The sequence below is a fragment of the Anabrus simplex genome, chromosome 1, assembly GCF_040414725.1.
Source record: "Anabrus simplex isolate iqAnaSimp1 chromosome 1, ASM4041472v1, whole genome shotgun sequence".
NCBI lineage: Eukaryota > Metazoa > Arthropoda > Insecta > Orthoptera > Tettigoniidae > Anabrus > Anabrus simplex.
In genome coordinates, this window is record NC_090265.1 from 712,425,595 (window position 1) to 712,669,387 (window position 243,793).

The following is a 243,793-nucleotide window of genomic DNA, read 5'->3' on the forward strand; positions in this document are numbered from 1 at the left end:
GTAACTACCTTCCGGTAATGTGAGTACAGTTGTTTTGTCTCCCTTCATTTTAATACCAATCTGGTTATTTGTGCTATTAACGATTACGTTACCTATTTCATTCAGCTGTGATTCATGGTTAGCATATTTCTCATATACATTTAACAGGTAACCTAAGCTAGTGCCAACACTGTTCGGTACATTGAAATCAATGTCAAACGGAGAATGCATAGTAGGTTTGTTGTTAATAGTCGAGATAAAAAAACTAAGTTTTGGAGTGTACTCCCGCAGAAATAGTTTCACATTTTTAATAGTTAGCAAACTTTCTATTTTTGCAACAAGATCTTCGAATTCATAAATGCCTTCTGCTACACTCAAAAGAATTTTTTTACCATTCAAATATATAGCAAACTTATTATTTTTACTAGTGACATTTCGAATACTATTAGATGTAAATAGTGCGGCAAGACCTATTTCATAGAAAGAAGCTCTATTCAAATAAATCGGAGTTTCTAATACTACATCAATCTTCGAGCCTCTACCCTCGAGTGTAATCCGTCTTTCATACGGCATCGTGCACACTGAACACAAATATTAAGGTCTTGCTTTATTTATACAGTATAAAAATAGTAAACACAGATGACCACAAATTGATGAATTAAAAGTTTGATAAGAATGAAAATTATATCGAATGTAACAGTTTCTTAAATAATCTAATACCTCTTTAGGGGGACGTAAATTACCAAAACTATCGAAGTAGTAGACATACGCACCTCGTTTACTGAACGCAACCCAGTGCGAACCAGATTTACTTATCGGATCTAAATTCAAAATACAACTCTCATTTTTACGAGAAATTTTCGGTAACGTATCTCGCATAAACACACCTCTGAAGTAGGGAATTTTTAAACGATATGCATAACGATACAGATCTATGTTAGTTAATGCTCTATTCGGCAGACCTTCCATTATCTTTTGTATGCTGGAGGATTTAAGTAAATGCCCTTTCCGTTGTTTCGAGTAGAAAGCCCTTTCCCACGCATCGCTTCTAGCATTCGATTGTGGCGCTTCATTTCTTTTAATTCTTCCTGTGCGGCTTTCGCCTTGTTTACAGCCGATGCTATGCCCGCAGCTCCACTTGCTAGACCGCCCAAGCCCGACAAGGCTGCAAATATCGGAAGGAGTGGAAGAAAACCACCTTTCTTTTTTTTTACAGCATGTTGTCTTTTTTTTGTTTTACTCGTTCTCTTCGATGTTTTGATTTTCTTCTTCGTCTACCACCACCTACTTTAGTTTTCGCTTTCATAATACCCGTAACTGCTAGTGCAGCTGCTCTTTCTCCTAATGATGCGTCCTGAGAGTTTACACGAGACCAAGCCTTAGAGGCTAAGATTTCATCTGCTTCTTTCCTTCTATTCTGGTCTTTGTATGTAGCGTAAGCGATATCGTGTTCTTTACATGCCTTATCTAATGGATTTATTCCTTGATCACCACGCTTAAGTCGTTTTTCTAACTTTGTCCCAGGTCCACAGAATTCATAACCTGGTATGTGCAATTCTACTGGTAAATTATCTATAGCTTTATTAAGAACTTTGCCTATTATTCCTCCTTTCCCTACTCGTTTACATGGAGCTGCTACAACGTTGCGTCTTCGACGCAGCATACTCAAATAAGAGCTCCTGCTATCAAGTGTGTTGTTATATACGAATTACATTTTTACACGATGTGCAACTGTTGAGTACTAAAAATGTATGTAAGTTTATTTTTTTTTCTTTTTCTTTTTTTTCTGAAAGGTAGAAAGATATATATAAATAAGAGAGATATTTTTCTGCTCTCCTCATTTTACAGCGACATGGCGTACATTCCTCGTCCGTTAAATTTAAAATCTGAGGTAGATCGGGTAAGGACTTTCGCTAGATGGCGTGTAGCGTGGATAGACCCCTTAAGTTTAGCTAAAGCTGGATTTTACTTCACGGGATACCTAGACGCAGTTAAATGTATTTTTTGCGGAATCGAATTATTTTCGTGGGATAAAGATGATGATCCGTTAACAGAACATAGAAAATGGTCGCTTTCTTGTCGGTATATGAGAGGTTGTGAAGTTGGCAACATAGTATTAGATCACTATAACAGGACAGCTCTTCCAGCACTTCTTAATACTACGTGTAGTGTGATGCACGAACCATTTTGGAACTAGATAAGTAAAACAGAAGGTAAAAAAAAGTTCGTGTTTATTTAGTAATCAACAATAACTTTGAGAAAAAAGAAATCCACTGTGCACTCGATCGTTGAAAATTATCATCATCAAAAGAAAGTGATGGTGAAGACAATAAAACAATCGATATCTTTACCTGTTGCAAATCTGAACGACACAAAACGTTCAGTTGGAAAGAAAAATAAACATAGTAAACTGTTGCCGGACACAATACGCTGTCTCATATGCGGACCATCGAATGCAGGGAAGACTAATGTAATGATTAATTTGTTATTGCAACCGAACGGGTTACGTTTTGAGAATGTGTATGTTTACTCAAAATCATTGTTGCAGAAGAAATATATTGAGCTAGAGAAGCTTTTAAAATCTATTAAAGAAATAAAATGCGAGTTTTACTCTGATCGTGAGCAAGTAATACCGCCAGAAAAAGCTCAAAGAAATTCCGTGTTTATTTTTGACGATGTAGCAAGCGACAAACAGCAGCACATGAAAGACTACTTTAGTAGAGGTCGACACCATATCGTGGATGTTTTTTACTTATGTCAGACCTATTCCTGCATTCCCAAACAACTTATTAGAGACAACGCTAATTTCATTATTCTGTTTAAACAAGATGCAAGAAATCTTCGGCATGTCTACGACGATCACGTGAACACCGATATGAGTTACAACCAGTTCACTGATTTATGTTATCGTTGTTGGTCGCAGTCGAAATTCAGCTTTCTCGTTATCGATAAGGATAGCGAAATAAGCAAAGGTCGATATCGAAATGGATTCGATATATTTTATGTGATATAAATACGAGAGTGTATACATTAACGAACTCATTTTCGAATTGTTGAGTAGAGAAAGAACATCACGATGGCATCAAACAACAGAACCAGTAACGTGTATGTAACGCGACCATCATCACGTCATGATATTGCTACTAAATCATATGTAGATGAAAAAATGATGGTTAATACAAATTACGTAACATCAACATCTGACGGAAACTTAAGTATTCATGGTAAACGTTTAAAGAACGTCGGCAATCCTATAAACACGGAGGATGCTTGTAATAAAAATTATGTGTTAAAAACCGTTAAGGACAGTATTAATAAAGAAGAAATACAACGTGACATTTTAGATCTTAAAAATGAAATACATGACATATGTGAACTAGAAGAGGATGCAGTTGATTTTAAGAACAAAAGGCTGAAAGGAATAGCTCCAGCGATGAATGGAAACGAAGCAGTTTCGCTTGACACAATGCGTACGCACACTAACCATGTGCAGAGAAATTTAGAGAAACGAGTTAACGACGTTTCTGCACGCATAGAATATGTTGATTCTCTTTTACGTGATATTGTGGATGATCACCTTCCTGTAACTGACAATAACCTCAACATGAACAACAAGAGAATATCGGGTGTGGCAGATCCTGAAGAGGAACAAGATGCAATTTCGCTTTTATTTTTAGAAAAGCATACAAAAGGTAGACTACTACAAGTGAATGACGATGGATCGATAGATACGCAAAATAAACGAGTAACAAACATCGGTAAACCTATTCATTCGACGGATGCGATTAATAAAGCATACCTAGAAAAACATTCAGCAGCGCGTGAAGAACTCGAAAAACTGAAGAATGAAATAAGCAATCAACAGAAACTAAACGTTGATGTGGGTGGTACTTTGAGTATGGAAAATAAGCGAATTACTAACGTACATAATCCGTTAAATGAGAAAGATGTTGCAAATAAAGTCTTTGTAGAACAGTATGCAGCTGCGCGGAGAGAAGTTGACGAGTTAAAACTTGTCGTATCTAAACTTCAGAAAAATTCTCTACCAGTAGAATCTAACGGAGAATTAAATATGAAGAACAAACGAATTACAAATGTTGATTCACCTATCCACGAGCAAGATGTTGTTACCAAACAGTATTTAGAAACGTTTGCTACTGCAAAAGAAGAGTTTGAAGTGATGAAAAAGGAACTGCACAAAAAACCAAGAAAAACTCTTTTTCAAATTAACAGTCTACCGTCAAATCAGTCACCCATATATATGCTACAAAACTGTCGTCTTATGTATAAGCTTCCCTACACGGGTACACTTACACCGTTAACAAATACACGTGGTTCTCTGGTATATGCGATGATTAATCACGTGAACAATCCAATCGAATTAGAAGTAGGTACACCAATTGCTGTAAAGGAAGGTGATGAAATTCAATTCCGCCTAAAAGACCCAGAACAATGGAATACTAACGATCTTCCGCTCCATATACTCTTTGAATATACTATATATGAGTAAAACAATAGACGTTACGCTTCAGTTTAAAAAATGCAGGCGAACATAGTGGAAAAAAGTCGTGTAAAGGATAGACTAGCAAAATTAAGAAAAGATGTAAAAAAAAATATAACTCTCTTAAAGCAGATATGGCTTTAAACCAACTAAAGTTAGAAGAAACATTTAAACCAATAACTGCACCATTAAATAAACTACAGCAGCTTACAGTTAACTCGAATGGATTAATTGCAAAGAAAAATCGAAAATTAAATAGTTATATAAGTGATGAGGCAGAAGAAGAATCGGGAGAAGAAGAAGAAGAAGAAGAAACTCTGGACAGAAAGGTTACAACTCTCCTGCAAAATTATCTTAACCCACAATTGAGACACAAAGTTGATAGAATATTCGGGGTTCGAGTAGTTCATGGAGAACACTATTTAGGGAGTAAAAAAGTACTGTTTCGCGATAACAATCTTATAATTGACAATTTTAACTATCCTTTAACTGAAGGTCTCCTTGAATTAATATTTCAGAAAGATCCGGACGCACAGTTGTATGATGATAAGGATCTGTCAGCTTACAGTCATATATTAAATTACACTAACGTGCACAGGAAACAGTATGACGCAGGCAAGCCAATGAGAGGCACGAAATCGCTCAAATTTCAAAAAATTATCAAGCCATTAGTAGAAGATGCAAAAGTGAAAAAAGGAAGGAGCACACCAAAATTTGTAAGTGTACACAAATACAAACGTACAGGAAGAGGATCAAAAGTAGCCAAGTGGAAAAATGAACAAAGAAAGAAGATCGAATTAGTTCACTGGAATGATCCAAACAGTCTAGTGGAGAGACTGAAAAAGTTAATAGCATCTAGAAGTGCTGGTCATTCGTCACACGAAAACGAAATCTTGTCAATCGAAGAAGAACTTCGAAAGTCGAGGTACATCGAATAAATGAACACTGCGCGGTGGGACGAACTTCCGTTCGCAAATATATTTAAAGCGGTTAGATTCTCAAAGGATATTTCAGTAATCTATGAAATTGGATGTGAAGACAGAAGAAGCAACTGGCAACAACTGGCTATAGATCGACTGCGATTCAAGAAACGAATAGACGACACAGAACGAATTCTTTTACCTATACTTTATGAACAATATCAGAGAAGAAATAGCGAAAGAACTCCACGCTCCAGTGCGAAAGAATTTTGAAAGACGGAGCGTTATTAACCGGGGGAGAGATGATTTACATCAAGCGGATCTTGTTGATATGTCTCTGTTTTCGAAAGTTAATAGTGGATATAAATACATGTTAACTGTTATTGATGTTTATTCAAAGTATGCCTGGGCAGTTCCACTTAAAACAAAAACAGGAAACGAAGTAGTGGAGAATATGGAACGCATCTATTCAAAATGTAAACGCTATCCAAAACATCTGCAAACTGACAGGGGAAAAGAATTTTATAATAAGATTTTTCAACAGTGGATTACAATAAGAAAAATTAAGCACTATTCGACAGGGAGCAGCTTGAAGGCAAGCGTAGTTGAACGCTTCAATCGAACACTGAAGCAGTGGATGTGGAGGAAATTCTCGGCGTGCGGATCATACCACTGGATTCGCATGCTACCAAAACTATTAGATGAATATAATAATCGAAAACATCGTACGATTGGTATGAAACCTATAGACGTCACAAACAATCTACAACAACTTGCTACTGTGTACAAATTACGGGAAATGAAGAAAAAGAAGTCACCTTATCCACCAAAATTTAAAGTAGGTGACACAGTACGAATAAGTAAAATTAAGCGATATTTTACAAAGGGCTATACTCCTAATTGGAGTAATGAATTATTTACTGTAAGAAAAGTAAAAGAAACATCACCGAGAACTTACTTGCTTCACGACTATCAAAATAAACCAATATTTGGTGCGTTCTATGAACAAGAACTGCAGAAGACAAAACATCCTAAAATATACCTCATTGATAAAATTTTAAAAAGAAAGAACGACAAAGTTTTCGTATCGTGGCTAGGATTCGACGCCACGCATAATTCATGGATTCCGAAGGAATATGTATTCTAAAAAAAATCAATAGTAAGTACGCTAGTATAATATATTTTTAATTTTTTACTCTAATGTCTGATAGATTTACCATCTTATAGTGTCCTCTCTCTATTGTTGCAGACTTCCCTTGCTCAAGAAACTGTGCTGTTTGTTTTGTTGATGACAACGTTGGACATTACCTCAAGCAAGAAGATATTTCCACCTCAACTCTGCATAATTAATTCGAAACATTTGTGTAACATGTATCTTAATAAATTATAATAAACAAAATTTAACTAAAGATAACCTCTTGTAATTTTTTAATATTAAATTCCATCCTTTTTCCTACTCCTTTACGTATCTGTGTTAGTGCGACGTAAAAAAATTATATTTAATTAGTTTATCTTCCTAAGAGCAGAAAAAAAATGAAAGCAAAAAAAAATATTTTTTTACACTCACCTATATCGGTTCAAAGAAATTTAATTCTTCTGGTCTTACAGGCTCTTCTACTTGTTGTTCATATACTATATTAAAGAAAAAGATAATGTAAAATTAAAATCTTTCGCAATCCTACAGTAAACGAATTTCTTAAAATTAAAAAAAGTTGAAACTCACCAATAACATCTTCGTTACTTTCTTCTATCATCGCTCGTAGCTCAGCTAATAACGCGCAGCAGAGAAAGTAATTAAATTTATGAATTAAAAATAGGTGGAAATAAGGGCTATTGCGCCGTGATATAATGTCGGAGTACACACTAATAAAGAGCTGAAACTCTTCGTCAGTGAACTCCCTCATTCTATTCACAATGGCGCGTTCAAAGGCACCCTCTACTTCCACAATATTGTTTAATTCACATTCTTCTTGTAGTCTGATTACATCCCTCAGTGTCACTAGCTTTTCTACAAGGCTACGTTGTACAGCAGTCATTTTTCTAAACTTTAACGTACCTACAGCAACCGATTCGCAGTATATATACCTGTTCTAACGGCGATATGTAATTTGAAAAAAACAACTAGTTTCAAAAAATCCTGCCTGGATACAACATCTGCTAGTAAGCCGCGACCCGGATTTAAGTTCACGCATCCTTTTTTTTGTAGCCTTGATGAAACCGTGGTCAAAGCACGACCATGACCAGCAATGACCGCGAAAGAAGTAAGGCGTTAACCGGTTTATGCGAAAGCTGCTTGCAGAAAACATCCGGGATAGATATACACTACAAAGGAATGTTCTGCTTCAAACATATGTCTACAAAATAATAATTTTACACACAATAAAGTCGCGTCTGGTAAATATAATGTGAGATTATCTTACACCTAGCATTAAAATTTATATATAAAGCAAGTGAATTCGCTCACATCTAGAAGAGTACAAGTTCGATCCTCCTCGTTGGCAATCATAAAATTATTCTCTCTAGTTCGCAATTTTCACACTAGGCAACTGCTAAGAGAAGTGTACTTTAAAGCTAACTGGAGTATACGCCATGTCAGTGTGACGTAACGTAAACTGTAGCACACTATTTAAAAAAGTGTGTGAATAAATATTAAGGTAATGTCTTTGTTGACAACAGTGTGTGCGTGTCATCAGTCATGGAGCGACAAGTAAAGAATGAGTTTGGTGAGAAGAGAAACCGTAACATCCAGTGTAAATGTGAACTATGTACACCAAGTATTAAACCTGATCCTTTACGTACAATATATTTCTCACTAGTAAGTGAGGCTATTACATCATACTATACACATGGCAGTTTACTTCGAATGCCACAACATCTAATTCGCTATTTACCATCTGGGTTTCTCTCAACATATGCCGCTAAAGATTTAGATGAAGCATGGGAGAAACTACCCTACTATGTAAAAGCAAAACTGGAAATAGCAGTCTGCAGCCCATGTGTCAGACATTATTGCTACAGAGGACAAGACGAGGTTGATGGTTTTGACGGAGCGAATCCAATGATTAAAGACTGTGAAGCATGTAAGAAAGAATTTAATCATGTATTTTGAACTAACAGGTAAATAAAACAGTGTGATGTTCCACTTATTATTCGAGTTGCTTGAATAATTCATCCTAACCTATATATGCATACACGTATTTTTTTACACCAACCAAATGCTATAACCTTGAATCCTTTACCAGATTTTATTTTTTCTATCCTCAAATCAACAACCTGTGTAGGTGTGACAAATTATAGCTTTCACTCACACACTGTCTCAATTCAGAGGTTGATTAAGAAATATTCCGTAATATTTTATTTTAAAAGAAACCATGCTTTACAATTTTTCAACCAATATTTCGGCTACGTGGCAGCACGTTCTTTTGTTAAAACACTGTCGTGTTTGATGTCTTTGGTCACTGAAGTTCTTTGCTGTTGTTCTTTGCGGTGAATTCACGAGCGCCTAACTGATTCATTAGACGATTTATTATTTCATCTTCCCTGCTAAACATATATATTCGATATAATTTTTGATGAGATGACACATCATGTGTTAGCCTAACTAATTTATTCGTTCGGAGATCATAATGCATTTTTTTTGTGTTAGCCATCTTGGACAAAGATAATAAGAAATCACAGACATGACACTCTCATGTATGGGCTGTTTGACCTCGATGAGTACAAACAGTTGCCGACGTATCCAACAAAAATGGCGAGATGTGTTTTATTCCGTATGTAAAAATTCATACTATCGCGTTCGTAACAACGGAATGTCTTAATCAACCTCTGATTTCAGACTTTATCCGAGTTTTTTTTTTAATTTGTTTTTTACCTAGTACAATGATATTTCATTGATGACATTTATTGATGTAAGGTTAGTAAACAATGCGTGTATCTATCGTCAAGAAATACAGCTAGATGTGCATCCTGTCGAAAAAATAATTCAAGGTAAGTAGTCGAGAAAAATATTTTTATTATTTAATTAAACTAAGCACTTTTGTGTTGCCCTTTCACTCATCACCAGTTGGTTAGAGTCGTTAGTACCTAACCTTCACTCCGCTGAGCAGGAGGAGAGGAGCGATTCTTTTTTACAAAAAAAAAATCTCATATCCTGTTCACCTTTCGCCCGCAAGTAACCTTGTGAAGCAAATCCAGTTGCTGCAATTATTTAACATGTAGCTGTCTCACCTTGAGCAGTGAGAGGAACTCCAGCACGTAACTTTTAGGAGCAAATCTACTCACAGCACCTTGCCTTTCAAGAAATATTTACCTCTTACATAAAGACCTCTGGGGAAGTGTAGTTAACATTTCCTACATGCACCCTAACAAGTAAAAAGACCTCTGCAAAAAAAAAAAAATATTACCATATCTAACATGATGATTTTTGTCAAAATGTCTTTCCTGTCACCAACATAAACAATTCAAGAGGATATCACATAGGCAAGTAGGGTAGAATATATATATATATTTTTTGATAATTACAATAATTAATTACACTCAATAGAGTTTTTTTTTAATCTCTACTAGAAGAGTAAGGTTAATAGTGAACTTGTTTTGCTCTTACAATACCTTTCAGTAAAAAGATACTCAATTACGCACCAAAACAAGTGATGTTACCTATCACACCCACGCATAGCAGTAGTAAGCTACCGCAAGGAGCGACATTCCACACTTGTGTGTAGCCTTGACAGCGAGAGGCGCCTAAGTGAGAGGCCCCTTCAGGGAGTGAAGCGCACGGGGCATGCGCAGTGGCTGCCGCTGGTCCAGAATTCTTCTCTCCAAAAGCTGGTCCAGCTTTCTTGCCTCGAAAAGCTGGTCCAGCTTTCTTGTTTCTACTCTACTAATTATACTACAAGCTTCAGAAAAGTCTGCTGATTTCAGTGGTACAACTATTTTCCACATAGACCACTTTAAATAATTATTAAAACTAAAATCTTGAACGAGTACATTTAAATCCGTAGAACCATGTTTTGAAAATTTCAGTAAGCGGCCAATATTTTATTTCGTATTTCTTATTTATTTCTTCAGCCAATCAAATTTTGTCTGCGGGAAAAATTTAAAAATCGCCTGACTTTCATTTCTTATCTGAAACATATTTTCGTGAGTGTTGTAGTTTTCCTGGAAAATTTCTCGGAAAGCGATCATGTAAATTACGCTAGCTGAGGCAGTTCGGGGCGCGCGTCAGCACAGGCTGCAGGACGCCGTAAATACTATTATTACTTGATAACTTTAAATATTTGAATAAGTATATTGAACCGAATAATACAGAAAAAGAACCACTTTCAAGAATATGTTTACATTAATTTACAATGAATTAAGAATCACTCATCTCACTATCTGTCGAGTCGTAATTTACACCGATGATGAATGGCTCCATTCTATCGTCCCTTATTATTTCCTTAGCCCAATCGTCTGCTTGAAGATTTTCCGCGCGATTGAAGCACTTTTCCCAATCTGCAGCAATCACACGGTCGATGGCTTCTGACGTAAGTTTTTCTATGTCCATGATTTTGAATGTCTTGTTCCCCTCTGCCACTTCTCTCTTGACTTGAGCCCAAATTATTTCAATTGGGTTGTATTAGCAGTGATAGGGTGGCAACCTTACTACCTCATGGCCTCAAGAGGGAGCTAATTTATCAAGTTTTCCTTGGAGATGGAAGTATTTTATGGTTGGGTGAATATTTCGATACATTAACACATCACTGGATCGAACGAAGGCCAATATTACACATTTTGCAGTCAATTCTAGGCTTTTCTTGAAGTTTACAGTCTGCAAAATGTTTGAGCCGGCCAACTTCTGTACGTATTGCAATACATTCACAATTACGGATTTTGTCTGGCTGGCTAAATCCTTCTTAAGCCCTTCCAACCGAGGACACTTCAGAGGAGTTTCTTGTTCGTTTCTCGCACTTACTTCGTCCTCTTCAGATAATAGACCCGAATGAAAACCACGTTGAACATATTCACTATCCATCTTTAACTGCACTTACGGTGCGAGCTCAACAGCTGCATGACAGGGAATGACTCGGGTAAGGTGACCTGGAGTGGATAGGCTTCAAATCGTTGCCTACATTTTAATACTCTTCAACTAGACAGCACTGCACGATCAGCGTTGCCAGTTCGTGCTCGGAAGTAAGCGACTCTCGACCATCTATCGCTTCGCCGTTCCCACATCTGACGACAGCCTACTTTTCCTCACCCGCCTAATTTGGTGGCCGCGACAATAGTTCAATGCTCAGAACTAGAACTAGTTGCTAAAGCTTGATTCAAGGTCGTACCTATAAACACTTTATTTTCTGACACCCATTTGTATTTATATCGTACCTCACCAGACACTTTTTTTGTGCGTGCGACGATCGAATAAGGAAAGATTAGAATTTGGAAGGAAGCCACCGTGACCTTAATTAAATTGCAGGCCTAATTAGCATTACCGGTGTGGAAACGGGGAAGCACTGTAAAAAAATTTCACAGGAATGCCGATGGTGAGGTTCGAACCCCCCACCACCTAAATGCAAGTGGGAAGTAGGTGTTATGTTTAATTATTTACTAATTTGTCTAAAATTACAGGTTACCACAAGGATCAAGAATACTGCAACAAGTTTATACATAAATAGACAACAGCGGTTATGGATGAAAGTGGAGCATAAAAAACACATTTTGGCTGTCTCAGTAGTTGATGCACTCAAATAAATGAGCCAGAGGCAATCTCAGTGATGGTAGTATGCAAGCTTGTACTTTTATGTGACTGTTAATACCGCGATCGTAGCTTCTGGACCTACAGTTTTACCACAATGACGTGACACTTTATTTCAAAAATCCCATAAACATTGGCCGAAATTTGTCCCGCGGCGTCCTTGCTGAGAAACAGTGATAGTGACGGTATGTGGGAAACTGGGAGTGAAATTTCTAGATCCAAATGGGTGGGTAGGAGATAGGGATCTGCGCTCAGATGGCCTTCATTTAAACCGCAGTGGTACGTATAAGTTAGGAAATTTGTTTTAAGGGGTAATAGGGAGGTACATTCAGGGAAACGGGATGGCCTAGGGAGTGGTGATAAGGGAACAGGGAACTGGAAATCAAGTAGGGATGACATAAAATTGTTAGTGTTGAACTGTAGAAGTATTGTAAGGAAAGGAATAGAATTAAGCAATTTAATAGATATATATTCACCAGATATTGTAATAGGGGTTGAATCATGGCTGAGAAATGATATAATGGATGCAGAAATTTTCTCACGGCACTGGAGTGTGTATCGTAGAGATAGGATAGGAGGGGTGGGAGGCGGAGTGTTCATTCTGGTGAAAGAAGAATTTGTAAGCTACGAAAAAGTTAAAGATGAGACACATGAAATTCTAGGTGTAAGGCTCATTTCTAAAGATAATAGGCAACTTGATATATTTGGAGTGTACAGATCGGGAAAGGGTAGCACTGACGCGGATTCAGAATTATTTGATAGGATAGTCAGCTATGTGGGAAACGACATGGAAAGAAATGTGATTGTAGCGGGAGATCTGAATTTGCCAGATGTCAATTGGGAAGGAAATGCGAACGACAGAAAGCATGACCAACAAATGGCAAATAAGTTAATATGGGAAGGACAGCTGATTCAGAAAGTGATGGAACCAACCAGAGAGAAAAATGTCCTGGATGTCGTGCTGATAAAACCAGATGAGCTCTATAGGGAAACTGAAGTAATAGATGGTATTAGTGATCATGAAGCTGTTTTTGTGGTAGTTAAAAATAAATGTGATAGAAAGGAAGGTCTTAAAAGTAGGACTGTTAGGCAGTACCACATGGCTGATAAAGCAGGCATGAGGCAGTTTCAAAAAAGTAGCTATGATCGGTGGAAAACGGTAAATATAAATGTAAACAGACTCTGGGATGGGTTTAAAGAAATTGTTGAGGAATGCGAAAACAAGTTTGTACCATTAAGGGTGGTAAGGAATCGTAAAGACCCACCTTATTATAATAGAGAAATAAAGAGACTAAGAAGTAGGTGCAGACTGAAAAGAAATAGAGTTAGAAATGGCTGTGGAAGTAAGGAGAAATTGAAGGAACTTACTAGAAAATTGAATCTAGCAAAGAAGGCAGCTAAGGATAATATGATGGCAAGCATAATTGGCAGTAATACGAATTTTAGTGAAAAATGGAAGGGTATGTATAGGTATTTTAAGGCAGAAACAGGTTCCAAGAAGGACATTCCAGGAATAATTAATGAACAAGGGGAGTGTGTATGTGAGAATTTTCAAAAGGCAGAAGTATTCAGTCAGCAGTATGTAAAGATTGTTGGTTACAAGGATAATGTCGAGATAGAGGAGGAGACTAAGGTCAAAGAAGTAATAAAATTTCCATATGATAACAATGACATTTACAATAAGATACAAAGTTAAAAACTAGAAAAGCGACTGGAATTGATCAGATTTCTAGGGATATACTAATGACAATGGGTTGGGATATAGTACCATATCTGAAGTACTTATTTGATTATTGTTTGGTCGGAGGAGCTATAACAGATGAATGGAGAGTTGCTATAGTTGCCCCTGTGTATAAAGGAAAGGGTGATAGACATAAAGCTGAAAATTACAGGCCAGTAAGTTTGACATGCATTGTTTGTAAGCTTTGGGAAGGCATTCTTTCTGATTATATTAGACATGTTTGTGAAATTAATAACTGGTTCGATAGAAGGCAATTCGGTTTTAGGAAATGTTACTCCACTGAAGCTCAACTTGTAGGATTCCAGCAAGATATAGCAGATATCTTGGATTCAGGAGGTCAAATGGACTGTATCGCGATTGACCTGTCTAAAGCATTTGATAGGATGGATCATGGGAGACTACTGGCAAAAATGAGTGCAATTGGACTAGACAAAAGAGTGACTGAATGGGTTGCTATATTTCTAGAAAATAGATCTCAGAGAATTAGAGTAGGTGAAGCTTTATCTGACCCTGTAATAATTAAGAGGGGAATTCCTCAAGGCAGTATTATCGGACCTTTATATTTTCTTATATATATAAATGACATGAGTAAAGGAGTGGAATCAGAGGTAAGGCTTTTTGCGGATGACGTTATTCTCTATAGAGTGATAAATAAGTTACAAGATTGTGAGCAACTGCAACGTGACCTCGAAAATGTTGTGAGATGGACAGCAGGCATTGGTATGTTGATAAACGGGGTTAAAAGTCAGGTTGTGAGTTTTACAAGTAGGAAAAGTCCTCTCAGTTTTAATTACTGCGTTGATGGGGTGAAAGTTCCTTTTGGGGATCATTGTAAGTATCTAGGTGTTAATATAAGGAAAGATCTTCATTGGGGTAATCACATAAATGGGATTGTAAATAAAGGGTACCGATCTCTGCACATGGTTATGAGGGTGTTTAGGGGTTGTAGTAAGGATGTAAAGGAGAGGGCATATAAGTCTCTGGTAAGACCCCAACTAGAGTATGGTTCCAGTGTATGGGACCCTCACCAGGATTACCTGATTCAGGAACTGGAAAAAATCCAAAGAAAAGCAGCTCGATTTGTTCTGGGCGATTTCCGACAAAAGAGTAGCGTTACAAAAATGTTGCAATGTTTGGGTTGGGAAGAATTGAGAGAAAGAAGAAGAGCTGCTCGACTAAGTGGTATGTTCCGGGCTGTCAGCGGAGAGATGGCGTGGAATGACATTAGTAGACGAATACGTTTGAACGGCGTTTATAAAAGTAGGAAAGATCACAATATGAAGATAAAGTTGGAATTCAAGAGGACAAACTGGGGCTAATATTCATTTAGAGGAAGGGGAGTTAGGGATTGGGATAACTTACCAAGAGAGATGTTCAATAAATTTCCAATTTCTTTGAAATCATTTAGGAAAAGGCTAGGAAAACAACAAATAGGGAATCTGCCACCTGGGCGACTGCCCTAAATGCAGATCAGTATTGATTGATTGATTGATTGATTGATTGATTGATTGATTGATTGATTGATTGATTGATTGATTGATTGATTGATTGATTGATTGATTGATTGATTGATTGATTGATTGATTGATTGATTGATTGAAAGATCCGGGAGTCCATCTGCAGCCGTAACGGATGCCAATATTGAAAAAGTGCATGATATGATCCTGAATAACAGACGAGTGACTGTTGATGACATGGCAAACCATATGCACATTAGTCATGGTTCTGAATATGAAATCATGCATAACAAATTCTGTTTGAGATGGGTTACAAAATTACTCAATGAAATGCAGAAGCACAATCATATGAGAATCTGTCAGCGCCTGTTGGACCATCATGTTAACGAAGGAGAAACAGATCATCACTGGAGATGAAACATGGGTTCACCACTTTGAACCAGAAAGCAAACGTCAGAGCATCCCGGATTCCAAGTCAGAAAGAAATTCAAGAGTCAACCTTCTGCAGGAAAAGTCATGCTCACAGTGTTTTGGGACTCACAAGGGCCAGTCCTGGAACTTTACCAGGAAGAGGGGGGGGGGAAACAGCAAACAGTGAACGTTACAGTGATATGCTGGTAAACAAGCTGTTCAGTAAGAGTGGCCCAGATGATGTATTCAATGGTACCAGATATGGGTTACAAGAACAATATCTTTCAGCAAAATGACTCTTTTTTCCTTCCATTCTGATGTTTATCTTTATCAATAAGTACAAAGTAGATCAGCGCGCCTGCTGGTGGCCGTGGTCATTAACGCATCAAACCATCCACTCACGGTCCGTATTGATAAATTTATCAATAAATCAAACAGGAATTGTTCCAGCTGATCAATACTTTTTAATTTGCCTTTGGATAATTTAATTTACAAGTAGTACATGTTCCGTTTAGAATGACTAAACATCATTATTGTATTCCCCGCTTTACTTATTTTCGTTTCACTTCAGCAATTAATTCAACAATGATACAACAGATTATTGAGATCCTCCTATTCAGTTCACATTGGGTTCTTAAATATTAAGATTTACATCTTGCCATTCTAATTTAACGGGACATGTTTCGACCATTGTATGGGCATCATCAGCCGTAATCTCATAACTAAAAGATAAAGATCAGGATCCTGATTACTCTAGTGAAAGTTTTACATAAAGAAATATATGTGTTATAAAAATGAGGAAAACTTGTTATAAGTTCCCAAAATACAATTTACAAATTAAAATATGTTTAAAAATATGTACGAGAAAAATGAGTAATGTTGGTGCAATCTTACATTGAAATCCTTAAAACATTTTTAAAATAGCCAAACTGTCCTTATTTACGTAAACGATAAGAAATTCTATGGCTAAAATTATGGCCTTGAGGTACAAAATCAAAATGAATGGAATCAGGTTAAAGGCAACTCAAATTTGAAGTCGTAGCATGCTAACAATGATCCTTAAGTGGCTTAATAATTTTAAGAAGACATTAAATATTTTTGTAGGAAGTTTATAGTAGGCCTATTATCATAGAGTATACAGCTGTGTGATTGATGGAGTTATAGTTATTAGACCCGTATTTGTGAAGTGAGTCCACAGTCTTCTTTTTTGTTGAAAAAATGATAAAAGTTTCACGGCTGAGTGTTGCCTAGCGTGTCTTTACTAGTTGATACGATTGTTTCTTTGTTGTGCTAATAGTCAAATGGTGGCCGTGGTCATATGAAGATAAAGTTGGAATTCAAGAGGACAAATTGGGGCAAATATTCATTTATAGGAAGGGGAGTTAGTCATTGGAATAACTTACCAAAGGAGATGTTCGATAAATTTCCAAATTCTTTGCAATCATTTAAGAAAAGGCTAGGAAAACAACAGATAGAGAATCTGCCATCTGGGCGACTGCCCTAAATGCAGATCAATGGTTATTGAGTGATTGACACCGGTTTTACTGCATCAGGAGTATTGCAGTTTTATAAGTGGCATTTTTCGACCAAGAGAGTTCTATGTGATTGTGGCGAATTTCAAACACAACATCGCTTATAAGCTATAATATCATTTTTGTTCCGTATTGAAGTGCAATTATAAGAAATTTGTCGTCCAGGTGGCTGATTCCCTGTCATTTGTTTACATAGTCATTATTTTAAACACTTACAAATTTATAGATCTTTTCCGAGAACTAAACTGAGAACTACTGGCAAGCAATGCCTCGGAGGGTGTATACAAGGATCGCTTGTATAGGTCTGTATAATATATATACCGAACGAGTTGGCGTGCGGTTCGTGTCACGCAGCTGTCAGCTTGCATTCGGGTCTCGGGTAATAGTGGGTTACGAATGTCATCGCCGACAGCACTGAAGATGGTTTTCTGTGGTTTCCTATTTGCACACATGGGGCCGATGACCTTCGATGTTAGGCCCCTTAAAACAACAAGCATCATCATCATCATCTATTTGCACACAGGCAAATGACCTCGATAATATTGTGAGATGGACAGTAGGCAATGGTATGACGATAAACGGGAATAAAAGTCAGGTTGTGAGTTTCACAAATAGGAAAAATCCTCTCAGTTTTAATTACTGATTTGATAGGGTGAAAGTTCCCTTTCGGGATCATTGTAAATACCTAGGTATAAATAAAAGGGAAGATCTTCATTGGGGTAATGACGTAAATATGATTGTAAATAAAGGGTACAGATCTCTGCACATGGTTATGAGAGTATTTAAAGGTTGTAGTAAGGATGTAAAGGAGAGAGCATATCTGTCTCTGGTGAGACCTCAACTTGAGTATGGTTCCAGTGTATGGGACCCTTACCAGGATTACTTGATTCAGGAACTGGAAAACATCCAAAGAAAAGCAGCTCGATTTGATCTGGGCGATTTCCGACAAAAGGGTAGCGTTACAAAAATGTTGCAAAGTTTGGGCTGGGAAGACTTGGGAGAAAGGAGACGAGCTGCTCGACTGAGTGGTATGTTCCGAGCTGTCAGTGGAGAGATGGCGTGGGAGGACATTAGTAGACGAATAAGTATGGATGGTGTCTTTAAAAGTAGGAAAGATCACAATATGAAGATAAAGTTGGAATTCAAGAGGAAAAATTGGGGCAAATATTCGTTTATAGGAAGGGGAGTTAGGGATTGGAATAACTTACCAAGAGAGATGTTCAAATTTCCAATTTCTTTGCAATCGTTTAAGAAAAGTTTACGAAAAAAAGAGATAGGGAATCTGCCACCTGGGCGACTGCCCTAAATGCAGATCAGTGGTGATTGAAATTGAAATTCCTCGCATGCGAAATTGTGTGCAAACCTGGAAGCATAGGAACCGATTCTCGCGATTCCAGGCAATGAGGATAGAATTCGCGCACTTCCCTATTTTTATATATTGGTGTTGTATCTTAATTAAGGCCACGGCCGCTGCCTTCTCATTCCAAGCCCTTTCTCATCCTTCCGTTGCCAAAAACCTTCGATGTTTTAAGGCCGGTATCCACTGATTAACACTTAACAACAACGTGATAAATGTTAAAAGTGTTAAATGTTAACTGGTGACACCAAAACATGTTAAATGTTGAATACTGTTTCATTTAACATTGTGTCCACACTAAATAAACATGTTAAACTTGAATTCCTTTGTCTATACACAGGTAATTCATTATATCAATTTGTAGTAATACATTTAGGTAGTATCTACTATTTTCAAACGAGGGCAATGGACTCAGATGAAGAGGACTACTGGGCGAGTTGGCCGTGCGGTTAGGGGTGCGCGGCTGTGAGCTTGCATCTGGGAGATAGTAAGTTCGAGTCCCACTGCCGGTAACCCTGTAGATGGTTTTCAGTGGTTTCCAATTTTCACACCAGGCAATTGCTGGGGCTGTACATTAATTAAGGCCACGGTCGCTACCTTTCAAATTCTACGCCTTTCCTACCTCATCGTCGCCATAAGACCTATCTGTGTCGTTGCGACGTGAAGCTACTAGCAAAAAGAAAAACATGAAGAGGATTTGGCCTTTGTTATTGTCACTGTTGCTTCTTGTTACGATTTAGAAACGCAGTTTTATTAGGCATATTTCCTGCCATCATTCTGTTCGTTGCTTCAAAAGCAAACCACTTTGAAGTATAAACTTCTTCAACTTCCGCCCACGACTTCCAACTTTTCTGAAATTTTTACAATTCCCGAATGTACTAAGGGCTGAGGGACGCTAGATTTTTTCGATGCACTCGCGGGAACAATCATAGATAATTAAAATTTCAGTCCATCTCACAAAACATTAGTACCATGGTAGTACCATGGTTACCGCTTGCATTGGCAATATCTACGCGCGGTATGACTGTCCTATGTTTATTTCTCGCAGACGACTCGCACGACTCGCCGATGCTGCCAACCACTGTACTTAGGAACTAGTCCATCTGTAACAAAGGGGGTCTGGTGGAGTAAGCCCCCAGTCTGAAGTCGCGAACAACATGCAAAGGAGGTCTGGAGGGCATGGATAAGACCATTGGTCTGGATTGGTTATGGTACTGAGCCCTGGACCACAATTACATTTGTTTTCACATGTTAGGGCAGTTAGCCCTGGACCAAAATTACTTTTCTTTTCACATGTTAGGGAAGTTAGCCCTGGACCACAATTACCTTTCTTTTCACATGTTACGGAAATTAGCCCTGGACCACAATTACCTTCATTTTCAGATATTAGGATACTTAGCCCTGGACCACAATTACGTTTTTCTTCACATGTTACGGTACTTAGCCCTGGACCACAATCACGTTTCTCTTCACATTAATACACCACGGCATTCTATGTCGGTTACTGGTCAGGAAGTGATACGATTGATAGCAGCAAAGCCTACTACGTCTTTCTTCGTACATAGCGCCTCCATATCTAGGCAGCAGTGCATCTGTCCATTGTTGATACAAAAAACATATCTAATTCTACTGACATGGCATCGAGCGATGGATAAATGTTATAAATGTTATAAATGTTATAAATGTTATAAATGTTATCAATGTTACAAAACAGCTACTCGGTACCAGGGTTCAGCAGGAGAAGGCATCATTTCGTTGGATACCTCACCGAATTCCTGTTCAAAACAGGTTTTTCCTTGGATATGAGGGTGCATGAATTCTTCAAGGCTGCCAGTTTACTGTACCCTCCGCTACATTAAGGTTTGTTCCATTTACTAACATTCTTCTTCTCTATTACACATTGTTTAATATTCACGTTATATTTCCTTGTGTATTTTTTTTACTTCGGCGGTCGGCAACGCTACGTACTACTAATAATTAGGCCTCTGTTTCTTATTAATATTCAATCACAAGTCGCTCGGATTTAAGCCTCTATTTCATATTCATATTTAAGCATAACTAGCGCAATATATGGTTTCTAGTGTTTAGAATCGTAATTACGGCATCGACACGCCTCAACTATTTCATCACGTTCTTATATAATCGTGGCTGGCGTTGTCACGAATGGACTCTGCCATCGCCTGAAGCAAGACAATCTACAATAATATCAGACCTTAATACAGAAACAACATGGCCGACGCATCGGTTCATGTAAACATGCCTGTGATACGTAATCATAACATTTTGATTATCGTATTGAATTGCTAAGCTGTCAATAATAACCAACATAATACTTTACTTTGGGTAATAGACCAATGCTATCTAGAAGTACTCTATATTTTGATAAGCAATATGGGATAATTGAAAACATAAATAATTTCTATGAACAACTATGGTAAAGGAAATAGGTAATATAGGCTCCGTGCGTATAGCACTGTACTGCCGCGGGTGGATATTATGAGTACTACTCAGAGGTTGATGTTTATAAACAGCTGATCGTAAGAAGTTGGAGTATGTGTGTTTACATGTATTTATTCAATTCTTATATAGTGTAATCTTGGCATTACTACTTTTAAAATGTCAAAACGTTCCGGAAATACTATGTTGTGTGTTGTTGGCTGTAATAATAGATACTGCAATACAGAACAAAGTGTGAAATTTTAGTTTTCCATCACGACCTCAGTAAATCGCAAGAAGTAATTGGGGATTTACATATTTTAATTAATACTAAATTATACTGTACAAAACCTATATTAACAATAGGTAAATTTTACAAAAAAGGTTATGAGCTACAACCAAATAATTTTAGTAATGAATTTTACAATTAGGTTAAGAGCTACAACCAAATAATTATAGTAATGCTATACCTGAAAAGTAAGCTCCATACGCCTTAATTTTAAAGTACACATATCATAATCGTAGAGACATTATATTACACAATAGTCTTGATGAAAGCCAGGATAATAATAATAATAATAATAATAATAATAATAATAATAATAATAATAATAATAATAATAATAATAATAATAATAATAATAATAATAAATATCTTAATACTGAGCAAAGTGTCAAATTTTGTAGTTTTCCTAAGTCAGTGGATAAGTATATTTACAGAAATAGTCCTACATGGCAAGAAATAGGAACACCATCTTAATAGCCTACAGAACTATTTTACAAATGTGTAATTATATATAAACATTAAATAAAGAAGCATTGCAGTATTTTAAGTAGTCCTATCAAAGTCATATTATAAAACCAGATAGTCACAAAATAATTTGAATTCATTACAACAGATATTCAAATACGTGTAATACAGATAAAACTTAAATTTTACAATATGTGTTCAGAATAATAATTCCATTTAGGCCTACAGATTGCTCAAACTTTATCACCACATGTACACAATTCATTTTATAGGGCAGATGGTACTTTGTGGACACTTTCAAAATCATCTAGAATCTGCAGCAAACACTTCATAGGAGGGTGTAAATCTCAACATCCTTCTAGTCCAGCATATGTACCAAGTATCTTTCCAGAATGTTACAGAAGAAAGTCAACAGGAACAGGCTCTCTCAACAGATTTGTAAGACTGAAGGAGAGAAGTGTAAATAGAAATTTAGTCATTTCAACATCTCATATATCAGATCTGCAAGATAGTGAGCCTGTTCTAGTGACCATTAAAGCTGATGCACAAACTCAGACAAATAGAAATAGTGGTGTAGAAAGCAATTTTGAATTCAGTGGTATTTTGGATGGAAATAGTGTCAGCACACAAGCAAGTATATCAGCCATTCACACATTGCATGCTAAACCTAGACATGTTAGTAAACTGTCTGGGCCTGACTCCCCATATGAAGAAAGATGATTTTTTGGTTATAGTTCAGTTTCTGATGAATCACAATTAAATGTCCTCACTGGTGTAAACAAAGAAATTTTTAATATATTTTTAAACATACTGCCAGACACTACTACACACAAAATTAGTAAAGAAAATATACTATTGGTATTCTTAATGAAAATGAAGTTAGCCATGCCATTTGCTGCCCTTGCTGTTATTTTCAATATTCACTGTAGTACTATTTCTAGGATATTTCAATTGGTTTTACCTGTACTGGCACAAGCAACAAAAAAGTGGGTTTTCTGGCCTAGCAAGGATACTGTTAATGCTACATTGCCTTCTGTTTTTAAAGATAACTATCCAAATTGTAGAGCTATTATAGACTGCACTGAAATTAAAACAGAACAGCCTCCTGAAATCAGCCAGCGTGTGTATATGTACTCTAATTATAAATCTACATATACTGCAAAGGTCCTTATTGCAATTGCACCTTGTGGTATGGTGACATTTATTTCCAAATGTTATGGTGGTAGAGCTAGTGACAGTTTTATCACAAATGACTGTGGAATTTTGAAATTGGTAGAACCAGGAGATCAAATCATGGCTGATAAATGTTTCCCTGGCATAAAAACTGCATTGGAGGACAGCAATGCAATTTTAGTCATGCCTCCCTTCATGCATGAAGGTCACTTGACACCTGAAGAAGTAGATGACACTTACAATATTGCTAGTGTGCGAATCCATGTTGAACGCTGCATTCAGAGAGTGAAAGTATATAACATACTTCAAAACATTCCAAGTGAACTGTTATGTTGTGTTGATGACATTGTGCATATGTGTTGTGTTATGACAAATGTACAACCTCCCTTGATTTCTGAAGCTTATTATTAAATTTGCACGATAGTTCCTTTAAATAATGTGTAAAATAAAACTGTTGCAACTTTTCAAAACAACCCTTCAAGAACATATCATTTCTTTGAATTTCTAAAAGAATGGAACTATGGTTCTCTGTATAAATGAAAAAGTCACAAACATCAAGCCCACAACAGTACATCAACAGCTGACATTGAGTGAAATATGTATGATTTTGTTTCAGTTCCAAATTTCTTTGTGAATTTCTTGTAATATACGGTACATTGATCTCATCATTATCACCTACAATTGGTTTATCTTTGCATGAAATAGGGCATTTAATTTCTAGTACCCTTTCTGGCTTCCCATCCATCATTACTATACCATCAGGACTAGCACATAACCAAGGATGGGTGAGATGAATTACAAGACCACATTCTACAACTGTTCTGTCATATAAATTTGTGTATTTGGCAAGAGCAGGTTTTTCTAATTTATTTCCAAATGTGACATTTCTAAGGCCCCTACCATAAAGACATTTAGGATTAAAAAGTGTATTTACCAGTTTCATGTGATCTTTCCTCCTACTTTTAACTGAATGTGCCCTACTTGCAGAGATCCTTTTCTTTCTTTCTGAAAACCAGAGGTCAGACTTCGATTGATGTAAGGTTTTTACACAAATTTCAGTTGCTTGAGTCTTATTAATTACAACATGATTGTTATAAAAATGATTTTCTAGTGCAGAATTGTTGACACTACACACATTAATTACAGATGTAGTCTCCTGTTTCATTAATAATGTTGTTTTTACATGTTTACATGCATTATTCTGAACAGTAACTGTGATATCTGCTATTAAATATCCTAGCAATTAATTGGCAACTTTTACTAATTCTGATTTTTTCTCCTCATTTAAGACTTTGGAAAGTATACATGGGGTTTTTAAATCAGGAATTTCAGCTGCATTAACATCAAGCCTCTGCCTTTTTGTGGGAAAAAGTTCTTCTAACCTCTTTCCCTTGTTATATTTCTCTTTCCCCGCGTTTGAGATACGAGGTCGAGACCATTCACATGGTTGATCGGTTCGCGAAGTTACATTTTCTGAGTTCACTGCATGAATAACAGCCGAAATATGCTTGCACTTCTCTAACGGTCCAGCGGGGCATTCACAGTGTCTCTCTAGTAGCACTAACCTATGAGAACATGATATCCTATTAGAAGTAAGCATAACATAGTTTTCTAATAATAATAATAATAATAATAATAATAATAATAATAATAATAATAATAATAATAATAATAATAATAATAATAATAATAATAATAATATTTGTTTTACGTCCCACTAACTACTCTTTTTACGGTTTTCGGAGACGCCGAGGTGCCGGAATTTTGTCCCGCAGGAGTTCTTTTACGTGCCAGTAAATCTACCGACACGAGACTGACGTATTTGAGCACCTTCAAATACCACCGGACTGAGCCAGGATCGAACCTGCCAAGTTGGGGTCAGAAGGCCAGCGCCTCAACCTTCTGAGCCACTCAGCCCGGCAACATAGTTTTCTAAAGTCAACATTGCTTATGTGTACATGATCATTAATCCCGTTATCACTTAAACTGGTACATAAATGATTAGGTACGTTACCTCTGTCGTGACATGGTAAGGTTTCTGGCGAACCGATGTCTATCTTATCACATCAGCAGTTATTACACTGTTGGTATTTCCTGCAAACTGTTTTTCTAGTAAATTAATTACATGTTCACTGTCTGCAAGTAGACGGCCTTTCTTCGAAGAATTGGGCCGATTACTGTCAGATAAAATACTCTGAAATCCCACTGATATTATCAAGTCTGCCATGGCAACACGTGGTGAGATGACAGCTGATGTTTGTGCGTTCGCGGTATAACGCAATAACTTACAATTTTCGCCACTCGCAGCGCGGCAGTGCATTTCTCCTTCGAACGCACGGAGCCTATAGGATTGCATTCTAAAATAACAATCCTGGGGGAATACTTTATGCGTTTCAATTCAGTCAATTAATTAATCAATCACCGATGATCAGAATTTAGGGCTGTCGTCTAAGTGGCAGATTACGTATCAATCGTCTACCTAGTCTTTCCTTGTGATTTCAAAGAAGTTGGAAATTTATCTAATTGGTGTAGACATAGTAGGGGAACCTTTGGTAAATTATTGCAGACCATAATTCTTCTTCCTATAAATCAATACTTATTTTAGATATACATTTATTTGAATGACCTTTCCATTGCCATACGTTTTTAAATATAATAGCCTACCTCGTTCAAGAAATTTGTTAAAAACATGACCTTGTCGCGAATTTCCAATTCTCTCATAACAATGATTCACCAAACTGCTACATCTGTTTCATTTCAGATAATTAATGGGAGAATTAGTTTGAAGCTCTCTGGCAGCATATGCATTTTCGTATAAAGCACTTTAACACCCAAATCGTTGGCAACGTAAATAAGTACTGTAAGTGATCAGTTGATACCTTGTCCTCTAATTTAAAAAAGAGAATATAATCTTCACTCACAGATAAATAAATAGTTTTATCACTTTTTATAACCTCACTTTTAAAATCTTCAAAAGATATAGTAATTCAGAAACGTACTAGAATTGTGGCACCAACACAGAATTTTGGCCATATCCGAAAAAAACAGCTCATCAATTACACGGAACACATCCTCTCTATTGACAAATTTATCCTCGAGTGTTTTAATGCACCCTAATAAATTACTTGTTACTTAGAAATCGTCACGATGCATTAAGTACACTTGATCTGAATGTAAGTGCATCTGCTGTAATATGAATTGCACCCAAGCATACAACACGATCGACACGTCCTAATATATCAAAATAGTTTTAAAACCAAAATGTAAAAACAAAACATCACTACACTAACGTTTCCTAATCAAACCAAACCAATAGAAAGAACTAAACAGATGCTTCGCACATGCTCATGTTTACATTTGAGCAAACCGATCGGAGCGCCGTTTTAGCTAATATCGATAGCTGCATAAAGGTCTGATATATTGTAGTTGGTCTTACCTGAAGATTTGCCCTATGGTATGTCTCTACCATACTTCAACATAGCCAGATATTGTTACTCTAATTTGTTTCATATGGTTATTCTTTGACATTGCCTCACTCTTATGTCTTTTCATCGCGTAAGTTGGTCATAACTTCTGTCTGTATTAAATTATGGGAACGGCATTTCATTGGACTAGCCTTCAACCAATGGCAGTGTGCATTCGCCCACCGTCAGCCATGATTACTATAATACAAACTTGCGTAAGTAAGACTGAAGTTTTACCTCATAGATAATTTCGAGTTCCTGGAAACTGTCGGCTTTCTTCGCTTTATCTCTGTATTCCTTTGATGAGACATCCTACAAACAAGGCCTTTCTATTATATCATTAATTAAGTCCAGAGTAATCTCCTTGCTCCACTCCATTTCTAACTATAAATTTTAGTACCGGTGTAGTGCAGAGAGAATGGCATTTATGCGCGTACTGTATTTGTAGCTTATAACAAAAAGAACGAGTGTTGTAACTATAATCCTACTTCACGAGAAGCACGTCGTTTGCGTCTTCTTCTTCTTCTTCTTCTTTATGGTGTGGGGTTGGACTCTGTAAATTTCGTCCAGGCACTATATATGTGGTGTAAACTCAAGTGTCTTGGATACAGAATTTTATTATATGCCTTTTATTTTGAATGTGAGATAGATAAAATATGTTATGGGACCAAATATTGTAAAATATATCACACGCTTTGTTATGATTCGCTTGTATTTATCTATAGAGGTTGGAATAAATTTTTCATTGGAAACAAGAAGCATATTTTGACTATATGAAGGAGGGAATAGCTCATCTTTTAAAAATGCAATTTGGACTCATCAATAAATTTATTTAATGTATCAATTAAAGTGGGGGTGAGGGTTGACAATAAACAGGAAATAATTGTAGGAAGGGGAAATGGATACATTTAGAAGGCGTTGCATAAATTGACGACGGGGAGAATGAAATTGTGGACACTGAAATAGAATGTGATTACTGTCACCATGTGGGTGGCCACACACGCAGGTAGAGAGGTTAGAAATGTGGAAATAGCACTTGTATTGCGGTGTAAGGGCGTGGTTGAAACGAAGACGTATGATATTTGTGATATGCCGACGAGTGTATGATCCATAAAAACACCAAGGTTTATGAGGAATATGCGGCTGAATTTTATAAAAAATATTCGTTTTGTATGAGTGGAATATTGCCAATTCTCTTGCCACGAACTCTATGCTTCATCGTAAAGTTCAGGAAGGAAGTCAAGGGGAGGAAGGGCTACAATAATTGGTGCTGTATTTAGAGTACTAGCTGCCTTAACTGCAGAATCAGCTCTCTCATTTCCAAAAATACCGGAATGTCCTGGGATCCACACTACTGTTATGTACACTCCTGATTGTTCCAGTTGGTACAATAAATATTTTACATTGTATAAATACCAATTATAAGAGAGCTTGGGAGACGTTAATGCATAAAGTATACTTTGAGCATCCGTATATATAATTGTTCGTTTATAATATTGTTGCTGAACGTGAACGAGTGCTTGTCTAATTGCAAATAATTCTGCAGAAAATATAGAAAAATTATTTGGCAAATGGAAGGTCTCAATTATATTGAAATTGGGAATAAAGAATACCGCTCCTACGCCTTTTACGGGCTTACAACCGTCAGTGTATATACTGATCTCGTTCTCAGATAAGGAAATTCCATTTTTTTTGGATTCGGAAGGACTACGAAAAACATTGTGTTCTAAAGGAGAAAGATGAGTTGTAGATGATATTATGATATTAGGTTGGAAAAGTAGGTTATTATAAGGGATAGAATACATAGGAAGTTTTGGCAAACGTAGAAATTTATCGCTCTCTGTGCACAACAGTTTGTATGCCTGATAGATAGCAGGGGTTCGTTTGCTTCTTGGCGAGTGTTTCGTATAATAATCATGTAGAAGCTGTAATTTTGGAATTAACGGTGCCCGGGCCTAAGCAAATTTCTTTAGAAGGTTTTTACCTGCTAAAGTCTTTCTACGATTCCGCAAAGTATATTCACCTGTTTCTACAAGTAAGGCATTCGTGGGAGTAGTTTTTAATGCACCTATATATATTCGAAGCGCTTGTATTGTATGGTATTGAGATGTTAAACTATGGAATGTGCGGCCATATCTATAAAAATGCACAATAATCTAATACAGAGCGAACTGTAGCACGATAAATCGATAAAGCTGCTAATGGATCTGCTCCCCAAATTCTACGTGTTATTGTTTTAAGGTTTTGGATATACCCGTCCGTTTTTTGCAAATTGCATTAATATGATGTTTCCACGAGAGCTTATGATCAAATATGATACCGAGGTATGTGTGTTGAAGTGAGAACGGAACTAGAAATTCATCAAGTATTAAGGGGGAGTGCTCATACGCCCTCTTGTGCGTAAAAAGCATTGCTGTGCATTTAGGAATTGATAGAGTTAGACCATGGGTATCCAACCACATAATTACGTCACGCATTACACTAGCTAAGATCCTCCTGCATTCAGGGATGCTCATGGGAGATATATATAGTAAAATCATCAGCGTAAGACAAAACTCTAGCGTATGTAGAAATTATCCGTTCTAATTCACGCATATAAAGAGCAAATAGAACACCGCTTAAAACATCCCCCTGTGGTAAGCCGGTCGAAGTCTGTCGACCCGCAAGTGGAGTATGTGGTGTTCTAACGATAAGAGTGCGGTATGTAAGTAACTGATGTAAAAGTAATATAATACCAATATAATGGTCCGTTATTGGACATTATAAAATTTCCAGCTAACTCATTCTTGGTTGCCTGCGTTTCGCCCTCGTGTGCTAAGTTAGGCTCGTCAGTTGGGACTTAGCACACCACCCAAGACGCAAGGCTAGTGCATACCATGGAGGCCACTGCATAGGCTACCTGAAGCCACCAGCAGTGCCAATGCACTATGAGAGGTATGTCTCACTTCCAAAAATAGATGCCTGCCTGGCCATCAAATGATGTAGATGTTGATTCCCATAGGGAACCTAAAATATTTGTCCTGAATGAGTAAATTTATAATACCAATATAATGGTCCGTTATTGGACATTATAAATTTTCCAACTAATTCTTGGTTGCCTGCGTTTCGCCCTCGTGTGCTAAGTTAGGCTCGTCAGTTGGGACTTAGCACACCACCCAAGATGCAAGGCTAGTGCATACTAGTAATATGAACTTATACGGAAATCCATCTGATCCAAGTTTTTCCCATAGTAAATGTAAGAGGACGGAATCATATGCAGCTTTGATATCTAAAAATAGAGCAATTGTACTATGTTTGCGATATCGTGCTAACAAAATATCAACGATGAAAATATTAAGGGGGTCCTTCCTTCCTTTAAGGAAAGCATATTGTGATGTGGGTATGAGGTGATAATATCCCATAATCCAGACCAAACGGATTAATAGAATTTTTAGCAATGGTTTTCTTACACATGAACCCAATACGATTCATCTATAATGCGCCGGGTCGGTTGGCGTTTTTCCAGGTTTAAGTATTGGTATAAGATGAAAGGTCTTCCAACCTGTAGGAATATTTCCAGTAGCTAAGTTATTGTTAAAATATTCGAGTATTATCTTATGGGTTGAAGATGGCAACAATTGAAGCATAGTATAGGTTATTGAATCTGGACCAGGAGCAGAACTTGTCGAAGATACAACTGTTTGAGTTAATTCATGAAGTTGAATAGGTTGTAATAAAGTTGAATATAAAGTAGATAGGGAAACAGTTTGAGGAAATGGGAAAGGGAACGGTGTAATCTGGAGTAAGAGAAATGAGAAAGGGGGTAAGAATCTCTCGCGGAAAGGGTGAATGTGGGCGTTGTTGGGCAGCACGCGTAAGAGTTCTAATTGCATTCCACAAAAAGGCAGTGGACATTTGTTAAGTCAAAGATGACATGAAGGTTTTCTAGGCAGCCCGTCTCTTTTCATGAAATACTCGTTTCATTCTTGCAATATGACGCTTTAAATATAAATAATGTTGTAATGTCATATCATTTCGGTACGTCTGAAATAAACGTTTTCGTTTTAATACTAATTGGTGGCACTCACTATCCCACAAGTGTATATACTGATAGGATCGTAAATACGTTGACACACAAGGTTTGTAAGGATGAAATATATCAATGTAGGTTTTAATAATAGAATGAGGAGTTTGCTGAAGGTTACTAAGTTGATTGTGTATAAATGTGTAGTAAGTTTGTGATAGTACATATATCACACCCTCGAAATGTATGTAGGAGTTAGAGATATTATTGTCAGTATTCGAATTATTATTATTATTATTATTATTATTATTATTATTATTATTATTATTATTATTAGTACCTCATTCGTACATTGTGTCATTAATCTTAGTAAGCTGGAAGGTAACCACATATGTAGTATGAGTAATTTGTTTTGCATGAGTGGGAAAACATTGCTATCTTGGACTCTGGTAATTCGTATGACTCATGTGGGCATCCCAGTGTCTGATGAGATGTGTTTGTTGTGGTAGTAGGAAAGTTCTATGACTCATGTGGAACACCCGAGCGTTTGTTTATGTCTTGGGACCAAGTATGAGTTCAGGGCATGGTCTTGACATCAGGATCACTCATGATTGGCTGGCAAGGACCTATCCAGACGTATCATCTGAGAGGAAGGGAGAAGCGGATGTTTATATAAACTTCGACATCACTGTATGAGAGAACCACAACTGACACACTGTACGGGAAGGAGGTGGTGCTGATACACGGTACTTTAGTGACACGGCTGCAATGGACTGGACTTCAAACGTTCGTGGAGCGTAGTCTTGTTATGTTCGTGGAAAGTGGCTGATCGACAGATTGTGGAGTGCTTGCTAATTAAGTATTGTAGCACTTGTGGCGGCCCGGCATTATATGTTGGTAAAGGCTATCTCAGACTTTCCATAATTTATGTTCAGCGTCTACAAGCGTGTGTTACTTAAATGTATATATCTTTACAACAAGTGTTAAAGTCTGTGAACACAGTATTACGAGGTACAGTATCTGTGTGATGTTAGAAGAGCTGATTATGAAAACTGGAAAGTAGTATGGATACAGAGACAGTGAAGGGTATTTATGTACATATATGTACATTGTTCATCGGACTATCTACAAATGGTAGTTAGTTCTCGCTTTCGTTTTCCCACTGTTTTCATTGTTGTTGTTGTAAATATGGAGTCTTCCAGCAATATTTTATGTGTGTATTATATGTATAATTTTGTGTGTTGATGAGGTGCTCGTGCACGGATTTTGTTAAGAATATAGTTAGCTATTTTAGAATCAGTGGAGTTATTGATGAACCTAGGTGCAATTCCTACCTATTTAGTCGTTTTCAGGAGGTTAGGTAAGGGCTGCAGCAGATGTACCAGTACGCAGCATTATCTACACGCCCTGGGATATAAAGTTTATCATGCTCTATCAAAATTCGAGGGATCCATTCTGGTGAACTCTGGCGCCAATACTACGGACATTTCGGTTCATTATGTTTATTAATTTTATTACGTTTTTGAGTAATTTTATTTATATATTCTTATTCATGATTTTATTTATCAGTAATCATCAAGTGGTTACAAGTGGCTTCCCAACGTGTGGCTGAATGATCGGTACATCCGTTAGGCTTATAAGCGTAGGTGCACTTGTCAGGTGTGATGGAATTCTGAAAACTATGTCAGTGAAGTGTTTTATATGTACGTGATTTGTATGTTAGAGTATGAAGAAATGTTGTAGTGAGTCGAGTTGTATAAAACTGAGAAATAGAGAGGTTGTTAAAGTTGCTAGTACTATGAATCAGGATAAGAGTAGTCAAAAGAATTCCACCACATTGAGTTTATCTAATTTAAGTGAGGAAAGCGAAATGGCTTATAGTAGGAAAGATCAATCGGTAACGATAGGTGAGGAGTTAAATTCAGTGAGTGTTGAATTAAATGCTGTTAACAGTAAAATCGATAATAATAATGTTGAACTGTCCAGTAAAATCGATAATCAGAGTGTTGTTTTTAATAGCAAGAGTGATGAATTTTCCATTAAAATTGATAGTCAGAGTAAAGAGATGAAGAGTGAACTGAGTTTTTTAAGTAATGAAATATGCAGTATTAATAGTGAATTAAATCCAGTTAGTACGGAATTGTCCTGTAAGATTGAGAATCAGAGTAAGGAGCTATATTCAATGAGTGATGAATTGTCTAGTAAAATTGATAGTTTAAGTAGTGCTGTGAATAGTAGAATAGATGAATTAAATCAGGAGTTTGATCATCAAAGCAGGGAAATTCAGGAAGTCAACAATAAGGTAGAAGCTCAATGCTTGGAACTGACTGAGAAAATTGAATGCCGGTTTAATGTGGTTAGGAAGGAATTTGTTGAAAACACCAAGGAATGTGATACAAGAATAAAAATAGTGGACAATAAACTCGAAGAAATAGACAGGATTAAAACCAGTCAGAATGTTTTAGCGAGGCGAATAAATGAAAAGACTGAGAAATTGAAGAAAGACCTCAAGTCTGTAGAAGGAAATGCCAGAATGGTAGTTGAAGAAGGAATTAAAGCATCCCATGGGAAGTTAAGACAGGAAATAAGGCAAATCCAAGTAGGTAGCAGTATATGTAATAGGTACGTATCTTGTACGAAGGACTCTGAATTTCCCAAATTTTTATGGCCGGCAGTTTAATCCTATGGAATTTTTGAAAACGGTGGAGAAACTGTTTTAGAAGAATCTTGAAGATGGTTTGATTGATTGGAGTATGGTTGATGAGATGTTGGATGTTGCATTTGTTGGAGAAGCGAGATCTTGATTTTAATTTTATAGACAGGGTATTTCGAGTTTGGAGGAATTTAGTTCTAAATTTTGGAGTGAAGCTATTCAGGAAAGGGAAAGAGATCGCGTGCTATTTGGCAAATACAGACCTCAGGAAGGTGTGTCTATGACGGGGTATTTCTTGGCGCATGTCCTGATCAGCAAGAATATTAAGGTGTAGCATAGGAGAGAGATACGGTCTGTCAGATGTTGAGGCATTTTCCTGAGAATGTCGGATTAGCTGCATGTATGCAGAATATTGTTACGATTAAGGAATTAGAGCAGCTTTTAGAGAGGTTTGATGCTTTGGAAGGGCAGGAGAGGACTAGGCAAAGTGAAGGTAGACATTACGGGGATAATGGGAGACAAGGTAATCAGCTAGGGGAAGATAGGAATAATCGGAATTTCGGTCATTCTAGGCAAGGAAATCAGGGTGGTAATTCTGGAAGGGAAAACAGGCAGTCTAATCAGGGAGTTAATCACCAGGAATATTTTGTGAACAAGCCACGTCAAGTAATTTAAACCGTAATCGGACTTCTTAGTTGGGTCAGATAGGCAGTCCGATACCGAAATTCCTATTCACGTGATGAAACAGGTAAGTTACGAGTTAGACGTGAAAGAGGAATTATTGTATGACCATGTGTTTTGTGTTGAGGGTGATTTTGAGAATAGGGGGCGTGATGAAAGTAAGGAAGATGTGTCGGATGTCTTACTTTGTGCTAGTGGTGATGGCAATAGCGGTGTTACGATCGATAATGTTGTGGAAGTTTCTGAAATTGAAAGTGAAATTTTTTGTGAAGTTGATGAAGGTTGTTTTGTGAGTGAGGAGTGTTTACTGAGTATACATCATGAGGATGATTTTGTTGATTTAAGTGTATGTGAGGAGAGTAAAGTTAGGTCCATTATGTGTGAAAATAGTGACTTTGAGACTAATGAAACTTCTGATAAGAGTGTCGAAAGTAGCAGTGTTGTTGGCATGAAAGTGGTGCAAGTAGGAGCTGATATGGAAGGTGGTGAAGATGGTTTAATTGTTGGGGCATTAAGTAGCAATGAAAGCAATTTAGAAGTGTGTTATGGTAAGAATTTCAGTAATAGAGTGAGCGTGAGTGAGAATGGAAGTGTGCATGAGATGAAAGAAAGTATTTTCAAGCGAGTGTGTAATGTTTTATTTAAGGCTGAGAGTTGTGTGAACGATTTGAATGACGTGTTGAATGATATCGATGTGGAATGTGTGAAAAAGTATGTGATCTGTTTGCTTGCATTAATTATGGTTTTGTGGAAGAGGCAACATTGTGAGATTCCCGCATATTTCAGATATAGGGATTTCATTGTTATGAACTTCTGAATGAAAGCTTGTATGATTCTTGTGTGACTCGATGGGATGAAGGTTTGTGTGTGAGATAGAGTGGATTCTAGACGTAGTTAGATTTTATTGCGGTACGCATTCCTCGTCTATCGATGCCAATGTCAAGTTTATGCATAAGTGTTTTCAATTGTATCAGGGTCCATATACTGTGGGCAGTAGAATAGGCATGTGTGCGTATAGGCTCCTAACCGCTGACAACAAGGTCCTTCGGACATTTAATATCTATTGCCTTCGCAGATATAAGAGATAGGATCTGCGCCTTGGATGTAAATATTATCAATTATGAATTTAGTGCACAGTAGTTAGAAGGCCTTGTATTCATGGGTGTATGAAACAATGAGTGTTGTGTGCATATAGCCATATTATTATTAGCATCATTATTGTTTGGACAAATTGTATTTCCCGTGTGCGAATACAATGCAGTAGACGCAATGTATATATCATCATTACAGTAATTTGAGTGTTCAGTTATACCATTTATGAAGTTCTGTTTTATGGTGAATCATAATATGTGATATCATCGATTCACCAAGGGGGCGTTATGTGATAGTACATACATCACACCCTCGAACTGTATGTAGAAGTTAGAGATATTATTGTCAGTATTCGATTTATTATTATTATGATGTTAATTATTATTATTATTATTATTATTATTATTATTATTATTATTATTATTGTTATTATTATTATTATTTTATTATCAGTATTTCATTTGTATATTTTGTCATTAATCTTTGTAAGCTGGAAAGTAACCATATATGTAGTATGAGTAATTTGTTTTGCATGAGTCGTAAACATTGCTATCTTGGACTCTGGTAATTCGTATGACTCATGTGGGCATCCCAGTGTCTTATGAGATGTGTTTGTTGATGTTATTGTAATAGGAATGTTCTATGAGTCATGTATATATCCCACTGTCTGATGAGATGATCTTGTTGTGGTAGTAGGAAAGTTCTATGACTCATGTGGAACACCCGAGCGTTTGTTTATGTCTTGGGACCAAGTATGAGTTCAGGGCATGGTCTTGACATCAGGATCACTCATGATTGGCTGGCAAGGACCTATCCAGACGTATCATCTGAGAGGAAGGGAGAAGCGGATGTTTATATAAACTTCGAAATCACTGTATGAGAGAACCACAACTGGCACACTGTACGGGAAGGAATTGGTGCTGATACACGGTACTGGAGTGACACGGCTGCAATGGACTGGACTTCAAACGTTCGTGGAGCGTAGCCTTGTTATGTCCGTGGAAAGTGGCTGATCGACAGATTGTGGAGTGCTTGCGCATTAAGTATTGTAGCACTTGTGGTGGCCAGGCATTATATGTTGGTGAAAGCTATCTCAGACTTTCCATAATTTTGTTCAGGGTCGACAAGCGTGTGTTACTTAAATGTACATATCTTTACAACAAGTGTTAAAGTCTGTGAACACAGTATTACGAGGTACAGTATCTGTGTGATGTTAGAAGTGCTGATTATGAGATTTGGCAAGTAGTATTGATACAGAGACAGTGAAGGGTATTTATGTACATATATCTACGTTGTTCATCGGACTGTCTACAAATGGTAGTTAGTTCTCGCTTTCGTTTTCCCACTGTTTTCATTGTTGTTGTTGTAAATATGGAGTCTTCCAGCAATATTTTATGTGTGTATTATATGTATAATTTTGTGTGTTGATGAGGTGCTCGTGCACAGATTTTGTTAAGGATATAGTTAGCTATTTTAGAATCAGTGGAGTTATTGATGAACCTAGGAGCAATTCCTACCTATTTAGTCGTTTTCAGGAGGTTAGGTAAGGGCTGCAGCAGATGTACCAGTACGCAGCATTATCTACACATCCTGGGATATAAAGTTTATCATGCTCTATCAAAATTCGAGGGATCCATTCTGGTGAACTCTGGCGCCCATACTACGGACATTTCGGTTCATTATGTTTATTAATTTTATTACGTTTTTGAGTAATTTTATTTATATATTCTTATTCATGATTTTATTTATCAGTAATCATCAAGTAGTTACAAGTTTGCTTATCGAAAGTGTGAAATGAGTGGACATTGCTACGGATTTGAGTTGCTCTCTGCGTTAAGCATCGTTTTCCAATACCATGTGTGATAAATATAGGATAATGATCACTAGAATATGTGTCTGATAGTGTTTGCCATGTGATTATGGGAGCCATGTGGGATCTACACAGAGTTAGATCTACAGCACTAGGAGGTGCGTCAGGGGGGATATTCTCGTGGGAGATCCATCATTTAATAATGTGTGATCATATATTTGAAACTCAGATCGAAGATGAATTCCTTTTGGTGTATCATGCTGACTTCCCCTTAACGTATGGTGGCAGTTGAAGTCCCCGAAGATAAAGACGTGATCTAAAGTATCAAATTGACAAAAAAATTGTGCCCATTGATTTGCAGTAATGTAAACATCAGGAGGGCAGTAGACATTAATGAAATGGATATTATTGTGCTTAAAACCTATTGCGAAAATTATAAGGAATTTGATAAGTGAGAGGTAAAATATGATAAGTAAGATTTTGTTGAATAAAAATCACTACACCAGCATTACCTGGTCCATCTTGTCGTCCAAGATTGAAACCCGGTAAACGAAATGTGGAAGAGCTAGAAAACCATGTTTCTTGAATGATAATGGTATTAGAAGAGGTTTCGCGGATTCATAATTGTAACTCATGTTTTTTAAGAACTATGCTTCTTGCATTCCACTGAAAAATGCGAATCATATAATGCCATCATATTAGTTATTTGATCCCTTAAATGATATATAGCATGTGAGAGTTTTCCCTCTTCTCCGGCACTTTGTAATAGGAATCCTATGATTTTTAGAATTTCTTGATGAAGTTGACATTTTTTGATGTAGAATAGTTGCCTGTTGTGATTGTGAATTGCTGATACTCATAGACGGGGGAGCGGTAGAAGAAGAGGTGGAAGGTTCAGTAGTGGTTACCTGGTGGGATAGATAGACTGGTCCCTGTGAGGGGGTTCGTTCATTAACGTAAAATTGCGATATATTGCTCCTTATCAAACCCAGCGGTTGGATTGGGTCGTGGAGATTGCATTACCACTTGGGGGAAACTTTCTTTTTCAAGGACTTTCTGGAGGAAGGGGTGTAGAGGGGTCATTTCGTGGAAAGGGGTGGAGAAGTGATTTGGATGCTGTTGTGGATAGTAAATGGGTAGCGCAACTTTAGGCTTTAGCCTCTTCAAATGAAAGGTAATCCGTACTCATAACTTTTTTATTTCTTGTTGGTATTTATGCTCTGGACATCCGCTGGATCCGGTTGAATGACTACCCTTAAGTACGCACATTTTTGGAACTGTTCGGTACATTGATTGGTAGGATGTGCAAGAGAACATTTTCTGCACCTGACAAATTGAGCTTTGCACTGTTTTTCTGTATGACCGTACCGTTGGCCTTTTCGACATAATGTGTGTGAGAAAATGAACTGTTCAACTTGTAAATACTCGTATACGGTAAAAAGGGAAACGTACTGAGGCAAAGCCTGGGTTCCGAAAATAATTTTAACAGACCCTGTAGGCAGATATTCAATATTCTCATTATTAACTACCCGTCTGTTGAGTCTTTGTACTGACTTAATGGGAACGGTAGATTGTATGTATTTGAGTATTTCATCTTCCGTGAGATTTTTATCAACGTCTCGGATCAGGCCATCTCTTAGTATATTTGAGGACGGAATGTATGCTTTTAACTTTAATGTGTCGAGAATGGAATGGCACAAAAATCGTTAGCTTGTAAGGCAGTACCTAAATGACACTTGCAAACGATTCCTCCCCTTTCGGGTAATGGATTTCACATTTAAATCATTTTCGTGAAAATATCGTCCAAGTGCCATAGGATGTAATTGTCCAAGATGCTGGTTATTATTGGATTCTACTAATACGTTAAATGGGCCATAATGATTTGGAGGGTAAAATTCCTGTTCTATTTGAACACTAGTACCGTTATCTACTTGATTATTATTTTGAGCAGGTGATTGTTCAGAGCTTTGAAGTGATTCATATTCCATTGAAACTTCTATTTCCTTATTCGTTGGTATTTGTTCATTCAAATAATATCCGCCTCCTCCGCTGGAGGCGGCCATCGTACCCACAAATAACTAAGAATTAGTATTGATTAAGTGATACACACAGTATATCAAATGTATACTAAGCACACGTGATACACTCAATGCGCTAGTGAACTGAAGCGAACAGCTTGAATGCTCCGCACGAACTTGTAAAAAAACGCTAACGCAAACGTAAAACGTTCTGCAGACCTTAGAAATCCTCAATGTACCACGCGGATACTAATAAACTTTCTAACTATTTTCCGAAGTTCAAAACAACACCTCTTTACAGTTGCTAAGCTAAACAAACAAAATCATTCAGTCGATAATCTTCGTCGTTTGGATCGTTTAGGCTATCTGTTGGTATGGAAACGGCATGTAAGTTGTCGAAGCTATGCCAACATCTCACGAACAACGAATTGACTTGACATGTTTTCCACTTGGAGCGGAAAACACGCCAACATGTTAAAAGTGTTAACCTCAACGTTCTGAGTTAACATGCAAAGTCAATTGGAAGACACAATCACAATATACATGTTAATTGTAACATGTTAAATCTAACATGTTGGTGTTAAATGTTAATCAGTGGAGATCGGCCTTTTGTGCATGGGCACCCGCAGGATCTTTTCCTGGAGGGGGGTTCATTAACAATTTTCTTGAATGTAAAAACCACTATGTCAGCAACATTAAATTGTTTGCTAGATGACTGGGTCGGTAGATGCAGAGTGGGTTGTTGTCCCATAAGCTCGGCAGTCTGACCGGCCAACCGAGCAGAGGAAAGTTGGCCAAGGCTCTACCGTGGCTCTACGCCTCTGCATTCGGGAGACGGGCCTGGGGCACAGTGCCGGACTTCACGCCTGGTCCCACCCGTTGGCTGTCCTGAGAATGGTTTTCCGTAGTTTTCCATTCTCCTGCACTAAGGCGAATGCCGGGACGGTTTGTAGTATAGGCCACGGCCGCCCACCCGCTCACCTTCTCCGCACATCTCCTTCACCGTAACAAATCTCCCGGCCTGAGAGACGGCGTCACCGTCTAAGAGGCCCGCCTCCCCCTTCAGGGGAGGAATGGAAACGTTTGGTAGTAGTTGTTGTTAGATGACTGTCAGTAAGTTCAGTTTATGAAATAATCTGGTATGATATTAAACAATCATGTTTTAGTGTGACGTTAAACAAATAGGTAGAAATATAGAAAGCGGCACGCAAGGTTTAAAACATAAAATATTATTTTAAATGCTGCTATTCTCACCTGAAAATGATTGTGGAAGAGGGATGTGTTCAATACGCTAGCCAGGGACCAACCCACCCGCTCCTAGAAGTACATTTGCTTTTATAACCAAAAATACTGTTTTACACGCCATACTCCATTGCTTTCATCGGTGATTGGTTCACGTATGGAAGAGGATGACGTCATTGACACCTAGGATGAGGCCGATATTGTGTTACCAACCACTGCAGGAGAAAAAATTATGAAGCGGCCAGGGAAGTTTGAAATGGCCACGGCGCGAGATAGAAAGATCATTTATTAGCTTTAAGGTATTTTTGCACCTCGAGAAGAAAGGTTCTTAACTATGGCCGCGGCGCATACTGCCTGCACGGCAAAAAAACGTAATTTAGTAGCTGTAACCTATCATTTTAAATCCAGGCCAAACTCTGTCATGAGAACAGTGGCTCCCTTCGGGAGCCACACTCCCTTCGAGAGGCTCTTAACAATGGCCGCGGCGCATACTGCCCGCACGGCAAGAAAAAACGTAATTTAGTAGCTGTAACCTATCATTTTAAATCCAGGCCAAACTCTGTCATGAGAACAGTGGCTCTCTTCGGGAGCCACACTCCCTTCGAGAGGCTCTTAACTATGGCCGCGGCGCATACTGCCCGCACGGCAAGAAAAAACGTAATTTAGTAGCTGTAACCTATCCTTTTAAATCCAGGCCAAACTCTGTCATGAGATCAGTGGCTCCCTTCGGGAGCCAAACTCCCTTCGAGAGGCTCTTAACTATGGCCGCGGCGCATACTGTCCGCACGGCAAGAAAAAAGTCATTTAGGGGTTCTGAAATACAACAAATACTTAACAATAACCTCACTTTTCCTTAAATCCTCCTATCAGGGGGCATAGGCCCCTAGACCCCCTTTGCTGTACTGAAATAATGTTTAAAATGCAAGAAATACAACAAGATAATCTCACCTTTCCTCAAATATTTCAAAATTTATTAATAATTACACTTCACATAATGGAGAGGAGGGTATAACATACACTTACTTAATGAAGAGGAGGGTATAGTTCACCAGCGGCCTTAAAGAACTCGTGCAGACGAGTATCTGAGGGAAAGTTTGACTTGAATAAGAAATCTGCCAGATAACCAAAAAAAGTGCTTTTTTTCTTCCAAATCCTGGAACGGACGAACTCCCATGCTTCATGTGGCACCACCTGTTTTCATTGTTTTGCGTGTGAACAGGTGGCCTATCATGAGGCATGACCCTCCTATTGCGCCTGTTCACACGTCCGCTCCGACCGCTGTCTATAAACTGAACAGAATGGTTTACCTGTAAATGTAGGAAACCTTCGTCCTCCAGGCAATCGTATGCCTCCCAGGAGTCACTAATGATTACACTTCCTGGCAAAATCCAGTCTTGAATGCCTGCAAGCAAGGTCTCTTTGTTGCGTCTTTCAACAGGCACAACAAAAAAGTTTTTGCAGTCGCCCCGTTCTACACCTCCAAACACCCACTGTCCCTCAGTATGTCGTCCTCTGTTGTATTTGGATTTCCCGAACTTACTTTCGTCGATTTCGATGAAAACGTCGTGACCACCAATTTTCCGCTTGTTGTTGTGTACCCAATGAATGCACACTTCCCGACAAAAAATACACCAATCTACAATAGTGTTTGAAGAGAAACGTAATTCTTGCTTGATGAAAGAAGTGATAGGCTTGGGCAGATTGCACCAAAGGACAGAAAATTGTGATATGTCAAATAAAAAGTTTGGAGTTAGCAAAGAATGTATTCTTTCTAGCACTCTCTTTCCACCCGCACTCTTTCCCGCCTTCAACGCGACGACGGCATGCAAAAACTATGTTTTGTTTGCTTCTAAGAGTACACAATTTTACACCGCGACCGCACTTGCCGCAATTCCTGGTAGTACTAATTAAATTATGTCGTTCAAGGAACAGAATTAAATTAGCCTGGTTGTCGATAAAATCCAGTGGCGGCTCGTTTGGGAGGCGCTAAGGCGCGCGCCTCCCACGGGGTTCCATTATAGGGAATTTTAATCTTAAACGTTAACAAGGGAAATATTTTACTATAAGATTATTACCAAGGGCGCGAGTTACACTGTACTGCGGCCCGATGCGCTGCTGGCCCTGCGCAGGAGGGCGCTCTCTCATAGCGGACCAAACACTCCCGAGTCTCGCTTGACTGGCCTTGAGGGAGCCAATCAGATGCACAGTAGAGATGTGCTGTTCTAACGGAGATTCCGGCGCGTTTCGGCCGCGGCCTACCGTTGGAGCCAACCTACCCGAAACATTGCCGATTTGATTTCAATTTAACAGGGGTCAGTTTGTGCAATTTCTCTCCTAAAACTAGGAACTGTTTTACTGAGGCACTTACCTGAGTTAAGTGTGCCGGTATATATTTAAAATAGTCTTGTAATTTTTAGGAGAGCGCGATGTTTAGCTTTGTGTTGATGAATGATCTCGTGAGGTGACTGTGACGAGGTGAAATTAGGAGAAAGTTTGTGATTTATATGTAGGCGTAGTATTATGTTTGCGTTTCGTACAGTATGATTACCGTCGAACATATTAAAGAACTAACGTTTTCTTCTCTTTCTATCGAAAAGAAAGTCGAACTGAAGGAGTGTGGTAGGCCGACACCAGACTTCTCGTTGCAAAAACCGGAGACCAAGGAAAATGAAAATAGGGCTTTTCAAAGACAAATTAATTCTCCTGACGTACAGTATATAACAAGAACCCGCGGATATGTGGAAGTGATATCTCAGAAACCTTTTACTGCATTCCTTGCCTGCTATTCTCCCGTTCTAGTAGGAAAGGAAATAAATGGATCACAACAGGGGTGATATCAATAGTACCATGGACTCTGAAATGCTTGGTAAAGTCAATGTCGTGTCTTGTTTGAGTGATCACCACAGCGAAACTATTCGTAAACATAATTCGATCGTGGACAAGAACAGGCAAATGTTAATAATAATAATAATAATAATAATAATAATAATAATAATAATAATAATAATAATAATAAATTGCATATGCATTGCATCGTATAGTGTTCGAAGTGTGTATCTTGATAACATGGTTTGAAGAACTTGAGATATATTATGGAATTATGAAACTAAGGCGCGCCCCCCACTGCTGATATCCACGAGCCGCCACTGATAAAATCGCTTATAAACTTCTTCACCTGAATGTCACAACCTCCACAAACAGCCATTGCAAACCAACAAGAAGACAGCTGTACAAGCAACAGTTGGCAGCATTGTCGTTCCTCACGACGCTCCCTCTAAGCGCTTCTAGTGCGACAGTAAACTCGCTTGCCGACTATTCCTCATGTCTCTTTCCTACACAACCTCTCCCAATACACTAGTGTGTACTTCCGTTTCCCACTACCCCCAAATCTATCCCTTTTTGTAACAGACACTTTGATTGGTGAAGTTTAAAACAACCCAGTGACTGGACGTAGTGCGCTGCGCAGAGTCCAAGAACAAACAAAGAAGAAGAAGAAGAACTCGCTTGCGCCACCTAGTGGTGGCTCGTGTTATATATATATCTTCGATAGTGTTTATCTTTTCTCTATTCGTGTTCACTGTTCTCTTAGGGCCGTTTCCCCCAAATGAGTTTAAACTAGGTTTATTTTAATCTGGTTTAAGTCTGAGTTTAAACTAACATTCATTTTCTCCATATTGGTTTAAACTTTGTATCAAGTTTAAACTTGGTTCAAAGTTAAACCTTCTATATTGTTGATTTAAACTGCTGTTTATATTCAACCTTCTTGACATTTTATTAACGTATCTGTGATTTTCCTTGTAGAAGGGTTAGTTTTGGCTACCAGTACTGCAGCACTTTACTAGAAAACATACTAAAATTATAACCTAGTATTAGCATTAGAAAAATTGGAGAATTTATTGAAGTCTTTGGTTAAATAGGAAATAATTTTGATGTGCAAGTGAGGTTAAGAAGCCACATTCCAACAAAAGTTTACAACCTTGGAAAATCGGATGTAACGGAGTTTTTTTGATGGGTTTATAATTCATAAGCGAACAGCAAGGATTGTCTAGTATCGAGGAAGTATTCATTTAAAATGTCAACTGCACGAAATAATGCTATTTCGCTAGAAGCAATGATTCTGGTTGCTTTAAGATATGATGCAGCAGGCATTTTTCTTATTAACAACGGGGACCACAGACCTTAAATTGCAGTCTCCTTATAATATTTTATACTGTAAAATATTGTTGGTGGTATGAATACTGTAATGTGAAGCATAAAAATATTCCTACATAAGTCGTGTGATACGTCCACTCTTCATGCGGTGCCTGGTGGGTGTGGTCGCTAAATCGTTAGGTCAGCACCGTCCGATTCCGTGACTAGACGGTTCGAATCCAGTTTGTCAAAAGTATCTTTACCATCAGAATGTTGACCGGCACGGTAGGAGAGGCGGTGGTATACAATTTCTAATCGCTACCGGTAGAATATATACTTATAGGATCAGAAAAAAAATAAAGTTTTTCATGCTTACTAGTAAACTTGTAACAGAATAAATTATAGTTGAGAATGTTTCATCGTAACTATTGCCAGCATAGCAGCAATAGAAATATTAATGCTATAGGGAGAAGAGTATTATGCATACGGTACGACATATCGCAAACTTGGTTATGTTATAAACGAATACGGAATCGAGTAATATATCATCAGTGGTCTGTCTGCTGGATCCAAGGTTTGGAGATTGATTCGGGCCGAGGGGGATGGATTTTAATAGGAGATAGATCCCGAGCATGCTTGGAATTTGTAACTTGAAATTCACATAAATGTTGATTTTCTGAAGAAAGGAATACCGCAGGCCTATTGCTGAAAGACCAGGATTTTAATATTTCAATGTTCCCGTGTGTTCCGTAAGACAATACAGACATCAAAAGACACGTATTAGGCCCACGGTACTTGTTTATGGTAAAGCATGGCAGAGAGAAATAAGATACCGGTATAAAAGTGCGTTCCAAGAAATTGTAGACAGCAATAGGTAAAATTATATGACACAACACTTCGTACAAATGTAAACAATTTATTTATCAGTAAAGCTAATATCCCTCCGAATTTGTTCTTAATTCACTACGTACGATAGCATTAATTCGTCACAAACAGCTGATATTATTACAAAAATGTCGGTCATTGAATTACTTGGCTCTGATTGGCCAATTCCAATCGACCATGCCTTCGACTATTCCTTCAGTGCAGCCAACGTTAGCGCCAACGACAACTCGCCCGTTTAAACTAGACGAGTGTCAGAAATTGGTGGAGAAAATGGACGTAAGTTTAAACTAAGTACTAAAGTTAAACGGGTTTAATTTATGCCAGGTTTAACTCGATTTGGGGAAAATGGCCCTTAGAGCTGGGAACGGTAGGAGTGGAGCGGAGCAGTTGTTTTCGCTCATCCTCCGGAGACCTCTGGTAGTCCTCCGATTGAATTCACTGGCGGAAAATTCAAATGCTTTAGTGTGAGCAATGTTGTAACGGTGATCTTAGGAGGAATTACAATTTAGATTTCATTACTAATTCCACAGATGCATGTGTTCCCCTACGTTTGTCATTCAAATGCTGTAGTCGTTTCTTTCTCTTCTTTTTTTGCTAGTTGCTTTACGTCGCACCGACACAAATATGTCTTATGGCGACGATGGGACAGGAAAGGGCTAGGAGTGGGAAGGAAGCGGCCGTGGCCTTAATTAAGGTACAGCCCCAGCATTTGCCTGGTGTGAAAATGGGAAACCACGGAAAAACATTTTCAGGGCTGCTGACAGTGGGGTTCGAACCTACTATCTCCCGAATACTGGATACTGGCCGCACTTAAACGACTGCAGCTATCGAGCTCGGTTGTAGTCGTTTCAAGATCGCAGCATTATTTGTTACGTTATGAATAACAGAATTTAATCAGCTGACATTCAGTTTGCAATAGGTACAGGTGGATAGAATACTGTAGATTGAATATTGGCATATTTTATACCGTTGCAAATGCATTTACAATATTATTAATAGTAAACAAATTTAATTAATAATTATATTCCATTGCATGTAAACATGTATTATATACGATGCTCTTACATTAATTATACTCGTAGCTCATTTATTACGGAAGAGTACGTCCGGCTACATGGCTACATGGTTAACGTGCTGGCCTTTGGTCACAGGGGTCTCGGGTTCGATTTCCGGCAGGGTCGGGAAATTTAACCTTAATTGGTTAATTTATCTTGCACTGGAGCTGGGTGTATGTGTCGTCTTCATCATCATTTCATCCTCATAACAACGCGCAGGTTGCCTACGGGAATCAAATCAAAAGACCTGTATCTGGTGAGCCGAACTTGTACGCGGACACTCCCGGCACTAAGAGTCATACTCCATTTCAATTTTTACTGAAAAGTACGAACTCTTTGGAACTGATTTTACACTGTACCGGGCTGAGTAGTTCAGACGGTAGAGCCTTCTGAGCTCAAGCTTGCGTTTTCAATTCCGACTTTGCTCGGCGGTACTTGAAGGTGGTCACATACGAGAGTCTCATGTTGGCAGGTGTACCGGCACATGAAAGAACTCCTGTGAGACAAAATGCCGGCATCTTAGCGTTGCACAAAACCACAGAAGTGGTTATGGGAGTGCAATAATAATAATAATAATAATAATAATAATAATAATAATAATAATAATAATAATAATAATAATAATGCGCCGCCTCCGTGGTGTAGTGGTTAGCGTCATTAGCTGCCACCCCCCGGAGGCCCGGGTTCGATTCCCGGCTCTGCCACGAAATTTGAAAAAAGTGGTACGAGGGCTGGAACGGGGTCCACTCAGCCTCGGGAGGTCAACTGAGTAGAGGTGGGTTCGATTCCCACCTCAGCCATCCTCGAAGTGGTTTTCCGTGGTTTCCCACTTCTCCTCCAGGCGAATGCCGGGGTGGTACCTAACTGAAGGCCACGGCCGCTTCCTTCCCTCTTCCTTGCCTATCCCTTCCAATCTTCCCATCCCTCCACAAGGCCCCTGTTCAGCATAGCAGGTGAGGCCGCCTGGGCGAGGTACTGGTCATACTCCCCAGTTGTATCCCCCGACCAAGAGTCTGAAGCTCCAGGACACTGCCCTTGAGGCGGTAGAGGTGGGATCCCTCGCTAAGTCCGAGGGAAAAACCGAACCTGGAGGGTAAACAGATGATGATAATAATAATAATAATAATAATAATAATAATATTAATAATAATAATAATGCATCCGGGAGATAGTAGGTTCGAATCCCACTATCGGCAGCCCTGAAGATGGTTTTCTGTGGTTTCCCATTTTCACACCAAGCAAATGCTGGGGCTGTACCTTAAGTAAGGCTCGGCCGCTTCCTTCCAACTCCTAGGCCTTTCCTATCCCATCGTCGCCATAAGACCTATCTGTGTCGGAGCGACGTAAAGCCCCTAGCAATAATAATAATAATAATAATAATAATAATAATAATAATAATAATAATAATAATAATAATAATAATAATAATATTAACAATCTTTCTATCAATTTACCCTCCAGGGTTGGGTGTTTCCTCAGACGCAGAGAGGGATCCCACCTATACCGCTTAAAGGACAGTGTACTGGAGTGTGAGACTTTGGGTCGGCGATACGTTTCATGTTTTGTTTTACGTCGCATCGCCACAGATAGGTCTTATGGCGACGATGGAATAGGGAAGGCCTGGGAGTGGGAAGGAAGCGGTCGTGGCCTTCACTTAGGTGCCATCCCGGCATTTGCCTGGAGGAGAAGTTGCAAACCACGGAAAACCCTCTTCCCGGATGAAAGTGTGTTCGAACCCCACTGTTGGCAGCCCTGATGATGGTTTTACGTCATTTTCCATTTTTACGCCTAGAAATTGCTCTCCTTAGCCGCTCCTATCACATCGTCGCCATAAGACGACATGGCGTAAAGCAAATTGTTACAAAAGTAATCGACAAATGAAGCACGAACGATAAATGAGAATGTGTATCTTTCATATATTCGCCTTCATCATACTTATAAAGCAGTATTTACTATGTCGCTAGCACATCCGTTGCGCACCACTACTGGAACTGCAAGCTAGCACACATTCAGTACTGTTGCTCGGTCCTCCGCTCGCCCACCGAAAACACAGATTGGTTTCCGAGCAACAGTGTACTACCAGAGAATACCGGAGGGAGCGCTGCACTCGCACCACCGATTGCTATCATAGGAGCAACTGTTACGTTTCCCAGCTCTGCGTCCAATGACGAACCGATGTAATCTCAGATGAAATTGTGGAACATGACACAGCTAAGACGAAGACGGACTGCCTAGAACTGAGAACGGTAGGAGCGGAGCGGAGCAATTGTTTTCGCTCTTCCTCTGGAGACCTCCGGTAATCCTCCGACTGAATTCACTGGCGGAAAATTCAAATGCTTTAATGTGGACAATGTAGTAACGGTGATCTTGGGTGGAATTACAATTTAGGTTTCAGTACTAAGTCCACAGGTGCATGAGTTTTCTACGTTTGTCATTTAAATGCTGCAGTTGTTTCAAGATTGCCTCATCCTATTTGTTACGCTCTGAATAACAGATTTTGATCTGTCGAAATTCAGTTTGCGTCCGCCTCTGTGGTGTAGTGGTTAGTGTGATTAGCTGCCACCCCCGGGGACCCGGGTTCGATTCCTGGCTCTGCCACGTAATTTGAAAAGTGGTACGAGGGCTGGAACTGGGTCCACTCAGTCTCGGGAGATCAAATGAGTAGAGGTGGGTTCGATTCCCTCTTTAGCCATCCTGGACGTGGTTTTGCGTGGTTTCCCAGCTCTCGTCCAGGCAAATGCCCGGATGGTACCTAACTTAAGGCCACGGCCGCTTCCTTCCCTCTTCTTTGTCTATTCCTTCCAATCTTCCCATCCCCCCGCAAGGCTCCTGTTCAGCATAGCAGATGAGGCCGCCTGCTGGGGTACGGAGCATCCTCCCCAGTTGTATCCCCCGACCCAGAGTCTGAAGCTCCAGGCACTGCCCTTGAGGTGGTAGAGGTGGGATCCCTCGCTGAGTTCGAAGGAAAAACCGACTCTGGAGGATTAAGGACGTGAAAACCACCCAGTCCCCAGGCCAGGGATATTAATCATTACAATTTTAAAAAGCTGACCCGGCTGTAAAACGAACCCGGGGCCGCCAGGTGACAGACGGACGCATTGCTCCCTACACCGCGGGGCCGCACAGCACTGTTCATAATTCAAAGGAAATATAATGAAAAAGGTGTATTCTATTTGCATGAACTTCTATAGGATATATATATATATTATTAAACACTAACGATAAATGAGAATGGTCCGCCTGTGTGGTGTAGTGGTTAGCGTGATTAGATGCCACACCCGGAGGCCCGGGTTCGATTCCCGGCTCTGCCACGAAATTTGAAAAGTGGTACGAGGGCTGGAACGGGGTCCACTCAGCCTCGGGAGGTCAACTGAGTAGAGGTGGGTTCGATTCCCACCTCAGCCATCCTGGAAGTGGTTTTCCCACTTCTTCTCCAGGCGAATGCCGGGATGGTACCTAACTTAAGGCCACGGCCGCTTCCTTCCCTCTTCCTTACCTATCCCTTCCAATCTTCCCATCCCTCAACAAGACCCCTGTTCAGCATAGCAGGTGAGGCCGCCTGGGCGAGGTACTGGTCATACTGGTATCCCCCGACCAAGAGTCTGAAGCTCCAGGACACTGGAGGTGGGATCGCTCGCTAAGTCCGAGGGAAAAACCGAACCTGGAGGGTAAACAGATGATGATGATGATAAATGAGAATGTATGTATTTCATATATTCGCCTTCTTCACACTAACAAAGCAGTATTTACTACGTCGCTGCCACATCCGTTGCGCTCCACTACTGGAAATGCAAAGCAGCACACATTCAGTACTGTTCCTCCATCCTCCGATCGCCCTCCGCTAGCCCACCGAAATCACCGATTGGTTTCCAAGCAACAGTTTACTACCGGAGAATACCGGAGGGAGCGCTGCACTCGCACTACCGATTGCTCCGTTCCCAGCTCTATGTTCTCTCCTTATTCCTTGTCATCATGTCCGACGTGTAGTAAAGTTTGTCAGTGTTTGGTTAGGAAAAGGTTATGTGAAGTGAACCTCGTTTAACAAGGCGTTGACATTTTGCCGCACAGTAGTATACGTATATATTTATACAGAATCTGTATTTTCACCGCTGGTTTCTAACACGGTTCACTGATTTAATGCGAGGAAGCTTCAGATTTCAGACGAAGGCGTGTGAGTTGGGTGTTTATGTTTGAGTAGGACCTCGTGCGCCTGTTGTTATCACGATCACTGATTTTTAGAATGGAGGTTCTTACCGCAACGCATCGGCCAGGATTATTAAAGCAGCAAAATAAGCTGCATAAGCATGGTCGACATCGAAGTAAAGGTGCTATTGATAAAGCTATGAGAGGTAAATTGCTTATCTTATTTTCATTATTATTTTAGAGTTTTGGTTCTTCCGAGTGCAACATGCCAACTGCCAGCTTTTAATTAAAATTCTAGGTAAAATGTCCGAGAAAGTTTTAACCAAGAAGGTCCGTCGAGATTTGAGGAAAGAGGAACGTCGTCATCAAGCTGTCCAGTTAAGATTGAAGAAACGTGATGAAGTTTTATTCAAAAAACGATCTTTGGGAGGTACTCGTACTGCTCCCTTTCTTATTGCAGTGATTCCACTGTCTTGTGAAGTGGATCCAGTTGGTTGTATTGAATTACTGAAGCAATGCGACAGTGAGGCAGTTATTTCTGGGAGCTCCGAAGGCAACTTTCATATCAGGTTGGTACCGTATGTTGCTTATTAGTTGCAAAGTGAATTCATCTTAATACATAGATATTCATCAGTGAATCTCCCTCTGCATGAGGAGGTGGGTAAGTTATTGATGCTTTGAGGAATCTCGTGCTCTTGATGACGATAACACACAATACCGGTAATGTTCCCCACCCATCTGTAGATACTTTTGTATCAGGAAGAAATAAAGATAAGATTTATTACTCGCACACTTTTTAGTGATAGATGAACATCCTAGTGCTGAATCAGTCAATCTCGGCAATCTTCAAGATTCGTATTGGCAACCTTTGAAACACAAACTATGAATTGCTTATGCATCGCTGTGTGACATCTGGCGTACACTTTACGTACTAGTACTGTTGTTGTTTACACAGCAAAGCCAAACTATAGAATTCATGCTAGGAACAAGTTTCTCATCGAGGAATGTTATATAATGTGTTTGTAACACAGTTGTTGGCGTAAGATAATAAAGGTTTAGAAAATTCATATTAATCGATCATATTATCGATTGAAGTCAGATTTAATTTCCAATCAGTTGGCAGTATTACCGGAACCGGGTGAGCTCCCTCCTTACTCCTCAAACCCGTACACAAATCTGTCACTAAAAAGTGTGCGAGTAATACTTCATTTATCAAACAGCTGCAGCAATTAGCAGATTCTCTGTTGTTGCTAGCAGCAAAATAATACACGATTATCAGACATAATGCCGACTGGTGACGAGGTGTATCTTAGTGACACTCAATTGTTCCATACAAAACTGGCTTGTATCAACACTTCTGTTGGAGTAATTGGAGCAGTAATTACATTAATATGATGTGCTGCCCCACTCCTCCATGCTGGCATCCTATGGCTTGCGCGAGCCATATGTTGTCCGGGAGGAGGTGTGGCGATAGCGGCAGCTTTAAGCTCACTCTCACTTCACTACTTGTTTTCTGCTGCTGCCTGCACCTTCATAGGCCACAACAATAATATTGTATGCCCTAACGGTGGTCCTCAGAACATATTCCTGCCTAATATCATGGATACACCCATACAGCGTCCTACAGGAAAATTGGCAAGATTTCCCCTGGGCGTATCTAGAGTTGCGCTATCTCTGTATTAAATTATATCATGTTACATGTATGCATGTTCAGTGACAAAACCTTTTTTCTATTCTAATCAATAGAATGGTTCTCAAAATGGTGAATGTATCCCTTCCCTTGGAGATGGCTGTACATCTCCCACCCATCAGTAGATACTTTTGTATCAGGAAGAAATAAAAGACTTTTTTAAATTATCATGGTCAATAGAAATAAATAAAAATAACTTATTTAACTTAAATTATTACAGTAAATAAAAATACAGTAACTTATTTAAATTATTATACATAGTCAATAGAAATAAATTAATTTAGAATTGAATTTGAATACATTTAGATGAAGTAGTGGTAGTACAAAGTAAAACTTCCACGGAAAAAAACCTGGCAAAAAATCATGTTGAAAATTTCCACGTTTCAAATGTTCACAACAGAACTGTTGGGAAAGCTAGTTGTCGAAATTCACCATTAACCCAGTAGTGCTCCTCGGCAACTTAAGTTGCCATACTACAGTTAAGGAGCAGCGTTGGTGGTTGAACAGATGAACATGGAAAGGCACCAATAACATCCAAACTACTGGGCAAGTTGGCCGTGCGGTCAGGGGCACGTGGCTGTGAGCTTGCATCCGGGAAATAGTGGATTCGAATCCCACTGTCGGCAGCCCTGAAGACGGTTTTCCTTGGTTTCCCATTTTCACACCAGGCAAATGCTATGGCTTTACCTTAATTAAGGCGACGGCCGCATCCTTCCAACTCCTAGGCCTTTCCAATCCCATCGTCACCATAAGACCTATCTGTGTCGGTGCAACATAAAGCTACTAGCAAAAAAAAAAAAAAAAAAGGAAACCATCCGAACTTGGCAGAGCTAAAACAGGGAAATTGATGAGGAGACTGAACAATATGCTTGCTGAACTCTAATTGTCTGTTAGAGCTGATGCTTCTCAACCAGCTCTAGTCTGGATGTGATGATGAAAATTAACTTTAAAATATTCTCATTGTACTCATAAGACTTTAATGTGTTGTTGATGATGTACTCTTGCTGACACAGAAAGTGAGTGTGTTGAAAAATTCCAGCTGCACAGTGGCTACCATTGTCACATGCAGCCATGGTGTTGTGGTTCCTAGTTTGATACTCATAGAGTAGTTGTCATCATAACTGGATAATCTAATTAGATAGCACACTTTCCTGTAAACGGCCTTAAATACGAACGAGGTTGAGGACAGCAGGTAGACTAATCAGTGTGTTACATGTGCCTGTTCGTGACCGCCATAGCCCAGTGGGTACAGACTCAGGTTCGCAGTGGAACCTTGGATTTTTTTTTTCCCACTCTGCTGCCAGCAACAGCAGGCAAATCAATGAGATTGCAGGGTGACCCCTCTACACTCATTACACACAGGGAGGTCATTGTACCGGTAATTATGGCACACGAAGGACCTCATATCTTTGAGCAGGTAGTTGCTCTCGTTCAGTGAGGAAATCGAACCGCAACAGAGGCTGGGCGACGCTATGCCTACGCGTTGGATAAGACGTTGTTGAGAACTGGGAGACATAAACTTACTGATTCAGTTTCATGGCAGATGTTGAACCAGGAACAGGACATTCAGTTGATTGCTGAGGCATATTAAATTCCATTCATGAACGCTGTGCAGTTACACCAGGCAGTGTGTTTTCCTGGCAGCTCAAGGACCGCCTTATGAGTGAGGAATGGCCACAATCCCAGCAAGTGGCTATGAAACAAAAGCTAACTGATAAGTAAGCAGAGGGTGTTCCTCCTTGCGTTTGCCAAGGACAATGTGCTACGTGAGTGGTCGAATGACATATTCTTCTGTGAGAGCACAGGTCGGCAAACAATAGGCTGGTACGCTTTTTGTTGTTTCAGCACCAGACGCAATCCAGCATATGTCAAGTATTGGTGCTCTGGCCATGTATCTGTTGCGTGTTGGGCTTGGGTGAGCTCTTATCGGATAGGAATATTGCACAGAATCGAGCAATGTTTTGCCACCAGCGAATATGTGCTCATTTTGTGGAATATTCTTGTCACTTCCGTGCAGGTACTTCATCCCATCAGTGTTAAACAATTTCAGCAGGACCTGTCTCTGATCCACGAATCCCGATTGATGAAGGAATGATTCACAAGACATCGACTGACCCCTCTTGTGGGACAGACACGAATCTCATTGAGTACATGTGTCCGAGAGGAAGAGAGTAATGGTGGAGACCTCGCCCAATCCCACGCCAGGCATGAGCGACGCCTCCGCCCTAATCGGTTCCATGGCCGAATGGCTGGAACAGGTCATGCACAATGGCGGTGCATGGTTCTCTCACTTAGAGGACCCTTTTCAGGTTCACAAATAAGCTCACTCATTGTCAGTAAAGGCATGATAAAACAAAGGAATTTACGTGACTCGCCATATAAGTCTTTGTAGGAGTAAATATAAAAATACTTTTCCCTACCTAGACTCGAACTCTTGACTCCATAGGTGAGCGGCAGATCACAAAAATGACATCCAGTCAGATTATAGGACATACATACATTATGACTAATGGGTTCACTGGGCGAATACCATACATTATGTCCTAGGCCGAAAGACATAACAAGCCGTGTCCTATGACTGTAGAAGGACAACAAAATAGAACATAATTCGGCAAGACTATGTTGAATTCCCTGTCCTTCCACCTGTACGTGTTTTGGGCAACCATACCTTCCAGGAGATGCTCACTTCCTGTGTCGGCAAGTGTACATGATTTGGTTTCTGAATGTATGTATGAAGGAAATTATGCAACTTCTCTGGAGGAGTAAACAAATACATTTTGATATGAGTATTCTGATCTTAAAATCTCTGCTGCTAGACATTTGTGATTTTGCAGCTTACCACGCTTCAAGCAGCGCTTCTCCCTGGTTGTACCAGCTGTAGGAGATCTGTACAGCGTGTTGGATGCCCTGAAGGTGGCAGACACTGTCCTCTTCGTGGTGTCAGCAGTGAGTCAGTCGGAGCTGGACCCAGCAGGGGAAGTTCTTCTCACGGCTGCCATGGCTCAAGGGCTGCCCTCTACTGTTGTTGCCCTCACTCACTTGGACAGTATTCATCCCAAGGTTAGAGCATGTTCTTTGTGTCTAGCTGTTGAACTGTTAATGTGTTTACATGAGAACTGCAGAAGGAACAGGCTAATCTTATTTCTTAAGGTTAAAAACGCCATGCATAAATTACAGAGGAATCAGTTTAGGATGTCACAAACTTAAGTATATGCTGAACATAAACCATTATATTTACAACTTGCTACACTTATGTACAGGGTGGGCAAGAGGTCACCATACTCCTGTGTAATAATTTATGAAGAGGAATCCAAAAACAACTGGGCACCATTTTAAAAAAAATACGGAACTTATCTTTTCAAGTTACATACGTTAATCACCTTCAAAGTACTCTCCATTAACATATGTTAATGTTTTTTCCACTGCATGAATCACCCCTTGTACTGGTCCTTTCGGTCGCTTTGCAGCACTGCCTTCGATTCTCTCTTTACATCTGAAATGTCTGCGAAATGTTTCACTTTCAGCTCCCGTTCCATCTGGTGTAACAAAACAAAATCACAAAGTGTGAGATCTGGTGAGTAGGTTGGGTGACCAATCAGTGTCGTGCATTTTTTGCCAAAATATCACAAGCAGAAATGGCTGTGTGAGCTGGAGCATTGTCATGGTGGAAGATCCAGTCCTCACTCTGCCACAAATTGGGCCGTTTCAACAGAACACTCCTGCAACTGCCTCAAAACACTTAGGTAGAAGACTTGGTTCACTGTTTGATGCTCAGGGACAGTCTGGGTAAACAATGTCACAAAAACAAACAAAAAATAAACAGCTCAACATTGTCTTCACGGTCGATTTGACTTTCTGAGCCTTTTCTGGGTCAGGAGAGTTGGGTGCCGTCCACTACGACGATTCTTGCTTTGTTTCGGGGTCATACCCGTAACACCATGATTCATTCCTGGTGATAATTTTGCCAAAAAAAGTTCTCGCCCACTTCTAAGCTGTCCAACAAGTCACGGCGAGAGTTACCAATGGGTTAGCCAACGTTTCTCTGGAAAATTTTCAAGAAACACAAGAATCTTGACATGTTAAATTCTTAACACTATGTTAATTAATAACTTGTTGGTATGTATATAACCAGACCTGAATCTACATGGCCAAAACTTGTCATTTTAGGGTCTTTTTCCGATTGTGTCAATAAAGGGCGGTGTCAACTTTACTGGCCTTGTTAACGGTGCCGTTTCTAACTCAAGGGGCAGTTTTTTGAATCAAGGAAAATGGAAAAGAAGTGTCAGCTTACAATCATGTAAATACAATAATTCCTGAACACAAAAGCAGCCAGACATTTTCCACTTAGTGCTGAGTTTACAGATTGCTGAAATCTGCAACGTGTGCTGCTCTAATGGTGTTCATGACCTGTATAAGGATGGCTCGACTGTCTCACTACAGTAGCTTATTATAAAAATCAAATGTAATGTGCTTTAGACAAATCATTATGATTGTGACTGTGGGGCCGACAGGCAGACCATCTGCCACATTACACAGGATCGCAAGACCAGGTTCTATAATGGGAACTCACACTTTCTGATGGCAGCTGATATCATAAAATATGTCGCCAATTTAGATATATCTCGCTGTAATATGTATAATATAAAGAAAGTATTGTTAATTTTATGTGCCTAATTGTAATGTGTAGCCATACGATAAATGAATAAATAAGGTTATCATAATCATCATCATTTTAGTCTGATTTTCATTTTCTCTCACTAGGTTGATAGAGTTTAGCCACTCTGTCATTCATTTATATGAATTTTTAGTATTTATGTGACAATTTTATTTTTAGAAACGTCACGACGTTAAGCAGCGGGTGCAGAAGACCATCAGTCGCTGGCTACCCGACGAGAAAGTGCTATCGCTCGAGAGCTACAACGATGGACTGGCCGTGCTGCGTCGTATCGGTTCGCAGAAACAACGTTCGGTGACCCAAAGGGATAGAAGGCCTCACATGTTGGCTGAAGTGGTGGATTATGCCCCGGATATGGATGTAGGTCTGCTTCTGTAATTAATGGCTTATTAACTCACAAACATTTAATTTATATGTATTTCTTCTGTTGTTTTCTTTAAGCACACTACTTCAGAATGTTCACTCATAAATTTTTTAAAAAAATTATTATTATTATTATTATTATTATTATTATTATTATTATTATTTTTTGCTATTTGCTTAACGTCGCACCGACACAGGTAAGTTTTATGGCGACAGTGTGACAGGAAAGGCCTAGGAATGGGAAGGAAGCGGCCGTGGCCTTAATTAAGGTACAGCCCCAGCATTTGCCTGGTGTGAAAATGGGAAACCACGCAAAACCATCTTCAGGGCTGCCGACAGTGGGGTTCGAACCCACTATCTCCCGGATGCGAGCTCAAAGCTGTGCGCCCCTAACTCCACGGCCAACTCGCCCGGTGACTCATAATCTAAGCTGTTGATTGACCCTCAGCTGGTGATTCACTTTAAGGTTCATTAACATTTTGGTAGTCAAGGACTGGTCCTTGCCAATGTTTTCACTTGTAGGTTGAAAGCAATTATTCTTATCGGTTACATGAGCTTCTGAGGAACAGAGCGATTAGTAGAAGATAAGGGTTAGACAAATCTAATATGAAACATTGGGTTGAGTTAGAATAAAAATAAATGAATCTGGTGGATAATGAGAATTGCTGCGTAAGCTGATGCTTTCACAGTCCAGATTAATTGGTATGTTTGTCATGTGAAAGAGGCAGACTGGTTTGCTGCGTACCCCTCAGAAGAGAAACTCCACCGACCACAACTGTTCTAACAGTGTTCCTCTTCAGGGGAGTGGAGCAAAATCTTTGATTTCATATTTCACATGGCAAAAGCCTAAGAGATATATCGTGCCATTTATGTTGTAGAACAGGGGTTTCCAATTTGTAAGGGTGCGAGGGTCACATTGGAAACCTTATGCATGATGGCAGGCCATACTTTCATTATAGGCCAATATTCGTAAAATTCCACAAACAGAACAGAAGTATGAAATAATATGCATAGTTCAGTTGAAATGAAGGTGTAACGATTTTAATTGCTTAAAAAACTATTTTTACAATTGCATAAAATAAAATTAAACACTATTAAATCCACGAAAATTTAATTCGGAGGAAGAACATCCAACAATGTCAGTTCATTTGAATGAATACTTGACAAAAAAAAAAAAAAAGACGGAAAGACTGGATGTGGCAGAAGTAATGGAGCAGGAAAAGTGGAAGGACAGAAAGGATTGGAGGAGGCTTGTTAACCACAAACGGGCAACTGGAGTGGGATGATGATGATGAGTGTGAAGGGAGCAATGATATACAGTTGTAAGAGTCTAAAATCCCAGCAATGTACTTCCCTGAAAATTTCTTTCAGTGTGTAGCACTGTGTAGCAGTCGGTACTACCAATGAGAAGAACGAAGAATTGAAACCACTTCTTACACGAATGACATTTAAAGTATTTCTTGATATTTATTGCATGCTATGTTGCATAAAATGTCCACACTGAGGTTGGTATGGATCTCATAGCCATTTTTATAATTGTTAAAACCTAGCACTGGCATTTGTGAGGGCTCAGTTTCTCCCAAAGTTTGGATTTTAAATTTTTAAATGAAAAATCTATTCAGCCAAAGTGAATACTTGAAAACAGGACATAATATTAAAGAATGTATTAGTTCTTATTTGGGTCTGTATCATCATTATCATCATCAGTGTCCCACTCCAGTCGCCTGGGTGTAGTTAACAAGCCTCCTCCATTCCTTTCTGTCCTTCCACTTTTCCTGCTCCATTACTTCCGCCACATCCAATCCAGCTTCTATAATGTCCTCCTAAATCTGATCCACCCACCTTCTTCTTGGTCTTCCAGCTGGTCTATTTCCCTTAACTTCCCTTACGAATTCCCTTCTTGCTACCCGTTCCTTTACCATTCTTATTACATGTCCGAACCATCTCAGTCTAGCTTTCTGTATCTTCTGTGCTTCATCATCATCATATTCTAAAGGCTAAGCCTTGTCGCTGCAGCCACAGTTGTATATCTTGAGCCAGTCTTTTCAACTCAGCGTAGGTCTTGCACTGTGCTAATGGTTCTATATTTAGTTCTTCTCTGATTTTAATATTTTGAATTCTATCTCTTCTTGTCTTTTTAACCAATGTTCTTAAAAATTTCATTTCTGCTGCTTGGATCTTACTATCTTGCCTCTTATTAGTTACCAGCGTTTCTAGTCCGTATGTAACAATTGGTATGAAATACTGTTTATATAATGTTAATGTCGTTTTCTTGGGTACTTTGTCATCCCATAAATGCTCTCTGACTTGATGATAAAATGTTGTACCTTTACTTACCGTATTTACTCGCATATTAGACCCCTTTTTTTCCCACTTTTACAGCCAAAAATAGTAAAGGTGGGTCCAATATGCGATAACCTCAACTTTTTTTTGCAGCGAACACATGACTTCTAGGTTATAAAGAGCTATAAATTGCACGTGTAACCATTCTGTACGTACTATTATTTAACAAACTTAGAATGTATTTAAGTAATACTGGCTATTTTCGTCGGAAGGCAGTATTTCTAAACGTAAAAAAACAATAAATGGTGAACACGACTTTTAGGCCTACGGTACATATAAAAGTCTGTTTTAGATACTCATATCACGTCATTTGTTACATCTCATTAATTCCTCTGGTGAGGCTGACGTCAGGAAGGGCATATGACCGTAAAAAACTCGCTACGAAGATTCGTCTCACTTCATACTCGATCCCGTAGAAGAAAGGGATAAGGATATTGTGTTATATAATTAAATATTGATACAAAAGAACTTAATGGCCAGTCATTTGTCTCTGTCAGTTCAGCAGTAGGCCTACCATACAGTAAACCTGTGACCTGATCACTGCTTTCATTTGAATTATCGCCTTGCACTGCCAACTTCCCTGCCTTGCTACTGGCGTGTCGGCACACTAAGTGATGTCATCTTCACTGCTATCTCTCGTCATTCATGTTAGCCATGCTTCATTCCCTTTGAGCCATGCACTGCAATCAAGAGCATATGAGGTCCCGTCTTTTTGAACCTTTTAAAAATAATTTCGTTCCTGACTATAGAGTCTAAACAGTGTAAATCTATTCCCAGATGGTCTCTAAAATTCCCAATTGGTGTATATGTAGCAGAAGCCACTTCTTCCAAATAAAGCCGAGCTGAAGAAGGCATGCCAAACCATCAGCTGATAACTAGCGTATGTTACGAGTTGTACTCCCTAATGTAATACATAGTAACTGGAAACATTCTTTTGATAACTGCAGCTGTTGAATAAGTACATTTCATGCTTGTTCTCTACATTTATCATATCAGGATTTGCGTAAACATCTGCCCGTGAGATAAGACAGACCACATTGTTTAGGTTAGGTATATTATCGCCTTGATAGTGCCAAAAGTTTGACGGAAAAATAAAAATAAATAACGGGAAAATATTCCGCATTTATGGATATCTACAGGTGTGGCGGTAATGCGTTTTATTATCATAATGTTTCATTTCGAACGTTCGTTGTCTCTTTTTTTATTAACACATATCCTAGTATGTTTTGTTTGGCGTCTCCGAAAATCGTGTAAAGTACGTGGGGACATAAAATTATTATTACTTTTTAGGTACGTTGGCGAGTAAAACAATCGTTTTAATTGGATAGCTTTTATCACGTTATAAACTTACTTCTCTCCAAATATATACTTATATTGGCCCGAGTTATGAGATATTAAACGACCACTTTGTTAATGATCCCGCCTACTGTATAAATAGCAACAACCGCGAATATTTCTCAACTAAAGTAAACTCGTTTCCTCATCCCGAGGTGGTACAGCTCTTTTTAGACCCCCCCCCCAGTGGAGGGTAGTTGCATGTACCGCTTTTATCGCATATCAACCTTCCTGCCATTCGTAAATCTCTGGCAGTACGGTACCGGGAATCGAAGTCAGACCCCCGAAAACAGCAACTAATTGTGCTAACAATTATGCTGGCAGACATTATTAACTGCAAAACACTGACATATAGCATGACTGATGCATGCTTGCAATGCACTGGTTGGACACAAAGCTAGGCCTATTCATCTACTTGTGTGACGTCATCAGAGCTGCAGTAGACCCACGCTACAGAGACGGACATTTCTTAACTACAAAACACAGATGTACCACATGGATTCAACGCGTTTTTATTGCGTAGGTTGTATGGACGAAACTATTCACAAATTTGTGTGATGTCATCAGAGCTGCAATAAGACTTGTAGTCGCTTCGAAGAAGAATCATCGTCGTTCTCTGACGAATTACGTTGGGGGGTCTTATAGGCGAGATTTATTTTTTTCGTTTTCTTCGTCTCAAAAAACTAGGGGGAATCTAATATGCAAGGGGGTTTTATACATGAGTAAATACGGTAGTCTGTTATTAATTTCAGGGTTGATTACATTACTTCCATTAATAATGCTACCCAGATATGTAAACTGTTCTACATTCTCTAACCGTTCTCCGCCTGTGTTCGCTTGGCTTCTCTTTTTCTCTTTTCCACAGTGCATGACTACAGTTTTCCTTTTACTAATTACCATTCCATACTCCTTCAGATTTTTATTCCAAATGTCCAGTCTCCTTTGTACTTCCTTTTCTCCCTTTTCCTTTGGGTCTATAAAAGATATAAAAATTACTACATTTTTGAACTAGCTATGAAATATTTTTTAAAAATTTTCTTCACATTTCTTAAAATATTTGTTTTTAAAAGCCCTCGCAGGCCTCCATTAGGAAACATGTGTTGTAGAAAGTCCTTATTATTGGACCAGTTTTATGATGATATATCATAACTAGGGCTTAGATTTCGAGGGTATATCATATTTTTATTCCAGTGTCTTTTTACAAACTTCAATTAATGTAACTAGTGTTTTTCAGTTTGTCTAAGAGAACTTGCTTTACGTCGCACCGACACAGGTAGGTCATATGGCAACGGTGGGACAGGAAAGGGCTAGGAGTGGGAAGGAAGCGACCATGGCCTTAATTAAGGTACAGTCCCAGCATTTGCCTGGTGTGAAAATGGACCACCACAGAAAACCATCTTCAGGGCTGCTGACATTGGGATTAGAACCCACCATCTCCCGAATACAAGGTGACATCTGTGTGCCTCAAACCACGTGGCCACTTGCTCGGTTTCAGTCTGTCAAACACTAATCATAACACCAACAGCACTATAACATTCGTGGAAAAAAACACTAATTAAAGAATGACATCTTTTATTCATGAAAGAACATCATCGGATGCTATCCAATCACACATTAAAAAACATATATAAATTGTTTAGAAATGTAGAAACTTTTATGTTTAAATTCTGTTTATACCCTTTAATATTTGAGAGTTATAACTTTTCTTGGTCTGAGGTGGTAAAGGCGTGCTCGGTTCGCCTGGAAGGACATGGGTTTGAATCGCCGTCAGGAGGTCGTAAAAATTTAAGAAAGGAGATTTCCACTTCCGGAGGTGCATATGGTCCTGAGGTTCACTCAGCCTACACCAAAAATGAGTACCAGGTTAATTCCTCGGGGCTAAGGCGACCGGGCGTAGAGCTAACCACTCTACCCCATCATGTGCCGAGGTGAACAATGGTGGAAGCCTTTACCTTCCACTCCTCGAAGGGCCTTCCTCGCCTGTACGGAGGTGCCTTTGCTTTGCAACTTTTCTTGGTGAAGTGCTCGGAGGTACGTCCTCTCTACTTGCCTGTCTAATAAGGAGTGCACTCCTGTAAACAGTTTTCATAAAAAAAAAAAAGTGAAAAGTATGGATTCAATTTTAACAAACTAAAATTAACACATTTCTAGCTTTTGACTAAAACAGAAGGTATAAAAGCATAATGCCTTTGCTGGTGGGATGTTGTGTTTACAGTGCACTATGTCTTCTGGTGTGGGCTAGAATAAATTTGTTACTTTCATTGACCTGTCTCAGTCTCATACTTGGCTTTGACAATATGAAAGTGACCTAGGTATGAGCGATACCATTCCTTATGCAGCCAGTCCCTGATAGGAATGATGTGAAAATATCGCACATAGGGTCGGTGGTTGGTGCATGCATTTCAGTGGGCTTGGCAGACTGATGTGTAATAGCAATTTCTGGCTCAGTGAGGAAAGTAACAGGAAACTACCTCACTCCTCATTTTCCTAGTATGCCTCTTCAGTGACACCCATGCTATCAATGATGGCTGTTGGTGGAGCTGTAGAGGATCAGATCAGCCTTCTGGCTGAATACCCAACATAAAAGCATAGTTTTGGTTATAATGTATTATAATGGTTTTAGCTGTTACTCAAGTATTGTTCACATATTTTATGTTGATAATGCCAAGTGATTTGTCTATGTGTGGTTATTTTGGATATCCTTTCTTTAGAAATATTTTGTGGTTAAATGAAGTTTGGAGGCAACAGTTGTCACAGACAGTTAGTCTTCAAACTAGGAAAGATAAACAATGTTAAAGAATGTGGCCAATTGACTACTGGTCTTCTAAGCAAATTTTTGTCAATATTTCATTTTGTATATGTCGTATTTCCAATTTTTTTGGGACATATTTTGGTGTGAAATGAAAATTAACCCAATGGGGATCACAGTGCAGGAAGTGCTACAGGAGTTTCATTGCAATATATTGCACGTTGAACTTCTGAGTGTCACATCTTTGCTTCTCTATGTCTTTGAGCAATGATTCAAAAACGTACGCTATCTGCCATCTATTTTCTGCGTTACTGAAGCTTGTGCTACTTCATATCCTCATGGGAATTGCTGTAAACTTAATTCTTGTATGTAAATATCTACAGGTTTTGGGAATCAACTGTTGGCTGACGAACATCGCTGCTCACAGTCGTACTGAAATAGTCCAGGATAGTGAGAAAGTGTTCCAAATGTTAATGAATGATGTCTGTGAGGGTTTTTATTTTTCCCATATAGATGAAGAAGGTGATGACAACTTTCGTACTGAAAATATCATAATTGAGGGTGAAAGAATAAGTGATAGTGACGAAGAAGGAGTACAACCACCATCTGCAAAGAGGCAAATAACTTGTATCGTACACAGTTTATCGAAAATAATAGCTGCCTCTGTAGATCAATGGCCTCCGGATCCCAAGATAGTGGGTTCAAATCTGGCAGAGGTAGTCGGAATTTTGAAGGGCAGAAGAAACCCATTCGACACTCAATGTCATACGATATTGACATATAAAAGATCTCTGGTGACACATTTGGTGTTTCTTCTTCTTCTTTTATGACCACATAGGATCACTTTAGTCAGTCCGTCGTTCAGGTCTCTTTGAAGGGATTGTTCAGGCTTTGCGGTCTTCCCAGTACTTCTTCAGACGCTCCGATCTTCGTGCCCTTTCCTCAGTTGAAAATATGCGTGTTGTTGGCTTGTTTTGTGTAAGGGTAAAGCAGAGGTTTGTATTCTTGAGTTTTGTATTCAATATTATCTTATTTGTGGTGTCTTCTGTTGTAAGGCCTATTTCCTTCAGGTCTTCTCTTACTTCTCTGATCCATTTACATCCTGTTGTGGTATTTTTTGAGACGAGATTGTGTTGTACTAGTTGTTTCAGAAGTCTCGAATCCTGCATCCTCATGATATGTCCAAAGAATCCCAGTCTCCTCTTATGCATAGTATCTGTAATGGGTTCTAGCTCTTTGTACACGACTTTGTTAGGTATTAACCGCCACTGTCCGTCCTTCTGGTATTTTTTGTTGATGCAGGTTCTTCCAATCCTCCTTTCAATTTTCTGAAGTCTGTCAGTCTTTGATTGTTTATTCAGGTGAAAAAGTGTTTCTGCTGCATATGTAGCTTCTGGTTTTATAACTGTGTTGTAGTGTTTTATTTTTGTATTTATTGATAGACATTTCTTTTTGTAGATATCCCATGTTAATTTTTGTGCTTTAGCTAATTTATTTGTTCTTGTTTGGATTGAGATTTTTTCATTTAGGTTATGTGTTGTTATTTCTCCAAGATATTTAAATTGAGTTACTATTTTGATTTTTATTACCATTTATGGTAACTTCTTTTGGTTGTGTTGGTTTTTGGGGCATAATTTCTGTTTTTTCAAATTATATTTTGAGGCCAATTTTATTTGCAGTGTTTTGAAGTTCTGATATCTGGGTTTTTGCTTCTTTTATATCCAATGCTAGTAATGCTAAATCGTCAGCGAAACCCAGGCAATTTGTTTTAATTTATCGGCCAATCTTAATTTTGGGGGGACATTTCCTAAACCATTTCTAGAGCACAATTAAATAATAGTGGTGAGAGCTCATCTCCCTGCCGTAGTCCAGTTTTAATTTCAAATGTCTCTGATGTTTCACCCCTAAACTTCACTTTTGATTTGGTGTTAGTGAGAGTCAATTTTATCATGTTTATTCATTTGGGGTGTAGTCCAAGGTGTCTTAAAATTTTGAAAAGATTCTCTATGGATGCAGTCATAAGCTTTCTTGAAATCTACAAATGTTATCAGCATATCTCTATTTCTTCTCCTGTTATAGTCCATTATCAACTTAAGACTCATGATCTGATCAGGACAGCTCCTCCAGGGTCTGAAACCTCCTTGATATTCTCCTAGTTCTTTCTCAAGTTGTAAACTTATCCTATTAAGGATGATTATTGAAAATATTTTGTATGTTATGTCTAGCAGCGAGATTCCCCTGTAGTTATTAGGGTTGGTTTTGTCTCCTTTTTTGTGCAGTGGGTGAATGAGGGCTGTTGTCCAGTGTTCTGGTAGTTCTTCTTTAATCCATATAGAGACAAGATGTTGATGGAGGGCAACTTTTGCTGATGTTCCTGCATATTTCCAGATTTCCGCAAAGGTCTGATCTTCTCCTGGCGCTTTGTAGTTTTTAAATTTATTCAGAGCTTGGTAGACTTCCTTTATTGTAGGGGGATTGATGTTCTCTGGTGGTGTTTTTAACGGGGTGTTGGTGTCCAAATGAAGGAGTTCTGTAGGTTCCTCACAATTTAAAAGCTTGTTGAAATGTTTAGCCAGAATTTCTGCATTGTCTTTATTGTTATGAGTCAACTTACCATTTTCATCCTTCATCAGTAGGGTCGGGGGTTCATATTTTTGGAGCTGCTTTCTGAAGGTTTTGTAGTAGTCCCTTGATTGAGTTTTATTGAATTGTTCTTCAATTAACTGCAGTGTGTCCTCATGATGTCTTTTTATTCTTCTTAAGACTTGGGTAGTTTCTTTTCTCTGTTTTACTAGATTTTAATAGGATATTTCTGTTTTTTGGGACTGATGTAATAGCCATGCCTGATGTCTTTTCTCCACTGTTTCATCACATTCACTGTTCCACCATTGGTGTTTTTTACGTGGTTTAATTGGAGCCAAGTCTTCTGCAATTTGTTTAAGGTTGTGTACTAAGTCCTCAAGTTTATATGTGACTAGCTGATGTACCCGTGCTTCGCTACGAGATTCTCAGAAAGACTGCCTTAGTGGTTTCCCTATCTGAAGTCGTCAAAAGGAATGTAGCGATTAAAAGCAATGTTATATAAAATACTCGATCAAATTAATAAACCGCACATTTTCTCACTTTTAACGAACAGTAATACAGTGCCGATTTAACAGTCCAAAGTTCCAGTGCTGCAATGACCAGGCCGCAGACACCCGTGAACACTTCTCTGCCATTATTCCGTTAAATATGTACACTGCTCATTCCAATCAGTGCCTCAGAGTAGGAACTGAATAGCCCGAATGCTATGATGAACCAGTTTGTTACGTATCAGTAGTATCAGGAATTTATCTTCCCCAGCTCGCCAATTTTCAGGCAGGCTGTTATACTCGGTACGACCGGGTGAGTTGACTGTGCGGTTAGGGCGCATAGCTGTGAGCTTGGATCCGGGAGGTAGTGGGTTCGAACTGCACTGTTGACAGCCCTGAAGATGGTTCTCCGTGGTCTCCAGTTTTCACACCAGGAAAATGCTGGGGCTGTAACGTAATTAACGTAGGGGCTGCTTCCTTCCCACTCCTAGCCCTTTCGTATCCCATCGTCGCCATGAGTCCTATCTGTGTCGGCGCGACGTAGAGCAAATTTCAAGAAACTCAGTATACAGCAGTAATCCCATTTATCGGAGATGCATGGCAACAGAGACACAAAGCAAATCACAACAAACAATGGTCAATGAAATGTTATTGTTGATCATTGTTATGCGTTTTCTGTATTGTAGGCCTTCATATTCAGTTTTCTTTCGACTCTGTAATATTAGGGCTTCTTATAAAATAGCGTAGACTGTAGTTCCTTATTCCCTGACTTTACGTACCGATTTTCATTAAATTCTGTTTACCCATTTTCTCGTGACGGCGTTGATATGATTTAGCAACAAAAATCCATATTCATGAATATCTCCGTTATCATAGCCGGTACGGTAAAAATGTATAATACGTAAATGATCGAACATTTAATACTATGCAACTTTATTTATATAGTATTTGTCAATACAACCACTAATAACACAAATACTCGAGAATTAAATTTTGAGCCTTCCTCTAAACTACCATTTCGCTCAGCGTGAATAAACATATTTATGGCCTAGATTGTAGCGACTTATTCCCCGACTTTGCATACCGATTTTATTTACGATACGACAACTAATAACAAATATTTTAGAATTAAATTTTAGGCCTTCCCGTAAACTACAATTTTTCTCAGCGTGAATAAGACTACTTATGGCGTAGATTGTAGCGACGTATTTCAGAACTTTAAATAACGATTTTCATTAAGATAGGACCACTAATAACATAAATATTTGAGAATTAAATTTTAGGCCTTCCCCTGAACTACCATTTCTCTCAGCGTGAAAAAGATTATTTATGGCCTAGATTGTAGCGACTTATTTCCGGACTTTACATACCGATTTTCATTTAATTCTCTTCAGCTGTTTTCTCGTGATGCGTGTACATACATACAGACAGACAGACAGACAGACAGAAATTACGGAAAGTTAAAAAGTGCATTTCCTTGTTGCTATGGACATGACTGATACAGAAATACAATCCTTTTTAAATTTTGAGCAATGTACAGACAAAACTCTTATTTTATATGTATAGATTTTTACTTTTTCAGTTGCTTTCTGGTAATTTTTGTTGTTGATTAGCTGGGTAGGATCTATTTTTCTTTTAGTTTTAAGGGCTTGCTTTTGCTGTCTCCTCTGGGGAGTGAGTTTAATTTTAATTTTAACTACGTAGTGATCTGAACCTGTGTCTATTCCTCGGAGGACTTTGACGTTATAGATCTCTTTGTGGTGGTATTTGTCCATGCAGATGTGATCCAGTTGCTATTCTCCTTTAGTGTAGTCAGGGTGTTTCCATGTTTTGAGTTTTTCTCTTAAAACATGTAGTTATGGTTTCTACACAGGTCAACTAGTCTCTCTCCATTTTTATTTGTTTTCTTGTGTGCTGGCCATTTTCCAATGATGTCACGGTATTTTCTTTCTCTGCCTAGTTAAGCGTTGAAGTTGCCTATTAATAATTTTACATGGTTTTGGGAATGTTATCTATGGTCTGGTCCAATAGGTCCCAAAATTCTTCTGTTTCCTCATGGTCTTTTAAGGAGTTGTTTTTATCATTAGTGGGAGAATGGGCATTTATTATAGTATAGATTTTATTAGATGCCTTTAAGGTGAGCGTTGAGAGTCTTGGAGACTGTGATTTGAATTCTTGAACTGAGTTTATTATTTTAAGGCTGACCAAAAATCCTGTTCCAAATTGTGGGACATTCTTCATCACTCTGTTTCCAGGTATACCTTTATAAAGTCTGTACCCTTGAGATTCGAAGGCATCCTGGTCAGTGTTTCTAATTTCCTGTAATCCCATGATAAGAATTTTGTGTTGGTCCATTATGTCGGTGATCACTTTTAGTTTACCGGTTTGCATGAGTGAGTTTATATTGTGTGTAGAGAAGTATGTTATCTGCTTTGGTTTGATTCTTGATTTTGTCTCGTTCGTGTGCGAAGTACTGGGGTATTTCCGTGCCTCCGACTTCATGGTATCTTTTAGGTGGCAGCCCACCGTATCCAAATGCTGCCTTCTCTGAACTCTTGGTTCAGCCGGTGGAGTATTCTTAAAAGTCCTTCCATGGTTGATTGTCAAGGTGTCACCTGTGTGGGACTAGGTCCCGAATTACAACTCTGGATGTGATCCAGTGAGGTGATAATGAGGTTGCTCCTCTGGAGTACAGACGCCTTGTGCAGCTGCCCCTAACCTGGAGAACAGACGCTGCATAATGGATTCCAGTGGCATTTCCTCCACTGTGGGGACCATCACCCCACCCAAAGGGGCTCATTTGCCCGAAGCCGTTGGCCCCCTTAGGGAGTCAGGTTATTTCCCGCCGCCTAACACTCGGCATTGGCAGTTTTACAGCTGGGTGCCAGACCAGCATACCCTCCTCCTTTTTCATTCTGGACTTGGGACCGGACAACAGCGGAGTTACATTTGGTGTTTACCTGACAAAATGAATTAAATCTCAGCCTTAGATGCCCAAGAGAGTTTCAGTTTACTCGGTCTGCCATCTAGTAAGCCTAGAATAAAACTGAACGTCAAAGTTGACAAGCTGACAGCCAGATGGCGTCAAATTGAAATGTCTGCTCATGGTAGCTGAGGCCATACGATTATTATTATTATTATTATTATTATTATTATTATTATTATTATTATTATTATTATTATTACTACTACTAAAAAGGCACAGGTGTAAAACAACTGAGGAAAGGATATAAACTTCACTGGATGGGTAAAAAAAACGAAGCTATAGTAATCGCCACGTAACGAAATACCCCAGAAAGTAAATATCGCCGCCCGATGCTCTCCTTTTCTCTTTTTTTGTAATGGCTGATCACTGCTGCCAACCTGCCTGGTTACATATTAAAATCACCAGACATAACCATAACAAACTAACCTCTATGTAAACACCGATAATAAATGTTTCCCTACCCTATTAAATGATAAAAGTTAAGATGAAATAAATCAAGATATTCATAATTAAGTCGGTTTCCACGCTCAATGAGAAATTTAGGAAATAAACACCCTTTCTCACTCAAATTAATGTTACATATATCTGTCTTTATTTTGATATGCAGTAGGCGTACTATAACCATATTCTTGAAAATAGGGGCGTGTTAAACGATGCAATTTGTTTAATAAGTCTTTGCAATGTGATTTTCGAAAGTCCAATGACTTCCCTTTCTTTTGCGCGAACATTTCCTTCTCTCTTCAATACCGGTAACCAGTAGCCTAAGGAGAGAGATTGGGCATATTTTCAGCCTGCAGGCTGGTTATATCTTCACGGTTATCAGGAAACATATAGGAATACTAATGTGCCAAGCTACGTGAACGGAAATTAGGTCAGCTTTCAAGCTCACTGCAGAATTGAATATTAGTTCTACTATCTACTTCTATCGTTTTCACATACACCGAGGTGCCAGTATTTCGTCCCGCAAGAGTTCTTTATGTACCAGTAGATCTAGACATGAGGCTGGAGTATTTGAGCACTTTCAAATACCGCCGAACTCGAATCCGCCAACCTGAGCTAGTCATACATTCTCTCCTTCACTCGCTTAAAATAATGTTAAACATTTCCTGCCTTTATTCTGATTCTGATGTATGCATTACTATAACTGCATTCTTAAAGGAAGAGGGGAGGGAATATAGATTGAATAATTCATTGCGATTTCTGCAAGTTCAAGGACTTACCACATAAGACATATGTCCTTCCTTTTAATAATAATGCTAACAGCTTTACATCCCACTAAGAACTTTTACGGTTTTCGGCATTTGGCATTTTAAACATATTTTCAGCTTACAAGTTGGTGTATCTCAAGCTTTCAACATTACGGAAACCAATGTACAGGAGCACTATGAGTCAAACAACATTACCAGATTTTTTCATATATATTGGCTTAAATCACATGAAGACAGGTTGTGATGCAAGAATTGGATAGGAAAGAGGGCTAGGATTTAAAGTGTAAATAAGCGTACAGACACAGCACTAGCCTGAAATGAAAATGACGGGCAAAAAAAAACTTCAGACCTGCCAACTGTGGGGTTCGAATACATCACCATCTCCTGAAACCAAGCTCACAGCAATGTGATCAAACTGCACAGCCTGTTCACTCAGTTTCCTATGACGCGTAATAGGCCTACCACATGGGCGACCCACTTACCTGTATATGGATCTTCAATTCTTCAATTATACATGTATGCAAAAACATTATGCACCTTAGTAAGAGGTACTTCCCTAGTTGGTTCTCTGATTGGTGCACGTGTAACAAATATGTTTGGGAAGAAATACTTTTATTTTATATTTATTTATATCATAAAGAAGTCATGTTGTCATAGCAAAACGAATATGCAACGAAGAAATGAATCCGAAGAGATAAGCATTATTTACTGCATTAAATATTAGTTTATTTACATGTTAAGCGATATGTAGTAGTAATAATAATAACAACAAACGTGTGCAATAAGGAAAAAGGAAATAAATACAAGTAAATATAAATATAATTTACAACATTTAGAGCCATTCCATGGTCACTGAATTACAAAGCAGGGGTATGAATAAACAAACATAATAAACATGAATACTAATATTTAAAAAGCAAAAAGCAAAGTCATCTCCGTACAAACCATGAAAGCCATTGGAAGGGGGGAAGGTGAAGGCTTCCACTATCCATGACGTTGGCACTTGGTGGGGTGGGGTGGGGTGGAGTGGTTAGCTCAACGCATGACCGCCTTTGCCCCCAATAGTTAACTGGTACTCATTTATCATACGCAAAACATTCCTTCCAAATTACGTTAAACCTCTGTCACTCATTATTATTATTATTATTATTATTATTATTATTATTATTATTATTATTATTATTATTATTATTATTATTATTATTATTATTATTATTAATAAATTGCAAATGGGAAATACCCCGGTGGCAACGGTCACTAACAGTAATGTGATAATAAAGTTAACATAATTACCCAACTACAACAAACAAACAAACAAACAACAAGAGTACAAGAAGCAGATATATGGAAGGAAAATATAACAAGAATTACTGCTAGTTTAATATTCTAAATCGAGCAACATCGTATACAAATTCACACACAACTTAAGTATTTACAGTGCTTAACAATTTGGCTTACAATATTATAGGTTGACCTTACTACTAGCTTAACATTATAAGTGATAATAAAGTGAAGTTAAGCCGTAATTACCCTACAACAACAACAACATTACAACAAGCAAGAAATACTACTAATTTAACTTTCTAAATCCAGTGTCATTATATACATATTCACACACAACTTAAGTATTTCCAGTACTTAACACTACAAATTACAATACTATAGATTGAACTTACTACAAGCTTAACACTACAAGTGATAATAAAGTTAAATCATACTACCCAACAACTACAACAACTCAAGTACAAAAAGGAATTCCATGGAAAAAAATATTACAAGAAATACTACTAGTCATTCTAAATCCAGCATCATGTACAGTTTCATACACAATTTAATTATTTCCAATACTTGCCACTGTGGCTTACAAAATTACAGATTGAGCTTACTACTAGCTTAACGTTACAAGTGATGATAAAATAAAGTTAAAAACATTGTTAATTAACCAAGAACAACAACAATTACAAAAACATGAGTACAGCAAGCACTTCCCTGGAAAGAGAATACCACAAGAAAAAGCCTCCCAGTTTCACAATCGAAACCAAGCAGAAAATCACAAATTCAGTGCCCGTAATTTACAACTTTTACTTTTCATTTTACACAAATGGTCTTCTTAAATGACTTGATACCAGAAGGGAATCTATCAAAGACTGCCACAGGTAATTTATTCCAATCCCTTATGGTCTTGTTGACGAAGGAAAACTTGCCCACATCCGTATGCTGGTTTCTGGCCCTAATTTTATGCTTATGATAATTTCTCGGTAAGTATGAGGGAGGTTATAACCTATTCCTAATACAACTCCAAGCAGCCCTTCCCGTATAGCTCTTATAAAGACCACACAGGCGAGCTCTAGTTCTTCTAGATTCAAGACTTTCCCAATTAATGGTATTCCTTCTATTCCCAGTTACGAAACGCATCGCTCTTCTTTGAACTTTCTCTAGGGAATTTATTAAACCAACATGCAGATCCATATTCGAGAATGGGTCTTACAACGTATTTATAAGGTTTATTTAGACCTACTAGGGTGGTGAGCACATAAATAAGAATTCCAATGAAAGTATTTTCCTTCTGGACCTTCATGCCAGACAGATATTTTTTTTTAAACAAATTTTTTTCACTATAATATGATTTATCTATAGAGCAAAACCGCTATGCAGTGTGCGTATCATAGCAATCGAGATGGAATTGGTAATGTACTATGTATCTGTAGAGCCTATATACGACTTTTTACAATTACTTCTAAAGTGAATTTCAGCTGTGTGACAATGCTAAAAAGACTATGGACTTAGAGATTGGCATTCCTGAAGAGGGTTTTCTACACTTTCCCATTTTCACACATTGATTCAAGAGTCTGTATTGACTTGTGACAAAACCACTGTATTCTTCCGAAAACCACTGATAGGGACAGGTTTGGTTGTGATCCACCGAAAACAAATTATAATGACCGGTTAGGTAGTGATCCATCGAAAACCACTGATTGTCGCAGGGTTAGGTTAGGTTCGACAGGATTTGTAATTGAGCGACTGTTGTCATTGAAAAAACTGTCATGACGACTGAAGGCAATAAACATAAAACTGAATCCATTGGTCTACAAAGTTTTCATTCAGTAGATACGCTAGGAACTGGCGAACCAAAACCGTACATACAAAGTTTACAGGAATCAACAAAACAGGATATTAATTCGTGGTACTCACTGTTCTTTAAAGAGAAGAAATATCCTGTCAACAATAGCTGCAGTGAACATGCTTTTTCACTATTATTGTCTGGCCCCATGCCTAAATGGTTAGCGTGCTGGCCTTTGGTCACAGGGTGTGGGTTTGATTCTCGATAGGGTGGGGAATTTGAACCACCGTTGGTTAATTTCTCTGGCACGGGGGCTGGGTGTATGTCGTCTTCATCAACATTTCACTACTATTGTGTAAAATAGAAACTTACTAGTTTTGACAAGTACAGTATGTTCAACAGCGACTCCTGAATGATGACGGGCAGGATGTCCAACCTCACTAATCTATGTTCCAGACTATTTCTACTTAAAAAATTGTATTTGTCCTTTAATGTGATTTTGCAATTTTTGCTGAATATTTATGTGGCTGAAATGAAGGTGGATAAGCTACATGGTCTCCTTTATATAGGAAGAATGTATCGTGGAAATTAAACTCAATTTCGGTTTCATGTACATTACAGTTTCTCTAAGATATATTGATAGTAATTCAGTCATGTATGACGACGATGTATTTCATGGTAAAGACAGCTGCCTCTGTGGATCAGTGGTAGAGTGACGGCCTCCGAATCCCAAGATAGCGGGTTTAAACCCGGCAGAGGTAGTCGGATTTTTGAAGGGCAGAAAAAAGTCCATTCGACACTTCATGTCGTACGATGTCGGCATGTAAAAGATCTCTGGTGACACATTTGGTGTTTACCCGACAAAATTCATTAAATCTCAGCCACAGACGCCCAAGAGAGTTTCGGTTTACTCGGTCTGCCATCTAGTGGGCCTAGAGTATAATGGAACGTCAAAATTGACGAGCAGACAGCCAGATGGCGTCAACTTGAAATGTCTGCACATGGTAGCTGAGGCCATACGATTATTATTATTATTATTATTATTATTATTATTATTATTATGGTAAAGACGAATTGCTTTGCAATGCTATCCATCTTAATGGTAATGTACTATGTACCTCTACTAGTGTAGGCTACTGAGTGCATGATTCGAAGCAGTGTATCGATTCATTCAAGTGTCCGAGTGAATCGATTCACAGGAACGGCAAGCTCACGGCACACAAATCATGCACAATCACGGCTCAGTGAGCCACACGACACACATGGCTCCTTATAGGCACACTGGACACTGGCGGGGAGTCGAGCTTTCGCTGCAGCGAGCCACAGTGAATCATGGCACACTGAAAGAATCGTACACAGTCATGGATCAGTGAGACACAACACACACACGGTTCATTATCGGTACACTGGACGTTGGCGGGGAGCCGAACTTCCTCTGAAGCAATACATACAGAGTCATGGTACACTGAAAAAATCGTATGCTATAATGGACTCTCGAGCTCAGCTCATTTGCTATTGGCTTTACGTCGCACCGACACAGATAGGTCTTATGGCGACGATGGGACAGGAAAGGGCTAGGACTGGGAAGGAAGCGGCCGTGGCCTTAATTAAGGTACAGCCCCAGCATTTGCCTGGTGTGAAAAATGGGAAACCACAGAAAACCATCTTCAGGGCTGCCGACAGTGGGGTTCGAACCCACTATCTCCCGAATACTGGATACTGGCCGCACTTAAGCGACTGCAGCTATCGAGCTCGGTTCAGCTCATTTGAAAATATTACCTATTCGCATCCACTGTCCTCTTCTTACAGGGAGTTTTAAACAATACATGGATTTATTTGCAGTGTTAAAAAGATAGAACACAATTCCAAAGTACCTAGGTTGTAAGTAGGTAGTCAATTAGGTTATTCTAATTACTGTATTAGTTTAATCAATCAGTATCTCTATAACTAGTTGACGTTCGACAATTACTTAAACTCAGCTCTCTAGCCTCCACACCTGGCTGAGTGGCTCAGATGGTCGAGGCGCTGGCCTTCTGAACCCAACTTGGCAGGGCCGAGCTCAGTGCGGTGGTATTTGAAGGTGCTCAGCCTCATGTCAGTAGATTTACTGACACATAAAGAGCTCCTGCAGGACTAAATTCCAGCACCTCGACATCTCAAAAAAACCCTAAAAGTAGATAGTGGGACATAAAGCCAAATAACATTATTATTTAGCCTACCCTATGACTATGAGTCATGCTCATGACCACTCGAAATTGTCTGTTTTATATTTGGAAGAACCACTCGGTATTCTCTTAGTTTGTATGTCGCATCATTGCACAATACTTCAATAATCGAATCACGAGGTTACCGATGTACGTGGACAGTGAGTATGTAAGTAGACTGATGCAATAGCTTAAATAAATGATGTTTAATCAGAAAACCAGTGGGCTACTGTACATCTCCTGTAGCCTATACAAAATATGACGATTTTAAAAAAGCCTCTGCTGATAGAAAAAGACATTTTCAAAGATGACCGAGTTAGCTGGCCGTGCGTTTAGGGTCGCGTAGCTATGAGCTTGCATTCGGGGAATGGTGGGTTCAAATCCTACCGTCGGCAGCCGTTAAAATGGTTTTCGGTGGTTTCCCATTTTCACACCAGACACATGCTTGTGCTGTACGTTAATTAAGACCACGGCCGCTTCCTTCCCACTTCTAGCCCTTTCCTATCTCTTCTATCCTCTTTGTCGCCATTAGACCTATCTGTGTTGGTGCGACGTAAAGCAAATTGATTTATATTTAATATGTGGGCTACTTATTGTGGACACAGGTATTTTTATATGTAATTCTCTCTATATATATACAGTATATGTGAGTTGTGACTTTCAGAGAACTGTGGAAAACCATTAGATAGTGTATAAAATTTGAGTTATGTCAGTATTTTAACAGGCGTACAATGTTTACATCGTGTATTGGTGACAGAGTGCTGTCTCCCTCTCTCCCCCCCCCCCCCTCCTCACATTGCGCCACAGCAGTTCTAGATAATTCCACTCCGATTGGACACTGATCCCCACCTGCACATCTATACCGCCCTGTAACTTGTAGATACACAATTCCCACAATTTTGAAATGTAACTTCGTTATATCAGAAAGGACGGGGCAATGAGAAATGTGTTATTTCCCAGCAAAGTTATAACATTCTTAATCTCATGGAATGGCTCTTACAATGGTACAGCTAACTCCTCGGCTTCTCTTCTTTCTTCTTCTTCTTCTTCTTCTTCTTCTTCTTCTTCATCTTCATCTTCTTCATCTTCCTCCTCTGATTCACTGCTTCCATGATGAATGACTAGTTCCTCCACTTCAGGAAGACCTCTCACCTCATTATTGTAGAACTCGACAATCTTCTTCTCAGTGTGTTTCACTTCATTTCTCCACATCTCTGCTGTCACCTATAAGATATATTGAAGTATCACAACCTGACAAGTATATTATAAACTCCACTTGCCTATATCCAATAAATAACATTTCCACTTGGCCTACCTGATCAAGAGATTCTTTCCACACAGCTGTAGCTCTGTCCAATCCGTGACCAGGTCTTGAAGCCACTGTTTTGTTATAATACTGTTTTGCCACAGACCATACAAATTCGATGGCATTGAAAGATGAGTGGTATGGAGGAAGTCGTAAGACAGTATGGCCTTCACTGTGCAGCATCTCGTCAACAATGTACCTGGTTTTAAAGAAACAGAGAAATATTGTTATGCATATATGAAAGTCAAATACACGAGTGTAAACAACATTATCTAAACTTATGTTTACGTGCTTCTGTACCTCTTTAAGTGACTTCGATTCATATTACACAACCTTTGCAGCTCATCTTTTGTAGCATTTTCTGGTGGAGAAACTCCATTCTGCCTTAACCATGACTGTAAATTAAAGGAAAAATAAAAATTAATTTCTGTAACATCATTAAACATCATTCAGTAGAAGGAAATATTCAATTAAGTATAATTACCACTAATTGATCCTTCCTCCATTTCGTTGTTGGTTGATGCTCAACAAGCTTACAGTGATATGGTGCATTATCCATTACAATAACACAGGGTCCTATATTTCTTAATCCTACGATTAATTGCGTCTTCACCCACATCTGAAATTTCTCACTGTTCATAGCACCATGGTAATCCTGATTTCTCTTCAAGTTTGTAGCAAATATCAAATCAGCACCTGTAAGAATTTTAAGTTTTAGTATGAAGTTATTTCTTCTAAAAAAAGTATTCCCTAAAAATGAGATCACCCCTCTTCAAGGATAGGCCTATTAATAAAAAATGTGATTTCTGTTGAATGATACAAAAAGCTGTCTGATTTTAAGTGAAACCAACTACTGTGTAGCAAAGTCACCTGATGATGAAGTCAATGAATTACTACTTACACTACTTTATCGTAACATCTCTCATGAATGTATCTCCATTAATAGGCCTATATCTGGATTAGAAGTCCACGATCACTTGCATTAAAGATATAAGTATAAACACCCATTTCAATACCTTAGAACAAATGTAATTGCTGCGAACACTGAACCTATATCAGGCAGTAAGAAATAAGAAGCTTGGAAGGTGTTTAACAGTCAGGTATCAAGCACTGATTCAGGTGGAGATTGTCGAATGCAGAATAAACATAATAAATAGGCCTACAATACAAGTAATTTACTGATACAAATATCCAGTAATATTATATGAAAATACACTGAGTAAGTTTTGATTGAAATACCTCTCTAAGGTTAATCATTGGCCTAAAGTGAATACCTGCAAGTCTTTTTAATAACAGTGGAGAAGTCAAAATCAAAAACCACGTACAGAGCTCAATGAGCGGTAAGTTATAATGCCACTTCCGACCTAGTGCCAGTCAATTTCAATCAATCAGTCACCACTGATCTGCACTTAGGACAGTCGCCCAGGTGGAAGATGTAGTTTCAGGGATAGGCCTAGTATTTTCTTCAATAATTGCAAAGAATTTGGAAATTTATTGAACATCTCCCTTGGTAAATTATTCCAATCCCTAACTCCCTTCTTAAAAAAAACCAAATATTTGCCCCACTTTTCATCAACTTTATCACTGTACTGTGATCTTAACTACTTTTAAAATACCACTGAAACGTATTCGTCTACCAATGTCATTCCACACCACCTATCCACCAACAGCTCGGAATATACCACTTAGTCCAGCAACTTGTCTCCTTTCACCCAAGTCTTCCCAGCCCAAACCCGACAAAATTTTTGTAACGCTACTCTTTTGTCAGAAATCACCCACAACAAATCGTGCTTCTTTCTTTTGAACTTTTCCAATTCTCAAACCAAGTAATCCCAGTGAGGGTCTCATACACAGGAACTGTACTTAAGTTGGGGTCTTATCAGAGACTTATGTGCCCCCCCCCCCCCCCCCTACATCCGTACTACAAACCCTAAATACCCTCATAACTATGTAAAGAGAGATCACCTCACTACAATAAAATGAAGTAAAATAAAGTAAGAACTTACCAGGTACAAAGCCATCCTTCGTGTCAGCATGAACAATAACCAGTCTTCCTCCCTCAGACACAGGTCGACGAATTACTCCTTGAACATCATGTCCAGATTTGTGTGGTTTATTCCAGGAGTATGTAGGTGACCCTGAAAGACAAATGCACAATTGAAACCAAAGACACCTGATGAAGATAAATTATTCCAAGATTTTTTTATATAAAATGTAATATATAACATATATATTCACCATTCATAAAAATCCAAGTCTCATCCAAGAAAACAACAGGTTTTGGTTTCTCACTGTCCTTATTACGCATGTATTCCCTCAGAAAACAGGATCTATTAAAACAAATGTCTTCATTTTCTCTAACATACGCATAGGGATCACCTTTACTCCACACAAACCCCATGGCCTTCAAAATTCTTCTTAATGATGTTTCGGAGCCCTTGTACAAATAAGTGTCATAATTTGCTTTCATGTGGTCGAAAACCTTTCTTACAGTTACGACTTCTCCTGTGGGAAGAAAAAAGAGAGTTACAAAGGACTCAAAAGAGCTGTATGACAATACATGCACAAAACATTTCTGGGAGCTTATCTCACCTGCGTGCCAATTTCTATAAATAATGTTGCAATAGATTCCTTATGAAGTCACCTTACCTTTATGTAATTTATCATAAATAAACCTTGCTATCGCTTCCTTAGAAAAACTGTCTATGCCGGTCACTGGATGTTCACGCTTTCGGCGTTTACCTGGTGTAGAAAATTCAACTCCCTTCTTGAAATTTCCTATTACTTTTCGGACTAAACCAAAACTACACTGTAAGAATACACACACAGAAATATATTACATACACATATACCGTAAGTCAACATGAATACACAAAGGTTAAGTCTACAAACCATATCGAATACTGCTCCATTTCAACTGATTGTCATTATGCCAGAAACTTATCATAGAAACAAGATAAAAACGAACACTTACCCCATTTAATAATGCAACTCTTGCCATTAGCTTCGTATCACTACGACTGATACCTTCTTCGTCGTCTTCCTGTTTCAATTGCTCGTAGCAATGTACAAGCATTTCTTGACCTGAAGCTTGTAAAGGACGTAACCTTGGTTTCCTTTTCGGAGGAGTTTTTGCAGATTTTTCTTCCTTCTTAGACATCCCAATCGAATTCTGTTCATATAAGTATGGGACGAAATAGGAACGTAATTAATAAAATGATGTGCTCATCATTTCACACAAACTATGTTATTAAATGCATTATCCGAACATGCCACAATTCTACTTACCTGGTATTAGCCAAATAGATTTACAATCCCACAGAAAAAGAAAATATGCTTTAAATATTCTCGCAAATGTGTCGCTAGTGACTTTAGAGGCAATGCGGTGGCAACACGCAATTCACGCTAGAACAGTGACTGAACGTTGCCAACGTGCCAGATTAACGGTAACAGTAAGACGTCGTATCGGCAAGTAGGGTCCCTAAACTGTATGGTTACCGACACTGAAAAAGACCCAACAGCAAGAAAAGTACCTATAAATCAATACCTTAATATTACAGGGGAGAAAGGGTAAGGTTGCACCCTTAGTGTACGTCCTTACACGCCCGGGACTATAGGAATGGTGTCGGATTTGTATTGAGAGAAGGTATAGATGCTGTAAGTGAAGTGATATATGTGAATGACAGAATCATCAAACTGGATATCTCCTTCAATAAGGAGGTGTTAACAGTTATACAGGTATATGCCCCACAGTCTGGATGTGATGAAGAAGAAACGGAGCAATTTCGATCTGACCTGGAGGAAGTTTCTGAAGGAGTGGAAAATTTATTAGTGATGGGTGATCTGAATGCAAAAGTGGGAATAGACAGGCTTGGGTATGAAAATGTGTTGGACCTGCAAGGTTTGGTACCAGGAACCAGGAAGGTGAACAACTTCTAGATTTTTGTGTGAGAAATGAGTTAAAAATAAATAACACCTTGTTTCAAAAAACAACTATCTCACAAAATAACAAGGTATAGTTGGGATAGACAATTCAAATCCTTAATAGATTACATAATATCTGACGGAAAAGCTGGTCAAACAATTTGTGATGTTAAGGTTGTACCAAGTGAGATCTTAGATAATGACCACAGACTGCTTCTTGCAATCTTCAAAAATGTAAAAATCCACACACCAAGGAAAATGAAAAATTGAAACCTGAGAACTGAAAAAAGTAGAAAACAAAATGATGTATACAAAAAAGTGGCCTCCAAAATACAGAACAGGCATAACACAAGGAGGAAATACAGAGTGGAACAGATTCAAAGAATGTCTTCTTCGAACTACTGTAGAAATATGTGGCAAAACAAGTCGTAGGCCTAAAGTAAAGGAAAGAAAAACAGTCTGGTGGAATGATGAAGTAAAGAGTGCAGTTCAGAAGAAAAATGAAGCAAGAAAGGCTTGAGATAAAGAAATTCAGAAAGGAGATGAAAAAGATGAATTAAAATGAGTGAATTACAACAGACATACATATTGTAGACTGCGAGTGAAACGAATAGTAGCAGAAGAAAAACAAAAGTCTTGGATTGATTTTACAAATAAATTGGAAGAAGAAAGTAAAGCAAATTCCAAATTGCTGTACAGCGTTATTAGAAATACCATGAGTAATTATGAGCGAATAATAGCTTTGCAGAAACCAGATGGGAGCATCACTATGGAAGACACAGAAATAAGAGAAATTATGAAATTGTACTGTGAGAATTTATACAATTGTATAAAGAAGGACTCCAGTCCTTATGCACAGATTCAGTCAAGCTGTAGAGATAATATATCTGAAGAAACGCCACCAACTTGGAGTGAAGCAGAATCAGCCCTTAAAAGTATGTGCATTGAACGAGCTACTGGCTTTGATGACCTAAGTGCAGACATAATTAAAGCTGGTGGTCCACAAGGAATTCAATGGCTATACAGGGTGATAAGGGAAAGATGGAAGGATAAAATAATACCAGATGACTGGAAAATGGGAGTTTTAGTTCCCCTGCTCAAGAAAATAGTCAAAAAAAAGTGCAGTAACTACTGTACTGTCCCACAGTTTAAAAATATTTGAGAAGATTCTTAAGAAAAGATTAAGAAAATTATTGAACCCGAACTGCAAGAAGAACAATATGGATTTAGGAAAGATAGATCAACTATAGACCTCATATTCACACTGAAAATTATATTAGAAAAGCACTGGGAGAAAGATCGGAACTTGACATTTGTGTTTCTAGACATCGAAAAAGCATTTGATAGTGTCCGTGAAGAAACTATATGGGAGTGTCTTAAAAAGAAGAATGTATCTATGGAACTCATTCAGAGAATGAAAATGCTTTATGATGACTGCTACAGCTGTGTTCAAGTAGGAAATGAATATTCAGATCGGTTCCAGACATCTAGAGGAGTGCAACTAGGCAGTGCCCTTTCACCATTACTATTCATCACCATCATGGATGAAATCATAAAAGAAGTGAAGCAGAACACCAACATGGATCTTAAAACATTTCCTTTTGCAGATGATATATTTATCTGGGGAAAGAGCAAGATGGAAGTTCAGGAAAGGCTAGAATGATTGTCTGAAAAAATATGGACTGAAAGTAAGTGCTACTAAAACTGCTGCAATGTCTGTTAATAGACAGAAAAGTAAAGATAATATAATGCTTTGGGGGGGGGTGTACAATTGGAAACAGTAAACCAGTATCAGTACCTTGGATGCATAATATCAAGTGACAACAGAATACAGTTTGAATTAAATAACTGTATTCAGAAATCTGCTTCAATATCTGCTCTAGAATAAACAAGTGCCACTAAGATCAAAACAAACTGTTTTGAGCATACTTTGTCCCTATATTGACTTATGGGTTGGAAACATGCACAACTACTAGAAAAGATGACTTCAGGCTTCAGAAATGAAGTTTATAAGAAGCATGCCTCAAAAGACTAGGAAAGACAAAGTAAGAAATGAGAAGATTAGAGAGCAAGCTGGAATAAAACAGTCCCGGAAGGAGACCATAACTAGGGCACGTTTGCAATGGTTTGGTCACATCAAACGTATGACAGAAAGAAGAATTGCAAAACAATGGTTGCATACTGAGATTACTGGAAAGAGACCTGTTGGAAGACGTAGGAGGAGATGGCTGGACCAAGTGAAAGAAGATATCACATCCAAAGGAATCAACTGGGATGAAGTCTTGAAAGAGCAGTGGTACATGAATAGACTAAAATGGAGAGCGCTCGGAAACCACACCTGGGAAACTGGAGTGGAAATTTGACGATGATGATGATTATTATTATTATTTTTATTAATAATAATAGATATGTATTTCACACAATATGCATGGATAAATTTACAAGTTATTTAGTACAGTCAATGTTATCCTCCTTTTGCACTCTTTCACGTGGTAACGATCACATTTGTTTCCACATAGTGTGCATATGCAGCTTTCGTCCGGATCTGTAAAGATTTCCTATGGCTTAATTTATAATGGAATCCATGGATTGCGAATTGTGTTCTGGTGTGTCTCAGTTCGTACCCTGGCTTTTTCCACTCGGATGTCGTCATTGCATCTGTTAGATAAATGTCTCGCCAAATGTCAGCCTTCTTCGCTTGTAGTTCTCAGAGTACGCTCTGATATGTGCATGTAGATGGTAAGCACATTTTTGTTCTTATCTCCTTGATGTATGAAGGTTCTCTCGTGAGCTCATATGTTAATCTTGACAGTGCAGTCTTTGCTATGCGTAGGGCTTTCTTGAGATAGGTGGCTTTGATTTTATCTATGGCCATTAAGTCATTTTTGCTCAGGTGCTCCCATATGATGTGTATTGCGTATGTAATGATCAGTGTAATCTTGATATGAAGTAAGTCTCTTGCTGTCGTTATGGAAAGTTGTCATAAGACTTTAATCTCGTTCATCGCCACGATCGCCTCAGTTGTCCTGTCATTGATGTGAGATGCAAAGCTTGTGCCAGTGATTTGTAATGTCAATCCCAGGTATTTGAATGTGTTTACTCTTGTTAGTGCTTTGTTCTTGTACATGATCATGGTTGATGTTGGAATTCTTCCGCCTTTTCTGAATATCATGTTTACCATTTTCTTTGGGTTCAGTGTAGTGTTGTTGGTGTGTGCCCAGCTGACAAGCTTATCGAAAGCTTCTTGCAATTTTTATTGTGATTTCGACACCAAGGCCATGTCGTCTGCATAGATGTATATAGAGACCTCTGCTGTTGCTGTCATTGGAACTACATCCGCTGTTACAATATTGAACATTAACGGACTTAGTGGGTCTCCTTGAAAGACCCCTACTGTCTGTTGTATTGCTTCTGATCTGGAGAGGTTATCATCTATATGGAGGTAATTTCGTCACAGTAGGCTGGCTGCCATTTTACATAGGTGGTGCTCTCGACCTGGGATTGATCCTAGCTTGTCAATCAGAGTGGCTCGATCGATCGAGTTGAATGCCTTGGTGTAGTCTATGAACACTACATGCAGTTTGCCTCTTTGGAGGCGAAGAGCTTCTTTGATGTCTTCCATTAGGCATTGTATGTCATGCACTGTGGACCGTCCTTTCCGGAAGCCGAATTGTTCTTTCGGTATCACAGGGTCTATTATGGCTGTTAGTCAGTAGGGACATAAAAAGCTTGAGTCCTGTGTTTTCTAGCGCTATGCCTCGGTAGGAGTTTGGGTTCTCTGTCTGCCCTCTTCCCTTGTATAGTACTTTTATGATGGCATATCTCCACTTCTCCCATAATGATGTTTTTAAAAGGTATTGGCTGAGCAATGTCGTCCAGGCCTCTGTAAGGAATGAGCTGCTCTATTTCAGATGCTCGTTGAAGATGCCATCAATCCCACAGGCTTTCCCATTCTTCATTTCCTTGATTGCATTGACTACTTCTGTAACAGTGAAGGGGTCTGTACTTGCTGCCTTGTTTGATCCTTCCGATATGACAGAGCATGTGTTCTTGTTTTGGAGTATGGATTTGAAGTGCATGGTCCAACTATCCATCGATATGTGTCTTGAGAATGTCGGTTTCTTTGGCTGGAGCGGTATGTATGGTTCTTTTCTGGGTTGTTCTACCATGATGGTCTCTTGTGCCTTGCGATACTTCTCCTTTTCACCCTTCAGAATTTCTTTGTATCTTTTATTCTTTATTAATTTTTCCGTGAGTCTTCAGTATTCGCTAGTAAATTTCTGTGTAGGGCAGCTAGTGCACATCTTTTGTCTTCGTAGTATGTCTTATTAAACTACTGTTTTGTTTTTCTCGTATTGATCTTGGTTGATTCTACAGCTTCATGAAGAATTGTTTCTATTTGCGTTAGCATTTCCTTTGGACTCACTGGTGGTTTTTCGATAATAGCTTTTATTTCTTCTGTCTCTCCTTGTAAATATTCAATGTTCAATCTCTTGGGGAGTCTAGGCTGTTGATGATTGGGTCCTGGAGTCTGTTTGCTGGTGTAAAATACCGTTTCCACTGGCAGGTGTTTTCTTATGGGCATGTTCTTCCGTATGTAATGACTGGTTACTGGCATGTTGGAGAAGACCAGGTCTAAAACGCTGTCTCCATTGTGGCAGATATATATCCATTTTGTGGTGTTGTTGATAAGGGTTATTATTATTATTATTATTATTATTATTATTATTATTATTATTATTATTATTATTATTATTATTATTATTATTATTATTATTATTATTATTATTATCCGGGAACTCCTCTCAGCCTAACTACAAAAATGGACTGAGGTAATTGTGATTTTCAGGAATTATGCTGAGGGTCATGTACACAAATATACCATAGAAGATTAGCAGCAAAGGTTGGATTTAAAATATCTTTTGAGAAAACTGAAATGATGCCATCCTTTAAAGTTGACACTCCACATATTATATTAAATAATACTCAGAAAATTGAAGTTGTAAATAAATTTAAATATCTTGGTGAAATTGTCACTTGGAATGCTAATGAAAAAGCACCCATAAAAATAATCTCTAAAATAGAGATGAGCACAACATTATTTTTTTTTTAATGCTGTTTGTTCGGGGCATCGACCCATGTGGATCTTTTGGCCCTACTGGCACCATTTTGTATGAACCTGCGTGTAATTGGAATGGCAGTAGTGTGGAATGTTGAGCACCCATAAAAAATAATCTCTAAAATAGAGATGAGCACAACATATATATTTTTTTAATGCTGTTTGTTCGGGGCATCGACCCATGTGGATCTTTTGGCCCTACTGGCACCATTTTGTATGAACCTGCGTGTAATTGGAATGGCAGTAGTGTGGAATGTTGTGTGTAAGGAAAGGAAGATTAAGCATGTCACAAACACCCAGTCCCCAGGCCAGAAATATTTATCATTACAATTAAAAACCCCTGACCTGGCCGGGAATCGAACCCGAGGCCACCGGGTGACAGGCGGACACGTTGGCCCCCTATACCGCGGGGCCGGACCCTCACAACATATTACATGGCCGAGTTACAATAAACAGTCTTTTTCAATTACTGCTAAATTTCGCCATTATAACTCCGTCATCAAACCAGAAGCAACGTATGTAAGTGAAACAATATTCAAACTTAATACCCAAGCAACAACAGACAAATTGCAGAAAATGGATAGAAGAATTCTCTGGACAATTATTAATAAAAAACATCAGGTTGACGGCCAGTGGAGACTTTTACCCAGTTCAGTAATTTACAAGGAAAGTGCAATCAGTTACAGTAGAAGTCCGTTATAGCAAGAATGCATAACAGCGGAAAATTTACTCACTATAACGGATTATCGTTATATCCGATTTTTGTAAAAGTAGGGAAACCCCCATACATATTAAAATCTGTATGAGACCGCAATCAGTTTGTTCAAAACTTGTGTTTTCGACGATAGTTTCCAAACTACGGCTTACTTGTTTGTTATTTTTCGAAATCCGATACTACTTGAAAGTGTATGTTTAATTTCATTCTGAAAAAGTTGTAGTACCGTATTTCTCCGACTCCAACATGACCCCCACATATTCCTTCAAAAATTTAAATCAGGCTTAAAAAGTGCTTTGTAAAATCATATGAATGCCTCTCTTGTACAGTACGCATTTTTCGATTATCTTTGTCTTTAGGCATAGATATCAAGGATAATTTAATAAAAAACCACCTATTCAATACTTTCCACGTTCAATGTGGTTATTATCTACATGATTTTATGTAGACTTATTTAGGTCAGGTACATGTTTCACCCATTATTTTGGGCATCTTCAGTCTGTATACAACCTTTAGGTCAAGGTATGGGACCTTTTTAACCAATATAAACATACCAATATATACAAACATTAAGGAACTCTTAAGATGGGTAACATAAGTTAATACAGTTAAGTTTTTTGGTCCTAATCTATCTAATTTGAAAAATGTCCAAAACTAAAATGGATCTTCTTTTTTGGTAAAGAGGATTACATACCGGGGTTTATGTGACCCCTATATCAAATCATGTTCTTGACGTACCGTATCTGTTGACAAGATGTGTCGTCAACAACAAGTGGAGATTTGAACTGATTGTTGATTGTGGGTTGGTCAAGATTGAAAATATAAATGTAAATTAAATGTGTTTTAACTTGACAGTTCTATTCTGGTTAACTTAAAATGTTCAAAAATAAAATGAAATGGATCTTCTTTTTTACCATAAGTCTTGAGAAAGGATGATATTAAAAGTGGGGCTTATTTGACCCACGATTTTCTTTTCATTTTCATGTTCTTGATTGACGTAACTAATATTTAAATGTGTTGTCATGCACAAGTGGAGATTTAAAAAACTGATTGTTATAGGTAGACTGGTCAAGAACGTTGTTGTGAATGAAACTGTTAGCATCTTGACTTCGGGTCTCATGTAACGTCAAGGAATTGACAAGAGTACAATATTAAGTTGTTTCTTAGTTTTAGGCTGCTGCTTAATTGAGAAGGAACATCCTAGACACTTGATACAGTCTTGTATGAATATTATTCCCGTTGATGTGTTGCTTGGTCTTTGGGAGGGATCTTAAGAATATCTGTAATGAAGTAGAAAAGTAATATTGAATTAAAAATTTAGAGCACGCATTGTGATAAAATGTGTTAAACTAACACCTCTTAACTGTAAAATGACTTACTTGTTCAATTCATACTAGATGGACCTGTCTGTTCCGGCAGGGCCTGTCTTATCAACATTTCTACTCCTGGTGTTGTACTGGTGCGGTAATGGAGGGGCGGGGCATGGAGGGAGAGTGGGGGTAGGCTGGTCTATGGGCGTATGTGCTATTGCTGGAGGGGAGTTTCTAGAAGCGATATGGGCCGGTTTAACTTTTGGCCTGGTGGATGAAGCATTTGAGTGTGGAGATTTAAAAAATTGAGGGATTTTGTTTTGATTTGAATTCACGATATTAATTAATCTAGGTGTTAATTTGTACAAAGGATTTTTAATTTCATTGACATCGTTGAGATTTTTATTTTTATTGTAGGTTTGGTCTAAAAAGATGTGTAGATTTTCCAGTTCATTCATTAATTTCCCTTTACCTATGCTTCTAATGATGGTAAGATCTTTCTCTATGGAGGTAAAGTGATGGCCCGTTTCTCTCATATGTTGGCTCATCGCTGAGTACCTATTGTGTTTTTGAATGTTATAATGTTCCAGATCTCTCGTGTTAAAGCTCCGGCCAGTTTGACCGTTTTAAGAAAAATCACATTGTGTACATGTTAGTTTATATATGCCGGACCTTGAATAATGGTTGCTATTGTGATTGACCTTGTTGTGGTTAAAAAAATATGTTTCGATTGGTGTTAACTGTCCTGAAGGCTATATTGATATTGTGCTTCTTTAAAGTATTTGCGATCTGATGGACGGCTGGGTTGTTATATGTAAATGTGGTGAAACTAGTATTTTTTAGGTTTTTCTGGGACGAGATTAGTGGACAATTTAATTTTGATTTTATTAATCAAACGGTTGACCATATCTATTTTAAACCCATTGAGTTGAGCTAGATTCCTATGTACTTCAGTTCAATTTTTAAATTGTTGGGAGAAAGAGGAATTTTAAAAGCTCGGAGGCTGTTGCAGTGCGAGCGATGAATCAGTTCAATGACAATGTAATGTCACATTTTCGTGAAATCCTCGGAAAGAGGCAAAAGCAACCGTCATTGGACAAGGTCGTCCTCAGGCCAGCCACCGAACCCCAACTCACTGAGTATCATACTGACTCCCCCACGGAGTCCAAATCTGACTAACTCTCCGGGGCTAGTCTCCCTTTGTATAGCTCGCATAATATGATGCAGAAATTTCACGATGTCACTACATGCAGAACATAATATTTAACATTAGCGTTAAGTGGTCATTTCTACTGAACTAAAATTGATAACACTTCTAAAAAAATATATATATATCAAACCAAATTTTATCAAGGTTGCAGAACATCGCTGGTCAATGGAACCAGTTCTGGAAGGAAGTGTCAACACCAGCTAATATTGCCCGAGTTGAACAGGCCATCCAAGGAAACAAATGCATCCCATTTACGGAAATGAAGGCAGCCACGGGAATTAGCCGAAACACCCTACAGCGGATCGTGCACGGCCACTTACAGTTAGGGAAGGTGTCATCCACGTGGGTGTCTAGACTCTTGTCTGCAGACAAAAACCAGAGGCGCGTGGACGTGTGCAGAGAACTTTTGCAACGCCATGATCAAGATCCAACCGACTTCACGGCTAGGCTTGTGACTTGAGATGAGACCATGAGCCCCGACCACGAGGTCTGCAAGGCGTACACAGTTTCCGTCGTGATATGAATACATCTAGCATGAACTTGACACTGTATAAAACACTTCACATGTCATGCGACGTTTCATCATGTCAATGTGCGTACCAAATTTGATGACGCTATCTTTCTTATAAGTGTGCCAAACACTGAAATATACGTGTAACAGACTCTATCCATATTATTCACACCTGATCCCGTTTGACTCCGAGGAAGAGTGAAGATGAACCCATGGAAGAGATTGAAGGCGGAAATGTATATCTTGATAGTTGGGAGTATCTTGTGACATGAATGAACTACATCATCGTGTAGCCCATTTTTTAATGATCATTATTCCTGAATTTGGAAGAAATATATCAAATATTAAGGGAGATATTAAATATATAAGATAAGTACAAGTAGTAACTGTTAGCTATAGTTCAATAGATTTCCATAGTTTAAGGGGAGATGTAGGTCAGAATTTGAAAAATATGCGGGATAAAATCTGCGCTAATTTAAAGCAGGAATATTTAAATAATATGCTACTGGTACAGAAATTTCATTTATTAATTCCACAGTGAAATACTTCCCAGTTGTATCCCCGACCCAAAGTCTCACACTCCAGGACACTGCCCCTGAGGCGGTAGAGGTGGGATCCCTCGCTGAGTCCGGGGGGAAAACTAACCCTGGAGGGTAAGCAGATTAAGAAAGACGGAAAGAAAGAAAATAATATTATTATTAATAATAATATTAATAATAATAATAATAATAATAATAATAATGTGCCGCCAGCTACCAGAGGCCAACACTCTACTACTGATCCGCAGAGGGAGTTATTATTATTATTATTATTATTATTATTATTATTATTATTATTATTATTATTATTATTATTATTATTTAGATCATGTCTGAAGTTCGGACAGAAGAATGATTGATTGTTTTACCTCAGTTGTTTGAGGTGAGAACACAATAATCAGGAGGTCAAATAGAATGTTGGTTTTCTCAGAAGTGTCATTTAGGTTATAGTTTGAGTTGAAATATTGATCTAAATCAGGGCCTCTCAAACGCCCAAACTCTCACGCATGCAGAGCAAGGTGCATCGGCTCTGTGCACTGTGCATCGGTCCGCCTTGGCTTGACTCGGGTGGTGTAGTATGCTGAGAGTGACGAAGTGTTTGGTGGTAGACGACATGTTTATCAGTGAAATAGATAAGCGCATGACAACAACATAATAATGGAGCAACCTGTTTTGAAGAAAGCAAAGACTTCCGAAAGTCCATTTCAATCGAACTGGGAACTTTTTTTTTTTGTCTGTCGTGACAATAACGCCAAATGCTTAATGTGTACGATGATAATTACGTGCGTAAGAAAATCATCTATTGAAAGACACTACAACAGACTACATTCGGAAAATTATTGTGAAATCATAGGAGACGCCAGAGAGAAAGAATTAAGGAAGTTGAAACATCTTGAAGAAGAGCATTCTATATCCACAAATGAGGTTTGTTCCAGTACTGTAGCATTTTCATTTTGGTTACAGGTTCTGCATTTTTATAAAAAATTATGTTTACATTCCTCTCAAACATGTATGTGTATATCTAATTCACTTTTTAAATATATCTAATTTAGGGCGAAGAAGATGAAGGGTGTAGTGACGCTGCTCTTAGAGCTAGTTATAAAGTTGCTTTACGGCTAGCAAGAGCTGGGAAGCCATTTATGGAAGGGCCACTAATAAAGAGTATTTTGTTGGACGTAGTAGAGACAATGGGTGATATGAATAAAAATGAGATGTAACTCGGAGACAAGTCTCGAAGGAGGATTGAGACGGAAGTCACTTGCGAGACAGAACTCGTCATCTATATGAATAAAGTTTGTTTCTCGCTAACGAGACTTGTCTCCTTCCGCTTGAGATTAGTCTCGCACACTGGCTCTGGTATCTGTCACCTGACACCGTAGCTGTATAAACAGACACAACCTAATAAGAAAAATATTTTAAGTGCCCCATGCTCTGCCTACGTCCTTTAAATTTCTTCTGATTTAGTTTACTTCAAAACGATGGCGATGGAGGAAGAAAGTGCGGAGTTTCAGGCTCGTTTTATCGATATTGTACAAGAGTATGGCGAAGTGATCTTCTCAAAATCTCAACTTCCCGAAACGCGCAGAAGGAAAGTCACCGCAATAGGTCGCATACGTGACCGTTGCCGTGATCTCTTAAATATCGAGTTGACGGAGGCTCAAATTTCAAAAAAAGTAAGAAACATGAAAAGCAGATTGAAAACAAAAACGGATCTGCAAAGAACGGGCAATAAGCCTATTGTGCTCAGGGATTGGGAGAAAAAGCTCCTAAACATGATGCAGGCGGATACAAACCCGACTATTGCCAAAATACCAGGTAAGAATGAACAACTTTAGAATTATAAGACATGATTGCACATTTACTAGTAGTTAAATTACATTTATTTCAAAATTATATCTGTCTTGTTATATTTCAGGAGCGGATGCTGCGGGATACGGCGCATCGACAAGTGATGTTATGTCTCCCGACCTTCCTTTGGAGGACGTTCCCACTGAGGATCTTCCGTCGCCGCATAACTCAGCTGATGTCACACGTAGAGGACCATCTAGACCTAAAAAGAGAAAACTAGAAGAATTCGAAACTAATCTGACGAGTGACTTAACTAACAATCGGAGAGCTACAAAGAGTGGTTTTGTTGAAACAGATGAAAGTGTTAGATTTACAAGCGAAAAAGATTGAAAAGCGACAGTGTGTTCTCGAAAAAACAGAAGAACTTATTTCAGTGCAAAAACAGGTTTTACAATTGCAAATGGAAAATCTTTTATATGAAAGGGAGAAAAGAGCAGAACAAACAAGTACAACCGAAATGGAACACCCACCGATATTTTTTTCATTTAGAATAGTTCTTGACAGCCATTTTTTCTTGTTCAGTTGTATTTCACATGGGAGCCTTTTCTGCAAACTATACCTTTCGTACTTATCAATATTCAATAATCACTACAGTTATTATTTCAATTCTTTCTAGGTTTACATAAACGTAGTGGCTCGTACCTTTGGTATACTTGCACCTTAGCGTGATAACGACTAATTTTAGGTTTCGTTTCTTGTAAATTTCCTTCAAGATATTTTGTAAGAAGTGACAGTGTATTTATCATCATATTTAGGATCCACATTCATATGCATGATTTTCTGCGGTCATTGACAATCACTCAAAGTCTTTTTAGCACACACTTCGTACTTCATTCTTCACGATTATGAAGAGTTTATTGACCATACCTGTGCATAGCTAGGGGCGTTTCTGCCTACAAAGTACTTTTTTGTTACAATTTGTTTTACGTCGCACCGACACAGATATGTCTTATGGCGACGATGGAATAGGTTTAGGAGTGGGATGAAAGCGGCCGTGACCTTAATTAAGGTACAGTCCCAGCATTTGCCTGTTGTGGAAATGGGAAACCACGGAAAACAATATTCGGGGCTGCCGATAGTGGGGCTTGAACCCACTATCTCCCGGATGCAAGCTCACTGCCTCGCGTCCCTAACCGCACGGCCACCCGGTATATAATATACTACCAATACCTATATGCTGTTGCATAAACTGTCTAAATTGCAAACTTTCAAAACTTAGAAACAAAATGCTATCCATATTCATAAACGAATATGAACAAGGGAGTTGTTTGATTTGTGACCTGATCAATTGCAATGAAACTTAGTAACATGGTGAGTTAAGACATCCGGAACTTAATGGTGATAGCCGTGAAATAGTATTTTCGTACCGGTATTTATTGACAGTAAATTTTTGCTCCAGTTTTAAATGGAACGTGGTGTGTAGATGGCAGCGAATTCAATGAAACATGGTAGGATGAACAATTAAGACATCAGAACATCGCTGCATGCCTGCCGTTGTTATATAGGTTACCCGCAGTGTGAAAAAATGAATGACTCTACAAGAATCCGAAAGTTTACTCGTCTTTGAAAATAAAAGGCTATTTATAGCATGTACGTTAATATACAGATGACTAAGATTTCATATTACATATTTTAGCTTCAATTGTAAACGATAAAGTAGTATAAAAAGCCTAATATTTTTATACTGTGCATGTTAGTAAAATCGGTTTAACGAGAAAGAAATTCTGTTCATGTTCTCAAAATCTAATTTTCAGTCTAAAGCGCACTGCTTAATGTAACTTTAAAATAGAACTATTAGTGCATTTCTACAGTGCATACGCGAAATCAATACAGCTGCAAACCACCCAGCTGTTCTTTAGCAATTAATTATAACAATGTCGTTGATTTTATGACAAAGTGAATATCAGCAATAAATTTAAGACAGGTAGATTGACTATTCATCGACGTTTCATCGAAATCTGTCTGATCCAAACCAAATGCTTCCCCTGTAGTATTCGGCGCAAGTGAGATTTCGGTGCGATGGTTGAGAAAGAGCAGCACTCATAGAGGCAGCAAATCGCTGGCCGAATAATGTCATTATGCGAATTTGTTAAATGTTGTGAAACTAGTTGCAGCATATTTTTCTCAAGGGCACGAGCCGCCGGTTGAAACTTTTAAATAAACTTATAAACAGTGCAATCGAAAAAGGCATGGGCAGGGGATTTTACGGCACTTAAAGCCGATAGCTTGCACCAGGACCAAGGATACACATTCGTTCAATACCATTGGCCAACATGTGATAGAGTGATAATTTTCACTTAAAAAATATCCTTCCAGATATCAAAATGTGAATAATAATAATAATAATAATAATAATAATAATAATAATAATAATTTCGTGTGGCTATTTCTAGCCTGGTACAGTCTTTGTAAGGCAGACCATCCGCCGAGGATGGGTATCATCTGCCATGTTATTGTAGAGGAGGATGGTGTTGTGTGTGAGATTCAGGATTGTTGGGGATTTAAAGTTAAAATCTCTGACCCGACCGCGAATCGAACCCCGGGCCCCATGAACTGAAGAGTACTACGCTGACCATTCAGCTAAGGAGCAGGAAAAAGTGAATAATGAAAGCCTTGAAGAATTGTTTGTCATATTTTAAACATAAACATGTTTTGTTTAGGCGTTTTCCATGATTGTGAATTAATTATTTATAAAGTGTTAGTCGTATTTTGTGAAAAGAAAAAATGTCAACGTACAGAAAAAATCACAAATGCGGAATAGATTAAGATTAATTTAATAATTCATCACTAAAATCATTTTCAGAATTGTATGTTGCACGGTTTTGCATATTTCTCGTGTGATTTTGAAGATTTTAGACTTTATGACGCATGTAAATCCTATCGCTAATGGCTATCATCACCATCATCTTTATCATTATTGTTATATGAATAAAAATTAAATTTGCACTCACCTACAAACCATGAATTACTCGTGCAATGGCATTTCTTCTTTCCTGTCCCCTCTCCCGCACAAGTGCGTCCCGGACCACCCCAGCTACGGCTGCTTCTCCCTCCTCCTCGTTCTGCACTTCGTCATCAGGTACTTGAAAATCCTCATCTTGAAGATGTTTAGCCACGTTATGTAATATAATACAGCAGATGACAACTGAAGGCACTTTTGCTACTGGTAGTCTTATTTAATTTGAAGGATTGGGAAACGTTGCTTCAGCTGCCCGAAGCACCTTTCTATTATAACACGTTCCTTTGTAATGCATTTATTATACGCTCTCCGTTCTGGACTGTTAACATTCTGAAAAGGTGTCATGAGCCATGGTGCTATGCCATATCCTTCGTCACCCAGAATAAGTGCATTTGCTTGATTTGTCAGTCATTATTGCACATGCAGTGGAATTCCTCCATATTCTTGCATCGTGTACAGACCCTGGCCAGGCGGCGTCTACACTTGTGAATTCTTCTCTAGAATTGCACGTAGCTTGCACATTTATACTGGGAAGCCCCTTTCTGTTAATATATTCATCTCCATGTATGTGTGGTTTTTTGATTAGCACATGGGTGCAGTCAACTGCTCCTATAGCATTAGGAAATGCATATCTTTCTTGCCACTGAATCTTTGCATTTTCTAATGCTTGAATAGTCATGGGAAATTTTATCCAGGTTTCTGCATGTGACCTAATTGTTCTAACTACCTGCCAGAACGTCAAGGAAACTGTACTCTGGTCGACCAATATCTTCAGCCACACCACTTTGAAACCCGGGGTCACCTAGGTAACGCAAAACAATTTTCATTTTCTCCTCATTTGTAAGAGCTCCACCTCTTGTCTCGTGTATTGGCTCCAGAAAATGTTGTGCTAACCATTCCACATTTTCTTTCCGGAAACGGTAGAGATCTTTATAATCATGTTCTAGAGAATCTCTTCCTACTTTATAAATTGTTCTTCTCCGTTGTAAAACCATCATAAACTCCACCATCACGTTTTCAGTCTGATCACTATCGCCTTGAGTCACCTACTGGGCTGGCTCAAGAAATTCTGAGACCAGTCTCCATTCAGAGAGACTAAGCTCCAGTTTATTCATACACATTTGGAGACATGTCTCCGAGAGAATCCGCTAACGAGTTGTGTCTCAAGGAGCAAAGGTCACTGCTGAGACATCGCTTTTTTATTCATATACATTTGAGACGTCTTAATATTTACGAGACAAGAGTAACGTCTCCGGTTTATTCATATCACCCAATGAATTCTACATTAGCTCCAGCATACAGCAGAATACCACTGTCCAGTATGACAATAACTCGACGAATCAGCGACATTGCAGGAAATTTGCGTGAACAGTTGGCAGCCAAATCTCAAGACTTCTTAGCATATTCCATTGCACTTGATGAGTCAATGGATATTAGCGACACATCCCAGTTAGTAGCCATTTTTTTACGTTGCGTAGACGACGACCTGCATGTAACGGAAGAGCTCCTAGATATGATTTCAATGAAGGACACTACTACAGGTGCAGATATTTTAGACGTGGTTGAAATGGCAGCTGAAGGAAGACTCACTTGGAAAAAGCTATTTTCCATGACAACAGACGGTAAAGTAAAAGTGTTCACTGGTTTACTACGGAAAAAGCTTAATATGCCAATTTTGCCATCCATTCATTGTTTTGATCACCAAGAGGCTCTTTGTGCAAAAGTGATCGGTCTTCAAGACGTGATGAACGTAGTTGTGCGTATCGTGAACTATATTCGTTCTCACGGACTCACTCATCGCCAATTCAAAGAATTTTTGGTTTCACTTGAGGAAGAGTATCCCAATATCCCCTACCGTACAGAGGTAAGGTGGTTAAGCAAGGGAAAGGCGATTTTACGATTTTTTCGAATACGCCACGCCGCTGCTGAGTTTTTGGTGGAAAAAGGACATCCAGAGCCACTTTTACATGACCCTCAATGGGCAGCTGACTTAGGAATTTAGCAGATATTATTGCTCTTGTAAATGATCTAAGTCTGAAACTCCAAAAAGAAAATCATCTAATCAAGGACATAGTCAGCAAGATTAAGGCTTTCCAACAGAAACTTCAACTCCTCAAACACAACCTTTCGGAAAAGATTACGGAACACTACCCTGAGCTAGGTAAGCGATATATCTACATATTATAATCTTTAATAAATACTCTTAGGTTTTACAAAGTGGTTTACTCAAAACGTTACTATGATTTTGTTTGACAGCATCAGTGCGAGAAGGAGCACACTTTGAAAAGTACATTGAGGTGCTACAATCCCTTGAAAACGAGTTTAGCGACCAATTCCAGGTAAAGTACTGGTATATCGTCAACTGTAAAAAAAGTAGATGATTTTAAGTGTACAAGCATAACATGCAATTAGAAAAGATTCGTCTACAATACCTCTTTATGTAAATATGTCCCTTTTCGTACTGCAAAGTAATTTTATATATTAAAAACATAACTTTTTTTTAAAGTGTGTTTCTCGTTACAGGATATGACTGACCTGCAGCCAATGCTTAATGTCTTTGTAAAGCCCTTTTCGATAGCAGTTGAGAGTGTATCTCCTGATTTGTAATTTGAATTAATAGATTTGCAAAACGATGATCGTCAAAAAGATTTGTTTTTCCATACAAAGACTTTGCCCGAATTCTACCAGAATTTATCGAAAAAAGATTTTCTTAAGCTACATCGAGAAGCAGCTAAGATTATTTCTATGTTTGGTTCCACATGTATATGTGAAAGGTATTTTTCTGTTTTGACTTGTATGAAAACTGGATTGCGTACTACTATTTCTGATTGTAATTTAAAGAACGCTCTCAGAATTGCTGTCAGCCGATCCCTTATTCCAGACATTACTGGTATAATTGCAAGGAAAAAGGAAAAGAAGAGCTAGAGAAGGACACTACTCAAACGAAACGTAATCTACAATATATGCTGACAAATACCCAGCATTACAATAGAGTAAATTAATGTATTATTAGGGTCCACCTTTTCAATACAAAATGTAAAGAGTTTAAATTACATAAATGATTAGGGACTAGTTTCGAGCTAGTACTAGGTCATTGTCAGCCTAAAGCAAAATTAAAACACAAATACCGAAAAAATTAAACAATGTAAAGACACATAAGGTCTCGTAAAAGTACATACCATGTGAGATATTGCGCAGCACTATGTTAAAAATAACTCTGTTAAGAGATTCATAAAAAGTCCAGTGCGCATTAAAAAGATGTTATAGATAGGAATCCTTGAGTTGCTGGATAAGGAGATTAGAATATGCTGGCTCCTTTGAGATGCTGGTATCCAATTGAAGAACCACTGAGCCGAAGTTACGTCGTTTATTTACGAATAAAGTCCAGTGCTCCGTATAGCATTAAAAAGTCCATTGCGCCCGATCATCAATTATAGACCAAGTCTTCTTTACAAGGCTTCTCAATTCATTCAAAAGTTTCTAAGAAAATATCATTTTTTATCTAAAAAATCTATTAAAATTACTACAGAGTTGATCAAGAATCTTAATAATTTTCATATCCAGCCTAATCATTCCCTTCACTCATTCAACATTGTTAATATGTATCCTAGTATTCAAACCTCTAAATTATACCCTATCATTGAAAACAGTTTGAATACAGCCATCTAAGTGCTTTGGAAATACAAGATTTTATGTCTATCCTGAAATTGGTTTTAAATAATAACTATTTCACTTTCGACTGTATTATCTATCAGCAGGAGGGTTTGGCCATGGGATCGCTGGTTTGGGGTATCTTAGCTGAAATCTACTTGGATTTTTTAGAACATACTAAAATTGATGATAATAATAATAACAACTTCAATAATAATCTTTTTTTGGGCTAGATATGTGGATGATACTTTAGTCATCCTAGATGAAAGCACAACAGACGCTGCTTTCACTCTTGTCAACCTTAATAATATTGACCCGCACATAAAATTTACGCTCGAATCTGTATCTGAAAAAAGAATAATATTTTTAGACTTTACCATCATTAGGCAACCATATTCCTTAAAATTCAGTATCTTCAGAAAGCCTACCCAAACATCTTTCACTATTCGTCAAGATTCCTCTCATCCACAAATCCATAAAAGAGCAGCTTATAATAGTATGGTTCATCAAGCCTATACTGTCCCAATGACCGAAAGTGATTTTAAAAGAGAATTGAACAATATCTGTATGATTGCTAAACTCAATGGATACAATAGTTCTTTCATTGAAGGTATTATCAATAAATACAAACATCGTCCTGTAACCACTCTGAAAAAAGAAAAATCAAAAGTTTCTTTATTTTCTACCTTTACATTCAGTAAAGATATTTATAAGGTCACCAATGTTTTTAAAAAACATGATGTTAAAATCTCCTTCAGAACCAACAATAATAATGCTACAGTCTTACACAACTCATCTGTTAATAGAACTGATTGTTTTTCAAAATCCGGTGTATATAGGGTAAAATGCAACAGCTGCAATTTTTCTTATATTGGACAAACAGGAAGAAGCTTTAAAATACGATACTTGGAACATGTCATTGCCCTAAAATACAATAAATTCTCAGCAGTTGGTCAACACATGAATGATTATAACCATAAATTTACAGACATTAAACATGATAAAGTAATTCTCAAAATTATGAATAAAGGACCCCTCCTTAACATAACAGAGAATTGCTTTACACATCTAGACCAATATTTTAATCCAAACTTCAATCTTAATGACATTTCCGAAAAACCGAACATTCTTTTTGACCTGCTCATTCAACTTTTCAGACAATCAAAATCAAATATTAAAGGTCCGATTTTTCATTCTATTTATAGTACTTTTCTTAAACAATCTTCCATATTCCCACATCCCTCAGCCCCGCCTTAATAACATTTCTACCCCCTCCTCCCCCTTTTTCTCCTTCCGTTTTTCTTTTTTCCCTTCACCTCCTCAAGATTTCCTTTGAACCTCACTTACCCCCATTTCTCTCCTTTTGCTTATTACAACACGTATTAATTCCCTTATGACATATTTTATTTATATTTTCTTCCATCTGACCAAATTTCTTTCTTCTTTCTTTCTTTCTTTCTTTGCTGTCATTTATTCAGAGTCAAATATATAGTCCGCATTGAACTGCGAATTTCTATCCACCTTTATTTAAATCCATATATGTTAATCCTCCTCGCGTAACATCCATCGTCCTTCAAGATTGTAGAAACAGAATAACTTTCTACTAGCATCTTACTTCGCATCGACATTTATTTCAAGTTTATAAACATCTTGAGAAGATAATGTTACTGTAATTTCAATTGATCTCTGAATGAACAGCAGCATCCCTCGGAAACCAACCTTTTTCGATTTCCATGACCAACAACTTAAGGATTACTTTTACAACTTGTTACTTTTATACGGTGCACTGGACCTTTTTATGGATCTCTATTTTTTAACATAATGTAGCGCATCTCTGGATTCGTAAGCCTCCACGTGCAACAGTTACCTTCCTTCAAGTTCCAAAAAGCTGAAGAGCCTTCCCAGCATCCATGTGTTTTTACATTCTACGAATGTCTTTAAAGATCGACGTAACTTCGTCTCATTTGTTCTTCGAATATACAGCAACACATTTAAGAAGCTAGCATATGTTGAATTCCTTGACCCACAACTGACAAATCTCCATCCCTAACAACTTTTTAATGCTATACAGCGCACTGGACTTTAATCGTAAATAAACGACGTAACTTCGGCTCAGTGGTTCTTCAATTGGATACCAGCATCTTAAAGGAGCCAGCATATTCTAATCTCCTTATCCAGCAACTCAAGGATTCCTTTCTGTAACATCTCTTTAATGCGCACTGGACTATTTAATGCTATACGGCGCACTGGACTTTATTTTTAAATAAACGACGTAACTTCGGCTCAGTGGTTCTTCAGTTGGATACCAGCATCTTAAAGGAACCAGCATATTATAATCTCCTCATCCAGCAACTCAAGAATTCCTATCTATAACATCTTTTTAATGCGCACTGGACTTTTTATGAATCTCTTTCATAGAGTTATTTTTAACATAGTGCTGCACAATATCTCACATGGTATGTACTTTTACGAGACCTTGTGTGCCTTTACATTGTTTAATTTTTTTGGTATTTGTGTTTTAATTTTGCTTTAGGCTGACAGTGACCTAGTACTAGGTCGAAACTAGTCCCTAATCATTTATGTAATTTAAACTCTTTACATTTTGTATTGAAAAGGTGGACCCTAATAATACATTAATTTACTCTATTGTAATCACTGTTCAATACGGATCTATCATTATGAAACTTATTTAATTAAATATCCAGTATGCCGTGTACCACCTGTAAAGTTGTTTAGTACCCTGCTCTAGCGCCTTTCGGAAATGGGGCCCTCAAACTAAACTGAAAGAAGATGTTTTCTTTAATAACACTGGTAAACTTGTCCCGTACAACTGAGTGTCTCTGCTCACCACACATGAACATTTCGCAGTGGGGGAGAAACAGCGGTGAAGGTGAGAAAAGTGGAGACAGGCCAAACGGGTGAGACGGGTGTAGGGAAGGAGTGGGGGGGTCTGCAATCTGGTCAACCAAGCGAAGTCGTCTTTTGCACCGTGCACAGTGCAGTGGTGCATGCACCCTGAGAGGCCCTGGGCTAAATGTATGAAACAGTTTTCTGTTATATCAAGTAGTGGGCCTTTGTTTAATATCTTAAGGATTTCCATATCTTGCTCTATGTTAGTAAAATTATCGTTGTAATGTTGCATGTGTTGACCTACTGTTGAGAATTTGTTATATCTTAGGGCATTAATATGTTCTGAATATTTTGTGTTGAAACTCTCCCAGTCTGTCAAACATATGAAAAATTGCAATTATTACACTTGATTCTGTAAACTCCTGATTTTGAGAATCTGTTAATTCTGTTAACAGAAGTGGAATTGTATATCTGCATTTTTATTAGTTGTTTTAAAGGCTATTTTTACATTGTGTTTCTTAAAAATGTTAGTGATTTTACATATGTTTTTATTAAATGTGAAAGTGGAAATTAAGGGGATATTGTTTTTTTCTTTCTTTAAAATGGTTGAAGGACTATGTCTGTTTATTATTCTTTCAATGAAAAAATTATGAAACCATTGGATTATGCGATGTATCGAATGGTGTTCAATTAGTTTTTTAGTAAAGGCTCGGTGAACTAAGGTGTTGTAAGTTGCTCGTTTGTGAGTCTGTGGATGTATTGAGTCTTGGCGGATTGTGGAAGCAGTTTGAGTGGGTTTTGTGAAGATCTTGTAACTTAAAAGAGTTGGGTGTCTGGTGGTAGTTAGATCTAAATAGTTTATTTTTTGGTCTTTTTCAGATAGTGTGAATTTAATGTGTGAATCAGTGTTATTACGACTGAAGAAGAGTGGTAGTTACGTTGATTGTCTTATCATCTGTAATAACCAAGATACCATGTACCTATCTGGCCCAAAAGAGAATATTGTTAAAGTTTTTGTTGTTGTCAATCTTATTATGTTCTAGAATTTCTAAGTATATTTCAGCTAGAATACCTGAGGCAGGTGAGCCCATTGCCTAACCTTCCTTTTGATAGATGACGTTATCAAAAGTGAAGAAATTGTTATTTACAACTAATTTTAGAATAGACATGAAATCATGGATTTCTAATTTACTCAGATGACTGTATTTATTTAAATTGTTTTCAATAATAGGGCAAAGTTTTGATACTTGTATGCTGGGATACATATTAACGATATCAAAAGAACGAAAGGAGTGATGGGGCTGGATATTGAATTTTCTTAACTTATTAATTAGATCTGAAGTGTTTTTAAAGGATTTCTTGGAAATAAATTGATAATTCTTCCTCAATTTTTTTTTATAAAGTCCTAGGTCTTAAGTTGATGATCAGGCGAATAGGTATACTGTATTACTTTTGTTTTGTCTTGGTCTGTAAATAGGTATGGGGTATTCTTTAGGGTCTGTGTGAGTAATCTAATGAATCTACATCCAACACATCGCAGCACGAGGTGATTCACATATTACACATTGCATTTTTTTATTGCTGTTTCTATTTGTTTTTGTTTTTTTCCACTTTTTTCATTACCCTCTGCTAATTTGGCTTTTATTACGAACAATATTAATTATTTTGCTTGTTTTCAAATTGAGCTGCGAATCTTCTCCACCCACATCACAGAATTGTTTTGACTTTGAAACGCTACTTTTAACTTCATTTTTTTAAGTACTTTAATCTCTTTGAAAGACATCTATGTACCATCTTTTTACATTATTCACTACGTGTGCGTAAATTGTTTTCTTAACACCACTACTAGCTTTGATGACATAGAGCTGTTAGAACTTCTTAACGAGTGATATACAACTCTAAAGATTCTTCAGTATCCATAAGTTATGCAATACGTCCAACACATCGCAACGCAAGGTGTCAGAACTTCTTAACAAAAGAATTACAAGTCTCAAGATTCTTTGACATCCAAATTGATCATCTTGAGTTCTTCCCTCAATGACAGCTAAGTGCATTAATCAGAGAGGTGATAAGAGTAATGGTGTGGCCCCTGACCTCTGCTAGCCTGTGGAGAAATTGGGCTCACTTCACAGGATGGGGAAGCCCTTGAGGCCACGCCCATTCAGCACAACCGTGCGCTACCGAATGAGGGAGAATGCTGTTAAAACTAACTGTGTTTTCTCTCTATTCAAGCACAAGGCACCTAATTATAATATACTACACTGTACACAAAATTGTAACATATAAAACTGTACTTATGATCAAACTAAAGCTGCTTACAGACCACAAATTGGCAAGAACTAGCATTGCAATTACAAATGTTTTAATTTCAAGTTGTGAAATAAAGTTTTCATAGCTGTCACTTTCTTGTTTGTCATTCTAGCATTCCTTCTTGGTAAATTTTTTATGATCATTCATGTACGTCTCAATGAAGCCCTCATTTTTCTAAATCATTTTCAATTTCTTTTCTTTCTTTTGACACTCTACATGTTCAAAGTTGTCTCCATTTTCCTCATCTGGGGTTGAACACCCTGAATTAACAAACGAGAATATTATTAGTTAAAATAGGGACTGCTGAACTATAATAGGAGTATACTGTGTTCAAAGATTTTCCTGTAATAAAATCTGAAATTTTCTCACCTCGTGCACCTGAGCGGTATTAATGGCACAGTGGTAGCCCACTTCAGTACCATATTACTTGGCTCAAGTGTGTCAACATCCCTAGATTGTGGTACCTTCATTTTCTGCAAACAATTATTATTTAGAATGTCATCCAAGTGGAACAATAAACCATATCAGTCACTATCTTAATTTAAGTCCTGCCAGGCTGAGTGGCTCAGATGGTTGAGGCACTGGCCTTCTGGAACCAACTTGGCAGGTTCAATTCTAGCTCAGTCTGATGGCATTTGAAGGTGCTCAAATATGACAGCCTTGTATCGGTAGATTTACTGAGATGTAAAAGAACTCCTGCAGGACTAAATTCCGGCAGCTGCTGTCTCCAAAAACCGTAAAAGTATTTAGTGGGACGTAAAGCAAATAACATTATTATTATTATTAAAGTGCTGATGGCTGTAAGTAGTTTGGGTATTCAGGGAATACGTTCGGGAAGGCATTCTCTCTCAATCTCGGCCCAGATAAGTATGTATTATTCACTTGGTCAGGGCTTAAGTGCTCCGTATAAATAACGCTATGAACACCAGGTGTCGAGCTCTTAACTGCCTTCGTCCACAGGGCCTGACAGTCTAGGTTCTTAGGGAATCTGCATCAATCCATATTTTAAAACAATTAAATTCTCTCCATAAAATAAAATAAAAACCATGCGTGTCTACACTTGAATAGTACTAGCCTACGAGAAGAAAAACTTACCGATGAAAAGCAATGCCAGGTTTCCTATTCCTATCACTTGTATTGTTGCAACCATACATGCAAAGTCTTATGATAAATAACGATTCCATTAGGCAACTTGTCACAAGTAACTTACTGGGTGAATACAAGCTTATGACTAGCAGCTAGCTCACACTGCTCCCCAGTCAGCCGTGGTGCCGAACAATATGGCTGCCGCTTTCAAGGAGTGGTTCCGTTTGGCCTGGCTAAGGGCCACTCCATTATTCTTCTCACTTCCCTGCATTTTATGCATTATCTGAAACTTTTACCACAATTGTGACTATTACTTCTTCATCTTTATTATCTATTATGTTTTTTGCAACTTTTTTGCCATTTCTATGTATGAACTATTTGGTACATTGTGCAGCTCGTGCTTTTGGCTGATGATGACCCTGATGATGGGTCGAAACTAGTACCTAATAAATGTTTCTTCTGTAAAGTAACTCACTTTACTTGAATTTGTATTGAAAAGGTGGAACTATTGTACTTCTAATTTTAATTGTAATCACAGCTCAGTACGGACCATTCACAATGAAGTTTATCTCTCTTAATTAGTCTTGACGTATGGAACTGAAACTTAAGTGACCAAAGCAGAGGAAAGTAAAATCCAGGCAACTGAGATGAAATTTGCAAGAAGTATGCTAGGCAAGACAAGACAGTACAGAATAAGAAATACGGTAATGAGACACACTAGGCATATGTGGAGAGGGATCGAGAGAGTAGAACGATGGAGTCTGGGGTAGTATGAGCATGTGAATATAATGGGAGGAGAGTGGTCCTGAAAGCGATGCCTAAATTGGAGGTTGGAGAGAGCAGACCTAGTTTAGACATAGACCCAGAAAACGATGTATGTGTGTTCAGTCCGTCAGCGATGCCGCTGGTGCGATCCTCAACAGCTCTGCCATCAGCTGTCATAGATGGCCTAGGCATCACTGAAGAGGCATACTAGGGAAATGAGGAGTGAGGTAGTTTCTCGTTGCTTTTTTCACCAGGAAACGATGGAGAGAACAAATTGAACAAGACCTAAGGAAGAGAATGATGGGGCGAGTTGGCCATGTGGTTAGAGGCGCGCAGCTGTGAGCTTGCATCCAGGAGATAGTGGGTTCGAATCCCACTGTCGGCAACCCTGAAGATGGTTTTCCTTGGTTTCCCATTTTCACACCAGGCAAATGCTGGGGCTGTACCTTAATTAAGGTCATGGCCACTTCCTTCCAACTCCTAGGCGTTTCCTATCCCATCGTCGCCAAAAGACCTATCTGTGTCGGTGCGACGTAAAGCCCCTAGCAAAAAAAAAAAAGGAAGAGATTGGCAAACTTCCAAGATGTCGTGATGATCCACAACCCAATTCAAGATCAAATTGAATAAGGGGAACAGTGATGATAATGATTTTGGTATTCTTTTAGGGCATAAATGCTTTCATATTTTCAGAGATTTTAGGTCATAGAAATCAATAGAAAGCAAAGGTGAATGGTTTTTAATGTTCTCCAAATTATCATCGTTGACCAGCTCCAGTTTCCCAGGTGTGGTATACGAGCCCCTTCCATTTTTGTTCAGTCCATGAACCATTCTTCGTTCACAGTCCGCTCCCAATCCTGACCTCTCTCCTCTACATCCTTCTTCACTAAGTCTGTCCATTTTTCTCTAGGTCTGCCTACTGGTCTCTTTCCCCTTATTTCTCTTTCTTACTCCCTTCTTGCAGACCTGTTGGCACTCATTCTTTTCACATGACCAAACCACTCCGTCTTGCCTTTTGGATCTTCTGGAGTAACGAGTCTTCTACTCCTACATCTTCTCTGACTTTTTCATTCCTGATTTTATCCCTCCTGGTCTTCTGGATCATTGTGCGTGGAACTTCATTTCTGCTGCTTGGAGTTTCGAGTTGTCCTTTCTTGTTAATGTAGCGGTTTCCAGGCTGTATGTAAAGGTAGGGGTGTAGTATGATTTATACAATGTCATCTTGGTTTTGAGTGGTACTTGTTTATCCCATAGTAGCTGTCTTATTTGGAAGTAAAAATGTATTGCTTTGCTGATTCGACTGTTTATTTCATATTTAGCTAAGTTATCCTTGGACATTATACTATCCAAGTACTTAAATTCTATGACACTGTCCAGCTTAGTGCCATTTAGCATGATTTCCGGCTGGTTGTCACCCTTCTGTACCTTCAGCACCACCGTTTTAGCCTTGTTGATGTTTAATCCATATCTCGCAAACTCCTGACTCCACCACTGCAGCCTCTCTTCCACATCTTTCTCTGAGTTACCCCAAATTACTACATCATCTGCAAATGCAAATGCTTTTAAGTCTCTTTTATTTTAGCACCTTTAATATGTTATCCGTTACAGTGATAAATAATAGAGGCAACAAAGCGCTACCTTGTTTTACTCCCCTTTTTGTCTCAAACCAGTCTGACAGTCCAGAACCGACTTGTACACAGCTTTTGGTTTTCTCGTAAAGCACCTTAACTTTTGAAATTAGACTGTCTCAACTTTCAGCTTTCTCACGCACGCCCAAATAAGCTCCCTTGGTATGCTGTCATAGGCCTTTTCGATGTCAAGGAACAGTAGATATAAAGGCTTCTCTTTTTCCCAATATTTTTCCGTTAGTATCCTGACAGCAAATATAAGATAAGATATAAGATAAGCCGTATTGTTCCTCTTCTAAAGGCGGTTCTACAATTTCTCGTAATGTATCCTCTATAATTTTTTCCAGAATTTTTAGTCCATGAGAGAGTAGAGTGATGCCACAATAGTTTGTACATTTCTGTCTCAGCCTTTCTTGAATATAGGTACAATGATACCTTTCTTCCAGTCTCCTGGGATGGTATTTTGCTCTCATATTACATTTAGGAGTCTATATAGCCGTTAGATTGCTGGGATTCCTCTTGCTCTTAACATGTCTACACTTAACTCATCTATTCCTGCAGATTTCCCTTTCTTCATATTTTAAGGCTCTTCTTTATCTCCAGCCATGTGATTGGTGGCTCTATATTTTTACTGGTTTCTTCACTTTTTCCAGATTCTTCTCTGTTTTGAATTACATTTGATGCCTATCCGTTCAGGAGTTTGTCAGAGAAGGTTTTGAATTCTCTCCCATCTTCTCGTACTACTGATCCATTATCCTGCTCTATTACCTTGATGTCTTCAAGGTTATTTTGCTTCTTTTTAATTACTCTTTAAAGATGTTTCTTGTTTCCTCTGCTGTCCTCTTCCAACTTTTCCACAAACTCATTCCATTTTTTGTCTTTCTCTTCTTTTACTATCCTTTAGCTGTAAGTTTTTTTTTTACCCTGTAGAGTTCCTGTAGTCTAGTCATTTCTTGGCCACCTGGATCTTGTGCACATCTTTGCTTTTCTTTGTCTAGCATCTTTTTTTGCCCAATTTCTCTCTTATATAGCCAGTCTGACTGTCATTCCACCAACGTGTCTCTTTTTCTTTCATGGTCAATCCTGTTACTCCAAATAGGTCTTTAGCTTCACTCACCAAAGTATCTTTAAAAATGTTCCATTCTTCTTCTACTGCATTCATTTCCCCTTTTGGTAAGCGTCTCTGTATCCTTATTTTATATTCTCCCTTCAGCTTGGCTTCTTCTAATTTCCAACTCTTCACTTTACGTTTTCTTTTTCTTTCTTCGGGGTTGTGTTAGTCACATGATTTAGGTCTGCGATCAATAATCTATGATCACTGTCCATACTTTCACTGGGGATAACTTTGACATCAGTTACATATTTCCCTCCTCCTTTGTTAGTGATGATAAAGTCGATGAGAGACTTATGTTTTCCATCCCAGCTATATCTTGTTGTCTTGAAGCTGTCTTGTTTTTGGAAGAAGGTATTTTTGATGATCAATCCATTTCTTCTGCACAAATCAAGCAGTTGTTCACCTTCTGCATTTCTGTTCCCAAACCCATGTGGTCCAATGATTTCCTCATAACCAAGTCTCTGTCCCAACTTGTGCATTTAAGTCCCCAATGATGATGACATTTTCTTAATCAATTATATCTTCTGGATCTTGACAGAATTGTTCTTTCTCTTGAGCACTACATCCTACCTGTGTTGCATATAACTGCACTACCGTGGAATTTGTGGACTCCAGTTGCATAGATAATTTAATGATCCTATCATTCTTATAGGATGCTTTAGTAATGGCGTCCATGTCTTTTGTTATCAGTAGAGACAAGAATTATAGGCACTAAAAACAGTTATAATAGGCAGGCATGTAGGTTCTTAAATTAGCCAAAATAGGCATGTAAATAGGCACTAACTTTCAAAATAGGCATGAAAAAAATGCTTATTTTAATAACACGCTCAATTACTATAATAAGGAATTTACAACAAGCAGTGTTCCAATGTTTTCCGGTAACAATATTGTTCTCCTGTTTTGTACTCTCAACATCACAGGATGTGATTGGACAAAACTTCAATGAAGCCACTTCATCTGGTTTTAGTTCAACCACTTCATCTACCTCACCTCGTAGCACCCTGGCTACATTTACCGTCACTTTCCATCATGGATTCTGCTGCAGGACTCTTATGAAACTTTTTGCTGGCAGCGGCTACCTTCCCAGAGGTTTGGTCGAAACTTCTTCCGACTTCTTCCACAACCCTAAATGACTCCACCGGGAGAAAACCACTCATCTCCAACTCTGGTGATTGCTCCCGGCAGCTTATTCAAGTTTGAAGATGCTCCAGTTTATGCAGAGGGATATTAGCTCCCACCATTGCAGTGCACAGGTCTATAGAAAATTGTTGTTGGTCGCTGTTCACGATGGACTGGTAGAAAAGCTGCGATGACAACACTTTCTGTACTCTGAAAAATAATAAAATTGACTTAAATTTCAATGTTCTTATATATCTACAGCTGGGCTAATTGGCAATAATCCTGAGTATAAACATGATAATGGCGTATGGCCTCTGGAGAGGCCTGGTGCAGGTCTTTCTCTTGTAGACGGCCTATTAGGCGACCTGCATGTCTGCGAAAATGAGGGCACTACCTAGGATGATTTCTAATGCTGGAAACACCACACACACCCAGCCCCAGAGCCATTGGAATTAACCAGTTAAGGTTAAAATCGCCGACCCAGCTGGAAATCGAACCTGGGACCCTGTGAACCGAAGGCCAGTACGTTGACCATTCAGCCAATGAGTCGGACAGTATAAACATGCATTTGTTCCATTAAAAAAAAAAAAAAAAGACTATTAGAGGTGATGTTTTTAGAAGTACAAAACTTTAAAGTGGGAACAAGAGAATTTGTCATTTACATGGAAATATGTCCTCAAAAATGTTCAGTAATAATCTGGCAGTTTCCTGTCAATTTCACCGGGTGAAAAAATAATAAAAATGACGTGACATGATACCTGAGTAGCGTAAAGACCCTTCTTATATGCTTGCCAGAAACTCACCAAGCTGCCCCTAGCAGTATTCTTACTTTTATAGAATTAAAACGGAGGCACTATAAATCTCAGATTTGTGAACATTTTATATGTTGCTATTCGCCGCCTTAGGTCAGGCGGGTCAGCTGTCATGAAGACTATTTTCTGTTGCCTGCAATAGATCCTGCATCATGTGTGTCCACAAGGCTGCCACGCTCGTTGAAAATTAGCAAACCGCAATTGAAATTGTCGTGGCATGCGCCCATAAACTTACTTTTTGTCACAATTTAGCAAGACTCTAGATGGTATGCTAGAGCTTACGCACCCCAGACTCTCTCTGCTTGCTACCCCCCACCCCCCTCCCCCCAACAAAACGGTTACTAACAGGACCTCACCAATCCAGACCAACGGTCTTTTCTCTGGCCTGGTCTTGTAAAGATAATCTTTGCAGCCTTGTTAAACATGCTATGACTTCGTCCAAACCGTGCCATCTTGTAGAGTTCACTAGAGCCTACACATAGCGCTGGTGAAAGTTACGATTTTAAAAAATTACATTTCAGTTGTAGTCCGCTTCTGTGGTGTAGTAGTTAGCATGATTAGCCGCCACCTACGGAGGCCCGGGTTCGATTCCCGGCTCTGCCATGAAATTTGAAAAGTGGCACAAGTGCTGGAACGGGGTCCACTCAGCCTTGGGAGGTCAACTGAGTAGAGGTGGATTCGATTCCCACCTCAGCCATCCTAAAAGTGGTTTTCTGTTGTTTCCCATTTCTCCTCCAGGAAAATACCAGGATGGTACCTAACTTAAAGGCGCGGCCACTTCCTTGCCTGTCCCTTCCAATCTTCCCATGCCTTCACAAGGCCCCTGTTCAGTATAGAAGGTGAGGCTGTCTGGGAAAGGTACTAGTCCTCCTCCCCAGTTGTACCCCCAACCCAAAGTCTCACGCTCCAGGACACTGCCCTTGAGATGGTAGAGATGGGATCCTTCACTGAGTACGCGGGGAAAACCTACCCTAGTGGGTAAACAGTTAAGAAAGAAAGAAAGAAGGAAAGAAAATATTTCAGTTGTAAATTTCTATTTTCACTGGAATGGAATCACAGTTGAAAATACTGATTTTTAATTTTCATCCACTCTGTGACAAGAGACAACCGGCGTTCTAACTCCTCGTTCAGTAATTAAATGATTATTTACATTTTGGCAATATAAATTATTGAAAGTTCACTATTAATACATCATTGCAACAAAACAACTTTCCACAATACGTAAATTAATAGGCCTATGAATGCTACAATGAAATGCGATCATAGTTCAGCCACAAAAAAGTAAAAAGAACAAACGAATTTACCTCCTTACTGCGAGCTTGGCAGAAGACTACCTTTCCATCCGTAGTGAAATTGGGATCCCCTGTGATTCACCGCTTCAACCAGTAAGACTTCGACGATTTTTCTTTGCAGTTACAATTTGTTTACGTCACGCCGACACAGATAATTCTTATGGGGACGATGGGATGGGAAAGGCCTAGGGGTGGGAAGGAAGCGACCATGGCCTTAATTAAGGTACAGCCCCAGCATTTGCCTGGTGTAGAAATGAGAAACCACGAAAACCCATCTTCAGAGCTGCCGACAGTGGGGTTCGAACCCACTATCTCCATGATGCAAGCTTACAGCTGCGCGCCCCTAAGCGCACAGCCAACTCGTCCGGTGATTTTTCTTTGGGCATTGTCACATACACACTTCTTCACAATAAATCACAACACGTTCTGAAGATAAAGCGTACGCTTACAACAGTTCACACCGAGGAGTAGATATAAGGGTTCGACGTTGATTGGTTCTCGAACATGTCTTAGAAGGTTGGAGGGGTTGAAGGCTTTGAGGTCAAATTGCTCCTTGTTTCTCCTGACGGAAATTTCCCAAAAACTGTTTCTGGTGACTTCCAAGAATTCTCATTTTTGTTCGTGGCGTAAACAGGTCTTGAGAAATGAGAAGATAATACTGTCGAGCACATCAGTTACAATATAATGCACTGGAAGAAAATTGGCTTCTTTAAAATAGATTCAAAAGACATCAAATAGCGAATTATACTCCAAATAGGCACAAACCCCTGAAATAGGCATTTATAGGCACAATAAAAGCAATGAAATATAGCTTAAATGACCCTAAAACAGATTTGTATCTCAAAAGCCTATGTTTCTGAACACAGGAATAAAATAGGCAAATAGGCAAATTCCCGTCTCTAGTTATCAGGAAAGCTACACCATTTCTGGCCTCTTCCTCATGTCCACTCCATACTAATTTGTAGTCATCTCTGAGAATCTTGCTACCTGCCTTTCTCCATTTTGTTTCACTCATTCCCAAAATGGATAGACTTTTCCTCTCCATCATATAAGTTCTTCAGTTTTTCCAGTCAGGGTCAAAATATTCATAGTCCCAATTCTTACATTGTTCTTCGGACATATCTGTCTTTCATTGGAGCTATGTTTGCCATCATACCTGCCAGATCTGCTCGAAGACTTTGTCAATTTTGGTATTATTTTTTATCTCCATCCGAGGCTCGTTTGATTGTTGAATTCGAGGACGCTACCACTGGCTTGCTAGGCCTACCATGGGTCTTCACGTCAGTACTTTGTTATGCACTAGATGGTTGGTGGCTGACACACATTTCCTCATAGCAGTTAAGTCTATGGTTTACCCACCAATACTCGGGAGGCTGATAGCAGTGGTTGCCCACTGGGCAATGGAGTCGTCACATCCCTACGCCAAATAATGTGAAATAAAACTTCTGGTTTGTGTCTCTGTACTCTCTTGCTTTCTGTTCCTTTCCCTTAGCTTGTAAAGAAAAAAACCAAACCCTGTGTTGCTACATCTGTTAGAGGCTTTAGCCTACTACCGAGCGACCGCTGCTCAGTCTGAGAGGTGACGTGTGGTCGCCACGATTACTCGCATCAACTGACTGAATTATGAGAATATGAAGTATCCAGTTTTGGCTTTGTGTCTGGACCATTCTGTATACAGTAAAACCTCATTAAGACATTTCTGCAGGGGACAAGGAAAATAAAACATGTTAAGCGAGAAAATGTACTACTGAATACATGAATAAAAACTATCCAACAGGGATGTGGAAACACTAGATACAATTTTTTTCCGACATAGTGGAATTTTACGTCGTATATCCATGGGTACAGTGAAAGCTGTATGAGAAGAGAGTATTAAAAGGTGTGAAAAACACGAGAGAACAAATATGAAAACTTATTCCGTTGGGGCTTATAAAATAATAGTGCACTGAAAAGTGTTAAAAACACCAAACAACAAATATGAAAACATTTGAACAGGTCCCATAAAAATATCAAATTATGATTGCATAACACACTCTTTCTAGTGTTAGTAGAAGCCTTTTATTTTGGACCAGTTGGTTATTAAACATTATTTTTCAGGTCATATACTTAGGCAATTAATTTTTGAGGTTACACGGCCATGTGCGACTGCAATAGAATGACTTTGGCTGCCATTTTGAATCGAACAAAACTTCAACCGACCAAGACCAATTTGACTAATCGAGTCGAAACTGCATAGTGCGAGTTTCAACATTCACACCAACTCTGCACGCTTAAAGATGTGGATGCCAGTCGACTTGCTGACAGGCTTCAATTTTGTCTTCATTAATAAGGAATTTCATGACTTTTTCCGCATCCACTATCACAAGGCTGGTCAACTTCACACGAGGATGTTCCAGGTGTGGGCTATCATGCGATAATATTCGCTACCCTTCACTCTACAACTAAACACAAAATACATTCGTAACTTCTGAATGCAATGCGAAACACAAGCACAAACAGACTCATTGTGTTATTCTGCAGTTTCACTGCTAACCGGCAAGCAAAACTAAGCATTTCTGAGGCTAATGGCTTGCCCCCGAAGGTGCAATTTATCCTGTGAAGTTCAAGAATTCAAGGTCTTTTTCCGTTATCACAAAACTGCGGCGAGGGCTCTTACCCGAGTTGGAAATCGTGTTCCTTCCGCAAGGGATGAAAAAATGTGATCGTACTAAGTGGTAGTAGCGAAAATTCGTGACGTGATAAGTGAGGTATTTTTACATAGATTTAATACGATGAGAATCAGGTTTTCGAATTTATGACTGCTAAGCAGGAAAACGTATTAATGAGGAATGCACTGATGAGGTTTCACTATATTTTTAGACTGAACAGTTCTATGTTATGAGGTTCTGTTGATTTACATTGCAGGGTCCCCTGGGCACTCTGAGAGTGTCCGGATACATCCGTGGGCAGCCCCTTTCGGTTCACTCTCTGGTACACATCCCAGGGTGGGGTGACTTCCAGATGAGTCATATCACAGCTCCCTCTGACCCTCATCCACTAGGGAAGAATGTCCGGGACGGGCAGGTGATGGATAGTGACATGATCGAGGAGGACAGACTTCTGGAGCAGGCTGATCCTGCCCGGCAGGTAATTTGTTACAATAATATTATTACATCTTTTTTGATTTTAAATTAATGTAGAAGCCTAAAACCAGGAAAAGTGTCAGCAGAGAAAAAGACGAAGATGATGATGTTGATGATGATAACAGTTGATGTCCCAGTGTACGCATCTGGGTAGTTTTAAATCAAAGAATGAGTGGAAGTTCGACAGTAACTGATGTACCACTCCATATCACAAGATATGTAATCAAACAGAAGATTGAAATGTTAATTCCGAGCAGTTTTCATATAATTGCAGTTCCAAGAGACATGTAAGATCACCATTGCCTTGAATAACACAGTTACCAAAATCTCGGATGACACATGTAGAAAAAATTAATAGTTCAACCCATCCTTGGTTGTTATTCGATCTCACTACCCATTATCAAAACGTGCCCACAAACAGGTGATCCAGCTTAGTGGTAGCCATCATGCTTTTACTGCGGGAGCAAAGCACTTCTGCTTACATCAACATCGGTCAAAGACAGCTCCACTTAGATACTCGCTTCCATACCACTAGAAGTACAGGAATCTGAAGTCAGAGTTGAGTGACCGAATGGTACATGTTGAAGATGTTGGAGGGAACAGTCGAAGGAATTGGTCAGCCTAGAAAAGTCAGCTGTTGTGGAGTTCTGAAGAAAAATTGGTGACTGTTGACTGCTGTACATTATGTACCAGTGATCTGAAAACCTCTTTTCTTTGAGGGTAGACATTTGGACTTCATAGTAAATATTGGCTTGAGGAAACTGCGAAAGTGCTCTTTTTGATCTGTGTTGTTTAGATATTTGAACTTGCTACTACTTTTCTTGTTGTCTGACAGCACGTTTTGATGTTTGTAGGAATCTCTGGTAAGTGAAAACATTCCTGATCCCATGGACGCCGAGCAAACTTGGCCGACTGCCGAGGAATTGAAGGACGCGGAGGATGAACGTAAAGCCAAGAAACTAGTGAAGAAAATTCCAAAGGGAATGTCTGATTACCAGGCGGCATGGATTCCCGACTGCGATGCAGGTGAGTAGCGAGCGTTGTTTCATAGCTGTTCTTGGTTAATAACTTGAAATTTTATTTCCTCTCGTGTGGAGTGGACTGCAAACTCAAATGATGTATCAACCTGTTTGGATTTCAATCAGCAATCTATCTATCTATCTATCTATCTATCTACCTTCCTACCTACCATATTTGCTCCATATAACTAACACTTTTTTTGACAAAAAATAAGTGTGAACATTTTCGATGCATGATATATGTGGGGATTTGTGTGCAGAAGATCATATTCCTGAAAAAAGAAAAAAACCGTAAAATTTACATTAGGCTATCGAAACAAGACAACTAGCATACTTACCCTATTCATTGTCACTGCCTTCAGTCTCCGAGCTATTCTTGCATGCATCGTTCTGGTCAGCATCCCATACTGCATCATCCTGACTTCCGTCCAACGCATTTGCGATGCCCGTGTTCAAGAAAATCTTCACAGTAATGTCTGTCAACACCATAACCCATGCCCGCATAACCCACTCACACGTGAGTTCAACTGACGGCCCCTTTATTTTGCCTGCTGGCGTCAGCTCATACTCCCCTTCTGCCATCCATTCAGCGTACAATTTACGCATGTTGTCCTTGAAGGGCTTGTTGATGGAAACATCTAAGAGCTGTAGACAATGTGTGAGTCCACCAGGAATTACATTGAGATTGGTTTTCATTTCTTGAAGACGTTTCTTTTTGTCTTCCACCAAGTGTCCGTGGAAACTGTCCAACACTAGCATTGCTGGGCGTCGAAGCAGTGCCCCTGGCCGTGCTCCCTACACCGTATGGACCCAGTCCTGGACAAGAGCTGTATCCATCCATTCTTTCTGTTGAACCCGTACATGAATGCCTTTGGGAAACTTCACTTTAGGCACTGTTTTTCTTTTGAAAATAACGTACAGTGGAATTTTCTTATGCCTACGGTTATTGCTAACATGACAGTGCATTGCTGTTTTTCACACCCAGTTGTATGTACAAGCACTCTAGATTCTCCCTTCCTTTTGATAGTGGTGTTGCATGGCTTGTCGAAGTTCAATGGGGTTTGATCTGCATTGCCAATTTAAGAAAGAGGTAATTGTTTTTCTTCCCCATTGCTATCACATTTACATTGTATCGACAAGGTGGAAAATAAAATATACTTAGTTGTGAATCTGTTAAAGTGTGATATGGACCATGAAGTTGATTTTATGTATTTGCTATAACATGGCGATGAAAATCTTTTGTCGCTGAAATCGCTTGGCATTCTCTGGCAGAGAGATGTTCATCTTTGCAGACACAATCCCTTTCGTGTCACGAATCTGTGGATCTAACCTCAGCTCAGCTACTTTCAGATCTGAGCAGCCGATTCCTCCTTTAATCGCTGGTTTGCGTGCTTTGAAATGTAGCGTCTCATGCAAGATACTAAAACTATCACTGAATTCTTGACTAGCAGATCTGTTACTATGTTCTTCAGCATATTTTGTCGCTTTGAGTTTAAACCCAGCTGTATAACTCCCACGTTTCTTCATAACTTAAAGATCGACCTACACAAGAAAACTTAAATGAGAAACAAGAATGAAAAGTGAAGACAGAATACTGGTACTTGTCGACAATACAACAGATGGACGATACCTAATACCGTGATCACTTGACTGCCAGGACAGGGAAACACTCCCAGTTCACGTGATCAGCTCTGCTGGACAGGTAGTGATAAGCATTTTTTTTTTTTTTTGCTAGGGGCTTTACGTCGCTCCGACACAGGTCTTATGGTGACGATGGGATAGGAAAGGCCTAGGAGTTGGAAGGAAGCGGCCGTGGCCTTAATTAAGGTACAGCCCCAGCATTTGCCTGGTGTGAAAATGGGAAACCACGGAAAACCATCTTCAGGGCTGCCGATAGTGGGATTTGAACCTACTATCTCCCGGATGCAAGCTCACAGCCGCGCTGCCTCTACGCGCACGGCCAACTCGCCCGGTGATAAGCATATTGACAAAGACGGTAGAGTGAGAGGGATGTCCGAGTGTGACTATATAATAATAATCGGATGGCCTCAGCTACCGTATGCAGACATTTCAATTTGACGCCATCTGGCTGTCTGCTTGTCAATTTCGACGTTCCGTTTTACTCTAGGCCCACTAGATGGCAGACCGAGTAAACCGAAACTCTCTTGGGCGTCTATGGCTGAGATTTAATTCATTTTGTCGGGTAAACACCAAATGTGTCACCAGAGATCTTTTACATGCCGACATGGAGTGTCTAATGGACTTTTTCCGCCCTTCAAAAATCTGACTACCTCTGCCAGGTTTGAACCCGCTATCTTGGGATCTGGAGGCCGACACTCTACCAACTGATCCACAGAGGCAGCTTCCGAGTGTGACTGACTGCCTAGGAATGTGGCCTTGGGGCGAGGGGTTTGCGAGTTAGGTATTTTTGTTGAGCTAGCCTCAACCATTCTGCATTTAGAAAGAAATGCAGCTTCATCTTGTACTGTCACATACAAAGTACCCTAACAGCAATTGGTACAGTCCCGATATTTAATGTAGGCACATCCACGGAATATCCAAACTTTATTTTGTATATGTACTGTATGTCTTTATGACAATGTCAGAAATTAATGCGAGTTATGTGCGGGATTTCTCTCCTGCAATGTACTGTATGTCTTTATGACAATGTCAGAAATTAATGCGAGTTATGTGCGGGATTTCTCTCCTGCAATTTCAAATGTTAAAAATGGGGTGCAAGATATACGCTGTGGCGAGTTATATGCGAGCAAATACGGTATCTATCTATCTATCTATCTATCTATCTATCTATCTATCTATCTATACAGGAGCAGTAGTTGTTTGCGGTATGGATAAATTCTACCAGGGATAAATTTAGACATTTTCAATAAGTGCTGCTAGATCTTTCCAACATGATTATCAACCGTTTGGGATCCAATGTTGGACCCAGTCTGATGTTGCTAATAAACTTACGATTAGAACTGTTATAATGGTAGACATGCTTTACCATTTATTCATTTGTTTCGCTTTAGAAGTGCTTTCTTGAAAACTATATCTATGGAATATTGTTTACGTTCCTCGGCAGTAGTGTAGTAGTGATAGTAATGATTCTGATGGTCGATTTCTCATCTCGTTGAGGAATTGCACGTCATCAATGCTCAAGAAGACACGAAAACAAAGGATTGTTCCGTAAGTTCAAACTGAAAAGTGGGAGGGGGGAAGGAGACATAATTTTTTGGTGGAACCTGACCCAGGAACCCAGGACTCCATCCCAACAGTTGCTCTGAAAGCATCATCATCATCATCATCATCATCATCATCATCATAATAATCATCAGTTTCCCAGATACTGTTGATAGGCTTATCCACAGTCCTCTGTTCTGAAAAATCCTGTTCATGACATCATCTAATATCCTTCCCCTAGCTGCAGTGTCAGGCTTGACTATATCCATCCCGCAGGTTCTGGGTCTCCCAATCAGGCGGTTTCCTTCTACCTTTCTTTCCAAGTGCACACCTGGCGCTCTTGTAGGCCCCATTCCCGTCACGTGTCCGAACCACCTTAGTTTGGATGTAACTCTTTCTAGTAGAGATATTTAAGTCCCAAATTTATGCCTCACCTCCTCATGTCTTAACTTGTCCATCCTGATCTTTTGGATAGAAGACCTGATGAACTACATCTCTGATGCATATAGTCATGATTAGGGCCTGGATGTTGATGACGTCATCTTTTTACTGAGCTGCCTAAAACAATGTATGTATGTTTATTCCGTCAGTGATGCCGCTGGTGGGATCCTCAACAGCTCTGCCATCAGCTGTCATAGATGGCCTAGGCATCACTGAAGAGGCGCACTAGGGAAATGAGGAGTGAGGTAGTTTTCCGTTGCTTTCCTCACCGAGCCAGAGTTGCTATTACATATCAGTCTGCCAAGCCCACTGAAATGCATACACCAACCGACCCTATGAGCAACATTTTCACACCATTCATAGCAGGGACTAGCTGCATAAGGATTGGCATTACTAGCATCGCTCATACCTCAGTCACTTTCATATTGTCAAAGCCAAGGATAAGACAGAGACATATCTATGAAAGTAACACAATTGCTCTAGCCTATACCAGAAGACATAGTGCACTGTAAACACTAGGTCCTGCCAGCAAAGGCGGTCTAAAACAATGCTGAAGCACATATGAACTCCGACTGGGCTACCCCATCTTCAAATATGTCATTTTTATTTTGCATCTTTTTGCATTTTTTTGCTATTCTTCCATTTTAATAGCATTTTTTAAAAATTTTGGTGGATTTTTGGGTCATATTTTAGAGAAATCAGCCTTTTAAAGTCATTTTTTCTGATTTAGTCATATCACAGCTTTATATGAGGGAGTTATGTTTCTCAAAGTTAAAAACAAGCTAGTAGCCGATACAAGATAATTTAAAATATTGAAATAAAACATTTCAGTATTGCTATTAGTAGTAAAATATATATCTTGGATGCAGAAGTTTATGGGGGTAGGGATACAGATACTCTTGTTTTCGTCGCAAACCAGTTATTAGCGGAATGGAATGTTACCTGCTCTGTTGACCAAGGTCAGCTGTGGCGGGGTAGAAAGGGGAAGGGGTGGATATTCTTGTCTCAGTTCCGCATAGTTCACGACGAGAGATATTAGTTCGTTGCCGCTTTCAAAATGCCTAAAATAGCATGTCAGTGCATTTAAAGCAACTAGTATCTGAATTTGGTGACAATGTGTTTTCTACCGATGGAAGCATATTGTTTTGCAAACTGTGTGGAACTAAAGTAGTTGCTGAAAGGAGATTTACTGTAACACAATATATCGGTCGCAATAAACATATTTGTGCTCTTCAGCATGTTTCAAATAAACCTGCAACTCAGCGCTTACTGCCTTCAGTTGCTTCGACTTCCAGCAAGTCCTTACGGTTCAGTAAAGAATTGTGTGATGTATTTGTATCTGCAAACGTTCCGCTGTATAAACTCAACAACCCAAAATTATGTGGATTTTTGGAAAAATATACAAATCGAGAAATACCGGACAAATCAACTTTACGTAAGAATTATTTGCCTCAGTGTTACGAAGACACATTTAACAAAATAAGATCTGAAACTCGTGGGAAGAACATATCGCCCCTGCTCTGGCAAACTAACGAATCTGCAAATTGTCAAAAGGTTAGGAGAGCTGAAAGAAGTTATGATTACTCATGTCAAATAAATTTTTGTATTTAATTATTGGTTTTATGTGTTAGGCATAGAGAACGAGCTGCAGATGTGAGACTTTGTGAGAGGGTAGACAATATATAAATAACAAAATCTAGACCAGAACTTCAGAACTACAGATTCCTTAGTTTGTCAGTTTCGCTAGTTTGCCAGAGTGGGGACGATATGGGTGTCAATCAATGAAACTTTAGATGCTATGGGACGTTATGTAGCCAACGTTGTGATCGAAACTTTAGAAGTGCATACACCAGGTGAAATATTTTTATTGGCTACTGAAGTTTTAGAAAAGACCAATTATTCTACCATATCAAAACTGTTTGATAGTGCTATGTTTCTCCTGTGGTCTGAGGGCATCAAACATGTCTATGTACTTTTATTTTTAACTGATGCTGCACCGTATATGGTACAAGCAGCTAGTTCATTGAAGGCACTCTATTCTAAAATGGTCAATGTTACATACCTTGCCCATGGACTGCACAAAGTTTGTGAAGAAGTAAGGGCTCTTTACCCCTGTGTAGACAGGCTTATAGCGAACGTTAAGAAAGTTTCTTAAAACCACCCTCGCGAGTTGCACGTTTCCAAGCTGAAGCTCCAGACATTGCATTACCTCCACTACCTCTCAAAACACGCTGGGGCATGTGGTTAAACGCGTGTATGTATTATTACGAAAACTTCAAGTTAGTGAAGGAAATAGTGCAGAGTTTTGACAGTGAAGAAGCTGCAGCAATAAAAATTGCCCAGGACATGCTATCTGAACCAAACTTTGAAGGTATTTTGGCATTCATAAAATCAAATTTCGCCTTATTGACAGCAACAATCACATCGTTGGAGAAAAACGGGCGAAGAAATGGTTGATTCCATTTCCTTAATCAACCAGGTGGAAACCACTCTTAGCAACAAACGTGGCGAAATTGCTGCAGGTATTGCATCAAAACTGAAAAAAAGTGGTGGACAAAAACACCGGGTATAAAACATTATGCAAAATCTCAGACATTTCTTCGGGTGTAAACTACTGCATGAATGGGATTGACGAGGATTTAACAGCAAACGACCTTCCTCACTTCAAGTACGCTCTGATCACATCAGTTAATGTTGAACGCAGCTTTTTGAGATATTAAAACTTGTTGGCTGATAACGACAGATCATTTTCATTTGACAACATTAGAATGACATTCGTAGTGCATTGCAACTCAGACTGAAGTGAACATAAACCTTTTGTTAAGTGCTAGAAATCTATTTTGATAAACTTTTCAGTTTGAGCTTAAGATGTCATTTTTGAAATATTGGTGAGTTTATTATTATAAGATCATTTTCTCCATTTTTCAAATTTTTAGATAATTTATTAAAGTCATTTTAAAACATTTTAAAGGTATTTTTAAACATCCGGCCCTAGTCATGATGATAAGTTTCTCCTCGTGATGGTGCTTGCTTAGGCCAAAATAGGTATGAAGTAGCTGTTAAACATTGCCAGTTTTGCTTTCTTTGGAATCTTAACATCCAAAAGAAGGGTCCACATTGATGGTCTGTTAGCTTTATTCTTGCTGTTGGTTGGCCAGATTGGTTCACTGCCATCACCACTGTCATGGTTTTGCTGATCTTGAGGCTGAACTATTGAAATTTCGACTTCCAAGTGTTGAATCTTGTCCACACCTTGTCTTCTGTTTTTCACGAAATCACAATATTGTCAACAAAAGCAGCTGCTTTGATTTCACCGTACATTTCCTTTGCGGTGTTCGTTATATCATTAATAACTGTGTTAAGTAGCACCGCTCTACTTAACACCACTCTTTGTTGGAATTTCGCACGCTGCTGGTGAACATTTGAACTTTCCTTACAAGTTTGTTAAGAAGGAAGCCATACTTTTCAGTTTTGACTCAGTTCATGTACCGTCAAACGGGGTGATTTCGGACGGTTTTGAGGTTATTTTCATCTTAAGTCACAAAGGGGATCTTAAATTGTGTTGTTTATCATCCTAATAATGAGGAATATATCCAATTAATGCAATACCCAACAAATGAAAAATATACGCCAACACAGGTTTTCATGAGAAAACAAAAAGTAGTGTCAGAATTCACCCCGTACTTCAGGGTGATTTCGGACGCACATGCATTTTAAACTGCTGTCCGAAGTTTCAAAGCGTATTAGGTGATTTCGGACATAAATAGTTCTTTATTCAATTCCTTGTTCTTTTTGCTTTAGTTTTGTGATGTTTAAAGTGTTCTGAGGGTGTCCAAAATATGACTAACTGGTTAAAATCATTGTAATGATAAATGTAATGTGTTACTGATCAATCTTTTTTTTCTGGCAAGGTAAATGTAAAGTTTTCCGGTCTAAATTGAAATATTAATAGTTATAAACTGTACAGAGATCCTACTGAGAAATCTTAATGATTTTTTCTTACAACGGATAGAAATATGAGAGCGAAAAAAGGTCGATACAGTGAACATGTAGTTGCCACGGCCTATAAATCTAAAATACGTTTTCTTTGAAAATAAACGTTCCTCTCTTCTCAACTTGGACTGGAAGTATTTTCGAAATTTGTTCTTTAGCTATTGTATCCTCAGCAGGGATGTTAGGGAAGACAAACACTTTTCTGCTGTTTTTATATGGGCGCAAGATGTGACATCCACATCCCTTGAGCGAATATTTCAGGCCAGGCCGAAATACTGCCTGTATGTTCTTTGTTCCTCAACTTGTATTTGTAATCTGCAACAAGGAAAGCCTCTTCTTGCAACACCAGAATGTCATTACATTCATTGTGTGCTTCATCGCATTCATTTTCACTGCTGCTGCCAGCGCCATCAATTGTTTCTGCACTGCTTTCATATCGGCGGAAGTCACGGCCAAAAATCGACTTCCCAGGAAGAACATTTCATTTGCGGCGGCGGTGGGAAGTAGCAGGTTGTGTTGGGTTGGAACATGGCCGGAGGGTGACGAGCTTCCTTGAGCATTTCCTTCTTCCTCATTTAGCATTGGTTGTCTTCCAATTGTTAAGATGTACATTCCGCACTTTATTTTGTAGGGTGGACCAAGGCATAGGCCTACCATAGAAATCAATAATGCTTTCCTATAAGACAACTTGCCACGTTTAATATCACATACGGCTTTTTCTAATAATTTTGGCTCGTAATTACCCCTCAAAGCAGCTTCTTTCTGCCTCTGATAATTTTAGGCATTGTCCGAAATCACCCTGACTGCTTTCAATTTTCAGTAAAATGTGCGTAAAACACTATTTTTCACTAAATTACACCAAAATTCCACAGCAATCATTTATAAACACTTCAGTCAGTTGAACTCACTAAAAACCATAGTTATAATGCATTCCTTCCGATCGCGACAATCGAAAGTATCCACTTAATGATACTGCATGAACTTTCAACACTGCCAGTGCACACAGGAAAGTTTCCAAAGTATGAAGTCGATTCGTAATAAAAAGCACAGGACGCGGGAAACATAACCTCAAGATCAAGCGCGTGCGGAAGTGCAAAGCACCGGCTGCTCGTTGCTATGCGACAAAATACGGCAAATCTACCATACTGTCTGAAACCACCTCTGTGTCCGAAATCGCGCTGTTTGACGGTACCTATAACTAGAGGCACGTGTTTTTTTGCAAAGCACAAAATTGCAAAATATTTATGAAATATTAAAAATCTGTCTCAAAACGCAAAACTCTTCACGTTTTAAGTAAAATCACGAAATTATATGGAATAACTCTTTGATCCAAGAAGCAATGAGAAGTGATTTAGAAAATGAAGTCTCATCTAATAAAGCAATTTCCTATCCTATGAGAAATTTAAACATCAGAATATTGTGAACCATACACAATGTTCAGGGATCTATTTGGTAGTTCATGTTGTGATATTTGGGACATCACTGTATATTTTTAATTATTGAACTATATATTTAATTGATAAGATGTATATATTTAATCACTGATAGGTCATTTTTAAATTAATATGTATATATATATAGGGTTTTTATCATCCATTTCAATCATCATTTCATTTCTTTGTATCGCGGCTATAACGTATTCTGAACGAACAAATTATTGGGTAAAGTATTTCAACATCACGCATATTTATAACTTGCAGTAAATTTTCCAATAGCCGTTGTGAGGTGACCAGAGTCAGCAGGCTAATTTCAGCCCAGTTCCAGGAAAAGTACGTCATCGAGGTTACGAGAGATATTACCCTCTCCACCTCATGAAGAGACAGTTGATACATTATTAACACCCACTTTTCAAACTCCGCTTCGAGACGCTTTATTTCAGCGGGAAAGTTCAGCCTATGTGAATGAACGTAATGAAGCAACGTGATGGATTCACAGCAATACAAGGGAGAAGAGATGAGACCTCGAATCTTACTGGACCATGTGATATGGCTGATGTAAGGAGACTTTTGAACCGATAAATACCACCGACAAGGGCTGGAGAGGACATTCGGACTTTCTCATTTATATTCTTATTCATACTCTTACTACGATTCTACGTCTACACATCGGAGAAGATTTTAACTTAGTTCACTTCGCATCTGAGTATATTCTACTCAAAAGTTACTCTCATTGGGACTTGTTATCTCAATGACGAGAGGTAGTCAACGGGAGACCGGCTTTGACTAGTATAGGGCAGGAGAGCTCTTATTATGAATTTAGCTACGCTACTGTTCCGTAATACGGAAGAATATGAATGTATTCTCTCCATGAACATAACCCATGGTGGTTTTGCACTTAAAATTAGGACTCATTACGACTTTATGTAAGGAATACAGTAGGAAGTGTTAAGGACAGGAAGTGTAGAAGTAGGACTGGAATCCAACAACAGAGAAGGCAGCCGGTACGAGATCCACACATCATCAGCTTCAAGACAACAGAGTCTACATATGGTGAGCTTATGGCATAAGTTACTGCAAGTCTTCGCGCAACAGTTCATTTTTAAAATTAATTTCATTCAATTTTTCTTTTGCTTCCGTAAGTTCAGATGTCATTAAAACGCCGTTACGTCACGTTTTTCATCTTAATATATAGCTGTTTTAATTTGAATTTTATGAAATTATTATTAATGATCCTTAAATTCCAAGTTAGTGTACTTAATGATTTGTGTTCCGTTCATCTCACCCCTGGGAGTTTTTTGAGTCTCATTACGTATTATTATTATTATTATTATTATTATTATTATTATTATTATTATTATTATTATTATTATTATTATTATTATTATTATTATTATTATTATTATTAATTATCTACTTTTGTTTTCAAGCCATAAGCTTGAAGACTGGCGCCCTTGGGATACTGTTTATGGAGAAACAATGACATATCATTTATTTATTTTAATATTAAAGTGACTCGCCACGTTATAATTTTGTCATACATCTGTGGGCCAAGTGGGTACGTCACAATGTAGAGCAGATAAAGATATTGTCGTGATTGCCATTCTTCTTTCCCTGAAATCAGAATATAGAAGCTGTAGTAAGTAATGTTGATAGTGTAATAAAATATCTGACAGGACAACAGCTCTGATTCCTAGCAGTATGAAACTCATGGTATCTCCGACGTGCAAATTATATACTGTACATAGGCTAGGTTAGCCTCTGATGGTTGAAGTGGCAGGATGGAATTTTTCAAACATCCATGCTTTGATACATGTAATATGCGTTCTTAGCAGAAGCAAAACTCTCATCTTTCTTTTATATATGTAAAAATAAAATGTTTGTTTTACTGCTATCAACTATCTTTTAGTTTAGATTTTTTATTGCTGAGAAAAGGAAATAAAATTTAACACAATTATTGACAAAAAATAGCTAAAAATGTACCGAAATAACCTTTAAAAAATTACAAAATTGAGCAAACATTTTCATCACAATCAGGTGCCTCTACCTATAACACTATAACATACCTGTAAGAAACGCAATATTGAACAAAGAGTGAGATGTTTTGTTCTTGAAACGACATCATCAGATGAATATTGAATTTTCACGACCGCATTGTGATCGTCTATAAACCCATTTCTAAATTGGGGACATAGTTTCATAATCCTTAGTCCAAGTTTCCCGTTATAAATTCTGTGGCCTTGAGATTCAAACGGTTCTTCTGTAGTATTCCTCAGAATCCTGCTACTAAAATTTTCTGTTTGTCTAATTAGTTCTTCAAGTTCTTTAGATTTCCTGCTTTAAGTAGAGAATTAATATTAATAGTTGCAATTTAGTTGATCTGATCTTGTTTGATCCTGTTCTAATGTGCTGGAATAAGAACTGGTGATTGCCAACGCTCCGACTCGTTGACGCCTTCTAGGTGGCTACCCACTGAATCTGATGTAGCCTTCTCCTGCTTTCTTGGACAGGACGGTGGAATTTTTTTCCTAAAAGACCTTTCCATGGTTGACTTTCGAAGGTAGTTAACCTTGGATGGAGCAAGCTCCAATTTGCAACTATGGTTGTTAACTGCAGAGGGACAACCCCAGATGTTCAGGGTTCTGGGTTGGCATTTCCTCCTAACCCAATGAGGAATAGTTTTTCTGCCAATACTCAGGTGGCTGGTTGCAGTAGTTTCCCACTGGGCGATGGGGTCGCCACGCCCTTATGCTCTTACTTTTTCTTTTAATTGATGAAAACTGTTTAGAAATGTAGAAACATTTATGTTTATACTCTTTAATACGGAAGGTTAGGACTTCGTGATGTGCTCCAGTCATACGTCGTCTGTCGTTGCTAGTCCAACAAAGAGTGTGAGGTGGTGTAACACTTTCCCATTGACATGAGGCCAGCTGACTAGTTTACCAGTAATTTTCCGTAGCGCCGTGGTGTTTGTTTATCACTATGCAGTATAGTTTGAGAAAATACTGCTTATTGCCAGCTGAAAATGTCAAGTCAAGTAATCGAAACAGACTTTCAACGCATTAGGTCGTGTTACGTACGTGTAGTACGTGTTGAAGAGATGTTAAGTACAGAACAAAAATGGCCAGCCAGACACCAGTGGGATCCGAACCCACAACCTCCCGATTTCGCATCGGTTGCTCTACCAATTGAGCTATGGTGGCCTAGGCCATCTTTGTTCTGTTTGAAAGGATCTGAGCTACAGGTCTGGCACTGCTGCTAGCACACTGTAGAGTGCGTTTAAGTCACCCGTTGTGGGGCATGTCAATGAATATTGAATTTTCACGACCGCATTATAATCGAAACAGACTTTCAACGTATTAGGTCGTGTTACGTACATGTAGTACGTGTTGAAGAGATGTTAAGTACAGAACAAAAATGGCCAGCCGGACACCAGTGGAATCCGAACGCGAAATCGGGAGGTTGTGGGTTTGGATCCCGCTGGTGTCCGGCTGGCCATTTTTGTTCTGTACTTAACATCTCTTCAACACGTACTACATGTACGTAACACGACCTAATACGTTGAAAGTCTTGTTTCGATTACAATGCGATCGTGAAAATTCAATATTCATCATCAAGTCAAGTGTTCGCATCCTGCTATGCACCTGGACCACGTGGAGCCTGCGTCGTTAAAACTGAGTTGTAGGTGTTTATACACGCACGGACTCCTAGTGTCTTTCAATCAATGATAGCCTGTTTAAAATTAGTTTGAGTTCTCAGTGTTTTGCCTGGCCACTGCAAATTTTATACACAATGCACTTCACCTTAAGACCTCAGTCGCTTCCATCCCACTCTAATTCTGTCCATCGTCGCCTGTGAGTTCATGCGCTGTAGAAACTAATAACAAAAAAAACTCAACTTCTGCCCTTGAATTTTAATTGTAATGGCTTCTGTGTAGGAAGGGTGGTGACCTGTGCTTTCACATTAGTTTAGGCAAATTCCTGGTTGATATGTATGCAAAGCTAGAAAGTGAGAGACTGTTGTTCAAAATAATTTGTTCAAGTGCAGTTGAACTTCGATACAGTAGAAGTGCTTGCTGAGGCTGAAAACACTTTGAGTTATCGAAAATTTAAGGTACAGAAAAATGTGCATAGTACTTCAGCTCCACAAAAAGAAAGGGTATCAGCTGTACCGTTCCGTTATTTACTAACTGTTGACACTCATACCATAAAACCTCGATAATTTGAAGTGATAAAGACAAAAAATCAGACTTCGGATTACATAATTTCAAATTAAACAAATCTGTGTAAGAAAAAAATATTGAAAATATGTAAGTAAGTTAGTATTGTATTCGCGAATCGAACTCAGATACCTCCGATCCTCAAGACGAATAAAGCAAAAATTGTAAGAAAATAATTCCCATTTTTTTCAGACTATAATAAAATAAGAATAAAATGAATCTGAACATATGGTTATACGGTACAGAGACTTACGTAATAATAAAGAAGTCCAAGGTTCATTAGTCTTAAAATAGACTCGCCTGCTTTTCCTGAATGTTTAGAACACACTCCATTATATTGATTACTTTTTCGTAAATATGAAACTATAAACTGAAGCAACAAACCTATTGTTAATCACCCGTCTATCGGCAGAAAGGATGTGCGATTGTAGTAAATTCCATTAAACAATTTGAAATGATTCACAGGCAGTGTCTACAATCACAAAAAGAATACAGTAATAAAATGCAGACAAAACAAAAACTTTGAAATTGACAAGTTATGCATGGTTGACAGGCCAGAAATCGTCGCCGGCAGACATGTGAGAAGAGACTCCGTTTCCGATGTTTCGTCTGCTTGCGATTCCATTATAAACAATTTAGACTGTAAGAAACTTGAACAAAGATAACTCCGCAACTGTACCGTACATGTATCCCACAATAATAAGGCTCGTTGATAATGTGATAAGAAAAAGAAACAATGAAGCAGCAAATAAGCCTTAATTCCTAAAAAACTGAAGTAGGGCGTATGTACAATGAGGGATATGAGACAGTCGCTCATTGTCGTTAATTGTCGTCTACAATTACTTTATTTGTTAACTGCTCTGCAGTAACCAAATTACAGTACTGATTTCGAATTACATGGTTTAGGGGCCTGATGAGAACTTCGAATTACATATTAACCGTATTTGGAATTAACCGATGGCAATCACAAATGAAGGCCTATATTTGAATTCGGTGGATTGCACTTACTTCGAAATATGCGTATTTCAAATTAACCGACTTTGAATTAAAGAGTTTTCACTGTATTACTATTTTTTTTTACTAGGTCCGCAATTTTAATACTGTGTTATTATATATTTTGCCGGCCCTGCGGTGTAGGGGTAGCGTGCCTGCCTCCCCGGAGGCCCCGGGTTCGATTCCCAGCCACGTCAGGGATTTTTACCTGCATGTGAGGGCTGGTTCGAGGTCCACTCAGCCTACGTGATTTCAATTGAGGAGCTATCTTACAGTGAGGTAGTGGCCCCGGTCTAGAAAGCTAAGAATAACGTCCGAGAGGATCCATCGTGCTGAGTTTACTGACAAATTCATTTCTCTGAAGAAAAGTCTGTGGTTTTTTTTTTACAGTTTGCTTTACGTAGCATCGACACAGATAGGTCTTATAGCGACGGTGAGATAGGAAACGCCTAGGAATGGGAAGGAAGCAACCGTGGCCTTAATTAAGGTAAAGCCCCAACATTTGCCTGGTGTGAAAATGGGAAGTTACCGTAAACCATCTTCAGGGCTGCCGACAGTGGGGTTCAAACCCACTATCTCCTGGATGCAAGCTCACAGCTGTGCGCCCCAAGCGCACGGCCAACTCGCCCAGTGAAAAGTGTGTTGTTTTTCACTATTACGCTATGCTGATTGTTGCATAGTAGCCTAAGGTAGGGTTTTAAGCTGCTGTGATATGTGGTTACTCAACATAACGAAGTACTGTATCGTTGTGCTGTCGCAAGCAAGTAGTCAAACAGTACTCTGAATAAAATGTAGACAGTGCTTATTCTTGTAGAAGGAGGTTCCTGTTGGGATAATCGAGTATGCATAAGTGCAATGTTCTACATTACTTTGAGCTGGAAAAAAAAAAAAAATTACCCCTGGGCTTGAAATATCATTTGAGATATCGAAAAAGTTTAGTATTAGAACTTTCAGTTGTAGAAAATATATGATTCCTTCAGGAAACAAATAAACCTTTCAAGATATTGAAAATTCGAGTCCTTATGGAAGTTTGCCTGTACATGCAGTAGAAACTCATTTTACCTTAGTTATCCGAATGTGAAAAGCGCCCCTCCCCCACCCCCTTTTTTTTTGGGTACTACATTGGTATGTTATGTAAATGGTGTCTGAACCTCCGGCAGACAAAGTGCTTGCTATGGCGATAGTTCTTGATGTTCGTTTGAAGAAAAGTCTAAGGAAAAAACAAAGAATATGGTTTAAAAAGTTAACAAAGAGAAAAAATTAGTCCCATGTTTCACTTTTAATAGAGTTGGTGGTTACTATTCCAGAAGATTTCTTTCATTATTTGAGGATAGATGTTCAAACATTGTATATTTTGTTAGAATTGATAGGCCCTGAAATTCAAAAACAAGATACAATTATGAGGGAAGTAGTGCGTGCCAAGCAAGGACTAGTGGTAACATTGAGGTGTCTGTTGTCTTGGACTTGCGAATTTTATTCATTTCATGCCAAAATACACATTGGAAATTGTTAATTCTCTATCAGCCTCGGGGAGAAGCATCTGACAAAATGTAACCGAAATTCCATACGCATTGTTTCTGGCACATCTATCACTATAACTGTCATTTAATGAATCCCGTGGACATGTGTACTTTTGGTAGGAATTTATAAATTCTTCCCAAAATTGTACATACTGATATTTCTCCACTCATGATCATTTTTCAAAGAAATACTCTGTAAAAGCACAGTAATACATCCCCGTACACGTGTAAACCAGTTGGGACTTGTATCGGTATCGAAGTCTTTTGTCCAGAGCGATAGATTTGATACCTGCTCTGTTTTGTCATGATACTACGCGAGACCATTTTTGACAATGATGCACACGATAGAACTGGTATTAGATATGCTTATCATGGAACAGTCTCGTGATACATACCTCAGCGTGTATGGCCCACTTAAATCTTTGTATGTTTATTTTATTAATGTTCTTGTGCATCTAATATTTTTTAAATTTTGACTTCCTAATTGTTCATAAATGTTTCATATTCTGTACTGTACTGATTGTATTTATATTTTATTACATTAAAGTTTGAACTCTTATTATACAGATTTTTGCTTCTCTGGACAGTGTCTAGTACCAATTCAGTTCTTTCTGTGCTTTCATTTCTTTTCACAACCTGTGTGAAGAATAGGTATTGAAGATACTTCTTCCATATATTCTCAGTTGTTCACTGGACACTGGCTTTACTTTATACTTTTCTTAGAATCTCCTTAGAATTCTTGCTATTTATATTCCCATCCTCAGTATGTAAATATTGCAATTGCGGAATACCATGTCTGCAGAGGAAGCTGACGTGAGTGACGATGAGGCAGGTGAGATGGCCATGGATGCTCGGTCAGAATCTATGTCCGATGAGGATCCAGAAGAGCAGTCCGATATACAGAGCGTGACAGTGACTGAGGGTGTAGAGGACGAGCAACGCTACGATGAGAAGATGGATCTGGCAGAGGAGAAAGAAATGCTCCAGAAACTGAAAGGTAGATACAAGTTATACATTCACCTGTATTCTAGTATTTAACGTGCTTAAGTAATATGAAGTCTCATCGTAATATAAATCTTTGTAGATGCACGCACTGACCAGATGTTCCCTGATGAAGTGGACACTCCCATGGATACTCCTGCTAGGATTCGCTTCCAGAAATACAGAGGTCTTCAATCTTTCCGAACTTCTCCTTGGGATCCTAAAGAGAACTTGCCGTTCGATTACGCACGCATCTTCCAGTTTGAGAACTTCGATCGAACTCGCAAGAGAGTTCTCAAAGATATGGAGGAGCGAGAAGGTGCCTTAGTAAGTACTGTCCTGTATGCCCATACATTTAAAAGAAATGTGAAATGCCATTCAAATGGGGACATGGGGTCTCCAGCGAAATATCAGTGTGACTTGACGTTTTTGTGCTACACAAAATTTTAGTATAGTTCAAAAAGTATTGCATGTACGGAATGGTTTGTATATTATTTTAAAGAAGAAGGGTGAGTACATGAGGCAAAACCACAGTAAGTGGTGTAATGACCACCCATTTAAGATATGTTTTTGGCTGTTGAAATTCGGTTAAGTGTGGTATACGAGGGGTACCCAAAAATAACCGGGCGTAATTCACTGCACGTGTCACTCTTGTAGTTCGGGTTCTCCCTCCAAGTGGGTGTTGAGTAACCTCTCTTGAGTCAGTTTGCCAATTGACATGGCTAGAGACAGTTGTAAATAGCCCCTGTAACAGTTTTCGTGCGGCATGTTTTTCGACCTCTTCAGTTTTTGTGTACGGTAAACCAAGTGAACACCTGAGTGTTTTGAGGCGGTTACGCAAGAGCGTTCGGTTCACGACCCGATTTGTTCTTCCACCATGATGATGCTCACACAGCAATTTCTGTGTGCGATTTTTTGGTGAAAAACTGCATGAGACGCTTCCTCACCCACCCTACTCGCCAGATCTCACACCTTGTGATTTCTTTTTGTTTCCCCTAATGAAAAGGGAGCTGAAAGCGAAACATTTTGCAGACATTCTGGAGGTGAAAAGAGAATCGAAGGCGGTGCTGAAAACCATCCAAAAGGACGAGTACACAAGGTATTTCTCACAGAGGAAAAAATATTTTAGCAAATGTATAAGTGTTAATGGAGAGTACTTTGAGGGCGACTACCATTTGAAATTTGAAAAAAATTCTTTATTTAAAATGGTATCCAATTATTTTTGGGTCCCCCTTTGTAGCATGGCGTGTAGATGTAACAAAGACAATGAGGTGTAATTCAGTTTGTATGGACTATTCTATTCAGAGAACACCAGAAAAAATTACAATGTGACATTAAAAATATTGAAGGTTTGCACAGAAAATTGATTTTGGCACACTTTACAAAATTGTCCAAATATGTGACTGATAAGTGGGTAAAATCCTGTAGGAAATGTGTGCGGGAGGACACTAGACTGAATGAGGAATAAAATTAGACAAATAGTACATCTGCAGGCCGGACAAGGCTATAGTAAAACAGGATCCATTGTATGAGGTAAAGTAAAACCCAGCCTTGGTCTGTGCGGTGTTATTAGCACGTTAGAAGCAAAATGTGAACGACTTATTAAGTGTGGCTATAAGTTCTCATAACTGCTTGTTCAAGGACAAAGAAAAGTTTAGGGTTATTGAAGATGCAAAGAGCATTGGGAACCGTGCAGCAGGAAGAAACTATGATGTCTGACAAAGTTGTTCTTGCGACTGTTGAAAAAATAAGACTGGAATTCAAAAAACAAATACTAATCACTAGACATTTTGCACAACATGTTCCTATACAGACAGCTTCATAATACCAGACAGCACACTTATTATGACAACACATAGGTGAAACTAGCCGTTTACAAATATCAGGGGAAGGTAAGCAAACCTCACGATAATTCTGATAGTGGGATGCCTACCTAGCAGCATGATGTGAAGATTATGATGTATTTCTTTAACCCTAGAACTGCGGACCGTCTTTCTGGAAGACGGTGCACTGTTTCGTCAAGTGCGATCGTCTTTCTGAGAGACGGTGTCGTTCTTCTGCCATATGTTTATAATTGGTCACCAGATGGCAACAATATAGATACCAGCTGAATACTTCTACTTTCTTCTTCAATATTTAAAGTCTTTGCAACACAAACATCGGTGTGCACAAGTATATTTAGCTGTAGAAGTGAAAGTACTTTCACATGTTCTTAGAATCAAGATGGCAGCCCACTTTGTTGACGATTCTGAAATCAAGCGCTCGATTTTCGAAGATCTTAGTGACAATACTGATGGTGACAATGGTTATTGTTTTAATTCCGACGAGAAAATTATTCCTGAAAATAGTGAAAGTGACAGCAAAGGTGCCTCAGAAGTAATGGGAATTTCTGATGACCAGAATGATGTTCAAGTCGGTGCACGTTATGTTATTATTGGCAGTACGGCAATATTTGAAGAAACCAGCGAAGGGATGTGTGAACTGTGTTGATATTTTTGCATATTGTTATAAGGAATTTGATCACAACACAGGAAAGAAGAAACTGACCTAAGAAAACTAAGATAAGCTATAGGTTCAAAATTCGTGAAAAGAACTCAAAATTCGTTTCGATGAAAATTTGAGTTTTATTTTGCAAACTAAATGAAAAGTGGATAACTGTGGAGGTGCGTAAGAAAATACCTGTTCGTTTCTGAATATCATGTTTCAGAAGTAAATTATCTATCACAAATTCCTTTATTTGAGCAAAATATTTCAACAGTTCCTTTGTCTAAAAAAAATTTTAATTGCGTTTTACGATAGTTAGAAATCGTGGCAATATTTTTCTTTATTTGTATTATCTTCATTTAGATCAGTCTTTTAGCTTTCTATTGGCATATAATATGGATTTATTATGATTAATATGTGATTACAGGCATGATTTGATTTTCATGGTGTATGTTGAGAAAAATAACTGCAGCATTTGACAGAAAAACCTGCAGCAGTTCTAGGGTTAAAACAAATTTACATGTCATTCAATTTTGGAGTACATCGTATATCATCCAGTTCCTCGTCCAGCTCCCGTCAGGTTGGGATGTTTAGACACTTTTGCATCTTCCTCTGTCCGACTGGCATTGTTCTTCCTTAACTGTGTTCTAATCTATATTTCTTCTAATTATACTATTCTTGATCATTTTCAGCCTCCTTACTCTGGGTTTCCCTTTTGCCCTCCTTCCTTCTATTTGGGTCTCCATTCTTCCTTCTGCACCCTTCCCTCTTCCATTCTCCTAACATGTCCAAACCATTTAAGTTCATCCCTCTCCATTCTGTCGAAAAGCTTTTCCACTCCGATTTCCTTCCTGACATCCTCATATATTATTCTTTTCTTTCTTTCTTTTTTTCTTTTTCCTAGGGGTTTTACGTCACACCGACACAGATAGGTCTTATGGCAACGATGGGATAGGAAAGGCTTAGGAGTTGGAAGGAAGCGGCTGTGGCCTTAATTAAGGTACAGCCCCAGCATTTGCCTGGTGTGAAAATGGGAAACCACGGAAAACCATCTTCAGGGCTGCCGATAGTGGGATTCGAACCTACTATCTCCCGGGTGCAAGCTCATAGCCGCGCGCCTCTACGCGCACGGCCAACTCGCCCAGTTTTCTTTCTTTACTACAGTCTCATAAGTGTGGCCAGTATCCAGAAATCGGGAGATAGTGAATTCGAACCCCACTGTCGGCAGCCCTGAAGATGGTTTTCCGAGGTTTCCCATTTTCACACCAGGCAAGTGCTGGGCTGTACCTTAATTAAGGTCACGGCTGCTTCCTTCCCACTCCTAGCCCTTTCCTATCCCATCATCGCCATAAGACCTATCTGTGTTGGTGCGATGTAAAGCAACTTGTAAAAAAAGAATTCACTGGCCAGGATTTTATTCTCCTGACTATTTTGTCAATGTCCAGATTTCTGCTCCATATGTCAGCATTGGGCAGTAGTACATCTTACACGTCACCTCTTTACATTTCATTGGTACTTCCTCCACACCAGGTTTCTCCTACTCTGGTAGAGTGCATTTGCCTGATGAATCCTTTTACTGATCACTATGTCCAGCCCTGCAATCTGTGCTTGCTGAGTACTTGAAGCTGTCCACAATTTCAAGGTTTTGTTCCCTTATTTTTATAATTCCTCTTCCTTCCCTTTGTTCTCTAGTCAACACCATTGTCTTACTCTTTTCCACTCTAGATTTTCATTCCATAATTTTCAGTAATCTCACCCGACATGTCGATTTGCCCTTGTACTTCCTCTCTGTTTGCTCTCCACACCACAATATCATCTGCAAACAGCATTTCCTTCAGCTCCCTGTCCTCATTTTTTTTACCTTTGTCTCTTTCACTGTTATGTCGATAACCATTATGAACAACGGTGATGACAGCACACTTCCTTGTCATAGTCCAGTGTCATTCCAAAACCACTCTGTTTTCCCCAATTGTGTCTGGACTCTGCTTCAACTATTTTTGTATATTGCTTGCAGATATTCTATCATTTGTTTCCCAAATCCATTCTATTACATTACTTTCCATACCTTTCCTCTAGGTACACTATTCTAAGCCTCTTCTAAATCGAGGAATGTCATCATCATATACAGTAGAAGTCCGCTATAGCGAGTACAGCATATAACGAGAACTCCGTTATAGCGACGACTTTTTTCTGTCCCTTCAAAATTCCTATATTAAACTGTGTATCGTCCTTTGGTTACAGCAAGAATCCTATCACTGGCGCATCCTTTATTACGAGTGAATAAGCGCACCCATTTTTTTCCGTTACTGATATTTATGCACCCCAGCAATGATATTGCATGCGATCGATTACCTTCGGCATCGTTTCCTCACTGTGTGCACTAGCTATTTCTCTCATCGATATTCGAAGGCGATGTCAGAGTCAATTAGTAATATCCGTCGACAGCTGTTCCGTAAAGAAAATTTGAAATGAAAGAGAACATATTTTCGTAATAAATGCGTAAATAACGTGTCCGATAACGATTGTTAATTTAAAGTTAAAAATTTCATTGTTCCGTATTGAAGAATATTACAGTTAAAATTGAAATAATTGATAAAGAGATTCAACCTATTCAATACAAAAGAATAAGAAATGTAGTGAATTACATTCCCATTTAATAATTGGTAGAAATGGTACCGGTTTCGACCCTAGTCCAGGTCATCATCAGCCGATTAAGACGAAAAACAATGCATAGGATCAGTAGAAGAGGCGATATAAAAATGAAATGGGGGTAGGTACTGTAAAACTTAGAAGAAGTAAAATGCAAATCACTCAAAAGAAAACAGTGCGCAATTCTCTGAGCTTCTTCTTACTTTTATACAAGTGCTTTATTTGAATAATGTAAATGCACCTTGTTGGATATATTTCTGAAATAGTTTTTTCCATGGCATTTGAAAAGTTTAAACTGAGAATCAAGGTGATTGTGTGCATTACTACGTCTTAGTAGTGCCATGGCGGGAAATCGTACAAGTACACTGACTGAGCAAATGTCATGGGATAGCGGAGCACTGGTGCGCCCCCTGCGCCAGCGGCAGTTGTATAGGAGACCTTGTGATAAGTGGCTGTGCATGTGACAAGTGTAACATGGAACGTCGTCGTGAGCTGACACTGTTCGTTCGGGGTATGGTGGTCGGTGCCCAACGGATGGGAAGTGCGATTTCGGAAGTGGTGCACGAATTCGGCTTCACACGATCAACCGTTTCCAGCGTGTATCGTGAATGGTTGAATGCGGCTGTCACTGTCCACAACAGACAAACGACCGGCCGTCCAGCCACCCTCGATGACCGTGACCGGCGACATCTGAGACAGATTGTCAGTAGTGACAGACGGGCAACCATGCAACAAATCATGGCTCAATTCAACGCAGGCTGTGCTAGACACGTCTCCCAGTGGACAATCCGTAGGAACATGGGTTCTGTGGGATATGGGAGCCGGCTCCGCACACGGGTGCCACTGTTAACCCAACGTCATTGGGCACAACAATGCGCATTTGTCGCCAGTCACCAGTGATGGACACTGGAACAATGGCGTAACGTGATATGGTCAGACGAATCACGATTTCAACTGCACCATGCGGATGGGAGGCACCGTGTATGGCGCAGACCACATGAAGCGATGGATCCCACCTGTCTTGAAGGTGCGGTCCAGGGCGCTGGTGCTCTGTTATAGTCTGGGTTGCATTTTCCTGGTATGGAATGGGAACCCTAGTTGTCCTAGAAGAGACTTTGAAAGGTACGCGATATGTTGAGCTGCTCGGAGACCATATCCACCCATTTTTGGCCTTCCAGCGCCCAGACGGTTCTGCAGTGTTTCAAGATGATAACGCATTGACATGTCGCCCGGGAATGGTTCCAGGAACATGCAGCGGAGGTCCAACGACTGCCATGGCCACCCAGGAGCCCCGATATGAACCTTATCAAGCATATCTGGGATGTTCTGGAACGCAGGCTCCGTGCCATGGATCCTGCACCCACGAACAGACCAGCATTGGCGGCCACTCTGCAAATGATTGTGTCAGCTTTGTCCAGAGGACTACCAGGGACTTGTCGACTCACTTCCACGGCGTCTCACTGCAGTTCGCAGGGCCCGAGGAGGCCCCACACGCTATTAGGTGACTATCTCATGACATTTGCTAAGTCAGTGTATAGTCACTGTACCGTTGTAATGTGGACGGAAGCGAGAGACTTTCTCCCCTCATCATAGGAAAGTTCGATAAGCCGCGATATTTTAAGGTCATTGGGTACTTTCTGTGCAAGCACAAAGCATCTAAAATGCGTACAGTACAGTAATCCAATGAATAAAGCGCTTGCACAGGGGAGCCAGTATAGATTTCTCCCCATCTTTGAATCATGTTTTCTTTCTTTTGATTTCATTGTGTGAAGTTATGTTTGCTGGTGAGTTATCCAAGTGCATTATTTGAATACTGTAAATGCATCTTGTTGGATGCATTTTGGAAATAGTTTTTTTCACATGGCATTTGAGAGCTTTAAACTGTGAATCAAGTTTAATTGCATGCAGTAACGGGTCTTAGAATATACTGTGACGCTGCAAGGGTTGGCATTTCGGAAGTACGTGTTGGCGGTTCATTCAAAATCACGTAATTCGAAGTCCGTTTTTTGCGTTCCTACGACATCGAATTAACAAGGTTTTACTGTACATCTAAATAGCCTATACAGCCATTGTAGACCAACATGTCCTGCTGCTTTCATTCATTTGACAGCATTTCCACTTCTTCCAGTATGATTTCACTCTCATACTCTGTCTCTGGCTTTGCTTCTACACCCCTTCTCACATTCAGAAGTTCATCAAAGTGATCCTTCCATCATTTCCTTATCTCCTCTTATGTGTTATTATCTCTCCTTTATCGAGTGAGTGGCCGCATGGTTTGGGTCACGTAGCTGTCAGCTTGCAATCAGGGGATTGTGGGTTCAAACCCCACTGTCGGCAGGCCTGAAGATGGTTTTCTGCAGTTTCGCATTTTCACACCAGGCAAATGCTGGGGCTGTACCTTAATTAAGGCCACAGCCACTTCCTTCCCACTCCTTGCCCTGTCCTATCCCATCGTCGCTATAAAGTCTATCCGTGTTGGTGTGACGTAAAGCAAATTGAAGAAAAACATTCTCTCCTTCTTTCCCTTTCATCTGCTTTGTGTAGGCTCTTCCTTCTTACAAGTCCATATAGGATCTGCTATACACATCCTCTTCCAACTCTCGTGTATATCCTTCCCAGCATTTCTTCGCTTACAACTTTTTTGCACCTTCTTTACATTTTCTGATACTGCATTCTACTTTCTTCCATTTTATCCGTATTCTGTAATTGCCATGCCTTTTTTATTGTTCATTGCTTCCTCTACCCTCTCACTCCAGCATGGGCTCTCCTTATCTTTCACTCTTTCAGCTATTTTGCCACAAGCGCTCTCTGTGCAGCTTACAATACCTTCTTGAACATGTCCCATTCCACTCTCTGCCTCAGTTCTGGGTGTGTTTTTTCAGTTTATATTGGAGTTTTTATTTTTCTTCCATACTAATATTTTCTTCTCTCTTATTATTATTCTTTCTTTTTGGCCGACTATGGACCATGTTAATTCGAATTCAGCTTCATCTGTTTCTGGGCTCTAATCCTCGTCCAGTACTTCATCATTTCAATCTGCAAACTCCTTTCTTTCGTCCATGGCGCTTGGATACGGGATCTAACTTTTTCTTGAAACCTCTTCGTGGCCTTGATCCTCGACTTGTAAGCATCCCCACTGCTGCTTTCTGTTCCTTGTATTCCCTTTTATTCCAGGTCGTTCTTCACCTCCTGATACCAGCGCATTGTAGTTTTCCTGATCTCAAAAAATTTTACCGTATTTTCTCGCATAATTAACGCCCTTGCATAATTCACACATCCCAATATTTATGGGTCCATGATGGAGAAAAAGAAATGTTCACCTATTTGACGCAACCATTTCTTCGAACATCCATCACGTGTGTTTTGAAATAAAGATGTCAACTACTCAAGTAGCAGCCTTCCTATTGCAAAAGTGGGGATTCCAAATACAGTGCAACGTGCTGTTATTAGTCGGCAGGAAATCCCACTGCACTAGTTCGGTGAAAGAATCAGCCCAGAAGAGACTAGTGACGCTGTATTCCAGTCTGATACAAACGTATTTTAAGTTAAGGGAAAGAGACCAGTTGGAAGACTGAGAAGAAGGTGGATGGATCAGACTTGAAAGGGCATTAGAGAAGCTAAATTGGATGTAGTGGAAGTAATGGAGCAGGCAAAGTGGAACGACAGAAAGGAGTGGAGGAGGCTTGTTAACCATACCCAACCTGAGTGGAACATTGATGAAATGAAATGTCGTATGGCTTTTAGTGCCGGGATATCCCAGGACGGGTTCGGCTCGCCAGGTGCAGGTCTTTCTATTTGACTCCCGTAGGCGACCTGCGCGTCGTGATGAGGATGAAATGATGATGAAGACAACGCATACACCCAGCCCCCGTGCCATTGGAATTAACCAATTAAGGTTAAAATCCCCGACCCAGCCGGGAATCGAACCCGGGACCCTCTGAACCGAAGGCCAGTACGCTGACCGTTCAGCCAACGAGTCGGACTGGAACATTGATGATTATGACAAACATATTTTACGAGTGTTTCGGGTATGGGACATTCTGCAGTCAGAAAATTGTTTGTTTGTCCACAGTGAGCAAGTATTCGAGTAATACTGCATCATACAAACTCACGGTGATCAGTTATGCCGAAACATATGGGAATAGGGCAGCAGGCCGCAAGTATTCAGTGTCCAAATGCAACGTGCGCTACCGCGGGAACGGAGAAGTGCACTTCAACCGACCCCCAAGTCTCACAAAGCATTTCGCGAACCAAAAAGTGTCACGTTTCCGCAAGTAGAGGAGGATCTGCTTAAATATATGAATTTGTTACGCAATGTTGGATAAGCCGTTTCTCACGAAATGCTGTATTTTAAAGAATGAGAAATAGCCGCTGCACGTGGAATCAGTGTCTCGGATTTACTGTAGTCACGTCCTAGTTCGTGAACCGTGAGCAACGGCTGAGTGGCCTAGTAAGTGGTCCTGAGAGTCGGGATACCAGTTGCTATGGAATGGGAGTGGGCATCTCGGACATATTCCGAGTTGTGGCCCTCCTTGTGCTCAGGCGGCTAGGAGTATACAATTCACCGGTGGTCCATAATCCGTTAGAGGAGAGATCCTCACTTGGACTATGTGCAAGTAGGGCAGCATCCTGCTTCATGAATTTACCGAGCTCAGAACACTTTAAGCAAGCCTCGGACCTATGGGAGTAATGGAGTCCCACTCCCATTTGACAGGCGAGGGACTCCTTGGAAACAACTTGGCGAACGAAATGGAATTCGATGGGGAGCTATCAATATTAATGGGGCTTATGGAAGAAAGAAGGTAGAACTGGCTGAGTCAGCAAAGAGGATGCATCTGGATGTGCTAGGAGTAAGTGATATTCGGGTAAGGGGAGATAATGAGGAAGAGATAGGAGATTATAAAGTGTACTTGACGGGTGTTAGAAAGGGAAGGGCAGAGTCTGGGGTAAGGCTCTTTATCAGGAATACCATTGCACGCAACATAGTTTCTGTTAGGCACGTAAATGAGCGAATGATGTGGGTAGACTTGTCAGTTGGAGGAATTAGGACCAGAATTGTGTCCGTGTATTCACCATGTGAGGGTGCAGATGAGGATGAAGTTGACAAGTTTTATGAAGCATTGAGTGACATCATGATCAGGGTCAACAGCAAGGATAGAATAGTGCTAATGGGCGATTTCAATGCGAGAGTTGGGAATAGAACTGAAGGATACAAAAGGGTGATTAGTAAATGTGGGGAAGATATGGAAGCTAATGGGAATGGGAAGCGTTTGCTGGACTTCCGTGCTAGTATGGGTTTAGCTGTTACGAATACATTCTTCAAGCATAAGGCTATTCACCGCTACACATGGGAGGCTAGGGGTACCAGATCCATAATAGACTATATCTTAACAGACTTTGAATTCAGGAAATCTGTTAGGAATGTACGAGTTTTTTTGTGGATTTTTCGATGATACAGACCACTATCTGATCTGTAGTGAACTAAGTATCTCTGTCTGCAAACGAATAAGGGTAGAAAGTCTCCAGGACGAGGAAATTAGACAGAAGTACATGGATATGATTAGTGAGAAGTTTCGAACAGTAGACAGTAAGCAGGTTCAGGATATAGAAAGTGAATGGGTGGCATACAGGGATTCTGTAATAGAAACAGCAAGGGAATGCCTATGAACAACTGTGTGTAAAGATGGGAAAAGGCGAACATCTTGGTGGAATGATGAAGTGAGAGCAGCCTGTAAACATAAAAAGAAGGCTTATCAGAAATGGCTCCAAGGGCCAAGACAGACAGGGATTGGTACGTAGATGAAAGAAACAGAGCGAAACAAATAGTTGTTGAATCCAAAAAGAAGTCATGGAAAGATTTTGGTAATAACCTGGAAATGCTAGGTCAAGCAGCAGGGAAACCTTTCTGGACAGTAATAAAGAATCTTAGGAAGGGAGGGAAAAAGGAAATGAACAGTGTTTTGAGTAATTCAGGTGAACTCATAATAGATCCCAGGGAATCACTGGAGAGGTGGAGGGAATATTTTGAACATCTTCTCAATGTAAAAGGAAATCATCATGGTGCTGTTGCAAACAGCCAAGCTCATGGGGAGGAGGAAAATGATGTTGGTGAAATTATGCTTGAGGAAGTGGAAAGGATAGTAAATAAACTCCATTGTCATAAGGCAGCAGGAATAGATGAAATTAGACCTGAAATGGTGAAGTACAGTGGGAAGGCAGGGATGAAATGGCTTCATAGAGTAGTAAAATTAGCATGGAGTGTTAGTAAGGTACCTTCAGATTGGACAAAAGCAGTAATTGCACCTATCTATAAGCAAGGGAACAGGAAGGATTGCAACAACTATCGAGGTATCTCATTGATTAGTATACCAGGCAAAGTATTCACTGGCATCCTGGAAGGGAGGGTGTGATCAGTCGTTGAGAGGAAGTTGGATGAAAACCAGTGTGGTTTCAGACCACAGAGAGGCTGTCAGGATCAGATTTTCAGTATGCGCCGGTAATTGAAAAATACTACGAGGAATAGGCAGTTGTGTTTATGTTTCGTAGATATAAAGAAAGCATATGACAGGGTACCAAGGGAAAAGATGTTCGCCATACTGGGGGACTATGGAATTAAAGGTAGATTATTAAAATCAATCAAAGGCATTTATGTTGACAATTGGGCTTCAGTGAGAATTGATGGTGGAATGAGTTCTTGGTTCAGGGTACTTACAGGAGTTAGACAAGGCTGTAATCTTTCACCTTTGCTGTTCGTAGTTTACATGGATCATCTGCTGAAAGGTATAAAATGGCAGGGAGGGATTCAGTTAGGTGGAAATGTAGTAAGCAGTTTGGCCTATGCGGACGACTTGGTTTTAATGGCAGACTGTGCCGAAAGCCTGCAGTCTAATATCTTGGAACTTGAAAATAGGTGCAATGAGTATGGTTTGAAAATTAGCCTCTCGAAGACTAAATTGATGTCAGTAGGTAAGAAATTCAACAGAATCGAATGTCAGATTGGTGATACAAAGCTAGAACAGGTCGATAATTTCAAGTATTTAGGTTGTGTGTTCTCCCAGGATGGTAATATAGTAAGTGAGATTGAATCAAGGTGTCGTAAAGCTAATGCAATGAGCTCGCAGTTGCAATCAGCAGTATTCTGTAAGAAGGAAGTCAGCTCCCAGACAAAACTATCTTTACATCGTTCTGTTTTCAGACCAACTTTGCTTTACGGGAGCGAAAGCTGGGTGGACTCAGGATATCTTATTTATAAGTTAGAAGTAACAGACATGAAATAAGCGAGAATGATTGCTGGTACAAACAGGTGGGAACAATGACAGGAGGGTACTCGGAATGAGGAGATAAAGGCTAATTTAGGAATGAACTCGATGGATGAAGCTGTACGCATAAACCGGCTTTGGTGGTGGGGTCATGTGAGGCGAATGGAGGAGGATAGGTTACCTAGGAGAATAATGGACTCTGTTATGGAGGGTCAGAGAAGTAGAGGGAGACCAAGATGACGATGGTTAGACTCAGTTTCTAACGATTTAAAGATAAGAGGTATAGAACTAAATGAGGCCAAACAGTAGTTGCAAATCGAGGATTGTGGCGACGTTTAGTAAATTCTCAGAGGCTTGCAGACTGAACGCTGAAAGGCATAACAGTCTATAATGATAATGTATGTATGTATGAAATGGCGAATGATTTCAACCATTTTCATCGCTTTGTGATTGAGGAGCATAAAGTAAAGGTATATTTGATCTCCCAAATAGGAACCGCAGGTCAAACACGAATTTTACCGCTTGTCTATAACAAACTGTTGCTTTATTCATTTTACTAACGACAGTAGTCTTCCAATGTCAATATTGCAAATACTTTCACCAATTGTCATCTTCTCACTCATAGCAATATCTTTAAAACCAACATTGTACTAGTCTTTACCCTATGTTAATTTTTTTCAAGTCTCTTCAAGGTTTTTTATAAATTAGTTTTATTTTATTTATATATAAATCAGGTGCCTGATTTGTTTTCAAGGTTAAACCCATGGTTGATGATGCCTGTATGTAAGGCGAAACATGTACCATTTTAATTAACATGTCAATGTAATTCAACAAAGACAAGATTTATTGTACTGATCCAGTGGCCAAATTAATAAATTAACTTATTGTTATCATTTCAATTGTCAGCTCATAACCGAAAGAATATTTTCCAGCATCGTTACTTCAAACTTACTTGATGTACCCTATTTGACCTTTAGGAAAAAAATCTCGCCAGTATTTTACGCCAAATGATAATAACCGCAAATGAGTTTAACATTGTGTTTTATTATATTTGATGTATCTTTTAAATGTAAATGAATTGTAAATAATTTTTAAATATCTGAATTCCTTGAATAATATATGCATCCAAAGTTTTTGCCTATAATTTTTGTCAAAAAAGTCCATTAATTACGCGAGAAAGTACGGCATTACTTGAGTGGTCAGTCTCCCCAGGTTCATTCTGTGGATATGTCTGAAGAACATGGCTCTCCTCTTCCAGATGGTGTGCGAGATTTTTTCCGTCTTGAGATATAATTCTTTGTTTTCTTTCATTCTGTATGATACATCCTCTGTTCTTTTCTGTTCTTTGAAGTCCCGGTATCTTCCTCAGGCCAGCTTCTTGACCAATCCTGTTTTTATCAGGTTCAAACATTCAGCTGCATATAAAGCCTCTGGGCAGATCAGTCTGGTAGTGTCTGAGTTTTGCATTGCTTGAGATATTCTTCTTGTTGTAAGTTATTTCTCTGTTTTCATTATTTGTCCTATAGTCCAGTCAAGATGTACATACGTGCTTGCAAAAGGTCTGGTCGTTCTGAATTTTTTATATGTTGTTAGAACCTAAACCAGTATTAAAAAACCAGATTTGCAATTTCCAAAGTGCTGTGCGAGCGGCGGTGTAGCCAAAAAACCATGAAATGTTTGGACTTTTTTAAGGTTTTGCTCAATATCTCAGTGAAGGAAGGGTTTGACCGGTATCGTCACTCTATATACTTTTAAAATAGACTAAATTTGCTACAATTTGAGACTAGGGGTAGCTCCATACAGCCATTGGTTCCCATGATACAGTTCTTCGAAAATAGGCAATTTTTTCCAAAAAGTGAATTTTTTTCAGAATGGTCACACATTTTGTGAAATATCTTCTAAAATACCCATCCCACGTCAAACATTATATGAAGTGAAGTTGTAGTTAGCTTTCATTTGAGACCAGACTGGTACCTATAGGCCCAACGGTTCTCTCAAAAATGGCAGATAACCAAAAACTATCATAAGTGGTTTTGGGGGGGAAATGCAAATAAAATGTTCTCAGGTCTTTTTATTGTTTTGTTTATCAGTTACATTTTTTATTGTTAAATAATTTTTTGATGAAAAAAAAGAAAAAGGTAATATACCTATCGGGAATTACGTCATTGTCAAACCTTGTTTTATATACCTACATACTAAAATGCTTGTACAAACATCATTGTACCTACTATAAGGACAAATAACATTTACACAAAAAAGAAAACTAATATAAATCATGTAGGTATTGTATTTTGGTTGCCAAATCATGCCTTTCTTTACTCTTAGATGGGCCAGGCTTGGGCTCGCACGAAGGTGGTGTCTCGATGGCTGTGGTGGACGCTGGGGGAGGCGCCCAGTCTGTAGTCGGGTCATCTTCATCATCCGAGCATTTCAGCTCCACATCCAGAACGTTAATGCACAATTTGCCACCGCATGACTGGCAGAGGACTAAGCATTGTAGCCCAATCTTTCTGCTCGTTGAAGTGACAAACATCTTATACCTCAGGAAATCCAAAGTATCCCTTGCAATGTCACCCCCATATAGAGCCAAAAAGCACTTGATGCCTGCTTCTCTCACGGCTTCTGGGGTGGAGTCTAGCCGAAGGAAGACCTCTACTTGCTCAGCAAGTGGTTCACTCTTGCTCAGGAGTGTTGTGATTTTGGTCTTTCCTTGGCCAAATGATGCTGAGGGGGTATCGTACCCGGTAAATACGTGGGTGAATAGTACCGTCCCTATTGATCGCTGGGAGTCCTGGTGGTTGTAGGAGGTCGTGGAGTAGTGACAGCAACCAGCTTCGCCCTTCGTGCAGACGTTTTTCTCTTCAGCGCCTAAACCGTTGAAAAGAACGAGCAGGTCGACGTCTTCTCTAACTATGATGCCCCGATCGGCTACTGCTCTTTTTGAAAGCGCCATCATGATGATCTCTCGATCCTCATCTTCTTTGGCAACAGCCACTTCTACTCCCTCCTTCTGAAAGGCATCACAAAGAAGAGTTATTAGGCATCTCTGGTTGTTCTCATTGTCCAATACATGCTCTTGAGCAATTTGAATTACTGTGGATTCATCGAACGTCTGTTTGTAGCTGGAATGAGCTGCGTAGCGCCAGAGTCGTTCAGCTGTGTGGTTTTTTATTTATTTAATTTTTTTTTTTTTTTTTATAGCATCTTCGGGGTAGCTGTCAAAAATGATAGAGACGTTCTTCCCAAAGTGGTTACGGATGTAGGTGGTATTACGCGCCTAAAGTGCTCGAACTGTGCTCTTCCACTGCCGCACGACCTTGTGCAAGAGGTAGCTACCATCTAAAATGACGTGAGTGCTGGCATCTATCGGCATGTGTCTGGAAAGAGGAGTGAAGGCATAATACAGAGTGGATTTTGTGTCCTTGCGCATCGAACAGAGACATCGGGAACGGTTCCAACTCGTACTTGAAGTCATCCTTTAAATCCTCAGGACCTGTCAGAAAAACACTACTGATAGAAAGCAAACTGTCAGTTTTGGAAAATGGAGGGTGGAGAGCAAACCAGTTTTTCGTCGCCATAAGACCTATCTGTGTCAGTGCGACGAAAAGCAAATAGCAACAAAGAAACATTTTTTGAGTTTTTCCAAATCACTATTATCTCGGACGATTCTAGAAGGTCTTATGTCTACATGCTGCTCCCCAGTAGGATATGAGATGCTGCAAAAACTTTCAAGCTCTTCACATATGTTCACCATAAACACCATTCCTGTTGTCCACCTTGCCAGCACACTGTCATCATGGATCGCATCAGCTTCTGTTCAATTGTTAGGTCTGAGCACAACCCAGACCAAAACTTGTCAGACTGGCAAATGGTGAATGATCCTTTTGTGAACATGTTGTATTCACTTTTATCCATCCGATCTTCTAGAGCCATCATATCCTGAAGGTAGAGGTGCACGCTCTTAGCGTACAAAAAATGTCCAGCTGCATGGACAAAAGGGAGCATCTTGTGGACAGTGTACAAATGAAGGTTCTAATAAAAAATAAATAAAACCATAAAAAGACGTGAGAACAGTTTATTCGCATTTCCCCCCAAGACCCATTTACAACTGTTTTTGGTTATTTGCCGTTTTTGAGAGAATCGCTGGGCCTGCAGATACCACTCTGGTCTCAAATAAAAGCTAATTAAATTTACTACAACTTCATTTCATATAATATTGACGTGGGATGCGTATTTTAGAAGATATTTCACAAAATAAGTGACCATTTCAAAAAAATTCACTTTTTGGAAAAAATTGCCTAATGTTGAAGAACTGTATCTTGGGAACCAATGACTGTATAGAGCTCGCCCTGGTCTCAAATTGTAGCACATTTAGTCTACTTTAAAAGTACATATAGTGACTATACCGGTTAGACCCCTCCTTCACTGAGATATTGAGCAAAGTCCGAAAATTTCATGTTTTTTGGGTACACCGCTGCTCGCACAGTACTTTCGAAACTGCAAATCTGGTTTTTTAATGTTGGTTTAGGTCCTAACAGCATATAAAAAATTCAGAACGACCGGACCTTTTGCAAGCACGACCACCTTTTCGTGTTTAACTTGTCTGGACTACTACTTCCATTTATGCTTCCACTTCTCTCTGGTCAGCAACTGTCTATGATTTGCTCATCCCTTATTTTTTTGTGTGTGCATCATTTGAAATATTGCAGGATGTACTGTCTCTTATAGCCTGGCTGGTACGTGAAGCTACACATCAAGGGTGTACCTCAGTTCCTGGTGCAGGCTCGGAGACCCGACCACCCCTTAGTGCTGTACGGGATGCTGCCTCACGAGCAGAAGATCTCGCTGCTGAACGTGGTGCTCAAGCAGCCCAGCTGTATCACTCACCAGCCAATCAAATCTAAAGAGCAGCTAGTCTTTCATTGCGGCTACCGGCGTTTCCGAGCCTGCCCCATCTTCAGTCAGCATACCAACGGGAGCAAGCATAAGGTAAGGATTCCCCACGTCCCAAGGTGATGGCTCTTATTATGTATCCATTTTTCATTGTGCATGTGTATTTCATACTTTTTATAACTGATTTCAGTAATGATATAGTTATGAAATACATAACATTTTATGACAAGCTTCTGGCTTGTTTTCTGACATCGTATTGTTTGATGTCTTTAGATAGTCTTGCATGTTATCCACAACCTTTATATGTAACTCAGTACTGAGTAATTCTCGTTTATACATACATTTCTGTAGGTCCGGCAAAATAAACTTAAAAACATGTTGATTAAACCTAATTTTTACATAACCCATTTAAATTTGAAACTGGTTAGGACATTTTGTTGGGGCTGAAAAAAGTCATAAAGAGAAAATGTGCTAAAAATGAAAAAAATATGCTGTTAAATTTAAAGTTGGATTTGAATATAAAAATAATTATGATAAAAACAACAAAAGTGTTTACAGTTATAATTAATTAAATGAATAAACAAATAATACATTTTAAGAACACTAACATAGTAAAACATCAAGGAAAAACAGTGTTGGGAAAAACCCGAGTTATACACATTTCATTCAACCTTCTTTCGGTTGCTTACAATTAAGTCGTCATAGAATAGTCCAACATTTGTGTGATTTGCATATGTTTCATACGTGGATTTATCAATAAACTTTAATTTTTTATCATTTCTAAACTGTCTAGCTTTCTTCTTCTCCATAACTGAATGTCTTGCAAACCACTATGCGTAAGAACAGTAGGCCTAATTTTCGTACGAATCTAAAATTAAGCACGCAACACATCGGATGAGCTACTGTTGCACAGTCCAAACCACCACAGTGCTTCCTCTTCCTGTAGTGCGACACACTACTGCGTTATGTAGTTTGGGGCCATGAAGTTAACTTCTACGAAATCCTTATCCAGGCCAGTTGCCGCTGGCACGTCATGCATACAACGTGGGTGGGAACGCTAATTTAAATTTCTTATAGCGGGAATGTACTTTTCAGGTTTCTTTAGTGTGTATTTAATAGGACATGGGCTGGGACTTTGGAATAATGCTGTAATAACCAGGGAAACATGCTATAGAGGGACATTTTAATCACTTTTGACTGTATACATAATTCAGTACTGTATGTACTACACTGAGCGGCCAAAAGTCACAGGAAGGGGTGTCCGATTAGAAAATGTGCCGTGTACGACCCTTGAGCGTTGCAGCTAGCTGCGGCATAGAGCAGTCTGTCAAACACCAGTGTCGTGAAGATGGCAACATGTTGCGAGTTAACCGACCTTGAACATTGGATGATCAACGGTGCATAGGATTTTACATACGAATTAGGACTTCCGAGATCAACAGTGTCAAGGGTGGATCTTCAATATCACAGAGAGAATGTTACCACCCATGTAAACCACCACACGGGAGGACCACTGGTGTTGAACGAATGGACATCACATCGCCACCACAGAACCGTACTGGGCGCTTGATGGGCTGCTGTGAATCAGATCACCGCCCAGTTGAATGTTGGGAGTCAGGAACCCATTTCTACCTGGACTGTAAGGAGGCAACTGCACCGCACAGGCTTCACCAGCCGACGACCAACTCGTATCACTTTGCTGACACCTCGACACAGAGCTCAGCTATGTGCATAGGCCCGCAGACATCGGCAATGAACCATGGAACATTGGCGACGTGTGGTATGGTCCGTTGAATCCCGGTTCGAGTTGTATCGAGCTGATGGGCGCGTGAGAGTATGGCGTATGCCCCATGAAGCCATGGATCCTGTGTGTCAACAAGGTTGTATCCAGGCAGGAGGTGGCTCAGTTCTGGTCTGGGCGGCATTCACATGGTCGCAATTAGGCCCCACTGTCCGGTTGCAGGGAGCGCTGACAGGTGCACATTATGTGGACATTCTTTCAGACCATTTGCATCCCTTTCTGACCCTAGAGTACCCTGATGGAGATGCCATGTTTCAACAGGACAATCCACCGTGTCACCACTCTGTGTTGGCATGCAGGTGGTTGGAGGAGCACTCCAGTGGAGTTACGACCATGGATTGGCCCTCCAGATTCCCCGATCTTAATCCATAAGAGTATTAATGGGATGCTGTGGATGCAGGTGTATGCTCCGTGAACCCCGCATCAAGTACACAAGACCAATTATGGGTAGCAGTGCAAGATGCGAGGATCCAGATCCCTTGTAGAGTCAATGCCTCGCCATGTTGTTGCCGTTTTGAGGGCTCGCAGAGGAGCAACTCGTTATTAACATCACAGTCAGTGTCTTCCCATGACTTTTGGCCACTCAGTGTAATTTTCATGCAATGTAGTTTATTTATTCGTAACAAAGTTAAAGTAATATTGCAGCCATATACATTTCCTCTTATCAAAACACACAGGAGTTAGAAATGTTATACATTAGAGTCGGCATTATTGGTGGCGGCACTTTTGCTCCAGATGTCGGAGGGGATGGTACCATGGTGTAACGAAGGTCATGGGAATTGACGGAGAAAACGACTTGAATAAGCACCCAAATTTGGTGATGTGTTATATGCAATGGATGTGTGTAGGTGTCAAGGCCGGTCTCCACCGATTAACATTTAACACCAACATGTTAAATTTAACATGGTACAATTGACTTGTATATTGTGATTGTGTCTTCCAATTGACTTTGGATGTTAACTCAGAATGTTGAGGTTAACACTTTTAACATGTTGGCGTGTTTTCCACTCCAAGTCAGTTCGTTGTTTAGAGATGTCGGCACAGCTTCAGCAACTTCCGTGCTGTTTCCATGCCAACAGATGACCTAAACGATGCAAGCGACGTGCTTCTCGTGAAGTAGGATTATAGTTACAACACTCTGCAACACTCATTCTCTTTGTTATCAGCTACAAATACAGTACGCACATGCACGCGCACGTGTGTCATTCTTTCTGCACTATACTAAAATTTATAGTCAGAAATGAAGAGGAGCAAGGAGATTACTATGGACTTAATTAATGATATAATTGAAAGGCCTTGTTTGTGGGATGTCTCATCAAACGAATACAGAGATAAAGCGAAGAAAGCCAACAGTTTCCAGGAACTCGAAATTATCTATAATTGTTCTTGCGAGTGCATAAAAAAAACCAACTAGCGTCCGTCCGCTCCCAGTACAGTCGAGAATTGCAAAAAGTTCAGAAAAGTTGAAAGTCGGGAGCGTGAGTGGGAGCGGGACCGGACGAAGTTTATACTTCAGAGTGGTTTGCTTTTGAAGCAATGAGCAGGATGAGGGGAGGAATTGTGCCTAATAAAACTGTATATCTATATCATAACAAAAAGCTACAGTGGCAATAACAAAGGCCAAATCCTCTTCATCTGAGTCCATTGTCCTTGTTTGAAAATACTAGACACCACCTAAATGTATTACCACAAATTGATATGATGAAGTACCTGTATATAAACAAAGGATGTCAAGTTTAACATGTTAATTAAGTGTGGACACAATATTAAATGAAACAGTATTTAGCATTTAACATGTTAATAGTGTCACCAGTTAACATTTAACATGTTGTTGTTAAATGTTAATCAGTGCAAAAAGTTGAGGTTTAAAAGTTGTTAATGCACTTATGAGGTGTATACACTTAATGCTAGAAAAGTGACTGAGCTGTGAGCTTACATTCAGAAGATAGTGAGTTCGAACCCCACTGTTGGCAGCCCTAAAGATGGTCTTCCGTGGTTTGCCCTTTCCACACCAGCCAAATGCTGGGGCTCTTCCTTAACTAAGTCCACATCTGTTTCCTATCCCATCATCTCCGTAAGACCTATCTGTGTTGGTGTGATACGATGCCAATTGTAAAAAAAATGTCTGTTTTCTTTAAACCAGGGTCAAGTTCAAAATGAATCTTTAACATTCCTATTGTTTTTTTAAAGTTGTTCATATTTTGGCATACTGTAGAGTCATCATCATCATCATTTCTTCGCTCCAGCAAGCCAAGTGCGGTTGTGTACGAGCCTCCTCCAGTTTGTCCTATCCATCCACAGATGCTGCTCATATATGCGACGCCAGTTCACATCTCTAACTTCAAGGTTCTTCAATATCGGTTTTTCCCAAGCATCACGAGGTCTTTCTCTTGGGCCCGGTTGTATAAAGACATGACCGGAGAGCAATTTAGAACCTAGATCTGAAAATGAACTTAGATTAAGACTTCGTTGCGTTGTATAAAACTGAACTCGGTTTACGCATGTGTAGTTCAAATGTAATCGAAGTTCATAAAAGTGGAGGTTGCAACACCGCAAAACAAATGAAATGCGAAATAGCTTTGCCCGTTGGATAATACTTGCACCATGATTTGAGCTGACCGTGACTGTCGGCAAATGAACAACATTTGCAGCATGTACTGGAATTTCTCCATATGCTTTTCTTGCAGCGAACACAGGTAAAGAAAAAATGGATCTCCGACTTCGCTCAGTCAACCCATTTTTTTTTTTTTCTGATCCCGACGATATTAGATTTGCGAAGCCTAGCGAGTCTCTCTTTCATTTTCACGGCTTTTGTGGCCGTTCTCTTTCTTTAATTCATTCTATGAAGAATTGATTAGTGTTAGGAAGGGGCGGTTGCCCAGTTGCTCGTTCGGTTTTGTATGTTTTAATATCACGTCAGGATAAAACTGTTGTCGCATAGAGACCGTCGCATGTTCGTTTTTCCTTTGTGGTACCTGTTACATAAGGCGATATTAAAGAGGTTTTAAATCATAATTTTGGCCACAGTGCTGTTATGAGCACAGCAGAGCAAATACTTAGCTGTCAGGAAAAAGTGAAGCAACTCAGCATTTCACTGGCTAGCTCATGTTTCATACGTAGCGCGAATCGAACAGGGCAGTACCCAGCTGGCAAATGAAGTACGTTTGAATACATTACATTTTCTTTAGAAGTACTTGGATCGGTTTTCGGAATAATCACAGTACTGAAGTTCTAATGTTCATATATTTAAGGTTAGGTGTAGAAAACAGTGTTGTTCCTTTTTTTGAAACCCACGTTAATAACATTATCTCAGAGGATATTGACGCCATTCTATCTTGAACGGTACATAGAATATGCTGAATATCCCAGTAATGAAACATCTTAAAACATGAATGAGATAATGTAATATCGTAAGCAATTCATAGACGTTATGTTGTAGAATTATGTTTCACTGCATTATAAAGAAGTGTAATATAGTTTATATACAGACAACTGTAGCTAATGATGTATTAGGTTAGTATTTTGTGTATTTTCTTATGATTTATCATAACAACACAGATAATACTATGTTCACAATCAGCTGTTCTTGTATTTCGAATAGAAAACAACTTGAACTGAGATCAAAGAGTTTGATGGGAGAAATGTCTCCAGTCAAAGTTAATCCTAGTTCAGTGCGAATTGATCTCAGATTAACGTTTATACAACAACAAAATCCGAGTTCAGCGTGAGCTGAGATCAATTTCGTCTCTGATCTAAGATCAAACGGTTTATACAACCGGCCTTTGGTCTCTTCCCAGGAACTGTAGAGAACACTGGTATAATTTTTCTAATTTATTTTTGGCACTAAATAATTCATGTAATTTTTTACAGTGACAATAATGTTGTAAGAGTTTCCTTGTTTAAGTGAAAAGAAATTGAAAGTGAAAAGTTCTGCTTAATGTTAAAACAAAAAGTTTTGCACTTACTGTGATGTTTTGTTGTCAGTGTATTCATTAATAATGTTGCAAACCTGATATACTAAAATAATTTTAAGTACAAATTATGTTATTAATGTAAAGATCTGAAATAACCTGTCTTTAAAATGACATGGATATGTGTAGGTTGTACATCAGCTATGTTGAAAAAAAGAAAAAAAATATTAAAACTGATTTGAAAGTAATTCTTGGGTGAACGTAAAATTTCCTCTTCACCTTGATATACGTATAACTCAGGTTTAACTGTAGTTTGTTTTGCAAGTGAAAGTTTTTGTAGGTGTGTATGGAACTTGATGAGGATCCTCATTTAAGATGCAGTTAGGCCCCACTCATGGTTGTTTTTTCTTTTTCCCAAAGCTCCTGCTTGGAGTGGTCCAATTTTATTGTTATGTATTTTTTAACCAAGTGGAAGTCCACATACTTTCTAAGATGCAAATTGCATGAATTGTGCGGTGATACAAAATGTACCATCGTAGGGGAACGATAGCGACTCGGGAGAGGGTGCACCTGCTGCAGAACAAGGAGCAGAGAATCAACCTGAAGCCCCTGCACCTGGTGATGGAGAACAGAATGCCGTTGGAGGTGGAGGCGGTGATGCTGGAGGAGGTGGAGGCAGCAATGCCGGAGGAGGTGGTGGTGGAGACCAGCCTCCAGATGACAAACCCCAAGCCGCTGTGGATGAGGTGGAGAAAGATCCCAGTCAGGAGCAAGACGAGAACGATGAGGAAGGGGAGCCAGGATTGGATGCTGCCAACATCGGGTATGAGCATCAGTACGAGGACCAGACTGCGCCAGATAGTACAACACAACATTCTGCCTCTGATAACATGGATAGTACAACACAACATTCTGCCTCTGATAACTTGGATAGTACAACACAACATTCTGTCTCTGATAACTTGGATAGTACAACACAACATTCTGCCTCTGATTACTCGGATAGTACAACACAACATTCTGCCTCTGATTACTCAGATAGTACGATGCAACATTCTGCCCCTGGTAATTTGGATAGTATGTCGCAACATTCTACCTCTGATAATCTGGATAATACATCGCAACATTCTGTCTCTCATAACTTGGATAGTACGATGCAACATTCTGCCGCTGCAAATATGAACAGTACGATCCAACGTTCTACCACTGCAAATTTGGATGGTATGTTGCAACATTCTGTCGCTTCAAATTTGGACAGTACGATGCAACATTCTGCCGCTGTAAATTTGGATAGTATGATGCAACATTCTGCTTCTGCTAGCCTGGATAGTACGATGCAACATTCTGCTTCTGCTAATGTGGACAGTATCATGCAACATTCTGCTGCTGCAAATTTGGATAGTACAATGCAACATTCTGCCATTGCAAACTTAGATAGTACGATGCAGCATTCTGCTTCTGCTAGCCTGGATAGTATGATGCAACATTCTGTTTCTGCTAACGTGGACAGTATGGTGCAACATTCTGCCTCTGCAAACATGAATAGTACAATGCAACATTCTGCTTCTGCTCATGTGGATAGTACGATGCAACATTCTGCTTCTGCTAATGTGGAGAGTACGATGCAACATTCTGCCTCTGCAACCTTGGACAGTACAATGCAACATTCTGCCTTGCAGACTTTGAAGCAAGAACCTCAGGAGGAGGGTGAGGCAGTAGACAATAACAAGATGCGGGCAATTGAGAGTGATGCACTCAGTACTTTGGCATCTGCTGCTCTCAATCGTGTTGCACCTCCAGAGATGAAAGCAGAACAGTTGAAATTGCAGTTGCCTCGTGTGGAAGTGAAGAAAGAGGAACAACCTGCTCTGATAGCACCTATCACCACCAAGAAGAGAGATCTGGCTCCGTGGTACGATGTGGACTTGGTGAAGGGTACATCTTGTACTGTCACTTCCTTCTACTTACCAGCAGAAAATGGTGGAGGCAATGTGGAATACACGAGTGATTCACCTCCCAACTTTTCGGTGAGAAAACAACTTTCTTTGGAACCAGGAACGGCTTACAAGTTCCGAGTGGCCGCGGTCAATTCTTGCGGCCAAGGACCGTGGAGTGAAGTAGCGGCCTTCAAGACTTGCCTGCCTGGCTTCCCTGGAGCACCTTCGGCAATAAAAATCACCAAGTCTGTAGAGGGTGCTCACCTGTCCTGGGAGCCTCCTGCCATCAAAAGCAGCGACATCATAGAGTATTCGGTGTACTTAGCTGTCCGCAGTGCCACGTCTCAGAGCCAAGGTGCAGTGGTTACCACTCAGACTCAGTTGGCCTTCGTGAGGGTATACTCTGGACCAACCAACCAATGTACAGTGGCAAATGCGTCCCTTGCTGCTGCTCACATCGATACGACGACCAAACCTGCCATAATCTTTCGGATAGCTGCCCGTAACGAGAAGGGCTACGGGCCTGCTACTCAAGTGAGGTGGCTTCAGGAAGCACGACCCCAGGGCCCACCACCTGGTAAACAAGCCAGGCTAGACGAGATGTGATCATTAAAGTTGCACACACACATCACCTGAAACAACCCCTCACATTCAACCTTGAGGTGTAAGAAACAGTTTTACACCATCTGTATGCAAGTAATAAAAGATAAGTCAGTTTCACAGTGAGCTACACAACAAATTGGAGGATATTCATCTCCATCCCATCACCTTCAAGCAAACTTCTAGAATGATTGCACATCTGTTTCTTCTGACTCAAGGAATTGTAATCAGTGTGGCAACTTGTTCTTCATTCACTGCATATGGTGCAAGTTGACCCTGAGGGTCATTGCTATCTCCAAAGGAAGGTGACTTTGAAGAGTGATGGATTCTTATCAAGTTATTTACTTGCTTTCCAAAAATAAAAACTTAAGGGGTTTCCAGACTGTTAAATCTTTAACCTGGAGGCTGGTTGGGTCCTCAAAATGTGCCACCATGTGTTGTGTAGGGAAATTGCCATAGGCTTATAAAGCAAGATGAGGAGTGAGACACTTTGCTATTATTTTTGTCACTGAGCCAGAAAGTATTTATAATCTGATTTATAGAAAAGTAGCAATAAAACATAGCACGAAAAAATTCTTTATCATAATATTTTTCAATGTAAAACAAGAGCTAAAAGATTTCCACCTATTCAATACTTTTATTGTAACCAAAAAAAAAGTTACATGTATTTGAAACTAGTTTCGGTCTTGCTAGAGACCATCATCAGTCAGTCAGAGCCATAAAGTTAAGGCAAGACATAAATGATAATAGTTAAAATTTATGAAAGAAGTGTGTGTTGTTGACATTCGGTGCTCTTTCAGCTTTTTCAAGGATTCATCATCATCATCGGTTTGCCCTTCCAGCGAGCCAGGTAGGGTGTTTGAAAACTAGCATCTTCCAAAGTTGCCTATTCAAAAACATTTCATTGTCCAAGACAGATTCCCAATTCCATCCTCTTCTCTCGACGTCTTCCCTCAGTTGGTCCATCCATCTTCTTCTTGGTCTTCCAGCTGGTCTTCTACCTGTTATTATCTTTTCCAAATAAGCAGATGGTAACCTTGTGTTATTCATTCGTTTAATATGCCCAAACCATTTAAGCCTAGATGACCTAAGTCATTCCTCCATCGATTTATTTAGACCTAGGTTAAATCGAATCTCATCATTTTTCACATGATCAAGTCGGGTCTTTTGGAGGGCAGTTCTAAGAATATTCATTTCATAGGCTTGAATCCTACTACAATCCTTTGATGTTAGTGTGCACTCTCCAGAGAATATGTAAGGATGGGAATGAAATATGACTTGTACAGGGTCATTTTTGTTCTTTGTGGGACCTTCTCATCCCATAGTGATGATGATGATGCTTGTTGTTTTAAAGGGCCTAACATCAAAGGTCATCGGCCCCTCATCCCATAGTAGGTGTCTAACGATACTGTAAAAGATAGAGCCTTTGGTTACTCTGTTTGTTATTTCAATCTCAGCTCTGTTATTACTAGCCATTACGCTTCCTAAATAACTGAATTGGTGTACTACTTCAACTTGGTGGTCCTGTACTTTTATGTTGCATTCTGTATTATGTCTGCTGATTTTCAGTGCTACTGTTTTTTATGGGTTCAATTTAATTCCATAATCATCAAACTTCTTACACCATGCATTCAGATTATTTTGCACTCCCTTCTCTGTTTCATCCCATATTGCCACATCATCTGCAAACACCAGAGCCTGAAGATCTTTATTACCTTTTCCTTTTAGTTCCTTTAAAATGGTATCCATAACTGCTATGAATAGAAGAGGTGATAAGGCACTTCCCTGTTGTACTCCTTTGGTTGTATTGAGCCATCCTTTCAAGGATTCATATTTAAAACAAACAAACATCTCATAATACTTTCCCATCAGCATTATTCTGTTCACACTTGTTTCAGCTGAACTGAATTCAGGAAGATTCTTCAAGTGCTAATATTTTAAGTGTTTGACCTGGTCTTCTGTGAAGTGCGTTCTTCAAATTTGAAGAAAACGTTGAGAACTTATGCTAGAGCAAGTGAGATCATTAGTGTTTATCATTCAACTCTTTACTTGCCTTGCACCGAATGTCAACAACACACTAATATTTTATAAATTTTATCTATTATAATTTATATCTTGCCTTAACTTTGTGATTTTGACTGATGATGGTCTCTAGCACGACCAAATACAGTAAAACCTTGTTAAGACGTTTCTGCAGCGGACAACAAAAATAAATATGTTAAGGGAGAAAACCTACTAATGAATATACGAATAAAAACTATCCAACAGTGATATGGAAACACTAGATACAATATTTTATGACATGAGGGCATTTTATATAGTGTGTTCGCAGGTACAGCGAAAATTACATGTACTATTTCTAAAGATGAGAGGAAAGTGAAAGGTATGAAAAACCCGAGAGAAATATGAAAACCTTTTCTGCTGGAGATAATAAATTAACAAGTGAAATGAAAAGTGTGAAAAGCACCAAACAACAAATATGAAAAGATATGCACGGGGCCCAATAAAAATATCCAGATCACACTCTTTCTAAAACAAATGTTAGTTGAAGCCTTTTATTTTGGAGTAGTGAGTTATTAAACATTATTCTCTGGTCACACTCTTTGACAGTGAATTGGAGGTTACACTCGGCCCCATGTGCGACTGGCAGGAATGACTTTGACTGCTGTTTTGAATCGAACAAAACTTTGACCAACTTGAGTGATAGACAACAAATTAATCTAAAAAACCACCTAATCGATACTTTTTCTTTTGCCTTTGGCAAACTTAAAAATACATTAACAAACACAGTACATGTTTCGACCACTTAGTGGTCATCTTCAGCTGTATATAAAAATCTTAGATGATAACATTTAAAAGCAAGCACATTGGATCTTAAAACTATATCCTATGGGAGTCCAAAAACTATTGTTCTAGATGCTTTAAATGAAATGGAAGATGCGGGGGGGGGGGGGGGGGGGGGTAAGGAGATTTATGTGAATGATACTTAAATTATAGTATCGTTTACAATTGTGTTTAAAAACTTAAATGAAAAACACGAGGCAAGCTGCCCGAATCAGATCGCCATTTTATATAGCAGAAGCCACCACAGGGTTTTAGCAAGTTAAACGACTAACACAATTTCTTTTATCACATTCCGAAGAGCAATTCTTGGAAGTTAAACAGTCGACACGGCCTTTTAACCACAAGAATATCACTCAAGGAAGTTATTAAATATAAACAATAAATACCTGAAGACTGGTGCATATACATAAACTTTCATTCAAGCACAAGTGTTTTTGAATAAGTGCCTTACCATAGACACTTTAGAATATTTTAATGTATGTTTATTAAAAACAAAGTGTTTAACATCACCACAGACGCAAATTTTAATTAAGTTATTATTTTTCTCACAAATGGCTGAAGATTATTACAAACACAAACTTTTTATTCATGCCACCTAATGTTATCAAAAAGAATTTTACCATAGACGCTTTCAAATATTTTAAATATGTTTTTCATCATTTAAGTTTTTAAACACAATTGTAAACGATACTGTAATTTAAGTATCATTCACATAAATCTCCTTACCCCCCCCCCCATCTTCCATTTCATTTAAAGCATCTAGAACAATAGTTTCTGGACTCCCGTAGGATATAGTTTTAAAATCCAATGTGCTTGCTTTTAAATGTTATCATCTAAGATTTTTATATACAGCTGAAGATGACCACTAAGTGGTCGAAACATGTACTGTGTTTGTTAATGTATTTTTAAGTTTGCCAAAGGCAAAAGAAATAAAGTATCGATTAGGTGGCTTTTTAGATTAATTTGTTGATTATACTCATCGATACGGCCATGAAGTGGACGGCTTGCAAATTGAGTGATAGAGTCGAAACTCGAAGGTGCGAATTCAACATTCGTGACCTCTGTGCGCTTAAAGGTGCAGAAGCTAGTTCACATTCTAAAATATTTCAATTTTGGCTTCATTAGTAAGGAATTTCACGACTTTTTCAGTCTCCATAACTAGGCTATCACAAGACAAATACCGTATTTCACGGCATAATCGTCGCACTTTTTATACCAAAATTTTCGAAAAAAATTGTAGGGTGCGACCATTATACGATGAATATTTAATACCAGTATTTGTATTACTCAAAAAATCTATTTATAACTAAATTGTATTTGATACAAATTTAAGATGCACGTAATACTCGCGTTTATACATCAAAATAATTAAAATAGTCTAAAACAAAATTCATAATTTTTTGCAACAATTCGGCGAACGTTTTTCCAACCTGAAAATAAAAATGAACGTATTAAGTTAATTTGTCATTAATTTGAGTATTAAAGTTAAAATATTACTCTTGCAAAAAATTATCGCTTTGTTGTGAAATGCGGACTTACCGGTACGCAATTTATTCCAAATCTTGGGTGTCGCTATCGCAGGTTTCGCTATCTGATGCGCCGTCCTCGCCTCTGTTAATACCAGTATCAGATTCTTCGTCTCCCTGCCACATTGCGTCATCTTCGGAACCGTCTAGTGCATTCGAAATCCCAGTCCTTTTGAAGCTCTTGGAGACTAGTTCAGGTGGTATAAGATCCCAACTCTTCTTCACCCTCGAGCATAACAAGTCCAAGGGTGGACGCCTGATATTTTCGGCGGGCGTCAATTGCTGATCGCCGCTCATCATCCACTCGTTGTAAAATCGACTTAAGTGGTCTTTAAAGGGTTTATTAACACATACGTCTAGTGGCTGCAAAGCAGATGTTAGGCCACCAGGAATGACTATCTGTCGTGTCTTATTTGTAGTGAGAATTTGCTTCACTTCGTTCACAAGGTGACCTCGGAAACTATCTAAAACAAGCAGAGCTGGTTGTTTTAGTAGTGCACCAGGTCTTCTATTCCACACAGTTTTAACCCAGTCCAGCATGAGTTCTACGTCCATCCAACCCTTTGGTTGCACTCGTACATGAATTCCACGGGGAAACTGTATATTCTTAGGCATCGTTTTCCTCTTGAAAATGATGTAAGGCGGCAACTTTCTCCCGTCAGCTGTAATGGCTAGCATTGCCGTGCATCGCAACTTCTCACTACCGCTGGTTTTCATTAATACACTCCGTGATCCTTTTAGCGCAATAGTGCTGTTGTGAGGCATATCAAAAAAGATTGGAGTCCGATCGGCATTACCGATTTGAGAAAGCAAGTACGAAGTTTCCTTGCGCAAACGTATGACAAATCGGTGAAAATTTACAATCTTGTCCATGTAATCAGCAGGCAACTTTTGGCTTAGTGTTGTTCTCCTTCGCACTGACAGATTGTGTCGTCGCATGAACCCCTTAATCCACCCACGAGTCGCCTTAAACTGAGTTACCGGTATGTTGTGTTTGCGCGCTACCTCCTGTCCCTTAATTTGTAACATTTCATATGATACACTGCAGCCATTGTTACGTATTTCACTGACGTACCTAAACACTTCTTCGTCAATTATAGGAAACTTCCCTGTTTTAGGACCTCTAAACGCGCGTCTAGAAGGGTTTGTGCTTTTTAGCTTGTTTTTTACTTTCCGCCAGTCACGCACCAACTTTTCACTCACAGAAAATTTTCTTTCTGCAGCTCTGTTCCCGTGCTGCTCAGCGAAGGCAATTACGCTTAGCTTGAAGCCCGCAGAATAGTTTCTATATTTACCCATAATCGCTTATAAATGCTTCACACGTTAATGTTTTGCGATATAAATGACTTTCCGTAATTGTTCACTATTAAAACAAATTATTTCTCCAAACACCCAAAACACATATTAAAAACTTAAATTCTCACGCATACATGTCTACAGTAATCACGTAAATCTGAAACAAATAAATGCATCTGTGATCTGTCCATTCCAGAGCAGCCAATACTGTTAGGCAGCAAGGAAGCATGCAACAATTTATCAGTTTAGCTCGTTGGTTGCGACACACTACTGCGCATGCGCAAAGCTCGCAAACCGGAGCTTTAGCTAGCGCGGTGTAGATCTACTGTATAGTTGACTGTATTCCGAGACGTCAGTAACAAACATTCATTTTTTTCAATTTCTTTTAAACATACGGTAATTAGGTTAATATTTCTTCCCAGTTATTGATGATTTTACATTACATTACTGTCGAGTTTATAAAATAAAACTTTAATAGCATTGGATAATAATTATCTTGACTGCTTGGATAAAAGTTTTCATCCCATGCCCGGACACTTATGACGTAGTAGTAAGATAAGAGTCTAGCGATGACAACTGAGACATCGTAAATAATTCGGCTGAATAATTCCGTGGAAATCTGCGCTATCGTCTTGGATTTCACTTCGTGCGCAATAACACAGGAGCCGGCCCCATGGTGTAGGGGTAGCGTGCTGGCCTCTTACACGGAGGCCTCGGGTTCAATTCACGGCCGGGTCAGGGAATTTTACCTGTATCTGAGGGCTGGTTCGAGGTCCATTCAACCTACCTAGCCGGTATTTCCTGGCGACGTTGCCGATAAGCGATAACTTACAGCTTTACGTATTTCAAATGGGAACTCATAATATGTAGGTGGTGAATAAATAGTACACTGTCTCGCGACCACGTTGTCAAACTGCCGATAGCCTACCAGTAAGCATAATATGTAGGTGGTGAATAAATAGTACACTGTCTCGCGACCACGTTGTCAAACTGCCGATAGTCTACCGGTAAGCCATGCGTCGTACATATACCGGTATTATTTATTTATACGTTGTGCAACATGTCGCAAACGTGACTGTGTTGCCAAATTGCCCATAAACCATACAGTATTTAAATTGCGCATTCATGTGCAACTTACGTAGCAGTTCCATTTACCTTTTAACCAGATTAGTGAACAAAATTTGGACGTGCGACGATTATGTAATTAAAGGTTTAAAGTCCGATTTTTGTATTGAAAATAAAGGATGCGACGATTACGCGGTGGCGACGATTATGCCGTGAAATACGGTATGCACCACACTAGTCAGTTTCACACGATTATGTTACTAATCCAGATATAGACTACCGTATCACACGACAACCTCGCTGTACCAACACAAAATAAATTTCTAATTTCTGGATGGAATGCGAAATACAAGCACAAATAGGCTCACTTTCTCTGTAATCGCGCAACTGTAGTGACAGGTCTTACCCGAGTTGTAAATAAAGTTTCTTTCATTTTTAGGGCTACGAAAAATGTGATCGTACTCGTAGTAAGTGGTGACAGCGAAAATTCGTGATGCGATAGGTATGTTTATATGTTCCTAATCCAGATATAGGCTACCGTATCATGCAACAAATATTCGCTACACTTCACTGTACCACTCAGCATGAAATAAATTTCTGAATGGAATGAGAAATACAAGCACAAATAGACTAACCAGCAAGCAAACCCAAATATTCATGAGTTTAACGGCTTGCTCCTCGAACGTGCAACATATCCTGTGAAGTTCAGGAATTTAAGGCCTTTTTCCGTAATCACGCAACTGCGGCGACGGATCTTAACCGAGTTGGAAATCACGTTTGTTTCACAAGGGATGACAAATAACGTTTTCAGGGCTAGGAAAACTGTGATCATTCTAAGCAGTAACAGCAAAAATTTGTGACGCAATAAGCGAGGTATTTTTTTATAAATTTAATACGATGAGAATTGGGAATTTGAATTTACGACATGCTAAGCGAGAAAACGTGTTAATGAGGAACGCACTAACAAGCTTTCACTGTATATATAACCTTTTTTGTTACAATAAATGAGCATTGAATAGCTCTTGTTTTACATTATATTGCTCTTCAATACGAATTAATGTGAAATTTATTACCCATGATGATATTGTTCTGTGTGAACTGATTAGGAGGCCGATCGGTTAGGTTCCCTAAGAGAGGCGCCTGTCAGTTGGATAGACCAGCCGAATGAGTAGCAAGCACCTTTCTTATCACTCAGGCCACTTGCTCAGCACTACCCATTCCTCAGGGGGCTTCAAGACAGCCACAGCCATAAATAAGACTGAGACCGGTGTGTACCAAGAAATACTGCATCCCTCAAGGCTGCAGGTTTTCTAATTTGATTACACTGATTGAGAAGATCTTGATTAACAGTGATATTGTACAGCCTTCTCAGTCTTAAAAACCAGCATTTTGTTGATGTGCAGGATTCCAACTAATTAGCCTGCTGCCACACTGAGGTGGAAACAGTGGTTATTTTTACCCCTTTTAAAAAAATGTGGACCTTAAAACATTACATTTGGATTCCCTGGAAGGTTTCTTCTTCTTCTACCATATCCCCATTGAATGTCGGTCGTCGTCAGGGCGATCTGTATTCTATTCTCAGCCAATCTGAAAAGAGTGGGGTACTGAGTCCATAGCATTCTCGTAGATTCCATAACCAAGATAGTCTTCTTCTCTCCCTACTTCTCCTTCCTTTGATTTTACCTTGTAAGATAAGCTGAAGAAGTCTGTACTTACCATTTCATATGGTATGGCTAAAGTGTTCTGTCTTCCTTTTGATATTGTCCACAACCTCTAGGTGTTGGACACATCTCACACGATCAAAATTTTTTGGTAGTGGTCTCTGTCAGGGTCCAGGACTCAGCACCATATAGTAATTCTCAAATATTGATTCTTAAAAGAATCTCTATTCGCTTGTCTACCTTTTTTCAATACAACTTATACTAAACACTAAAATTGAAAAGCACCATCAAAAAATGTTGATCCATTGAGATGTGGTGCTACTGATGCTTGCTCAGAATATCAGGTTGATAAAATACTGTATGTAACACCAAATACTCAACACCTGTTCTATTGAAAAGGTGGACCAGTATTTACGCATTCTTTTAAATATTAATATTTGAGAATTGTAAGTCAGTACGAAACCGTAATGAAATTGTTGTATTGATAAGGTTGACCAGTAAAAACATATTCTTTTAAGAATTGATATTTGAGAGTTGTAAGTTAATACAGAACTTTTGTTTTGTGCAATCTGCATTACGGCGCATCGACACATAGGTTTTATGGCGACAGTAAGATAGGAAAGGTATAGGAGTGGAAAGAAGAGACCGTGGCCTCCAGTAGGTGTGAAAATGGGAAACCATGGAAATCCATCTTCAAGGCTGCCAACAGTGGGGTTTGAACCCACTATCTCCCAGATGCAAGCTGATAGGTATGTGATCCAAACTGCGCAACCACTTGCTTGGTACAATACGGAACCGTCACGAAATTTATTGTTTGCAGCCATAAAGTAAGATAGAGAATATACAACACCGAAGTAAACTGAGATGGAGATTAATATTGAAGTCCCTGTTGCAGAGAATTTCACTCATTCTCTTGAATGCAGTCCTTGCCTGTTCAATCCGTGACCTAATTTCAACGGCAATAAAGCCATTCAAGCTCTTTTGGCCTTTCCAATTGTGAAATTACCAACGTTTTGCCCCAGTGTAGCAGTGGGCTCATCAGTTTTATTGTTACACTGTTGCATACATGCCAACTTTTATGGTTTATCCATAAAATTTACGACTTTGCGGACTAAAATTTGAAACAACATTCAATAATCACTTCATTTCCGTACAATCGATTGTTTACGTGGGTCGAAGCAGACTCGGTCTTGGTCGAAGGCAAGTCCACGATAGTCGATAATTCATTCTTTGATATGATTGGTATTTTTTAACCGTGTGATGTTTTTGTCATTATTGGAATTGAATTTAAAGCCGGGATAACAGTTCTTCCGTGTGAATCTTAGGTGTCGACAGGCTCTGCTCTACACTGTGATGGAAGCTAATCCAAATATTGTAATTTCGGCGAAGGTACAAGGGACAAAGTGTTTTCCGGCCCTGTCTCTTCTTCTGTTAGGTTACCTCAGGGTGAGTCTGGACTCGTCACAACTGAACAGTATGCGTCTCAACTGACCTTCAGTCCAATGTTCTTTTCCATCCATCTCTTCTCAACTTCTTGCTGTTTCCCAGCTTTATCAGGAGGGTGGGGCCAACTTGACAGACCTGCGCGAAATGAAGACGGTCTCTTTGGTGTTGTGGCATGTATGCTGATCATATGGCTGGTTTTCTAGGAGCCTCCTCCTGTGTTCCCATTCACAGTTATGTTGTGGACCTGCATCAGACGGCTTCGAGTCCCAACCATTGTAAGATGTTGGTTCCTCAACACTTGCAGCCTTAGAAAGTGATCTTGCAAAGCAGCAATGCACCTAGGACCATGTTTTCTGCGGTAGGTATGATTATTCTGAAATCATCTGATGAATGCTTGTACGAGGCTTATTTAAAACTTCTGCTACATAGTGGTAGCCACGGCCATTATTTACTGCTTTTGTCAACTTCATGGGACTTTTTTTTTTTTTTTTTTTTTACGTTGCACCGACACAGATAGGTCTTACGGCAACGATGGGAAAGGAAAGGGCTAGGAGTGGGAAGGAAGCGGCCGTGGCCTTAATTAAGATACAGCCCCAGCATTTGCCTGGTGTTGAAAATGGGAAACAACGCAAAACCATTTTCAGGGCTGCCGACAGTGGGGTTCGAACCTACTATCTCCCGAATACTGGATACTGGCCGCACTTAAGCGACTGTAGCTATCGAGCTCGATCATGGGACTTTTAGAGACTGGTCCCACATCAAGACGACTGAAGATCAGTCAAGTTGGCCCTTCAATGAGTATTGATGCCCAGCCTCTTGATAAAGCTGGGAAGCAGGAACAAGTTGAGAAGAGATGGATGTAGAAGAACTGCGATTGCATATCTGTTCTAAGACAGCAGTGTATGACAGTGTGGAGATCGTCATTGTCCTTATGTGTTTCCATGTTTGTCCTCGCCTCCTCTTTCTGTTGTTCCTTCTTCCCTCACTGACCTGCCATTGTGTTAATTCTATTACATGTGTTCCTTTCTTATTCGCCTCTCTCTGACATAGGGATAGTTTAGTGTTTCCTTTTCCTTTTGGTAGATATATCGGCTCTTTCTATCAACCATTTCCTTTCCAATGAGCAACTAGAATGTCATGAATTTTAGTGCTGTAACAACTGATCTTGACAGGAAACGGTAAAGTGCCGCTCTCTGATGAGAGTATTTCTTTGCTTTTGAAGAGCAGTTGTAACAACTCAGGTGATAGAATCTTAATTCTGATGATAGTTAGGTTTTGTACTTTTGCACTTAACACATAGCAGTACATCGTATCCCCTCAATATGCTGTGATGCTGCACTCTTGAACAATATGCCTGATTGTCTGACGTATGGCTTGATAACTGCGGAATGGATTGGTGATCTGATTGAATTTAAATGAAGAGTCGGTAGCATATTGATTCAGTTGCTGTTGGTGATCTACCATGTGCAGCATGGTAGTTCATACCCTACTGGTACACTTTGGATGTTCATGGTAGTCGACACTTCTGGTAGAGCAGGTTGAATTCATAGTTTGTTGATAATTATATTGCTGTTGCGGAAATGAATGTTGATAATGGAGGCAATAACAAGATGTGTGATGTTGAGCTGCATGCTTGCGCATCAGGTGCCTGTGCATTCTACTGGTAAGGTGGTTCAGGAGTAGGTATTTCATGATGTAGGTAGGAGTGCATTATAAGGTACCAAACTTGTGTGTGCTTTTGTGCTGAAACTACTGAGTTACAACAGTTCCAACATTGCACATTGTACACTCCTAACTTACTATGAGTTGTGCTTTCCTCCCGCACTAGCGAGTGGCACACGCTATGACAACTCCTGTGCTGAGGAGTTCAGGGGTAAAACAGTCTGTGATAGTATTGTTCATCCATACTAACATTTTGTTCTTTCCATAACTCGTTCGTTGGAAATGGATTTGAGGGTTTCCAATATTCCGTTATTTGTTGGGACCACTTTGACGGATTTGTTGTGTTAGTTTTTGTAGTGTCATAGAGATGTGCAGCCTTCTGGAGCAGTGTTACTCAAGCTCATGCACATTGATTGATGAGATCACATACAGTCTGCTATAACTAAAATTGAATATTACTCTAACATGGAGGGTCCTGTGCATAGATTTGTTTTGATATGACTTTCCTGGGGAAATATCAAGTTTTTTTCTTTGTCTTATCATCAAATACACCAAATTGTTGTTTTGGTTAACTGGAAATATCAGACCAAAATGTGCCATTCACTTTGTCGACGTTTATATCTCTTTGTGAGGGGGCCAGTTTCACACTATCACACTTGGAACGATCAGTTACATAGTTAATATAGTTGGGTTTTACTAGTCTCTTATTAGAGTATGAATTGTTAGATATATTCACCTGTTGTTATTTCATATTATCTCTTTGTTTATTATATACAGTATATTTATGGGAAATGAATTGAATAAAACATGTTAGCTAATTGCACAGCTAATGTGTTATGACTAGGGCTCGGATGTTTAAGACCTGAAGATAGCCCAAATAACCAAGCAAATATGACCTCAAAATTGACAAAATATGACCCCAAAAGTGGAATAATATAACGTAAAAATTACAAAATATGACCGGTAAATGACTAATCTAAATATGGACATTTTAATTAAATTATAAATCGAAAGGGCAATTTGTTTGAAACATATTTGTTAACTTAATTCTTTATTCTTACTTTCATATTAGACTAATTTTCTGAATATACATGTTCAGCAGTTATTCACAGTCTATTGTCCTTGATTCACTTATTGAACATATGTGAATACATAGCTAAAAAGTACTGGTACTAAGATTATCAGATCACACAACATTTTAAAAGTCAAAACATGTTTTCACCCTGTAGTGGTGGTTTGAAATACGAGAAAACTAGAAATCAATCTATTTTTTTAAAAATATTTTGGAACGTTCAAGCTCAGATTTCATTAATATTATCAAATGCGTTAAAATTTAAGTTTAAACTCAATACATTATGGTAGGGCGGCAGGGCCTATAGTGCAAACTGACATACATTTTTCATTCTTTTCCGCGGGCGGAATTGAAGTGTATGACAAGATTCATCTTCAAATCATCAGGCACAAAAGACCTCCGATTATCACTTAACACATTTTTGTAAGAAGAGAAGCTCCTTTCTTTGTCACAAGGTTATTGGTGCATATTTAAAAATCATGTAAAAGGTGCAGTGAAGTCTTCATTCTATACAAACGGTATTCCACTTGTATTAACTGCAGATGCGATACCGAGAAGCAGTTACGTGAACGCTAGTTCGCATTCGATAAGTTGAAGATGATTTTGCACAGCTACAGCTGTCATCAGACCACCAAATGACAGAAATATGACGTTTTTACTAAAATAGGCCAAAAAATGACCTTATGACCAAAAAAAAAGCCAAAATATGCATTTGTATGAAAAATAAAAATCACTTCACTATGACGATAATCACCTGAATTACACCAACATCCAATCAGGCAAGAAAATAGAGACAAAGAAAAAATATAACTTTTCCTAAACATCCGAGCCCTAGTTATGACATTGTTATTATATTCTCAGATATTCTATCTAATGAAAGAAATGTTTTTAATATATATATATATATATATATATATTTGTTGTTGTATCAGGGTTTGGAAAGATGATGATATATTCAATAAAATGAGCACAATTTAAATTCTTCTTTTATTGTATCATGAAATCCTACTTAAATCTCCTATGACAACTTTCTGAACTCATGTTTAAGAAATAAAATAGGTTTAAAAATATATGTTTATATTAAAAGCGCTAAAAGAAAAGGGGCAACAAGACTTAAAAGCATTTGCATTTGCAGATGATGTAGTAATTTGGGGTAACTCAGAGAAAGATGTAGAAGAGAGACTGCAGGGGTGGAGTCAGGAGTCTGAGAGATATGGACTAAACATCAACAAGGCTAAAATGGTGGTGTTGAAGGTACAGAAGGGTGACAATCGGCCAGAAATCATGCTAAATGGCACTAAGCTGGACAGTGTCACAGAATTTAAGTACTTGGGTAGTATAATGTCCAAGGATAACTTAGCTAAATATGAAGTAAACAGTCGAATCAGCAAAGCAATACATTTTTATCTCCAAGTTAGACAGCTACTATGGGATAAACAAGTACCACTCAAAACCAAGATGACACTGTATAAATCATACTAAACCCCTACCTTTACATACAGCCTGGAAACCGCTACATTAACAAGAAAGGACAACTTGAAACTCCAAGCAGCAGAAATGAAGCTCCTACGCACAATGATCCAGAAGACCAGGAGGGATAAAAGCAGGAATGAAAAAGTCAGAGAAGATGTAGGACTAGAAGACTCCTTACTCCAGAAGATCCAAAGGCAAGACTGAAGTGGTTTGGTCATGTGAAAAGAATGAGTGCCAACAGGTCTGCAAGAAAAGAGTATGAAAGAGAAATCAGGGGAAAGAGACCAGTGGGCAGACCTAGAGAAAAATGGACAGACTTAGTGAAGAAGGATGTAGAGGAGAGAGGTCTGGATTGGGAGCGGATTGTGAACGAAGAATGGTTCATGGACAGAACAAAATGGAAGGGGCTCGTATACCACACCTGGGAAACTGGAGTTGGTCAACGATGATGATGATGATGATGATGATGATGAGTGATAATTTTTTTCTTTGGTTTGATTTTTAATTGATACAATGGAACGTATATCAGTCATTCTCGATCAGAGTACAAGAAATGAGAATAGGAAGGTGTTAGATGTGGGTTATTTATGTTAGAATCATTACAGAATCTCTCGCGTGCCTTAATGTGAAAGGTAATTTTTGTCTGTCATGACTAGACATTGGATTTATATGCTGTATAAGTCACCAATATAGCCTCTGTGGGTCAGACAGCAGCATGTCGGCCTGTCACCACTGGGTTCCGTGGTGCAAATCCCGGTCACTCCATGTGAGATTTGTGCTGGACAAAGCGGAAGCAGGGCAGGTTTTTCTCCAGGTACACCGGTTTTCCCTGTCATCTTTCATTCCAGTAACACTCTCCAATACCATTTCATCTGTCAGTCATTGATCATTACCCCAGAGGAGTGCCAGACTTAGGCAGTCGGCACAATTCCTAACCTCGCCACAAGATGGGGGCTTCATTCATTCCATCCCTGACCCGATCACTGACTGGAAAACATGTTGTAGGTTTTCATTTTCAAGTCACCAGTTGTTAAGGAAGTTGTCTGTCTGTTAGGTCATCAGCCCAGAGGCTGGTTGGATCCTCAAATAGCACCATCAAAAGCTATGCAGTTATAGGGAAACTGCAGAAACCAATGGCAGAGCCCAAATGAGGCGTACTAGGCAAGATGAGGAGTGAGTTAGTTTGCCATTGCTTTCCTCAATGGACCAGACGGTGCCACTGCAGAACGACTGATCCTATGAGCAACACCTTTCACAACACTCAGACACTAGTTGTACTCAAAATGTCATTACTCAGCACCACCCATACCCCAGCAGCTTCCATATTGTCACAGCCATGGATGAGACTGGGACTTTGGTGGAAGCTACACTTTGCTCTGGCCTGTGCCAAGAGACGGATACAAAAATACTGTATCCATCAAGAAATGGCAACAGGCGGGGTTACAGAAGTTACCTAAGAGGTAACGCTAATGTAAACGAAGACTTATTATAAAGAAAGTCCCAGTATATGTATATTAGTGTGCAGTGGAATGATAAGAGGGGCTCAGAGGAAGAGGGCTGTTAGGACCGATGATTATAAGGGCAAATCAGGACAATGGGATTATAAATAACCTGTATATATATATATATATATTTTTTTTTTGTTTGAACCAGTGGAAAGATAACAATATATACTCTAGCAAGAACAATTTGGCAGGATTATTATTTTTCAATAAATAGAAAGATTATACAGTATAAAAAGGGAGTATAATAATAGACATCAATTCATATTTGGTAAGATTGAGAAAATGGAATGTACAAATAAATATAATTTAATTTAGATCATGAAGAACTAATGTAACAGACATCCTAGAGAGAGTAGCAAGACTAAAATGGCAATGGGTAGGACACGTAGCTCGACAAGACTATAACAGGTGGACCTCTAGGATTGTTCACTGGAGACCATGGGGACACAAGAGAGGCATTGGAAGACCCCAGAAGAGATGGCTCGACGACGTAAAGCTGTTGGCTGGAACACGCTGGTTCCAAGTGGCTCAAGACCGAAGACGATGGAAACATATGGAAGAGGCCTATATCCAGCAGTGGATTGAAATAGGCTAGAAAAGAAGAAGAAGAAGAAGAAGAAGAAGAAGAAGAAGAAGAAGAAGAAGAAGAAGAAGAATTTAGATCATAACAATTAAAGAAGAATTACTATAAATTCAAAAACTGTACAGTGAGAATGGAATATACAAATAGATTTTAATTAATACTTGGGAAGAAGTTTGAGTACAGATGGTGAAAAAAGGAGTGTACAAATAGATACAAATAAATTTAGAGTATAACAATTAAAGAAGATTGGACTGCAAATTGAAAGGCTGTACAGCGAGAATGGAACATACAAATGGATATCTGTAAATTTAGGATATACTATACATGAATTCTCAAAACAAGGCTGATAATTAACAGGAGCACCAACTTGAAGAAAATATATTTAAAGCTTGTAGATGAATAATAGATCTTGCAAATATAATAATTAAACCTAACAGTGATGCTAAGCGTAAACATGTGCTAGATAAATGATAAATGCTAGATAAATGCACTAATGGATAAACATGTGATACACAAAAGCGTTACAAGCAGTTCCAAATACATATTTAGAAGAAATAGGTTATAAGAAAATTCGTTAACATAAAGATGAGAGACAAGAAGAAAAAAACTTGATCCAAGGGATCATATCACATGCTTAAAATTTATAATGATCATAGCAAGTTCGATAATAACAAGTGTGTGCCTTAAAATATGAAACATTAATAGAAAACCAGTTCCAAAGGATCCTAGTACATGCTTAGGATTTCTACTGATCGTGATAAGTTTCATAATAATACATGTACACATAAAAATGTGAAATATGACTGGCAATCTTATACAAAATACAAAGTTAGTACAACCTATGGTATAAAGGGTCAGGATGGAAGAGATAGGATACCAAAAGAACACAATGCGAAGTGTACGTTAGATGTATAGAGGTTATGGTAGACAGCCATCCAGTTTTATAGTTGCAATTTGACATGAATAAAGGTAAGTTCTTAGCATAAGTATCTTGATTGTCCACAATGTAGACCACTCCTCCAACTCCCGCTTAGATGCCCATAGAAAAGAAAGGTTAACTTCAAAGTTTAAATAGGAAGGTCTCCATATCTCTCACCTCAAGGTTGCAGCAGCCAAGTGATGGGCAGAGAAAATCTCTTGGCTCGACAAGGTCTTGTGCTCTTTCTAGTTCTTGATTTCACCTGTCGAAGTAGGCAGGTTGACAAGAATATATAGGCGGAGAGATCATTCTAGAAAGTGTATTGTGACAAACAGCTGAGCTGGTGGCGTATGACGTCAGCGCAGGAAACAGATGAGCATCAAATATGGTGACCAGACGAATATCAGTGGGAGGATTGAACATGAAAACATATGCAGAGTAGAGATGAAGAGGTAAGTTCACCAAAACTGTAAAGTCAGAATATACTATATATATATATATATATATAGCACACAAAGTAGGATGGCACACAGTATAAGCGTTCAACTATGCTCCAAAAAGTTTTAAAATATGCACTTAGGTGTACCCTTATTTTCATGCCATTAAACACTTTTATGAAATGCAGATGTAAGATTCCTCTACTAGACTCATGTGATTCACCCTCACCAATACATAAAATCATGATCATGAATAAGAAATTGAATGACAAACAAAAAAATCACACTGTACTTACAGCTGCGGCCATTCCACTAGTACAAACACTCAGTGCATAGTTTGTGAGATGTATGAATCTGTCGGTGTTCACTGCTAAAACATACTCACACGTTTCCTAGATAAAACACAGTATGTGATAAATCATGACTAAGGCTGTTCGAAAACCTTGCAAAAAACCACAAACATGAAGAAGCACACTTAAATACATATTCCTCTTTCATGTTACCTGCACACCCTACTTTTCTTGTCCATAATTTGGTTTGAATTACATTATGACAATCGTCTCCAAGTTTTCTGGTATATATCAGTGACTTTTGTCTGTTAAAATTTAGCTTCAGTGTAATGAATGATCACTGTACATCCACGAATGTGACAAGCCAGTACTTGAATTTGGGAGCGTATACTGTCTTGATTTATATGGCCTGTTACTTTCTGTCTGGAATGAAAATCTTTACATTTAGTTTGAACTTCATTCTGGTCATTAGCTGTCCATGGGAAAATAGTGGCTCTCTGAGGAAAAATCCCATGTTATTGCACGATGCCCTTACTTGTTACTGATGGCATATGTAGTAACAGAAACTGGAATGTGGAGCAACAATCTTCTTTTTGAATAGAGAAGTATTGTTGCTTTCAGCACGTCGTATGACCACTGCTAATGCCACCCCGTTCTGACAGGATCTTCAGAGGGCTACCGGAGTGAATGTCTCAGATCAGACAGAGCGAAATCGGTGGCAGGGGAGTGATATCAAGGAGGCCTGTGCAAATAGCTCCTTTTCAAGCACACCACAGGACAGCTTGTGTGAAGTAGACAACAACTCATAGCCCATTAAATCAGGCAAGGTGGAACCCTCTTTTATAATGAGGTCACCTTAACCTTGCACCAATGCAACAGGAGCATTAGAGCCTGGAAATGATCAGGTGAGAGATGGAACGATGCCTTCATTCTCAGTACAGACAAGAAGAAATGTGTTCCACCTATCAATACTTATTTATTATAAATGGATTTACGTTAGTACTGGTTTCGGCCTTCCGCGGCCATCATCAGCTAATACATTAATATATTACAGCCATTAGACAATATCACAAAGTTAGTACGATTAGATCATCTGGATGTCTAATGGGGATGAAAGTAAAATATGTTGTAGTAGTGTCTTGTCTTTGTGGGGTTAAAATATCTATGATCAACGTGGTAATGAAGGCTACAGTAAACTAAAACTTATTGAGTGTATATTGGACATATTGAGTACATTAAACATATTAAAATACATAAAGCACAGTATAAAACACTTAATCAGTTAAACACACTAAAATATGGTACATGTATATTAAAACACTTGTTAAAATTTGAGAGTTTGTGTTGCGTGGAGTTCCTTCTTCAATCTTCTTTATAGTTCTTGCACTTCTATATCTATGTTAATTTAGTCGCATAAAATGATCTTCGGGAATATTCTATGGCTGATATATGTCATATTGATTCGTGGTGAAAACCCTTGTCGTGAAAATTTTTAAGTACTGTGTAATTCAACCGTTGATGTACTTCAGTAAGTTTTTTGACAGACTGCAAGTCTTGAGTTTAAATTTTGATTAAAGGAGCTATTGGTGGCGACACCTCTCTCGTCTGTATTCGTGTTGTAGTTATTACCTGTAAAGATAAGCTAATATAAATATAGTGTGCGTATGAAGGAATGCCTGTGGTGTGTATGGGAATGAAAAGGGTACTTACTGTTGTGTTGTTGTTGTGGAGGTCATGTAGCATTATATTTGGAAGCTTGCTGTGTTCTACTACGAGTGCGTCTGGGACATATGTTAGATGTGGAAAGGTATGTAGGTGGAGGGGTAGGGGGAGTGGCTGTAGTGGAGGTAGGGGTGGGGTTAGGCTTGTGATTCATCAGTTTTTTGGGGCATGCTATATTCTGTTTGTTTACTATTTTGAGATGGGCATTTTTTAATGCAGGAATGGCTCTATCAAAGATGATGCTGGTTTTATCTGTAATGTCGTTAATATTGTGATTGGGATTGGCGTATTGGTCCAGAGAAATATAGAAATCTTCAGTTATGTTGAGCAGGGGGCCCTCAGAGTTTATGTTTAATATCGTCATATCATTGTTGATGTCAGTGAAACTATACTTAAATTCTTCTACATGTTGGCCTATTGATGAGAAATGGTTGTTTTACTTCATTTATATGTTCATTGTAGCTGATGGCGAAGTTTCTGCCTGTGCGTCCAATATAACTTGTGTCACAGTTGTTGCATTTGATACGGTAAACAGCTGATTGGTTATATTTATTGTTATTATTGACTGTTCTGGTGTTGTGTATGGTGTTGGTGCTGTTGTGTGTGGTTTTGAATGCTATTTTCAGGTTATGCTTCTTGAAAATATTAGTTATAGTGTACATGTGGTTATTGTTGAAGTTAAAAAAGGCATAATCTTTCTTGGGTTTGACTGTTTTTGTTAATTTGGTTTTAGGTTGGGATTTTATTTTGTGAATGATTTTGTTGACCATTTCTTTCCTGTATACGTTATGTTTGCTATGTCTTGGATTAATTTTAATTCATTATTTAGATCGCCGGCCGCGTGGTGTAGGGGTAGCGTACCTGCCTCTCACTCGGAGGCCTCAGGTTCGATTCCCGGCCACGTCAGGGATTTCTGGACCTGAGGGCTGCTTCGAGGTCCACTCAGCCTACGTGATTAGAATTGAGGAGCTATCTCATCGTGAGATAGCGGCCCCAGTCTAGAAAGGATAGTATAACAGCCGAGAGGATTCATCATGCTACCACACGACACCTCGTAATCTGCAGGCCTTCAGGCTGAGCAACGGTCGCTTGGTAGGCCAAGGCCCTTCAAGGGCTGTAGTGCCATGGGGTTTTGGTTTTTTTTTCATTATTTAGATCTTCTATTGTCATCGGAATATTAAAGGCTCTAAATACCATGCTATAATAGGCTGCTCTTTAGTGTGTGTTAGGATGAATGGAATATATTTTTATGGTATTTAAGGTGTGTGTGGGTTACCTATAGCTTTTGTAAGATAAATGGTTGTCGAGTCTGGTTATTGTCAAGTCTAAGTAATTTAAGGTACGGTTATTTTCAGTTTCTTTACTGACTTTAATTTGGGGGTCCAATGTGTTTAGTTTGTCTAGTATAGTATCTGCGTCAGTGGATCTGTTATCTATGATTACAAAGATGTCGTCAACAAATCTGCACCAAAAATATATATAATCTATTTTATTGATTGATGTGTGTTCTCGATAGTCTATATAAATTTCTGCTAATATTCTGGAGGCAGGAGATCCCATAGGTAGGCCTTGTTGCTGGTATATGGTATCATGAAATCTGAAATAGTTATTGTTTATGGGAAATTCAAGTAAATTCATGAATTCATCTATTTCTAACGTGCTCAAGTTGTTGTGGTTTTTTAAGTTAGATTCTATTATTTTGATTGTTTATTTGATAGGAATGTTAGGGTACATATTTGTTATGTCGAATGAAGCAAGGGTATGGTGTTGTTCGATCTTTAGTTCTTTGGTTCTGTTGCAGAAATCTATTGTTTTTTGTATTGTTTTGTTTGCTAAAAAGAGTAATGCTTTTTCAAATTTTTTTGAAGGAATTGCGATAGTTTATAGGTTGGACTGGCTCTATAGTTTATGATCGGTCTCATGGGTACATTTTCTTTGTGTATTTTAGGCTAGGCTTTTGCGGTTGGTAATTGAGGGTTCATTGTTATAAGTTTAGCAGATTCTGTTTCGGTGAGAAGAAAGTGTGTGTTCTTGAGTAGATTTTTTAAATTCCTTTGTATGTTATTGGTTCGATCTCGGCATTTGATTGAAGAAGTGTTGTCTTGGAAACATTCTTTAGTCTTTGTTATGTATCCATTCATCCATGATGACCGTGGTGTTGCCTTTGTCGGCTTTTGTTATTAGTCGATTGTCCTGTTTTATTTTGATTTTGAGTTTGTTTAGGTGCGATTTATTGGTGGTATTGATGTTTAGGTTATTATTATGAATGTTATTGATGTATTGCAGGATCTTTTTACTGATTTTGTGTCTAACTTCATCTCGTATATCGTACAGGATTTTTTGTAAGGCGAGTTCTGTTTCGGTAACGATAGTTATGATACCGTAAAGTGGGGTGACTTTGAACGGCGAGGTGACTTTGAACAGTAATTTAGCGTTTTTCTAAATTTAATGCTGCACTCAACTGTGTAGATAAGTAACTGTAGTTACAAGCGTTAAAAATCGCCAATAATCGATACTTTCAGATGATTTAACAGTCGATATGAAATAACGTAGTATACCAACTCCAGAAAATAAAATACATTCTGGAAATGTCGTTCTTTTTTCTAACCTCAAATACATTTGCCTAATATTAGAATTATTTTATGTTTCAGAATTCAAAACGAGTCTTTGTGGGCAAGGTAAACATCTTAAATGGACATTTACAGAAAGCAAAACATTTTATATTTATTCTTTGGTGACGTAAAAAAATAAAATATGAAGACTTGTCTTTTAAGGGGCGACTTTGAACCAAGCTTTGAACAGCAGTTCCGATGTCCTTTGACACTGACAGATCAGCTGTTCAGTGATGGCTGATGGTTTGTTATGATTAAAGTCATTCAATTTGTTTTCAAAAGGCCTGTTTTTATATAATTTTCTTTAATCATAAGTAGGTTAGCACTCATTTCCATTATTAGCAAAATTTATCCATAATTGTATGAAAAGATTTGAGGTCGTTAAAGAAAACTCATAAATAATACTCAAATTTTTAAAATAAGTTACTTTCAAAACTACATTTATATACAAAATACTATGCTCTTTCATATGATAGGGGTGTCATTGACCAGTACATGGTATGACTTCCACAGAGTAGACAAATGTCTCTATGTTCAAAGTGACCCCGAACCATGGGGTGAAATTGAACAGTCAAAAATATATTTTTTTTTTAAACGTGGGGGGGATAAAAACATATAGTTTGCTTTGTAACATTCAGTAACACCTCTTGCAACTTCTCAAAAAGTCTATTGTCAATATCTTGAGAAGTTTTGGTTTTATTTACAAAAATAATTTTAAAATGTTCAAAGTCACCCCACTTTACGGTATTCTGATAGGATGATGCCTTACCCCAGTTGTGTTTGGGTCCCTTGCTCAACATAGCCGTCTCTACATCGTCAAATGCGGTTTGTGTGAGATTTTTCATGGGTGGGTGGAATGTGTGTTGAGGATTATTGCTGGGATGGGAAAGATCTTTGTTTTGGATTATAGTTGGTGGTTTTGGTTTGCTTTGTTGTTTCAGAGTTTCCAGTTTCTTGTTTAGTGTGTTTTTTTTCTTTATGACTAAATCTTCTATTTTATCTTTAGAAATCTGTTGAAAGTAATTCCAGTAGCTATGTGTGAGTTCATGGAATGCTTTGAGATGTGTTGAGTAAAGTTCATTATTGAGGTGTTGTTTCTTGCGATATAGGAATTTTATTTCTTCGTTTAACCAGATTTTATTAGTCCTGTTTTGTGTTTTGCATATCTAAGCAGTTCGTCTATGTTTGTTATTGTATTTCTGGAGAAATTTCGGTGTTAAGTTGTTTGAAAGGCATTCTTTCAAAAAGGCAATGCTTTTGGCTGCAAACATTAGTTTAATTTTCAGGTTTTGGTATTTTTGCCTGGTTGGCTTCTGTATTATTATTTATAAGTTTCATTTTCAGTATTGATTGGATGCACTGTACAGACAAGAAATGTGTTCCACCTATCAATACGTATTAATTATGATTTACATTAGTACCGGCTTTGGCCTTCTGCGGCCATCATCAGCTAGTACATTAATATATTACAGCCATTGGACAATATCACAAAGATGTTATTATGATTAGATCATCCGGTTATCTAATGGGGATGAAAGTAAAATTTGTTGTAGTAGTGTTTTGTCTATGTGGGGTTAAAATATCTGTGATCAATGTGGTAATGAAGGCTACTGTAAACTAAAACCTATTGAATGTACATTGGACATATTGAGTACATTAAACATATTAAAATACATAAAGCACAGTATAAAACACTTAATCAGTTAAACACACAAAAATATGGTACATGTATATTAAAACACTTGTTAAAATTTGAGAGTTTGTGTTGCGTGGAGTTCCTTCTTCAATCTTCTTTATAGTTCTTGTGCTTCTATATCTATGTTTAGTTGCATAAAGTGATCTTCGGGAATATTCTATGGCTGATATATGTCATATTGATTCGTGGTGAAAACCCTTGTCGTGAAAATTTTTAAGTACTGTGTAATTCAACCGTTGATATTGCGCCGTTCCCGGCTCATTGAAAGGACGCATAATATTCAGGCTAGCTTAATTATAATCTTCAACTAAATAGTTCGATAGTTCGGGTGTTGAGTTCCAAATCAGAGAAAGATATTCCATGCGGAGCCACGTAAGATTTAAATTATCTATAGAAACGATCTTCAGGTGCTGCATACACTACTTCTTATATTATCAAGATGACATCGCTCTCATTGACTTAAATCTAGGTCACTATACTACCAACACATTGAAAGAACTGATTCATATTTCTACGTTTATTTATTATAACAATATTTCAATCCAGCATTCGCACATTAGACTATCCTCCATAAAAAAAATGTGGTCGAGGAAATAGTATGGGAGATTGTTCCCTTGGCCTACTTCGAGGGAACTTGGACTTATCCTAATAAAATTTTCTATTTTATCCATTCAATATCTAATCACTCACTCCCTTTTCTTTAAATTGCGCTATATCTCTCCTCCTTTCAATATTTCCATGTTTCTGGATGGAAAGAAGAATCGCAGAAAAGAAAGGCGGTATCGTGCAAATATGTGTAAGTAATATTCATGGAAATCTCCTGGTATTTGACACACCCAGCGCCCTCTACGCATTCTAAAGTAAATGTTATTCGACTTCGTCATCATCTATAACAGATCTTCAGGAATTCATTGCTCTGAGTGCTCAAATCATAATGGTCTACAAAAAAAAAAATCAGGAACAGATTGCAAATTATGGCAAGAGATTGAGTTCTGTATAGGCTAGCACTAAGTTGAATCCTAATATACTCAAGCTCGTAAAAATTACAATTCATAAGTCTAAAGAAAACGTCTCATTTCCCTCACAGACTCTTAAAATAATAATTAAACTGAAATGAAACGCTCAATTAATGGATTGAAACGAAATTAAATGTTTGAATACTTAAATTAGTAAAAGCTTTCCTAATACGAGTAGTTAAAGATCCGTATAAATAACTGAAACTTCCTTGAATAACTAAAGATAAACTTAATTGCATAGTTAATATCCGTTTGGGTAATAAAGTAAATATTATCCGTCTGGGTAACCAGAAAAACTAAGTACTGGTTTGGGTAACAAGAAGAAAAACTACTAGCTTAGGTGCACCTTAACAAAGAAAAGAAATATTTACAATATGAGTTTCAATACGCAAAATATAGATTGAGGGTCTCTTTCTCATGGTATCCAGGACGCATTTAAAACTTATTATCATATTTCAAGACTTGGTATCTTTCTTACCATATGTGAGGTTTTAATCAACTATTGGCTCTCCCTCGGAGCTCATATTCATTTACAACCACAGAATAATTCTGTCCTTCAACATACTCATAAATACCTATGGGTGCTAAATTGGAAGGATAGTTCCCAAATGTTACCATATATAATCACATCACAATGTTGGATAGGGATCATTGATCATGGAAAATTTGATTACTTGGATGTCGAATATTCATGCTTCTTCGCCTAAGGTCATTTATTCTGCATGAATTCCGATAAGTTTCCCTTTCAAATCAATATAGTTCTCATAAAATTCAATCAGAACTGTCATCAAGAGTGGTGCATAGTGTGAAAACTTGATCGTTGAAAAACATGCTTATATTTCCATTTGGTCATCAGTGATGGGATGTCGCCTAAGAAATTACTACGTTCTTCTCGTCTGAGAATCAATTGGTATTAAGAAGACTTTGTGACAGCACATGTGTACGGTTCGTCCTTCAGACTGAAATGTTGTCGATACAACCAAGTGAGCGTTTTGGCTAACAGATGTCACTCAGATCTACTTGTTTTTCTACATGCTTGCTCGTGAGATCAACAGAACATGCAATTGCTACCTATTCACTTCCTAATTAGCAAAAACTCTGCATGAAAACCGTTGAGCACTTAGCCACATCACCGTGTTCATCCTCGTGAAGAATTAATAATCATCATTATTCTAAATCATCAATCATGCATCAACTTCTCTTAAAATATTACTATTATATTTTCACAACCATAATCTGTCTCCTTACTAACACGGGTTCATATCTTACTTTTGTGGCCTTTCTTTTAATTACAGCTCCCGGACACATTTCCAAATACCATGACCTCCATTCAGTCATAATCATCATTCATCATAAACAGATGTGTCTACCTAGCAAGCATATCCTACATGGCACTCATTGACTATAACCAACGTATACATGTACCTATATCGCTCTATTGTGTACCATACGACTTACTATCACTTTGATTAACTCAGAATTCCACACTAAACGGATTATATTCCGAACGTAGGCTTTTATCACTGAATAACCACCTAGTTAGGGATTTGTTATGCACATCCGAAAACTACCTATCTACCTTCATTCTGATTCATCACACCACTCTTCTCGTTTAGTCACTTCGCACCTAATAAACTAATAAACGATGCTACATTTACAGTTGAATACAAACATTATGATACTGATTTAAAAGGTAAAACTTATCTGAATTCAGCAGCTCCAATCGCCGTCATATGTCCAGCTGGTAGGACATATTGGAACTTCGCTATTTATTTCCCTGGATGGACGGGAAATATTCACATATTCCTTCTCTGGACTCGGTCATCTCAATCGGCAATGTCATCCTGCGGCACCCATTTGGGCAGTTTGGCTTACCATCTTCTTAGAGCTCCATGTTCATCCGTGGTCTAGTCTGAACAGAATGGCATACGAGATTAATTAGCATTTCCATCGAAGATGGCTATGAGAAACTATCTACTATGAAGATTGTTTCCTCTGAAAGAGCTGATTTACTAGACGAATCTCTCCTTAAGTTGATGTAAATTTTAGGATTTGAAATGATTAGTTCTCTTCTTCAGTATATCTCAATTTACTGTAGGATTCCCTTTGTAACCCTTTACTTTCGTAACCGTGAAGTACGTCAGCAAGGACTGCGGTGACGTAAACTTGCTACTTGACTTCTTCTTCTCACTTCCCTTGAAAATCGCTGAATGAACTTATTAATTCCTAGTTCAGTCCTCAATGTAGCTTCTCAAATTTCTTCTCTATCCCGCGAAATTGATTCCTTATTATGCCGTCTTTAATATTCTGATGCAGTTACTTCTTTCTCCAATTCGCGTATTTTATGGTAGCAATCCAATCTCGTTGTTTTTTCGTTGTTTTTTTTTTTATAATTGTTAGTAACAATATTCTCGTTCGATCCTTTTCACTGCCTTCCGGATCTCACTTCTTCCACTCTCCCACTTGATGTGCGCACTTTTGCCTTCATATGCCATATGATTTAGATCTTTCGGCGTTAATTATTCCAAGATACATGGGTCTCATCTTTGTTCTCCTTACGATTGTAACTTCTCATTACAGTGAAATGGCACAATATACTTCAGTAAGTTTTTTAACAGACTGCAAGTCTTGAGTTTAAATTTTGATTAAAGGAGCTGTTGGTGGCGACACCTCTCTCGTCTGTATTTGTGTTGTAGTTATTATCTGTAAAGATAAGCTAATATAAATATAGTGTGCGTATGAAGGAATGCCTGTGGTGTGTATGGAAATGAAAAGGGTACTTACTGTTGTTGTTATGGAGGTCGTGTAGCATTATGTTTGGAAGATTGCTGTGTTCTACTACGAGTGCGTCTGGGACTTATGTTAGCTGTGGTGAGGGTTGTAGGTGGAGGGGTAGAGGGAGTGGCTATTGTGGAGGTAGGTTTGGGGTTAGGCTTGTGATTTGCCAGTTTTTTGGGGCATGCTATATTCTGTTTACTATTTTGAGATAGTAATTTTCATTCAATCATTCACTACTGATCTGCATTTAGGGCAGTCGCCCAGGTGGCAGATTCCTCATCTGTTGTTTTCCTAGCTTTTTCTTAAATGATCACAAAGAAATTGGAAAAGTATTGAACATTTCCCTTGGAGAGTTATTCCAATCCCTAACTCCCCTTCCTATAAACGAATATTTGCCCCAATTTGTCCTCTTGAATTCCAACTTTATCTTCATATTGTGATCTTTCCTACTTTTAAAGGCACCACTCAAACTTATTCGTCTACTGACGTCCTCCCACGCCATCTCTCCACTGACAGCTCAGAACATACCACTTATCGAGCAACTTGTCTCCTTTCTCCCAAGTCTTCCCAGCCCAAACTTTGCAACATTTTTGTAACGCTACTCTTTTGTCGGAAACCACCCAGAACAAATTGAGCTGCTTTTCTTTGGATTTTTTCCAGTTCTTGAATAAAGTAATCCTGGTGAGGGTCCCATATACTTAGAGTTTATGTTTAATATCGTCATATCATTTTTGATGTCTGTGAAACTATGCTTAAATTCTTCTACATGTTGGCCTATTGATGAGAAATGGTTGTGTTTTACTGCATTTATATGTTCATTGTAGCGGATGGCAAAGTTTCTGCCTGTGCGTCCAATATAACTTATGTCACAGTTGTTGCATTTGATACGGTAAACACCTGATTGGTTATATTTATTGTTATTATTGACTGTTCTGGTGTTGTGTATGGTGTTGGTGCTGTTGAGTGTGGTTTTGAATGCTATTTTCAGGTTATGATTCTTGAAAATATTAGTTATAGTGTATATGTGGGTATTGTTGAAGGTAAATAAGGCATAATCTTTCTTGGGTTTGACTGTTTTTGTATTTTTGGTTTTAGGTTGGGATTTTATTTTGTGAATGATTTTGTTGACCATTTCTTTGCTGTATCGGTTATCTTTGGCTATGTCATGGATTAATTTTAATTCCTTATTTAGATCTTCTATTGTCATTGGAATATTAAAGGCTCTATATATCATTCTATAATAGGCTGCTCTTTTGTGTGTGTTAGGATGAATGGAATTGATTTTTATGGTATTTAAGGTGTGTGTGAGTTACCTATAGATTTTGTAAGATAAGTGGTTGTTGTGTCTGGTTATTGTCAAGTCTAAGTAATTTAAGGTACGGTTATTTTCAGTTTCCTTAGTGAATTTAATTTGGGGGTCCAATGTGTTTAGTTTGTCTAGTATAGTATCTGCGTCAGTGGATCTATTATCTATGATTACAAAGATGTCGTTAACAAATCTGCACCAAAAATATATTTTATTGATTGACGTGTGTTCTAGATAGTCTATTTAAATTTCTGCTAATATTCCGGAGGTGGGAGATCCCGTAGGTAGGCCTTGTTGCTGGTATATGGTATCATGAAATTTGAAGTGGTTATTGTTTATGGCAAATTCAAGTAAATTCATGAATTCATCTATTTCTAAGGTGCTCAAGTTGCTGTGGTTTTTTAAGTTACATTCTGCTTTGTTTGTTTGATAGAATATTCCCGAAGGTCACTTTATGCAACTAAATTAACATAGATATAGAAGCGCAAGAACTATAAAGAAGATTGAAGAAGGAACTCCACGCAACACAAACTCTCAAATTTTAACAAGTGTTTTAATATACATGTACCATATTTTAGTGTGTTTAACTGATTAAGTGTTTTATACTGTGCTTTATGTATTTTAATATGTTTAATGCACTCAATATGTCCAATGTACACCCAGTAGGTTTTAGTTTACTGTAGCCTTCATTACCACACTGATCATAGATATTTTAACCCCACGTATACAAAACACTCCAACAACATATTTTACTTTCATCCCCATTAGACAACCGGATGATCTAATCATAATAACATCTTGGTGATATTGTCTAATGGCTGTAATATATTAATGTACTAGCTGATGATGGCCGCGGAAGGCCAAAGCCGGTACTAATGTAAATCATAATTAATAAGTATTGATAGGTGGAACACATTTCTTGTCTGTACAGTGCATCCAATCAATACGGAAAATGAAACTTATAAATAATAATATGGAAGCCAACCAGGCAAAACGTAACGCATTCAAATACCAAAATCTGAAAATTAAACTAATGAACGCAACCAAAAGCATTGCCTTTTTGAAGGAATGCCTTTCAAACAGCTTAACACCAAAATTTCTCCATAAATACAATAGACATACAACAGTGGTCTGGGCCACTTTTTAAAAAAATAGACAAACAGCAAGTCATGTAGTTTTTCTTGGAATTTGGAAATCTCACTTTTTTTTTGTAATGATGTATTCCATGGCGTTTCATTAAGTTAACCACAATGTTATGAAGTCTTTTGTTAAGTAGTTTTAGAAATATTGCAGTTTTTATGAGGAACCTGCAACTCTTTTTCCTGGTTAGACCACTGTTGCACTGGCATTTATTTGTACATGAGAAAGAAGAAAAAAAGTTATTTGAATAAATGTAATGTAATGAATAATAGTTCATCCTAATAGTTCTTTTACGAGTTTTAATATGAATTCTCTAAGATTGTCAAGCAATATGTCATCAGTTGAACTGTTCCGCGCTGCCACAAACAGGACGAAAATAGCCATCATGATCGCCAACGTCCAAAACGGATAGGCACCGAGAGGAGAAGAAGAAGAAGAATATGAATTAAAAGTGACTACACAGTACACAAAGTGATTCTGTCTGTAAAATATTAAGATTATAAACTTATCATTTCAAGCAAGAGCTTTCAGTTCTGTACACTTTTTCAGTATGTTTTTTGCAAGATTACACAGTAGACCTACTATACAGAATCAGGAATATCAAAAATGTCTTCACTATCATCCTCCACACTGTTATATATTTTCATTTTCTTCTGTTCTATTTTGAGATACCAGACTCTTGTAAAATGAATGGTGAATGGGTGGAACGTATTTCAAAAGTTCATTAATATCTTTAAGTTTCTTTGGGTTTATTGGCCTTGGGTTGGAATATTTTGGTATTAGTTGAACATGTTGTATTTCAAGGGTATGTTTATTCTTTCTCTTTTGTCCTTTAACGATATTCACATATGCACCTTGCTCTATACCATCTGAATAACTATACATGACACAATATTTCCATGGTTGTTCAACAGAGACTTTCAGCATTGAAATGCAACTGAAAGCAACAGGTTCTTTATCCTCAGTAAATTTACGATTAGTAATTTTATCATTTAAAGGCTTTGAACTTACAAAATCAACCTGTTGCATTTCAGTTACATTAAATCTTCTTTTACCTGTCCTGGTATTTTTATAAGATCTACCCACCCAGCAGGTGTATACACACATTTTTCCACTCTGATTTTCCTCTCGATGAGTACAAAGTCCCTATCACAGGGTAGGTAGCTATGACCTGATACTAGATACTTGTGAACTATTTCCATAACATGTTGTTTGTGAATAATTTGCAACCAAAAACATATTAAGGATATATTCTTATTTTGAGCAAAACAGTTATCAGAATACACAAATAATTTATCTATATTTTGAAGATTGTTTAAAGTATATTTAATTAAACATGATATTATTTCATTAGCACCCCGTCCTGCAATATGTTCTGGCCATACATACATGTGCACATCATCTGAGGTACAATCATGCACACAAAAGTTGTAAGTCCACAGTACTCTCTTGTAGAAAACTTCACTAGTGTGTAGATGGGGAGTAGGCAGAACTTATTGTAAATCGAATGCTGTCACTTTCACAGAACTGTGGTCTTTAGAATAAGCTGTATCAGCCTTTAGATTATTATATGCCTGTTGTGCTTTTAATTGATGCAAATCTAACTCTCTTTGGAATTTTGCTTTTTCAATGTCTTTCTCCGCATCTGAAAGTTTTATGTGCAGTGAGTCACACACCTTGCATGTGTCAGTAGATGGTGAAGAAAAAGAGAGATTGAATTTTGTATTTAAAATATCCCTGTAAATATACTCACTAACAATATCTTCAGAATTATGTTCCTGTTTCATCCAAGTAACATAAAGTTTATACATCATAGCTGCATTAAGACCTTCAGGTAAATATTTTCTGTTTGGAGCAGAAACTCTAGAATAATGACTTTCATGCAATGGAAAACTATTAATATGATTTACAACTAAATTGGACTGATGATCACTAGTTTTATTGGGTCTATTTACATGTCTTCCATGACCATCTTGTTTTGGTGTTCCCTCAGTCTGTTTCTTTGAAACTGCCCTCGAAAGTCTACCATTACTGATGCCAAGCAAAGATATGAATGCCTGTTTGCAAACTCTTTAATCACTACCATCTAACGAAATATAATACTCACGGGTGTGTTGTCTCCTGCTCTCATTTCCACTTGCACCATATCTTTTCTTAACTAGGTTTACTTTCACACACCCACTAATATACGCATTTTGTAAACTAAAGTCACAGATATTCCAAAACCTTTTGAACACTGTTTCGCGTTGTTCTTCACTGAAACATGCGTAACACTTATGTTCACAACCACATGGTGGGCCTTGTTTATGTTTGTGGAATTTCTTGCCTGTTTTCCCTACATATTCTTCTCCTGCATTTCTTTTCCTCTTTTTTATATTCCTGTCCCAAGAATTTATACACCTTGACCTTTTCCTTCCACGGTTTTCCACTATTTGTTCATTATTTTCATTGCTCGAGACATCACTCTCGCCATTAACGTCAGCCATACTTGATGTTATTACACGTGATCCAGATACTGACCTCTCATTAACTGGTTGAAGTTGGACCAATGTTGAACTCACACAAAACAGAATTTTGTTCGAGGGAAGAAATTAGTGGCTTCTAAATAATGCGTACAAGGTGATATTGGTCTATGCCACATGATAGAAAGGTAGTTCACCTCACTAGACAACAGATGGCACCAATATCTCATTTTCCGTATTTGAAAGGGTTAGACCACTGTTGCGCTGTCTCCCTCAATAACAAACATAGACGAACCGCTCAGACACGCAAAACACAAAACGGGACTAATAAAATCTGGTTAAAAGAAGAAATAAAATTCCTATATTGCAAGAAACAACACCTCAATAATGAACTTTACTCAACACATCTCAAAGCATCCCATGAACTCACACTTAGCTACTGGAATTACTTTCAACAGATTTCTAAAGATAAAATAGAAGATTTAGTCATAAAGAAACAAAACACACTAAACAAGAAACTGGAAACTCTGAAACAACAAAGCAAACCAAAACCACCAACCATAATCCAAAACAAAGATCTTTCCCATCCCAGCAATAATTCTCAACACACATTCCACCCACCCATGAAAAATCTCACACAAACCGCATTTGACGATGTAGAAACGGCTATGTTGAGCAAGGGACCCAAACGCAACTGGGGTAAGGCATCATCCTATCAGAATATCATAACTATCGTTACCGAAACAGAACTCGCCTTACAAAAAATCCTGTACGATATACGAGATGAAGTTAGACACAAAATCAGTAAAAAGATCCTGCAATACATCAATAACATTCATAATAATAACCTAAACATCAATACCACCAATAAATCGCACCTAAACAAACTCAAAATTAAAATAAAACAGGACAATCGACTAATAACAAAAGCCGACAAAGGCAACACCACGGTCATTATGGATAAGAATGAATACATAACAAAGACTAAAGAATGTTTCCAAGACAACACTTCTTCAATCAAACGCCGAGATCCAACCAATAACATACAGAGGAATTTAAAAAATCTACTCAAGAACACACACTTTCTTCTCACTGAAACAGAATCTGCTAAACTTATAACAATGAACCCTCAATTACCAACCGCAAAAGCCTAGCCTAAAATACACAAAGAAAATGTACCCATGAGACCGATCATAAACTATAGAGCCAGTCCAACCCATAAACTATCGCAATTCATTCAAAAAAATTTTGAAAAAGCATTATTCTTTTTAGCAAACAAAACAATACAAAACTCAATAGATTTTTGCAACAGAACCAAAGAACTAAAGATCGAACAACACCATACCCTTGCTTCATTCGACATAACAAAATATGTACTATACGCGCACTTTTTCTTGAGCCCGGAGCTTCCTAGTGCTGAATCGGTAGACCTCGGTTATCTTCGACATCCATATCGGCAACCTTTGAAACACAAACTATGAATCGCTTATTCATCGCTGTGCGACATCTGGCGTACACTTTGCAAACTAGTACTGTTGTTGTTTACACAGCAAAGCCAAACTATATAATTCATGCTAGTAACAAGATTCACATTGAGAAATGTTATATAATGTTAAATAATGTATGTGTGACACAATTGTTGACGTAAGATAATAAATGTTTAGAAAATTCATATCGATCGATCATATTATCGATTCAATTCAGTTTTCATTTCCATCCAGTTGGCAGTATAACCAGAACTGGCAGCACTCTCTCCTTGCTCCTAACCCCGTAAAAATCGGGCTCAAGAAAAAGTGCGCATATAGTACCCTAACATTCCTATCAAATAAACAATCAAATTAATAGAATCTAACTTAAAAAACCACAGCAACTTGAGCACCTTAGAAATAGATGAATTCATGAATTTACTTGAATTTCCCATAAACAATAACTATGTCAGATTTCATGATACCATATACCAGCAACAAGGCCTACCTATGAGATCTCCTGCCTCCAGAATATTAGCAGAAATTTGAAAAGTTCTCGGAATGTACTAGAATTAAGTATCTTACCTCGGTGGAACAGCTTTTATTTTTCAACACAGTCTCCCTGTAGACTAATGCATTCGGTCCAGTGATGTTCCAATGCCTTGATCCCATTTTGAAAATGAGATTCCTCCAGGCCTACAAAATACCTCTCCAATTCGGCTGTCAATTCTTCCCTTGTAGAAAATCTCCGTCCACTGAGGAAAATTTTAAGCTTGGGGAATATATGAAAGTTTGATGGTGCCAAATCAGGTGAATAAGGTGGATATGGCAATAATTCGTACCCCAGTTCATGAAGTTTTGCCATGGCAATAACACGTGTGCGGCGGAGCATTGTCCTGATGAAAGATGACCTTTTTCCTTGCCAAACCAGGCCTTGTTTCGCGTATCTTTTCCTGTAGTTGGTCTAGGAGGTTTGCATAGTATTGCCCCGTAATTTTTCGGCCAGTAGGAACATAATGTATCAGCAGAATGCCTTTTACATCTGAGAAAACTGAGGCCATGACCTTTCCGGCCGAGCGCACTGCCTTTGCTTTCTTTGGTGGTGGTGAATCAGCATGTTTCCACTGCATTGACTGCTGTTTTGTCTCTGGGGTATAGTAGTGGACCTAAGTTCATCTGTAGTCACAAATCGGCGCAAAAAATCTTGTTGGTTGCACTGAAAGCGGGCCAGAGTTTGTTCGGACATTTCCAATCTGGTGCGTTTATTGTCCAATGTCAAGAACCGCGGCACCTATCTTGCGGATAATTTTTTCATACCCAATTCTTCGGTTGAAATATAATATGCCCGTTCAGAAGACACCCCTCACTTCAGCAATCTCCCGCACTTTTAGTCGACGATCCTCCATGACCATTTAATGCACTTTTGCGATAAATTCTGGGGTCGTAACACCTTTTGGCCATCCACTACGCGGATCATCATCCAAGCTCTCCCGACCAAATTTAAACTTGCTGGTCCACTTGGCAACAGTTGAAAATGAAGGAGCAGACTCCCCCAGTGTGTTCTGAAAGTCGGCATGAATTTCCTTTGCTTTCATACCTTTCTTTACAAAGTATTTAATCACTGCTCGAATCTCAGTTTTTTCAGTCACAAATCACTACGCGGGAACAACAACAAAGAGTCGTCTCTACCACACTCCTGCAGCAAGAGCACTGACGCGCCACGTGTTCACTCACAAAGGATATATGATTATTGCGCGGGAACCTCGTTGCTCTAGCACTGACATCTAGCGGTGATTCCGAGAACTTTTCAAACTGTCCTTGTAGACTATCTAGAACACACGTCAATCAATAAAATAGATAATATATATTTTTGGTGCAGATTTGTTGACCTTTGTAATCATAAATAATAGATCCACTGACGCAGATACTATACTAGACAAACTAAACACATTGGACCCCCAAATTAAATTCACTAAGGAAACTGAAAATAACCGTACCTTAAATTACGTAGACTTGACAATAACCAGACACAACAACCACTTATCTTACAAAATCTATAGGAAACCCACACACACCTTAAATACCATAAAAATCAATTCCATTCATCCTAACACACACACAAAAGAGCAGCCTATTATAGCATGGTATATAGAGCCTTTAATATTCCAATGACAACAGAAGATCTAAATAATGAATTAAAATTAATCCACGACATAGCCAAACATAACGGATATAGCAAAGAAATAGTCAATAAAATCCCAACCTAAAACCAAAAATACAAAAACAGTCAAACCCAAGAAAGATTATGCCTTATTTACCTTCAACAATACCCACATACACACTATAACTAATAATTTCAAGAAGCATAACCTGAAAATAGCATTCAAAACCACACACAACAGCACCAACACCAACAGTCAATAATAACAATAAATATAACCAATCAGGTGTTTACCATACCAAATGCAACAATTTTGACACAAGTTATATTGGACGCACAGGCAGAAACTTTGCCATCTGCTACAATGAACATATAAATGCAGTAAAACACAACCGTTTCTCATCAATAGGTCAACATGTAGAAGAATTTAAGCAGAGTTTCACAGACAGCAATAATGATATGACAATATTAAACATAAACTCTAAGGGCCCCCTGCTCAACATAACCGAAGATTTCTATATTTCTCTGGACCAATACGCCAATCCCAATCACAATATTAATGACATTACCAAAAATACCAGCATCATCTTTAATAAAGCCATTCCTGCATTAAAAAATGCCTATATCAAAATAGTAAACAAACAGAATATAGCACGCTCCAAAAAAAAAAGACGAATCACAAGCCTAACCCCACCCCTACCTCCACAATAGCCACTCCCTCTACCCCTCCATCTACATCCCTCTCCACAGCTAACCTAAGTCCCAGACGCACTCTTAGTTGTCGCTAGTGGTGAGTTGATAGAATCGGTGGAATCATTTAATTCTGGATTTGTCATGAAGCAGTCGATGAAAGTAACTAAGGAACTGACATTTTGAAGAAGTCAATTGAATATTTTTTTTTGTTGGTCTACATTCATGTAAATTTCTATGTGTTTTAATTTTTGTGAAATTTTAAGACTTACAGGAAAGACTGTGAACTGTTAATATTTAATAATCATTATGAGTGTTGAAAGACATCGATATTGGAGATCTCCAGTAATATGTTTTTTGTAACTCAGTTTTTGTATCACTCTGTAGTTGCCACGTGGAGGCTTCGATCACGAAATCGTCGAGTTTCGCAATCGAAACCTCTAGAATATATGTCCCACATTACCATATATGGTGCTGTAATGCCATTGGCGAAAATAACATTAATTTGTATTGGTGAAACTTTGTGTCAAAACATAGGTAGCTTCCCTGATTGGCTGTTTGAGTATTTCCCAATTTCCGGCCTTTTGGCTCCTCAGCAGGAATGAGGCTCTGTTCAGCGTCTTTGGTTTTCGTACAACTTAACGATCGGACGCACCTTGTAAGGTGGCTCAGTGGCTCCAGCCATCTCGGGGTAGCATGTTTTCTTTTCTCAAGTGTTAAATTAAAATGTAAATTCATTTGTTCGGAGTTTACCTTATACCCTGGTTTTCACCATTTTGATTTTGTAATGCCTCAGTTTGTCAGCTAGGCATATCCTTTGTTTTGGAGGCAATTCCTTTTATTAACCTTTTGTGTAAATGGAAATTTTAATTTTCATTTCGAGTTGCCTCCAGTAATTCCGCGTCAATTTAGTGTAAACCTGTTGAGCAATGCGTCCCTCATTGATGTGTATTAGGAGAGGACTGCTCGTCTATAGGCCTCTGCGCTAAATTTAATTTCCGTTGTTTTCTTTCCTTGTAACATTTTTAGATTGCCTTGTAAGGTGTTTGTAATTATGTCATGTTCCCCGTTAAATTTTCCTTGTAAATTTCAACGTCAAAGTTATGCTCACCTCTTAAATGTAATTGTAATTTTGTGTAAATATTTATTTTTCTGAAGAACCACCGATAGGAACCGCATGGTTTGATTTAACCTTTTTCTGAATTGTTATGTTATCCTTTTAATTGGTGTTCTTTATACCTTGTTTAAATTCTATATGTTGAGTAAAGTCAGACAAAGGGTTAATGTTCTCACGTTTCTTTCCCTACAACGTCACGTAAGATCTCGTCCTCTGTAGGGTTTCCCGGCCTGCTTTCCATACATCCTTTCTCTAGTTGTCATGTTGGTTATCCTGTGTTGCCATGTGTTGTTGAAATTTAAATTGTTTTTCCGGGTGTATCATCGGCTGACGTTATTCTTTCATGTTTGTTATTTTGGATTATTAAATCATTACTTGTTTTATATGTACCTTGTATTATGTGCTCTTCTTCTGTAAAAAGGGGGAGTTACATCTGGTTTACCCTAATAGCGAAAATATTACAAGAGATCCCTAGTTATCACAATGAATGAAAATGAAGAGCACATAATACAAGGTACATATAAAACAAGTAATGATTTAATAATCCAAAATAACAAACATGAAAGAATAACGTCAGCCGATGATACACCCGGAAAAACATTTTAAATTTCAACAACACATGGCAACACAGGATAACCAACATGACAACTAGAGAAAGGATGTATGGGAAGCAGGCCGGGAAACCCTACAGAGGACGAGATCTTACGTGACGTTGTAGGGAAAGTAACGTGAGAACATTAACCCTTTGTCTGACTTTACTCAACATATAGAATTTAAACAAGGTATAAAGAACATCAATTAAAAGGATAACATAACAGTTCAGAAAAAGGTTAAATCGAACCACGCGGTTCCTATCGGTGATTCTTCAGAAAAATAAATATTTACACAAAATTACAATTACATTTAAGAGGTGAGCATAACTTTGACGTTGAAATTTACAAGGAAAATTTAACGGGGAATATGACATAATTACAAACATCTTACAAGGCAATCTAAAAATGTTACAAGGAAAGAAAACAACGGAAATTAAATTTTGCGCAGAGGCCTATAGACGGGCAGTCCTCTCCTAATAAACATCAGTGAGGGACACGTTGCTCAACAGGTGTACACTAAATTGACGCGGAATTACTGGAGGCAACTCAGAAGGAAAATTAAAATTTCCATTTACACAAAAAGTTAATAAAAGGAATTGCCTCCAAAACAAAGGATATGCCTAGCTGACAAACTAAGGCATTACAAAATCAAAACGGTTTAAACCAGGGTCTAAGGTAAACTCCGAACAAATGAATTTCCATTTTAATTTAACACTTGAGAAAAGAAAACATGCTACCCCGAGATGGCTGGAGCCACTGAGCCACCTTACAAGGTGCGTCCGATCGTTAAGACGTACGAAAACCAAAGACGCTGAACAGAGCCTCATTCCTGCTGAGGATCCAAAAGGCCAGAAATTGGGAAAAACTCAAACAGCCAATCAGGAAAGCTACCTATGTTTCGACCCGAAGTTTCACCAATACAAATTAATGTTATTTTCGCCAATGGCATTACAGCACCATATATGGTAATGTGGGGAAATATATTCTAGAGGTTTTGATTGCAAAACTCGGTGATTTCGTGATCGAAGCCTCCACATGGCAACTACAGGTTGATACAAAAAATGAGTTACAATAAACATATTACTGGAGATCTCCAATATCAATGTCTTCCAACACTCATAATGATTATTAAATATTAACAGTTCACAGTCTTTCATGTAAGTCTTAAAATTTCACAAAAATTAAAACACACAGAAATTTACATGAATATACACCAACAAAAAGAAATATTCAATTGACTTCTTCAAAATGTCAGTCCTTAGTTTCTTTCATTGACTGCTTCATGACAAATCCAGAATTAAATGATTCCACCGATTCTATCAACTCACCACTGGCGACAGTAGTAGAACACAGCAAGCTTCCCAACATAACGCAACACGATCTCCACAACAAGAACAGTAAGTACCCTTTTCATTTCCATACTCACCCCAGGCATTCCTTGATACGCACACTATATTCATGTTAGCTTATCTTTGTAGATATTAACTACAACACGTATACAGACGAGAGAGGTGTCCCCACCAACAGCTCCTTTAATCAAAATTTAAACTCAAGACTTGCAGTCTGTCAAAAAACTTACTGAAGTACATCAACGGTTGAATTACACAGTACTTAAAAATTTTCACGACAAAGGTTTTCACCACGAATCAATATGACGTATATCAGCCATAGAATATTCCCAAAGATCACTTTATGCAACTAAACATAGATATAGAAATGCAAGAACTATAAAGAAGATTGAAGAAGGAACTCCAAGCAACACAAACTCTCCAATTTTAACAAGTGTTTTAATATACATGTACCATATTTTAGTGTGTTTAACTGATTAATTGTTTTATACTGTACTTTATGTATTTTAATACGTTCAATGTACTCAATATGTCCAATATACACTCAATAAGTTTTAGTTTACTGTAGCCTTCATTACCACATTGATCATAGATATTTTAACCCCACATAGACAAAACACTACCACAACATATTTTACTTTCATCCCCATTAGACATCCGGATGATCTAATCATAATAACATCTTTGTGATATTATCTAATGGCTGTAATATATTAATGTACTAGCTGATGATAGCCGCGGAAGGCCGAAGCCTGTACTAAGTAAATCCATTTATAATAAGTATTGATAGGTGGAACACATTTCTTGTCTGTACAGTGCATCCAATCAATACGGAAAATGAAACTTATAAATAATAATGCCTTCATTCTCTAGCGCCATCAGCAGTAACGGTTCCGTCGTGTTTTTTCATATATTCCCTAACATCTCATTATCTGTCCAGTGCCATTTCTGGCTTCCTGTCCTCCTCTGTTTAACAGTCTGTGTCCTCTCACTTTTTCCTTTCCACTGTGTTTCACACAATCCTAGGGCTGCTATGTGGACAACTTCTGTGGTTTTTCCTGTCTCTGTTAGGATATTAACAGTCCCAATTTTGATATACTTGTAGTTTGGTGTTGGTATCTCACTTATCACAGCCTACCCAACGTCCATAGGTCTGTGTGTCGCTTGCAGGGGACGAATTAACCTTTTAAAAATAATTTCACTGTTACTAACCACTTAACGCAAACCTCTATACGTCTTATACATTTTCTTCACATGCTGGCGACTTCCATGCATGGTTTAGATCCCTGTAGACCTAACTTCAGTTTGTTCTAGCTTGTAAAGTTTTAAAGTTGTCGAGATGGAAATGGTATGGTAATACTAAGTTCCCATGAAGGGAATTAGATATTTTTCCACCAATAGAGCATATCAAAAATCAGATCAAAAATTGGATGTATGGCTTTTCAGGCGCTTGCTCCATTAACCAGCATTTCGTGTCGGACCTGAGACGAAATGCTGGTTAATGGAGCAAGCGCCTGAAAAGCCATACATCCAATTTTTGATCTGATGGAAATGGTATATCATTGAAGCTGAAGATCTTTGCCTTCCTTCTATGTATGAATTGGCCCAAATCAGTGTATCTTTTTTTTTTTTTCTTTTTTCCTGTAGAGTTTGAAATAGTCTGATCTCTTTACGTGTGAAAGCAAACAGTTTTTAATTTCTGCAACATTTTAGCAGATATATATTTAATTACCAGACGTTTCCTTATGTATACTGGTAGCACTGATATGCATGTTGAAATGATCTGGTGAAGAATCCTGTAATTTTTTCAAGGCCTGAAACCTCTTACAACCCATAATTACTTGACTGAGATATGATATTGCTTGATGTGGAAACATGGCACGGTGCAATTTGAATGAAAGTGAATAAATAATTTTGTTTGAATAAACCAGACAATAACAACATGAAACGAGTGTGAACTTAGCGAAGTGATAGCGGAAGCATAAAATAAGGAATGAGAGTGCGATGTGTGCGAGGCCAAGTAATCGATAACGAAACACGCCGAAGTACACACAGTCTCTTACATGAATTAATCATCTATTTAATCTGGCATTTGGGCTAAATGAATCTTGGAACTATCGTTTGCTGTTCTTCCACTGAAAGTTTCCCAGGCAACAGTAATTGCTCTAGTTGTTGTGCAAATACAAGAACTTCACTTCACTTCTCCATTTGTAGACTATAAAGTTTTAAAAAAATGAAGTCTGTGAATGTGAGTCTCTGTTGTGAATGTTTGAAAATAATCTGAGCTTAATTGTTGTAACAATTAAATTTTAACTAAGGTCTTCCCACCTTTCAATACTTATTTTTATAGCTCGTTTTTATGCATATACAAACATGTATCAGCTTAAATTCTAGCTAAACGTTACAAGAACATGTTTCGTTCCATTTTGGAACATCCTGAGCTTAAAAAAAAAAAATGTATATTAAGTAGATATAAAATAATAAGAACACTAAAGTTGATGATGAAGTTAAATGCTCTTCGGTAGGGAATTAAAACACTGAACATGTTCATATTGATAATTTAGTTTGTTGTGGCATTAATCTTTAAAGTGAAGAGGTTATTCTAAATATAAAAAGGAAGTGGTTGATATCGTACAATGTACATTCCATTAACTTGTAATATGTACTGAGTTTTGAGTTTTAAACTATAACAACTGGGAGAAACTCTTTAAGATCAGAACATTAGTTGATTATAATTCCTGGTTCAGACTATAGAGATGTTGTGGGAGTCTGTAATGAAAGGAATTAAAATGTATTACAAGGGAGTAAAGAACCTCGTGAATAAGTGGCAGTGCTTTGTGACATACAATCAAGTGCTTACCACCCGGCCAGCCCTGTTATATTCCTTCTGCCGTCAGTTGACTGACTGCGCATGTTGTGAGGTTGATGTGTGAGTGAATGATGAAGTGGGGGGTGGGGGAGATGGAAGGGGGAGTGACGGATATATCGTTGGGAGTGAAAATGATGGGAGGGGGGTATACAGGGTGTTTTACCGGATTCTTTTTGGTGACCTTCCGACGTCAATCCAGATTAGTAATTTGTTCTAATAAAATGTAGCTGCTATCTATCAGTTATCTTGTTTATATTCTGGCTAGAGTCCTGTTTCTATTCAACCTCAATGTAAGGAGTTTCCAAAATATTCATCAATTTACCTTTAATCAAAATTACAGTATTTAATTCTCTACAGAACACAATTTTAACTTTATTATCACCTTCAGTGTTCTCATTATTTTTATATATGTCAATATTTTTTTTTTTTTTTTAAGCTGACGATGTTCCAAACTAGAATGAAACATGTTCTTGTAATGTTTAGCTACAATTTAAGCTGACACGTGTTTGTATACGCATAAAAACTAGCTATAAAAATAAAATAAGTATCGGAAGGTGAGAAAAATCCTTTGACCTTAGTTGAGTTATAGCCAATGTGGGATAAAAAATATGTGATTTATAAGTTTCAATTATTTTTTAATGAGATCGCTGCATTTTCTTAGTGTTCTCACCTGAATAACCTCCGTCCATTGGGTTCCGCATCACTGAGGGGTTAACATTCAGTGTGTGTAAACATTAATTTGGGACAGCCTGCAAGAGAAAACTGTAGGTGATCACAAAATGGGTTCAGTAAACAAGAGAAGAGATGAAGGAAGTTGAGACTAATACAAAAGTGAAGTGATCTGGATTTGAGAGGCATTTCGAATGAAGTCTGATGAGTTCAAGGGATTCCAGGAAAACCAAATATACAAGACCCAAGAACGTCTGGCTAGAGGAATGAAGGACAGAGCGAGTTGCTCACGCGATTTGATTCATGTAGCTCTAAACGTGCATTCGGCAGATAATGTGTTAGAATCCCACCGTCGGCAGCCCTGAATAGGGTTTCCGTGGTTTCTCATTTTCACTCTTGGCAAAAACTGGGGCTGTACCTTAATAAAGGCCACGGTCACTACTTTCCCAATCCTTGCGTTACCGAAAACCTTTGCTGTTTTAGCGCAACGTTTAACCACTAGCAGAAAAAGTGGGATGGAGGAGGAACTCCAGCAAAAGGATGAAGAAATTTTGGGAGGAGAAGAAAATACCGTTTTGCTAAGCACTGACACAGATAGGTGTTATGGCAACGATGGGATACGAAAGGGCTACGAGTGGGAAGGAAGCGGCCGTGGCCTTAATTAAGGTACAGCCCCAGTATTTGCCTGATGTGTAAATGGGAAACCACGGAGAACCATCTTCAGAGCTGCCGATGGTGGGGCTCGAATCCTCCACTTCACGAATGTAAGCTCACAGCTACTTGATCCAAATCACATGGCCACATGAAAAGTTGTTCTTGTTGGGGCTTTTTTAGATACCTGTGAAAATTTTAGCTCTGGTTCATACACATAAGGCTCTAAGTGTTTGCTCAAAGTCTGTTTGTTACAGTACGAGCGCTACTTCCAACCTGATGCAACCGTTGTGGCCAGCATGTTTGCACCTATAATGTTCCCGCCATGTTCTGTGATTGCGTTCAAGGAGAAGGAAGATGGAACCCAGGTAAGTTTGAGAATTAATATATCTTTATATTAATTTTTGCTCTGCTATTATTGGCAGTTAGCCCTCCCAGTGTCCATTAAGGCATCAAGTCTGTCTAGTTTGACACTGTGGTAAGCTGGTTCGAGTCCCATACATGAATTTAAAAAAGAAAATCACCATCAGAATGTTGGCCAGACAGGAGAGGTGGTGGTATACAATGTTTAGTCCCTAAACTGCATGTCATGCACCTGGACTCAATTCCAAACCTATCCGCAGTGTTCATATGATGGTTATTTGTCCATCGGATGGAGACGTTAAGCCTTGAGCAGACCCCATGGTGTTTTTTTACAGGAGTAGGCTACATGCTGGCACCGGGTTTCATCCTCTCCCTACCACATCATCATCCCACATCCAGACATTCAGGTCGTCCATGGGCATCAAACGGAAAGACCTGCACCGGGCGAGCAAATAAGTCCTCACCCACTCCTGGCACTAAAAGCTACATGTGATCCGTTGTGTGGAAAGGGATCTAAAGTTGGATTTATCATTTTTGAGCTTTTTGTGGTTCTAAAATTGACATAAGACACAGAGTATTTAAGAAAAAAAGGGAGTTCATGCTTCTCGTTGCAATACTTCAGAAGAGATTAATTATTGACTGTTGCTGTTAAGAATGCTGTATTTTCAGAAAAATGCAATTACAGCTTTCACTAATTTTCTTAGCAATTGTACAGAGTCTTCATGACATCGAGTGGCGAAGACTCAAACTGCTGCGTAACTTAGTTTGTTAAGAAGACCCATAGGAAGCGCAAGAAGTCAACGCATGGACACTTTTTTTCAGCTCTACTGTAAAATTTCCATTGCTATCTTTAGATCACATTCCATGCAGCAGGTCACATATGATAAATAAATACACTCACCGGCAAAAAAAGTGAAACACTAAGTATTCCAGACAAAATGTAATGTTAGTCCATTTTGAAACCTTGTATAAATTAAATGCTACGACATTACAACAATATGGCAATGTATCGTAAGTTAATTAGCCCATTTAAGACGTTTCAGGGCAGTAATTGATAAACTTTTCCTTTTCCTGTACTTATCTGTCTTTCTGCTAATGCTACACTTCCCACGTCAAGACTGAAGATCCGTCAAGACGGCCGCTCATTGAGTGTTGATGTCCGCCCTCCTAATGAAACTGGGAAGCAGAAGCAGTCTCTTCTGGGGCTGAGAAGAGATGGACGTAGAAGAACGGCAATTGATGAGGAGAGATCCCATCTATTGAAAGCAGCAGTTTATGAAGATGTGCAGAATGTCTTTGTCCTTTTGTGTTTCCATTTCTGTCTCTGTCTCCTCTTTTATTTGCACCGGACGAATTAGCCGTGTAGTTAGGGGAAGCAGCTGTGAGCTTGCATCCGGAAGGTAGTGGGTTCGAACCCCACTGTCAATAGTTCTGAAGTTGCTTATACATGGTTTCCCATTTTCACACGAGGTAAATGCTGTGGCTCTACCTTAATTAAGGCCACAGCCATTTACTTCCCATTCGTAGGCCTTTTCTATCCCATCATCGCCATAAGACCTAACTGTGTTGGTGCTACATAAAGCAACTTGTAAAAATAATAAAATCTTTCTGTTGTTCCCTCTTTGCACCCTGACCTGCCTTATTGCTGTCCTATCTTGAAAATAAGCAACATGTTTACACTGTCATATTCTCTTTATGACATGCATTCCCGTGATGGAGTACAGGATTCTTAAGACACACTGACACAGTCGGATCATGTTTATCATTATCGAAGTTACCAGCGAGTTCGACACTCTAGGTGTTGTCTATTGCAGCAAAAGTGAGCGGGAGTTCTCGTGCTTACGCGCAAGCAGTCTGCATTCCCCTTCAGATCTCCTCTTTCCCTGCACTGGCTATCGGTACTCGCAACAGCTCAGCTGCCCACACCAGAGTACAAATTCAGTATGTGCAACATAAGGGATTTGAAATGTTACAAATCTTATGTGGAATACCTTGAACAGGAAAGATGTGTTCACCCACCATCCTCCAGAAGTACATTTACTTTTATCACATGTCAATATTCATTGCTCAAGCTCATTGTAGCATTTCCATTGGCTGACATACAATCAGATATGATATCATTCCCAGCACTGAAGTGAAATGCATTCCGTTATCAACTCGCGTGCAATAAAAACACAACTAAATGCAATCTCTAATGAAACAATGTACAATACAGACCAATAGCTTTGTCACTAGCAGGCATGATAGACTACTTCAGCTTTCTGAATGTGCTGCTCTCGCCGTATGGAATGCTAGAGCCTAACGCTGCTTCGCAGCCCTAACATGGGGCCTTACACCCTCAGACCCCCTTTTGCTTGATCCCAGTCCAATGGTTTTGTCAATAACGTAACCTAACCAACCCTGACCAATGGTTCTGCCGTGCCTAGATGTCTGCGCTGAAAAAGTGTTGCAGTAAATGAACTTTTGCTCCCACCAGTTTCCCTTCTCTTCTGGTTCCTCCTGCTCAAGCCTTTGAAACACACTGACCCATTCCTGACACTGTCTGCCACTTGCTTATGAGTAAGGGGCAGATTTAAATGACCTAAAAATTTTCAAAATATGCAAGCAAATATGACCCAAAAATCTTAAATATTAGACCAAAATAGGATAAGATACGACCTCACATTATAATTGAAGGGCTTAGTGGAAAAAAGGGGGTATCCTTCCAAAATGTACTTTTGAAATATTTAGCATTTTACTAGATTGCCTGTAACTTTATCAAAACAATAAGAATCAGAAAATGTTTTAAGGATTGAGTTATGTAGGTACTGTATTACCTTCCTGCAAATGTGGGGCAGAATACATTGATTTTTACTGTACAAAATATTCACTTGAATACTGACATGTAGATTATATTGTAGACAAAACACAGATTTTCAAATACAACAGAGAAAAAATAACTCTAAATAACCTCATGAACATGAAACACTCTAAATAACATCAAGCTCATTAGTTTCTTCTATTTCATTTCCATTGTCTGATTTCAAATTCTGATAATAGCCATGGTGAACAGGAGGTACAAACTTCAACATGGGCATAATGTCACGCAGTTTAGCCGCTTTGATGGGCCTACCATTAGGATACTTTGGTTCCAGAACAGTGTCAGTTATTTTCTGTGCCCTTCCCTTACCCTTCTGCAGACTTATGGTAGTATAGTGGCCTATATCACTGTATGTGAACCGTACATGCACTTTATGCCCTCCCTGGAACCTCAGAACAGATGCCTTTCGGAAGTCCACGCTTATGCCAGAAGGGGTTTTGTTTCTTTTTGTTAGCTTTTTTGTTAATGGAGTTAAACTAACAAAATCCTCTTTCTGCATTTCCACTACAGTGAACGGTTTTTTTTCCCTTGCATTTCGGATCAGGTTCGCCCATTCTTGAGGGGTGTAAATGTACTGCGTACGTCTCTTTAACTTTTCAATAATGTCAAAATCTGCATCGCAAGGCAAATATGTATGGCCAGGCACCAAAAATCTATGTTCTATGCTCTCAAACCAGCCCATTTCAATCATGTAGATCCACACACACATAATGGGAAAGTTCTTATTTTGTCCCACACAAGAATCACTATAAACAATAAGGTGCTTCATGTTTCCTCTAATTTTGGGAATAACTTGAAGCAAACAACTACCTATTTCATCCGCTCCCCGTCCTGCCATACACTCTGGCCAAACACACATAAATGCATCACTTGTATTACAAACATGAACACCAAAGTTATAGGTCCATAACTGTCTTAAATAAAACACAACTTCGATTGAAATCATAGGTGTCAGTAATGCTTGTTGTAAATCCATTGTAATAACCAAAGTGAAACACGCAGGATCGAGAGACATTTTCTTTGCTTCACATAGACTTTCGTGTAGCCCTTGTCAGCCTTCTTTAGATGTAGACGGTGACTTAATGCCGTATCTTCAAGCGGGATATTTGCACCTTTGTCACATACCTTACATGTGTCAGTTCGTGGAAGTTTGAAGCCTATGTTGAAATAGTGATTGAAAATGAATCTGTATTTATGACGTTTTAAAGGAACTGCTCCATTATCACGGCAGTAGATGACATACACTCGGTACATTTCCTCGAGTGAACCGACAATGTGGATATAATGCCTATTTATATTCTGTGAAAGCGAATAATGAGATCTGTATCTAGGGAACAATCCAATGTGCTTCTTTGCAAACTCTACATCATCATCTTTGCACTTATGAGGCCTGTTGTGATGCTTCCCTCGTCTATCCATTTTCGGAGTCTGTAAACATGATGACTCGCCATTCGTATTTTGAGGAACATCTGTAATAAAACATAAACCTGTCTTAATATTTACAATGACTATATTCTGTTAATTGCCTTCGAATGTCGACGAGAGAGCTCGCTGGTGGGCATAGCGAGAAAACGATTCGGTACCGAAGATGATCAATCGCATGCAGTACAATGACTGCGTGCATAAATATCGGCAACAGAAAATATCGAGCGCGCAAAATCACTTGTAATAACGGATGCGTCAGTGATTGGGCTCTCGCTGTAACCGAAGGATAATACACAGTTTAGTATAGGAATTTTGACGGGACGGACAAAAGTTGCCATTATAACGGGGTTCTCGTTATATACCGTACTCGCTATAGCGGACTTCTACTGTATATTTAATCATACTTCAAAACTGAGCTTTGTACTACTGTATATTGGAGTAATCTTATGTGTATAAAAATAGTGGTGATGACCTTTGCATTAACTTAAACTTAATCAGGCATATTATGAAAGCTATAACTACTTTAAAACAATAAAAGTACTCCGTACCTTTTAAATAATCCAATCGCTTCTTTGAGATTCCATGCACTGACATAAATGCATTTTTACACAACCTGATCTCTAAGTTATTTGTTGTTTTAATATAATATTCAAAGCTGGTATGTCTTCTTGACGCTTCAACATTTAATCTCTTTTACAAGGAACACGTTTAACTAGGCCAAAAAGATAGGCATTTTGGATATTGCGATCTCCTAATTTATAAAAAGCATTAAAAAGTTATTTCTGTCTTCTGCAATATCCTTGTAGCCACACCATTCTGTTTTACAGCACTGGATACTGGTATACACTTTAGCAGGTATAACCTGACCTCCGCGTGCCATCTCCTAGGCCTCTTTCCATTCTCTGTATCCATGAATATTCTCTCTCCTGGCATTCTCATCATGTGTCCAAACCATTTTAACTATGCTATATCAATCTCTTCTTGAAGTTTACACTCCCACGCTTCTCCTTATTTCTTCATTTCGTATTCTATCTCATCTTGTCTTTCCCTGTATGCTCTTAAAGAACCTCATTTCAGCTGCTTGTATCTTACTTTGGTTCTGTTTAGTCAACATCCAGGCTGTTGAAGCATAGGTCAGTATAGGTTTATAATGGGATGAGTATAAAACCTTCCTGCACTTCATTGGCACATCTTTGTTCCATACAATCTGTCTCACACACTGGTAGAAACTTGCAGACTGCTGTATTCTTAAATCAATTTCTCCACCCAAATTTCCATCTTGTGACATCACGCTGCCCAAATATTAAAAAATTTTCACTACTTCAAAAGGTTCATTTCCTATTTTTATCACTCCCCTAGATGTTTTGTTACCTCTTGTCATGATCAAAGTCTTACTTTCTGCAGTACTAATCTTCATTCTAAAATTTCTTATCTCCTCATTTCACATATCAACTTGTGTCTGTACTTCCTCTTCATTATCTCCCCAAACTACAGTACAATGTCATCAGCAAAGAGCATAGACTTTACTTGCTCGCCCATCATCTTCTCCTTGATATTATGTAGAATTCTATCCATGATGATAATGAAGAGTAAAGGAGACAATACACTTCCCTGTTATAAGCCTATCTCAACTCTGAACCACTGAGTTTGACCCACTTTGGTTCTAACACAGCTTTTGCAATTTTGATACAATGCTATTACCATCTGCATTGTTTCATTCTCCATCTGTGCCTCTGTCAATGTTTTCCATACCAAATTCCTCGGGACACTGTCATATGCTTTTTCAATATCTAGAAATGTCACTACCATGTCCTTTCCTTATTCCCAATACCTTTCCATCATTTGATGCGATGTTAATATTGCGTCAAATGTGGACCTGCCTCTTCTGAATCCATACTGGTGTACTGCCAATTTTCCCTCTACTCTGTCTCTTATTAGTTTATCCAAGATTCTTTCAAGGATCTTAGCTGTAAGAGGTATCAGTGTCACTCCTCTGTAAATTTCACATTGCTTCTTGTCTCCTTTCTTTAAAATTGGTATAATGACCCCTTTCGTCCACTGTTTTGGAACAGTCTTTACTCTCCATATCACTCTGAAGAGTCTATACAACCACTGTAGACCAACTGCTCCTGCTGCTATTATAATTTCTATGGTGACCTCGTCAATTCCAGCTGCCTTGCCTCGTTTCATTCTTTTAGTGGCCCACTCAATCTCTGACATGGTCACCTGGTTTTCCTTATCTTCCATTTACACTAAATCTTGTTCTTTGATTTCTCCTTGTACCGCGGTATTTTGCATGTTTAAAGCTGTTCAAAGTATTTTCCCCACCTCTGCAATATATCCTGCTTCTGTGTCATCACTTCCTCCTGTTCATTTTTAATGAAGTTTGCATATTCACCTGGGCTTTTCTTCTTTTTAACCCACTGGAATATTTTTACTTCCAGTTGTATCTTCTTGCAAAGACTCAGTGAATTTTTGCCAGAATTTCTTTTTTTCTTCTTGAACCACCTTGGAGCACTCCTTCTTGCAGTGCCTGTATTCTGTTTTGCATTCTGTTGTTCTGTTTCTCAGCCATCATTTCCAAGCTTGTTTCTTCCTTTTAACTATATAGTTTACCCTGTCATTCCACCAGAGCGTTTCTTGATCTTTCTTCCTTCCTCATACTCTTTCACAAGTCTTTTCTACAGACTCACCATGACTGTTTTAAAGTATGCCCATTCTTCTTCGACCCTTCCGATGTCTTCCCTGGGTATACTTGTTTTAATGTGTGGAACTCTTCATTCATTTCCTTCTCCTGCAATTTCCACACCCTTAGCTTTCTTTGCCTAATCTCAGTCATCTTTTGTATCTTTCCCATCTTTAACTTAGCTATCACAATCTGTGATCTCCTTCAAAAGGTTCACTTGGGAGGGCTGTTATGTCTACCAACATTTTCCTGTTACCTTTCTCGACCAAAATGTAATCTATCAGAGTTTTGATTTTGTTATCTGAACTATATCTTGTTATCTTCTGACTGTCTTTCTTTCAAAACCATGTGTTACCAATGATCAGCTCATTTCTTCTACAAAAGTTTACCAAAATATCTCCAGCCTTGTTTCTCTTCCCATATCCAAATGGACCTATAATCTCTTCATCTCCTTTTCTTTCCTGACCTTCTGGGGCATTCATGTCTCCTATGATCACAACCTTTTTGTCCTGTATATGGCCTTCCAGATATTCAAGGTATTCCTCTAGATCCATATCTGTATTTCCTGTTTGTGGAACATACCCTTGAATTATATCTGTAACACCAGTTTCAAGTCTGTCTGACCTTAATCAACCTGTCATTTAGAATATAATAGAACATCTCTTCATTGCCCACCCTAGTATACACCATCGGCTTACAGGCAATAAAGACAACAAAACACACAGAAACAAAAACAAACTTTAAACAAACAATATCTAATCTATGTCTCTTAGAACTACTAACTACCTACCATAACTAATTTGGTGGCATCCCCCAGGCAGATCACCAGACCTTGGGCTGTGCCACCCTACACTAAACAAACAATATCTACTATTTAACCCTTAAAACTACTTAACTCTATAAAACTACTTACTCCAAACTCTAACTTATATGGTGGTGCTGCAGAGGCGGATTTCCAGACCATAAGCAGCACCACCCTTCACTAAAACTAATATTCTACTACTACAACTAACTAACAAAATAAAAAAAGAGACAACTGGCAGTTCGTGGTATCCCCTGGTAATGAGGCAACCCCTTCCACCCATGACACCACTATCAGCCACACCCGTGGATCAGATGACATCCCCACCTAACCTGTCATTTATGTTTTCCAGCCATTCTAGGTATTCCTTTAGGTCTTTTCTAATTATGAGACCTACACCATTTTTGGCTTCTTTTCCTCCACTATAGTACTGTATATTTAATCATACTTCAAAACTGAGCTTTGTACTACTGCATATTGGAGTAATCTTATGTGTATAAAAATAGTGGTGATAACCTTTGCATTAACTTAAACTTAATCAGGCATATTACGAAAGCTATAACTACTTTAAAACAATAAAAGTACTCCGTACCTTTTAAATAATCCAATCGCTTCTTTGAGATTCCATGCACTGACATAAATGCATTTTTACACAACCTGATCTCTAAGTTATTTGTTGTTTTAATATAATATTCAAAGCTGGTATGTCTTCTTGACGCTTCAACATTTAATCTCTTTTACAAGGAACACATTTAACTAGGCCAAAAAGATAGGCATTTTGGATATTGCGATCTCCTAATTTATAAAAAGCATTAAAAAGTTCTTTCTTCCTATCTTCTGCAATATCCTTGTAGCCACACCATTCTGTTTTACAGCACTGGATACTGGTATACACTTTAGCAGGTATAACCTGACCTCCGCTTGCAATATATTATTCTCCACTGTTACGTGCCTTCTTCCTGCTATTATCTTTCCATTTTTCTGGATTTCTCTTCCTCTTTTTTGCTTTTAATTTCTATATTTTCTTCATTTATAAACAAACTACTACTTTGTGTGTCAGCCATTTTGATTATAAACCCAGGTTTGCAGCCTGCTCTCCCATTGGTCGGTCGGTCGGTCGGTCGGTCGGTCGGTCGGTCGGTCGGTCGGTCGGTCGGTCGGTCGGAACCCAGGTATCAGAAGTGTGAGACTGCTCTGTGAGGCCTGTTATCTTTTCCTTTTTAGTACTGATATGGAGCAATCCTGCACTCTGATAGTTTAATAAACAGATGCCAGATGGACCCAGCTCACATAATATGCACTTAACTCAATTTTCACCAAAAGGAGGGATACCCCCTTTTTCCACTAAGCCCTTCAAATGATTAATTTAGGCCTATAAATGAACATTTGACAGTTTTGTTTATTACATTCAATTTATATTAATCACAACATTTTTTTATCTTCAGATATGGCAGCACATGCGTCCTGAAAAATTAAGAAATAATTAGCAACGGATGATGATCTGATAAAGTATTTAACTAGTTCTGAATTGGCAAATTTCTATAAAAATGATGATGAAAATATCCATACCCGATCTTAGTATTCCTTTCTGGCAGTGATCATGTGCATTTTCAAACTGTCAAACCGAACCCTCTTCGGTAGTCAGACAGAATGTTTCTGTACCTGGAGAAACTCCGCTCAATGTTATACGATGTTATGGGGGCAAATTTGAACAAGGTTATGTCCTCCAGAGAAAACTGCTGCTGAAAATCCCCAAATGTTGTATGGTGTCCACAAGGAATGTCAATTATCTTACAAAGCATAGAATACCCTTCATTTGAGAACAGCACTGTTTGCAGTTTTTCAGAAATTTTTTCAGCCACTTTACCTTTCCCTTTCTTTAAATCGCACTCAATGTTCTTCACAATATCCAGCGTGTCACTTAGTGGAAGCCCCACAGTTTCAAGACGAGTGATTGCTCTTGGTATCACACCGAAATTCGATGAATTTCCGACCAAGCTGGCAGAAGTAAACAAATTTTGCACAATCCTGACAGATGATGAGTCGCAAAGATCAAATTCCTGAACAACAGTCTTGAAAGAAATCATAATTGCTGCAGTAATATTGAACACCCCATCAATGCAGTAATTAAAACTGAGAGGACTTTTCCTATTTGTGAAACTCACAACCTGATTTTTAACCCCATTGCCTACTGTCCATCTCACAATATTATTGAGGTCCTTTCGCAGTTGCTCACAGTCTTGTAAGTTACTTATTACTCTATGGGGAATAACTGCATCCAGTGTCTATTTTCATGGTAGTTTTTGTTCATATACTTTCTGATTATGCTTCCCAGTGTTGGTTGTGTTGAAAATGGTTTCATTTGTGTATGTTATTTCTGGTTGTGTAACTGTTTTATAGTGTTTTCATTTTGTATGTAATGAGAGGCCTTTTTTATGGTATGTGTTCTTGGTGATATATTGTGCTTCAGTCAGTTTATTTATTTTGTTATGCCATATCTACTTTTTGTTGGGGTTATATTCTGTTGTTTCTCGTGAATATTTAAATGTGTTAACGGTAGTCTATTGATTTCCTGTTCATCTGTTTTTTTTTAAATTAAAATCTACAAGTAAAGAGAGAGAAATCTAGAAGAATTGAAGAAACACACTACTATCAAGTTTTTGTTATTTGTTGACAATGTATTTCAATCATCTTTCTGTTTTGTTCTATCAGTAGCTTAGTCAAGCACTTAGGGGCCGATGACCTAGCTGTTAGGTCCCTTTAAACAACAAATATCATTATCATCAATCAAGCACTTATACATTTATGAGTAACCTTCTGACATAACAGACTCGTTCTAATATGACCACATACTTATCAAGACGATTTATAAGGTAAAAATTCTAAGAGCAAGTGTTTTTCCATGTTTTTGATTGTGTTTTGACGATAAATAAAAACTTGAATAATAACTTTCTTATGAAAGCTCTTTTTAATGTTAGATTTTAATAATAATGTCCTATGAGATTATTTTATCTTTATCACTTGTTAGTAAGACTGGAGAAGGCCCAACTGGGCCCAAACACATATCTTTTTTTGTCATAGTTCTTTAAGTTTCTTTAAGACATGCTGTGTATTGACTTAAGGTGGAACATTTTAATAGTACATTTGCTTGTAATATACAGTCAATACGAAAGAACCTAAACATGAGATACTTAGGTCAGATAGTCTCTCACAAGCTATAGCCGTTATCCAACTCTAGGTCGGATACGGGAGTGAACATGTTAACGGCAAGCAGCCTCCCTCGCCTTTGCATGTTAATGTATCCACAAAGACGCACACGAGATGCTGTCAGTTGGTACAATTATTTTATTTTATTCACATCTATTTACAAATTAAGCACAGACATAACCTTAATCACTGCTGTTGTAAACAAAACTCTCGCACCACAAACCACCATTCTAAAATATGCCAATCGCTGCCATTGAGATTACAAGCTTGAAACACATTTGAGAACAGATGACTACCGACTTCAATATGGAGACTGCAAGAATTGCATGTCACCCAAGATAAATATTCTTACTACAGCATAACTCTACTGAACAATAACTCTCTAACCACTAACATTCCCATCAAGACCATCTCCTTATATACGTGCCTGGCCAGGTTTCTAGAAAGTTACATTACAAAAAAAAAAAAAAACTACCTTCGTGAAAATGCTAGAGTGCCCAATACACAGAATACAATGTACAGAATATTCTCAATCCTTCTAGTGCCTATTACCATTCTGGAAGTTACAGTGTGTTTCACAATTATGGATTACAAATTATATATTGCACCTGTTAGTTTATTAAAGTTCCCGTGGTAACTCCCACTGTTACGCCGCGTTGGAGCATTAACTGAATATACACATGTTTAAATATTGCTCCGGCCACAAAATTTTAAACATCGGGTCGAAAGTCATACCTAGACTCTAAACTGGAATATAATTTATGAACATGAGCTCCAACAACATGGTGCATAACCGTTTCTCAGGGTAAAATTTGCTTTGTTGTTCCCATATGCTTGAAATAAATCACGGATTCCGTTGAAGAGTATCCGTCCGTTGAAACAGTCATACCGTATCCTTATGTCAAAAAAAATTATCTGATCATCACCTAATATTTAGCGTAAACTAACTCAATAGATCCATATATTATCATACTACTATATACTACAAGTTACTTAAGGAATAGAAATGCGAAATCAAATCTATATCTAATTTATTAGCATGCTAATGTATAATAAAATTGAGTAATATGCATTCATTGGCAATAAAGAAATGAAAAATCGTGAAATTACAAATATCATTCTCAAAATGCTTGGTTTCCGAGATAAACATATTTGAAAGATCTTTAAGTCTTCAACATATTTGCTTACATTCTTGTTAAGTATCAAAATATACCATATCTTCCATGTTTAAATTGATACAAGGGGAAAAAATAGGGACCACAACTTTATTAAACCAAGGAGGAGTGGAATATCTTTCATTTAATGTTGTTTGGGATTTTCTTTGGGGCATCATTTAAGTTTCATTTTGCTTTTCGGTTTGTTTGACCAAATTTACTTGAATACATGTTTGGATTCTTGTTTGTGACTCACCACATTACGAGATAAGCATTTCCATGTTTAAATATGGGTTCAAAACACCCATGCCGATATTAATATTCCTATCATAACCCAAAATGAATAAATTAAATCAGTACATCACCATATGTACAAAATAAACCAAATAATTTTAGTACAGAGTACCATAGATTTGATAGTACGTCAGTCTAACCTGCGAAGATTGGTGCCATGCAGTCCTAGTCATGTGCCAATATATTTGCATATTCTCAAATATCTCTTCGCTGTGCCATGGTTTTGTTAAAGTAAACCGTACTTCATATAAGCATTAACGTGCTGACCTTCAAATACGTAAATGTGCGAGACTCCATTCTATTCCTGAATATATATATTACGTAATGCATAACAAACACGTAACCTCTCAATATCTTCCGCTGAAAGTTACAACGAGACACATTCTGCTTGGCTCGAGACATACATTGAACTCAACATGGCCTAAATCCTTCACTTGCAGTGCTAATCCAAATATAAATATAATATGTAACACAGGAATTCGCAATTCAATCATCTATCCCATTCTTAAACAACGAACAGAAATATATCTCTTCACTCTAATTACAACTTGCCATATTAACATTCCATTTCCTTCATATATATAAATATACCTCCATATTTAACAATATCTTCATTCAATTCCACTAAAATAACCTCTGTGTTACGGTAGCAATATTTAATAACCTGATTATTCTCTAATACACTGCAACTTCGTAATATTTCAAACACTTCCTTACATTGCTATAATCGTACTGGCCATGATTGGTACACATATTGACCTGAAGCTTTCGGTTACGTCTCGTATTTTGCCTGCATTTTTCACAATCTCTACTGGTTAAACATTTCACGGTCTACATGAATGGATTGGCACGAAACATGCACAAATACTCAATCAGATCTAGTTTCCAATAACCTTAAAATTATCACATTAGCACCGTAGTTATATAGCATAAATTGGCACATTTCATCGGCTAATAATCAGAATTTGTATTCTAATATCCTTTCATTGGCACTTCATCTCTTACATCTAGCACTCCTGTACACCTATAAATATTTTTCATCAATTGATTTGAAATTCATTACGATGCAACTCATAATACTTATCTCGTAACGGGATTTTGCTGTTGGATCTCTGCTGGTCTACGGCATCTTGGAGTAGGCGACTCCTGCGATCCAAAGATTACGTCATCTGTGGCTCCGGCTGGGGTCTTGGCTTGAGCTATTCAGTCTTGAGCGAACATTTCCATCTGTTTAAGCTGAGTCCATCTTGTCACCAGTTCTCATGCAATCATAAAAGAACAAATACATAGTAGAATTCATAGTGTACTGGTGACTAGTAGGCTATTCAATACGTTATATTTGTTTTCGGAAACTCGTATTGGACGAGAATATTCTTTTCTTTAAATTTATAGATTTCTCTAATTCGGCCTATTTCTTGCTATTTCTTTTGCTTAAACAGATGTTGTCTCCCTCCTGGAAACAACAAATTATGCCGCTATGGTACTAATTCCGGCAATGTATAACTCGGCTGAAGTTTCTTTTCGTTTCTGAGTTTAGGTGTTACAGTAACGAATATTTCCTTCAAATCTACTCCTTTTCTGCCTTATGTTCTTGCAGATATAGTCTTCTCTGCTGTCTGTGTATTAATACTTTCGTATTTAACGTTGCGTTGATCCTTTTTAAAACTTTCTGTAAGCCGTGCTGCTTCCCTTCAACTTGTAACCCTTTCTTCTCAAAGTAGACAAGAATCGTTCTCTTTCAAATTTTTTTCAGTCCATCATTATTTAATTCTTGAGATTCTTTTTTTTCCTTGCGGCCGGCCGATATCGATTTATTAGATCTCTACTCTGGGTACTTGCACCTGAAGCTATTGTGCGCCATTTTTGTCCACTGTTTCCCTGGCATTTACGGCCGCTCATGTAACGGAATGGTACAATATACAGGCAAGAATGAATTATGTACAGGTTCTTTCATTAATTGATCTAATATAAATGTCTATGCACAGCACATGTTTCATGACATAACCTCACACACAATACGATCATTCAAGTATGTAAATAATAATACTAAACTTAATACTAAATGGATGTACAATACGATCATTCAACTATGTAAATAATAATACTAAACTTAATACTAAATGGATGTACATCACTTCATAGCCATGATGATGATGATGATGATGATGATAATAATAATAATAATAAAAAAATTGCTAAATTCAAGAATAAGAGAAAATACTATTGTGGAACATTCAACATCAACTCCCTTATTGAGGTTGGAAAACTGAAACAGTTAACAGCGGAGCTACAGAGACTCGACATCTCGATACTGGCCCTCCAGAAAACGCAGTACATGGATGAAGAACCTTTTGAATCAGATGGGTTCAGAATCTTCAAAGGAAGGCCGGAAAAAAGATAATGAAAAATGTCCCGCAACTGGGAACAGCCTTTGTAGTAAACAAGAAGTTTCAAAACACTATAGTCGACTTCAAGAGTGTAAACTCAAGACTATCGCTCATGACGGTCAAATCAGTGAATAAGAAATACACACTGATAAATGCTCATGCACCAATAAATGAGGATAATTAAAAGAACCCCGATATGGTTGAAGAGTTTTGGGTCAAACTGGGGGATGAAATACTCAAGATCCCAAAAAATAACATCAAAATTCTCCTTGGGGACTTCAATGTACAAGTGGGGCGGGAAAGGAAGTACATCGAAATAGTTGGACAATATCCGGCACACAACAGGACGAATAAAAACAGAAAAAGACTGATCAATTTATGCAACATGAACACCTTAAAACTCATGTCTACCCATTTCAAAGCACGCCCCAACAAAAAGAAAACATGGGTATCACCAAACCCCTTGCTAGGCGAATTTCAACTGGACCATGTAGCGATATCCAAGAACAATTACAAGGAAATTCATAATGTCAAAGTTAGAAAAGCGGTTAATGTAATTTCAGACCATTACTTATCACAGATTAAGATCAATTTCATACCCGGATGAAAAACACATATAGTCATTCCGGGAGAGATGGCGCAGGGTAGGCCAGTGCGGTAATCGCCCGCTAGAATCGCTCGACCACTGCTTTTCGTGTGTACAGCGTGCACGTGAGAACAAAAGCTATGTATTGAATGTCACATAGTGCAAGTGATGTCCCCTGAAAACCTGGATATTTCTGGTAAGTACATCGTCTCTACCTTCAAAGTTTTGCTACGGCATGATATAAAAGCCTAGTGACTGGGTTGTTGAAGCTAAATTAACATTTCATTGCCACAGGCGGGTGACTAGAATAGTCAACGACTATGCTGGTGTGATATACGCCATGTTAGGCCAACGCAGATCCTGGGGCAGGGGTGCGCCATCTCTCCCCAAATGTCGGGTGAGATGGCGCGCTACATTTCCGGGAGAGATGGCGCGATATTTTTTGAATTTCCATTTGTTTGTAAAATGTATTTCCATTCTCCGAACAGTTTGTTAACAAAATATGTATATCCTATATGTTTTTGTTTAATTCTGTGTCAAATTATACTAATTATGGAGAAGAGGAAGTTGCTACAGCCTAATCGAAGTTTGTGGTACATGCCTGTAATGCAACTTTAAAGCGTAATATCTCCAACAAAAGAGAAATCTGAGTGAACAAAAAGAACAAAGTGCAAAGAAAAATTGCAACCACTGCCACAACGGGAAAGAGTAGGAAAGGAGAAAAACCTCATTCCAATGAAGCAGCTAAAATGATTCATGATGGGCAAAATAATGCAATATCTGATGATTGCAACAAGTGTGTGGAGTGATGGGAGAACTATTATTTGACAAAAAAGAAGGACAATTGGATTAAGTGCACCTGGCTGCATGAATTATTGTGTTCAGTGTATAAGAACTTGTGTAATGATTGTGGACGAGAGAGAGTAAGTAAAAACATATCCTAAAAGGACTGAGGGATAAATCTTGAAAGTTTGAATAATTAATTGATTCATTAATGACCAAGGAATAATGTACAAGTGAATATAAATAAGGTAAATAAATGTATTAAACCTGTAATCATGGTTTACTTCTTAATTTCTTCCCTCCTTAACATATCAACTACATAACACCATCTCACCCGGACACTACGGGAGAGATGGCGCAGGTGACACACTTCCAAATAAAAGATCTCTTTCTGTAATATACTTACATTAAGACCATTTCCTTCAAAAGGCAGTGAGGAGAGGTATGAGGAATGACATCTAGCATTTAAAAAATCTAATTGAAATATTGGCGAAGACTTGCTGCACGATCATTACAAAATGTGTGCCATCTCTCCCCGACTTACTCTATCTGTGGCAATAGAGTGCCAAAAATTGACCGTGAATTGCTCATCCAAGAAAAGAGGGAAGAATACAGGAAAATGCTACAGGAGCCAAAAAATTGGAATGAAGTGACAAAAAAATCTACAGGAGCCAGCAGTTGAATTAGCATCTACGAAATGTCGAAGCAAGCATGCATGGTGGGATGCAGAATGTGAAAATGCAATCAAAGAAGGTTTTGAGGCATGGAAATCTTGGAATGAGAATAAGACTATGACAAATTTGGAAAAATCACGAGAAATACGGAAACAAAGACACCAAACACTGAGAAGAGTCAGAAGAGAACACCTTAGAACAGAAGTCACAGAAATGCATTAAAACTTCAAGAACAACAATACCAGATTATTCCATAGGACCTTTAAAAATAGAATCAAAGGCTATATACAAGGTGCGTTCCATAAGTAATGCAACCATTTTTTTTCTGACGCAACTGTACACCGCAGCGTGTTCTAACCTGCTGGGCTAGGTGGAAGGGGGTGTTAGCTTCAAACGCTCTTTGTCTCATTCGGCAGCGAGCTGTCGGAGAGTCAGGATGTGCATTAACGTCAAGCCCGTTTTGAGTTCATGTAACACGGCACAATGGATCGTTCTGTAGAACAATGGTACGCTATCAAATTTTGCGTTAAACTTGGGAAGTCAGGCACCAAAACGTTTCCATTACTTCAGCAGGCCTTTGGGACTGATTGCTTGTCCAAATCACAGGTTTTCCGATGGCACAAGTCGTTCATGGAGGGCCGAGAGGAGATCACCGACGAACCTCGCAGTGGACGGCCATCAACCTCACGAGTCAACGAAAATGTGACACGTGTGCGCGATTGTTTGAACTCCAACAGACGGCTGAGCCTTCAATTGATAGCACAAACTCTAAACATGGCAAAAACAACCGTTTTCCGCATTGTGACCGAAGATTTGAACATGAGAAAGGTGTGTGCCAAACTGGTCCCAAAAGTGTTGACCGACGAACAAAAGGACATGCGAGTGCTTCAGTGCCGAGAAATGTTGGAAATATGTGAAAATGATCCTAATTTTTTAAAACTTGGTTATCACTGGTGATGAGTCATGGATTTTTGAGTACAACCCTGAGACAAAAATGCAGAGTTCGGAGTGGCACACCCCATCGACGCCCCGTCCCAAGAAGGCATGCATGAGCAAGTCCAGGATCAAAACCATGCTCATTGTCTTCTTTGACGTCAGAGGCATTGTCCACCATGAATTCGTACCTACCGGGACTACAGTGAACTCAGCTTTCTACTTGGAAGTGCTCAAAAGACTGAAAAGGAGGGTCTCGCGCTGCCGAAGCAACATCAAGGACACGTGGAAAGTTCATCACAACGCGCCGAGTCACAGCGCCTTCATTGTCAATGACTTCCTGGCCAGGACCAACACCCCATTGGTTCCCCAGCCTCCCTACAGTCCTGACCTGGCTCCCGCTGACTTTTTTATGTTTCCTCGGTTAAAAGGAGTCATGAAAGGAAAACATTGGGACACGATTGAAAGAATCCAGGCGCATGTTACATCGGCTCTAAAGGACATTCCGGAAAAGGCCTTCCAGGCATGGAAACACCGCCTCCAGAAGTGTATCGACGCAAGAGGGTGCTATTTTGAAGATTTTTTATTATTTGTACGAATGTATTGAATAAATGACTTTTTATGAATTTGGTCGCATTATTTATGGAATGCACCTTGTAGCACCGAGCCTGCATTTCAAGAAAACTGACGGAACTCTTGCCCTGAACAATAAAGATAACTGTGAGATCCTTGCAAAGTACTTTGAAGACCTTCTTAACTGTGAATCGCCACGGGAAAAATTGAAGATTGAGAAGGACACAATTCAGAATCCAGATTCTGAACCACCAGATGATGAAGAAGTAAGGGAAGTAATAAACTCCCTAAAGAACAACAAAGCATCTGGTGAAGATGGAGTAATAGCAGAACTGTGAGATAGCCAGTGACGCCTTTATCACTGAAGCGACAGAACTGTTCCGGAATATTTGGAGAGATGAAAAAATACCAGAAGACTGGCTAGTGGCATTAATACACCTGCTGCATAAAAAGGGACCGAAAACAGACGTCAACAACTACCGAGGAATATCAGTTTTATCTGTCACGTATAAGATTTTTCTAAACTCTTATCGAACAGACTGACACCACAAATTGACCACAAGTTGGGAGAGTATCAGGGTGGCTTCAGGAGAGGGCGCTCTTGTCAGGATCATATCTTTAGTCTAAAAATGATGATCAAATATTACAATGCACGACTAAAGAACATCTTCACTCTTTCGTTGACTTTCAAAAAGCATATGATTCAATTGCTGGAAATTTTGAGAGAATATAGCATCGATCAAAAAACACTCAACTTACTTGGGTTAACACTAACAAACACCATATCCAAAGTGAAATTTCAAGGAGAGATCAGCAAACCCTTCCAGATAAAAACAGGTCTGAGACGGGGTGACAGCTTATCCCCAACACTCTTCAACGTGGTTATAGATAAAGTCATGAAAACACTGTGGAGACTCAGGTGCTATAATAGGTAGTAAAAATAAACATGTCAAACCCAAGTGTTTTGCCTTTGCTGATGATTTGGCACTCTTCGCTGAGACAGAACAGGAAGCAATAACACAGATAAATGAACTACAGGAGATAGCCGAGAAAACAGGTTTAAAAATCTCCTTCACAAAAACAGAGATGATGAGCACAGACAGGAATTATGTGAAGAGAGCAATGAAGACGAAATATGGCAAAGTGAAGGTCACAAAGCAGTTTAAATACCTGGGAGAGATTATCAGCAGCAACGGGATAGATAAAGAGGCCATGGAAAATAGGAGACTTAAGTTGGAAAGGCTAAACACTGCCACCAAAGACATTTACAACAAAAAGAATCTTTCCATTAATGCCAAACAGACATTATGACGCTGTGGTAAAATCAGTGATTCTGGGGTGGAAACAGCAACACTAAAAAACTTGGAAAAACTACTATTGAAAGGAGAATATTAAGGGGGATTTACGGCCCACGGGTGGTAGAGGGAAACTACAGATTACGATCAAATAAGGAGATATACAAATGAACAGAAGACCTGGAAACAACTATAAGGAAAAGACGGCTGCAATTCTATGAACACATGGTCAGAATGGATCCAGCAAGGTTAAATAAACAAATTTTTAATAAAATATACTACTTGAAGAGCCAGGGGGGGATATGCCAAGCAGATGAAGGAAGAACTCAAGAGGTTAGGAATTGCGGATTAAAAATGTCGTGATAGAGACCCATTCAAGAAAAGACTTTCCAACATAAAAGTTCTTGTTGAAGAAAAGAGGTGGTGAGGTGGACTGAAGAGGGGAGAGTGCAACATTCCGAAAGAATGAAGGCACTGTGGAGAAAGAGGAAGGAAGAAGGGATGATAAGAAGGAAGTGAAGTGGCATTGGCGTGGTCCTAAGTTTGGCCGATTCACAAGAAAGAAAGAATAATAATAATAATCATTTGAACTCTACATTTGCATTAGTCACCTATGGGTGAGAGAATATTGTTTTCAAGTTATATGTGTTTATCACATTTGCATCAATATCCCCCCTGTAACTTGAAACAGTTTCCACACCCTGTCACACTCTCTTGGTCCTCACTATTTAACCACCTAAAGACTACCTCACTCCCACAGCCCTCCTGTTGGCGTTGTCGAAGTCCACAGTTCGCAGCTCGGCGGTTCCATCGGGGACCACCACCTTTCCATGGTGGGTCCACTGTGTCCGGTTGACGGTGTCTTCGTACCTGGTGATGGTGATCCGCAGGTCCTCGCATGGCATTCGAAGCTCTGCTGGCTTTCCCCTCGTTCGTACCTTTGTGTTCCGTCAGGTGGTACCCTCGTTTGGTGGTTGTTGGTTTGGACCCCATTGGTTCTCCGTCTCCTAGAGGGGGTCCCACTGGCTGTGTCATTGCCATCGCTGCTCCTAGGATATCATTTGAGCCTCCGCATAGTTCTGCTCCACGCTGAACATCCTCTCTGGACAGTTCACGGTACCGTGGAGCTTACTGCAGCTGTCGAGCGCCTTGCTCTCGGTGTCATACTGATACGGCCCATTCACCATCGCATTGGCTGGTTGTTCAGTCTCTGCGTCAAATTCCTACGGCGTACCGTTGGTGCGCTGAGTCCTCTCCTGTGGCTGGACTTGGTAGTCGGCTCTCAGTTGGTGGACACTGCCACGCCTGCCGAATTCTCCCACAACTTCCTTGCAGGTTGAACACGACTGCGGGCTGCGTCGTACTTCCATCTCCCGCCCACGAAGTCCAGCGATTGCGTATTCGGCTCCCTCTTCTGACATCAATCCGGTCCTGAACTGGGCCCCAATTTTCTCCTTGTGTTTTCCAAACTGGGTCTCGATGTTCTCCCTGAGCTTTCCAAACTAGGCCTCGATGTTCCCCTTGAGTTTTTCAAACTGATTCTTGATGTTCACTTCGAGTTTTCCAAACTGGTTCTCGATGTTCTCCTCGAGTTTTCCGAATTGGGCCTCAGTGCTTTTAGCCAAGGAAATTAACTGTTTAAACATCACCACGGTCCTCTGGTCGTTCTTCATTTTCAAGTCCAATAGATTCTAATAATCCTGTTACATGGTCGCCAGTTAACGTATCCACAAAGACACACATGCGATGCTGTCAGTTGGTACAATTATTTTATTCATATCTATTTACAAATTAAACACACACATAACCTTAATCACTGTTGGCACAAACAAAACACTCACATCACCAAGTTGACAAAAGCCAATCACTGCACATGGAGAACACAACCTTGGAACACAAATAAAACAGTTGATTGCTTAAAAGCATGTCCACACGTGGTCACAAGCATAATCTTGCTACACAATAATTCTCTTCCTACAACTCACTTAACAGTAACTAACTTCACCATCAAGATCGTCTCTTTATATATGTATCCTGGCCAGGCTTCCAGAAAGATACATTACAAGCAATACCTTCTCGAGCACTCGATAATTAAAATGTATGGAATATTCTCAATCGTTCTAGTACCTATTACCATTCTGGATGCAGTGGCCAATGACCTAGATGTTAGGCCCCTTTAAGCAACAAGCATCATCGTCATCATCATCATCATTCTGGAAGTTACAGTGTGTTTCACAATTATGGATTACAAATTATATATACAGGTAAGAATGAATTATATACATGTTCTTACATTAATTGAACTGATATAAATGTCTATGCACAGCACGTTTCATGACATAACCTCATACACAATACGATCATTCATCAACATAAATAATAATACTAATACTTTCATGACAACCTCACACACAATACGATCATTCGACTACGTAAATAATAATAATAATAATAATAATAATAATAATAATAATAATAATAATAAATGGATGTACATCACTTCATAGCAATAATAATAATAATAATAATAATAATAATAATAATAATTCAAGCTCGACAATTTCATTAGTTACCCATGAGTGAGAGAATATTGTTTTCAAGTTATATTTGTTTTATCACACTTGCATCAATGTGCCAATAGGAGGAGGACTGTCGAGCTTGGAGAAACCCTTATTGGAAGAGTATCACATGACCTGAACAGAACAGGCTCCAGTGTGACACTGACAGGCCACTGCTGCTGAAGGGTGTGCATATTTTGTTGTTGTTGTTGTTGTTGTTGTTGTTGTTGTTGTTGTTATGGCAACTCTGTATTTCAGTAAATTATGCAGATGTTTTTGTGTGATTTGGCTCATTTATTCAGGATCTGGTAGCCACTGGGAGTGTGTTGTCGGTGAATCCCGACCGGATCGTGGCGAAGAGAGTTGTCCTAAGCGGTCACCCGTTCAAAGTCCACAAGAGATCTGCTGTCGTGAGGTTCATGTTCTTCAACCGAGAGGATATAGACTGGTTCAAGCCTGTGGAGCTACGCACCAAGTATGGCCGCCGGGGTCACATCAGAGAGCCGTTAGGTATGTCACAGTTTTCTGTATCAATATTAGTTTGCCGTTTCAGATCTTCCTATAAATGTTCTGAACTGGGATATCAGATTTTCCAGGTATGTTGCTCATTCAGCGTCATTTAGATTTTTTTTTCTATTGGCTTTACGTCACACCGACACAGATAGGTCTTATGGTGACGATGGAACAGGAAAGGGCTAGGACTGGGAAGGAAGCAGCTATGGCCTTAATTAACCTATTCCGCTACAATGAAGGGTACAACCGTCACCGTGTACTCAAGTCAGAAATACGCCTGTCTATCGATTTCTTACGATTGTGATGTACTTTAGAATTACGTTCCGAAATAGTGCTAGCATGTTTACATACCAATGTTATTATTCAAAGGCCATTTTGTGAAAGTATATTTTGCTTCTAAATTTGGTCATCTTGTTCATAAAATGAATGCTACGGAGCAAAATGTCGTGTAAACATCGCGAGGAGAAAGTGGAATGAATTCTGCAGTTTCTTCTTGATAGTGGTGATGAAGATAACTCAGAATTATCTGATAGTAGTTTTAGTAGTGATATTGCATCTGAGAACTGTGACTCTGCTCATGAAAGTGATAGTGAGGATGAAAATAACTCTGTACATAACCTCAACACATCGAACAATTGGAACTAGAATTTGGCCAGTCATGTTCCGAAAGGCAATGCGTTTGCAGTTGTTGGGGAGCTAAATACTATACACTTTTTGGAAGGGAATTTGCAAGGAAACCAATGCCTATGCAAATAAAATCATTGATTCTATTGAAAACGATCCAATGAAAAAGAAGTCGTATGATGAAGTTCAATGGTTTCCAGTCACTGCAGGTGAGCTAAAAGCACACTTTGCTCTCTGTATATTGATGTCACAGTCAAAGAAATCAACACACCAAAGTTATTGGTCTAAACAAAGGGTTGCAGCAATATCAAAATATCTACACTTTGCCAGAGATTCACAAGAAACAGAAAGGTAGAATTGAGAAAACTGAGACCAGTGATTGACATTCTCTTGGACAGATTTCAGAAAGTTTACACTCCTGGTGAAAAAGTAGTTATTGATGAAAGCCTCATGAAGTTCCGAGGTAGATTAGGTTATGTCCAGTACAGTCCTTCAAAAAGGGCACGATATGGACTGAAAATCTACACAGTATGTGAGCCTAATAGTGCATATTGTTGGAACTTCACAATTTATACAGGAAAAGAAAACCACATTGTGGGTGGGGCGGGGGATGGAATCCAGCTGCTAACAAGTGTAAAGATAGTGCTTGAACTCTGTGAAGAATTACTTGGTATTTGGAGAACAATATACATGAACAATTGGTATAGTTCTCCTACATTATTCAGGCTATTATTGGAAAGGGACACGAATGCAATTGGAACAGTGCGACCAAACAGAAAGTTCATCCCATGTACCTTCAAGTCCACAAGTTCGAAGAAAGGGGAACTCATATTCGCCTCCTCCAATAGTATCTTAGCTATAAAATGGATCGACAAGAAGACTGTGCACATGATGTCAACAGTATATGCTACACCACACTTCATAGAGGTTGAAAAGAAGTATGGCCAAGGTAAAAAGGAACTAAAGCCAAACATAGTAGTGGACTACAATTCAGGAAAGGTTGGCATGGATTCACTTAGCATCTTACCCTCTTATGAGCAGGTATATAAAAGGGTACAAGAAATTGTACTTCTACTTGCTAGATGTGACATTGCTGAATTCTAGCTACATGCATGACATGCTGAACATGAGAAAAAAGGGAATGAGCTTCTCATCATTCCGAGTCAACGTTGCAGAGAAAATTCTGGAAGATGTCACCCTTCCTGATTACGCCACTAGAGGACGTCCATCTCAAGGTAGCATTTTCCTGATAAGATTGCCCCTACAGCAAGTAAATCAGCCCCATCAAGTCTGTTTTGAGCGTGGAATCTGGAAGGAATCTTGCTTCGAGTGTAACAAATGCAAAGTTGCCCTCCACGTGGATGGATGTTTCAACATGTACCATACATTAAAAGACTTCACTTAATGGTAGTAAGTTAAACTGTTACACAAAATGTTGTTAGTTTGATGCAGTATGCTTTTGTAACCATTTCAGCATCCATAATACTGTATAAAATGTAGAAAAAATAATCCCATTCCCAGGTACATTTTTCAAGGAAAATAATTGCATGGCAATGGGTTAATGTACAGCCCCAGCATTTGCCTGGTGTAAAAATGGGAAACCATGGAAAACTATCTTCAGGGCTGCCGGCAGTGGAGTTCGAACCCACTATCTCCCGAATACTGGATACTGGCTGCACTTAAGCGACTGCAGCTATTGAGCTCGGTCATTTAGAATGTGGGGGATATGTAAAATTAGAACCTCTGCACTAAACAATGGTGTTTAGACGATGTCTATGGTTAAACAATGCCTAAATATGGCTGCCGCATTGCAGAGAGCCAGTTTTCTGTATCAGTATTAGTGGGTCGCCCGCTGCGAAATCACAGCAATTCATTTGAAATGTACGGGGAGGTAGAGCTTAAAATAATATTTTGCTTTTCAAGAGACTTGTTTTTTGAGACTGACGAAGGGACAGTCCGATAACTGTCAACTTTAGTACAATTCTTGGCAACTGATACATTTTATTATACATGGTGTAATTTCCATTGAATTGTAGGTCACTTCAACTACATGCACATCAAAATTACTTGTCCCAATCGTCAGAGGGCTGTCAGATCAACTAGGAGGGATTCACATATATTTATATTTACTGCCAAGTAGATAGATAGAGAGATAGGTAGATAGATAATACATAATAGTGAATAGTGAAAACTAAAAAGTAGGTTGTATGTGGTTTTTATATATATAATCATCGTGCTAATTCAAATAAGTTTTCCACAACTATGAGATAGGAAAAGGCAAGTGGTGGTGATGGTGGTGATTATTGTTTGAGGACTGGGGAAGAAGGGCCGTGGCCGTAATAACAGCCCTAGGATTTAACTGGTATAAAAATAGGGAAGCTATGAAAAACAATCTTCAGGACTGCCGATGATGTGTTTCGAACCTGTGATCTCCAGAATGCAAGCTACATCTATATGTCCTGTACAACACATTCAGTTACACTTTTCTATTGTTTCATCTTCACTTCGTTGAAGCTGTTTATGAGTAGATTACACTCACTGTAACAACGCTGTAATCAGAGCTACATTTCCCCATACGGTGCCGTGTCGCTTTAATGTCAATATATTATGAGCTTTTATTTCCACCGAAAGCGATATTGTTATCTGTGGGCAAATCATGCTCATGCTTAGCCATATTTGAGTAAAGTGTAGGAAGACAAACAGCTGACTGGCGTTTGGCGCACGCACCAACTAATTTCATCGGTTGCGACAGGCAAATAGTTGCATGAAAGATACTTCTATCTCCATTTTCAAACCAATATTGAAACATTAAACGATGTTTTGTTAAACACCGGCTGAACATTGTTCGTGCAATGGAAGATCGTGCTCGATTTAGACGTTGTTTGGATAGACGTTGTCTAAGACATAAAACTAGTCAATGTTTCTGCAATCGGCCCTATGTTTCCAAGACTTCTCTTAGGTGGTGCAGCTGAAAATGAAATGATCCAGTTAAAAAAACGTACTTTTTCTTCCCCATTCATAGGCTTGCATCAAACATTTTGTATCACGCCATCTTCCATCCTCACTTCTCTGTCCTCCGCCCGGCGCACTAATAGACAAAGGCATTATATGGCTGCCAATATAACATGCACCAACTCTCTGACCCACTCAGTAGGGCTGAAAAGGAAATGGATGTACAAGTACTGGTAGTAATGAGAGAGGGCTCTGTGTGAAGATTGCCTTCGTTCCTGCTTTCTGGTTTTCCCTCTTCCCTCACTGACCTGTCATTCTGTTTATCCTATTGTGTGTTGCTTTTTGTATTCCTATTGTTCTATATGTGCCTTGATTTCTCACTTCCTTGTTCCATTAATTATAGCACCAATGCCAATATTTTTATAAATTTTTTGTTCAAACCTTCTATAATAGGCATAATTACATTGTGTAAATGTACATTAATGACATCCTAATAATATCACTATTTGAGAAAGGGGACCAACAAGTGTGTGATAACTTAAGAGGAGTCACTCTCTTAGCACAAGTGGCAAAAATACTGGAAAGAATATTAGAGAGGAGAACGAGAAGAAGAGTGGAAGAAGAGTTGAAGGAGAAACAGTATGGGCCGATTGCAGAAACGCTGATTAAACAATGTCTGCGGTTAAACAATGCCTAAGTATGGCTGCCGCATTGCAAAGACGTTATTTATCACTTAGACACTGTTTAAATCTGATGTTCAACTGTCCCTGTTTAAACACTGTCAAAAACAATGTTTAACCTCAAATGAGAGGAGTGAATCACAATCAGAGGTTATGTACCATGAAACATGTAATTTGTATTACCTTGTTGAGACGATTCCGGGAAGAAAGGTTAGTCCGATGGCCTCTCTGTGGGTCGCCCGCTGCTAAATTGCAGCAATTCATTTGACATGTACGGGGAGATGAGCTTAACCCATTTATGCCCAAGAAGTTTTTTTCGAATTTTATGGTATTTGACTACTGGAATCAGTTTATTTATGTCCAAAAACGCCCCGAAAATTGTTTTTAAAATATTTGTTGTTGTTGTTTAAAAATTATAGTATGGGTCGTAAACGACCCACTGGGCATGGACCCCAGGGGCATATCTCCAACATGGGCTTTGAGTATTTTCATGTTTGGGTTCATCATGGTATATTTTTAATGATAAAAGAAGAACAACAGGTGTAATTTATGACTCATTATTAGTTAAAAATGAAAATGACATCTATTACAGAGGCAAGTATTATAAAGCACATAGAAAATGCTAATAAGAAGTCGCTCTTCACTAAATGGCATAAGAAGGAATCTCTCCTAAAAATGTAAAGAGTATCAAAATTTAACATTAAGAATATAAAATAGACTATCAGTCGAGTTTCCTAGTCAGTCTTACACATTCCTTTGAATACTCGGTACTGAAATGGCACAGCAGGCTTTCGGATCATTATTATAAAACATTGTGTCTTGCATAAAAAAACTGAATCAGTCAAAATTACTAAAGCTACGAAGCTAAAAACACATTCTCATTTACACAGTGCACTTTACTTCTTGTGGAATTCTCTAAAACAATAATGGTGTAAGGCAACAGCACATCTTTGGCATGCTCGGACAGTTTTACTTTTGCAGACGCGACGGCTGATTGTCAACCAGAAGATGACTACCGTGGCTTTCCTGCATGGCATCAGTCACTGGTGCACTTGTGTTAACATTGCTAGGAGGGGTTCCATACTTCTCTAACAAGCTGGTCACAATGAATCGTCGGAACGCCAAGGCGTCAAGCTTCATGCCGTGAGATTTCGACAAAATCCAAGCTTTGCTCATCACAACGTCTAGAAGCCAGAGCAGAATTGGCATATACTATATTTTGCCTCTTATGCTGATGCGGAAAGTAGATACATTGTTTTCTGTTTGTTCTACTCCTCCCATATTCTTGTTGTACTTAGAAACAAAATGTGGCTGAGTTATCTTCACAGGTTTTTTCTGTATGAATGAGTACCGCCCAGCTTCTTCAACAGGTTCTACGCCATGCTCGTTTGACAGGATGTTCACAACATTGTTGTCTTTCCATGTCACAGCCACTATTTGGTCTTCTTTGTCAACCGCACTATCAAAGTATCCCCTTTCTTTTTTATTCATTGTCTTCTTGTCTGGCATCGTGCCAGTGCATCGCATTCCTCTTTTTTAACTCCGACAACAACTTTGAGCAAGTAAAAAATTTATCGCAGTAAAGAGAGAAGCATACACGGGGGTAAAACTCAGATAATCCATCGCAAAATACCAAAACAACGCTTTCCCCTAAGTCAACATCTTTAGAGCGTTTTTCGTTAGCTTTTGCACCTTGATAAATAGTCTTGTGCTTCAGTCCCTAGTTGTGACCCCCTCATTTTGTCTGGATTGCAACAATCATCTTCGTCGCCCGAATAGGCTTAACATGCGGTGGAGTGATAAAAACATCCACTAATGTTCCAGGAATATCTCTGGCAGTCAATAACTCAAGCTCTGACAGAATTTCAGTAGTAGTTAAATTTTTTCGCCTGAAAAAGACGAAATAAATATTTAAAAACTGTAATTTGCTAATTAGTTAATGAATGGACGACTTAAATGTGCTCTGAATGGTTGATATTGTTTCAAAAACACTAATTTAGAACATTTTCCGCCAATCCCTTGTGTTGTAACCATCTAAATGCAAAAATGTGCTAAAGTACTATTGTTCTGTGGTTTGTGCCCAGCGGGTCGTTTGCGACCCACACTATGGTATTCGTGGTGTATTGTAAGAACGAATTGACATATTGAAATAGTAAAGGCATCTAAAGATGCGTCAGATATCCCCGAACAACATCAACACACTGAACACTACATTTTAAAACTTTTTAACCACTCTACTTACCAATAACGACGAGAGCGCGATGCAGGTTCCACCATGACTCAACTAGCTGGCGCGCAGCATCTGCGTTGTGGCGGGAAAGCTGTTCCAACCAAGACACGGCAGTGTGGGCAATCTTACTACACACACACTGAATGCACTATCAACGCAAAACAACAAAAAAATACGCTCGGCAAATTTTTTTCTTTCGGGTGGGTTGCTAACGACCCGCTGGGCATAAATGGGTTAATATAAGATTTCGCTTTTCAAGAGACTTGTTTCTTGAGACTGACAAAGGGACAGTCTGGTAACTGTTGAATAAAATTCTTGGCAACCAATATATTTTATTTTACATTGGGTAATTTCGATGGAATTATAGGTCACTTAGACTACATACATGTCAGAATTACTTGTCCCACTTGTCAGAGGGCTGTCACATACTGTACATCAACCGGGAGGAATTCACTTATATTTACTGCTAAATAAACACACACAATAGTGAAAAGTATAAAGTAGGTTGTATGGGGTTTTTATATATATAATTATATAAGTTTTCAGCTACTATCAGATAGGGAAAAGCAAGTGTTGGTGATGGTGGTGATTATTGTTTAAAGAGGACAACTGAGGAAGAAGAGCCATGGCCATAATAACAGCCCTAGTATTTGCATGATGTAAAAATAGGGAAACTACGGAAAACAGCCTTCAGGGCTGCTGATGATGCGCTTCAAACCTACGATCTCCTGAATGCATACTACATCTATATGGCCCGTACAACACATTCGGTTACACATTATTAATGTTTCATCTTCCCTTCGTCGAAGGTACCGTATTTACGAGTAGATTACACTCACCTTAACAACGCTATAATCTTTTTTTTTTTTTTGCTAGGGGCTTTACGTTGCACCGACACAGATAGGTCTTATGGCGACGATGGGATAGGAAAGGCCTAGGAGTTGGAAGGAAACGGCTGTGGCCTTAATTAAGGTACAGCCCCAGCATTTACCTGGTGTGAAAATGGGAAACCACGGAAAACCATTTTCAGGGCTGCCGATAGTGTGATTCGAACCTACTATCTCCCGGATGCAAGCTCACAGCCGCGCACCTCTACGCGCACAACGCTTTAATCAAAGCTACACTCCTCCATACGGTGGCGTGTCGCTTTAATGTCGGTAATATTAAGAGATTAAATTTCCACTGAAAGCGATACTCTTATCTGTGGGCAAGTCATGCTCATGCTTAGCCATATTTGAGTAATGTGTAGGAAGACAAACAGCTGACTAGCGTTTGGCGTGCGTACCGACGAATTTCATTGGTTGCAACAAGCAAAGAGTTGCATGAAAGATACTTCTATCTCCATTTTCAAACCAATATTGAAACTTTAAATGATGTCTAATTAAACATCGGCTGAAAATTGTTTATGCAATGGAAGATAGTGCTTGATTTAGACATTGTTTAGGTAGACATTGTCTAAGGCTTAAAACAAGTCATCGTTTCTGCATTCGGCCCTATGGCTTTAGAAGTGGAAGATCTACAGGGGATCCAATCTTCAGCATGAGGCAATTAATGCAAAAGAATTAGGAATATGGAAAGAATCTAGTCATGATATTCATAGATCTAACAAAGGCATACGATGGTGTTTCCAGGGACAAGGTGTGGGAAACCATTGTGTAAAAGAGACTCTGTACACAAACTGTGGAAATGGTGCAACCAATGTACAAAAACGGTGTCAGCAGTGAACAGACTCCATTTGGAAACACAGAATGGTTTAGAAATGAAAATGGACTAAGACAGGGGAGTGTACTGTTGCCTCTTTTGTTTCTAATGGTAATGGACAAAGTTGTAAAGGAGACAAGGAAGCATACTGTTTGAAAATAGGGAGATGAAGTTATTACTATTTGCAGATGATATTGTGGTCTGGGGAACAAACAGCAAAGAAGTACAAGTTACCTGGACAGTGACAGATAGATAGGAGAGTAGAATTCATGCCAGCAAAATGAAATACAAAAGAAGAATAAGAAATGAAGATCTAAGAAAGAAGGTTGGAATGGAAAACCTAAATGTGAGAATTGATAGGAGGATGGAGGAGGAAAGTACACCAAAACAGATGATGGAGATTAAGTTTGAGGGAAAGAGAGCGAGGGGGAGACGAAGAACAAGGTGGGTTGATTCAATAAAGAGGAGTGCAAGAAGAAGAAACAAAGACTAGAACAAAATGATGGAAAAGGAGAGAGAAAGGTGGAGAAGTGCCATAAATAACCCGACCTGGCCGGAGCTGGATGAGAGGAAGAGGAGGAGGATGATATTGGCATCCATTAAGGTACTGCTGTTTTTGTAATCATCTGTCTCCAACTAACCCTATCTGATTTTGATTAATATTATATGCAGAACAATTGTCAAGCCTTGAAAGCACCAATTAATTGTAGGCAATCCAAAATGGTAAGTACAGGTATTGAGAGCATTTCTATGATTTGAGGTTTAAATCTCCAAACTATAGTGGCACTCGCTGTGTGCAGACCATTTGCAGGGAACGTCTCCAGTACTGTAATCAAGGTGATCTTAATGCAAAGTGGAACAACTTACAGTAGGCTACACTAGACTTCAACTATTTATGGTACTCTCTGTTACTTCCAAGTCACTAACTCACGTCACAGATAATTTAACAAAGAGGTCCCTGCTGTCAAACACACCCCTAGCGGGTGCATACCATAGTAAGTTTTTCAGGCATTGGCCAACAAAATGGTGGGTGCTGATATATGTCATGCTTGTCATCTCTTGCAATAGTAGAAAACAAGCTGAAATGTGACTATTTCATTGTCACTAAAGTAAGAAGGTAAGATATACACTGACTGAGCAAATGTCATGGGATAGCGGAGCACTGATGCGCAGGTGTGTTGTCTGCGCACCACACGCCCCCTGTGCCAGTGGCAGTTGTATAGGAGACCTTGTGAACAGTGGCTATGCATGTGACAAGTGTAACATGGAACGTCGTCGTGAGCTGACACCATTCGAACGGGGGATGGTGGTCGGTACCCGACGGATGGGAAGTGCGATTTCAGAAATGGTGCAGGAATTCGGCTTCAGGCGATCATCCGTGTCCAGGGTGTATCGTGAATAGTTGAATGCGGGTGTCACCGTCCACAACAGACGAACGACCGGCCGTCCAGCCACCCTCGATGACCGTGACCGGCGGCATCTGAGACGGATTGTCAATAGTGACAAATGGGCATCCGTGCAACAAATCACGGCTCAATTCAACACAGGCCATGCTAGACACTCTCCCAGTGGACAGTCCGTAGGAACATGGGTTCAATGGGGTATGGGAGCCGGCGCTGCACACGGGTGCCACTGTTAACCCAACGTCATCGGGCATGACGACACGCATATGTCGCCAGTCACCAGGGATGGACACTGGAACAATGGCGCAACGTGATATGGTCAGACGAATCACGATTTCAACTGCACCATGCCGATCGGAGGCACCGTGTATGGCGCACACCACATGAAGAGATAGATCCCGCCTGCCTCGAAGGTGTGGTCCAGGGCACTGGTGTCTCTGTTATGGTTTGGGGTGCATTTTCCTGATATGGAATGGGCCCCCTAGTTGTTCTGGAAGAGACTTTGAATGGTACACGGTATGTTGAGCTGCTCGGAGACCATCTGCACCCATTTTTGGCCTTCCAGTGCCCAGACGGTTCTGCGGTGTTTCAAGATGATAACGCGCCGCCACATCGCTCCCATGTCACCCAGGAATGGTTCGAGGAACATGCAGCGGAGGTCCAACGACTGCCATGGTCACTCATGAGCCCCGATATGAACCCTATCAAACATATCTGGGATGTCCTGAACGCAGGCTCCGTGCCGTAGATCCTGCACCCATGAACAGACCAGCATTGGCGGCCACTCTGCAAATGATTTGGTGTCAGCTGCATCCAGAGGACTACCAGGGACTTGTCGACTCACTTCCACGGCGTCTCACTTTAGTTCGCACGGCCAGAGGAGGCTCCACACGCTATTAGGTGACTATCCCATGATATTTGCTTAGTCAGTGTAGGTCTGTTGTAAAAACTCGAAATTCAAGACATTTATTGTAGTTATGGTCAAACAAAAAGAGTCATATGCACGTTGTCTGTAATGGTTATTAACACCTTGAAGCTGACCTCCATACATCGTGTAAACTCCTGTAGGCCTAAGTTCATCTTGTTTCAGCTTGTAAAGTTTTTAATTTGTCGAGATAGAAATGGTATATCTTTGAAGGCAAAGATATCTACCTTCCTTGTATGTATGAATCAGCCCAAATCAATGTTTCTCTTTTTTTCTTTTTCCTTTCTTTCTAACGAATTCAAAAGAGTCTGAACTCTTTCCGCTTGAGAGCATATAGGCTTACATTTGTGCAGCATTCTACTGGATGTACTGTAAGTATCACCATAGGATGTTTCCTTATGTAGATTGATAGCATAAATAACCATCTTTCTACTGATATGCATTTTGACATCTCTTGATGAGGATTCTCATAGTTCTTTAACGCCTTGAAACCTCTTACAACTTGCTATTTCTTGGTTCCCTGTCATTTTCTAGATGATATTGCGTGGCGCAGAAGCATGGCACTGTGCAGTTTGAATGAAAAAGAAGTAATTAAGTTTTGATAAATCAGACAATAACAACACTACATCAGACTGAACTGAGCAAAGCAAAAGTGGATGCATAACGGAAGGAATGGGGGATGGTGCGAGCGACCAAGTAATGGATGACAAAACATGCTAAAGTATACGCCCTCTTTCTCATGAACTAATCGTCCCATTAAACTGAGATTTTGCTAAATGAATCTTTCAGCTATTCTTGCCAAGTTCCTTAAGCAATGATTACCCTAGTTTTCATTTCATTATGAAACAACCCATGCAAATGCAAGAACATCACTTTCATTCTGTATAAAATGTGAAGGTCTCTTCTCCATTACTACACTATAAGGTAAATATTAAGTCAATGAATGTAAACTACATTCTCAGTAGTTTTGACTAACATTAAAAAACACTACATTTTACATCCACAAAATTTGGTTGTAATTCACTCTCTTGCCTATTTTTCATTAATAATACAGTATAATTAATGAAATAAAAATACATTAATAGATATACTCGGTTCACTAATTTTTTCAATTTCAGAATATCTATCAGAACCAAACTCTGCATCTTCCGAAGTAACGTCAAGTCTATTCTATTATATATATATATATGGGTCCGAGACTTGGAAAGTGACTGGAGTAATTACATCCAAGTTGGAGACCTTTGTTAACTGCTGTTTGTGAAGGATTCTTAACATCTACTGGCTGGAAGTAATCTCTGCTTTACCCTTACATGAAACAAACCAACAACATGCACATTTTCAACGGAGGAAAGGGCATTAAGATCAGCTGAAGAAGAACTGGGAGGACCGCAAAGCCCAAACAATCTCTTCAAAGAGACCTGAATGATGGACTGACTAAAGTGATCCTATGCGGCAAGAAAACAAGAAGATGAAGAAACTACCTTCTTTTGAGTCTCAATTATAAACATTTGACAATCATTTGAGCTTAAAGAGATCGCTTCAGTTTCTTAGTGCTCATATCTGAATCACCTCCGTTCTCTGGGTAAAGTGGTGCTCAAATGTTTACTCATATATGGATAAGAAAGAAATTCCACCTTATCAGTACTGTTTATTGTAAATATAGACTTACTTCACTACCAGTTTCAACCCTATTCGGTCATCATCAGCTGACAAATCAAGATATTACATTTATTAAGCATTAGTTTCTATTACTTATCTAAAACGATGTTGTCATCCAGTAGCACATCCGGATGTCTAATGGGGGTATGAGTTGGATGTATGTTGTCATCTCATTTGTAAATCCGTGAAAGTAAAATTGTTTTGTGAGGTTTAAATATGATTGTGAAAACCTAAGCTTAAAAACTAATTGTACGTGCACATTAAACACATTAAAAACACTAAAAACATGTATATAAAAAAATTGATGGTTTTAACAGTTCATGTCTTGCATATTCCTTCTTCAGGCTTCCATGTTAAAGTCTTGTGAGCATATATTTACGTCAGTTTATTTTGTGTCGTAAACACTGGTATATGTTCTTGAGAATGTTCTATTTGACTGAAAGATGTCTTCATGTACGCTTATAATAAAAACACATGTCATTGATCTATTAGTGTGGACAAAGACAATATGTGGCTGAGCTGTAAACAAATCTTGTTCTTAAAAGTTTGAAGCAGATGATGAAGTCTTGGTTTTATGGATTTGATTGATTTTGAATTTTTGGTGGTAACTCCTTTCTTGTCTATATTTATGTATCAGTGCTATGGTTATCTGTGGAAGATAAACTGATATGAGTAAAGTGTTGTAAGTTTGAAGGAATGCCTGAGGTTGTGTGCAAATGTAAATTTGTACTTACTGCTGTTGTTGTGGTTGGGTGACGTTTTGTTTGAGAGCTTGCTGCATACTGCTACGCGTTCGCCTTGGACTTATGTTCGCTGTAGTGAGGGGTATGGATGAAGGGGTAGGGAGAGTTGCTATTGTAGGGGTAGGGGTGGAGCTGGGCATGTCGTTCGGCAGTTTTTTGGAATGTGCTGTGTTCTGTTTATTAACTATTTTAAGGTAATCATTTTGTAGGGCAAGAATAACTTTATTAAAGATGATATTTGTTTTATCTATGATGTCATTTACATTGTAGTTAGGATTAGCGCATTGGTCTAGGGAGATGTAGAAATCTTCTGTTATGTTGAGCAGGGGCCCTTAGAATTTATATTTAGTATTTTCATATCATTCTCAATGTCCGTAAACCTGTGTTTGAATTCTCCGATATGCTGACCTATTGATGAAAAGTTATATGTTTTATTACATTTAAATGTTCGTTGTAGCGGGTTATGAAGTTTCTGCCTGCACGTCCAATATAACTTGTTTCACAATTGTTGCACTTGATACGGTAAACTCCTGATTGGTTGTATTTATTTTTGTTGTTGGCTGTCTTGGCGTTGTGTATAATGTTGGTGCTATTGTGCATGGTTTTAAATGTTATTTTCAGGTTGTACATTTTTAAAAACAGTTATGGGGTATAAGTATGCATTGTTGAAGGTAAATAAGGCATAATGTTTCTTGGGTTTGTCAATTTTTGTTAATTTGGTTTTGGGCTGGAATTTAATTTTGTGAATAATTTTATTGACCATTTCTTTACTGTATCCATTGTATTCAGTTATATCGTGGATTAGTTGTAGTTCATTATTTAGATCCTCTGTTGTCATCGGTATGTTGAAGGCTCTGTATACTATGCTGTAATAAGCTGCTCTTTTATGTGTGTTGGGGTGGATAGAATCAATTTTTATGGTATTTGGGGTACGTGTAGGTTTTCTGTAGATTTTGTAAGATAAATGGTTTTCATGTCTGGTTATTGTTAGGTCCAAGTAATTTAAGGTGCAGTTGTTTTCGATCTCTTTAGTGATTTTATCTGGGGGTCTAATGTGTTGAGTGTGTCTAATATTGTGTTTGCGTTAGTGGATCTGTTGTCGATGATTACAAAAATATTGTCAACAAATCTGCACCAGAAGAATATGTTTTCTATTTTACTGATTAATGTGTATTCTAGGTGGTCTATATAAATTTCAGCTAGTATGCCAGAGGCAGGAGATCCCATAAGTAGGCCCTTTTGTTGGTATAAGGTATCATAGAATTTAAAATAATTATTATTGATGGCAAATTCAAGTTGTTTCATGAATTCTTCTATTTATAGAGTGCTCAAATTGCTGTACTTTTTTTAGGTTGGTTTTGATTATTTGTGTAGTTTGTTTAGTGGGAATATTTGGATACATATTTGTTACATCAAATGATGCAAGAGTATGGTGTTGTTCAATCTTTAATGCTTTAGTTCTATTGCAAAAATCTATTGAATCGCGTACTGTCTTGTTTGCTAAAAATGAGTAATGCTTTTTAAGGAATTTTTTAATGAATTGCAAAAGTTTTGTAGGTTGGGCTAGCTCTGTAATTTATGATTGATCTCATTGGTATACAGTATTTTCTTTATGTAGTTTAGGGTAGGCTTTGGCAGTCAGTAGTTGGGGGTTCATTGTTATGAGTTTTGCAGATTCTGTTTTGGTGAGAAGAAAGTGTGTGTTCTTAAGTAGACTTTTGAGTTTTCTTTGTATGTTGTTGGTTGAATCTTTACGTTTGATTAGAAAGGTGTTGTCTTGGAAACATTCTTTGGTCTTTGCTATGTATTCGTTCTTGTCAGTGATGACAGTAGTATTATCTTTGTCGGCTTTCGTTATAAGTAAGTTGTTCTGTTTTATTTTGTTTTTAAGTTTAAGTGCGATTTATTAGTGGTATTGTTATTTAAGTTGTTGTGAATACCTTTTGGAATCTTTTTGTTGATTTCATGTCTGACCTCTTCTCGTAAGTCATATGGGATTTTCTGTATAGCATATTCTGTTTCAGTAATGGTAGTTATGATATTTTGAAAGGATGATGTATAACCCCAGTTGTGTTTGGGTCCTTTGCTCAACATAACTGTTTCTGTTTTGTCGATTGTGGTTAGTGTGAGATTTTCCACATGTGAAAGGAATCTGTGTTTGGTGTCTTTGTTGGGGTGGGTTGAGGGTTTTTTATGCGGGATTTCGGTTGGTGGTTTCGGTTTAAATGGTTGTTTTTCAGAAAGGCAATGCTTTTGGTTGCGTTCATTAATTTTATCTTCAATTTTTTATATTTATATGCATTACGTTTTGCCCGGTTGGCTTTCGTATTGTTGTTTATGAGTTTCATGTCCGTATTGACTGATTACACATATATGGATAAGAAAGAAATTCCACCTTATCATCCACCTTATTGTAAAGATAGACTTACATCAGTACCGGTTTCAACCCTATTTGGTCATCATCAGCTGACAAATCAAGATATTACATTTATTAGGCATTAGTTTGTATTACTTGTCTAAAAAGATGTTGTCATCCATCAAGTGTTTTATATACATGTTTTTAGTGTTTTTAATGTGTTTTATGTGCACGTACAATTAGTTTTTAAGCTTAGGTTAAGTTTTCACAATCATATTTAAACCTCGAAAACAATTTTACTTCCACGGATTTACAAATGAAATGACAACATCTTTTTAGACAAGTAATACAAACAAATGCCTAATAAATGTAATATCTTGATTTGTCAGCTGATGATGAACGAATAGGGTTGAAACCAGTACTGATGCAAGTCTATATTTACAATAAACAGTATTGATAAGGTGGAATTTCTTTCTTATCCATATACATGTAATCAGTCAATACAGACATGAAACTCATAAAGAACAAATGTTTACTGTCGCTGATCAAGATGGTCGTATGAAAATTATGAAACTCGTGTCTTTATAAATGCCATTACAGTTTTGAATAATACAGTGTACTATTTTTTTAATACCATATTTGAAGACAAGTGATATTCTCAAGCAGGCAGTAGTGTATTGCTCTATTGGAGTGTGTTATGCTGTTTTATGATCCTCAACTCCTGACACTTTTTTCAGGTTCTTTCCCTTATGCTCTACCTGGAGTTAAAATGTTTTCTGTCCCTAGGTACCCATGGGCACATGAAGTGTGTGTTTGATGGCCAGCTGAAGTCGCAAGACACCGTGCTGATGTGTTTATATAAAAGAGTGTTTCCCAAATGGACATACGAACCATACCTGGAATCTCCTCGATCATTGTTTAAAAAATAGCTGGTTAACAGTAACTTACCAACAGATGTTCGCTTGGTATATCATTACAGTACTTGTATCTGTCGATAAAGAGATTTTAAAAGGAAATTATGGTTTCTTGTGAAAGAAAAATAATTATATATTCAAAAGGAGAAAAAAAGTGATTCTCCTCTGAGGATGTTCAAATTCACTTACCTTCATAAAACAGATAGTGTCCACTACTGCATGCTGTATCAGTGCAGAACAAATTATACTGCCCTGTTCAAAATAATTAGAAACGTAATTTAACCTGCGAGTAGTCTTCTCTGTCTCAATCTGTTCTCTTCCAGTTTGTCATTTAGTTTTTGCACATTTAGCCTTTTTTCATGTGTGTGTTTTCACATCTCACTCTATCCCCCCTTCATTTCTGAACCACACTCCTCAGGAACTTCATTTTAACTGCCTGTACTCTATTCCCATCTCTTTGAGTCATTATCCAGGTTTCTACTGTGTATGTCATTATAGGTAAGTATATCAATACCTATACTTCTTTCTTCCCATGAACCTACTACGCTGACATAGCAGGGAGAGAAGTGATGCTCCCACATGGTGGATAGGGGGGTCCTAACTGGCTTGCCGAACACACAACCTCCTGTGGGTGGGGGACGCAGACGAAGAATTCCCCCACGGTATGCCCTGCCTGTCGTAAGAGGCAACTAAAAGGGGCGACCAAGGGATGATCAGATTAGAACCGTGAAACTACTTGTGATTAGTACCACCACGCGGGGAACACCATGGGTCGCTTTTACTTGCATGTAGTAGCACTATATGAGCGACACCATGGGATGAGGGAACCCATGGTTCTGGCTTGCCTATGATTAGTACCCACTATATGAGGAACACCACGGGATAGTACGAGTCCCTGTGGTTAGTACCCTTATTTGATGAACACCATAGGTTTGCATTGCCTGTAAATGGTGCCGCAATGTGCGAAACAGCGTAGGTTCTACACCAGCTTCTGTTTGTGAGGCACTGTGGGTCGGTTCCACTGATCGTTTTAAATTCATATCCATCCATCCATCCATTCATACATGTGTGAATTTCATTACCTGTAAGTAGTATCGTAATGTGTGGAATACTGCGAGTCTACACTACTCTTGATTAGTACCGCAACATGACAAATACCATGGTTCTACTTACCTAGCGATAAGTACTATTGTGAGGGGCTGCTGACTTGGATTTTGGACCCCTTTCGACTACAAGTATCATCAATTCAGTATTGTGCTATAGAAGCAGTCCCTTGGTCAGTAATACTATTGTTCTACACCAGCTTCTGTGCATGTGAGGCACTGTGGGTCAGTTCCACTGATCGTTTTAAATTCATATCTATCCATCCATTAATTCTTCGTCCTCACGTTTTGAATTGTGGTCAGTGGATGTTTTGGGGCTTTGTCATTTCATTTCGTCTCATTTCGTACCATTAGAGGCCGATGACCTAGATGTTAGGCACCTTTAAACAACAAGCATCATCATCATCACTTCTTTCTTCTTCTTGTTTTATGACTGCATAGGATCACTTTAGTCAGTCCATCTTTCAGCTCTCTTTGAAGGGATTGTTCGGGCTTTACAGTCCTCCCAGTACTTCTTCAGGCGCTCAGATCTTCGTGCCCTTTCCTCGGTTGAAAATGTGCATGTTTGTTTACTTCCTTAGCTTTATTTGGTACATCTTTATTCCATATTAATCTCCGTACCTGGTGGTGAAAGGCACTCCCCAGTTTTATCCTTCTACTAATTTCCTTATCCAGTCTTCCAGTTTTTGTCTGTTCACTTCCCAAGTATTTGAAGTGTTGTCTCCAAATTTGATAGTTCCTTTTTGCTCTTTACTTCTTCTACTCAAAACTTATTAGTTCCAAGTCTTGCCACCAGGCAAAAATATAGCACTTTAAGCAGTCAGAATGTGCAATATTCTGTCACTCTGACGTCAGAATGTTCTTCTGGTGGAATTGCGTTGTGTCAGTTCCTTTGTTGTTGCTTCCTTTTGTGAAGTGAATGTTCGTTGAAACTTAAGAACGTTGAAATGTACCATGTGAAATGTAATGGCTGTT

The 243,793-nt window shown here is 38.7% G+C and overlaps 1 protein-coding gene across 1 annotated transcript; it reads left to right on the forward strand.

Moving 5' to 3' along the window:
* The first annotated feature begins 49,975 nt into the window (after positions 1-49,975).
* Tsr1 (Tsr1 ribosome assembly factor) lies at positions 49,976-241,976 on the forward strand. Its single transcript, XM_067136020.2, has 12 exons — positions 49,976-50,374; positions 50,467-50,737; positions 54,693-54,918; positions 56,693-56,893; positions 114,823-115,044; positions 115,895-116,066; positions 132,647-132,841; positions 132,929-133,152; positions 149,946-150,206; positions 202,693-202,803; positions 225,318-225,525; positions 241,588-241,976. The coding sequence occupies exons 1-12, from the start codon at positions 50,266-50,268 to the stop codon at positions 241,728-241,730; spliced, it is 2,343 nt and encodes a 780-aa protein (XP_066992121.2). The 5' UTR covers positions 49,976-50,265; the 3' UTR covers positions 241,731-241,976.
* The last annotated feature ends 1,817 nt before the right edge of the window (positions 241,977-243,793 follow it).

Excerpts from the sequence above, each read along its gene's own strand:
- Tsr1 (XM_067136020.2), top strand. The coding sequence starts at position 50,266 with ATGGAGGTTCTTACCGCAACGCATCGGCCAGGATTATTAAAGCAGCAA. Across the intron at positions 115,045-115,894 it reads AGGCTGATCCTGCCCGGCAG|GAATCTCTGGTAAGTGAAAA; the intron begins GTAATTTGTTAC and ends TGATGTTTGTAG. Across the intron at positions 133,153-149,945 it reads AGGAGCGAGAAGGTGCCTTA|CCTGGCTGGTACGTGAAGCT; the intron begins GTAAGTACTGTC and ends TGTCTCTTATAG.